This window comes from Haliotis asinina, chromosome 4 (genome assembly GCF_037392515.1).
Source record: "Haliotis asinina isolate JCU_RB_2024 chromosome 4, JCU_Hal_asi_v2, whole genome shotgun sequence".
NCBI classification, from domain to species: Eukaryota; Metazoa; Mollusca; class Gastropoda; order Lepetellida; family Haliotidae; genus Haliotis; species Haliotis asinina.
Window position 1 is genome coordinate 55,379,555 of NC_090283.1, and position 288,358 is coordinate 55,667,912.

Sequence of the window (288,358 nt, forward strand, 5' to 3'; positions counted from 1 at the left end):
AACACCAACGCCTATAACGACATGGTAGTGAACAGCTAACCTCAGTATCCCCTGTTCACGTTTTCGTCCCTATCTCAAGCCATACAGGACAAGATATACTATAAAACGAAATGAAGTCTTGCCGGCGACAATGGTGTGAGACTGGTAAACGCCACAGTAGAGAAGATGCATCCTGCTTCAGGTACAAGGACGCAAAACGAGATTTTCGGAAGCATCGACGCTCAAAGCAACGTCTAACTTAAGATAAACTTAAGGAAATATCCAAGTCTGGAGAACTGGACATGAATGAATATTATATAACTACACGGAAACTCTCTAGAACCACGGCGCTGACGAAATGTCTTATCTCTGGTGACTAAATATGAAACACCAGAGGGTATCTGTTCTGTCTTCAGTTCTCACTTTATAACACTTGCAACACCTGAGACGCCTGGAAACTTCGATGAACAGTTCGTCTCCATGGTGCGTGATAAAATGACTAGTATTGAAAGGTCCTACAGTGGAATAACGTCAGATACAGAAACGTCAGCGCTTGAAAAGCCATTTACGCCAGACGAGGCGCTCTGGTCTGTTGTAAGAGCTTTAAAACCATACAAATCGCAGGGACCAGACTGTCTTACAAATGAACATGTTAAACGAACAGGACGTTCACTGTTCAAACATATTACAATCCTGTTTAATGCAATTATGAAATATGAGTGTATACCAACCTCATATTACGTTGGTAAAAGCAAATTGTTCAAAGCAAATCAGATGTTAACCATTATAGGGTAATCACGTTAACTTCTGTGTTGAGTAAATTGCTCGAGCGACTATTGCTATGTAGAATTGAAAAATGATGAAAACGAATCCCCACACCATCTGCAGTTTGGATTCCGCAGAAATGCTGGAGCAGAGACAGCCTGCCTCAGTCTTCGTGAGAACATTGCATAGTTTATTGAAAGACAGTCACCTGTGTATTGTGCCTTTTTGGATAATGCCAAGGCATTTGATAGGGTCTGGCTTGGTGGTCTCTTCTGTAAGCTTCACGATGTGGGTATATTCAATGAAATAATATGTAACATTTTCCGGCTGTGAATCGAACAGCTTTCCAGTCAAGCAAGAAGTAGGCCAGGGACGCGTTCTCTCAGCCTGTCTGTTTACTATATATATAAATGACCTCATCTTTCAACTGGATAGCTCCGGGTATGGTCTTAACTACCGTGGGGTCATTATCCAGGTCAACTCCTAAAAGACAACACCACTATTGCAAGCAGCTCCCCGCCTGCACTTCAACAGCTGCTAGACATTGCTCATCAATACACTTGTCAATAGAGGCTAGTCTACATTGTGAGTATTAGTGTTCTCACGTTCTCAGGGTGATATTGTGTGTTCTAAAGTATTGTGTGGTGAAATGAAACTACTTCACAAAACATCAGTTATCTATGCATCAGTGCTCTTCTCTTGTAGTGGTACATCCTTGAAGCGGACCCAACTTACATGGGTGGGATGTTCCAGGTTGTTCTGCTAGAGCACTTCCAGCAGAGTGTGGGCCTCACAGCCTGGGTCACGTCAGTGTCATGCCTTGCTTATGTCGTTTGCTGGTGGTTGTGTCAATTTGGTCTATCAAGACATACTGTATCACTGCAAAGGCTTGTATCATCTGATGCATTGATTACTATAACCATTCCATGGCTACATTTCGTTGTTATACATATGACCAAATCTCTGCAACAGCAACTACAGTAATACGTTAGTTCATTGGTAAAGGTTCCGGTTTTCTGCAGATTTTCTGCAACCCTGCCTAAGTTTGACTAACAGGTTCGGGTTGTCAGACTCGGTGACGTCGTTGTCATCTCATCCCAACTGTGTTGGACGAAGCTCTTTAGATGAAGGACACATACAATCAACTGACCGTAGTTTGGTGATACTTTGGAATAATATTAGAAAATTGAACAATTCCTCTCTAATCAATCTTGACTTTGACGCTCTACACGGTGTATTTCATGATGGCACCTTCAATCAACAGAATAGTTTTATCTACATGTTTCAAATAAAACATATAATATCAGTTGAACTCCAGAAAACAACCGGTCCCGAGGATCACATTAAATGTAGGTAAACGAGAACAGAGCACTGAACAGTTTATGAATGAATCGTTGAAAAACAGTGAGATAACACCAGATGTTCACGAAAAGTGTAATCACGTCCTGTCTTCCACGAACCACCTGTCATTCACAAACTTGCCTAAAATCAAAGTATTTGCCTAACGCCTTTAGTACTCCAACCGTGCGCCTGGAAACAAACCAGACAATCAAATGATTGTCGGACCAGGCAATCCAGTTAGATAATTGTGAAGTAAGTCTGATATCCATCTTTGGCACAACCACACCAGTAAGTAAATGTGGAAATACAATACCGGCAGCACAGGAGGTGAACTCATTATGATTACCATGTTGTGGGGCAACTCTGTGCTTTGAATGTTACTACACAGGCACATTAGCTACCATGTTGATAGTTGTTAGTTAATGTTGATAGTTAATCGAGTCTTGACAAGAGTGAGTGAGTGTAGGTTATGCAGCACTTAGCAGTATTCAAGCTTTTTGTCGGCGGTTTGTAAATAATCGAGTCTGGACCAGACAATCCAGTGATCAACAGCCTGAGCATCTATCTGTGCAACTGGAAACCGATGGCGTGTGTGAATCACCTGATCCCGTTAGTCGCCTCTTACGACAAGCAATGGTAACTGAAAGCCACTATCCTGACTCGAACCTAAACGGGTCTGAGATCATTATGAGTCAACTGTCATGTGACGTTGTGGTACCAATAGTATACTGGCAATACAGACGTAGGTTAACAGTTATGGCACCACTTTCTGTTTTAGAAAGTCCTTAATATTAAGTTATTCACCATTGTACAGATACAATGGTGGACTGGATGGTCATCGCCGGAAGTTGTTTTGTAACTGTCAAATAGTATTTAAGAATATTTCAATTCCTTGAGTGGTGTGCGACACTGTCATTGTTATAGGTTTACAAAGGAACATTAATATTGTAACCAAATTTTGCACAAAATGGGGCATATAGAAAAAATATTTATAATTGTGTTTTTTGCAACGGATTTATATTAAAGAAGACCGAAAACTGGATGTTTAAATATGTGAAGTATATGGGCATTTTGTTTTTCCGCCACATTGTCTTGAGCTAAACAGTCCAGACTCTCGTTCATAAAGTTAATAAAGCCGTTCTTCCGGTTAAATAGCTTCATCACAAATGGAAAAAAAATCTTTCTCACACGTTTTTTTTCAAATGTTTGATAGACAAATAACCCCATTTTATTATGTTGCTCATAAATATGGGAGCTTCATGAGAGGATAACACAAGACATATTTCATGTAAAATGCTGTAAAATGTCTTGGTATTGCCACAACAAACGAAGCTGTTTTGTCTGAATGCGATCGTCATTATATTTCTTGTAACTCAAATAAGTTGTGTTAAGTATTAATGTTTTACAGATTAAGATAAATATGCAGTAGAGAGGGTTCGGGTGATTCTAGCACAGTCAAGTTGGTAAGGCTCATCATCAGCTCTGGGCCCTTGCCCCCTCTACACGCAGCCCAGACAGCGAATGGGACTTCTCCCAGGAAACGCTGCCAAGTCAAACCCATCAAGAATTTTCCGGAGAATATGCAGACTCCCAACACCGCAGCCGTCTGCGTTACACAGACTGTCAGAAGGGCTGTGCCCCCGGTGGAGAACCCGGGCACTCTCCTGATCTGTGTCAAGAGATCAGGAGGTACCAAACCAAGGGCACCGAGAACAATGGGGAGACGGGCGACAGACATTGGAAACATTTCGAAGGCGAGGTCCGCATATTTAGCATGCTGTTCCTGAATCTTGTCAATCACGTTGCTGTCAAAGGGGATAGAATATTCAATGATATAAAAAAAAGTTCATTGGTTTTATCAATAAGGACAAGAATAGGTTTGTTGGCAGGAATTATTCTAAGACTGTACATAGGCCCATTCCACAGAAGTTTGAAAGCGTCATTTTCGCCATGACGCTCTAGATATGTTCATTGTCGTACCATGGATGGACCTCGGAGCAAAAGGTACAGGCATGGCAAAGACGATATTAGAAGCAGCGAACCATGTCATCATGTCTTTTCAGATATGCTGTTTGTGCCAAGGAAGGGCATCCACCGACAATTTATTGGACAGTCTTAGTAAATTCATTACTCAGTCGACATTTTATGTTGATATTAATTGTTGTTTAAGAACAGCATTTTGGCGATTGCGAGTGGGAAGTGACTAGTCCTGAGCAGCAAAGCGAACGAAAAAGCTAGATATCCAAAACAAACATATATTAAAAACATATATAAAAACATATTATATTAAAAATGATGGATGAAAGTACCCGGGTTACTGAAGTGACGAAATTAATTTATATTTCTGATTTTAACTTTTACGTGGGATTTTACATTATTAACACTGATTTATTTGTTAACCAGTTTTCTGAAAAACTTAACGATCGTAACATCTAGTGTATATTTTCTATGTCAAATGAATATTCTCTTCTAGAGTTGTAGTGATGTGTGCAATGTACGTTTAATGTGGAATCATATTTTGTCAACTTTCTACACCAGAGACTTAAAAAGATTTTTATCAATTCTACGATCAGGTGAATTAAATATGAAGGATACCAGGAAGAAAAATAATACCTGGGGACATTTATAATTTTGTCCATTTTACAATACAACGTTAGTGTGAGTACGTATGGTTTTACGCCGTTGTTAGCAATATCCCAGCAATATTCCAGCAATATCGCGGTGGGTGACACCAGAAATGGGCTTCACACATTGTACCCATGTGGGAAATCGAACCCGGATCTTCGGCGTGACGAGCGAACACCTTAGCCTTGTGTCTACCCCACCGCTCCAGCGTTTTAGAAGATGAGGTTCCTTTGGTGTTTGTTTGCCCACTATACAAGACAAATATTACATATTGTCTGTAAAGATAGAAATTCCCTCACACGCATTTTCAAAATGAAAAAATTATTTTTATACAATACAATATGCATGCAAATCATGTGAAAGTAGCGGTTAAGCGACGTAGCACAGTATTGTTATGTTCTAGTTACAGTGCATATCGTTCCTGTAGGATTATGCATTGCACATGTGTATGTGGCCTTTCTAATGGCTAATATATGTTGTCACAAATGAGATTCGTCTCACCCACAGTCCTCTTGTGCAGGAAGAGGATGGTTAAGGGTGTCTACGTACTTGTTTCCACAAAATGATGAACGATACATGCACATAATCAAGCTGAGTATATCCCCAATACCTCGCCTCCCTCCCCAACTACCAAGTGTTACTCGATAATCATAAAGAGTACGGATATGCAGTCAGGCAATATCGCTGCAAACACGAACTGGATAGATGACACTTCGAGTATTTTTCCTGTTACGTGTCAGTGAACTCTGTGTCACAGAAAAGGAAGTTATTTGTCCAGGTAGGTGCGATGTACCTGTCTATCTGTCTGATCCAACATCTGCTAGTGTATGCCACGATACCATGTTCGCATGTTGTAAAGGAAAGAGTTAAGCCCGTACCCCGCTCTTTATACATCGAATATGTCCACCTTCCCGGATGTAATATTTGATCACTGAAATAGCCTGGGTTCATTGATTGCATTTTACCCATTCTAGGTTATTGAATGTATGAATGTCAGTTTTTAATTTTGGCTTTTGGTTGTGGTGGGGGTACGGGCGGAACTCATACCGTGGTAAATCCTGGTTATTTGCACTACTAATAACAAATTTTTACTTTCGTTTCACGATGGTGGCCGACTCGCCATGACTCACAGTCACTCTGCTGTATCGTGCACCCACGAGCCTTTGTTGTATCGCTTTAGTCAAAAGTGCACTGTATGCAAAGTCCTACCAGCTAATAATGCGCAGTTGTGGAAAGCATGGAAATGAATAGCTCTCTGATCGTTGTGATCGTGGTGAAAAAGACTGCAGTGCAGGGGTACAAGTGGTATGGGTATATACAACAAGGGATCTAACGTTATCAACGAACCGCCTCGTCTCTGTGTCCTGTGGTTAGAACGCGGGTATGTTGTCCGTGGCCCAGTATTTCGATGACATAAAGCAATACATAGCGTCTGAGTTACGTTTCTATTTGAAATCACTGCCTTGTCTCTCATACAATACAATAGACTAGTGTCAGTTCTGAGGATCACATGCTCTTAAGGCTCCTAATGTTGTTGGGACATCGAATGATGTCTTTGGCGCGACCCTCGCTATTTTTACTGCTGCTAGGGCCGGAATTGAGCCTAAATAAGCCCTTAGGGGCACGTGGTCAAGAACCCCTGTAATATGACTCTGTGATCAGCAATATTCCCGCTACATGGCGATAGTTTGCAAATGATCGAGTCTGGAGTAGATAATGCAGTGATCGACAGCATGAGCATCTAAGGAATTTGAATACAGTAACGTGTCAGCCAGTCGACACCACCCAATCCCGTCAGTCGACTCTTGCGACTTTTTGTAACCCGAATCTTCACGGGTTCCTGCTTTCCTAAATAAGTCTCCGAGCACTCTTATTGTTTTTAATAATAATATCATTTGGGAATCAATATAATTTAGAAATGATTTGTTCTGAAAATGTGTGAATGTCAGAGCCTAGATATTATTCTACACAGAAACTAGCTCAACAAGACATTGTGTTGAGGATACAGTGATACGTCTTTTTTGAATAGTTGGGCACACGGACAATGCTAATTTGAAATACATGATCTGCTTTCTGTATCTGATAACACCTTAGAGATTTAAACGAGATTAAATATAGGTATAGGTATCCATGAATTTGGAAAATATTGAAAAGAGATTGCAATGGTCAATCAGGGCTTGCAAATCACAATAATCACTTTTGCAATTCTCAGCGTAGCTTGTGAAATTACATAACCTAACCTCAAGATTCGAATTCAAATCATGCTTAGCGCTCTAAACTTTTGTGACCCGCAGTAATGAAAAGTTGGCCCACCTGAGCTACGACAAGCTAGTAATAGATGGTTCTGTCCATATGTTCGATTATGAGATGAAAGACATTAGACAAGCAGGCCAGAGACATGGATGGGTTTCTCATAAATCACATCTTGCAGAAGCTGTCGTAGAATCTGTCTCTCCAAAATAGGATTCAGGCCAGGACTCCAGTTCACCCAAAACAGGTTTTGAATATTCAAAAGACTAATAGAATGCAAATACGTGTACCACCAGGGGGCAGGATTACCACACAGCTATTTCTACTCAGTTACCTGTACATGTTTCTACCTGAGGAACTGATACATTGATGTCTCGGGATACTGCAGCAGACTTACATACTGTCTGCGGTAAAACAACGAAAAATGAAATGATCAAAATATGCACATGGAACATACATGGCCTTAAAGCAAAAGTTACTGAATTCATTGGTTTTTGTCAACAGTTTGATATATTTTGTTTACTTGAAACAATGTCCACTGATTCATTAACTGAGCTGCAGACTGTCGTTAATGAATATGATAGCTTTGTCCGCAATGCTAGACGTTCTGGAAACAAAGGATGCTTTTCAGGTGGTATTGCTCTTATCAACAAAAGTATGTCTTCCTATCTTGAAAGAGTTTACTGCCAGTGGGAAAATACTCTATTTTTGAGATGTACAAATGAGCAGGTATCCTCCCACCTGTTCCTGGTATTTGTATACATCCATCCTGAGCACTCTCCTGGCTACCACAATGGGGGGTCTTGTGGCATAGACAAGTTGCAAGATCAACTCAGTCAAATCATGAATGACTTTGGAGATAACTGTTACTTCATTATCAGTGGGGATTTCAATGCAAGGACGATGAAGCAAAATATTTACCCGTCGGCCAAGGCTACAGATCTGGTAACTGCTGTTGGAGTAGAAAATCATGTGATAAATTCGTTAATAACTTTGGTAGATCCCTGTTAGATATGTGTAAATTGTCAGCTGTCCATATTGTAAATGGAGATTTGATGGTGATAATGTGGGTGATTTTACGTTCGTTTCACACACTGGGTGTAGTACTGTTGACTACTGCTAGACACATATTAGATGATCCTGCGCACTAAACGCATTTGTGACAAGAGAGGCGGTACAACGAATTGGGCGAGTACACTTGGCTGCTACAGGTAGCTTGACGATTATGCACGTGCAATACTTGCTAACCGTGATATGAAATCAACACCGCTACTGATTAACACCTGTCTCGCTACTGTGTAACACCTGTCTCGCTAGTGTTTTACACCTGTCACAATACTGTTAAACAGATTGCAGTTGTAGTAAAAAATGTCCAAGTTAGGAAAACATGGGCAAATAGTTCATTCTCAGGCAATGGACATAGCATACAATGTTATCATGTATATGGACAAAAATTGTGCAACCAAAGCAGATTCTCTTTTACAAAGTAGCCTTGCTACTGGACTCTCAGTTTAAATCGCATTAAGGCAGAAGGTGGTAGGAGTGCGAGTGGACCTACATTTATCAGTCCCAGCAAGTTGCGCAAACCCAAAACTTGCAGTTACAAACTTGATGATTTCGACCGGTGTGCAGTCCGTCAATTTGTACAAAGTTTATATGGCGTAAAAACTACCCACTCTGGATACGATGTATGATATGGCAAAGTGCCAGTTGAACTACAAGGGTTCTAAGGAAAGTTTTCGAAAAAATCTCAAAGACATGGGTTTTAGGTGGCGAAAAACGCAGTCAAACCGTAAACTTTTAATGGAACGTAAGGACATTGTTTCCAAGCGTTTGCAATACTTGCGTGCAATAAAGAAATACAGAGAAGAAAATCGAACACTCATCTTTATCGATGAAACATGGTTGCATGTACACCACATTGTCCGAAAGTGTTGGCAACTTGTGGGTGAAGTCGTAATAAATGGGGTTCAACCTCCGTCTGGCACCGGACCTCGGCTTATTGTGGTTCATGCAGGGGGTGAAAACGGTTTTGTTCCAAATGCTTTGCTTGTTTTTGATTCCAAACTCAAATCAGCAGACTATCATGACAAGATGAACTTTGAAAATGTTTCCAAATGGCTGCAGGAAAAGTTGATCCCAAACCTCCCACTGCACTCTGTCATCGTTATGGATAATGCACCATATCATAGCAAGCAAGTGGACAAATGTCCGACAACCGCCAACAGAAAAGATGACATAAAAGCGTGGCTACAAAGGCACAATATCTCATTTCATGAGAAAATGCTTAAAGCCGAACTATTGTTTCTTGCAAAATCCAACAAATCGGGCCCTAACCACAGAGTAGACACGACGTTGAAGCAACATGGTCATGATGTACTACGTCTCCCTCCATACCACGCAGAACCCGATTGAGTTAATTTGGGCAAATGTGAAAAATTATGTCGCTTCACAAAACTTGCAGTTCACAAAAAGTTCCTTAAGAGTTGCCATAAATGAAAGGATGTCTGCAATGGGTGCAAAAGAATGGTCGGAATGTTGTAAACATGTTAAAACAATTGAAGATGGTTACTGGCAACGCGAAATCGCAGTAGAAAGGGAAATTGACAGACTAGTGATTGACTTAAGACTTGCAAGTGATTCAGACACTGAGACTGATTCAGAGAGTGATAATTAAAGCATAAATCAGTAAGTCCGCCTAATTTTCCAGCATTATTGTGTCTTGTATAATTAGTAAGTTCGCCTAATTTTCTAGCATTGTTGTGTCTTGTATAATAATTGACACATACCTTATCAGGTTTTTATTGTTCCCATACTTATTCATACAAAAAGAGTAATCTTTGGTGAGTTGTATGTATTTTATATTTTTTTAGTCACTGATAAATCTTCTGAGTCTGGTACTCAGTAATCCCCAAACCGACAAATTTGTGTACAAAGATATTTCTCACTGACTTATCAATGTCTAAAGGTATTTTCAGTTTTCTGTACTCAATTTTGGTGACCATAATAAAAATATGACAGAAATTTGGAAATATTGTTTGAATACTAATCATTTCTCTGGAACCGGTTATATAAATTTCCAAGACATGTATTCCCGGTCGATCACCAGCAGAATTATGGACGAAAATCAGCCCGTACAGAGAAATAGGAACAAAATTATGGGATAAAAATATTTCCCCCTTGCTACTCTGATTTAGCCACCACCATTCAGTAACAGATAACTGTTAACATGTTAAAAAGTTAAATGAAACACAATTAACTATATGTAGTTATTATCTATTTAATATTTAGCAGACGAAAAGTCAACTTTACCCATTAAAACAACACCACATATTCCTTCGAATGATAAGACTGCAATTTCAGGCATAAGATACTGATATTCCACGCTAACCTTTAGTTAAGACGAAGACAAATAGATGATTGGGGCATTGACAAGCATTTTAGATATTCAACAATTTGTTAAAAAAACCAGGAAAATGTCATTTGCCTCGTGAAATGGATCGGTGGTCCTAAACATATTTGCTCAGTATATTGTGTTGATTCAATTCGTTTGGATTGTACCTGTTCCCAAATCGAGTGTGCTGTAACAATTCATGCGTGAAACGCACGGGGAAAATGAACTTCTCGATATTTATCAGACAACCTGTCTCCCTCTTGTTTCAAGTGGATCGTTCCCAAGTATGCATTTGTCAGGTCGTGGATCATCTTATATGTGTTTACCAGTACTCTATCACATCTCCTGATTTGTTCGCTGATCTTATTGATTTGTATGTTCGCAGTAGAAGGGCTATGCTAGTGGAAATGATGTAGTACCCGAAGTGTGGTACAAATACTTTCAGGGTCTTCTAAACCCAAGAGAAACAACAAAGATGAGTGAATTTGATAAATTAGTATCTAGATTAGTAATTAGATTCTCACTCGTGCTCAGATTGTAATGACTTTCCTTTTACGGATCAACTCTTGGCAGGTGAAATCAGTGAACACGAGATTAAACAAGCACTGAATGAACTTAAAGTTAGTAAAGCTCCAGCTATGGATGGAATATCACCCGAATTCCTGAAGAGTATATGTCAGTTTATAATTCCGTATATTAAACTACTGTTAAATACGATTCTGGATACTGGTGTATTTCCAATTGCATGGAATATAGGAATGATAATTTCTGGAAGCAAATTGGAACCCAGCAATTATAGGGGTCTATCGATATTAAATGTCACCGGTAAACTATATTCTGCTATACTTGAAAAACGTATCAGGATATGGCTTAAAAGGCTTAAAAGGAAAAGAAGCGATTACATTAAAGAATATGTATGCATTAGTTAAAGCATGTATCAGAACAAAGGTATTACTGATTGTTTTACAACTTCTAGTGGTGTCAGACAAGGTTGTGTCCTTAGCCCAGTGTTATTTATACTTTTCATCAATGAACTTTACCTGAAATTTGTAATAAATGTGATCATGGCGTATTTGTTTCTCAGGAAATTATAGATATAATGCTTCTTCTTTTTGCAGATTATATTGCTTCGTTGTCTTATTCAGTTAGTGGCTTACAGAAACAATTAAATGCATTACAGTCTTATTGTGCCAAATGGGGCTTAACGGTGAACTTAGATAAATAAATCAAATGTCATTGTTTTTAGAAATGGTAGTATTGTAAATAGATCTGAAAAATGGACATACGGTAATACGTCTATGAAGGTAGTTTTATATTATAAGTTCTTAGGATCGGTGATATTTGCACCCATTCTATTATATAGTTCTGAAATTGTGGGTGTAAAATACCATGACTCAATAGGAAACAATTCAAGCTTTACGTTTTAAGAAATACTTAGGTGTAGTTTAATATGCTTCCAACAGAGCGATTCTTGGCGATACAGGCAGATATTCTATTTTTGTTTCAACACAATTAAGAGCAGTCAACTATTGGATAAAGTTATTACGTATGGATGCTTATAGATACTCATATCAATGTTATCGCATGTTACAACAATAAGATGGTAAAGGTAAGAACAGTTGGGTGTCTGATAGCAGAAATATTCTTTTTAAGTGTGGGTTTTCTTATGTTTGGATATCACAGGATGTCGGTGATAAAACGCTGTTTGATGTAATTTATAAACAAAGACTAATAGACATATATTTCCAAGATTGGCATCTAAATATCTTTCCTACTATGCTCTTGTTGAAGAGAGCCAGAAAAATATTTAACTGTATTACATGACAAATCTTTGAGAATCTTTCTGTTAATGCAGAATCTCCTTGCATGATTTCAGTGTACAGTCTGAACGTAAATGTGACAATTTAAATTCAACTGAAATTTTATGTGTAAAATGTAATAGCAATGAGGTCGATGATGAATATCATGTGTTATTTGTGTGCAAGCACTACTGAAACCTGCGAAATAAATATCTTCCAAACTTATGTACAGGGTATAAGGATTAACATTCTATGATAAATATTTTAAATTCTAAGAATGAAGATGTTATTATCACCGTTGCATGTTTTCTGAAAAATGTGTTTATTTTTAGAGGTAAAACGTGATAGGTATGCATATTTTGAAAAAAATGTAACTGTACTATGCGTCGTTTGGCCTAAAATACTTAATTGTCTGAAAGACAATCAATAGTTAATCAATACTACATCTCAATTAACAAAACACACTCTCATAACAAAGGCACTAGAACTTAGAATAGGTTTTTACAAAATGTTATATCGGCCTTAGGGTACATTTTACAATCAATTTAGAAAATATAGGAACGAAAACTTTCGATCGGAAATCACAAATCACAATAACCACAGTAACAGATGTTGTTACGAAGTCAAATATCTATAGATGGTTACTTGAAATATAGACGGGTATAATTGCAGATTACAAAGCTCAGTGTTTAAGATTAAGTGACACTAACTGCACAAAGCAACAAGATAGATAGACGATGGTAGGGCCCGAATATTTCTAGTTTGGGGCAGAAAGGAGGGTTAGAATGACGCTTTTAAACTTTCTAGAGTTAACGTTCGGTATAAAATTGAGATGCTTGTTAAGCGTTCTTTGGATACTGATTTTATGTTGCTTTGCAAACTACCCATATTCCCGCAAACGGAATATGACCCACAGAGATCACTCATTAAAGTTTACTGTCTTCCAGAATGGTCTTCCCCAAGTGTTTTGTCTGTCATCAGCAGTTTACCCTGAAGGGTCCCGCTCCCTACGTACTACACGTGTGTGACACGTGTGTCACATCTGCAGCTGGTGGTGTGATATCATGCTTTACGTGTCAGAGGGAGGTCAACCTCACAGATACAAGACTCAAGAAGGATGCAGTGAGACAGAGGGAAATATTCCACCTGACAGTCCAACATCGCCCCACAGACCTTCTCTGTACACATGAAGATGACGGCAACCAGGCTGTGTGTTGGTGTCAGGAGTGTGAAGAGTTCCTCTGTGACTTCTGCCAGAATTATCACAGTAACTTCACAGTTACCAGAAAGCATGCACTTCAAAACCTCAGCGACTTTAAACCAGTTGTCTCAAACACTCCAACCCCTTGCAGTGTCCACAGCCCTGATTCTCTTTATCTTTTTGATAGGAGATGCGAAATTCTGATTTGTGGAAGATGCAGAATTGAAGATCACGCAGATCATGAAGTTGAGAAGTTAGATGTGGTAGCAGAAAATATCCTTAACCAGATGGACCAACACAAAACTGAGCTGGCAACATTACAAGCTCGCCAACAGTCCAACATTCAGAATATCTGACGACAGACCGAAATCAGAGATGCAACGCACAACACACTGAAAGAAAACATTGGCCATACTTTCAGATCTCTGAGATCACAACTTGATCAAAGAGAGAAGGAAGTTCTGACCGACCTTGACGGTCAGATAACGGCGACCAAGACAAGACTCCGTTCTCAGTTAAACATATGTGAAGAAGCTTCGAAGAAATGCTCTGAGGTTTTAGACTACATCACCAAGGTTCTAATTTATGCCTCACAGTCAGACCTTGTGGAGTTGGAGAGTTCTGTAGGGGATCCAACTCGGGCTTACCTTGACAAGGCTGAGACTCCAACACAGGACATACCCGCAATTGTCTTCAACACCAACGGTTTGTCAAAGCTGAGATCAAACATAACAGGATTTGGGACCATCGTAACCAAGGACATGGCAGAAGAACACGCAAGAGGTACTTATATGAGAGACCAGAGCACTCTCTTTTATTACATGTATAACTTTTTACAGACACTCAATTATTATACATGCACACTGCCATTTAGATTGTGGTCAGAGGGAAAATGTGTTGTGTTTTGAGATAACAAATCATAACACTTTCTCAGGAAATAACAGATCCCGGAACTTTTCGGGTACTAGATCTAGAATGTATCATGTTGCATTTGGGTACTTTGGGTCAATCTAGACCTTAGGTCTTTAGGCCATATGGGCCATGTCAGTTTACATTTGCCATTTTTGGGTTCAGATCTCGGATCAGCGAATACTAGACTTTGTACTTAACACCTCACACTCCTTTCTCAGTAACTCGAGTTTCCTGCTCGAAAACAACTAATATATTACTTAAAGCATGGGTAATTATTGACGCAATGTCATTGTCTACACTGCCGATTTGTGTTAGATACTGACAATACTCGTTCTTAAGAAACAGTAACGCGTGCTCATAATATATTTGAAACTTTATAGTCGAGATGTCTCGCCCCTAACAGTTGCAGTATTTATGATGCGGTGTAACAGACGAAGCATCTATTCATTCTTATGGATGCATAAAGGTTTTGACGCCTTTATTTACATCATTGTGTTGTATGACAACGGTATGGATTTACAGCGTCTTTAATATTTACAACACGGAGATTCTGGGTTACTTCCTGCCTCTGCATCATCACATGATGGAGGGGCAAGAAGTAGCCCAGGAACTTTGTGTTCTAATCGTTGCAAACACGTCGTGCAGCGTCCTCCGTCGTACAGCGAGCTCTGACAAACGGAAACCTTGAATACTTCAGCACCCGATGAAGGGGCAAGAAGTAGCCCTGGAACTTTGTGTTCTAATCGTTGCAAACACGTCGTGCAGCGTCCTCCGTCGTACAGCGAGCTCTGACAAACGGAAACCTTGAATACTTCAGCACCCGATGAAGGGGCAAGAAGTAGCCCAGGAACTTAGTGTTCTAATCGTTGCAAACACGTCGTGCAGCGTCCTCCGTCGTACAGCGAGCTCTGACAAACGGAAACCTTGAATACTTCAGCACCCGATGAAGGGGCAAGAAGTAGCCCAGGAACTTAGTGTTCTAATCGTTGCAAACACGTCGTGCAGCGTCCTCCGTCGTACTGCGAGCTCTGACAAACGGAAACCTTGAATACTTCAGCACCCGATGAAGGGGCAAGAAGTAGCCCAGGAACTTAGTGTTCTAATCGTTGCAAACACGTCGTGCAGCGTCCTCCGTCGTACTGCGAGCTCTGACAAACGGAAACCTTGAATACTTCAGCACCCGATGAAGGGGCAAGAAGTAGCCCAGGAACTTTGTGTTCTAATCGTTGCAAACACGTCGTGCAGCGTCCTCCGTCGTACAGCGAGCTCTGACAAACGGAAACCTTGAATACTTCAGCACCCGATGAAGGGGCAAGAAGTAGCCCAGGAACTTTGTGTTGTAAATAGTAAAGAAGTTGTAAGTCCATGCCATAATTCTAAACGCCAATCAAGCATCTGATCATTGTTTTGTTTCAGACAAGAAAACTCAAACTGAACATGACTTCGTGGGTGAGATGAAAATCAAATATGAGAACGTGAGTTTGGTATAATACATTGTACCACAACCCCACATGAGCACATGGGAGTGTTTGTATTACAGAGTATTAAATTTATTAATACTAATTAAACCGTAAGACAACGATCTGAACCAAGATTTGGAATCCGTTTTCAGAAGTAGGGACAAAGTGTTCACTCTTTATGGATAACAATGTCTCAGTTATAAGATTATAGCGACCATACATCAGACCTGTGTATAGGAATCCAGAAACATCGCTATGGAAGCAGATAAAATATATTCGCTGCATCGTGTGTTCTTTGTCAAGTTAAATTAAAACATTTTAGATATTTCTGTCCCTGCTTAGCACCTACTTCATTCCTCCCCATATTTACCGACATGCCTACCTACGTATTATGATTAATTTTTCAGACTTTCGATGACATCATAAAGAGAGCCTCAGAAACCACCCGTTTCCTGCTTGGTAAACGCCAGTCACTTTTGTTTCTGTACTTTCTTCGTTCAGATAACTATGTCCAGGTTCTCACACTAAAATAGTGGCCTGTATTTTTGCTTTCTCGTTGACATTCACTACAAGATATGAAACTCCTGTTTGATCATAGCGATGAGTGTGTTGATGTTGCAGGGCTGCTCAATGAATGCGACGTTTACCTCCCGAAACCAGATGCCGTGGACAAGTCGATGGTGCTGAAATGTACGTTCATAATTTATCCATTTATCATGTATGTTTAAACTACGATGAACAAACCTATTGCTCCCAGGGTTCGGCTACATTTACCATTCCAAAGTATTCCGTAGTTGAATATTCCGCTAATGCACCTGTTTGGCTAATCATATGCGTGCAAGGATCTGGGTTTTTGTTGTCTAACACTGCAGTATGCATTACTCCAACTACATGGCAGCGGTTTGGACCTACAATCCTGTGATCAACAGCATGATCATCGATCTACGCAAATGGGATATGATGATGTGTGGCAACCAAGTCAGCGAGACTGACCAGCCGATCTTGAAGGTCGCCTCTTACGACAAGCACGGGTCTCTAAAGACCACCTCCAACCAGGATCACCACGGTTCTTTAATATGTATCCTCAGTGTTTGTAATCCTGTGTCAAAGGAACGAAGCAAGCATTTTCCAAGGTCTCCGCCACTTGATAGCTCTGTAGCGATGTAGCGATGTAGCTATGTAGCTATGTAGCGATGTAGCTATATAGCGATGAAGCGATGTAGCGATGCGCAGCAACATCCCTACCACGACTTGGCCAACTGTTACATGAAAGTAACTTCCACAGCTTATGGCAAACCAAGACATGAGGGAAGACCCTTCTCATCGATCTCTCTCCAAAACACGGGATTATGAGAATCTTTCACCTCGACGACGCCATATTCTCACTCTGCCTTTTGCGGTATCGATTCAAAAGCGACTTTCATCAGAGAAGACGGTGGTTCGCCACTGTCCACTGCGCCAAGTCTATGTCGTGGCGTCAAACGTGAACCAACGTATGGTCGACGGCAAAGCAAATCAGCCTGAGTGAGACGGCGACGTACAGTATTGTTGCTGTAGATGGTAGACTCATGTGTTCCATGACGCATGGCACCGCGTTGGATGCTCCACCCTGCCTTTAACTATCTCTGACGTTTGTTAGCACTTACACGTGGCATTCTCACTGTGGCATGAAAATGCCGATGCAGACGTTAAGTAGCATCGGAAGAGCAGGAGCATCATGCAACGAATGCAATTCTACCTTCACGACATGTCTCTGCACAGATAAAATGTAAACCCACTGAGTTCACATTTTAGAGATGTGTGACGTCATGTATCCTGCGTCAGTGGTAAACATTTTCTTTTTCCCTGAATACCAGTATTAACGGAATCAATTCCGTATCAGAGACTTATTGGACACTGCGGATTTACAGTAGATATTGATGATGCGTTTCTTTGGCGGTGCGTATATATGGAATGCTGGTACTTGTTGTGTACAGAGAATGCCCCTCGGTTACACCACCTTCTAAGTAACATTAATCACAACTAGTCAGTTCCATTTTCTAGCTCTTTCTGTTCTATTCCTGTGCTCTCATTTGCCTTCCTGTGGTATCACTTCCATTCCTGTGTTATCAGTGCCATTACTGTGCTTTCAGTTCCACTCCTGTGCTCTCAGTTGCATTCCTGTGCTATCAGTTCCATTCCCGAGTTAGCAGCTCCACTACTTAGCTATCAGTTCCATTCCTGTGTTATCAGTTCCATTCCTATGCTATCAGTTGCAGTCCAGTGTTTTCAGTTCCATTACTGTGCTATCAGTTCCATTCCTGAGCTATCAGTCACATTCCAGTGCTATCAGGTCCATTCCTGTGCTAGCAGTGTCATTACTGACCTAGCAGTTCTGTTCCTGTGCTATTAGCTCCACTCCAGTGCTACCAGTTACCTAAATACAATTCTTTCTTCTCAGCAAAAGTATTTTTGAATCAGTGCTTGCATTTCTTGTACATATTGATGTCAGTGTTCTCGTCTCTGAGGGCTTTAACAGCTGAATATTTCTGATGTTTAAAAACTTCAAGTTTATGATCCAACCGTGGGCGTTGTGTATTCATCTTTTTTGAATCATGTAAGTCAGAGGTGATAGCGAAGTTTCCATGTTTTCATTTATCAAATTTTGCAACATTTTCGTCAGATTTGTTAAAAAATGTTATTTGCATCCATACTCCATAGTGCTTCCATGTGGGGTGGTTGGGGAAGAATTGTTGTAGAATATCCAGTTTGGACCTGATATCCAAAGAGCAACTAATTGGAAAGTGACATGACATGTCATAAGAGCCCACTCCAAAATCTGTTATATGTGGAAAAAGGGATGATGATGATGATATCATATAATCCACTACACTGCAGCCGTTATGGACAATACAAGTATTCTCCTGTTGTATCATGAAAAAGTCTACCATTTAACGTATGACAACCAAGTGCCCGGCACAGTTCGACTAGCTTAATACCATAATTATTTCGGGCAGGTACGTCCTTAGATGACCTAGGCATATCAAACCGGTCACTAGGGTAATCGAAAGAATCTTACATAAAAATGCAAAGAATCATCTGGAATATAGTCCAAAAAGTCCTTGAGACGAGTATTTAGGTGTCCACATAACAACATATATTTACATGGATGTTCTGTGGCGATGACATTTAAATAGTCCTCAAGTATCAACATACTGCTTGACTGGGTACCTACTGTGCCTCCTTTCCGAATCAGGGAATGTTGCATTCAGTTCTTCGAATGTTATGTGGCTGGGCTTGAAGCAATATACAGATGACAGCTTGCTGACGGGGTCATCCGACTTCCGATCAGAAGGTCTAAGGTTCGAATCCAAATCCGATGCATAAACAATCATCGATTGAAACTGATGTTCACGATCTTGGGGTTTTAGAAGGTTGTTCGGAAATTTGGTTTTCCACTTTTGTTTGTCGTTTAACGTTGTATTCTGCAATACGACAGCGTCAATCTAGTGATTGACATCATGAGCATCTAATTCACATTTATGCGTTGCAGGTATACATCTGAAGTATGACACAGATAAAGTAAACCTTGCCCGCACCAGCATCAACACGGAGGGAGACCTGGTCAACGGGACGCCGTACACCAGACCTGCAAGGGAAGGGAGACTGAAGAAGTACTTGGGGACATGCAGTACTGTACCCCTCGCCCGAGATGGTTGTCCCCAGTACTGGGAGACGGAGACCAGGGTCGGACAGTACAAAGGACTCATAGAGAACTCCATCATCCTGGAGGTTGGTGTCTGTGCTGAGGAAGAGATGGACAATGATTACTGCGTAGCCCTTCGTCCTCATGCCTACAGTATGACCGTCGGCTACTGTACTACTCACAAGGGTATATGCAGGAAAATCAACAAGGAGGGAAAGGAAGTGTTACATCTACCTGACACCATCCCCAACACAGCAGGGTCATCAGACATCCTACACTACGGTGTTGTCTATGATGACGCCAAGAAGAAGATTGTCTTCACTGACGTGAAGGAAATGAAAGTCATGTCAACGTTAGACAATGTAGACTCCGGTCAACTCTTGTGGCCGATGTTCGGGGTACATCAGAGTTTCCTTCAGATGCTTTTCTGTGGTACAGTCAGCATGAGACTCGTAGTGGGCAGCGACATCAACATGACAGAGGAGAAGAAAGCAATGATTGTCGAGGCACTGTCGTGACGTTGCATGCTAAAGGCAATGGTGGTGAGTATGAACACACAGAGATACGTCTGTACCACCGATATCAACATGACAGAGGAGAAGAAAGCTCTAGTTATAAGACACTGTCGTGTTGCCATGTTATGACACCGGTGGCCATGGTGATGAGTAGGAACACATGGAGATATGTACCAACGATATCAACATGAGGCTTCGTCCAAGCAAAATGCTCCTCCCTGAATACTGCTAGTCTCCTCATGTTGCTGTTGAAATGTTTCTATTATGTTAACGCTGTCTACAATTTCCATCCATGCAGTACACATTACGAAGGGATATCAAAAAGTGAGGACAGAGAGCCCCACCAGGATATTGATATATATGCAGCTGTTTGTTATGTTTTATTTTTCTACATAATATCTGTAAACCTCTGCTGGTCTGCTAGTTCCAACCTCACGATCCATAATTCGTTTGACTTTGCACCTTGGTACAATTCGCAATATGCAAGAAACATATTGTCTGTTTGAGGTATGTACAAGTCCACTAGAAACAAACTTAGATATTAAAGTGTATGCCTCCGCCCCACCCCCTTTCATGTTTACTGCAAATTCATGCTACAAATTGGTTATAGATCTCCAAATGCTGTTGCTTATGGGGAAAGCAGTCAACTCCCTTTGTCCCATGTTTACTTTGTAAAATGTATTAAATACTGGCTAAGATTATTACACATGCACCCTGATAGATAACCTTATCAATGTTATCAGTTTTTACTGCCAATTGGATCTAGAAAACGACCAACATGGGTAAGTCATGTTCAGCATTTGTTGTTCAGCTATGGGTTTGGAATTGTATGGAACACACAATCTGTTGGTGATTCAAAAATATTTATTTGTAAATTTGTTGAAAGACTTAATTATTCTCTCTACCAAGAGTGACACTCATCCCTTCATGAACACAACTCACTGTGTTTCTATTACTCTCGTAGATCTTTGTTGAACTGTGAAAAATATCTTTTGTCTAACATTAGTAAAAAAATAAACGAATCTTTACAATGTTTATACCAGGATGTAATATACTTGGCATTCAGTTAATGAGAAAAGGCCTGGCTAGTGTTAATGATAGTGTTGTATTATGTAAGCATTGTAAAGCTATTGAAGGCGAAGTACATGTTATATACAACTGCAAGTTCTATGATAGCCTTCGCCAACGCCTAATTCCAAAGACAATCAAGTGGCCATTATATTTCGATTCAAAATCTCTGTACATCTTCAAATACCAAGAAAATAAACAACCCTGTGAAATATTTGAAATATGTTTATTCAGTATAGTAGTGTTAGCACATTCTATTTCTACCCTTGTTGTATACCCATTCAACCATACTATATCATATTTCATATATTGGTATGTTTGTAATATTTAGACCAGGGCGTAAAATATTCGGTACGCAGTCAAACCAGAAAAGGTTTGGATGCTGTCAGTGAAAATGTTGCTGATGAATAATTCTATATTCATTAAGTGGGAAATATGTCTTTGCCTGAAGCCTATGTATACTTCTGGGATATTTAATATATAAACAACTCTGTGAAATATTTAAAATACGTTTACCCTGTGACATAGTGTTAACAGCATGGTCTCCTTGATTTGTGGTATGTACACATCTGATAGCTCAGCTGTATGATGTACCATCCTATATACACATACACCCGGCCACTTTATCTCCATCTAATAGCTCAGCTGTATGATGTACCATCCTATATACACATACACCCGGCCACTTTATCTCCATCTAATAGCTCAGCTGTATAATGTACCATCCTATATACACATACACCCGGCCACTTTATCTCCATCTAATGTTCCATATATGTAGCATGTCTAACACCCTTATGCTATATCTGTATTAAGTGTATTCTCCGACATACTGTTAGTGAAATTTGCCTCTTTGACCCATATTGTATACAGATCGGGTAACGCATCTGTACTGTGTACTATTTTGTACTGTAGGCCGAATGGCTTTATATACAAATACACTATCTTCTTCTTCCTCTTCTTCTTCTTCTTCTATAGTCTGTTTCACTCTCACTCTTACTCTTAAAAGCATTTAATAGCATCAGGAACGTCAATAAGTCAGCCAGGTTTAAGTTTTGCAGCACATAGTGTTTTACATAAACCCCAGTTAGCCTTTTTAAAATTCCACCTTGATGATGGAGGTACATCTGATGGAGTGACTGGTTTTAATATAGTAGGAAAATAGTCACTTCCACAAAGGTCATCTTACATATTTATGATGATATTTGGACGTCAGGGAATTTTGCATCTTCATGGCGTGAAGCTATAGAAGTGCCAGTACCCAAACCTGGATGTAATCATACCGACCCATCCAATTATCGTCCGATTTCATTAACTAGCTGTGTTTGCAAAACCATGGAACGAATGATAAATAATCGACGTTTTGGTACTTGGAAACAAATAACCTCATAACAGATATACAGTGTGGTTTCTCAAAAGTACTGTCGATCAGTGCACCTAGTGCGCTTGGAATCATTTGTAAAAATGCACTAATTAATAAACAACCAGCTGTGTTTATCTTTTCTGATCTTGAACAGGCATATGACACAACCTGGAAATATGGTATTTTAAGAGATTTGCATGACCTCGGTTTGCGAGGTCGTTTGCCTGAATTTATAGCCAACTTTTTAAGTGGCAGACGATTCCAGGTTCGCGTGGGTTCTACCTTGTCTGATCATTACAATCAGGATCAGGGTGTTCCACATGGCAGTATTTTGTCTGTCACACTTTTTAGTATAAAGATAAACAATTTATCAAAAGTTTTGACCGATTCAATTGATGGATTGTTATTTGTGGATGATTTTAGTATTTCCTGTCGTGGTAAAAATATGCATGCCACTGAACGACAACTGCAATTGAGTTTAAACAAGATTAACAACGGTGTCTTGAAAACGGCTTTACATTTTCTAAATCGAAACCTAACTGCATACATTTGTGTCGTAAATACAAGCCCCATAAGGACCCTGAACTATCTCTAGATGGGACGCCAATTAAAGTTGTGAAGTTCTTGGGTCTAATCTTTTATTCCCACTTAACGTTTTTACTACATATTAAATCCCTTAAAACTAAATGCCTGAAAGCACTTGACTTGTTGAAAGTGGTTTTAAATTCTAAATGAGGAGGGAATCAAGCTACCCTTCTCCATCTATAGCGATCACTCGTGCATTCTAAACTTGATTATGGCTCCATCGTCTATGGTGGAGTCCGCAAAAACAACTTAAAACTATTAGATTCTGTCCATCATCAAGGTCTAAGACTTTGTCTTGGCTCCTTTTGAACTTCACCTGTTGACAGCCTGTATGTCGAGCAGCGACGTGTAAAATTAGCTTTACAGTATGTAACAAAACTATATTCCAATGATTACAACCCTTTATATACCTGTGTTTCCGATCCTCTGTATGAGGGATTTATACAATAAGAAATCGTCTCTTGTTCCGCCTCTTGGTTTAAGAATAAAACCACTTATTTCTGCTGTCAGCATTGAGCTGCAAAACATAGCTCCTTCCCATCTTCTTTCTTCTCTTCCTTGGCCGTTGGTTAGGCCACAAGTCGACCTAGCATTAACTTCATTTACAAAATCAGAAACTAATGAATCACAATATAAACATGTATATAATCAATTAAAAACTAAATATAGCAATTACAAACCCTTATTTACAGGACAGTGGTGCAGTAGCTTGTGCCACTGTCATCGGATCCAGAACAATTTCTTTTAGAATTCCAGATAACAACTCTATTTTTACTGCAGAAGCAAACGCCATATTAACAGTTCTGAAATATATTCAAAGACCCCCTAAACATAAACAGTATATAATCTATTCCGACTCTCTTTCTTGCCTTCAGGCTATTAAAAATATTTCTCGTAAACATCCACTTTTAATTGAAATTACTGAAATGTATAACGATCTTGCTACTGGCCAATACGACATTGTCTTTTTTTGGTTACCCAGCCACGTAGTCATTTCAGGGAATACACTAGCTGATCTTGCTGCCGCTGCAGCACTCAACAAATCTGTGACTCCACTTCTTATTCCATACTCAGACTATAAAACAGCAATTTGCTCTTATATCCGTGATCTGATGCAGAAGAAGTGGGACACCCAAGTAGGTATGAATAAATTACATGAGATAAAACCTTACATCGGTTATACCTACTTGGGTTGTCAGTCCAGATTTTAAGAAGTTATTTTACGACGATGTAGTATTGGCCATACAAGATATACTCATGCATACGTATTGAAAGGTAATAATCCTCCATTTTGTATCCCTTGTGATGAGAGAGTCGTAGTTAAGCATATCCTGCTTGACTGTGTTGAATTCTCCATCATAAGGGATAAGTATTTTACAGTTAACACAGTTAAGGATCTTTCTACCAACGTTAGTTCTCATTTAATTATTGTTTTTTTTTAAAGGAAATTTTTTTTTTGGTTGAATTTTGAGTAATATGTTCTGTAATTAGATGTATTTTAATTATTGGTAGTTTAGATTAGTAACTTGAATTGTTAGTGGCTGTACCCTCAAAGGGGGTTGAAGTATTGTAAAATTATTGTCCTCCTGAGAGGGTTCGTAAGTCCCAAAACGTTCAAAGTCAATGTAAATTTACCAGGATTTTTAAGCGTAGTATATTTGTTAGTTCAATTTTGGATAACAAACGCCAGCGGCTGAGGGGAAGGTGTAAATCCAACTAGGGTCCATGCAGGTAGCAAAGGTACTGTAAGTCCCCATGGTCCCTAGTATGGTGATCTACCTGCAGCTGTTGGCGATCTGTTTTTATATTGTCTTGTCCATATAGTGATATCAATTTTAACCTTCCGTGCTAGTTTTAATGCTACTTGTGATATTCTGGTTGATTTACTGTCCTTCGTTGACAGGTTTTATAATATACATATAGTCCTTTTCATCGTTAAATGTTCTCGTCACGATATGGCGAAGGTTAATATTGCCGATGTGACGTTAAATATTAACTCACTCACTCACAAACTCACTCACTCGCGGAAAGTGAAAGCGAAGAATTTCCAGGCTAATATCTGAACAACATACGAATATATGAAGTAGGTTTCTTTCGCCAGAACATGAAAGTAGTGATCAAAGCTCCTGAATGGATCAATAATTATACGGCATCTTATTGTGAACATAACCCGCAGCTGTTTTCATCAATTTAACGCAAATGCAAAATACTGCTTCAATGCACGCAAAAAGGGATCAGATTTTTCTCTTTTTTTTTGAGACTATGTATCTATTTCTATATACAATGAAAGATACAAAACACCGCTCTGTTTGTATGGAACTATCAGAACAAAAAGGTTTGTCCAAAGTTAGACTTGGCATGATTTAAATGGTATATATTTTTATGTAGGTTTCGTAGAAATATACATGTACGAGGGGATGTCAATAAGTTTTGAGCCTTGCATAGAAAAACACAAAATATTGGTATGAACCACATTCATTTTTCAACATGAGTCAAGACACTTGTTTCATCTTTTCTGCCAGGCGCTGATGCCATCTCTGTAGAAGGCGCCATTTTGGTCCTCAAACCAAGCCTCAGTAGCAGCAATAAGCTCATTATCATCCTGAAATCTACGACCACGCAAGTGTTTCTTGAGATTTGGGAACAGATGATAATCACTTGGTGCCAGGTCTGGAGAGTGGAGGGGATGCGGCAAGATTTCGTACCCGCATTCCTGGACAGCAGCGGCTGCAACGCGAGAGGTGTGTACTGGAGCATTGTCTTGATGTAGAAGAATACCACGTCTGATCTTGCCCGGCGCTTCTGCTTGATTGACTGTCGCACTTGCCACAACAAGTTAGCGTAATATTCCCCATTGATTGTTCTTCCTTTTGGTAAGTAATATATGTGGATGACGCCTTTGCTATCCCAGAAGACTGTCGCCATTACCTTCTGCACTGATCTGGGGGCCTTGAACTTTTTGGTCCTGGGAGAAGTGACATGTTTCCATTCCATGGATTCTTCTTTGCTCTCAGGATCATAGTGGTGGATCCAGGTTTCATCACAGGTTACTAGCCTAAAGTGAAAATCTTCTGGATTCTTGTTGTATCTGGTTAGCATGGAGTTGCTTATGGTGACCCTTGTTTGCTTCATTTCATCTGTAAGCATTCTTGGCACCCATCTTGCGCACACCTTAGACATGACGAGATGTTCTTGAAAAATTGTCTCGATGGATCCGTGTGAAATACCAGTGGTCTCCTCTAACTCGTGGAGTGTGATTCGACGATTTTCCAGCACAAGTCTATGCACTCTGTCAATGTTTTCCTGACTAGTGCTTGTTGTTGGGCGACCTGGACGGGGGTCAACTTCAAGAGTCTCTCTACCATGCTTAAATTCATTGACCCATCGTTGATGGTAGCAGATGAAGGGGAAGACTTCCCATAAACTGCTGAAAGCCTTTCTTCAATGTTCTTCGCCGAGTTTCCTTCAAGAACTAAAAACTTAATTACTGCTCTATACTCAATTTATGCAGTTTCACTGCCGTGAGGGGGGTCTCTTTCTGTCAATGTGAGCTGTTCAATAACTTCTGAGAGTAGGATACCAAAACTTATATATCACAACAGCTACACCCCAAGGTTCAATGTCGTACCATAGGCTGTGACACCTGGGTATGAAAAATGCTCAAGGCTCAAAACTTATTGACATCCCCTGTACATGTACTTCTCATACTAAGTCTTGTGTCAAGGGCCCCGTGAAGGTTTTTGTAGATGATGAAATTAGTTACATGAAGAAATATCATCAAATATGCATCATAATACTGAAAGTGTCATCGGCAGGATATTGGTGATTGTGTAATCCGACCTTCACCTCCAAGAAATTGCCTAATACGTATAAAAACTATGATATCTCTGTCGATGACAGATTTCTTACGAAATGGCGGCTTCGCTGACAAGGGTTCACAGGGTTTTGCGAGGACTTTTCCCTTGATTCAGGGATCGTTTGTACGTAAATGTGTGATGGAAGTAATCTGACTATCAGTGTATTGTTATGTGTTTTTATTGTTTACATTGTAAATAACAGAAGAAGCCAGAAATGTTGATAAGTACCCTTGTCGTTCTGCGTGATTTTGCGTCAATAGTGGCGGAACGCTACACGGAAACTTTGACAGTTTCATATGAATTACCAAATAGTTGCATTGTATCTATTGTCAGTTTGCTATTTCTTGCAACGATACTTTTCCCCTACATATTCTAAACGCATTGAGCTATAGTGAGCAATGATTACACGGGTGGATGTCGGAAACTTTCCGAAATGCAACATAGTGTAAAATCGGATTTTTTCTTTGTTTACATTTCAAACATGTGCACTCTTTCGAGCACAGCGTTCGTTTTCACACCCAATATTTTTCAGTTCATTTTATCTATACAGTTGGAATTGTGACAAAGACCATTTGTAATTTCATTCTAAGATGTATAGGGAATTCAATGATGCATTTGTCGCTACTGAATATGACAAATACTTGATGTAATTGGCGTTTCAATACCGGCCCTCGCGAAATGTGATTTTGTAAACACTATCCAATATGGTGGAAAGCGTACTCGGCGTTCGTGTAAGTGTATTTTCGAAAACATACCAACCAATTCAGGGTTCATCGGCGATGTTTTAGAATTATCATTACTGCTTACAAGAAAAGTTGATATCAGTGATCAATAATATGTTATTTTGAAATTCAATACTCTCAGTAATTATCCGATTTTCACCTTTCAAAATATACAGCAAATAATGCTGTGAATCGCGGGGGCAGACGAGAATGGCGTAGTGACGTCAATACAATGTGACGTCATACATAAAGTGTACGTTATCGCCTAATAAAGTTAAGTTTGGTCTTATAGCAAGCATCTCAGAATAATAATTCTACCATAACATGTAAGTTTGTTCGTTTTTGATTGGCTGTTGCTAAAAAATTAGAAGTGAAAATTCACTCTTGAGAACCGGTTCACTGCGCGTTGGAATATTTTGCACTCATTAACCCTTACAAAGGTAAACGTCCGAAACTGTTAAGTTTGACCTCCGTAATTTCTTTGATTTGTTTGGACCGGATATGGAGGAATTTGAAGTGAGGATTATCTCCCAAATAACCACTCGTGTGTAATCAATCATTGTTTATTAGCTGTCTTTAGTAGTTCAATCTCGCATCGCAGACAGCAGCGACACGGTTTGAGAAATGTATGCCGACTGGACTTCTCTGTCTCCCAGCGCAAACAGACTGTAGTCGCGGCCCACGTCGAAGCGGGTGGAGCTCCAGGGGTGGTGGATGATCATGACGTCATGGAGGCACCGGCTGTTCTGACAGTGGGACTCACTCCCGTCCAGCTCTATAAGCTGATCGCCTCGGCCATTGGACTTCATTGAATCTGTAGAATGCGTTTAACAACATTTAAACTCCGCTTGCCTTTGTTTTCACCGTAAAGGAACAGGTATTACAATATCTGTTCACTTACAATGAAAAGTGGATTTTCAACATGAACCAAAACCGAAAGAGTGGTACTCTAAATGAGAACCCTAGCTTTACGCACTTCGTCTAAAATTTACAAATAAGTTCGTCTTATCTAACACTTCGTTATATGCGTTGTCGAAATTAGCGTAGGTTATTATGTATCTTGTGTCATGACATGTAGACAGTTCCAATTACAGTATCATTTTTTAACAAACCCGGAAGCGTTTTGAGTTCATGAGGACGCAATATATCACTGACATAACCCCAGTACACTGCAGGGAATAATATTATCACCGAATGCAAATTGTTGTTCCTACACAAACAGCAGAAACATTGTCACAGAAGTGAATTAATATGCAAAGTCACATCGGCAGTAATCCAGCCATATCGAGACGAGGACAATCTATTTGATATCAATAGCATTTATAGCATAAAATTTAGAACATAAAAACTGTCATCGAAGGACTTCCACTTTAGTACGCTATCAGAAAAATGTATCCCTACAGACACGCATGCAATATGAAAACGGCTATATGAAAGTGGGTCACTATAATAGGGACGTATCACAGAAGTGCTAGTACGTTAATTAATGGCAAATCAATCAGTCGTACTTACTAGCATTCATGGAGTAAACAGATCCCATCCTTGCATACACAAAATATTCCTTCCTCAACATAGATAGGGCATTACCATAAGGTCCTCCTGCAAAATAGGAACATTGTATACTTATCCAAAGCAATTACATTTTCGAACACGATGTAAAGGCTGGCATAAGTTGTTGAATTGCATATTCTACCGTACCTCGTGTTCCAGGTCAAAGATTTGAGGTGATTACAACAGTAGATAAGTCATCTGTATCTTTCCATCAGCAATTCCTGAGATGCATACAGATGAAATATTCAATTCATCAACCGGTGAAGATCTGGCTGAGAGTTGTCGTAAGAGGCCATCGGGTGGTCAGGCCCGCTGATTTGATTAACATTCATACATGTCACTGTATCCCAATACCTACATTGGTGCTCATGCTGTTGATCACGGGATTGTCTGTTCTAGATTCGAATATTTACAGACCGCCGCCATTTAGCGGGAGTATTGCTGAGTGCGGTGGAATAGGACAACAAACAAACAAACAAACAAACAAATGATAATCTGTGCCACAATTATAATTACTGTGCCTATCGAAAGGTTACGTAGCAATGCAATACTATATTAACACGTCGCGAGTATTAAATTACGTGAATATATAGATAATGTTATAATTTCTCTCGTCACCTTTCGTCAAGGAAAGCATCACACGAGCAACACAAACATACGATGAGAGTGCGTATGTCTGAGAAGACTCCTCAGCTACGAATATGATTTCATTTGCAAATTTTTCAAAACGTCATGGGGCGTAAAATATGTTCCTTTTGGCCGTAAGACATAAGAAGCAGCCTTGATAAAATGTCCACTGTGAACAGGCACAATTTGCGACTCGTCCACTCCCCCAATGAAACAAGACTTTTTTATTAGCACAAGAAGTGAAAAAGCACATTGTTTGCAACATTACCAGCGCCGTCTAGATTGTAGTAAACTAGTTTCTGATCAAACTGTCTGTTGATGTCATTGGCAACCAGCTGACTGAAGAATTCATTGGCTACAAACGTTCCACTGGAATGCGCCACTACAGCTACGAAGCCAGGCCTCTGGTTGGTCAGCAGGTGCCTGCAAAAGACGAGACACACTCAAAACTCATTTGAAACAGAGTAGCCTTCGGTAATCTGTTTTACCCTCGCTGTGCAGTTTAGGACCGGGCCAGGAAGTAACATAATTTATAAGTAAATGGTTAAAGCGTTCGCTCGTCACGCCGAAGGTTCGAGTTCGATTCCCCACATTGGTACAATATGTGAAGCCAATTTCTAGTATTCCCCGCCGCGGTGTTATAGTAATAGTCCATTTATCATGTTCATTACTCCATGCACATTGCATGCACAAGTTGCCTCTTAGACAGCTAGAAGGTTAGTGTTTACATGACTTATTCCATCGAGTACCTATTTTCTAATGGGTGAAAAGAGGCAGTTTTGAACAAACTCACTTGTCTAAGGTGAGACCACTTGTGTTATGTGCTTCGTTGTGGGGCAGGACAACGTCCAGGAGTCTAGCTGCCAAACACGGTCACCCAGCTAAGGACTGTCCGAGCTAGATGGTACTTAACTTCGTCTGATTCGTGACCTGAGCTTTGTGCACGCCACTGTGTTGCTGTAATATGGTCAACGGTGGCGCAAACCTTAACTCACTCACTCACACATCTAGGACAGGGTGTGGATGTTGCTACTCACTGTACCAGCTTGGAGTTTGAAATCTCCTTTGCGTTATACGACGGATCCTGAGGTCCTTTCACTGCATAGATCTTCCCCACTGCCAGAGTCTTGAGATCGGAATGAGTCACCAGACGGTCGGCCCAGTGACGTGCCAACGTATCCGTTACCCCGTATCCACCGTAACATATCAATACGTTTTCTGAAAATGGAAGATACCTTTGAAAAATATCGATACGACTTCTATCTGGTGATAGTATTTGTCGGCATGTTACGGTGATTCGTGTTATTCCGGGACGAGCCGAATATCTTCTTGGAGGTTACGGGAAGGGACGAGTGGTGGCGAATGGTCACGGTGATGCCTCAGAGTGAGTATGGTTTTACGCCGCCTTTAGAAAATATCCCACCAACGTTTGAACCACGATGCCCTAGACTGCATCACTTGCTTGCGTCGAAAAGGGTATTTTCAATAAACACCGGTACCATTTTCAACATTAATGAATTTACCGACTGACGAAACTCGGTGGGTGGGCAGCCTAGGGATAGAGCGTTCACTAGTCACGCCACAGACCCGGGATCGATTCCCCACATGGATAACATATGTGAAACCTATTTTTTATGTCTCCCTTGTCGTAAGAGGCGACTAACGGGATCGGGTGGTCAGGCTTACTGTCTTGGTTGACACGTCATCCGTTCCCAATTGCGCAGATCGATGCTCATGGTGTTGATCACTGGATTGTCTGGTCCAGACTCTATTATTTTCAGATCACTGGCATATAGCTGAAATATTGCTGGGTGCGGCGTAAATTTAAATTCACTCACTCACTCATTATGTCTCCCTACGTGAGATTGACAGTGAGAACGATACGGCATGTTTCCGTAACATCGTTTACATTTTTCAACTTTTGTGTTTTAGTGGTGTACTCTGGGGACGAGTGGTGATGATTTTGCGGAAAACTAACTTGTTTAAAACGCCGGAAGCCGTATAACAGAATTCCGATCCTCACCGGAACAATGTGGCTATGGGTCCACATCCCAGAATTGACCTGCTAAAATTTCGTTAGGCCTGGGATTGGATGTTGGGTTTGAATCTAATGTTAGATCCTCTCACCCTTGGTCCCCTTGGGGGGACACCCGAAATGGGCTCCACGCGATGTGCCCATGTGACGAGCGAACGCTTAACCCACTAGACTGTAGCTACCCCACTGTACCTGTTCTCCGAGGGTCACCATACCGTTAAAGAACACTGACTGAGATGTGAAATATGTTCCAAATGATTTTCGTCTAAAAAAATTTCGCCGAGTACAATTATTCGTTACGTACGATCATTAAGGTATAATATACTCTTCAAAAGAAGTAGGGGAACTGTACTTTCAATGTACGATTGTTGGAATTGGGAGATATGTGGGATTGAATCAATGTTTATACAATAATAATGTATGTTCCCCTACTTTTTTTGAAGAGTATACATGGGAAGCACTCACTTCCATATCCATAATCTTCATATGCAACTCCAATACCCAGGGGTGTCCACTACAATATACAGCAAACCAGAGAGTGACATCATGAACATACGGCCGTCACTACATCTACCGTTCATCGTTAACTGCATTTGCTTTGAAAATCAACTTAAGTCAAAAATTTTGTTCTTGTTGGTTTTCCTCATCTGGCTATTTGTCACTAACATTGGGTCAACATTTTTGTCAGTTTATAGAAAATATTGTATTTCATTTCATCATACAGTGGCCAAACAGGGTCATCATCAAATCTAGTCCTCATAGAATGTAGAAGCTGAAGTAAAAATGACTACGAGCTCTGGTCGACATATTTGTAGATCGATCAATGCAAAAGACATCTCAGACGTACAATGGCACGTGAGTGACGTGGTCACGGCCGATTTTGCAGTAACATGTCCTCTATTTGAGGTTACGCTGTCTCAGTAAAGTATAAATTATTGTGCTTTTGAGGGGCTCAATCCTATCCTGAATTCAAACCCACATTCTCAGAGAATCACTGTCTGATAATTGTCAGACGCCCATTTGTTTACTCCAGGTGGCAAAGTGGGTTAGATCACAGAATTCAGTACTCAAACCCCAAACTCTACTCGAATCTGTAATTTACTGAGAGCGTGTATTCCAGATATGACATGTGTTACATTTTCCACTTTCTCAATGTCACCGTGTAGTCATATTGTGAAGCAATGTACAATGTTGATTTGCACAGTGGCACCTAACTAGCTGACTTGTGGTACAACAATGCTGCTCTTTTCTTACAGAACGATGCATGGAATGGAAACACTCACGCCATAAACAGCAACGGCATTGGCTATGACGAGCACAACAGTCGTGATAGAAGCCATGTTATGACCTGACCCTCTCCACACACTATATGTATCTCTCAAAGATAAAGTAGCTTGTTCCAGGCTACTACGGACGATCACAGGTACCTGGAGTTTGTGCTGTAAACTAGGGCAGTGTTGTGAGAAGCTCTGGATGTCATTTCCAGACTTTCCCATTGTACTCGTTTGACGCGTTCACGAATAGAGTAGATATTCTACGCCTGACATTTATTTGGATATAGCTTGTATCGTGTACCTTGTGGAAATGCAGTATTTTGATATAATTTCGGTTAAAACGAACTCAGTTTCAGTTTGTTATGAACATATTTTGTTGACATATGTCAACCAAGTAAGGAAGTCTGACCTCCTGATCCTGTTACTCGCCTCTTACGACAAGCTTGGGTTGTTATAGATAGATTCTAACCCGGATTTTCTCGGTGTATAGAATTTTTGTGATTGATTTCCTTCGTACTAAGTATAATTGCCAGAAATTCGCTTCACACATTGTACCCATGTTGGGAATCGAACACGGTCTTCAGCTTGAGGAGCGAACGCTTTGACCACTAGACCACCCCATCGCCTCATCTTCGGCTTCAGCTAGGTGATGAAACATAATAACACTATCATAGCATTACATTTTACAAGACTCGGTCAAGGTCATGGGCATCAGCTATCCAGAGACATATATATATATGTCTTTGAGGAATCATAAATACAGTCAAAGAGAAGAAATGATTTTACTTACCCATGATCTTGGCCCTCTTTAAAATCTCCGGATCTTCAATGCAGTCAAGGGGGAGTTATGACTTTACAGACCCGAGGTCTTGGGCCAATCTTCGCCACATAGTTAACATTTGTGTGGCACCTGAAAGAGATCGTGTTGCTTTGACAGCTTGCCATTACTCTTAAATACAGTCTCCCTTGGATGTTACCATTTCTCGACTCCGGCGTGACTCTTTGTCATATATTCTTAGTCATATTATGATACCATATTATGATTCCAAAATATAATCATACAGTTATTCGATATTATAATCCCTTGTTATCCTTCCTACCCGGATTCACGAACCTGTGATTCTCAACCCGACCACATACAGATTTTCTTTTTCATCCGTAAAATGTTAAGTGATGTTTGATGATTTTTATCTCTTAAAATCTCTTAATCGGACCCAAAGGATAACCAGATGCCGCTGTCGCTGCAAGTAATGTTGTTACCATCTACACCGACACGTCATATCTATTGCAATAAGAAAAGTTGTCTGTCCATATACAATTGTTCCCTCCTCATCATGCCGATTCTAAAAAAAATCTTGAAGAATCTACGTACCCTGTTTACATACTTACATTCTGAATTGGCAAAGGTTCTGTTTAAGCTGTATTTCTTGTACTCACCGTTTTCCTTTGTTTCTAATTCAAATGATTAGAATGTTCAGTGGGACTTCCTCCAATATGCCGACTACATGCCTGATAGTGACACAATACATTATCATGGTCAGTCACACTTCAATCTGCTCTCCCATACATGTTTGAACCTTTCATTCTTACTTCGTTCTTTCATTCATTCATTCCTTTTATTGAATATATGTTTGAATATATATTATGCACATGTCGAAACCTCAGGTTCGATTCCCCACATGGGTACAATGTGTGAAGCCCAAATCCCCGCCGTGATATTGCTGGTATATTCCCATTACTAGTCACATACCAGATCTTGCTAGAGACCTGTTAGCACTTGTAGCTTTCTGCATCGTATGTTATTTTTTTTAAAAAAAACTATTATCCATCGCAACGCGTTTTGAAGAGGGGTGGGGAGAGAAATGGGGTGATGGGTATTATTTTGAACTCCGTCCGTCCATCCGTGCAAAACATAAAACCAGTTCAATACTTCTTCACCAAACCTCGCACATAGATAGGCCTGGTTGTGGACTGGTGCCTTTTGGTAGCTTTGGATTTCTGGATAAAATATTTTTGTGTTTCTATGGCAACAAGTCTGAGTCGACTGAAACTAGTGGTAGTGATTCCTCTCCGGAACACAAGTTAAAAAGCCTAAAATACTCTCTTTCCGTTTTGTGGGCATCCAAGAACCTAATGAGATCCCAACAGTACTGCTCTTCATCATCCAAAACTGCGTCCCACAGGAGATATCGCTTGTGTGAGATCAGTCGATATGTCCTAGGAGATATCGCTTTGACATATTTTGCACAATGCCCTGATAATGCTATGACGTCATGAATTTGATGACGTCACAATGCCATGACATCGTTGCACTGCAAATCTAATGTCTGTGCTGTGTTAGAGTTGCACATGTTTCATTGAAAACTAACGGAGAATTATTTTGGATGATAAATAGAATCTCACCCACGTGTCTACTGATATCAATTATATCAAAACTCGTTGATAAAGGTAAAGCCTCGGATATTTGTTACTTTATCAACTCGTGTTGATATATTTAATATCAGTAGACATTTGGGAGAGATTCTCTATATATCAACACTGCTGTATAACATAGCCATAACCTCACTGATGGTTGACATATGTTGGAAGAGTATTTTACCATTGTGGAGGTTACTGATGGCTTTCTGCTCTTTTGATTATAATCATGCTCTCAATATTAGCAGCTGGGATATCACTCTGCATGATATATCACTCCTATCAAATTTGTATGTTGCGCTTTCCCGGAGCGGTAAAAGTACACGTATGGTTTATTTTTGTTAATATCATGGGTAAATATCATCTGTCTGAACTCTGATACTGAATGTGTTTATACATTTTCAACTGAGAAAAATGATTGTTTCTTGTTTGAAAGAAATTGCAGGAATGATTTGATCCAGCTATTAATGACATTGGGGCATAAATACCTCTCTTCATGCAGATATACCATTACTATCTCCACAGGAACGTTTACTCTATTCGTTTGTATTTCCCTCATTAAGCCCGACACAATATCCTGAGGACTGCTCTGAAACATGATGAAGATATGCAATAAGTGAGTCAGTGAGTGACTGAATGTTGTTGTTTTGTTTTTTTGTCTCATTAGAAATATACTTAAGTGAGTGAGTTTGTTGAGTTTTACGCCGCACTCACCAATATTCCAGCTGCATGGTGGCGGTCGGTAAATAATCGAGTCTGGACCAGACAATAAAGTGATCAACAACATGAGCATCGATCCGCGCAATCGGGTTACGATGACATACGATGACATGTCAGCCAAGTCAGTGAGCCTGGCCACCCGATCCTGAGATCATCTCTGGTGCCCCACCCCTCCCCACCAATTCGGGGGTGTTGCTACAAACATGAGTTTGTATGCGTAAGTATTAGGGCTGAGTCCCAGTATGCAACTGACACGTGGATTCTATACAGTTACATGGTACAAAGTCATTTTCCTCTGTACTGTGGATGCTTATCAGACTGGAGTCTCGCTGTCTGCAGTCACTTTCAGCAGATGACCTACGTCGAATAATACAGAATTTGACATTATCCTGTCAGCAGTTAGACAGCCATTAAGGAAATCATCACAAATCATGTTATACCTTTTTGCATCAAACAGCATCATTTTGGCACAATATCAAATAATTTACAGTTACTTTATTCTACGGGTATACACTGATAGTGGGGGTAGGTGGAATCCTGCTTATTGTCTGTGAGTCGACATTATGTTGGAGGGAAACACCAAGAAGTGAACACACATGAATATGGTAAAGTCACTGCAGGTAATGAGTCAATCGCGACATAACTATACCATGAATAAAAAGTTAAGCGCCAGCCAATATATCTTGCAAAAATACAAGCTGGAACTCAGGAAATCATTCAGAAAACGAGCTATCATAACTTGCCTTAGGACTTTTAGTTTAAAAACAAAACCATAATCTGAATTATCTTTTGCTTTCAACGGGATGCATGCGCTTTTGGAAAACATGCATTTTGTTTTCCTCAAAAAGGTTACCTTATTTTGAAAAGTGAAAATCAGAAATCACTGATGTATGGTCACATGATTGTCACTTTTAACAAGTGAAACCTAATTTAAATGATGTTGTATAAGCACGACAGGAATGGTTATTTTGGTTTTAAAAGCAGTGCCATCATACCTGTAACAATATTAACTTTAATTGTAAATACAAACGATTATGAAATCCCTAAAAAAGTTACAAGATGAACCTTCTGTAAATATGGATTGATCTTCCCAATTAGTTCAGCATAGCATTTCCATAGCTTCACATCATAGTTTTAAAACAGTTACCAGATGAACCATTTCTAAACATGGATTGATCTTCCCAATTAGTTCAGCATAGCATTTCCATAGCTTCACATCATAGTTTTAAAACAGTTACCAGATGAACCATTTCTAAACATGGATTGATCTTCGCAATTAGTTCAGCATAGCATTTCCATAGCTTCACATCATAGTTTTAAAACAGTTACCAGATGAACCATTTCTAAACATGGATTGATCTTCCCAATTAGTTCAGCATAGCATTTCCATAGCTTCACATCATAGTTTTAAAACAGTTACCAGATGAACCATTTCTAAACATGGATTGATCTTCGCAATTAGTTCAGCACAGCATTTCCACAGCTTCACATCAAAGTTTTGAAATAGGCTGGTGGTTAATCTTTGTTCTCGGTATATATGACTCACTAACACCTCGAGTCAGAGGATACGCTAATAGTGCGATAGTCATCACTATATCCATAAGTGTTCCACGTCAGACTGACATCTCAGAGTGAACACTGAAGGGATAGCCTAAATCTTGAGTCATAGCCATGAGGTATAAGTCATTGTCAAATACTAGTCGTCAATGTTATTCCTTCACATTGCTATTGTTTCACAATCTGTCTCGACTGTCCTGGTATCTTTTATCAGGTTCTGAGTTGGGTCCTTAATATTTCGCTGGCTGCCCTCATGCGAGAATCCGTCAGATACGCTCACTGCCGTTATGAACAGACATGTTATTAAGCGTTTCCTATGGAATCTGTCGCGTTGTCGCATTGTCGCGTTGTCGTCCTCTTAAAACAAGCAAAATGAGGTAAAAAATAACCACAGCGCGACATAGCGACATTTCGTCCACTTGTTGCTTTGTACTCAATATTTTACTAAAGCGCGACACGTAACAATGTAACATTTCATGAATTTTTTGTCGCATTGTCGCGTGCTGCGTTTTAGTCAATATTTTGGGTTTTTCACACATCTAAGGGCGACAATACGACAACGCGAGTTATTTGGATCTTCAAAATTGCCGCTGTGTCTCGTGTCGCCCTTTGGAGGATTAGAAAAATATTATCGCGCCAATGCGACAAATGGGCGTAATGTCTCGTTGTCGCACTGTCGCGCTTTGGTTATTTTCTGCCCCATTTTGCTTGCTTTTGAGAAGGCGACAACGCGATAATGCGACAAGCCGACAATGTCCCTTCACGGATTCCATAGTTTCCATATTTCAAACAGAAAATTATCTATATTTTGTGATTTGACACCTAGGTTGATTTTTAAAAACAGTTGTATGCATTCCTTTGCTTTAAAGTCATGTTTTTGTTCGATTCATACAAAATCTGACGCTGAATAAAACTTACCTCCATTGAATGTAAAAATGACCGCGATACCCACATAAACGTCCCCCTGAAGGTCATCTTGCAATATCAGACTCAACCAGTCGTCATGATGAAATTATACAGAGATACATCCAATCAGATTAAACCTGTATCGGGTTTCAGGTCGAGTGGAAATCTTGTTCCTTTCGTGGGTTTACGAGGAAAACACGTATAAATCTATGCGTCAACTCATCCGTGCGTCAGCTTTCTTTATCCATGATACGTTGTATAGAGAGCACACTCCTTGAGATATACGGCCGAAATGAAAGCCGTGTACTTGATCTACAATTTGTAGACTGGGAAACAGTGGCATACTAAAACCTTCTACTTAATCTACATGTTATAGACTGGGAAATGCTACAGTAAAAACTTATATTTAAACTACATTTTGTAGACTGGGAAATACCAAACTAGAAACCTCTACATAATCAACATTTTATAGACTGGGGAAAATCAAACTAAAACCTTCTAATTAATCTACATTTAGCAGACTGGGAAACAGTCTCAAACTAAAACCGTCTACTTCATCTACATTTTATAGACTGGCAAATGTCAAACAAAAAACTTCTACTCAATCTACATTTTGTAGACTGGGAGCCGATGCTTTATGTCACATCTGTCTGTTTGTATCGATGCTCGGTGATGTCAAATGAATATGATGTAACCTCCTGTGTGCCAAAATACGATAACAATGCGGTTAAATCCCAGACCCACACAGATTCATCGTTATTTCATTACATCACATTGCATTCTTGGGCAGCTGATCAATACTTCCAATGAGGAAAGTTTCCAGCTACCATCTTATGTGAAGTGTGGTTTATTAACTGTCCCAGCCTATTGTCATGCGTTAGCTTCTTGGAGCACATCGGAAATGTTTGAACAGTCATATGCATCTTGCCTCTTGCATAAGTATCGGTATTGATGATATAATGTAAACATGAACTTACAAAGAAATGCACACGCCTAAAGCGTTGTAACCAAGGACAGTATAGTGACACCCCTCTGGTAACAATTATCAGATTACAAACGAATATTCTCTTTATTTCAATGGATATATTTATTAATTCCATTACGTTTTTGTAAATACGATCATTATTTCGTTACATCAGATATGTTTTACACACCATTTTGGATCCTTGTCTGCGTGCTTCGAATATTTTCTCGTTATTTCAATCATTTTCCTCTAACAAACAAAGGCACCCGTGGCGAGCCACCTCCTCGTGGTGGGTGCTGGGTCACGCTAAGAGCTCGCCGACACCCCCGTAGTGGACCCGGGGGGATATTTGGTCCACCAACCCGTTTGCCGTGGATTTGCGGCCCGTGTCGGCGGAGGAAGGGATCCTGGTGGTTGAGGGCAATAGGAGCTTGCAACCGTGTTCCTGTTGCTCAATACACCACTTTGGCCCTGACTTCGCCTAGACGGGTGGTCGAATGGGCCCGGTTCGACCAATCGGCTGGTCATGTCAAGCCCTGTGCATGGTAAGTATTTATGCACATATTTGGATTTTTGGAATGTATACTCTGGCCTTGGCCATTTATCTTTATGATACGACAACGTATTGAATTGTTCATTTGCCTAGAGTCCTATGCCAGAAGGCGGTGGCTCATGGGCCAATCTGGTAGGATCTATCTTTTCAAGATTATTCCTGCTTGAGTATACCCTCCTAGTATCCCCGGTGTCGTCTGTTGGAGATCCACAGACATATGGCATCGTACTTGTTGACACTCCGTGGTGGGTGGGGAGCTAGGAGGGTGAATCATATATATTTCTAACATGGCACCACCACTCAAAAAACGTTCCCACGAGTCTGATGATTCGTTCTCGTCGGAGGATGAGACTCCCACAGCTCTCATTACCAATGAAAACTGGCCACGTTTCGTTGTCATGACAGCACCTGATGGTGGTCCTCTACGGCTAAACCCCTTTGCTGTAGCTAAGGGTATTGAAGGTTTGGTCGGTGAGGTAAAAGAAATTAAGAAACTACGATCTGGTTCTCTGCTCATCGAGTGAAGGAGACAAATCCAATCACAGATCCTGCTTTCAGCCAAATCTCTAGCCAATATTCCAGTTGAGGTTTCTCCTCACATATCACTAAATAATTCTAAGGGCATCGTCCGTGACAGTGGGCGTTGCCTTTCTGATATGACAGAAGCTGACATTGTTAAAGAATTATGTTCCCAAGGAGTCACTAGTGTTAAACGTTTCACTTTCAAAAAGAATGATCAAATCACAAACACTATCACTTATCTATTCACTTTTGGTCTCCCCGTGCATCCACAATCATTGAAAACTGGGTACTGCAACTTGAGGGTGGATACATTTATCCCTAATCCCTTGAGATGCTACAGATGTCAGAAATATGGCCACAGTTCTAAATCGTGCCATAATCAAGCTGCTTGCCATCGGTGTGCAGGATCGTGTGAAAACACAAACTTTTGTGATAATCCTCCACTATGTGTTAATTGTTCTGGTTGTCATCATTCTTCTTCTAAGGAATGTCCAACCTGGAAGCTTCAGTCTAAGATATCACGGATAAAGCATGACTGCAATATTACATTCGTTGAAGCAAAACAAATTACTCTCGCACAAGAACAGTCAGGCCTGTCATATGCTAACGCTGTTTCTGCTTCACTTCCTGTCAAACGTCCCATTGTTTCATGCAGTTCAGTAGGGTGTCAGACCAATTACACATGGACAAAGACTTCGGCGCCCACTTTGTTACCTGTTGAACTCCAGGTGAAACCACCACAAAAGACCGCCACTGCACAAACTACATCTCAATCGAAACCAGTCGTTCAACCAAAGGTCTCATCTGAGCAGGATCCATCTAATTCACAGAAACCATCATCTCAACTATCTCAACAAGATTCAAGTATGCAACATCCAGTAAAGACCAAGTCTAAAACGAACAGTGAAACGGGTAAAAAGCATCAGAGCAATAAAGCCCCAAAAGGGGCAAACAACCAGATCCAGATTTTCAATAAATTTGGCTCTCTTGAGGACATGGATGTGTCTGACCATAGACATGGCAGGACACATAGCTTGTCGCCCTCACGGAAGGTGAGGGGTAGATCTCCCGTCCACCCTCCGCAGAAATGATATCTTCACCTATCATCCAATGGAATTGTAGAGGAATTATGACTAATTTAAACGATTTACAGTTATTAGTCCAAGATTTTAACCCGGCAGTATTCTGCATCCAGGAAACTTATCTGATCAGTTCAATGCGTATCACTGTTTTTCTCCTCCGGGTGATAGAGCCTCTGGTGGATCATCAATCCTGGTGAGGAACAATGTTATCCACAGTCCAATTCCACTTAAAACAAATCTTCAAGTCGTTGCAGTGCGACTTACATTACAGGTTGCTTTTACTTTATGCTCCTTATACATTCCGCCGTCATCAACTGTTCAACTAAGTGATCTACAGGCTCTCTATGATCAGCTACCTAAACCATGTTTAATCATGGGTGATTTGAATAGCCACAACCCACTCTGGGGTAGTACTAATACAAACACCAACGGTAAAGTGCTGGAGGATTTTATTTCTAACAATGATTTATGCATTTATAATGACGGTTCAAACACGTATTTACATCCTGGCACAGGAACATATTCAGCTCTTGATTTGTCACTAACTGACTCCAACCTATTGAATGAATGTGAATGGTCAGTCCATGACGACCTCTGTGGAAGTGACCATTTCCCAACAATACTAAAACCTGTGAATCCATCTGACGTTCCTCCATCATCAAGATGGAATTTTAAAAAGGCTAACTGGCCTCTGTATGAAATTCTCTGTGCTGAACAACTTAAACCTGAACTTTTCAATGATATTCCTGATGCCATTAAATGTTTCTCAGGTATTTTAAATACTATAGCTGACGAGTGTATCCCAAAGTCCTCTTCAATTCCTCACATACGAAAACCATGGTTTACAGATAAATGCAAACAGGCTAGGAAGGCACGAAAGAAAGCTGAACATTACTTTCGTCGCCATCCTATGGTCCACAATTTAGATAAATTTAAAATTTTGAACGCCAAAGCTCGGCGTACGTTCAAGCAAAGTAAACGCCACTCTTGGCAGAACTATGTCTCAAAAATTAATTCGCGCACGCCGATATCAAAGGTGTGGAATATGATCCAGAAAATCAAGGGTAAGGGATCAAAATCTAGTATCCATCATCTGAAAGATGGGAACCAATTATTGACTAGTAAATGAGATATTGCAAATAAACTTGGTGAGACGTTGGCCAAACACTCTTCTTCATCTAATTATGTACCTGAATTCCAAAAATATCAAAAACAGCAGGAAAAGACACCTATTAATTTCACTTCAGATAATGGAGAAGACTACAATGAAAGTTTTCGATACATGAACTTCACACTGCTCTTGATCAGGCTCACGACACTGCTTCTGGAGCTGATGGTATACATTATCAACTCCTGAAACACTTGCCAGACACATGTTTGGAGACACTGTTATATATTTTTGATAACATTTGGACAAGTGGAAAATTCCCTTCGTCGTGGGGTGATGCTATTATTGTTCCTATTCCTAAACCTGGACGTGATCACACTAATCCTTCTAATTATAGGCCCATTTCACTAACTAGCTGTGTTTGCAAGACCATGGAACGCATGATAAATAATCGACTTGTTTGGTACTTGGAAACAAATAACATAATAACAGATATACAATGCGGTTTCCGTAAAAACAGAAGTACTATCGATCATTTAGTGCGTTTAGAATCTTTTGTGAAAAATGCCATAATTAATAAACAGCATGCAGTGTCAATCTTTTTTGATTTAGAAAAAGCGTATGACACAACATGGAAACATGGAATTTTAAAAGATTTACATGACCTTGGATTACGAGGTCGTTTACCTCAATTTATGTCCAACTTTTTAAATTTCAAGTCCGAGTGGGTTCAACCCTGTCTGAACATTACAATCAGGATCAGGGTGTTCCACAAGGCAGTATTTTGTCTGTCACACTGTTTAGCATTAAGATTAACAGTTTGTCCAAGGTTTTAAATGATTCAATTGATGGGTAGCTTTTCGTGGATGATTTCAATATTTCTTGTCGCGGTAAAAATATGCATACTATTCAACGGCAACTACAGTTGTGTTTAAACAAAATAAATAAATGGTGTCTCGAAAATGGATTTAAATTTTCTCAGTCAAAAACTAATTGTCTACACTTCTGTAGAAAATATAAGCCACATAAGGACCCAGAACTGTTTCTAAATGGCACTCCCATCAAAGTGGTCAAGGAGGCCAAGTTCTTGGGTATAATTTTCGACTCCCATTTAACTTTTCTTCCACACATTAAATATCTAAAAAATAAATGCTTGAAGGCTCTGGATTTACTAAAAGTTGTTTCCAATTCAAAATGGGGAGGTGATCAAGCTACTCTACTTGACCTATATAGATCACTGGTCCGCTCAAAGCTTGATTATGGGTCCATCGTATATGGGGGAGCCTGTAAAAGCAACTTAAAACTATTAGATTCTGTCCACCACCAAGGTCTTAGACTCTGTCTCGGATCCTTTAGAACCTCTCCCGTGGACAGTCTTTACGTCGAGGCAGATGAACCATCTCTTTCACAACGCCGTATAAAATTGTCTGTACAAATGTATTACAAAACTTTTTTCTAACAAGTCTAATCCTGCTTTTAACTGTGTCTTTAATCCCCTCTATGAGGATTTATATAGTAAGAAATCTTCTCTTGTTCCACCTCTTGGGCATAGGATTAAACCATTCCTTTCTGGTGCTGGCATTGAGCTGGAGACTATATCTCCTTCGCGTTTGTTTTCTCCTCCTCCTTGGCAACTAGTGCGGCCACAAGTTGATTTAACTCTTACACAGTTTAAGAAGTCAGAAACTAATCAATTACAATATAAACTTGCTTGACTGTATCGAATATTCCATCACAAGGGATAAATATTTCAAATCCCGAACTATGAAGGATCTTTTCAGTAACATAAGTTCTCTTTTAATTCTTGCATTTTTAAAAGAGTTAGATTTGATATCATACTTGTAAATAGATGAATATTTTATAATTGAAGGTTTAAATTGATAACTAAGATTGTTAGTGGCTGTATCCTCGAGGGAGGTTAAAGTACTGTAAAATTATTGTCCTCCTGAGAGGGTACGTAAGTCCACAAGCATTCAAAGTAAATTCAAACTCTTCGCCTTTTTAATCGTAGTATATGTGTCCTTTGAAATACATGGCTAGATGTGCCTAAATTGCTAGCGACTGAGGGGATGGTGTAAATCCAGCTAGGGTCCATGCAGGTAGCAAAAGTAATGTAAGTCCCCATGGTCCCTAGTATGGTGATCTACCTTCAGTTGTTGGCAATCTATAGCCCATTTTTATATTGTATTGTCTTCTATAGTTAAACTGTTTTAGATTTAATTACTAGTCTTAAATGGATATCTGTGATATTTACTTGTGGTTTTACTGTTCTTCGTCAACAGGGTTTTATTCATTCATTCTACACTGTCATTATTACTTGTTCTCGTCACGATATGGCTGCAATATTGCCGATGTGACGATAAATATGAACTCACTCACTCACTCTAACAAACAAAGCAGTAACCACCTGTAAGTAATCATATTGCACCTAATAAACTAAAGGGAGCCCACGTATTCATATTTGTATTCGTTAACGCTGATAGACGAGTCACCACCGTCATGCTAAGAAACAGAATGTGACTGCTTTGTCTTGGCTCCAACGGGTAGCAGTCGTACATGTCATGGAAACGGCAATATGATACTTTCTCTCGTTGGGCTGTTGTGTGTGTGTGCGTGCGTGTGTGCGTGCGTACATGCGTGTGTTATCACGGTATTCCAAAGTATCGAAATGGGTAACTGAACCCTTAAGGCACATAATGGCCAACACACTATTGTGGTATCTAATAAGTAGTTTACTGAGAGCACCCTCCTGAAGAGAATCATCCTGTTGCCTTGCCTTGCATGGACAGAGCATTAGTTTAAAGCGTGCAGCAGCAGTCTTTACAACAGAATAACAGACCTTACTGTCGCATTAGCTGAATTCCCTTCCCTGGCCTGTAGAATCTATTAATACAGTCATATAGTCATTAATTATGTACATAGGTTACAAAGAGGACCAAGTCTGACTGGATAATTTTTGTGTGCTTAAACCAATGTTTGGGACGTCCACCATTGTCTGGAGCTGACGTTCTCTCCTACCACATATCACCATGGGCTAGAACAGGACAACCATACAACTAATGTATGGCATAACAGTGTGTGAAAGGTGTCATGTAAATTAATAATTGCAAATTTCCATGGAATTGGCCTGTGAACAGTCTCAGGCATGACCAAACCAACAAACGTGACCTTACCCTTTATAATAAAACCAGTGACATTGCTTATAGCTTTGAATTTTCTGTTCCTTTGACAGAAATGTGACAGGCCTCGCCTAAGATCCATAACACTTGTATTCCAAGTACTAAGTGGAAGCTCGTCATTGGTTGTGGTGGTTTGGTACAATGACTACAGTGATTTAATCCAATGTCATTTCATCCAGTGTGATTTGATCCAATGTCGTTTGATTCAGTGATTTGATAAATTTATTTGAGCAGTGTTATTTGATCCAATGTCATGTGATCAGTGTGATTTGATCCAAAGTCATTTGATGTAATTTGATCCAGTGTTATTTGATCCAATGTCATTTATCCACTGTCACTTGATTCAGTCTTGAGCAGTGTTATTTGATCTAAAGCCATTTGATGTAATTTGATCCAGTGTTATTTGATCCAATGGCATCTATCCACTGTCACTTGATTCAGTCTTGAGCAGTGTTATTTGATCCAAAGCCATTTGATGTAATTTGATCCAGTGTTATTTGATCCAATGGCATCTATCCACTGTCACTTGATTCAGTCTTGAGCAGTGTTATTTGATCCAAAGCCATTTGATCCAGTGTCATTTGATCCAATGTCATTTGATCCACTGTCACTTCATTCAGTCTGATTTGATCCACTGTCATTTGATTCAGTCTGATTTGACCCAATGACATTCGATCCAATGTCATTTGATCCAGTGTTATTTGATCCAATGTCATTTGATTCAGTGTGTCGTGACCAATGTCATTTGATCCAGTGTGATGTGATTCAGTATGGTTTAGTCCGGTTCTATATGACACTATCAGGAAAATAACAAGTACTGAACTAAATATCCTATTTGTAGCACTAGCTACATTAGAAGTTACAAGAAATGAGCGACCGGGACTATCTTATATAGGTGTGCCGATATTGCAAATTCTTTCACGATTTTTCAAGTACATTGTAGATAATGTTAATTTCAGTATGGCTTAAAGGAATGTATCATGTAACATCGTATACTCAGCTGTTATCAATGTCTGACGTGCACACAGGGGTGGTTTTTAGACCGGGTACATTATGGCACAGGGTGTGCTGACAAGTACCCCTTTAACTTTACTAATTCTTGTGTACGTGCCCGTGCTTAGAATTGGAACATGTGGTTTCCCTCTCTTCCCCTCCGACATAGGCGCACATGGTACAGGCTCAGTTTTGCTCATGTTGTCCTCTGTGAGCGAATGAGCGAGTTTAGTTTTACACCACTTTTAGAAATATCCTATCAGAGCGAGATACAACAGAAAATGAATTCTCACGTTGTAAAAATCTGGAGAATCAAACACGGAGCGAAGTATTTGGCGTGAAGAACGAACTTTTTTCCCACTGGCCAACAAACATAGCCCGGTTTTCCTTAAATATGATGACGTGTCATCTTGATATTATTCACTGGAACTCTATAAATATGGGAGAACGAGACTTTAAAGTTGTATTCGGGTGAATATCGAAATTGATATTTACATACACATTATGTCTTCATTTCCTCCAAACTATGAGAGCACCTGTATTCATGTTGGCTGAAATACAATGTTATACTTCAACGTAGCTAATGTGTGTGAATCATTTTCATAAATGGATTTTAATATATTTAAAGATGCACGTTAACACAGCTTAGTAACTTACTGCTTAACACTTGCTGGGTGTTCACAAAAAGCAAGACGTCAAGATATTCCGGAAATGGTTGTTACACACGATGCTGTCATCGCTGGTCAGCCCACTTGTTTTCTGTACCATGGAAATTAATTCAAGTTCTGTTAAGCAGCTGCCTTCTATTCATCTTAGCCCGAAAAATGAAGTTAAAACCTGCCTGATCTGGAAATACTGAGACCGATGACGCATACAAGCAACATATACGGCTCTAACGTCAGCTAGAACATACATGAACATGGTGACCATTTCCACATATTTGTAGCAGACGTTTATAATGACTTGTATCTCTTGTTTCAACCCCAGCATAGATATATACATACGTACATTAATATCCTATTAGGAGTACACATGATGTAACTGTTTTCTGCCATTAACAGCTGCAAGTGCTTGAATAAAACAGAGGCTGAACGTGAAAGTCAGTGAATCGCCAGATCCATCACGAGTGCCCGAGGTTCTCAGTGACTTAAAGCGTACACCTAACGGGGAACATAGCCAGGAACGGAAGTGTGCAAATGTTTCTAAATCACCTATGGATCTAATACCAATATCCTTTAATGAAACGTTGAGGATAAATGGCAGTGAAAGCTGATATCTACCAGGACTGTCTGGGTAACTACAAGCGTACACACAAAGGGGAACAAAGTCAGGAACGGGATTGTGCAAACGTTTATAAATCATCTAAGGATCTAATACTGGAAACCCTTGAACAAACGTTGAGGAAACATGGCAGTGAAAGGTGGGATATATCAAGACTGACTAAGTGACTACAAGCGAAAGTACAAAGCCATCCTTGAAGAGATTCAGGAACGAGATTGTGCAATATTTCTAAATCGTCTAAAGACCTGATGCCATACACCTGGGGAGCTCATGTCTCGTGTAAGTCCTGACCACATAGTTCAGATCCCATGATGTACGTCTCTCCTAGTTTCTCCTGGCTCCAGTGCAAAACTGCATCTATTCCAGGTGTATTCAGACCAACAATCTGTGCTAAACCTCTGTACAGTGCAAGACCAAATGGAACATCCTCTGTTAGATACCGGCTGGTGTATGCCCATCGTCTCCTTTAATCATGGGATGGATTAATCCATTATATGCCTGGTTTGTTCTCAAAGCTTGTTTGAGACTACTGGAATCCGTAATGGACGATCCATAAGTGTCTACAAGCCATTGAAGTCCACTTGTGCTTTCATCTGATCTTCCCTGCAATATTTTTAACTTGATCATATTGTTTTGCCTTTGAAAGATGGGCATGAACATGACAGAATGTTGTTTTCTGCAGCTTTTGTCCGTTCCTGAGCCTGGGAAAGAGCAAGGACCCGACATGTCAGATCAGGCTTTGAAGACACTAAAGTTGCGAGAACATGGGCTCCATTGCCTCCGCCACAGATGAGAACAGTTACTGTCATCCTCAAATCCGTAAGACCCAGAACACCTGTAAAATTCATCACTCTTCTTGATGACACAACGGACTGAAGAAAAATACCTTTTTCTAGTTCATAAAACCATAACCAACGTCACATTTATGCTTACCTCAGCCCTTTGCTGGCTTACATATGTTCTCACTGAAACAATAGTGTCTAAAGTATTCAGCAATTATTAGATACTAGAACTAGACTGAAATCTGATCTCCATTTATGAATATGTAAATATGAAACGTCAGTCCAAATGAGTCGTAGATATGTATGTGTTGATATATTTGATATGTTACATTGAGAATTGTAAAACCACAGCTGTCCATCATCCTGTAATCAGCAATTCCATTGGCAGATGGGTTACCCGCATTAGAAATACCCTCTGTTCAGAAACCCTTGTTTTCATAAATACATGAAACTATAAGTGGCGGCACGACCTGACAAGACTGTCAAACAGATCCTGAAACACATCTATCATCACCACAAACCCCACAAGTAGAACTATAACAGCTCAGCAAGTGTGTCATCTGTTACATCAAACACCTTACATTAGCCATCCAGTTATACAATGTTCACAGCTGTTTCCCTCTTCATATCAAACGGACTGTGTTCTAGAGTGGGTGTTCCTTTGGACTGACGTTTTATATTTTATTGACTATAATTTTGTTTACAAACACGTATGCCTACTGTTGTATGTGACTGACCCATATGATGCAACCATCGTCTTGATTATCATGAAATGGTGAATGATCGATTAGATTTTGTAGGAACCTGACAATCTGAACAACGTTGAATCTGGAGAGATTCCAGAAATTATTTGCCTGTAAGTAGTGACGCATGACAGTCGCTGGTATGTTGACAGTCAATAACATTTGAGTTATTTCATGGCGTTACCCAATATTATGACACAAAATACAGTTATAAAAAACACCATCAATATTCTTGAATGCGTGGCAAGAATGAGCAAGAATTAGCTCTGAAACGTCGTGTAAAGAATATAAAAAGTTGTTATCTCTAAAAACTTGTCATGTATTTATGTTCGTCCAACTTCCACGACTTCTTTTCTGATGATATCATCCTAATGATATCACCGGTAATAATCATCACATATGTCAGTTTCTTAATATTTTAGGTAACAATTGATTGTGTTTTCTCATAGAAGATCCTACAGGATGATGTGAAAACAGAATACATTCACAGACAGACAGACAGACAGACAGACAGACAGACAGACAGACAGACAGACAGACAGACAGACAGACAGACAGACAGACAGTTGTATTCGGTAACATACGGGCTTATGGCCCAATTTACAGTTGAGATATACTGCGTTTGTAATGTCAGGTGAACACAAATTAAAATAATTATTTAGCAATAAATATATATTTTAACAAAGTTGCAACTGAATGTATAAGAAGAGGATTTTGAGATGTTAGTAAATTTACCATTAACATATTGTTTTTATGGACATGTTTGATATGTGGAAGATATTTATCTCTCAGATCTTTATATTTATCGCAGACTAAATTTACACGTGGCTCTTATCAAATCCTTGTTTTCAAATAATGCTAAATATCTTTCTTGCTCTATAGCTGATTTTATCGAATTATAATGACATAAAAAGGATGAAGATGAAATACTATTGTGCCAATTTGGATAATACATATCTTGCAATCTTTGTTTTAATGAGGATAGAAATAGCTCTTCATCACCGAAGTCTTACTCAACCCAGACAAAAAAATACCCACAAGTAAACAGCAAAGTTCTAACATTTGAAACCCAGTTACAACTGGTCTTACCATTTTCATCGAGAGTTTTGAATAAGTTATAACAATGATAAGGATATCGATGTCGTTCCATCTTTAGTAATTTACACCAATATATGACCACTCTAACTTAGATGAGAATGAAAAGAGGACAGCGCCCTATATCGCCTAAGATGGCCCTATTTGAAGCAAATTTCCCAACCCGTAAAAAGCGTTTAAAGTATGATGACTGAACTTTCTCTATTGCCTCACAATATTTTGTACCCCATATCTCTGACCCGTATAACAAGATCGGCGCAATTTTCCCATCAAAAATAGAAAACGCTGTAGGAAATGGAACATTTACAATTTTTTGAAAAAGTGTATAAACTGGAATAAGAGCGTTGGACGCTTGACATGCTAATTGCTTACAAGATACTGACCATGATAGTCTAGAAGAAATGAGTAATCCTAAATACTTATAATGTGTCTTAATTTCTAAGGGAACACCGTCACATGCCCAACGTTCATGCTGAGCAATTTTACCGCCATTTCTAAATACCATGACATTTGTTTTTTGTAAGTTGACTTCCAAACCCCATTTCTTACAAAAAGAGGACAGCACGTTTAATTGTTTCTGCAGGCCACTGACAGTATATGAAAACATGGTTACATCATCAGCAAAAAGAAGTAACATTAAATCAACAATATCCTGTGTCACAAATACACCATAACTACACTCTTTATATACTTCTGCTACGAGTTCATTAATGAACAAGATAAATAGGGCTGGACTTAAAATGCAACCTTGTCTCACGCCACAAGAAGTGGAAAACCCTTTTGTTCTACCAGATGAAGTTTTAATACAAGTTTTTACAGAAGAATACATATTGTGAATGACGTTAAACAATTTTCCATGACAACCTTTAGTAAGCAGTACATATAACAATTTCTTTCTGTCAACGTAATCAAAAGCTTTTTTAAAATCAATAAATGCACGATAGAATCTACCTCTCGGCTTGCATAAATATTTTGTACACAATGCTTGCAATATGAACAGATTATCAACTGTCGAGTAATTTTGGCGAAAACCAGCTTGACACTCTTATATTGCAACACCCTTGGGGTGCACGTTTGAAGACAAATAACACAAGGAGATGATGAAGCAGAGTAGGAGAGTTTGCAATGATGCATGCAAACTTTCTGTTTAATTTCGTTATAACGGCAACAATACCAATGCAACTCTTGGTAACAATGTGATAAAATAAATGATGCCAATAAATATCCTCAGTTCTGATCAGACACTAGTTTGCCAATAGATTGGCTTAATGACAAGGCTCAGTCTCCAAGGAAAATAATGGTTATTATGCTACATTGTATTTCGACTCAAAATGTATCTTGCAGATATGATACTGTGTATATAATGTTACCAAGTGATTGCAAATTTGACTTTAAAATATATACCTAGTGATAGTCAGGATAATAAATGCAAGTTGGGAGGGATGCCAGGTGAAGGTCAGTTCAAATGACTTCTACAGTCGGAATCTTAACCTTAGATCAAGTAATGAGTGGATGAATGGATGAGGATCGGGTGAATGAGTTGGCCGATAGTAATAAGTAGTCAGTTGTGAGTAATTGTAGTTGTGTTGGGGCCTTGACCAGTGATCGTATTTATAGGCATCATCAGGAGGTCATGTGACCTTTCTCAGCCAATCAGAACACGGGTTTGATGGCTTTCATACACAAAGCACTGCATAGGCGGTATTGTTTCTAATACAAGTAAGTGATTACTAATTGTCCTGTTGTTGTCCTGTTTGTCCGAAATCGATTAGGACACAGTAGAAATAATTAGGACATCAAGAAAATTTGTTATAATTAAACGGACAATATCTTTCCATCAACGCAGCGTCAGCGGCCGCCATCTTGGTTGGTGGTCAGCTGAAATGACAGGTGAAATGTACAAAATATTCAGTTTCCTTTATCATTTGGTGTCCTCGTGTGATAAAAAGTGTCCGAAAAGATTAAACATGATGGACATCTGTGTTTTGTGGTGACATTTGATATAACAAGAATAAGGGCAACAATATAGTTAGACCGAGTGACTAGGACGACATTTTGACAGACGTCAAATGCATGCCACGTCTATTGACAACTTGGTGTCAATGTAACGTAAATGTGTCCTGTTTCCAGGAATTTATGTTGTCCTATTTGTCCTTTAATAATTCGGTCACTAACAAGATTGCTAAGATATTTGGTAAAAGCAAACAGAGAAAACGGAAAAGCAGAATGGTGCTATGAATGATTGTCATCAATAAATGTCAAAACATGGAATGACGGTCATGTTTCAGGTACAAATGTGGGGAATACAGGAAATTATATGTTGTCATCTCTATCTTAAAACAATGCATTTCTATCACAGATTTCAGGAAAATACCAGATAATGATTATGTGGCTTTGATATAAAAACGGACATTCAGTTTTTAAACCGTCACTCAACCTAACGTAAGTGTTGACAGGTCACCGTAACCTGAGAAATGTCAAATTGATCAAATTCATTATTCACAGCAAGCAAGCGTAATTTACATCACTTAAACACACTTCTGAACAATGAAGTTATCAGAAAATCACCATTAACTAGTGTAATACTAGTAGGTCATTGTTTACATGGGTCACAAGTCAGGCTTATTTTCTATAAATAGCCACGGAGCAGGAGTGTACACAAGAAATAGTCCCTGACAAACATTGTTGCTATCACCCACAATGCACAATGATTCCAGACATAGAATAAAATACCAGTTAGATACATTAAATACATAAGCCTGTACAATAACTGTGAAGGATAAAACACCAGTAGTAAAATCTTGCATGAATATAAACAGCGTTATAACACGCAGTGGTAATTAGGTCATATCTGACAAGTGCTGCTACAGCGAACTTTCAGTGCTAGATAACGCATAGATGTCAACAGTGGACATGCCCCCTTAAAGTGACACAAGTAAGTGAACTTCAGAACCGTCTGTGATGTTGCCATCTTATTATTTACTTTAAAGTTTTAAAGTTAAAAATGTGGATGGACATTTGCAGGTAGGTCATGATATAGCGAAGATAGGTGACATGCGTGATGGACAATGTTTACATTATGTTTTGGATACTTTTACTGTATTTACGTAGATTCCATTACAATATCTAACCAAATTCTAAGACGCTTTTCTATTAAAATAGTGAACAATTTACCTGTGACATTCAGAATAGAAATACCTCTATAATTGTTAGGGTCGGAACGTTTACCCGACTTATACAAAGGCAAAATCATACCTATATTCCATGATTTTGGAAAATCGCCAGTATTTAAGACCCTATTAAAGAGACGTTTCAAATAAGGTATAATAATATTTCCCAACATCTTAATAAATTCTGGGGGTAATCCATCCTGACCTGCAGATTGACCACTTTTTAAACTTTTCAAAGCATCTACTATTTCTCTATCAGTTATTTCACCTGACAAAAGATTATCGGTGATATGCAAATAGTTACAATCTTCACACAAATGTGAATTTATAAATTTGGAGATAACATTCAGCTATATTGCATATATGCATGTAGAATAACAATCTTCCGAAGTCTAAAGATCCATACTCATATTCCGAATGACCCACAAAGATGCATCAGTTTTAATAACTGGTTGGCTGTATGTGTAGAACACGAAACATCTTACATAAAATCACTTATTCACAGCTGTCAAACGATTCAACCTTCGCTGAAGGCAACGAAGAACAGTTGTTAACTACAGGTTTTTTATTTGCTGCAGTGTCACCTCCATGAGTGCTTGACACAAACATGGTAATACTGGTGATAAAAACCGGTGATCAAATAAAGTGAAATTAAAGCCAAACACCCTCATACCAAATCTCCAGGCTATGATATAGGTGCTATATAATAACAAAATTCACGACCTTCCAATAAACGAGAAATTTTAGGAAACAATACCAGATGCATCGCGTTGGGTTCACAACCAGTTCTACAACCTGCAAATAGCATAAATATGACCCTACTGGGTAAAGGGTGAAGGTAGATGGAAGTCAATGGTGAGGTCCATCGAAACTGGTTAGGGGATGTCAAGCGTACATGCAATGGTGAACAAAGTCAGTGACGAGATTGTTTGAATGTTTTTAAATCGTCTAAAGACCTGATGCCATACACCTGGGGAGCCCTTGTCTCATGTAAGTCCTGACCACACAGTTCAGATCCCACGATGTACGTCTTTTCTAGTTTCTCCTGGCTCCAGTGTAAAACAGTGTCTATTGCAGGTGTTTTCAGACCAACAATCTGTGCTAAACCTTTGTACACCACAAGACCAAATGGAACATCCTCTGTTAGATACCGGCTCTTAAAGTCTGGTGTATACCCATCGTCAGCTTTAAGCATGGGATGGAATAATCCATTATATGCCTGGTTTGTTCTCAAAGCTTGTTTAAGGCTGCTGGAATCCGTAATGGACGATCCATAAGTGTCTACAAGCCATTGAAGTCCACTTGTGCATTCATCTGATCTTCCCTGCAATATGTTTAACTTGATCATATTGACTTCACCGTCCAGGCTACTGATCCAGTGTGCTTGGATGTCATCTGCACCGCGATAGAAAAGAGGAATTTCGGATTTGAACGTTTTATTGCAATCTTTCCATTTTCCATAAAAGATTCCAAGATGCATCACACCGACCATGTGAGTTAGGCCTAGACCGTGACTCACTTGCTGAATAATTGGAAACTTCCCCCAGATCTTCTGTAACTGATAAAACGGATTCAGGAGAGTTTCATCATCATTGTGAATGACAAACATCTTCAGTATCTCCTTAATGCCAATTACATCCACCTTGACGCCATACTCAGATATTCTGCAAGCCCAGGGAAGGGATTCCGCCGATATGATCATCAGGTCATAAAATTTATCTTGTAAAATGTGACGGGCTTGAAACTCAAAACCTGGCTGTCCGGGTAAGGCCAGAAGGGTGGTTCTCTTCTGTATGTAGGGTTCAATGGCAGCCAGGTATTTCCCATGGGATGATGCAGGGACAACCAAGATGACGATGTTTGCTCCTGGCACCACGTCTGCAGGGGCGTCAGATATGGCATGGGGGTTAGCTTTGCATATACGTGATTTGCCTTTGAAAGATGGGAATGAACATGACAGAATGTTGTTTTCTGCAGCTTTTGTCCATTCCTGAGCCTGGGAAAGAGCAAGGACGCGACATATCATATCAGGCTTTGAAGACACTAAAGTTGAGAGAACATGGGCTCCATTGCCTCCACCACAGATGAGAACAGTTACTGTCATCTTCAAGTCTGTAAGACCCAGAACACCTGTAAAAGTATCAGTTTTGCTGCAGACAATAATTTCAAGCAACACACTTTATTCATTTCTCTACATCCTGATACTGAAATGGTATACGTACTCTGTATGGCATGTATGTTTTTATTTGCATATAATCAGTGCAATGAAATTCTATATCGTCCACTTGCGTAATGTAGTCTTGAATGTCAAGTCATTATCTTTCATTTTACGGAAGTGTTACGAGAGTGTACTTCCTGTAAACTGTGTTATTGATTGAGTGATAGTTATTATGAGTCACATTTCATATCATAAGTGCTCAGTGCTATTAGTATTTTAGCGGCAGGCCTTTTAGGTAGTTCTCTAGAATTATGTTCCTTTGAGTATGTGTTTTGATTAATTATTGACTTCCGGGAGACTACGAGAAGGTTCGAAGTTAAAGGCGATGGTAGTTTTGTGCTCGAATATTCAAGAATCAGTGACTGTGGGTATATATAAGGCTGGTTGTCGTGTTGTCGACACGAGATGCACACGGATCGGCCTACAGCTATCTACCTCGTCGCCTGATTGTCAACACCGACCTACATCCAAAACTGGCCTCTCGCCGTGGAACGTTCAGTATAACTGTTTCTCATTCTCAAACCAAGACTTTGGTGAGTTGATATGACATTATACTTGTGTCCCACTACTTTAGTTTTGACTCAGTTGCATTTTACATGAATCCTTTATTGTGAATCTTTGCATCTTGCTTTGGTTTGCTCAATACATATTACTGAATATTTTAGACATGTCGTTGTTATACTTTGCTGGTTAGTGATAAACCCACTTACTTCCGGCAACTGTTCTGAACGAACTAGATTATGAATGTTACCAGCATCACCTTTGTTTCAGTGAGTATGCTAAAAATCTCATTCAGTTGCTATATGCACTATTTCGGCAAATTATCAGACTATCAGTTAAGCCACATTGAAAATAGGAACAAGGTTGTTTTTCCCATCGCGGACTCGATGAAACCTACTCGTTATTGATATGCTCAGTTTGGGGTAAGAGGTTATGATCCAATGAGCTGAATACATGCATATGTGTAGCCACGCAGATGTTTAGTATAAATTTTATTCATGTAACAAATATTTTATTGTTTATTATTCGTTTACAGTAATGAATTTTCAGACACCATTAAACTTGCATAACTATTGAGAATTATATAATATTTTACTACATGTTTTCTACAATGAAGGAGCATTTACTGAAGGTACACCATCACGTCCGCTCGAAAGTTTTGTTCATATTCATACAAAATGAACACAATTTCTGAAAGCGCCGGGGGCAATTTTATGTGTATTTTTGTAGAATTTAATTGTACAATGAAAAACGAAAGAACAACAACCGCTGACAAAACCCATCAACTCCATCCACCTCATCGAGGCAACAGTTATTAAATTTGGTCTTAGATTTTCATCAAATGTTGTGAGCTCGTTTGTTTTGACAAGCAATGAAAGGAACTGGGTGTTATTTTACCAGCAAATATTCTTTCGTACTTTCTACACACCGCAGCAAATGTGTGTCCAAAAACTGGGACGATATCTGCAGTTGGGGACAGGGTTATATATATGTATTACGTTATGGGCTATATTCACCTGATTCCTGGGCTCCACACAGTAATAAAAAGAGAAACCCTGTCTGTTTAGCGGTAGGTTGTTCTTTTGAACCCATACATGTCAACAGGTTATAGTCTATATTCACTTGATTCTTGGGTTCCACACAGTAATGAGAGAGAAACCCTGTCTGTTTAGCGTTAGGTTGTTCTTTTGAACCCATACATGTCAACAGGTTATAGTCTATATTCACTTGATTCTTGGGTTCCACACAGTAATGAGAGAGAAACCCTGTCTGTTTAGCGTTAGGTTGTTCTTTTGAACCCATACATGTCAACAGGTTATAGTCTATATTCACTTGATTCTTGGGTTCCACACAGTAATGAGAGAGAAACCCTGTCTGTTTAGCGGTAGGTTGTTCTTTTGAACCCATACATGTCAACAGGTTATAGTCTATATTCACTTGATTCTTGGGTTCCACACAGTAATGAGAGAGAAACCCTGTCTGTTTAGCGGTAGGTTGTTCTTTTGAACCCATACATGTCAACAGGTTATAGTCTATATTCACTTGATTCTTGGGTTCCACACAGTAATGAGAGAGAAACCCTGTCTGTTTAGCGGTAGGTTGTTCTTTTGAACCCATACATGTCAACAGGTTATAGTCTATATTCACTTGATTCTTGGGTTCCACACAGTAATGAGAGAGAAACCCTGTCTGTTTAGCGGTAGGTTGTTCTTTTGAACCCATACATGTCAACAGGTTATAGTCTATATTCACTTGATTCTTGGGTTCCACACAGTAATGAGAGAGAAACCCTGTCTGTTTAGCGGTAGGTTGTTCTTTTGAACCCATACATGTCAACAGGTTATAGTCTATATTCACTTGATTCTTGGGTTCCACACAGTAATGAGAGAGAAATACTATCTGTTTAGCGGAATTCTGTGTGGATTTTTTCAATGTGTTCGAATGTGTTGATAGATCACGTCTGTGGTTGAAGGAAAACGGAATCTCGCCTTAAATGTTCAGATGCATCCGTTCTATGTATTTAACCGTGTCCCTTCTTGCGTTAAGTTTGAAAATAAATTTTCAGACAGCTTTGAGTGTAAACTGCGCCAGGGCTGCATCTTAAGCCCCCTCTTGTTTAACTTATTTATCAATGAATTGGCCAATGAAATAGAGTTTGGATGCTTGTCAGGCTTTCAGTTTTACCCCGAATTGGTCCAGTTGTTCCTCCTACAATTTTGCTGACGACATTACCCTCATTGCAGATACGGGGTTTGGCCTTCTAAAAAGGATAAAGTTTCATATGATTTTTGCCAGAGATGTTTACTTTCTGTAAATCGGTAGAAAACGAGAGTGGTCGTTTCAAAACGGAATTCTATCAAGGTTTGAAAAAGGGCACTATGGTAATAAGTTGATGGGATGTGTTTCTCCTTATACTATTGCAAGGAGTTTGAGTTGCAATAATCATCTTGCTAATGCTTCAATGCGTAATAAAGTCACTTAATAATGCTAAACCCATAGATTATTACGTATTTTTCGAGATACTCGACTCAAAGGTTGTTCCTATCCTCTTATATGAGGCTGAAGTATGGGGACTAGATAATATTGATGAAATGGAATCAGTTCATTTGTTGGCTTGCAACTTATTTTTAGGAATTTAAACTTTTCCCGTTGACCACTGCGCTCGCGGTGAGTGTTGAAGATACCCCGTCACCAAACGTTGTCACAGACAATAGCCCTAAGATGTTTTTGTATTCTCAATTCAAGACGATCAGTGTACCATGAGCCGATGGCTTACATGTATCCTTCGCAAACTAACAGAAATAAACAGAATGCTAGTATCCTTTAGATAAAACTATTTCTGCGGCTCTTTACGCCAATGTGTGACAAAGTTTACCTACATGCAATGCAACAAATAAACTGCTTTGACGACAAACAAAATACCCAGAAATGAAAAAAAAAAAAATTTTAAACTTACCTCTCGATTTTGTATTATGAATGTCTGGTTATGGATACTAGTGATCTCCAAAGATGACCTCACATGACCTCACGATGAACTGCTCTACACAGTACTGATCTGTAAAAGTTCTATAGACCTCAAAGAAATCTGGTTTGTTTTCTGGAGATCTCTGTCTGAAAACGTCTTCACTCTTGATAACCTGCCTCTGTTGGTTGCCAGCCGGACAATGCGTATTAAAAGTGTTGTCATTGGTTACAGGTGCTCAAATATCGGAGTGATGACGTTGTGAAGAATACGGCAATTCCATATATACTTTTCAGTAAACAGCTGCTGTGTGGGATATTGGTCCATGTCAGTGAAGAATGTTTCATCGGATTGGCCAAAATCGTTTTTCAAAAGAATGATTGATCTGACTGGTCCAAATCGTGACTAAAGCTAAATTCTAAAGGTATGTTTGCATTTAGTGCACAGATAATTCTATTCTCAATTTATGTTTTCATTTCAAATATTATTCAGCCAGTGTAACTATATAATTATGCCTAAAGTTCTGCTGCTGCAAGTAATTTGTTTGTGAAAGTGTTTCCACAGTGCCATTTGTCAAGGAATATTATGTATGTATGTTTGTTTCTCTTTCAGTTTATGAACCTCACCATTTAACGTACTTTGTTCAAAGGCTAATGGGAAAGACCAACTTACATGCCACCATTATAATTCATGGATTTGTGAAGTATTGTGCGGACAGTTTCTAACTGTCTGTTGACGTGGACTTTAATGTCGTCAAGATTATACTGCGAAAATGTCAACAGTACAACCAAATGCCACAACGTTAACGATGGGAATAGAAGGAACATGACGAAAATATGCTTTATGCTTAATAAAGTTTTTGAATGGTGTTTCAGATCTGTAGTTCTTGCATCAACACACGCACACACGGATCCGCCTATAGAAATCGGTTTTCAGATTTGTTTTCTGCGAGTCACAAAATCCTAACTACTTACTAGTTGTAGTAAATGACTGATGACCAAACTGATTTTGCATGACACACACTTGTGGTTGAAGTGACAAGACAACTTACCCCCGAAAATGTACATGAATTCTACATTGCCCCACACTGGCAGCGTAACGGAGACGCGCAACTGTGCTGCAAATTTCGTTCGCGGAAGTTCGTTTCGTTGTGAACAGTTGCCAGAGCGGTCGATTTAAGATAATTAATTGTCGAAATGAGTATTGTTAATGACGGCGTTTCATTTCTAACGATGTCAATAAATGATTTATGTATTTGTACCCCCGTAGAGAATCATTAATGTTTGTAATTTGTTTGTAACAAGCATCATTAACTTGCATAACTGACGTGAAACAAAGTATTGTACGCCATTTTAACAAAGTAAAAGTTAGTGAACTCTTCATGCATCTTATTTAAAGTCAGTAAACATTATTAGGGGAAAATATATTCACCATCACACTTGGTAACTATGTGGAACAACTGGTTGATATATTCATGTGTGTGTGTGTGTGTGTGTGTGTGTGTGTGTGTGTGTGTGTGAGTGAGTGAGGGGGTGGGTGGGTGTTAATATCATACTGTCAACACCTGTTAATTAATGTTATATTCCACATGTTCTTTTCAATTGTCAACATCGCCATAAATGGCAACTTGAGTTTCTGTGAAGTAACGAGCTTCGTGACCATTTTGTCTAATATGTCATTATATATATATATATATATATATATATATATATATATATATATATATATATATATATATATATATATATATATATATATATATATAAACTTCCATGATGCAAAATCCTTTGCCTCTGAGCACACACACACACACACACACACACGCACACAAACACACACACACACACAGAGAGAGAGAGGGGGGGGGTGTTTAGTGTACTTACTGGACACTTTAGATGGATGTTAGAACATGCAGTGAAGCAGCTGATTCAATATCCGTTGGGTTTGAAATGAAACATTGAAAATGAGACAAAAACGGCGAAAAGCAAGGGTACTGAAACACACCAGCGCCATGTTTGATTCAAGAGCCTATACCCAACATCCTAGTGCAGGCGGAAGACAAACCTTCAGGCAGATTATATGATATTGTATATGATTATCAAATGGTTCCCATACTTTTTGGTATTTCAAGGAAACGAGTTAAGTATTCTGTTTATTACTCGCTAACAAAACTTGACAAACTGCGGCGAAATAGACCGATCCAGTGCGGACCGATAAGCCTCGCTCACTTCGCTTTTGACGTTAGGGGGACAACCGCTGACTAATAACAATGGCGTCACCGCCGGCGAAGCGTATGTGTTTGAGAACATTGTTGATGAATTCTGCTTGTGGTACTTTTTGTATATGTCATTTGTGAGTGACATTTAAAAAGGAAAGTCATACGTAATATATATTAGTTGACAGACTGTAATTAGCAAGTGAAAATGAGTCAATGCCGATGAAAAATCGTCTCGGCCAGCTGCTGTGTGTAGGAAGCGTAGATCTATTTTCTTCTAGGTTTCTTCAGAGATAACTACTATTGTACATAAGGGCCAAAGAGTATAAGGAACCAAGAAACTAAGTTAGTACCAAGTGATTGCTCTCCCATGATATGTCTATAGTGTTTGAATGCCTGGTTCTGCTTTCAAATCACATGAATCTTATATGTCAGTCGGTTAGGTAGAGTTATTCGTAATTGATTAGATTATTATTTATTTTATTACCTTTGTCCGTGTTTATAACATGTGCGAAGTCTTAAACTGCTAGTTGTTGTTATGTATTTGGTAGTGACTTTACATGTGTGCGAAAGTGTGGAAATTGATGCAAATTCTCAACTTCGAGCAGACGTAGGTTTCTAGAACCATGGTGCCGACAATTAACTGATCGTGAGGCCGACCGCATTCCTTGATCCGACACAATGTTTTTGTGCACTACAAAACGGTTTTGTTGAAGGTACTCATCAACTCGCAACAATGTATAATAGATATAGCGAGTGTGATAACTCCTAGCACATCGCTTTGGAGGCAGGTAATTTGACCCCGGAAATAAGTCAAATCCACAATGCGCGCCCTGCCTGCTGATTGGCGGAAATTGACGCATGCGCCAAGTTTGGTTGACGGAATGGATCGGTCTATTGCCTACAGTGTGAGGACTCTCAGCTTTCCGCGAGTCGAGCAATGTCTAGTAAAACTCCAACAACGACATTAGCATTGTGACGTCACAACTTTGAACCATTTGACGTCATAGTTCAAGCGGTATTACACTAGTGAAATATTGTCGTAAATTGTAAACCCAAAGTCACTGTGTTCTGTAATCTGATTAACACCCGGAAATTGGCCAACACATGATGTTTATCTCCTAAATGATATAAGGGTAACGCTATTTTTCAGGGCATTATCATTTGCAGAAGCCCGAGGTCTTTCATTAACTGCCCAACGAAGGAGTTGATATTTTCATTGCTGTATGTTGTCATTTATGGTACAATTGTTATGGCTGGCACAGGTAGGAAAGTGCATAATGGCACAGGTACATGTGACGAATGTGAGCCATATGGTCAAAAATGAACCCTTGTCCAGACGAGCGGTAGGTACCGGTGATTGAACTTCAACAGCTGAGCTACTTATGACGTCACCTTACAACGGGCTTTATAATGGCCCGTCGTCAAGCATTTTGCGGGCATTATCAAGTTACAGTGGCCCGCTCATTTCTGATAACGTGCGGGGTTTTTAGCGATAATTCTATCAATTGTAGCTATACTTGGCGTCATTATTGCAGGGTCAAGCCAATTTTAATACTGTTTGATGAGAGCGATAAATCACTTATAATATTGCTTCAAGTGAAATATCCAGCGTTTCATAACCTTTTTACACAGCTTGGACAAAGACACCAGGTCATAATAATGCGGTTTTTGTCATCTTTATTGCCAATAAGTTCATATCACAATTGTGCCTTTTTGGTTAATTTCATTAACATGGAAAGCAAACTGCAATTCAACGTGCATGGGTTGCACGTGCTTTTCAAGACATGTGGGAAATGTGTAAATGATTACACGTTGGTACGCATTGTTTTGTTGCTGTTATATACTACCGACAGAAAATAAGGGAACCAAGAAATTGAATGTAGATGACTTTGACTGTGACAGGGTCCGTTATCGTGGCGTATCTCCCAAACGCAACATCCAATGACAAGGGAATTTCGCATAATGCATGCCCAGCACGTGCTACACGTGCATACAGAAGGTAACTCCTGTAAATGTACTGGAGAAGTCGCAATCACTAATGCAATAGACATTGACACTTACTGACAGAAATGCCTCCGAGGCAGTATCTCGGTGAAGCGACAAAATGGAGAATTGTGGGGATGATAGAGAGGGGGGACATCATTATGTGAAGTTGCCCGGCAGATGGGTAAATCAAAAAGTGTAATTTCACGCCTGTGGGATAAGTACCGTCAAACGGGTGGGGTTGCAACAAGACCTGGGCGTGGTAGACCAAAATCAACGACACCACGACAGGATCGTCTCATTACGTTAATTGCTCTACGCGATAGGTTTAAATCGGCCCCTCCCTCACTGGAAGGGTGTCCTCCCAATACGACTACTCTCCAACTGGACTACTTCCCAACTCGACTACTGTTGAAATACTCATTTCAATTAGGCACCCTTTATAATAATGGACTCATTCCACTGACTTAGTTAAGTAAAGAACATAACATTTAAAAAAAAATAAATTAAATAACCAGGAAACAGGACGGATTGATAATCCTCACTTGTTTGATCAGCTATTTGTTTATACAAACATTAGTTTTATCTGATTGCATCTTTAAAGTTCTGTATGTGATGATCCTTAAAAGAACTGATCAAAGTATTCTTGTATAAACAAACAAACAAGCTTCAATGCAAAACAAAGGAGTAGTAGCAAGAGGTAGTAGAGAGTTAAATGTCTCAACGTCTCAGTTTTTCAAAACTTAACTATATAAGATTGGAATGGAAATTTCATGTTATAACTATGGCGAATGTTCAGAGAGCAGAGTTTGTGATATCACAGAGAGGAGCCCGGCAGGTTATACATCAGAGCTATAGATACAAGCTGAACCGCACTGGAGATACTGCAGTCTACTGGAGATGTGCTCAGACTGGATGCAAAGGAAACATCTCTACAGTTGGCGAATTCATTCGTACTGTTACAGGAGCACACAACCACCCACCAGAAGATGAGACATCAATGAAGTTGATCAGCAACCTCCGCAAGCGCTCCCGTGAAGAAACGACTGCAATTCAACAAATCTACAACGACGAAATCAACAACATCCCTGTAGAAGCTGCCGCCACTGTCCCGCCCCTGTGCTCTGTGAAGTCTGGACTGTATCGTCACCGACGCAAGACAACGCCTGCACTTCCAAAGGACCTAGCATCGGTCAACATAGAGGGTTCCTGGGCTAACACCAAAGACGGTCGCCGATTCCTGGCAGTTAACAGTGGCAGAGAAGACAAGATTCTTGTATTTGCGACGGATGAAACACTTGAGATGGCCCAACAAGCGAACATTCTGTATATGGATGGCACTTTCTATTCTTGTCCAGGACTGTGGCACCAGCTGTATGTCATCCACTCCATGGCCGGCGGCAAGATGTTTCCCCTCATGTTTTGCCTCTTACCAGACCGTCGCCGAGAGACTTACACTCGCTTGTTCCAGCAACTGAAAGAAGTTACCCAGGACAGAGTAGGAAGACCCCTCAGCCCAGACGTCATCCAGGTAGACTTCGAGTATCCTGTGCACCAGGCTATTCACGCAGAGTTTCCTACCACCGCAGTCCGAGGTTGTTATTTCCACTACTCCCAGTGTGTCTGGAGAAAGGTGCAGGACTTGGAACTTGTACGTGCCTATAAGGACAACCCTGAAGTTGGACGTTTGGTTCGCCGTGCTGCTGCACTGGCACTGTTGCCTGCAGGGAATGTCCAAGATGTGTGGGTGGACTGCATGAATGACGGCCCTATTGGCTATGCCAAGTGCGAGCAGTTTAAAGACTACATCGTGAACAACTGGGTGGACTTCGGTGCTAGATTCCCCATTGCTGTCTGGAACCACAACAACACTGAAGGGCCGAGAACAAACAACCACCTAGAGGGTTGGCACCATCACCTGAACCAAACTGTGCAGCGCTGTCATCCCAACATCTTCAGTTTCATCTCCACCATCAAGTCCTTGGAATCCTCAAACAGAAGACTGCTTGCTCAGATGATGCATGGTGCCAACCCTCCACCCAGGAAGAGGAAGTATGTTCAACTGGACACTCGTCTGCAGAACCTGAAGACCCAGCTGCAGAACAACCAGAAGACACCCTTGGAGTTCGTGGACGCTGCAGGAAGATTGCTGAAATTAGACTGAACACTGTGCACATGATATACCTGTACCTAGCAACATTCAGTGATGACTATTTTGGCTATGCGACAAATTAAATGCGCTATGTGATAAATGTGTGATAAATGTGTAATGTGTTGTATGTAAAATAAACATGAGATTACACGTGTGTTTATATTTTTGTTGAAAATGAACTGATCCAAGAGTCGCATGATAGGGGTGACAGGTAGTAATTAGAAATCAGTCGTCCATTAAGTTTGAGTATTTAATGAGTAGTCCAGTTGGAGAGTAGTCGTAATGGGAGGGAACGCATTTCAACCTCACCCGTTAAACACCCACTCTATCAAGCTCGTCTGAAAGCAAGACGGCCTTTTAAGGGTGTCACCCTTTCAGCTCACCATAAGCGCCAAAGATTGGCATGGGCTAGGCAGCATCAGGGACGGGCTATGCGCCACTGGCGTTACACCATGTTCTCTGATGAGTCAAGGTTTTGCCTACGATTCACAGATGGCAGAAAACGTTGTTGGCGTCGGAGCGAAAAGCGATATGCCAGAGCAGCAATTCTTGACCATGATCGATATGGAGGTGGTAGTGTCATGGTGTGGGGTGAGATTCCACATGACAGACGATCAAATTTGGTCATCATTAACGGAGCCATGACTCGTCAGCGATACGTTGACCAAATATTGCGTCCTGTTGTGGCTCCATTGGCTAGAGTTATCGGCCGAAATTTTGTATTCCAAGATGGTAATGCCAGACCACATCGGGCCCGAATTGTCTCCGCTTATCTCCGACAAGACGGTATCCAGACATTGGACTTGCCCTCTAAGTCCCCAGACCTGTCCCCAATTGAACATCCCTGGGACGTCCAGGTCATCCCAGAGTCACCACAGTTCGTCAGGATAGACACGTGGTTAATAATGCGTTACGTAACAAGTTCTTCAATATATATATACTGAACCACAAAAGAAACGTCGCGCCGATTGCGGTTTCGTCAAGCACACACGTTAATTCACTCTAATTAGGATCTCTTAGGAACTCCAGTGGTCAGGAGCGTAGTCTTGCTGGGACGTTTGTAACGTCTACATTGCAGTTCAACGTAGGGTGTTATTACATGGTCAGTGGAAACAGCATATGTCTCGTCATTGTTTCATTCTGGACCGAGATTCTCCATCCCCACGGCGTCAGTTACCTGGTTAAGACCGATTGCACTTCACACCATGATGCTCGGACTACCCCACGAGTCTCTTTCAACAATAGACTCATTGGAAAACAGTTCCCCGTGCCCTCGCCATACTCTCACTATGCCATCGACTGTCGAAACACAAATTCGGGTTCATGAAAAACCATAGTTCTCCATTGTTGATAACGGCAATTTCGATGCTGAGTTGTTCAATTTAGTCGGTTTTGATGGTGTCGAGCGTTGAGGAAAGACTACGTTATGGCAGTCTATATCATGAATGTCATATGGAAATTTTACGTCTGCCTTTTAGGTACGTTTGGTCGACATGCTTTTTCATCAGAAAACACACTGATGTTGCTAATGACTATCAATAACGACTGAAAAAAAAACCCAGTCACATGCAACGTAAAACACACCTTGCAGATTCCGTTACCTTTCGGTATGCATTTATCGAAACAAATAATCAAAACTGCCAATTCAACCTATAAAGATGAAAAAAAACCCCGCGAAATCGGAGTTCATACGATCAAAGACGTATATTATATACGTCTTTGATACGATTCACTAAATTTCCCCCTGCGCTGGGGGAAAAGTGGTTTCAAAAGCTGTGCTGCGCTGCGCTCATGACGCATGCGCAGTGAATTGGGTCGCGAAGCGTGAAACAGTATGCATGCCAGGACATATGCGCTCGACACTGGTACATATTTGGAAGTATGACCTAAATATACAAGATATGAATCCATACTGAAACGACGCATCAAGCACCATAAAAGTTGTTATCCATGAAGAATCATATTTTCTTGTGACTCGCCATACTTCTAAAATGCCCATCAAACATATCATCTTTCTGAACACACAATGAGGACCCGTGAAGGTCCCGGGGTAGAATAAGCCTTCAGCAACCCATGCTTGCCTTAAAAGTCGAATATACTTGTGGTAAGAGTTGACTCACGGGATCGGGTGGTCAAGCTCGCTGACTTGATTGACATATGTCATCGGTTCCCAATTGTGCAGATCGATGGGGAATATCTTTACTGTTATAAACACTGCGTTGATATTGCATTGCTATTGAATTTGCGCTGTCACTTTATTTTGTATTGCAGGTAATTCCTTTGAATTTTGTTTTAATCTAAGAACTTTATTAACACTGAATGAGCGCCTGAGTTTTAAACCACTTTACAGCTAATATGGTTCAATAACTGTCTGACAGGCAGTTCCTTCCAACCGTCTTATCCATATGAACAAGGAGTGAGTGAGAGTATTGTTTTATGCTCCTTTTAGATACTTTAGGTATCACAGCAAGAGACTACCAGAAATGGGCTTCTCAGACTGTACCCATGTAGGGAATCAAACCTGGGTCTTGTGTGCGATGAGCGAACGCTTTAACCACTTGGCTACCCCACTGCCCCAGTAGTAGCTGGTTTCCCACCAAATTCTTCAGAGTAAGTGATCTGATCGTTTTAACTTGGGAATCAACACATACTGGCAAACAAGGACAAGTTGAGCAACGACCTGACAATTAACTTGTATTAGCATGTATAACTGTTGCCCACTGGTGCTTGCCATCGTGAGTGAAGGAGACCCAAGTTGTCCGCAATCAAGTGTAGTTGCTACACCGACCATGTGCGAGTCTTATGAGCAAGGCATGTGCAGCTTGGCGCAGAATCAATGTCATTGTCATACACTGCACATGCACTAGCCTTTATCTGCTCTCCCTTTTACAGACCAAATGGATTTGCTCATTGGCAAGGCTGTCTCAGTCCCTCAACCACATTATTTTGCCTACTGGTAAACCTCCTCAGTAGTGCTCTAAAGCCTTAACTGTAGCAAGTCTAGATTTCCTCAAGTTCAGATCTCTGGTTCCCTGGGTTCTCCTTTTCAGTTAAAATGGGTTTGTGTGTTACTATCAAACTTACATATATTAAGAGACTAAGTATAAGTGTAGTCATTGCGATGTACCGCCCACTTTGTGTTCTCTTGGCTGGTCCAACTTATCCATGTTTGCCAGTAGCAATGCACATTATCTTCAGAACAAAAAAACTACAACATATCTCAGCTTCTGTAACATTTTATACACAATGATGAGACACTGACATTGATATGATTTAAGTATAACCTACAGTGGCAATAAGCCTGAGAGACTCACCTAAAGCTCAAGTGACACATATCAATTAGCTAATCAGTGACAACTTCACAGTGACCTGCAAATCACTGACCAATTGGCGACAACATCACAAGTGTTCAATCACTGACCATTTGGTGACAACATAACAAGTGCCCTAGGTACAGCCTAGATCCACAAATATGCACATGATTCTGTTAACTGGGAACTAAACCAGAAATAAGATTGACTTGGTACAGACATCATTTATACATGTCTCCATGGAACTAACCATGCAGAGGAGTTTATTTACAAATATGCATTATTGTTCAGATTCAATCCCTTTAAACTGAATTAGAAATAATTTATCTCAGAAATAATGCAATGAACAAACAACTATGAATGACATCACAAAAAAAGGATAATTAAGATAATCATTGAGAGAATGGATAACACCCATTAAGGCAAAAGCTAAACCACTCTGTTCTCTGAACATCCATTATTTCAAGCTGATTTTGACATAAGAACATTTATTTAAGAATAAAACATATTTCTATCAATAGCTTCAACGTGAGATCGAACACTTCATTACGAGTTTGCAGATAAGCTTCACTGTTCATGCTGTTTAGGAGCTTTGAAGATCACATCTTTCAAAATACACTCAAGTTGAAAAAAATCAACATTGTAAAACATGAATAAATGTCAAATGTGTCAAACATATTGAACATTTTTTGAAGAATTTGAAGCTCTAAAATCACTTCATAACTAGAACAAGAAAATTCTAAAAATGGCACAAATTTGCCACAAAGTTAAAGAGTTAGAAAAATATAGTATTTCCTCGGAACATGGAGCTTGTTTTTGACATACATCTTTCACAAAAACATATATTGCAGAATTTCCTTCCTATAGTTCAATAGTTCATAGGTTTCTGAATTAAAATTGCTTCAGAAATGTAAACATTACATAGAAACTTCCTACTATCCATATTAAAAGGATCAACCTAATATTTTCTCTCCATCTGTATGTACATGTACACTGTGGTAAGTTAAATTAAAGATGAATATTTTATACACCAGCACAATAACCATTCTCAAGTATGCATCTGTTAGAGGTTGTAACAACATCATACAGTACTGATGTTATATGCACAGAAAACACGGAATATGTACACCTAGTGTGAGATACAGACGATATCACTTAGCTAGTATATACACTGTGGAACACTGAACAATAATTATGCAGATGAGCTGGGTGTTCGGATCATAATGACTTGGATCAATGATGCCTTGAGCACAGTATCAGAACTTGTGATAATTCACATGAAATGCCCTTTTTTCCCAAGGAACTGACCATTTGCTAAACTAAGGCGTGAGACTCACAAGACAATTTTTCATTACAACTACAAAAAACAAATATATATATAATTAGAACTACAAGCCTAAATGTATTTTTCCAACAAAACATTTCACAACTGGTTCTTTTTTTGTAAATTTCAACTGTCTGAACACAGTCATTTATTCCAGCATTTTCAGACACCATGTTTTTTTCAATAATATGTCGGCTCCTCTCTCCCCAAACTTATCAAATTGTCAGCCCCATTACAGCTGAATATCGCTGCATATTGGTCATAATTTCATACCACTGGTTAAAGAAGAATTTCATCAAACGGTTTTATTATCTGTCAAAAATTTCTTCTTCACTGGTCTTTTCTGAGCAAATATTTAAATTCAGTTTACCTGGACAGTCTGTGAGTTAACTCATCAGCATCAGATAACCATGGACACAATATGCAGGCTTGTGTTAACAATATCGATTCTATACATGAACAATCTATTTCAAATACATTGCCACAAATCGAAGAAGTACTCCCTGGATATTAACCAATCTATTTTGCATAAATTTACATAATTAAGTAAGCAAGTAATGACGGTTGTCAATATCAAGTTGCTATTTGCAATGTTCACAAGCAATTTACAACTGTCTCTTCAATATGATTCATGGGTTATATACAGATGAAGTATTTACATAAAAGGATGGAAATTGGACACAATAAACAGACAGGAAATTGATGATAGACAGATGAAGGAGGTGAAATGTCATGTTTATGCCTGAACAAACTTGTAGGGGTATTTCAAACCCAAAATCATAAATGCAGTTTCAACTATGGGTCCTCGTATAGAAAACAGAATGTAAAGGTCGCTGGATACATCTTTGGATGGTCTGTTCCAAAGAATAAATAAGAATTAAAAGACCAGACCCATTCTAGAATGAGTTGGCAAGTTCTTGGAATAAGAAATGTTCTGGGATCATTCTTGATATTCTTTCTTCAGGTGAATATTTTTAAAAAGAATTATCTTATTTCTGGGTCTAATGTCAAACCAGACTTAGGGATTAATCACAGTAGACAAACGACTGGTTTTCTCAGTGGAACAGCTCTATTCAGAGGTGTGAGTGGAACATTTACATTATCAATCATGCAGCATATTTCCGAACATAACGACACAATTTCTTTCAATAATTTTTAAAGTCAAACCTACATAAACAATTTCAATGGCAGAAATGTTTTTCTAGAAATAAGAAACGTGCCAGAACGTTGAACTCCTGAAAAAATATAGAAAAGAAATAAAAGATACTTAAAGCAAATTTCTCAATATAAAGTGATGGCTTAGCTTCTTATAACTGTTTTTCACTGTTTCTTGCATAAAAATAACCAGAAACATAAACTTTTGGGAAATTGTGTTTTTTGAAAAGTGAGGAGAAAATCCACAGCTTCACCAATGTCAAATCTGTGGATGAATGCCAATGTACATAACCCAAAAGCCATTGTGTAACTCAAGTGCCCTATATGTTAAATATTAATTGTCACATTGTCACATTATTCAATTGTGCTTGAAACTCGAAATGTTGGAAAAGTTGAGAGTTTCCTGCTGGTAACTACTGACACTAAATCATACAAATTTGAGTCTCCCATTCACATGAGGATAGCAAACAATCACTTGCAGAGATGCCAACCCCAAAGTGTTGCAAATAGTAGTTTCAACGTTCAAAATCAGTAGTTTGACCATAAAGTTAGTAGTTAACTAAATAAACAAAATCATGATGGATTCTGGGAAAAATGAATGATATTATGGTCACATGATTAAATTATTTCCGCAAGAACTAAATGTGTCAAATCACAAAGGTATTGAAATCAGCTTCACTAAAATTGTGTTTGTTTCTTGCAATCATTCCAGTTCAAATATGTCATTAAATATGATGAATGGAAGGCACATGAAGTCCGAATGTATTTCAGTGTTGAAAATATATCTTTTTGTCTATATATCTGAATATTAATGCATTTTATTCAAATTTCGTAAGATTTCTAGTGGAATCATATTGGCGTAGTTTGAAGTTAAAATTCATAGCAACTACGATTAAATCGCAGAGGTTGGCATCTCTGCGTTTGAGCAAGGATTACATGATTGCTCATTGCTCAAGGATGATGTCATTGAGGTTCCAGCAGAAAGAAATCCTTCTGAATTATCTTTGTCTGCGTGTCTCTGGTACACATATCAAAAATGGGCCCCTAAGATGACTTTCAAAACACATTGTAAAATATGTTTCCTTTTAAAATTAGAGTTTGGTGATAACCCCTTTATAATCACTATACTTGAAATATGTTGACATTTTCATGACATTGAACAATATGAATATGACTTGCGTCCACTTTAACAGTGTCATTGATGAATTTATTTGATACAGATAAATGCAAAACAATCTTGGAACCGACAGTCTGTGCATGTCGTATTTGGCTGAGTTACCTCCCTTGTGCCATGAAGTCACCACCTCACAGCGCTTCCTTCCATTAAATGCAATAACTGAGTTTGAACAAGGTTTTTATAACGGAAACTGAAGAACAATAATCTGTACGGTCTTGTGAACACATCATTGAGATGATTCAGTGTCTTAAAGCACATACGTTGGTGCTGCCAAGTATTTCACAACACAGATGATAGTTCAATCACAACTTTCTTGGGTCAAGTCACCAACTCGGTCCACATCGTTTCCTAAAATGCTTCATTCTTCAATATTTATCCTCTTTCTCCTTTGTGTTGTTACCGACACAAGCAAAGAATTTGACCTTCTCCAAGTCTTAGCTACATAATGTGCTTGCCCTTAGGCGATCGACGCAGGACGAATTTACTGGCTATATAATCCCTACACGCTTGTCAGCAGAATCAACTGCCGAAGTCGTGTAAGAAAGTGTTAAGAAAGTCAAATGATGGCCGCGAGTGAGAGTTAGTGTTCCAGGAGGTCAGGATGACTTCATACACTTCAAGGGGACAGATATCTGGCTTGGGCATCCTGTAGCCTTGCTGCACATGTTCGAAGGCTTCCTTGCTTGGGAGTCCTGAAGAAGAAAGATATACCATCAAATATCTACACAACAACTTGCAAAGTCCAATAGTAACATGATAGGAGTGGAAGGTTTCTAGATGCCTGCACAGGAATGCCATGTGAGTACAGATCAAGTGTGTACAGACCAGGTGTATACAGACCCAATGGGTACAGAATAAGTGTGTACAGATCAGGTGGGTACCGACCAGGTGAACACTGACCTGGCTGGGTACCGACCAGGTGTGTACAGAATAGGTGTGTACAGACCCAATGGGTACAGAATAGGTGTGTACAGATCAGGTTGGTACCGACCAGGTGAACACTGACCTGGCTGGGTATCGACCAGGTGGGTACAGAATAGGTGTGTACAGACCCAATGGGTACAGAATAGGTGTGTACAGATCAGGTGGGTACAGAATAGGTGTGTACAGACCCAATGGGTACAGAATAGGTGTGTACAGATCAGGTGTGTACAGACCCAATGGGTACAGAATAGGTGTGTACAGATCAGGTGGGTACCGACCAGGTGAACACTGACCAGGCTGGGTACCGGCCAGGCTGGGTACCGACCAGGTGGGTACAGAACAGGTGCGTACAGACCAGGTGAGTACATACAAGGTGGGTACAGACCACATGCTATTCCCATCAGATGTTACACAAGAACGCACCTTCATATGGTTCCTTGCCATATGTGAGAATCTCCATCAGCACGACACCGAAGGACCACACATCTGCCTTTGTGCTGTACTTGTTATATAATAATACTTCCGGCGCCATCCACTTGATTGCCATCTTCAGACCTGCACAAACAACACTCAGTTGTAATTTGATTCACTCTATAATATTTTTCAAAAAGGATTTCACATGCATTTTCAAATAAAATTCTAAGCAAAAATATTTCATAAATGTGGGTAACTCAAAATGAATACTGAGAATAACTTTATTTCGTTAACGTGATACCAGAGCCTAAAATAATGATCTCATTAGTTATTTGACTAACGTATCAAGTTAAGATCTACCAGAATCAAAAGGCATCCCCAAATCTGTCAGTGTCATCAATCTTACACAACACACATAACATTAAGATACTTAACTGCATATTTAAACCAATGACTTGGATACCTCAGATCAGACAATACCCTTGCTAATTGTCATAATAAATTGAAGCAAGTACAGTCATCCCTTGCCATAATGTGGGTCTTAGGGTCCACGGATGACCCCCTGCGTTATAGTACCTATGACATGCATTATATACTAACCACATAGCAAAATATAGCATATATAAATATATATATATATATATATCACAATAACTGGTTAATATATAAAATATTCTGATCATGGAACAGAAATTCTTTGATGTAATATTATAGGACCGTTTTTACCTGAATCACCGGTACATTGGACCAAATCATCTTTGCATAACTGATCGCGATTTCTGGCTTAGTTGAATAACAGGTAGCATAACAGGAACACTACTAAATTATCATGTCTTTTTCATTGCAAGTTGCCTGTACATACATATGTTTCCATTTTCAAAGTTTGTTTATTTCCACGTTCAACAATACAATATATTTTTGACTGGGCACAATACACGAAATAGCAGTTTTGTTATGTCCTTGGAAAATATGATTATACCTGTCTTGACACATTTTATGCAGGAGACAGTTTGACGAGTCACTGCTGACTTCCCGCGGTACTTGCAACTTTGTTGGCCATTCAATTGTTAAAAATGACTTTATTGAGTCAATAACACTGGTCTTGGAATCCATGGATTACGAGGTTATAATCTGCTTGCAGTAGCTAAGGATAATGTGAAATTGGTGCTATTGCGGTAGGTGCAAAAAATGGACCCTGACGATTGTAGTAAGCGGAAGTTGTTACGTGTGTGGAATGGGGTAATGCCATTCTCTCACGGTGTCTCCATTGTTTCTGTCAACAGTTTCAACGAATAGAAATGGGATTGAATTTAATCAAATAAAATGTGTTTACTGACACCATACGTTCTCGTTTCACTGTGTTAATCAAGCTTTAGCGTGGTGTGTTGCATCACAGTTGACACTGTAAGTACTCGTTGGAAAACTCGACTGATGACATGTCTTGTCTTTCATAAGTTACAGCTATGACATTGGTATGACTATTAATGTGAAGACCCTGAATGTTTTAAGTGTCTGAAACACAATGGATATGTACAATAAACACTGTCAGTTGCCATCCGCACTGAATTTCACTAGTTTACATTATTTAGCAGAGTGCAACAGCAGATTTGCTGATGAGCTATGTTTGATTTCGTGAAGGGGTGTGATTGCAGTTCAACTTTTTATGATAGCCACGGATTACCCCACGGTTTAACCGAATCTGCAGCAACGCAAAACGCGTTATTGCGAGGGATGACTGTATATGCTTTTCATTTGATATGTTCGTTTCTATTTGTTATGGAGAAGAAAATTCAGATATGAATAACATAAAATAGAAAAGACAGCCAAATCACCTCCAAATCACTAGTAATAAATCTGCCATTTGTCACAGGAATCCTATGCAATGTCCCCATCCACCCCACCCTCCAAACCTTGTGACATTTCACAAAGGAATTAAAAATCTTCTTAAGACCTATTCCAAGTTTCATAACTTCATTTGAAAGGACTTCACCACATGAAGACAGCAAACCTGGTTAGACTTATGTTTAAAGAGGTAATTGCTTGTATCAATATGGAAGCCACCAGTCATAGAAAGAACAGTTTATGTCAGGCTCCAAAGTAATATGTACATATTTTCATTCAACAAAAACAGAGAATGACAGAATAGCTCAAAACTATTACATGCAACTTTTCACTATTCCAGAAATGAAAAACATACATCAATAGAAAGATTTTACAACAGGACAGCTCTAATTTTAGGCATGAATTTATTTATCTATTTGAAAAATAGGGCTCAAACTCAGAATTTATTCATCCATCTTTCCATTACTAATATTCAAGAACTACTAGGACAATGCACAGGAAGAGTGCCAAGATCCACACTGGTGACTAGTCTATGAGACGAGATCTACACAGGTGACTAGTCTATACGATGAGATCTCCACAGGTGAGTAGTCTACGTGACAGATCAACACAGGTGACTAGTCTACGCTTCCCTTCTTCCCTCTTCCAGTAATACCTTGATTCCTACCTCTCCTGAAGTTAAAATCAGGATCATCCGTAGCTTTGGTCATTCCAAAGCCGGCTATTTTCACTTTGTTGTGTTCCCCAACCAGAATATTTCGAGCTCCCAAGTTCCTATGTACAAACTTTTCCTTCTCCATGTAGGCCATCGCATCAGCAATCTGAAATATTGAAAAAGTTATGAAGAAAAAAACCCAACACAGGACAAAGTCATCAATATCCCCAAAAATGTTATCATTTGTTATGCGCTGAAACTGAATATATAATGAAAAAAATTGCAAACTATAAAGATTATGTTCATCACTAGACCTCTTTATTTGCAAGTTTAGTTCCAGGAACACTGGATGTTTCTTGTGAACTGCTTGAAAAACCAGCAATGCTGGCATTTTCAGTCTTAGTCGAAGTGGTTGCTATGGAAACTAAAGCAGATTGAAAAATATATTTATCAAAAGGCCATGCCAATTTACACTTGTCAGAGATTTTCACAGGGCATGTGATCAGGACTACCAGTTGTCAGAGATTTACACAGAGTATGTGATCAAGACTACCAGTTGTCAGAGATTTACACAGAGTATGTGATCAAGACTACCAGTTGTCAGAGATTTACGGTATGTGACCAAAACTACCAGTCATCAGACTTCCATTGCTGTGTTGGATGCGTAGGTTAGATTAGCAGTTTTGAGTACTGGCGATTTTGTGACTTACAATGAGAGTGTGGGTTTAAATCCCACATGGGACTCAACCCCGAAAATACTAGACCCTGTACTCTACTGAGAAAGTGTGATAACAAATGCACATTGTATAACACATTTGTATAACAAGCACCAAATCACCACTAAAACTATTCACGTGCCAGGTTTGATGAAAAAATACTCAAGATCTGCTCTTAATACGCAATATTAATACGCCTTGCAAAATGCACTGCAGGGAAAACAATTCAAGGATTATTGAGATCAAACAGCAGATGTCAAGGCCGATCAAGGCCACTTCTGTAAGTTTAACAAGAAAATATAGATACACATCGAAAACCTTGGACTCTAATTTCCTTTGCAATAACATAAAGAACTGTGGAAGACAATTAATTAACCTGTGAGTGAGATAAAATCAAGAACACAATTTAATCATTGCTGAGAGATTCACCTAATCAATTCATCCACTGTCCCATTCAGAGATTCATAAGTGTAACTACCAAGACTTTGATATAGAAAACGCGGTAAACATATTGATCAATACCTGTGCACCGATCCACAATAATTGACTGAGCGCAAGATCCTTCCCTTTTCCTTCCCGCAAATACAACGACAACCGTCCATTAACCATGTACTCCGTGAGAAGGTAAATTGGTTCATTTTCACAGCACACGCCCAGAATGTTGATAATGTTCGGATGCTGTAGAGTTTTTAATACTTGTGCTTCATCCAGGAACGCTGCCGTGCTTACACAGTCCTGTTTCTGCATCTTAACAGCAACCTCCTTCGATGAATTCCACTTTCCTGAAATACAAAAATGTCAAAAATGGCGACATCTTGTCATATTGTTCATGAGGATAAATGGGATTTTAGTCTTGCTATTCATATACACTGACAAAGATATTTTCAGATCAAGCGAACCTGCATGCATAAAATTATTTTAAGCACATTTCACTAAATAAACAGATACTTGAACAATGGCAAAACCTACTGTTTGTTGAGTGTGTGGGTTTGGTTTTTCGTCACTTTAAAAACTTATTCCAGCAAAATCATGGCCCACTGCACCAGAAATGGACTTACCTCATTGTACCTATGTGGGGAATTGGACCCAGGTCTTCAGTGTGTCCTGCAAATGGTTTTACCTCCAAGCTAACCTAATACCCTCTGTGGGAGTGCCTAGATTTTTCAAAGTTCTACTTAGGGCAAAGATAGTCATGTGCAATACCTTAACATTGACCTACGATTATCTTTGTGTTAAGGAGGCTTCGAAAAAATTTAGGCCCAGGTGAAAAAGTTGATCAGCACCTCAACTGACACATCAAATGTGTACATCATGCCTGATCATAAGAAATGTCATAAAATTGGTAATTTCAGCATTTTAAATGGAACAAATTCTGATTACCAGCTGCCAAACTTGTAAATCTCATCAATGCGTACCTAGCCAGACTTCTGCAAACTGCCCACTTCCCAGACGTCTGATAAGAACCAGTGTTGTTTTCTGTGTGAGGTATTCGTCCTGCTTGCCTCTATCCATTGCCCACAGTAGAGACCTTGGCTTGGAACACACTTGGGTAAGCTTGCAACACAAGCCATCAATGATTTCTGAAATGAAGGGAGATCAGTAATGTTTGTTTTTTTCCATTTTTCAAACTGAGGCACAAAGTGAGGAAAGGAATGCATTTCATAATGTGAAACAATAACGTTTACCGACGTGACGATTTAACTAGGAATCCCTTCAGCTTGAACACATACAACATGACCAGAGAGGTCCACTATTTAATGATGTGTAGCCATCCTAGTCTACGCGAAATAAGGATGTGTTATCGTTCTATTACCTTTATAGTGATTCACAAGTTCAGGTAGAGATCGAAACATTCTTTTAGCTGAAATGAAGTAGAATTCCTTGAGTGAGTCTTCAGATCGGCTTGTGTAGATCTTGTAATGCTTGACCAAGTAGCCTCGGAGTTCATCATAGTCTCGGACGGACAATGTATATGTGTCTGAAAACAGAGGAAGAACAATATCATACAAGACTCATCAAGTTTGTCTCAACACTGACTCTCAAACAATATGGGGTACCTTATTTGTGATATTTATTAAGTGATACCATCAGAACATTTGCGTGTAGCAACATCTCACTAGCTCATCCTACATCCCACTGTATTATACCATGTCTCAGTGTGTCATTCTATACTTCTTTACAAGTATTAGATGAACCAGCGAAAGGAACATGTTTGTGACAAGCAGGCAGGGCAAGTAATCTTGACGAATACACTTGGTTGCTACAGGTAGATTGGTGATTAAGCATATGCAATACATGCTGACCGTAGCGTGAAATGAATACCGCTATGTTTAACAGGTGTCTTGCAGAGCAGCTTAGTTCTGCATAACACAATCACAACACAATTTGCTCGAGGAAATTGAACTTTTCAATATTTAGATGACGACCTGATTCCCTCATTCAAATGGAATGTTCTGGAGGGTGTCCACTTATATGCAAATTGGGGTCATTTGTCAGGTCGTGGCTCATCAGTAATACTTGTCACGCAGTAAGTCAGTGTAGAATACCATGTCTCAGTGTCTAATCCTATATCTCACTGCTTCATACCATGTCTCACTCTGTCATATCACTATATACCATGTCTCAGAAAATCATGTTACATCTGAGTTGTACCATTCATGTTATGCTCTCTCTGTCTATGATATACCATGTCTTTGAGCTATTACTCACTGTCAGTCATATCATATCTCACAGTGTCACAAGACATTTCACTAAGAGAAACCTAGCATGCTCCATATCATGTCACAGTGTCATACCCTATCTCACCATCATATCATGTCTCACTGTGTCATACCCTATATCACCATCATATCATGTCACAGTGTCATACCCTATCTCACCATCATATCATGTCTCACTGTGCCATAACCTACATCACCATCATATCATGTCACAGTGTCATACACTATCTCACCATCATATCATGTCTCACAGTGTCATAACCTATCTCACCATCATATTATGTCTCAGTGTCATACCCTATTTCACCATCATATCATTTCTCGATGTCATACCTTCTCTCACAATATCATGTCTCATAGTGTCATATGTACCTCACCATCATATCATGTCTCAATATCATACCCTATTTCACAATATCATGTCTCACAGTGTCATAACCTATCTCACCATCATATCATGTCTCAGTGTCATACCCTATCTCACCATCATATCATTTCTCAATGCCATACCTTATCTCGCAATACCTGTATCACAGTGTCATACCCTATCTCACCATCATGTCTCAATGTCATATCCTACCTCACCATATGTCTCAATGTCATACCCTATCTCACCATCATGTCTCAATGTCATACCCTATCTCACAATATGTCTCAATGTCATATCCTATCTCACCATCATATGTCTCAATGTCATACCCTATCTCTCCATTATAACTTGTCTTGTGTAATACCCTGTGACATTAATTATACAATTGTGCCACATCTAGTGTATTTCTTTACACACACATTCCGTACCATACCATATTTCAGCTTTATTACAAATTAAAAGTACATTTGCCCACTTCAAATCTCACAACTGTATACAACACTAATAATTTTCTGCAAGATGAATAATTATTCACGGTTCTTTGCTTTGATAACAAAATTTGTAAATGTTTGCTAAATCAAACTGACACCTCATAAATTATTCATTTCACACCAAATCCATATATTCAATTAAGCAATCAATACCTGGACATCAAATACGTCAAAGCGAAATAATATCTTAAACATTCATAGCAATGTAACGCTCACACACAAACAGCAATCTAACACAAGACACCACCAAGAGGGTACCTATAAATGCATTATCACATGAAATGTACAAATGTCTGTCACACCAACCGATACAATTACAAAGATCAAAGAGCTTGCATTACGAGCCTCATGAAATATGCAAGCAATAGCCACATGTGTAGACCATCGCGACACACCCTGGGGGAATCAACCTTCAGCTGGAGGATGGGTAATGGATGGGGAAACTGATGAGGTGTGTTTATTTCGTAAGTATAGGTAATCAATTTCAAAGACGACTCGTAACTTCTGACACCTGAAACAGTTATGTATGATGACCAGATGACCGGACGTCCAAATGTCAAGTTTAAATGATCGAGTTGCTGATTGCTCTGGGGGTATGGTCAACGCCTGTGAGAAATGTCCTATACACAAGAAGATTATGCCTATAGACCATTCAGACAATCAAACAGACCATTCAGACAATCAAACAGACTATTCAGACAATCAAACAGTCTATTCAGGCTAAATCAAACACACCATTCAGACAATCAAACAGATTATTCAGGCTAAATCAAACAGACCATTCAGACAAACAGATCATTCAGACAATCAAACAGACCAATCAGAAAAATCAAACAGACCAATCAGACAATGTCAAACATTAATCAGACAATCAAACAGACCATTCAGACAAAATCAAACACACCATTCAGACAAACAGACTATTCAAAGCAATATATGGCTTCTTCAGACAAAATTTCTGTAACAATGGTGAAATTATGTCAGTCAACTTCCCATCAAGGGCGGTCCCCTTACCTTGTGCAAGTCCAAGTGATTTTTTGAGAGTCAAAAAATCATCCTCTACTTCAACTACTGTCCCCTGAATCTATTTGTTCCTGACTAGAAAACGAGGGTTCATCATGAGCAGGCTCATCGTGCTGAATTTCGCTCTCTAACCGGTACTGATAGTCAGTGTCGAAGTTCACATTATGAGACTCACAGTCATATTCATAATCCATTGGGCACATTTCTTCCGTCTGCATTGTCCTCTCGAATTGAGAGAATTTGTCCCTCATTTCATTCACACCCGAATTCATGGCCTTAATTTTCATCAAAATATCTTTCATGCGTGAAGTGGGTTCATGATGTTCAGAATTACTTTCTGAAGATTTGCAGCCTCCAGAATTTTTCGTATCTTTGCTCGTCTTAGCTTTCATTTTCTCAGTTGTACCTGAAGTCTTATTAACGTCTTTGCTAGATTTAGCTTTCAATTTTTCATTTGTATTGCCCGCAGGTTGTTGAGTAGTTGAGTTTGTTGGGAGTAGCCAGGTGTGTGAGTATCGTCTCCCATTTTCGCACGTGGCATTGGTCAGCTCGCTGACACGAATTGAAACCTGACAATCACAGTCACGACAGTAAGGCAAATACCCTAAATGTGTAGCTAGCCCCTCAGGACTATTACCAAAACCAGATACTTCCAAATAATACCCAACATTAGGGAAAAACACATGTAATGTTAGCCGTCTACGCCTTTCACTGCTATCTCGCATAAGGCGCCATTTATATAAGCATTGATCTTGAGCATTCGCAACTGCAATCTCATGGGATCCCGTTAGCACGGGATTGGTTGGTAGAATGGATCATTTCAAACATTGCATGTTCAATAAAGGATGAATCATGCAACCCATTATTGGATCATTAACACCACATGGGTATTATACAACTCACATAGGGATCATTCAGTTAATGTAAGGATCATTCAGATCATGTAGGGACTATTTACACCTTACAAGATTGTTCACGTCATGCAGGGATTACTTACACCTTACACGATCGTTCAGATCCTGTAGAGATTATTTACACCTTACACGATCGTTCAGATCCTGTAGAGATTATTTACACCTTACACGATCGTTAGGTCATGTAGAGATTATTTACACCTTACACGATTGTTCAGATCCTGTAGAGATTATTTACACCTTACACGATCGTTAGGTCATGTAGAGTCTATTTACACCTTACACAATCGTTAAGTCATGTAGGTATTATTTACATCTTATACGATCGTTAGGTCATGTAGAGATTATTTACACCTTTCACGATTGTTAGGTCATGTAGAGATTATTTACACCTTACACGATCATTCAGATGCTGTAAAGATTATTTACACCTTACACGATCGTTAAGTCATGTAGAGACTATTTACATTTTACACGATCGTTAAGTCATGTAGGTATTATTTACACCTTACACGATCACTCAAATCAAATACGGATTATCTGAACCACCAAGGATGAATGATTTCAGGGGTTATAAAATCCCATCACCCGACACCCAGGACAAGTCAGTTTTTATTTCGGGCAATCAAATAATGGTATCTTACTTGTTTGTGTCTACTAGAAAATTTCTGCTTACCGTTTCAAACTGCAAATAACCTTCATTTCATTTCATACCAGTGCAAAATGTAGCTATTAAATTTCACACTGATAATAAGATAGAGTTTCATTCTTTGCTATTTATTACTTCTCAGTAAATAGTCCACTAAACAATTTCATCAAATACGATGTTGATTTATATCATGATGAGTATATAAAAAATAGCAGAGCAAGTGCCTTTCAAAAATAGTTTTTAAAACCCCAAGAATTAAAGATCTAAGGTAACCCTGCCAATATTTCAGCCATTTAGTGACTACAGAGATGATGATTTAGAGGATAAGATCAATCAAATAGGATTGCTTTGGTTGTTGTTTAATGTCTCAGTCAGCTATATTCCAGCTATATGTTAAAGATCTGTAAATAATCAAGTCTGGAACAGACAATCAAGTGATCAAAAGCATGAGCATCGCAATTCAAATACAATCACATGGGTCAACCAAGTCGGCAAGTCTGACCACATGGGTCAACCAAGTCGGCAGGTCTGACCACATGGGTCAACCAAGTCGGCAAGTCTGACCACATGGGTCAACCAAGTCGGCAGGTCTGACCACATGGGTCAACCAAGTCGGCAACTCTGACCACATGGGTCAACCAAGTCAGCAAGTCTGACCACATGGGTCAACCAAGTCGGCAGGTCTGACCACATGGGTCAACCAAGTCGGCAACTCTGACCACATGGGTCAACCAAGTCGGCAAGTCTGACCACATGGGTCAACCAAGTCGGCAAGTCTGACCACATGGGTCAACCAAGTCGCCAGGTCTGACCACATGGGTCAACCAAGTCGGCAAGTCTGACCACATGGGTCAACCAAGTCGGCAAGTCTGACCACATGGGTCAACCAAGTCGGCAAGTCTGACCACATGGGTCAACCAAGTCGGCAAGTCTGACCACATGGGCCAACCAAGTCGGCAAGTCTGACCACATAGGTCAACCAAGTCGGCAAGTCTGACCACATGGGTCAACCAAGTCGGCAAGTCTGACCACATGGGTCAACCAAGTCGGCAAGTCTGACCACATGGGTCAACCAAGTCGGCAAGTCTGACCACATAGGTCAACCAAGTCGGCAAGTCTGACCACATGGGTCAACCAAGTCGGCAAGTCTGACCACATGGGTCAACCAAGTCGGCAAGTCTGACCACATGGGTCAACCAAGTCGGCAAGTCTGACCACATGGGTCAAACAAGTCGGCAAGTCTGACCACATGGGTCAACCAAGTCGGCAAGTCTGACCACATGGGTCCTGTGAGAGGCTTCATGGGTTGCTGATGATCAGTTCTATCCCAGGACTTCATGTGTCAATCAAACATGAGAGAATCATTCATACCATGCTGGCATTAGTCAGACCTACAGGAAGTTCTCTCAAAATCAACACCAAATACCATGGCATTGAAACCATATGGGGAAGTCCAAAGTACTTGCTATGAACATTTGTTCTTTACCCTGGATATTTATTTCACACAAGCAATCATTTGGCTGGCACTTCCATGCCAGATGGTTAACGTGACATTATGCAACATTCACTGGCAGAACGGAGTGAGTGAGTGACGTTTATTGCCACAGCCACCAATACACAGCGATATGTCAACAAGACTATCACCATCAACATTATCAACAGTCACCTCTTGGCCTGTGAAGGTCCGGGTTAGAAAAGGCCTGCAGCAAACCATGGTTGCCATAAAAGGTGACTATGTTTGTCTTAAGAGGCCCCTAACAGGGATCGGGCAGTCAGACTCGCTAACAACTCATCGGTTCCCAAATGCATAGATCAATGCTCATGCTGTCGATCATTGGACTGTCTGGTCCAGACTTGATTATTTACAGACCGCCGCCATATAGCTGGAATATTGCTTAGTGTGGCATAAAACTAAACTCACTCAGTCACTCACACTCACTCACTCAGTCACTAACACTGGCAGAATTGAGTGAGTGAGTGACATTCATCGCCACAGCCAGCCATACAAAGCTCTATGTTGACTGAATATGATCATCAACATGGACAACCAGGACAAGCTGACACAGGTTACAGGGAAACCGATTCCAAAACTGAAACCCCACAGGACCGAAAGTCTGGCGCCATATATATCTCAAAGATACCCAATCAAACATGAACACAATCATGCTAAAATAGCAAACCAAACAACTTATTACAGCAAGACTATTACTAGGAACAAAACTCATAATCATCTGGCGTTTTCACTTCGACAGAATGTCAAATTACAGAAATATTCATCTACACAATGAGGATACTTGATGAAATCAATAGATGACAACATGATAGAAACATGAGTTCTGACCAGGGAAATCATACAAAACAAACACGTTTGCAGCAAAATCAATTACTACATTGACAGACAGCTATTAATTCTGTCAACACACTTCGCGGACTATCAATTAGTTCTACCGCTCAATAACAACCTTGTTTGTTACAATAACCAAATATGAATCCAGAATAATCACTTTATTACTTTCGATTTTTTCACAGTTTTTTTAAAGCTATTAATCTTATGCATAACATATTTCCAAGCTTTTCAGATAATTATTTTCGACAATCGGAGTTATGCCACTTCACTGTTTGCATTTCTTTCCCAAGGTAACATGACATCTGAAACTGAATACACTTAAAGCTGATCTAGTTTTGTCTAACAGTCCCTGAAATATTTCTCTGCCTTGTGCGCCAGCGGTTCTGTTCAGGTCCAAACGAAGCAAGTCTAGCCGCATGCTCTTGATCTTGCATCTTGCAGAGGCTCCTTCTCAATTAAAACAGTTCCATAATTTCTGAGGCTAATCTTCAGCTGATCATTGAAACAATACTGTTTACGCTGCACTCAGCAATATTCCAGCCATATGGCAGCAGTCTGTACGACAATCCAGCAGTCAGACAATCCAGCAGTCAGACAATCCAGCAATCAACAGCAGGAGCACTGATCTACGAAATTGGGAACCAATGTCAACCAAGTCAGTGAGCCTGAACCCCTGATCCCGTTAGACGCCTCTTACGACAAGCATAGTCGCCTTTTATGGCAAGCATGGCTTGCTGAAGGCCTATTTTACTGCGGACATTCACGGGTCGGTCTTCATGTGAAAACTGTTTCATTACTGTAGGTGGCAAAAAGCAGCATTCAGAGAAAAATCCACAGAATTTGGTTGGAAATTTCAAGGTCACTTTAATTAATTCTTTTCATCCCACAAGAAGCATCATCAATGACAGTCCTCATCCCTGTCCCTCATCTACTACGATATAACGCACATTTACCTGGCGATGCCTCTCCTTGTCGGACCAGATACGTTCCTTTGGCATACCCTGGTGACAGCAGCCATTCCTCGGAAGCATTCCTACTCACTTTGCCGAAATACCATCTGAAATGATGAAAAAGAACTCATGAACTGGGGAGTATGGAAGACACACAAGTTTGAAACAAATGATTGTTACAATTTCAAAATCTCTGCTGTGAAAAAAAAATGTAGTGGCATTGGTCGGAGGGTACAGAAACACCAAAACCTGGAACGCAGGACAGGGAAGCAATACCAGATAGTTTCCACAATATGGACAGATGTTGAGAAAAGACTACACTCAGGTTTTGGTTTGGTTTGGCCTGGCTTATTGTTAAATGCACTCAGAAATATTCCAGCTATATGGTTGTGGTCTGTAAAGAATCGTCTGGATCAGACAATCTAGTAATCAAGAGCATGAACATCGATCTAAGCATTTGGGAAACGATGTCGTGTCAACCAAGCCTGACCAACCGATCCCGTTAGTTGCCTCTTACAAACAAGCATGGGCTGCTGAAGACCAATGCTATCCTGTATCTTCACAGGTGACTATACCGGGATTCAAAAAGAACTGTACAACACAAGTAATGAGTACTCGGGAAGTAAAAGAACATTAACTACCAACACTTTTTGTCCTCAAGCATGATTCTGTCGTTTTGAAGCATTATCTGTCAAGTTTACCGCTGAAGTGTAAAACATTTATTGTGAAAGCTCACTTTACATGAAGACATTTCCCTGGATTTAGACTTACATTACATAGTCTGTGCCATCATTATCTGACAGTGATTCACAACTTATGTTGATGATACAGCCAAATATATACAACTTACTTGGCCTTTAGCAGAGAGTTCTCATCAATATGGAAACATTTATTCCAGCTGATTCACATCCATGCATAACATGTCAACCTTGAGTTGAAACAAATGTAAAAGAAACCCCATTTCTTTAAAAACTCGCAACTGGTCTAACACTAAAAAATGAAATATCTTGCAAAAAGCCAAATACACTACAACCATTTAAGATCTCAGTTAATGATTACAATGTTGATCACAGTTTTATATGAATAGCATGCATGATATTTATCAAATATTGAATATGATACAAATTCTTCATTCCCTTTCCTCTGGTCCAATTATCTGCTTAGAACACATGATAAAAGATAATGTCCATTAACTTCAGATGGGAAATTCCCTTTAAATCAAATGCCACCGATGTTCTAATACGAATATCATTACCAGCCTAAAGAGCTCTGTCACCAAGCTGGGCAGACGCAGCAGGTGATTGGTCTATCAGTTGATGGTGACAGCTGATATTATCCTTACAACTCATTACATGACTCACAATGACAGAATTACATGTCGCTTACATGAAAGGTGATAATGTTGTGACAAGTTGGAGATAAAAATGTAGGTTGTTGTGGAGATTTCGGAACTCAAGTATCTGCGGCACATGAAGCCACATTATCAATCCTGAAGCATTTAACGTTTTTCCTCAACACTTTAATAAATTATGCAACAATTCCTCTAAAAGTAAGCAAGGAGACAAGTCACCAATATCCCCTGCAATGGAAAAATACTCTTCATGAATATGCCTGTTGGTTTTGTTTATGTCAAATGTTTTGGCATATATAGCAATGTGGAAGGGGAGTATGGACATGTTTTGAGGTTTTCCTCCATCATGCTTTTCCATCAAATTCAGTTAAAATAAAAATTGTTGCCATAGAAACGCTACAATATTTCATTCAGAATTCCAAAACTACCAAAAGTCACCAGTTCGTCACCAGACCTACCTATGTGCCAAGTTTGGTGGAGAAATAGTGAACAGTTTCGAACTACTGCTCCAAAAAAGACAAATATGCACATTTGCAGAGTCCATATTAACAACCTCCTCCTCCCTTCCTTCCCCCCCCAACAATATAGCAAGGTACACCAGGAATGGGCTTTACACTTTGTACCCCAATAGGGAATGTGTGGCAGATGACAAACATTACAGTATACTGTAGCATGCAGTGCTAGTAGCTGACATCTCGGCCATTACAAAACATCAACTTAGAATGAGGAAGAGCACTCAGCAATGGACGCAATTCATTCACATCTTGTTTTGAAAATTCAAACTTGCTCAAGTGCCTCTACCTCAATTCCCAACATTTGCCTCCTCAATATATGTCAGTAAATATGAGCAACAGTAAAAGCAGCCTGCTGGAATGTCAACACCATTCCACAATAATTACAAACATTTCTTCACATGCCATAACGAATTCCTCTATACGCCCGGTGCACTGCATCATGCTCTATAACATCTTTCTCTGTAGAATCTGGGAACAGGATCAAAAATCAAAGTTTTTGTTTAGTTTATTGGTTTGTTTATGTGATCTTGAATGCCATACACAAGAACATTATAGTTGTATGATGGCGGCCTTTAAATCATTGAGTGTGTTGTGTTGTCAGTTTTATGCCGCTTTTAGCACTATTCCAGCAATATCACAGCTGGGGACACCAGAAATGGACTTCACACATTGTACCCATGTAGAGAATCGAACCTAGGCCTTTGGCGTGATGAGTCAATGCTTTAACCAATAGGCTACCCTACTGTCCCTTCAAATAAATAAGCCTGGATGAGACAATTTGGTGACCGATATCATTAAAATCATAAAAAATTAGGGTCCGGCAAAGTTATCGAATTATGTACCATACTGTACTTTAAAACTTGAAATTACTTTAATTCCATGGCCTGCCTATTTCTTGTTAAAATTTCAGTTCTGTAAAGACTGTTACATGTTTTTAGGGTGAAATATATGTTTTGGACATCTTCCACAGAGCAGCGATCTGGCTCGGAAACTTTGGGCAAGCTCATTCGCAGAATCCAAGAAGGTTTACAGCCAACCTGAAGATAAGACTCATGTTTTTCAACTAGGGCTGTAACGATGCATCAAACTAGCAATGGATTGCACTTATTGAGTCTCAGCAATTAACTGATGATAGAAATGAATAACATGTAACTATCAATACTTTAGCTTTTGATTTCAGCTGATAAATCAGCAGACCAAAATACAGGATGTTTGGGGGCTGACTTGCAGCTTCATTATGTTTTTGTATTAAATATATACTTGATCTGGGTTTCAAATTTCTTGTCAGTTAATAAAAGAGACTGACACTACTTTAACGCTAACTATACATTCATCTTAGTAATGACTTCAAATGAGATAACTCAAGGAGAAAGAAAAACTATTGCAATAGTATTGCAATAGTATTGCAATAGCTGGTGGCAATAGACTATCACTATGGCAACAGTATGTTGCAATAGACTATCACTATGGCAACAGTATGTTGCAATAGGCTATAGCTATCACAATAGTTGTTTCCACGTCTGGAGTCCCCCTATTTTCAACTATTTTCTCAGAGTCATGTAATCATTAGCAGGTTGAGTGTTTTTCCATCATTCATAATATTTTGTGATGAAAATAGTACAGTAAACAACTCTCACAATGAACTCATGGAGACCTCATTCTTTCCATTCATTGTAACCATAATCATTATAGGTATTTCAAATAATATTTACAGCTAGTGATTATGGACCAGAAATTGCAATTAGTTCTATCCGTCAGTTCATCATAAGCATGTTCGTAATAGAGTGAGTTTAGTTTTATGCCGCACTCAGCAGTAGTCCAGTTATATGGTGGCAGTCTGTAAATAATTGAGTCTGGACCAGACAATCCAGTCATCATACGGGCAAACTTTATGGACTGAAACTTCTTGAGTCTATTTTATGACCCTATCGGGGCTTATCCTAGCCCACTCGTCAGGTTGTGCTGAACTGAACAGTAAGGATTAACGGTTCAGCACAACCTGACGACATTTACTAGGATAAGCCCCGAAACGTCGTAAAATAAACTCAAAAAGTTGCAATCAATAAAATTTGTCTGTATTAATACGCCAACTTCTAAATGCCTTTGAAGAATCAAATCCAGTCACCAGCAGCAGGAGCATAGATGGTACAAATGGGAACCAATGACATGTGTCACCAAGTCTGTCAGTCTGACCATCCGATCCTGTTACAGCATGGTTAGTTGCCTTTTATGACAAGCATGGGCTGCTGAAGGCCTATTCTACCCCAGACCTTCACGAGTCTGTTTGTAATAGACATAGTTGACTGTAGACTTATAGTTTGTTGTGACAGCCATGTTATGGCAGTAATTCTGAACAGAAAACTGGCAATTCCTGGTAAATGTGACACGTGAACTGCACATTACACCTTGTAAATGTGTGTGGTATAGGTAGCACCCATCAGCTTCCAATTAAATATACATCTACTGTCCTGTACGTACCACATTCATTATCAGCTTGCACCTGACGAGAACATTAGTGGAACATTAAGATTGCTTTCATTACTACTAGTGTAGGAAGCTGTCATCTTATGAACAAAAAGTAGGCCAGACCAATTTTATTTCTTGTTTTACAGATCCGACAGGCACATTTTATTCTGAATAAGAAAAAGAATTTTTTTAACCATAGTAAAGCTTGTTGGATGAAAGGAGCCCAATGTATCTTTTAATTTGATTCTTTTTGAAGTCAGGTTTTTTAGATATGTGTGTATTTTTTAAGCTTTAGTGTTGATGCCATTTTTGGGGTCTTTGTATGTTTTAATTTGGTTCTTGGCTTTTCGGGATTGACTTTTTGTTTATCTGAGATATATTTTAACATTTACTTACACTAATTCAGTTAGCATATAGACTTTGATGATTGTATTTTAAGACAAAAAAATCCCTTTAATTTAATTCTGAAAGTTACTAAGAAATCCATAGACATGTGAACAGCAAAGCACAAAAAACCCCGAAAATTCAGCCAGGGGGTCTTGGATTTTTTTATATTGCAGACTTACATAAATCTTAAAACAATGTTCAAAATGAAACAAAAATCCTGTGCTTCAGTGTCTGAACACAATATCATTTACACATAACAAATATATTCCTTAATATTTCCAGCAAAGTGAGTGAATTTAGTTTTACACCACACTCAGCAATATTCCAGCTATATGGCAGCGGTCTGTAAATAATTGAATCTGGACCAGACAATCCAGTGACCAACAGCATGAGCATCAACTTGGTTAACTGGGAACCAGTGACATGTGTCAACCACGTCAATGAACCTGACCTCCTGATCGCGTTAGTTGCCTCTTACAACAAGCATAGCCACCTTTTATGGCAAGGATGGCTTGCTGAAGGCCTATGCTACATCGAGACCTTCTCCTGCTAAGTAGCGGATAGCATTCGTGTTGCATCATTTATAACATGTGTCATGTATTTCAAGACGATATATGTAACAACCAGGGACCGCACTGCAAAGAAAACAATTCATTCACTTTTGTTGCTTGAGAATCATTGACTGTTCATTTTTTTTTGTTTCATGAGTGAGTGAATGTTCTAAAGAATGACAATTGAGTAAAAAGTAAAAAACATAATCTTCACATTTAAATCTTTGAACTGAAATGATGTGGCTGGCTGATTCATTAAAGTCTCACACATCAATAATTCAGCTTTTTGTGGCACTTACAGCTGAAAAAACTCACGTCAAGACAGTACAATGATCAACGGTATGGGCATTAGCCTTTCTCAGTTGGGATATGATGGTATCTGTCATCCACGTAATCGAGTCTGACCATCAATCCATTAGTCATCTCTGATGAGGAGCATGGGTTCCTGAAAACCAACTCCACCCACATCTGCACGAGTTTATGTTATAGCAACACAATGAATATATTTTTATACATGGTAACGATGATCTTTCGGTGTAGTATACCTACTCATATTTACGATAGGTCAACATCACTTAATGTTGTGGCCCCAATAGATCCTACTTCTGGTCTGTAATCAAAAACACTTGTTTTTAACCATGTATTCAATTTGGAACTCGAACATAACTACTGTGAAAATGTGGAAAAGTAACACCAACTAGCACTTCGAATCCAGACTATATGTACACGAGCTTCACTTGAGACAATATCACCACAGCCTCACAGAGACTGGATTGTATTTCAGAACACAATCTCATAGAATGCTATCATCTATTTGTGATTCAGACTTACTTTATCTTGTCAGTATTTGTCACTCTTCAGATAACTCTCTGAATTAATAAGGGCGAGTGCATGTCTGCAAGGCCAGAGAGTGTTTCCAGTTTCTAGCTTATCATGTTTCAATGCATGGCTGTCAAGTCTGAGGTACGAACACCGACTCTTTCTGTAACCTGCCTTGCCACTAGATTTGAAGACTACTTCCACGAGAAAGAGCAATTAAGTTATTGAGGTCAAACATGAAAAGGTTTTAACACGTCTTCATTACAACACAATCCCATGACGAAAATGCCAGCACAAATCCCATAATCCTAACAGTGACAAGCCTTTGCCATTTCATCAGGTTAAGGAAATTATCCTGACTGCTAGTCACATCATCTTAGCCAGAGAACCTATTAGACTGACCAGCGACCATGCTAAGTGACCTCTCCATGCCCTTGTGACAAGATCATCACATTGTCCATGTAAGGCTTCAGCATAATTAGCAGGATGAGAGATAAAGGTCTATACATGATGATAAGCAGAGGCAATGATAATGTGAAGTGGAGCAGACGGTCAGATGTCTTTAGGCATGAGAACATACGTGTTGATGTTTGATGGGCGTGAATTGACATTTGATGGTGTGAATTGATTGGTTGATAGTCTTATCCTTCAAAGTACAGATGGACTGAAAGGGTCAGAGATTGCTTCAAAAACACAGAGTGCCTCTTTCAACAGCACTACATGCATATTATCTCAATGACAGCGAAGGTGTGGGGAAAACCTCAAGAGACTTACATGATTTATATTCATCACTTTCCTGAACCACATGAAATGGTGATAACAGAATTCAGGATTTAAGCAAATTTGCTTCAAATCCACTATCACCAGACGTCAGCAACCAAGGGAGACAACTATCCCCAACGGTTGCCACTGTTGTAGGGGCAAGGTGCAGCTTCCCTGAAGAGCAATCCTAACTCAGATCTTCATGGGTGATTGTGACTGAGATATATCATACATATGTATATTTCCCCAAAATTCAGAATGGTAAACTGAATAAAAAAAACTGTTTCTCCGGTATACTGTTTCTGTCAGTGGGATAGCCTAATGGCTAAAACATTCACTTTCTGTTGTCTTGACCCAGGTTTTTTACGCTAACATGAGTAAAATGAGTGAAGTCATTTCTAATGGCCTATCCCATAGTCACTGACGCTGTTTCACATAGTGAGTGAGTGAGTGAGTGAGTGGAGTGGAGTGGAGTGGAGTGGAGTGGAGTGGAGTGGAGTGGAGTGGAGTTTTCCAGCAATATCATGGGGAGGAGGCGAAAAAAGTTAACCACTAGGCTAGCGAACCGCCCCTCACACATTGAGACAAAAGACAGTTTACACATGAAAACATGTATAAAAACAGTCTGTACTCACTCATGATTTCGTAGGTTTAATTCCCGCGGTGAAGGCGGACACAAATGTCTAGGGGGAGACAACTGATGATTTATATTCTCAAATCCAGGAGGTTCCCAAATTTCTTCATCTAGGGTATCCGATAAACTCATTAACAGGAAGTTATCCTGAAAGTCCTCCACTCCACGCTCTGGAATATACGTTTCTTTCCGACACATCGGACAGGGGAAGTATCCAGGCCGCCCGCCTGGAGTTCGTCGTACATAATCCTTGAGGCAGTGTTCACAGAAGCTATGGAGGCACGGTAGAGCCTTGGGGCGGCGAATGGGATCAAGGCATATCTTGCAGGAGAGGAATTCTTCCTGGAGCTTCTCTTTAAGTGTACTATTAGAGCCACGGTTGGTCGGCGTTGGAGTCGTCGATTTGGCCATGTTTAGCCATTCTGGAAGACAGAATTACAACAAATGAATGGAACTGCATCATGACGAAGTAGAATCTATCAACACTGTTTGATTAAGATTGGTGAGAATGTGGCATTACATTTCCATTTGATACTTCCAAATTAAAACCTTTTAATAAAATGTGAAAAAATAAATATATCAATAGTCTACATGTGAATCCATAACAAAGACCGTCAGAACTGTCTGTTCTGAAGCAAATTATTTCATAACTAAATGAACAGTCCTGGGCCTAGATTCTCTCTTGGCGCTAAGATAGTCGTAAGTGGCATAGAATACCTTTAACTTATGACTATCTTTGCGCTAAGAGAGCTTTGAAAATCTAAGTGCTGAACTCCACAGTGAAACACAGTGGCATCCCGTCCAACCTGAGCATGATCCAACATATAATCTTTACGGTAATGCCACACACATTTAATAACACAGCCATAAATCAGCTTGAAACTAAAAACATTATTAAGTTTCATAAATTGCAAGACAATCCTGAAAAAATATAAATCCTCCTTCCTTCCTGAATATCCCAGCTTTTACGGAAAGAAGAGTCCCAACAATACAAGCCTCTAAAGTGAGTGAGTAAGTGAGTGAATATTGCCTGAAAGGCAAATCCCAAGTCTATCATTTGCCATCTTTGTTGAAACGCATGTGGGTATGGTGTTGAGAAATAGAAAAACATAATCTTAGCAAACCGGGATTTGAACCACAATTAGAGTCCTGTCAAGCGCAAGGGAGACAACCCTGTAGAGCAAACTGTGGCACCCTCTTCTACTCACCCACCAGTGCACCTTGGAAGCTTGGAATAACACAAAACTTCTCAAAACATTTTCAAACAACCTTTCACAAACTGTGCTTCTATGACATAAATGTTTTAACTGCTTCATCAACGAAAGAAATGTTCCGTCAGCATCCAAGACCAGGACTTGAGCTTGAAGAAACTATTTCAACCTGACAGTGTTGTGGTGTGTGTGTGTGTGTGTGTGTGTGAAAACATCTGATCTACATGAGTAACTTCTCGTTCAAGACCTGACATCATCAACGTCAGCGTTAACTGCCTCCTGTGGAGGGGTTGTCAAGTATCTGTTGTCACAACCATTAGGAATCAATTATGCTTATGACAGTGATGAATTATTAATGGACAGTTACACAATAACCCTGAAGGCAGCTTATTCACTCTACACCAAAATTCTTCATGCCATATTTTAAGTAATCTCAGCACCATATGCCTGAAATGACTTTCAGTCCCAGAAATAAAGTTATATTATTATATAAAATATAATCAACACAACAAATCCAAAAGGACATAGAAGAATCCTTAATTTCTGGTCTCGAGTTGAGGTATTAAATAATTATAACCAGGATATTTGAAACAAAAACTTGTAAAATATCTTATTAACGAATATAGAACAATGCTAGAGCTGAGGTATTGATTCAACTCATTTTAGTACTCCAATTAGATAATTACTACTACACTATTTGAAATAAAAAAATAAAAATATTATCCTATAGGTTTATTAAGTATATCTCAATGTTCAGTTTTAAAAAGCCTGTTGACATCATTGTGTAGGCCCTGAGCTGGGATAGACTAGCACTAAATATAACACATTTTTGGATGAATTTTGTTATTCCATTAACATTGAAAAGTAGCCATAGTGGATGGATGGGAGATTCAGAACCTGGGGAAATGACTTGCCTCACTACTTTACACAGCAGGACTCAGAGACTAGAACACAAATCAGCCTTTGCCAGGAAAATACCATCACTGTCAAACTATCTACAATAATATTTGTGAGGTTTACAGTTCAAGTGTTTTAACGCAATATTTTTATTTATCATTCTAATACCTCAAAACATTACTTCTTTACCTACTGTATAACGCATCACTAATATCCTTTGTTGCCTCTGTACACGCTGAGATTTTTAATGGGCTCACATCATCATAAATTTTCTCCAACACATGAATGGAGCAGAATAGTTTGTAACTGAAGTAGACTCAACCAGGTTCAACAGTTCAACAGTTCACATACTATTCCCCCCACAACATGTATCAAGCTATGAAATATTGGATACAATTGAAGGAAAACAATTCACTGAAGAATGTGAACCCAACGCACTAAAATTGAATGAACTGGATATGGTTTTGTTCCTTGGCCATGTAGGAAGTTAACATGGAAACAAGAACATTATATGTACGTATATTTCACAAAAAAACATCCACTGCTTGACAGGCTAATATTTATGATGTGAAACTCAAGCTGTCCTCCATGCAGAGACGTTCATTATGAGCAGCCCTGTGGAACATAGTATCAGTCATAATACCATAAATTTCTTCTCAAAACAACATAAACGGATAGAGCTAGCAAGACACACATGCCTAGGATTGGAGAATGATGTTTAGTAGATATTTCAGTAGATATCGCATACAGACTGAATAAATCGAAGCCTCGTCAAGACTGAATCATGAGAAGAGATGACACCAGCGAGATAGCTTATTCTCATCTTGTCAGCTGGGGGCACAGGGTTATTATTCTTTCGCAAGTAAAATAAACATGAGGATAGTTATGGCCAGGAAAATAATACTTCTGTATGTAGATACAAACACGATACTATGTAAAAATTCCTCACTGCTTGCAGTATTCAACGTTTTTATAGAAACAGCATATTGCAGAATTCAAAGATTGAGGGTAATGTCCTCATACGTTATTCATGACTACGTATGTCCCTGGTAGCCATGTTTAAGATTACACTTAAAATCATAGCTCAGATGCTGGAGTTTTTTAAAGATCTCTTACAGACTTCCTGAACTCTGTACCTGCTTCTGTCGAGTTTTACATGTCATATACAAATCGAGTTTTTAAGATAATCAGTATAATCTGACACAAATGTCGGTTACCAGTTTAGAAAATAACAAAATGAAACTTGATACATCTAAATCTCATTCATTAATTATGCATATTTATTCATAAACTGATATACTGTATTGTTGCACGAAATTTGTGATATGGAATATGTCTGTACTATGTCTTAGGCGGATGTTCTGCTATAAACTGCAAGTCTATTTGAAACAGTCAGTGAATGAGGGTGGGGGGGAGGGAGTGAATGAGCGAGTGAGTGAGTCAGTCCAGTTTTACGCTTTAAGTAATATTCCAACAATGATTTGGGGCAAGAGTTGAGCTGAGTATTATGCCACCAATTATTATTCCATCCATAGAGTGAGTGAGTGAGTGAGTGAGTGAGTGAGTGAGTGAGTGTGCGAGCGTGCAAGGGAGCGAGTTCAGTTTTATGCCGCTTTAAGTAATATTCAAACGATTTGGGGCAAGAGTTGAGTTGAGCATTATGCCACCATTTATTATTCCAACCATAGAGTGAGTGAGTGAGTGAGTGAGTGAATGTGCGAGCGTGCGAGGGAGCGAGTTCAGTTTTATGCCGCTTTAAGTAATATTCAAATGCTTTGGGGCATGAGTTAAGTTGAGCATTATGCCACCATTTATTATTCCAACCATAGAGTGAGTGAGTGAGTGAGTGAGTGAGTGAGTGAGTGAGTGAGGTAGGTAGGTTTTATGCTGCTGTTAGCAGTTCAGAAATATTATAGCTAGGACACTGGAAATGGGCTTCACACAATCTACCCACCACTAGCAGTACCCCAGGAAAATTGTGTCAGGGAACCAAGACAGTTCAACAATATAAAAACACAGCAAAAAAGACTGTTTTTCCTGTTTCCTAAACACTACCCTTTTAACAAATATTATATGACATTAACTGTTAGGGAAACATCACATTAAATAAGCCCTTTCTTAAAGACTTTCAGCCTGTCCACATTGAGCAGTCTTCCTACAGAAGTCTAACATTTCACATGTTTGACTGGGATGTGATACACATCAGGAGGAGAAGGATAAAGTCTTTCAATGAATGTTGACATTTATGACAAGCACTGCATTACACCACACAGCCATCACCCACACAAAGTAAGTCAACATTGCACATGACCAAAATCCGATCAACTTTCCAAAGCTACAATCCTCAAGGTAATTTGAAAAACGGGGTGTACATTCGTTTGCCGGGTCTATCTGTTTGCTGGTCGCATATACCGTAGTTATCAGGTGAAATGTGATACATGGAGCCTGGTGACATTTTCTGCTGTATTTTTACTTCGTAAGTGTTAAGTTCATGTGATGAGCTCTCTGAGGTCGAAGTGACGTCATTTTTTACTATCTCAGCTTGAAGCACCGGCAGAGTTTCAGTGTGAAGTCTTAGTGATCAAGAGATCAACAGTATGAGCATTGGTCTACACAACTGATACGATGTGTCAACCAAGTCAGCAAATCACCCGATCCCATTACTCTCAACTTTTGGGAAACATGGGTTGCTGAAATCAGTTTTAATCCAAATATACAAATGTTTCAAGCCACAGCTTACTAAACATGAAATTTCCAGTGAAATTAAAATCTTCTTTGCCAAATGTCAACAAAGCTTCAGGCAATTTAACATTAAGGACACACACAAACAACACTAACTGTGCTGAATCCAAAGACACTGGACGGCTGTACCACAACAGATAACAGAGGTCAAAGAATTAGTTTAACTTTCTGAAAGAGGGCCCTGATAAATTTGAGAGAAAATAAAGAGTTGTACAAGACAATCTTCCATACCACCCGTCACTGTCTTCCTTTACTTGCCATATGATTTCCCTATCTATGTGTGTATATTACAACATGTCTTGTACTGAAGGCTATGGTATATGGATGGATCTGCTGGGACTGGATTACCTGTACGACCAACACCTGGAGTATGCCTTGCCACACGATCCCCTAACGTTGTTATACACAGTCAGTACATCAGGTTACATGTATGACCAACACCTCGAGTATACCTCACCAAACGATCCCCTAACGTTGTTATACACAGTCAGTACATCAGGTTACATGTATGACCAACACCTGGAGTATGCCTCGCCAATCTCCTAACGTTGTTATACACAGTCAGTACATCAGGTTACCTGTACGACCAACACCTGGAGTATGCCTCGCCACACGATCCCCTAACGTTGTTATACACAGTCAGTACATCAGGTTACCTGTACGACCAACACCTCGAGTATACCTCACCAAACGATCCCCTAGCGTTGTTATACACAGTCAGTACATCAGGTTACATGTGCGACCGACACCTGGAGTATGCCTCACCACACGATCCCCTAACGTTGTTATATACAGTACATCAGGTTACCTGTGTGATTGACACCTAGATTATGCCTTACCACACGATCCCCTAACATTGTTCGACTGATTTGCATTTAAATCAGCAGAAATCCACAGATATTTCCACGGATTAGTGAAAAATTGCCATCCCTGGTAATACACTGTCAGTGCCTTGCAACCTTACCTACAAGCACCCTGCAGTATCTCCCAGAACCCTTAGATACCTACACCTGCTGTGAATTAACCTGCTATGTCTCCTATCACCAACACATCCTGAAAGTTAACTCACTTCATGTCCTGTCACAAACTTCCACATCCTACAAAATTAACTCCCTACCTATAGGTCTGGATACAACTTTTTTTGCAAAATGTACCACACAAGCACACTATTCACAGTCAGTTAAGAAATCACAAATACCTCTGAAGTGGCATAAAATGAATGAATGAGTGAGTTTAGTTTTATGTCGCTTTCAGAAATATTACAGCAATATCACAGCAGGGGGACACCAGAATTGCGCTTCACCCATTGTACCAATGTGGGGAATAGAACATGGGTCTTCAGCGTGATGAACGAATGCTGTAACAACTAGGCTACCACACCGCCCTGGTGTAAAACGAAGCAGACATACACGTGTGTCAGTGAGTCATACTTTCCACAGACAGTACAGGGTGCTGATTTTTGTAAAAATGATATCAGCTTGACAGATATAAATTTTTCACACTGATTGCAACATGACTTGGTTATTCAACATTTTTTTAACACATAACAAGTTTCTGTAAAACAGTAGTTTGAATATTCCTGACTAGAGATGAATAGTTTATTGAAATGTCTATTCCGCATGAAACTTCATACAAATCAGTTATAAAAACTACAGAACATGCAACAGAAAAAAAGAGAAAAATACATCACAAACAAATGAAATACCAGCAGGAGAAAAACTGATGCCAAATTCATGATCAAAATCTAGGACATCACTAATAACTGTATAAATACGGTACTGCCCTGGCATGGAAGAATGAGGCAGCATGTTGGGCAGCGAGGCAATGCAGAACACATGCACCATTCTCAATGAATTCCAGAGCCAGCAGGAGCCTCTAGCACTCATGGTGGCAAGTCTGAGAAAACTCAGAATGGACAACTAATAAGCAGATCAGAAACTGGGCAATTAGCTTTTAATGACCTTGAACACGACTGACCTCTCTTCCCAATTATATCCTTCAAATTTATTGACTTGAAAATGGGAAGAAAAGCTTGCCTCCAACGTGCCGGAAATTTTAACACAGTTTCGGCTTCTGGTTTTGAATTACATGAATGTAATATGTGCATTTTTATTGCTTATAAATGTCCTGGTTACATGTTATAGATGAGTACGTTATCATTATATGGTGATAAAATGTAATAAAATCATATGGAAAAAAGCAGTTCTCTTGGTGTGGAAGAATGAGGTTTCCTTTGTGGGAATTTTTCTTTTAAATGTGATTGAATGAATGGATTGTATCACTCAGCTAGTGGAATATCCAGTTTTGTTCTGTTGGTTTATCATGTAATGCACACTCAGCAATATGACAGCTGTATCCTGCATTGAGTGGCTTGTATCCAGTTTTGTTCTGTTGGTTTATCATTTAATGCACACTCAGCAATATGACAGCTGTATCCTGTATTGAGTGGCTTGCATCCAATTTTGTTCTGTTGGTTTATCATTTAATGCGAACTCAGCAATATGACAGCTGTATCCTGCATTGAGTGGCTTGTATCCAGTTTTGTCCTGTTGGTTTATCATTTAATGCGAACTCAGCAATATGACAGCTGTATCCTGCATTGAGTGGCTTGTATCCAGTTTTGTTCTGTTGGTTTATCATTTAATGCACACTCAGCAACCAACATTCCAGTTGTATGGTGGAGGTCTGCAAATTATCAAGTCTGGACTGGACAATTCAAGGATTAACATCATGAGCATCAATCTATGCAGTTGGGATATGACACGTATCAACCAAGTCAAAGCACCTGACCATTCAATCCCATGACTTGCCTCTAACAGCAAACATAAGTTGTTGAAGATCAGTTGCAACCTGTATCTTCACAACACAAGTGGGTCAATATGACCAGTAGCAATTTCATTATCCATCTACAGAGGCCATGCAATAAATCAACCAGTTTTGATAAAAAAAAATAACTTATTTTCTTCAATATAGAAGTCTGTGTCATACTATGCAACACTACATCACAACAAACAGATCATCTGCTTAAAACAGAAAGTGTTCTGACTGTCATTCTAGAAGTTTGTATGATGAGGATGAAGACTTTTGTGGATAGACAACTTCTTTCTGGCAGTGGATGGGACGTATCAGTGTAGATAACAGTGTTAGAATCTACATCGAAACATCAGCATTAACTGCAAGAATGAAGTTGTAAAGCCATAAAAGTCTTAATCCCCACAAAGTGTTCTGACCAGATAAAGGAGTGAGAGACCCCAGTGAAGTCCTACCTGTAAATATTCCTGGGTCACTGTGTCTGTACATCCTGTGAGCCATTTGTAACAACCACGCTGAATCAGCTGACATTCATGTCAATCAGAACCACGTCCCACATACATTGAGAAACAGAGCATCCAAGAACAGAACTACAGGACGTTATGACAAGGTTGAATGAAGCAGAACAATCCCCACACAATCAACCAGATCGTGTTCTCCGTCTGGGGATGACTGGAATCCATATCTGCACTGTCAGTGTCCAGGCACTGAAGCATTTATCACACAACTCATGTCAAATGTAAAATGTCACATCACATATGAACCTGCTCTCCCAGCTGATACCAAACTTCATGAATGTAAATGCCAGCACAAAGGCAGAGATAGATTCTATGTTGATCAATACTCATTGTCAACCTGTGTTGGGGTTATAAATAAACAGTTGTGTTCTGCAATGTAAATGAACTTAATCTAGGCAATAGATCAGGTTACGTTCAACCAAAGCATTATGGAAACAACCAGAGGTGATTGTGTTTTCCATGGCAGTATTATGAACAAGAAAGATAGAATCATTCCACTGATATTTTTCTTAAAGAAATTCCATCCTGAGCTATCAGTTCATTTGTAGGTCCAATGTTGTGTGAATTAACAGGTGTTATTGAAGCATTCCAAATATCTATTAGCCATTTCTAATATTATACAAATGGGAGAAATGATTACTCGTTACTCATTACTCATATGATCTATGACAAGCCTCAACAGTCTATAATGTCTATATCCACAGCACATTAATTTTAAAAACATCATCACACAAAGGTTATGCAGAAGCAGACGGTCAAGGACAGCTGTACTTCCAATGTCTGTGTGTATCAGTCTTTGTTCGGTGTGACATTTATCCACCTATTACCATATTATTCTGATGAACACGACAATATTTAAAGAGATTCATGAACAGAAATAATCAATAAAATCCTCAAACATTCATCATGAAGATAAACTCCATTAGGAAAAGATGGTCACGGGTGGATTCTGTAGTTCAGCCCAACTATATTTGCCTTACTCCATCATGAAAACACTCCGATAATGACAACATCCCAATTCCACAGTTTATACAAGGTGCATGCATCATATTCAAAATGACCATCTGCTAAAGCTTCCAAACACAAACTTGCTTCCAGCTCATTTTCTGGTCCACCATATCTTCTGCAGATTTTAGGCCCCACAGTAGTGCCTGTCATATCTGCTTCCCTCATAACCTGCCCAAAATATACACCGAGGATTTCAAGGTCTGCACTTGCCCAATCTTGTTCCAGATATGATCCAAACTTTCATCAAGTATTACGTCTCAAATCTTGCTCAGATACACATTATCACGATGATGACAGCCGAACAGTCTCAGGAGCTCTCCCATATAATGTTGTGCTCTAACACCGCCAAGAACCAAGCGGCCTTAATTACCCATCATTCCTTGAATTACATCCTGTCAAAAGATAACATTATCAACATTGGCTATTCTCACCGATATTTTTTGTGGACAAATTCAGGCCAAGATTATCCATGAGGAACAACCTCAGAAGAGAAATCTGAAGCGCACCAGATCTAAACCCATAAAAACCTCTCTGAAATGCTGCATTCATTACTTGTGTATGGCTGGGAACAGATGCAGGCAACATTTTTACAAAGTTTTTCAACAGTTTTTGTCTCAAGTTATGCCATGTGTGTGTTCTTAGTGTAGGAGACTTGAACTGAGTGGAACGGGATCAAAATATACAGCCACAAAACTCCCAACAGTTGGAACTTACAGTTTTCCAAACTATCTTTGATCGCTATCTTCTTGTAGCCTTTGACAGGTATGAATGCAACCTTCAAGATGAAAAAAGTAAATCTCAGCAGTAACAAGTGTTGGAAGTAGCCACAGAACATTGCTGGTCAGATGGGCTAGCTTGTTTTAATGTTCAAACCTGTTTCATATTTCAAGAGCTTAAAACTGACGGTTCCTTTTTCCACAACGTCTACTATAATACATTTAATCCTAGTTGCAAATCATACATGAAATATTACGTAGGAGTTGATTAGAACGTTGTTAAAAGCAGCATAAAAACCCAACTCACTATCAGTAAAACATGCTCAATGTAAATTTTGGAACCACAGTTAGCAATATCCCTCGAGTATTACGGCAAAGGAGACCAGAAATTGGCTTCACACATTGTTCTGATGATGAGAATCAGACCAAGGTCGTCAGTATGATGAATAAACAAACGCTTTAATCATGCTGATGCCTCAACACTCCATTTATAAATTAAAGAATGTTGTCCTTGCATGTTGGGGGCGGTGGGGTGGCCTAGTGGTCAAAGCGTTCACTCGTTGCACTGAAGACCCGGGTTCAAAACCCTACATGGGTACAATGTGTGAAGCCCATTTTCTGGTGTCCCCCGCCGAGATATTGCTGGCATATTGCTAAAAGCGGCGCAAAACTCACTCACTCACTCAATCATCTAACTGAAGACTTCAATCTTATAGTTTTCACATCAATCTTTCTTTATTCCTCTGCTGCCCCAACATAACTAAGCCACCACCACCCCTCACCCCCTTTCAACAGCTGCCAGTTGATGTACACATTCTGTATACTGCTTCACAGACATAGCCACAAGATCAGTCAATCATGTAAACAGCAAGACAAATTATACATTCTACATCTCCCCAAGGACTGGAAAATTTGGGACATTTTCAACTGGACTTCAGATAATGATGAGAATTTCAGTTAAGAAATTCCCTGACGGATCTAACTGGGTGTCTAAATAGTTGAAATGTAGCACCAGTAACTGCTCTATTACATATTGATATTTGGCATGGCACTTTTAGTGCACTTCTTTTTTACATTAATTTCTGTTAAACTGTGTTTCACAGCTGTCTGCTAAAGTAAAGCTTTAGGAAATGACAACCCTTAACTCTGATGTTTAGCTAAGTGCAGAAACTGCTTCAAAGGAATAGCATATTGCAAAACCACCATGATACCAACTAAACTTTCATATTGTGAATAAGCTTAGAACCCCATGTTACTCTTTAAACACTATCCCACTTTTAACATTATCCCCTTCAAACACTATCCCACTTTTAACATTATCCCCTTCAAACACTATCCCACTTCTAACATTATCCCCTTCAAACACCATCCCACTTCTAACATTATTCCCTTCAAACACTATCCCCCTTCAAACACTATCCCACTTCTAACATTATCCCCTTCACAAACAGGAACACATAACCTTCAGTCAAACTGTTAGAAACAAACCTGTAACGAATAAAATCCACATAAATGTAATATAAATCTTTTTACATTTCCAATTCATGAATATTTGGCTGAAAGACCAGTAACTGCCCCAGGGCTGAGATACTCACTGCGCCAGAGGTGAGAGACACACTCTACCCCAGGGGTGAGAGACACACTGCCCTAGGTCTGATAGACACAGTGCCCTAGGGGTGAGAGAAACATTGCCCCAGGGGTGAGAGACACAATGCCCTTCGGGTGAGAGACACAATGCCCCAGGGGGCACTAACCCAAATGTGATTGAGGGACACACTGATTCAAAGGTGCAGGGCACACTGCCCTGGTGACGAGGAACGCAATCTCACCAAGTGTTCATTCTTGCTCTCAGATTCCGACCCTGTGCCAAGTGGAACACCATGCTGGTATCTTCCTTCACACAGCTTCCTACTAGAATCCCTGTTAGCTATTCTCCATCGCTGCCAGGTAGCCGTGGTCGGCGCAGTTGTGTGGGTGGCCATAAAGCTGTCGCCAGTTTCTGCTCAATGGGATTGTGTTGCTTCATTACCGACTCCAGATCCATTTTCGTAACAATTATTCTTTTCAGGTATCCAATTATGAATAGATACGCTTGATACGCTCTGCTTTAAGAGCCAGGGGTCAGGGAAAAGCATGAAACAAGTTTTTTATTGGCTACCAGTATATGAGTGTACTATCTGTACAACAGTCTCCCAGTCAGGTTGTATTGTCCAGTAGACTGGCTGTATTGTCTACTAGACAGACTGCATTGCTTGCTAGGCTGGTTGCATTGTCCACTAGACTGGTTGTGTTTGTCTGCAAGACAGATTGTATTGTCTACTAGACATGCTGTACTGTCTGACAGGTTGTACACCAGTTTGCCTGTCAAGTTAAACTGTCAGACTGGTTGTACTGTCTGTTGGACAAGTTGTATTGTCCACTAAAGAGAGTGTATTGTTTACTAGACTGGTTGTATTATCTGCCAGACAGTTTGAATTGTCTGTTAGACTGGTTGTATTGTCCACTAGACACTTGTTTTGTCTTTGTCAGAGGTACTGTCCACCAGACTGGTTGTACAGACAGTCTACAGACAAGACTGTATTGTCCTCTACACTGGCTGTATTTTTAGTTCTATATACCTTGTAGTCTTACAGGTGAACTACATGTCCAATCCATTCAACAACCTACAACAATCTTCAATCCCACCAAGATACCCTATCAACATTTCCTCGACCTTCTGAAACCTTACGTGACTGATAACCACAGGTGAAAATTGAAGCAAAATAATTTCTTCCAGCAGGACACAGACATTCACCTTGCCAAGGCCACCCCAGTCAAGCAGCCCAGTTCATAACCCCGAAGCATCATTCATCTGTGATCACTTCCGGTAGATCTTATACAAACAAGCACACTTGCCTGGCTCTTATCAATACCAAACAACTCAGCCAGTGGTTTATTCTGCCTCGACTTCTTGGACTCCTTCAATGATGAGGATGAACCTCATTACCTCAATAGCTTCCCCCTGGACTTGGAATAACTTTGGCTACAGAGACAATGACGGAAAAGAAAGGCAAACAAATTAGACACATCAACGAAGTCCACGCTAGTTCATTCTCTGCACCAAGGCTTTTGTAGGATTTCAATTCTTTACTCATTCACTGGTGGAACAAACTGGGAATACTTTATCAATTAACTCAACACCCTGTGTCTGCATGGTGAATCAACAGGTGTTTGGCATAAGCGGACATTTCAAGCACTGAACCACCTATTTGTCCCCATATCTAAAAAGAAAGTCAAAGAGTAAACATGTCTCCTTCTTTCACTTCCAGCCTTACAGAAGGGTACACAAGACTGTTTTAAACAATGTACCGATTTGAAGTTCAAACACTAGCCTTCCATTTGTCATTTCAATATTCCAGCAATATCACAGAAATGAGCTTCACACACTGGACTCCTGTGGGGAATCAGACCTGAGTCTCTGGCATGATGAGCAAACACTTTAACCACTAGGCTACCCTATCCCCTTCATGTAATCATTATAATAAGTCACAAACACAAAATGGTCACTATAGATGGGGTGCATACAGACCAAACTCACACTTCAAGACAACCACAATTTGACCTATCACAGTTTGACATGCAGTGTTGGACTATATCATAAAAACATTCAAGAAAAGCACTGAACATAAAAAAGACAACAGACAAATACTGATATATCTTACCATTCAAATTCATAAGGAAATTACACGTGATGAAAGTAACATTGTACTGGACGGCAAGGATTGGCAGCTTTTGATACATGGAATGGAAAGAAGGAATGTAAAGGATGGACAGAGCACAGTAGGAGGAATGGGAGTGTCATATCCTACAGCCTCAGCTTCAGTATCACAGCAACAGATTTTAAAATCTCGACCTCTCTAATGTGAAGTCACCACTGACATCATATCCACTCCCATTACTCCAACCTCTTCAGCACTGGCGCCATATTTGCAGGAAAATTGGACCATCTCTACTCGCACAGCTTGCTCATATGCAGGCTTTCCATAGAAACTAGCTCCTTCCGCAAACAACCTTTCCTTGTTGAACCCGGATCACTATTGTATCATAAGACTCGGATATAAAACCTTACCTTCAAAGTTCACTAAGTTTAATTTAGTAGAGTGAGTGAGTGAGTGAGTGAGTGAGTGTTTAGTTTCATGCCGCACTTAGTAATATTCCAGCTATATGGTTGTGTTTCTGTACATAATCAGATCTGAACCAGACAATCCAGAGATCAACAGCATGAACATCGATCTATGTAACTGGGATACAATGACAAGTGTCGACCTAGTCAACGAGTCTGACCACCCAATCCCCTCAGTCACCTCTTACAGCAAGCATGGGTTACTGAAGACTAGTTTAAACCACAAAATGGAATATCCACTACTTTTTGTTAATGGCATAGAAACCAGGAGAAGGTGAAACACCCTGACTGAAAGGTAAAACACGGGGTAGACTGTGTAGTGCCAGCATGTAAGCAATGTTAAAACCACAACATAGTCATTAAACAGTCCAACCAATTATTCTCCCTTCTTCCTGATGTTTACAATACTGCAAAGGCCCTAAATGAAGTCTACATTTCCTACAGTCTGTCTAAATCTCTGTCTAAATCTCTGTCTAAATCGCTGACTTCACAGAGGCTTCACAGTTATTTGGTTCTAACAAAATTCTTTACATTTTCAAAGATGAAGTTTTTCTAAATCCTATCAGTCCAAACTGATTAATGAACAGGATACAGAAATAGTAGTCAAGTCAAGTCAAAATTTACTCTCACATGTCAAATACAAATACATGAGTAAATAAATATACATTTAAGAAAATCAAACTCATATATATGTACTATATAACAGAGAGTATGCAATGATTTCACAAAGAGAGCAAGTTTAACAAGTATTGGTTTGTATGTGATACACGGAAGTGAAATATACTTATATTGAGAGCTATAGAGACACATCCCATGCAGACTGCAGATCAATCTCTTTCGGGACATACAGACTGAAACCCTTCACCTTCATTGTAGGCTGGGACATAACTGTATGAATCTGTATGAATCGCTACAGCCTATATCACAGGGACATCTAATTCAGGTCCACTCCTCTCCAGGAACTCAGCTTATGCCAGCCCTGATTTCCAACCATCAAGGTCAATTCAATACCAGACAAAAACACAGAAGCATTTCTTACCTGCCAGCATTCCACCTTCCAGGTCTCCCCTAGGTAATCCCCCTCTATCCACAGCAAGACAATTGTTGCTGGGTCTAGGTAACACCTTATAACGATGGAGATCCTAGTGTTCCCTGTATAGTGAGGTGGTGTACTGAACCCCACGACACTGTGACCCTAGAGCTAATGAACCCCATACTATGTTCTAGTTGCCTTGGCCAGCTCGACCATCTCACAACTAGCGTCTAGCTTGGGAATGTTAGTTAACATACTTGTATATAGTCAAACTCATCCAAATATTAAGCACTTGGAAATATTTGACATGGTGGTTTCACAAGAATTTGAGGTTTCTCTAATGAGAAAGCCAGATACCTTCAAATCAATTATACAGGAATTTGGCAGCAATTTCTAGAAACTGTTTGAAGTGATGCGTGTGTTGCAAGTGTGACAGCATGTGGACACAATGTCGCTTCAATACTCACAGCTTTCACAAAGGTGTTTTTCAGAAAAGTAGTACCCTTGAATAATTAAACGGTAACTTTTCAAACCTGCATATCCCTATTTTAAAAACTGTCCATATCAATTCAGATGAAGTCCTTCCTCCGAAAGAAAACAAACTGTATCAGAAATTCAACCAATAAAAATACAAGCATCAACAACAGTGAGTGAGTGAGTGAGTGAGTGAGTGAGTGAGTGAGTGAGTGAGTGAGTGAGTGAGTGAGTGAGTTTACTTTTCAGACATATTTACCAGTTTTCAGCAATGTTAAAGCAGGGACAACAGAAATGGGCTTAACACAATATACCTATTTGGGGAATCGAACCCAGGCGTCTTAACCCAAAGGCTACCCAAGCGTCCCAAGAATCGACATGGAAACAGGAAACTCCATCAAAATATCAGACAACTCCACGATCAGTGTGAAAATTTTCAACAACCCCCCTCCCCACCCCCTCATTCCATCCATCCTATTAGCATGGGGCTCATTAACGGTAGCAGTTTTCGAATTCCTGTCAGTTACAAGAACTTGTGCCAGATTTAGGTCACCGAAGACAATGTGTGTTATAGCATGGAAGCAGAGTCGATCATGCAGGGCTAGATAACATGATTGATAACTGGAAATATCGCTCATGCGAAGAATTATCAGTGATTACCGGTATGAACATTGTGTCATCTGTAAAACATTCACTGCTGAGATGGTTGCGTTTTAATTAACAGTAATGTCTGTACTGACAGGCTGATACGAAAATATGGGACGCTGCTCTGGTTGCTAAGCCTTGAAATTCGGCACATCACTACTCATCACTGATGTGAAATATTCGGATGTTTCTTGTACTTTTTGTGGCACTTGGTTCAAACTTACTTCTGTATTTATCAGTAATGGATTGCTAATTCGTCAAGTTGATGATTATCGATTTATATGAGCTATATCAATGGGGGAGGACGAGGGAACTGAGAATTTTACACCAAGTTAGGATAGGACCAAGTAGTGAGGTTAGAGAAGTTGGAAGTTTACAATGAAAGAAAAGGTTTAGGAGTTTGAAGATTGAGTTTGTTGGATACGTGAGTGAGTGAGTGAGTGAGTGAGTGAGTGAGACAGTGAGTGTGTGAGTGAGCGAGTGAGTCTGTCACAGCTGTTTCTATATTCCAGCAATATTCCAGCAATATCATGGCAGAGAATACCAGATATGGGCTTCACACATTGTACAATGTGGGGACTTAAAACAGGGTCTTCATCATAACGAGCCAACCACAGGAACACCTGAATGCCCGCCAGCCCTACGATTAGGTAACAGAGAAATACTATAGTTGGATTTTTCACTGATATAATAGGTGATGAAAATTAGATACCAAAGGGCACTTTGAAGATAAACAGATGACTTTTTCAATACACAGTGGCCCGTTTATCTGCATTTCTTGTTGTTTTGAGCAGTATGAAAGGCTCTGAATGTCTATTCAAATGAAGGCCAAGAACATTGGTGAAGGAACGAGTATAGCTTTGAGCCACTTTCAGCAAACATTAGAAGATACCAGCTTCACACATTGTACACATGTGGGGAATCAAACCCCGTCTTCGGTGTGACGAGTGAACATTTGATCCACAAGACGACCAAATCCAACTTTTCAAATCAAGTTTGTTTGCTAGTTTTCCTAATTACTCAACATAATGTGCAGTTTCAAAAACATGCTTGAAAACTCCAAAGGATTGTTTTCTGACAAAATAAAGAAAAGGAAAGCGTATTCACTTCATGTAAAAATTACATAAGGCTTTCATCAATACTTTATTACCTCATATCAAAGCTAAGGCTAACAATATAAAATTTATGCTTTTGAATCTGTAATGCTTGCTTTTGCAATGTTGTTTCTAATCATGATGAGAATACTGTATCTTTGAATCTTTTTCAAAAAGGTATAATCAAACTGACAAGACGGAAACATACAATTTATGAAAACATCTTTGACCACATGTAACACTAAGTGTACAAAAGCTATTTGCAACTTTCAAAGGGCTCATATCCGCGTCAGCAACATATATCTTCATGTGATATTTCCTTCACGCATCCATTCATACCCTTTAATCTACATAGATCACACAATGTACACAGATGTATACAGATGCATGCAGACCTAGGGCCAACGCAAAACTTCCCTTCATAAACACACAAACAGAAACAAATAAACACAAACCCTGTTCTAATCTCATGAGCCTTTTGACTCGCTGAGCCTCGTAAACAAACCAAACTGAGTTCAAAGGGTGGACCAATTTAAACGAAATCTCGACAAAACAAAATGGCTACACAAATTCCCATGTGGTAGACACACCAAGTCAGAAACATCAAAGAAACAACGAAAACTTCTAAAATTTTGCAAAGGCATACTGGACTTGGTTGATCGAGTATATCAAAATATTTCATAAATAGTGAATAAATGGGGAATAAAATCTGTATTTTAGCATTGAATAGGTTCGGTCGGCCATGAGACGTCATCAAAACAGCTCAACTGTAATGCCCCATTGACTGTGGCCATTGACACTTCTGTGCCGACAGCTTTGGAGAATTCACATTCTTATCCTCTTCTCAAAATATTCCAGTTCTGTGTCACACATGCAAAAAAATATTGGACAAACCTTTTTGAGAGCATTTATGATTAACTCCATCTTATAACATTGCTACACATCAAGGTGTTATGCTCGAACAAAAAAATCAGATAACACATTTTCATAAAATACGACATTTTCAAAATTTCATCTCATCGCATTCACAATTTGACCTTGTTTTCACCCCTGTAGCCAACAATCTCTGAAATGATTTCATTTCATAGAAATTTTCATCCCATACCCAGTGAAGCATTTCATTTAGATAATTTACGAATTATGTTCTCGTTTAATTCTCTTTGATAAATGTTTATCCTTTGCTGAACAGGAGCAGCCATTAGTCCACTCCATCACATTACTGGACAGATGAATATGTATTTCAACACAGTCTGATTGGTTGTCTTGCCTTGTCCTATTTCTCATTAATATTTGTTGGAAAGATTTAGGGGCCATCTCACTTCATGTCAAATTACAATCTGATCATAATTTATACTTTTTATTCATCATGATTATCAAAATTATTAACTAACTAAAAGGATTAACACTAAATAAAGTGAAGACCTATCATTTCTACCAAATGTACAATATTTCCGTTCAAGTGAGCAATTAAAAATATAAGATTTATGAGGATAAAAACATTTTTGAGATGACCCCTATTTTAACATTCCAACATGTACACAAGTCAAAATTCTGTCACTTCAAGGGAATCCCATTCAAATCTATTTTCAACTAAGAGCCAGAGCAGAACTGCATCAAGGGATTTCAGGCAGAATGAGCTGGAATTAATATCTGTTGGCCGTGAAATGATACAACAGGAGGGAATAGCTCCTCCCTCATGGGCATTGTGGGAGCTTGTGGGATGAAATTCAACCCTTTTTATGATTAGTAAACAACCTAACCCAAATGCTCATATGACCTCCATCATCAAGCCATGGGGGACTCCTTTACAGAGATGTGCCTATCAGAATAAGTAATAAGGTAGGTATGCCTGAACAAGATTACCTCCCCTTTGGTCAATGACATTTAATTTTTGTTGCACTAGTACATGGCTTTACTGTCACAAGAGACATGTATTGAACAGCAAGTAGAAGAGAGGTGGAACTGAAAATAATCTTCATTAGTAAATTGAACACAGCTTAAGAATTAAATGGAGTAAACCGACATGTCTTTTGGATGGCACAATTATTCTTCTGATCAACTGCACATGTTGATTTCTACAAGGAGCAAGTGAGCGAGTTTAGTTTTACCCTGCACACAGCAATATTCCTGCTATATGCTGGTGGTCTGTAAATAAACAAGGCTGGACCAGACAATCCAGTGATCAACAGCATGAGCATCAATGTGTGCAACTTCTAAAAGAAATCATTAAGAAGATCTGCTTGGTTTTGCAGGCTGAACAACATCAGGATTCATCAAACTTAACATTTCATTTGGTTCATTCACTCCAGTAAGGATTTAGTCCAGCAGAGATTTACACTACATGAATTCCTGCGTGTTTCATACACATACTGTGGATGGAACAGAATTATCTTTACATCCACAGGGACGCAGAAAAAGTCCAAATATTTCTGCAAAAAATCCAACCAAGTAACAAGTAGTTATCACTGAATTTGTTACTAGCTGGGTTAAGGCACCATTTGCGATTTCAATACTGTAACAACTAATGTGTTGATCGTGACACGCAATGCAACAACAGTATTAATGACAATATTTAAGTGTCTGGGACCCTCATTTTGTTGTCCTGGATACCTGAATATTATAACCATGCATCCCTGGGACCCTCACCAGGATTTAAAGTAAATCCCTGTTCCAGCAAAATGACAGCAATCTGGACCAGACAATCCACTGATTAACATCATGAGCATCGATCTACACAAATGAGACACCATGACGTGAGTGAACAAAGTCAGCAAGCCTGACAAGCAGATCACAATATCTAACCTAGATTTCCATGGGTACAAGAGCTGGGAAAATAACATCAAGTCTCTAAAATGAACATATCTTACAGAAAAACAGTCCCTAGATTAAATTCACAAAGTATAGTAAATAGGAGGCAAGAGACTTCCTTCATTTTGCTCGCTTGTGAATTATGTACATTTGTAAAGACCAGAAACAGTGGAAATCTAGACTTGTCACATATTCTGGACTTGCATGGGCTATCTAGGATATATTTGTTTCAGAGTCTGTAGGACTGACTAAATGTTGGCGACAATACAACTCTTTCAACTGCTGAACTGTGATACTGTGAGTAATGGAGACCTTGGACCCATTCTGCTAAGTGATAGTGTGATATTAGCAAAAAGTGACTAAACATATTATCAGGGGTTCAAAAATATTTTGTAAAGCCACTTGCCATAGGGCAGCTGACTTCAAGAAAGTGACTTGTCCTGACTAATTTTCCACTTGCCCTGATTTTATGACACAATGCGTGATGTTAATGTTTACTGGACTATTTCTCGAAGAGTGATAACTTCACCATCTACCAGCTCTGTTTTATTATTAGTACTAACTTTAATAGCTTCATTATAGGCAGATATGAAACGAAATCCCAGATAATTTGCAGTTTGAAACTACGTGGAAATTATCTAGTATTCCACGGACAAGTAAGATACCATTAATTGACTGCCTGCAATGAAAACTGACTTGTTCTGGGTGTTTGGGCAATGGGATTTTTGAACCCCTGATTATATAAACTTACAGCAGTGTCGTGCTACAATCACGCTGCCAACCCTTGGGGGCTGAGATCCCACACTCCAGCTTAAACCTGAGCATTGATGTCAAAAGAAGGCTTGAAAACTTACTCTGCTTATGAAACACAGCTTTACAATGCATCAACGTTTCATCAGCTATTATCCTGACAACTTACTCAAACTTGCATCTGCCAGTTAAAATGATGTTGAAAGTTGTAGAAAGCTGCTGAAAGCCAAATAAACCTCCTCCTACAATTAACATCCCCCTTGCCTACTGTGCCAGTTCATTAACTCCAAACACAAAATAAGCATGCTAGACGCACAAATAATTTACAGTAAACAAATCATCACGGATATTAGTGCTGAGGCTACGAACAAGAATGCACAGGTCAAACCACACATTACATAAGACATATCCTCAAGGGAGTTTAAGGCTGTCCCTCAAGAATAATTATCTTTTTTAACAGATGCAGTAAGAGAACTGCCTTTAAAAGAACCATACTCCATAAACAGTCATTTTCACTTTTTTAACGGCTAATTGTATTTTCATGTAGGTTGGTGATTAAATATCATTTACTCCAGCTCAAACTATCAATCCCTATTTTAAGCACTAGATGTTCAGCCATGCTCAAGTTTCTCTTTTCCCTGGACGGTTGTTTACAAAGTTTCCATTTCTATTAATTACCAGTCTTCCTATTACTCAGAACGTTAACCAAACGTTTAAGCATTTTATAGTCTAGTTTAAGACATATTGAACATATTTCTGAGCCATATTCCACAGAAATAACAGAATTAACATAAGTCCTTTGTCAGTTTCATTTAATTTTTGCTGCATTCATTCACCGTAGTCCCTTGATAATTAAAAAGTTGCCATAGAATCTGTGCATAGAGTTCAATCGAAACATTATCTGACGATATTGATAGTCTGCATCCTAGTCGGCAAAAAGGCACTCATCCCTCACAACCTTTATTTGTCCATAACTCAATTCCCACCTGGTTAATCTCGCTGACCTCTGCGTAGATTGTGAGTGACCATTAGTGACCACTGCAACAGCTCCCTTGATATAACAAATATAAGGTCATGACCTTGACCTCACGGAAACAACAATAATTATTCCCCTTGACCTTCACATCCCTCAAGCATCTCCTGCAAACAGAGGACAATGATAGCCATGGTGGGAAAAGTCATGACTGCCATGTAAATTCTTTAGCATTATGAAGTATTATTTCTGAGAGAGACCATGAAGAAATAACAAACAGCCCATTTGATTTGCTGTTCAAAGAAGGAGTTTGTTTACGGTCATTGTAAAGAATTTTATTTCTATCACAGGTCTGCTTTGTGTGGGCGAAAAACCTGGAGTAATCAAGATGTTGGATGTTTTTTGATTTAAAGAAAACTAATAGCGTAGATACGGTGCTTACAGATCAAGAAAATATGGGAGAACTGATCACTAAACCAACAGTCAAATATTATCCAACATGGATACAAGCTAACCTGATGCAAAAAGTGTTTATTGACACAAATTTACGGCGAGAAGTTTGAAAACATATACTGATAGAGCTGAGAAATATGGAAGGCTTACGCATACATTTCAGTTCTTCAGTACTTTTATCTGAGGGCTTTTTCAATTCCCAAGCCATATCAGCAAATGATGCATGGTTAACGGAACTCCTGAAGTTCAAAGTAACTTCAACCACTAGGAATATCCAGGAACCGTGAAGTCTAACATTTCAGTTACTTTGAAGAAAAGGACCATACCTGTTTCCTGCAGAAAGTCAAATTGTCCAGTGAGGATGCAGAACAACTTTCCCTTGCCATAATGTTTGTAAAGGAATGATTTTCAACACAGAATCGTCTCCGCAACTTTCTACTTCCTGCCATCTTCATCTGCAGGAACATGTGATGGACTCTTCGGCCAACCCGGTCAGAGAAACAGACAAATAATTCATACACTGCTCACTAATCACACATCATCATCCTGCTAATCCACAGCATCAGCAGTCAATTATCACCAGTCCACCAGTCCAATGTTACAACATTCGGACATCCTGTGATCTGTAGTGGCTTGAGGTCGATTATGTCACACCTCATCTCCTCTATTGAGTCTACAGCTTCTCCTTATGCAACACCTCTCTGCATTAAATGATGGCCAAGGTGTAACAGCATCCATATGGAGGTTACGTCAGAATCTTTGGCCAGTCTTCCAGGAATATCCTTGTAATAGGAAAACGCTGAGGTACCTAATTACAATTAATGCGACTACTGGTCACAGATATGCTGGCTGTGACACCATACTGGGAGAACTGCATGACTTGATTTGAAAATTGTGACCTTTGGACAATGAAACCAAGGCCATTAGGCATTCCAGAGAGACTATTAATGAATATAATGTCATCGGGTCAGATTCTTACTGAATTATTATTTCAGCAGAAACTCATTTGAAGGTGAGAACAGTCCTGTGGAATGTAAAGTTCTGCTGAGGAACCATCCATCAGTGTTTAAACGGGTTGTACGCAGGTTTCAACTTTATTATGAGCGACATCAATAGAATTCATAATGTTATAGGTTCTGATACCTGAAGCAGCCTGAGCCTTAAACAGAGCTCTTGACAGAGCCCTGAACATGCCATAACAGTAGCCAGGACATTGGGAAGAAAAGGAGTAGACAGTCTTTATAACAACTGGTGGCATCGGTTATCAATGAGACACAACACCAGAGCAATCATTGGTCTTTCTTTAGGATTTATCCACTAATCAAGATCACAACACAAAAATCTTGGAACTCAATTGCAATGGCTCTTTAGTGTTTCCCCAAACGTGCACCCTCAAAACTAATAGAAGATCTGTACATTCTGAAAACAGTTGTGCCCCAAACACCCCCTGATTTTATCTCAAAACAGCATACCAATGCCATGCAATAATGGTTTGATGCCGACACAGAAAAGACTGAATTTGCAATCTCGGACAATATGGAGCAATCATTAAATTAAAATTACATTTTTGAAAAAGGTTTGGTGAACATGCAGCCAGTGGGAGCTGATCTGAGGGGAGGGGGAGAGAAGAGAGAATTAGTGTTATGGCTGAATTCCTTACATATGGCTGTCAGCACTAGACACTCAAAATGTCTCTCATCATCTGCAAACTGTCAAACAAATTGTGTCTAGGCCTCCAGATGTGTCTGCCATCTGCAGATAGCTGCAGCTCTTGTGAGGAGAGTCACCCAGTGCAGTACCGGGCTGCCTGGCGGATGTCAGACATCTGACAGACCTTTCCCAGACATCTGCAACATATTCCAGAAATCTGTGGAGCCTTCCAGATTGTAACAATTCACTTTGTAATCGACAGTTAATATTAATTATCCTGAAATGAGGATTGCCTGCGAAGGTAGAGAATGGAAAGCATAATGATAAATCACGGTGGATTTGCACTGTTGACAAGAGGGTTAGACTCAGAAGGAAAAGTCATTCAAAAAGTGTTAATAAAATTTACAGAAAGTAAACAATTGGGTAACTGTGTCATGATACTGATATTTTTAAAATAACCCCTGCAATAAATTAGAATGAGAACATTTTGTGCATTTAAAACATTGCACAACAGTGATACTAATCTTCCGGTGTGAATGCACTCTGCACCTTCGTGAGGGGAAACAGGGCAAATCGTGTTTGCTGTACACAAATACTACAGCCTGCATAAATAAGTCATACATTTCCCTGTCAGATATTTTGACACCTTCTTTCAAAAACCCTGCAGCATGACCCTCCAGCCCCACCCTGATGTCATCCTATGAACTCCCCTACACCTGCGTCAACTACCAGCATCCAGATGTACTTCACATGTACACTTCTGCAACAACAGTCAAACTGGGAACACAAACAAAATGAAGTCAAATGTGTACTTTCATTTCTAAAGCAACAAATTGGGCTTTTCTAATGAAATCTTTTTGATACAGTTTCAAAGCATTTCACCGACATATGCTTAACAGACTCCCACGCATAATACATTACTGACATATTGCCCTTCAATAGCGAAAATTCAAATATCTAAATTCTCACAACAAAAAAAGGAATCAAGCAGGAAACGTTAAAAAAGGCTGTAATTTCATAAAGACATAAACTCAATAAAATGTATCAGAAAAATCTTAAACTGTTCTGCAACCTATCTGGGTTCTGATTATGTGAATCACGTGGGGTAACCCTGAAAGCAGAGTCTTTCACACCTGCATGACTAGCCTACAGGTCTGCTGCACAAAACAATAATGCATGCACATGCCAGATAATGCACCACCACGTGCACAGCCTGCCACATGAACATCAGTGGCAGCTGTCCGTCTGCTCCTTCCATCTGACCAGCAGACAGCACAAAGCATGCTGGGTAGAAGCACCCAGCCTCCACCAGACTTTTGATGTTGAATAGGTCAAAGGTGAAGGGGAAGTGTGGATCAGAACTTCCTCTCCTGGGGAGGGCAATCATGTTGAAGTCAAGTACTTGTATTTCACCATATCGCACTGAACAAATATAACCCGTTCGACAAGGCCAAGATGCATGATATGTGGTTGGGTGTCTGGAATGCAGCTGGGTGGGAGACCAACAGGATCAGCCCCATCTTCAAACCCCTTCTCTCATTTCTGATGACCATCCATTTAATTATCTGGGCAAGAAAGACCTATTATATTGTGCCCTCTCAATAATTGATTTCAACCTCAGACTGCGTTCAAATACTTTCTCAACAATCGTAATTCAACATTACAAACACTGATCAAAGGATTAGTCAAATTTATGGAAGGACCTCTGTTCTGGACATGAACGATGTGCACCTTTGCTTTGGTTGATTCAGGAAAGGTCTATATTTGTTCACAAATATGTTTGACATAAGAGATCCTTCATTTCCTCATTTCTGCAAATACTCATCAGATTTTGCCATCTCAGTGTTCTGTTTAAGATTTCTTCAAAACTCATATGCATGTTCTGCTTTCTCTCTCAGCAATGTCCTCCACGATCTCAAATTTCAGAAATTATTCAACAAGATGTAACCGATAATACTTAACAACAGGGCTACCACAAAAGCCTTAATGGCTGGCTTCATCTCACATTTATACACCATCTGCCTGTGCTTTACTATAACCTAGAATTCATTCATGCTCACGTTATCTTCCATCAAAGCAGTCATGGTATCGCTCAACCAGAACCCTGGAATCAACCTCAGCCAATCACAGGCAGGGGATGAGAAAACACCTATTGACCTCTGACACTTAAACCAATCAGACCGCAGCAAAAGAAGACAATATATCCTGGCAGGTGCTTTAGCGGATTAGTCAGCCAATCGTAGACCGGCTTTGAAAGGTCATATCTACATATGGCATGTGTTTTGGTAGCTGTGTCTATGATGAATGGACTGTGGATTGACTTGAGTTTCAAAACGGCCCAAAGGCAAAGGCCTGGAATGCTGTCATTTGAAGTTTCACTAAAGAGAGGAAGTGGATGAACACAATAGTCCAGTAACTGAGAAAGGAAACCCACTTGGAGAAGTGATTAAGCTGGAAGACATAACCTCTCATGGATAGACTGAAATGACAGTTTAATAATGAGTTCACACACAGAACACTATAAGTCATAGCTTTATGCTACAAACACATGTCCAAGCGTGGTTCAGTTGCAATGATTATGTAGTAAGGGAAGATGCCTAGTAAGATGAGACAGACAGCATCCATTATAATATAATCCATTGAAGAGGAAACTGCAACAAACAGCAACGTATTTCACTGCTGCACATGCACATCAACATGCAATCTCTTTTAAAGGGCATATGGACTACATGGAAAGAACAAAATAAAGTAAGTTATTAATTGATGGGTGAAGTTGTAAGCACAAAAAAGTACTTATAATTCAGGTGATATCATTAGCAGATGCAAGATGTGGATCTGGCTGAAATCTGAGGACTTTGCTTGATAATTTGTTACACTGAAAATTTCTGTTTTACACGGAATGTATTTTTAATGCTTTCTCCACAGAAGTGAATCTGTGGATTGGTGAATGTGGTTTTGTGTGCCTTCTGAGCTCTATTCTGAGTTAATAGTCACCACGTCTAACATGTGTTTGCATGAGTTGGTGCAGATGTGGTTCTAGCTTGATGAAACCTTTCACTATTCTGTATGTTGCACTTGGGGGCCAGGGAATACTGTACCTGCTCAGTAGTGTTTTATGCAACCTTTAGCAATATTCCTGCAATAATATGACCAGGGGCACAAGGACTCAGCTTCACATGCTGATTTTGCCACTGAGGAATCAAATCCAGTCTTTTTACTCCACTGATAACTAGGATACTCCACTGACACTTCTTAGTGAAGAAACACCTTTCAAGGAGACAGGAGTTCACAGGAAGAGGGTTGGTGGTTGTGGGTGAGGAATATATTCACTGACGTTCCTACATATATGGGCATGCGACCCTTTAAGGTCATGTGGAACAGATAAGGCAGCAACATCACCAGCAGCAACACTGCCAACAGCAAGATTGCCAACAGCTCCTTCCAAGCAAAACATAAATGATTTCCTAAACTTTAACGACATCCCAATTTATAACAGGATGTTGAGGGTTGACCGAGTGATTCGATAGGAAATAATTGGTTGATTAAGTGTGAAGAACGGAGGCGGGGAGTCGAGGAAGAAGACTATAGGCTGGACAGGTATGAAATGACCCTTACTGTGGGCAAGGTGTGAAATCTGCGGCTGAGACAGGGACAATGGCAGGTGGCATATGGCATGCCAAACTGAGATGGGGGTGCTGGGAGATGGGGAGGGAGGGGTCAGGTCTGATGAATGGGGGGTGGGGATCCACAAGTGATGGGAGGACTAGAGTCAGTTTTCATGAATGGATAGGGTGGGGGGATAGGTGGCTCCTGAGGTGAGATAAGGTCATTGGAGGTTAATTAGGCAGCCACTACAGATATCCGATTCAAGGAAACATATCACATTTAGCCAGATTTGAGTAGGGCTGATGACTTGAGCAGGGCTCAGAGTGGAGGAGTTCCCTGTGGTACGAAGGTGGGTTTGAGGTTTCAGGTTGTCTGATACAACTGGGGACTGTGGTGAATTGTAGGGACCAGTGTGGAACAGAGTGCTATACTTGCACAGTTGGGTGGGACAAGGGGACAGAGAATTTTACATCAAGTTAGGATGTAGGATGGTACCAAATATTGAGGTTAGAGAAGTTGGAAGTTCACAATGAAAGAAAAGGGTTAGGGGGTTGAAGAGTGAGTGAGTTATTAACCTAACTTGCACCAAGTGATTTCTAGTGGGAAAACTTCTGAATAAAACATCTAAATCATTGCATCTACACATTGCAATAAAAGCACTGCAACTGGGAGAGGCTGCTGCAGCTAGGTTCTTACCTTGGGTTGCACCTCGTGCAAGTAGGCTAACATCTCTTAAATCAAGAAGTGCTTATTGTACCCATGTTAGGAATTGACCCCTGGTCTACAGCATGATGAGCAAACGCTTTAACCACTGGGCTACCATATGACATAAATGATACTCACTGTAGGGAGGTTTTGAATATAGGTAGTACCTTGAAGCGTGTGTGAGTTTAGTTTTACAGCGCACTCAGCAATATTCCAGCTATATGGTAGAGGTCTGTAAACAATCTGGTCTGGACCAGACAAACCAGTGATCAACAACATGAGCTTCAATTTGCACAACTGGAAACCCAAGACGTGTCAACCAAGTCAGTGAATCCGACCACCTGATCCCATTAGTCACCTCTTACAACAAACATAGTCACCTTTTATGGCAAGCATGGGTTGCTGAAGGCCTAGTCTATCCCCTACCCCTTCACAGGGCCAGTACCTTGAGGAATAACAGAGCAATTATTCTGTTATAATCAAATCATCAACAATCTGACATATTTCCTTATCTCAAGAGATCGGTTCCAGTTTTCAGTTATCAACATAACATGCTTCCATCAAGCAACGGAAGAAGGTCTCCCTGGCAACACTGAACAACCAAATATCGAATCATCTCACAAATTGTGCTTATTTTTTCTCCAGCTTATCAACACAATCTCACAGCACACATTGAAAACTCAAATAAGCACAAATCAAGATATCAGATGACATAATATGGCCTGGAGTTTTAACAAGTCTGACTTTCATAGCCAGCAACCTCCCCCTTATTGGGTTATAGGCCATTGGGAACACAAGCTGAGCCTGTTAATTCTGCTGGTTCCACATGCGAGGATCATACAGTCATCATCAAAGACCAGGACTCTCCGCTTCCTCATCCCTGAAATTCTGCGACTCTCTACAAGCAGGAACAGAGAACCATGAATGAGTGCGAGCGAGGGGTCCAGTCATCTGACTCATTCCAACTGACACAGACAAAGGATTGTGGTGGCAGACACTTGCAGACACTTGTTGATGCGGTCTATTAGTAAATGACTGAAATGCTTTATGGCAATTCCATTTTCTACACTTCATAAAACATGAAATCTTTTTTTGTTTTTTTCATGGAAAATAAATTTTCAAATTCTAAAGAATTACCCCTTCTGATGTAGTTTGGAAATGAATTTTCAAATTTTAAAGAATTACACATTCTCACGCAGTTAATAATTCTAAAGGAAAAATAAACTTGAAAACATTTGTTATCTTCAAAATATATCATGAATTGCAAAAAATAGTCAGTCTTAAGCTTAATCATGTTTCAGAAAATGAACAGGGAATAAACAGTTTTTAATCCTTATAACATTGGATGACGAAGTGCCAAGAAAAGCTAAATTCAAAGATGAAAGTTCAAGGACAGAGAGCCTAGTCCAAAATGAAACCATTTTTCCAACCTAACGCCTTGATCACTTTATGACCTCAAAGGTGTAAAACAGAGTGAACTTCACGCCTCCAAATCTGTCTTGTCAGTTTTTTGGGTCCAGAGTGTCTGAGGATGTTCAAGTTGTCTGATGAGCTGTAGCCATTAAGGTCGTAGGAAGTAGGAAGGCAGTCCTGCCATCCTCCTGGATGTAAATTTTGACAATACACATGTTTCTCAGTCACCCAGGGTGGAAGCGAGTAAGCAGTGTGTTTAATTTATGCTGGTCCTGTGGTCCCCGACTAGAAAACACCTTGAGTGAGTGAGTGAGTCAGTGAGTTTGATTTATGCAGGTCTCCTGGTTCCTGCCTAGGAAAAGTGAGTGTGTGAATGAGAGAGTGAGTTTGATTTATGCGGGTCCTGTGGTTCCTGCCTAGGAAAAGTGAGTGACTGAGCACACCAGTTTTATCATGGTTTATCAGAATCATGTGAAACAAAACCTTAAAAGTACTGCACCAGAGGGAGTGAGTGAGTGAGTGAGTGAGTTGAGTTTAATGCAGTATTCCTGACACATCAGGTGGAAGGAGAGCCTGAAGCAATCCAGCAAGCCACTCATCCATATCAGACAACAAATAGTGTGAATCATCCAATTTCTAGCATGCATGTTTCAGGATTAATCAGGATTACAACATCGGTTTCTCCAAGACTGACTCACATGTTCATAGTCATGTGCAAGTGTCAGAGTGAATGAACCTGCATCTACCTCTTTCGGCATTGTGCAGTATGTCAGTGTCCACGCGCTCAGAGCCTTTAGAAATTGTCTGTGAAATGTTTGCTTTCAAAACTGGAACTGCCTGTGTAATATGACCCATGAAAAAATACTGAATGAACATTTAAATACCAAATACACAAATTACCTGTTCTACCTAATTCTTCCATCAGGTAAAAAATAAATATCTTCAGACAACTAAGACTCATATTCGCAAAATAAAATGATCAGATATTAAAAGTCTTCCTGACAAGGCAATTATCAACTGTAAGATATTTTTAACGTGGAGGAATCGACCGCAAGATATTGACAAGCTCTGCCATAACAAAACAGCACTCTGTTCGGACTTACAGAACAAAAACCTTTCCTAAGCTCATTTCCAGTGCTCTCAAATCAAATTATAAGGAATTTTTGGCATAGATGATTGCAATAGGTTTGGCTTCACCTGAGATCTGTTAAGTTTGAGCACGGCTGGCGCGATCAGTCATTTCACTGGGCAGCTACCTGCTTGCCTACGTTTTGAAATATTGACATGTGAGGGTTGTCATGACACAGGTTGTAATCTTATTTCAGAACTTTGAAATAAGTCTGTAAAACGTGCAGGATGATGTCCATAGGCAGATAAAATTCTAATCTGAATATTTTTCAAAGAGATATTGAACTTCAAAAGAGTAGGACTTTTTTTCTATGGCGGTATGGAAATTTGTTCTCAGTATTTTATGTTCATCTGTTTCGTATCGGTTGTCAAGATAGATAGGGTTAAAATATGATTTCTTTCTCCATATGCACTGAAAACTGATTGCAGTGAGATGTAGCTTTGCGATTCTTCCTCTCTGCACACCCAGTCCCATCTCATAATCTTCACACTCGCCAGGGATCTAGATACTTTTTCATAAATGCATCACAACATTGCTACTCTTGTGTAAACAAGAATAATAAACAATAAAACAACACTTTTTCATTTAAATACGTCTGTCAATGATTCTATGGCTGACATCACTGCTGTAGTGTGTATGAGCTATGTTTTCTTAATTTTTTCCTATTGTACTATACATACACCAATACAGCACTGACATGGAGCACCATAACATTACAACTCTTGCCTAAACTGGTCAATAAACAATAAAACAGTACTTTTTCAGTTAAATAATTATGTCTATCGATGACTTTAAGACTGTACACCATTTTGCAGTGCATATCTGCCAAAGTTTCCTTTTTTTTTTTTATTATCCATACATAAATTGATACGGCCCTTATCTGCAGCTCTGAATTGACCTACACCTGCCCCTACCCCCATCCCACATTTTTGGTGACGGTATGAGAGTAAGGGCTGGGTGGACAGGAAAATACTATAGTTCAGGGACCATGTGACAGGCTAGCAGTTTACATACACCATACTTCTACTTCATAGCCCTTCTAACCCTCCCTCCCTGAACCTCCACCATTCCCCCAACACTCAAGCCCTCCCCCTCCTCCAAATACAGAACTTTTATGATCACAGTATCACCTATCCTCCACAGGCTCAGCTTTATTCCCCTATTCAGGACATTCCGGACATTTTATTGACAGTTTACACCAAGGAAGTCTGGAGTGGGCAGCTCAATAGTCTGGCCGGATCAGGTTTATATTGACCACTTGTGGACACTGCCTGTAAGAGTCTTATCACAGTTGTACCTATGCAAGTGGCATTCATCTTACTCATGGTCAGTACTTTTATCATCCCCACTGATCAGGGGCTTAATATAGCTCGGGGCTTGGGGTCATAATAGTCTGAATTGAATACACTGTGGTCAGTGGTCAAAACTATGAGCTCCAGACAATCTAAGAAAATCTGGTTTTATGCCACCCTTGGAGAATAACATCAGAGGCAGTGTAAGACCCTTATAAGTTCTGTAGAACGAGTGACTTCAAAGCAATGCTTCCTCTTGTAGTTTAATCCTCATAAAGACAAACTGGTTTCAAACTTACGGTATTACCATCGACATGGTCAAATACTCGTACAGAAAAACGTCAGTTAATCCAACTCTTCCACCATTCATTTGAGATTAGTGTTCCGTGAACATCTCGTATTACCACTAGCTGATGATAATCTACGAACAGATGTGGATGCTAGTTTGGTTACGATTCATCCAAGAATTCAAAGTTTCAAAGCTTTATGAGTTCAAATCATTATTCACGGTCACAATAAAAAAAATTAATATTTTAGGAGAGTGTTTTAACTGGCAATAGTTTGAGGTTGATCCATGAGAGAAATGCAAAATGGAACACATCCACACCACAAAATAGTATTGCTTGCGTCATTTGGCCATAATCCCTTATTTACTATTATTGGCATTGTTATCAATGTATTGCTTATTGCTTTTCAGAAATTATTGATATATTTCAACTGTCACATTTTTTCAATTCCTTAATATTTAATCATAAAACCATCATAAATATTACTATTCATAACTATATATTCATTAATTATATCATATTCTCCTCAAAATTGCCACAGACCAGCTCATGGAAGAGTCAGTATATACAAGGGAAGCTGTTTTTGTGGCAGTCTGTTATCAACATGGAAATATTTCATGTCTCAATATTTTTATTTAGGCCAGACCAATTTTATTTCTTGTTTATGGGTCCGCCTGCCGTACCTTTCAAGAATAAGAAAAAAAAAAAAAAAGTGAATTTTTTCCCGCTCAAAAACTAAAATCCTATTGTTTTCAATGGCCACGGTAAACTAATGAAAAAATCTGTTTTTAGATTGTTTTTTGCACTTCATAAATTGCCCAAAGTAAAATACTTAAATGGAATATTACTTTGATTGGTGATTTTATTTTTATTTGCATTTCGCACCCTGCCTTTGGTTTTCTGAGGACAAAATTGGTCTGGCCTTACAGTGTATTACAGAAAGAAAATAACAAAAGACAGTTAATCCTTACAACTCTTCCCTGTCTGGTAGACTGGTGGTTGAGTCCAGTCCAGAAGGGGAATCTGCCCCCCACCAATGTAATCAATATCAACAGTTCGGTTGTCATGATTCTCTCAAGCATTCAGTGAATCGAACAATATCCATTCAAGAAATGCATTTGTTATTTGCAATTACAAGAATTAAGTACTGATGAATTTCTTAAAATTAATATTTTAACATGAATTTGGGATTTATTTCTCAAAGTGAGGCATGCAAAAATGGAACATATTAAAGCCAAACAAGATAATAGCAAAAATTATATATATACTGAGGAAATAAAATAAGGGGTCACATGAAAGCATGAGTGTTCTTTATTGGTTTCCAGGTTTCTTCACAAATTTTGAATCACACAGCTTGTGAAGAAACCTGGCAACCAATAAAGGAATGCTTGTGCTTTTATGTGATCCCTTATTTTTTTCCCTCAGTATATCTAATTTGAAAGTGACTGGTCATTGGTATGATAACAAGGTCTTGAATATGATTAATCCTTGTTTGATTCAAACAAACTTAACTGAACTCATCCCAATACAAAAGAACAAGTCCAGTGTGCGTCTTGTTACCAAATGTGACTAGTTGTGACCAGTAAGGTCAAGTCCTTGTCAATCAGCTAACCAAATCAGGATCCTAACTTGGTCAAAATGTCACTCACAGCACCATACTGACCACTGGCAATTAATTAACATGCATCTACGACTCACATTCCCTTTGTCCATTACTGCAGATAAACGAATCATCATGATTGTTCATGTCCAATTAACATGTAGATTTCGTATAAATCAAAAGCAAAATCTACATGTCAAGAATATTGTCAGTAAATGACTCGTTATCAAATGTCAATTACAAATACTTAAAATCACACACTGTGATATTTCTGGATTCCAGTTTGCCGAAGGGAATGATTATCTCCACTTGCTGGTCAGTAAGATACAAATAACAATGCCATACTGACCATTAAACAGTCTGGACAGCCTCAGGTCATTGTAAGTCCAAATTAATTAACGTGTCCAGTTCACGATTACCAATGGCCCATGTAAATACCAATTAATCATCAAATTGAATATTGTCCATTTCAGGCCACTGACCTCATATCAAATGTCAATCACAATGACAGCTGTTTCATATCACACGTCTATATCAATCAACTGGTGAATAACAAATATATAGAAAATCAGTTTCTTTGAGACTTTGACCACTCACTAAGCACTATCTAGTGTTATTGTTAATTAAAGCCGGTTAGTCAGTGGTCATATGTCCATCACAGGTCATCAACGGCGTGGTATTGATTTCATGGTGTGTATTTCATGACCCTGCTGATTTCATTTAGTCTTAGTCACGACCAGCAGTAGCAAACAAACTTGATTAGCATAACTGAATCCTTAAAAGTGCATTTCTCATAACTATGTTAATTTGCCCATCCAAGACATCAAGAGAAGTAAAAGGGACTCTAACTAAGGATTAATACTAAACAAAAGGCTAATTATATTGGCTGCGCTGGTCATCTGGTATGATAAAAACAGGGTGGTATTGACCTTATCAGATAACATCGTGTACTTCTACAGGCAGTTCATAGCAAGGCATACCAGTCTGTGACTGTACAAAACAATGATGATATGGAAACAGGGTCTTCAAAAGACACAGATTCCTGGGTACTTGGGTTATCTGCTTAGTATCTCAACATACGTAGCCTTGAAATTGTCCAGTTATGATCTTGATGGTATTTAGCCTTTCTTGGACTTTCAAAAGGTTCTGTCAGAGTGAGTGAGTGAGTGAGTGAGTATAGTTTTATGACACTTTTTAGCAATATTCCAGCAATATCACGCTGGGGACACCAGAAAAAGGGCTTCACACATTGTACCCATGTGGGGAATCAAAGCCAGGTCTTCGGCGTGACGAACCACTAGGCTACCTCACCACCCCTTCTATCAGATCCAGATATGGCAACTTAAAGAATCACAAACAACTTACATAATAAAGACACTATAGGTCTTACAAATTCTACTATGAAGTATGCCAGTTTTTAAAGTTTATAAGATAATTTTGTTCAGGTGTGAAAGCATGTAAACTAACAGACAAAGCTACCTGAAAAGTTATGCATTTGTAAGTTATTAATTCAGATACTTTCAGTCACTGACAACATCGCTGATCCAGATATGGCAACTTAAAGAATCACAAACAACTTACATAATAAAGACACTATAGGTCTTACAAATTCTACTATGATGTATGCCAGTTTTTAAAGTTTATAAGATAATTTTTTCAGGTGTGAAAGCATGTAAACTAACAGACAAAGCTACCTGAAAAGTTATGCATTTGTAAGTTATTAATTCAGATACTTTCAGTCACTGACAACATTGCTGAACACCGGTCCTAAAGCATAATTACTGCAGGCGGTGTAGTTTATTTGATACTCATATTACCCATTCTTTTTTTTTCATAGTGACTTCCATGTTGCCCGAATCAGATGTAAAGCATTCATCACTATTCATACAGACATGGTTTCACAACAGATGACCAATGCGTCATTCTCTAGAGACCACTGACCAAAGGTCAAGGATGTCATCAATATTGCAATTGATTTCAGTGGCGGGTACTGAACACAATCAATGTCTCAGTGAACTCATGACTGTAATGAATCGGGAAATGAACTGGAGACAATAGGGCAGATGTTTCCAAAATCCTTGTTGAGTCAGGTTTCCTACCCAACTTGTTCATGTACTTCTAAAATAATTTGTACTTTTTATGTCACAAGAAATTAAATGAAAGCAAAAGGGTCTCCAAAATCCTAGTCCAGGTTGGTTTCCTACCCAACTTGTTCATTTTCTGCTAAAATAATCTTTACTCTGACTTGTGTGAAATAACATCTCATAATTCTATTGTAGGTGGTAAGCACTGCTTGTGTCCACATTGAAATCCAACAGAACCAAACCAGCAATCAAGGACACCTAATAATCAATGCTGTGAAATATTGACAAGAAAACCAACTGCTATTTAACATGTAAAACACCTTCACACAAAATTGCAATTCATTGCACTTTTTTCCCTACTCATCCATGGATAAACCAACTGTAACACATCCCGTCAACTAAACATCACATTTCTCTCATAAAACCACCACTGTAAGAATGTCACATATTTAATCCTCAAAGAAAAAAGCTCCATTGGTCTAAGACAATGCCACACACATGCCTAATCCACAATACACGCAATAACTGCCATTTACGAAAAAAATCTTGAAATAGGATCATTTCCGCTGTAAAATCTCAATAAAAGTCACCAGATTCCCCCTAACTCATGGTAACACATGTAGTTCTCAAGATGCTATCTCCGAAAACAAAACCTTTCGTGCAAATCATGTCCCCAAAAAAACAAAGTAAGATCAAAGTTAACTCCAGTGAAGAACTCCAAGCCTGAAGGGAAAAGGGCTAAGGTTTTGCCGCTTACCTAGGTCTCCAGCAAATCATCATCGTAGTTCACGAGGGATTCCTTCGTCCTTCTCTGTCTTCTTAACTTACACCCCATCCCATGGAATAGCCAATGTTTATCCAATCCTCAAAATAAAACCATGCATTGTTTCATCGCAGTCAGGACTCAGAGGGTGAGAGAGCATCAAAAGATTATCCAAGTCTCTCCTGTACCAACACCAGTCTTCTTGGCTCTAACCCTCCTTTACAATCATAGCTCACTACAGGCTCCTATATGACCAGCCAACTCGGTCTCCAAAGGGGGAAATAACAACCAATCCCTTTATAACGCTGAATGTTATAACCAGACTTCTCTGCCGGAAAAAAAACCATGTTACACACTGATTCCTATGTATGTCATTAAGAATAATTTTTAGTAATTTTCCATGATTTTTGTTTTGATGTTTTTGGTTTGGTTTGGTAATTGCACTATAAAGGGGATCTCCTCACTATAAGGCGGAGGTGGTGGACAGGATGTGGTTAAGTCAGTATAAAGGGTTGTCATTTCTCATTGATCACAGGGCACATAGGCCTGTAACTGGATTCCAGGTTGAAAATATGCAAATAAGGGAAACCTCGTATCAACCACTACACATCACTTGGCAGAGACAATAAAACAATATCACAATACAAAAATCAAACACTACTTTTCCACCAAATCAAACTTTTTCTACATTATTTCTCCAAAAGAAAATCAATTTCAAGGACAGGCAATTCTCTTTTTAAAAAGATCCCTTTTACAGAAAATAGTAACGAGTCAAAATCATCACAATACATTATTGCTAAAAAATATCAAGATAAATTCAAAGAATATTAGAAGGCAAATTTATACCATAACAGTCAACGCCCAAAGCTTTATTGAAAAATCACAGAGCGGAGTAATAACGGAAACCCTGCCACGGGTCCCATCAGTTTGGTCCGTGGGCCGTCCCAATGACATGGCAACAATGGGTGACCTCACCTTCCACTTCCTGTCCCCATTCAGGGGGCTGATAGTGATCCACGTGGAGACGTGGACTGTCTTACGGAGTGTCTCTCATACGCTGGGAGGTGGGGGCGTGTCTCCAACACCTTGTATTGTGCTTTGTCTCTGCTCTATTGACTTTAGGATAAAGCACCAACAATCACCATAGACAAATGATGTAACAACGTGTAGGGACACTTGATCGCCAAGATCATCATCTCAGGGTTTTGCGCGGGAAGTAAGGGCAGCAGTGACTCAGTAACATTGCATTAGAGGGCCTAATCATGTAAAAGTCTTCACAATGTTAGGAATTTGATGGGATTTTTCACTTACATCAACAGTTCATTGAAGGTGGAACTAAAAGACACTTGTTGCATTAAAATGTCATAAAATAACTTTTTTTTTATTTATGTGAATAATTTTACAATTTTGCATTCTTTATTTATATCACCTATCCATTAAGTGGATATAATTGTAGAATGATACATAACCCGAGCAATCAAATTAAATCTTGTTTTATTTCTTTCTATTGTAAGCACTTTGTACGGTATTTCCAAAGCTAAAAAAAAGTGTGTTGATGAAAAAGTATGAAGGGGAGTACTGTTTTAGTTGAAAAAAATTAGTAGGAATGGTTTTGTGCTGCTTTTAGCAATATTCTTGCAATATTACTGAGGGGGACACCAGTACCAACAGGATAACTCTCAAATACTAACATGGTGTATTTCAAACCGTCAAAAAATAACCAGTTAAAACAAACTCACGTGATATCACACTTCCCTTCAGGATGTGTCAATACACATATTTCAAGCCTCACGAGAAACAAAACATGCACCGCCAGAAAACGGACAAAAAGAATTCTATGGCTACTTCGCTCTCAGCATTACATTCCAACTTTCACAACATGTGCACTTAACGAAATTACTGCCTACCCTACGAGATGGATGGCAATCTACATGCAAGCTAGGACTCCATGTGTCCTGTGTCTAATCAGCAAACCTGCAATCAATTATGATATAAGCGACACTGCAGTCTGCATCTATGGATGTTAATTACCACAGACATGTGAACAATCCCAGCTGAATCGCTGACCCCTATTGTCCAGCAGTATCTTCCTTGTAGATCAGCGACCCTTATCTTACAAAGCTAATACCTTACCCACAGCATACATAAGATTGAGACGACATCTGTGAGGTGAGAATGCATTTTTTGGCATTTTCGTGAGACATTGTGTATTTGGGACCTAGATTCGAAAAAATCAAAGCTGAAGTTGCGTCTGACTTTGATTTCAAAATAAATATCGAGAGAACTGAGCCAATTCCTCAATCAGCCCTCGCAATGGCTGGGACAGGTTTTTCTGATATTTTTTTTAAACCTTTTAAGGCAAACCCATTCTATGTCAAACAACATGTTCACTTTGAAAAAGAACAATTTCTTAAGAATGGAGATTTCAGTTCATTTCACTGTAGAGCAAAGAAATTTACTTTTTCTCCCCAAAGAATAAGCTCAATAGAGCCTGCCTGTTTGAGGCTGGCCAGTGTGAGTGAGTGAGTGAGCATGAATTTTACGCCACTTTCAGCAATATGCCAACAAGGTTTTTGGGCAAGAGTGAGTGAGTGAATGTGCAAGCGAGCAAATTTTACACCACTTTCATCAATATGCCAACAAGGTTTTGGGGCAAGAGTTGGGTTCAGTTGAGTATTACATCACATCAGCGTTCTTCAAGCCATTTAGATACAAGACCAAGTGGCAGGAAGATAGCGACAGGAAGAAAATTTCAGACGAACTAATGTTTGGGTACATGTTTCTTTAACTGCCTTTGGGATCTACTAGTTTTAAGAGACATTTTTACATCATTAATTTGATATTTCTTGGGAGTATAAGTTTTACTCTCTGCTGCAGTTTTATGTAACACTACATAAATCACACAAAATGGCAATAAAAAGTAGTCCAGAAGACTGCATACACTTTAATGCTTCTCACAATCTGGAAATCTGATTATTATAAGCTACATCTGTTACCAAAACTGCCTCCCACAAAAACACTTCCTCATTTTTCGTTAATGAAAATTTCCAAAATATCATCACCACACACATGATGTTTCTCTGTAGCATAAAAAACACATCCATGTCTATATGCAGGAACGCAGACACAAAAACAGGCATCATAATGTCAGAAAATATTAGCAGTCTGACGCTGATGAGATATGAAAGAAAATGAACTTTCATGTGATATTGGCAACGTCATGGCAGTGCATGCTGTGATCATAGAGCCATAAATACTGAAGAAATGTCGATGCTAATGTAGCATACTTTCTAAACAGTTGAGGTAGAACAACTCTAATCTTTCTCAGGCAAGATCAGTAACTCTCAGTGCTGTCGAGAGTGATTACAAACTCTGAACACAGTCAGGGAGGTCACAAACTCTCAACAGTGTCGATGAGACCACAAACTCTCAACAGTATGGATGAGACCACAAACTCTCAACAGTGTTGATGAGACCACAAACTCTCAATGCTGTCAATGAGACCACAAACTCTCAACAGTGTTGATGAGACCTCAACTCTATCGATGAGACCACAAAAATTCAGCAGTGTCAGTGAGATCACCAACTCTCAGCAGTGTCAATGAGACTACGAAATCTCAGCAGTCTTGATGAGATCACCAACCTTCAACAGTGTCAATCAAACCACAAACTTTCAACAGTGTCAATGAGATCACAAACTCTCAACACTGTTGAGAAAAGATTACACAATTACTGCTAAGACACTGCATGTAAGAGCATCAACAAAGCCATCAACAAAGCCATCAATATCCCCCGCAATGGCAAAATTTCCTTCATGAATATGTGTACAAGTTATGATTACGCTAAATGTTTTGGCATGTATACAGAAAAGTGGAAGGAGAGCAATGAAAGGTTTTGAAAGTTCCGCTCCTGAAAGGAGCACAACCACCAACTTCAGTCTAAGTGAAACTTGTTGCCATGGAAACGCCAAAACATTTTAATCAGATTTAAAAAATTACCACTAGACCAGGTTTAGAGTTCTGACAAGACAATGGCACCAACAGACATATAAAGGGACAGATGGAGCACACTTTAATAGTGTGGGGGGATAAACAGATTGAAAGAAGTAAACTGCCACCTACAGACTTATTTTCACTTCAAGTCAAGACAACCACATTTCGGCATTTTAACGTATGCCAGCCACTTCAAATTAACAGCTACTCTTTAGACAGAAACCCTACATTTGAAGAAGGCACAGACTTAAATGCTGAAACACTGAAGTAACTTAGGGGATGTCGTCTTGAGGGTGCTAAAACATGCAGAAACAAGACAGTCATTCAAGTTCCAAGTGTTGTTGGACGCCAAGCCCTAGAAAATCTGCTGAAAAGCGAATCCAATTCAGAGTCATTTGGCACACTCTGATTATCCAGAAAAGCCACCAAAGAAAGAATGCATCTGTGACAAGTCACAAGTAAGGCAACTTAGTGACAATGTTCACAGACTTCATATGCAAAAATATTCCACGCAGTGTGGATCTTTGTTCATTATACTGGTCACATGATTGTATAGTCCATGCTATTCACAGGTTGCTGTCACAAAACTGGAATACTGCACACAATCTGTCTCACATTCACAGTCCCTGAGCCACATTATCTTCCTTCCTCTCTAGCCCTCTTTACAATGCCAAAGCCCTAAATGAAAGTAAGTGAGTGAGTGAGTGAGTGAGTGAGTGAGTGAGTGAGTGAGTGAGTGAGTGAGTGAGTGAGAGTGAGTGAGTGGAGTTTTAGGCCGCACTCAGCAATATTAAAGCTATATAGTGGGGGTTTGTAAATAATTAAGTCTGGACCAGACAATCCAGTGATCAGAGCATCAATCTGCACAATTGGGAAGCAATGACATGTGTCAACCAAGAAAGCGAGCCTGACCACCCGATCCTGTTAATCGCCTCTTATGACAAGCCTAGTTGCCTTAACACCAAGCATGGGTTGCTGAAAGCCTATTCTACCCCGGACCTTCACGGGTGAAATGAAGTAAGCCTTTATCCCCTTAGGTTCTGATTTTCCCATTTAACTGGGTCTCCTTTTCAGTTAAAATGAATTTATTTGTTACTCTCAACAGATATTTTCAGAGACTAAATGTTACTCTATACTAGTGTGGGGAAAAACATAGCATTAAGCATCACAGCTGTTGTAAACAGAGCACGACCACAGTGAACTGTGTTGTTCACCGAGTCTGTAGGTCAGAGATACCCAATAAATCTGTTTGACCCCAGTGTGACAAGTGTACGTATCAGCACTGGTTTATGAGGACATTCCACTATGGACTGAAAATCACTGATTACTTCCATGCTCTAGACAGTATTTCATTAATACTGAATACCTAGACTGTCACACAGTCCCTCCACAATATCACTGTCACATCAAACATGGCTTTCCTTTCATGGATGCTGCAGTAGCAGAGTGGCTTAGGTGTCCTGGCCGTTAGGTACCTGACACTGAGTGAGTGAGTGAGTGAGTGAGTGAGTGAGTGAGTGAGTGAGTGAGTGAGTGAGTGAGTGAGTGAGTGAGTGAGTGAGTGAGTGAGTGAGTGAGTTCTTTCGCTGCTTTAGCAATATTCCAGGAATATCACAGCCGGAGACACCAGAAATACGTTTCACACTTTGTACCCATGTGGGGAATCTAACCCAGTCCTTCGGTGTGACAAGGGAACACATTAACCTCTAGGCTACCCTATCATCCCTATTGCTGACTCCGAGGGTGTTGGTATGATTCCCAAATGGGACTCAACCAAATGAAAGCATTTGATTACTTTATTGAGAAACTGCAATCCCAAATATGACATGTTACTTTGCGAACTTCAGAGGGGTTTCAACATTTAATTTTGTAATTGAGTTATTGAGTTTTGGGAGATCAAAAATATAAATTAAAATTCTGAAATCCCACTTCATTTAAATTTGTAATAATTATGTACGACATGATCCTGGATTGCACCAAAAGAATTCAGTAATTATGAACAATGTTGAAATGATAAATGAAAAAAATGAACTCCTTGTCCCAACCCAAAGTTAAATGATAAAGATCGCCTGGTCTCCAGATAAGAGTATCAGTGTATATATGGGCACAGAACCTGATCAGTCTCAAAACCGTATCAACACTACAAGACAGTATTGAATGGTTCTGTGACTTTGTGACTCTTTGTCAGCCCAAACAACACAATCCCCTCCTTAAAGTCATCATGGGTTTCCTCATACAAATGAACCGATTGATTTATCTCAACATTTTTAACTCTGTGATTCAATGAGATCTGAATAAGCCCCATAAAGCTTACAGTACTAAATAATTTCCAATTATCAATTATCTTAAAGGCAACTTTCCATTTTCCAATCTAGTGAACAAACCCTTGCACACATACTATTCATCTTTATCAGCAAAGGTTGATACTCGGATGATGTCATAATGAATTAAAGGCAAATCCTAGTTCATAGTCCTTTTCAATATGATTCACACTGACAAGCTATGTTGAGTTATATGAAATCTGTAATCACACTCTCTGAGAGAACTCTGTCCCCTGTCGAGCCTAATTTATACTATGTGTGATCAACAGCAGTCATCTGTTTATCAAGGAAATATTTTTTTTTTTTAAGTATCTTTAAAAAATAACTAAATTAATTAACGGAAGCAAACTGTTATGGGAATCTTATTTAACATCCAAGAATCTTTTATTTCCCATACTGTGAATCTTTTTAAATAACTGAACAGCAAAAGAAACGCAAGTTGTGAAAAAATGAAATCTCATAAAAGTAAGTGTTCATGTATATGTCTTCCATTTAAAAACCTTACAAAAAGCTTCTTTAGCTGTTCAGTACACTTAAACACTTGCAAAATAATATGAGATTCATGTTAAAAGTGAGTGAGGATAGGTAATACTAAGGAAAGTAAAGGCCACAATTGAAAACAAGGTGTCTAATAGCTTGGATCTGTTCTGGTATCTTGCATCTTCTTACATGATAACAATACCCTCTATAATATGTTATGTTTCAGCGGCTTGATTCAAAAGCTTTCACGACAGACTTATAATTGCACTGTTCTTCATTAATTTGTCTTTTTCATCATGGCATACAGGAATAGACGTCAGATGGACAAGAAATAACATGAGTTTTCTCTTTAACTTTCAAGCCAAATGATTTTAAAATATATACAGTGTTAGAATGAGTGCGCAGGTATGGTTTTACATGGCTTTTAGCAATATTACAGCAATATCACAGTAGGGTACACAAGGGCTTCACACATTGTAAATAATCAAAGTCTGGATGACACAATCCAGTGATCAACAGCATGAACATTGACAAGTCAGCAAGTCTGACTACCCAATCCTGTTAGTCGCTTCTTACAAGCTTAGTCGTCTTTAACAGAGAGCATGGGTTACTGAAGACATATTCTACTGCGGTTCTTCATAGGTCCATATAGCTAGATTTTTTATGAGTGTGGCCTTAGAGTGAGTGAGTGAGTGAGTTTAGTTTTACACCGCTTTTTAGCAATATTTCAGCAATATCATAGCAGGGGACACCAGATAATGGGCTCCACACATTTTACCCATGTAAATCAGGGAATTTACCCAGGGAATCGAACACTGGGTCTTCGGCATGACGAGCGAACACTTTAACCGCTAGGCTACCCCACTGCCCCCAGGTGGTGTTAGAAAACAAATAGTCCATCATGACACCAGCCTTGCTTCATTGCCCCATACAGTCACATACTGACGCCACTTCAGCATCAACTACTCTCCATCTTATCTCAGCGTTTGCAATCCATCTTTCGTCTTCTTGAGCCGTGTTATCTAACGTACATGAAGTAGTACAAATGTCCCTGGATTCAGAGGGCTTGTAACATGTAGCACCATTACATTGTAGCTACATCATCCTGGATGTGAGACAGAGACAGATACGTTTGTACAACAGTCAGGGACTGAAATGGTCTTCTGTTACATCACATGTCACGTACAGCTTACCTGGCCATAATTCCTACTCAGTCTCGCAGTCTCTGAACTACGTTATTTTCCCTACAGCCTGGTACTCCTAGTAAGTCTCTCAACTAAACTATTTGCCCTACAATTTTATCTGATCCAAATTATTTAATCCTCCTAAAATTCCTACAATATTAAAATTCAAATACACTATTTGTTGAGGGTGTTGAGTTGACTTTTTATTTTTCAAACAAGGAGATGTGCCCATCCCATAACTATAGCACATTCCCTACCCGTACAAGTAAAGAAACGAGTTTGTCAGTTTGTCAACGCGTGTCATCTGTCTTTCCACTTCCTGCAGGGAAATTCGCCTTGTGTTGTTATTGTTGAATTTATATTGGTCTTCATTGTTTTGATTTGATTTCCGACTAAAAGCTGAGGCAAATCCGCATCCGACAAAATGAACTCTAGTTCCCTGGATTTTACAGTAGGAGTGAATTAGTGAGTTTAGCATTACGCCACTTTTAGCAATATCAAATTCCAGCAATATCGAGGCAGTGGATACCAGGGCTTCACACATTGTACCCTACTGACAGGAGTGAGTGAGTGAGTGAGTGAGTTTAGTTTTACGTCGCACTTAGCAATATTCCAGCTATATGGCGACGGTCTGTAAAGAATCGAGTCTGGACCAGACAATCCAGTGATCAACAACATGAGCATCGATCTGCGCAATGGGGAACCGATGACATGTGTCAATCAAGTCAGCTAGTCTGACCACCCGATCCCGTTAGTCGCCTCTTACGACAAGCATAGTCACCTTTTATGGCAAGCATGGGTTGCTGAAGGCCTGTTCTACCCCGGGACCTTCACGGGTCTACTGACAGGAAGGAAACTAGCATGGGATAATGGCATTGACATAATCTGTCGTACAGACCCTGGAGTATATATAGCCAAGAAAGCCCACACAAATCTAGAAAATGTGGCAAGTCTACATGTTCATAGCTTCTGAAAATGAAGAAAGTCTCAGGGCTCCATTTCATTAAATTATTTTTTTTCACTATGAACGGTTTTTTTTCAGTAAAATATGTTCATTTCAGAGACTAGCTGTTAGTCTAGCATTGACATGACATTAATTATTGTAAATTTGTTTCCATAGACGAAGAGTGAGACAGGGAGACAGTGTCAGGGGGCTTTTACTATATTTTGTAAATAACCAAAGTGAAAATCAAATCCAGCACACATTGTGACCAGTGAATACCTCATCCACAGCACCACCCAACCATCCATGATGGACACCACTACATAATACATACACACTACTGTTACACTGATACAAACACAAAGGTTCTGCAGAATGTAACAGAATGTTTCAAAAGAACATGTCAATTACTTTAAGTGAAAAAAGAAAAAAATACCAAAAATAGGCAGGGGAAATCACAGTGAGTCATTTCCTGCTTTTTAACAGCTAATTTTAGACAAGTAAAATCAAATAACCACATTAAGTAGCAAAATAACTAGTCTATCTAGATTTTCACTGGACACAGATTAACAGACAAGTGGCCATGTTTAAACAAGCAAAGATTGCCGTTGGAAAATATTAGTATTTCCGCATAACTTCAGTTTGAATCACAAGCTGCAGCTTCACCTGAGTGTAATTTCGGCTGAAGTTTGAAGGTAAATTAACTACGCAGCCTACAGAGAGGAAACAGCAAGGAAGCATCCAGCAGCTAACAAGCATACCTCCGAGATGTGCCTTGCTTGAAGACAGGATACAGGAAGTCAGCTCAATTAACCACCAAGAACACAGATGCAAATCCACCGTAAGATCCCTGTCTACTAAATAATATACATTCCTTGAACATCCTCTGGATAACAGAATACATCTGGGATGATTTCATATGGTCTCTAGGAAAAATAATCATTGATATTTATAATTCATTCACATGATGCTAAAAACATCCATATTACGTAATTTGTCCTGGATCAGTTTTCATTTTCTGACAATTTTCCATTCTTGGAATCAGGTGAGGCTGAAATTATTTCATAAATTAGAGTTATGAAATAAATCCAGTATCATTTATCCATAATTTCAAACAAATGAAACAAATCATAAAACCTGATTGAAAGAAACTATAAACTGCATGTTAATTGCAAACAAGTTCAACCACAAAACATTCATTTCAAGTTGCCAATAAAACTCTTAAAGGACACAGCCATTTTATACTATAAATACTTCAATAACACTGCCACTTTAAACTATAAATACTTTGATGACACTGCTATTTTAAACTATAAATACTTTGATGACACTGCTATTTTAAACTATAAATACTTTGATGACACTGCTATTGTAAACTATATATACTTTGATGACACTGCCATTGTAAACTATAAATACTTCAATGACAAAACCAAGGGTCAAATATGTAAAATTAAATGACAAAATATAACACCTGAGTAAGAAGCAAAATCATTTCATCCCACTTTCACCAAAAAACAAAGGAAGACATTCAAACCAGTTTTCTGAATGACAATTAGGCACGCACACCACTACCTTTCACAAAACAACAGATTCTCAACGTCAGCAGGTACAAGCTCAACCAAAAAGGCAGATCCAAAAGGTCACTGTACAGACCAAAGCCGACAAAAAGCATAGAGCTTTCAATCCCTCCAATGCAGTTTCAAACACTACACTAACATCAGTTAAACAGAAAACACACTGAAGTGCAGGGCTGAGAGAACGATCAGCTTGGAGGTCTGCTACCCGCGAAACAAAATAATCCCTGAGCGAACCTCAACGGAACACTTCTGCGGAAAAACGTACCTGACATGATTTTGATGCCCTCAAGGTGATCCTGCTTCTGTTCCTTCATCTTTTGACAATCAGTGAGGCCAACGCACGGCATTGTTTCTGTCCCAGAACCTCCCAACACTTGTTTCCCAGAACAACAATCCCGGAGGTAACTTCCAACACAACCACAACGTGATCAAATTTTAAGTTTTGTGTTCTTCAACATCCTCAACACAGGTCCCATCCACTGAAGTCTTCGATGAATCAGGATCAGTTGTTTTCTTTTTCAAAAATTGTCAATTAAAAATCCAGTTTTGAGAATTCAAGGACAAATTTCCTTAACAATGATCACCACTAATACTAGTCCACTTCTTGAAAAAAATGTTTATATAAAAATATTGTCCCTGATGTTGAAATAAAACTGTCTACCCACACTAAGGGGTGTCACAAAAAAATTGAATATAACTGTGGGTCAGAAAGTCTGTCCGAAACCTTAAGTGTTCTGACCAGTCTAGACTGAAAGGTATATGCTACCAAGTGAAAATCGTCCTTGCCTCAGTCATCGCCAGACCAGGGGAAATTACATAACAACTATCTCGCCTTTGCACTTATCTAGATGAGATGGTTACATCAACTGGCAGGAACTAAGGCTGATTTCAAACAATTTGCTGGATGACTGTGGAGCAGGATTCTCATTAATTAAGATCTTGTTACAAGTATAGGTTGTTCAAAGAAGAAGATTTTGGCATTCTAAGACAAACTGGTTTTTGACTATTGATGACATGTGGAATGGCGTTGAATAAAAGTTCCTTAATATTTGTTCAGGTGACGTGTACTATTACAAACAGGAAACTCTGCCAGCATTATGTCACACACATCCAGTACTAAAGATAAATGACTTAGAATACTCCTGTCATAGAAAAAAGTCACATCTGCAACACAAATCACACAAACATTGGTCCCAGAATCACGAAAGTTATTTTAAATCCATGTAGTCCACCAACGTAAACAAAGATACGGATCAAAGTCAGTCATCCTGAATGACAGGATCAACACATAAAAAAAATATTTGGCAAAGTTTCTTCTGTAGAACACCCAGCTAATCCGATATTACTCCACTGCCTGAACACAATCTACCTTCATTAGCCACCACCGATACAAACAGTGTTTTGCGCACTTGTCTGACGAGTTGTATCCCCAGGAGTCTACTTCCCCTCAAACATCTCACAGGATGCCGGTAAACCTTCCTGTCTTGGGAGACAGAGCCAACTAGAGGCAAAGGCCAGATGCAAACAGTCCAGCACAGGTGGGCCCCACACAACTGGACCCCCTCCCCTTCCCCTGTCTCCTCCAACATTATCAAGCATGTAGAAGTACTTTGTCTGTGTCTGTTGTTTTTCAGGAGATTTGATTCCCTCATTTAAAATACAAATAACCCCGGAGAAGAAAGAATACCATAGCTAGTTGCAAAATGGTTAGCATTTTTTGCATGTTTGTCCAGCAACTGTCGAGCTTCTGACACGATTTACCAGATTATCATAACACTAAACAGACAAGTTTTTGGCAGTTTAAGAATGTTTGCTTTACAAATTTGGGAAATATCTTACAAAGGAAATTGACAAATGAATATTAGTTTGGCACAATGCCATATCCCTTCTCTCAAGCATTCATTTAAAACACACCTTCCTTTCATATCCCAGATAATAATTCCTTACTTTATGTGCACCCACTTCCTAAATCACAAATAACATCCCCACACAACAGAAACAATTAACAAACTCCATCCCATCTCATTCTCTACTAATCCACTCCAGAAGACAAATGGCTTTCAAACACCATTCTTCTGTAACATTACCTAATGCTACAACAAATAGAAGTGTACGGATGCTAGCAGTGTTCCTGAGCATGAATCAGGATTCAGTCTCAAGCTACGAAACAACATAATCCTTGATTTCAAAAACATTTTCAGGAAATGTGACTCATTGGTAATGGTGATGATGTGGGGTACTGTAACGTAAGACTTGACAATTACTTCAATTTCATGACTTTTATATTTCTTGTAAACAATTTGGTAAAATGAATAATGTTTTGTATCCCAAGGGATGCAATATATACCTTTTCTGCATGTATTCCATGCGTTATGTACTGGACTCCATCTTGTTTGCAATGTGGATATCTGCATCTGTTCAAATAATATCCACTGAAACCTCTCCCTATAGTGCAATGGATCAAAGGCTCTTCATTATCACCCAGTTCCAACCTTTACCCCCATTCTCACCTAAACTCTCCCCTCCCTGCAAACAACAAAAACCCATAATCTCTCACATCCCCCATCCTGCCTGACCACCCCCCCCCTCCCCCACCACACACACACACCTGACCTCTACTCCCCACCCCACCTCCACCACACACACACCTGACCTCTTCTCCCCATCCCACCTCCACCACACACACATCCCTACACGCCTCATCCCTGCCTCCTTCCACCCATCACCCACCCCAGACACACATCTCACCCCCACCAGCCCTCACCTCACTCACCAACATCCAGGAAATGGATGCCATCAATGTTTATGTCATTAATCCAGGCTGTCCATCACAATAGGTGGCAATTTCCTTACAACAGCCCTCATTCCACCAGCCGTGTCCCCACCCCCTACATCTTCCTCTACAGTGGTCCTGTCCCCCACAGGATATCCTGTGAGACAGTGTTACACACCCTGTCAGATAAACTGATTAACAGCCCACATATCAAATCACAGACCTCTGGCCAAATATTGAGGGATCTGATTATATTCTGACAGTTTGGAGCTACTTGCATAATCTCTTATCCGTCTTAATAGAGCAGATAATGAGCCATTAGCTCTGGCAGCCAGAAACCTGTTCACAGTGGTGTTAACGCACAGAGGAACCTGTAGCCTTATCTGTGAGACTAGTCACATCTGAATGTCACCACCGTGATCTAAGCCTTTAGGCTACAATGTAGTACCAGAAGTACAGCTCTTGACAAGAATCAAGTGTGACATACATACATGAAAGATGAGTAAGGTTTTATGCCACTTTTAGCAATGTTCCAGCAACATCCAACGGACACCACGACTTGCCTGCCCACATCTAACTCATGTATGGGATCGAATCCAGGCATTCGTGATGAGCCAACACCTTAACCACTTGGTTACCCCATGAAAAACACGATGAAGTTGCCTGTCTCTTCCAAGACAAGTCATGAAGTAGGTACATTAATGCATAAGCAAGAGATATCTTACTCTGTTTATTTTTTGTAGACTAACAACTAGTTTCTGAAATGAAAATATTTTACTGAAAAAAAGTTCTTACTAAAAAAAAAAATAATATAATGAAAGGGAGCCCTGAGAATTTCTTCATTTTCAGAATCTAGACTTGCCATATTTTCGAGAATTGTATAGGATATATTGGATATATTTGCTTCAGGGTCTGTTTCACAGACTATGTTGTTAGCAATTTCCATTTATAACATTGATGGGACACAAGAAGAATATTATCTGATAGAAACTGCAGATACAAACAATTTTTTATCTCCTTTGTTTGCAAAATTAACACATGTAAACCACTGGATTTACTGACAGGCAAAACGAAAGAGTTACAAACCTATTTAAATAAACCATCTTAAGAAAACCCAAGCCCCCAACCTGTCAAGATAACATTGAGTCATTTATGGCCAAGGATTAAACACTTAATCATTTGCTTCGTTCTGGCATCATTAAACCTCAAACATCAATTCTAAAGATAAAAAGTACTGAACACATCACAAATGTCTGACCTGGTATGTCTGATCTCAAAATATTGATAATGTCCCCTCGATCAAAACATCCATAACATCATTAAGACTTTCCTCTTTTGATAAATACTTAAAAGGCAAACGCCTCAGTTTTAGGTCCCTGTGATATAAAATTTCTATAAACAAAATCTTTAAAGACGAGATTACCTAATCCATTAGCCATCTTCCATCCCATTTCCTTCATCAGGGAATGCTTTGGTGGATGGTAATTCAAAATGTTTGAAACATTTGATTCAAGTCAACAACCTAATAATATCCCTGCATACACAGCATCCTCAGGCATTTCCTGAGTGACCAGGGGGCAAGCCTTCATCAATGTCCAATCACCATGGCAACCAGGTGGTCATATTTATCCATTAATAAACACTCAAGGTCCAGTGACCGTAGCTAATCTAAGGACTGCTATGGCCGTCTGCTGTGTCTAACACAACAAGGGCCAGTCATATTATCTAGTTTTATTGACAGAGAGAATGTGATTACGAATATATTGTAAAGATTCATAGAATTCATTGTTCAAGCTCCACTGGGTATTATTTAAGCAATGACCCTTCAAAGGAAAACTGTGCCTGTCTGGTTTCATGCATGTTTGTAGACTGACAGACGGATGAGCCTTCAAGGAGCGAGCAGAAGACAATTTAATGCAGCCCCATTTCTTTAACCGTGACCCTTGGTTTCCTGTTTGTTGACATGAAATAAGCCTAGAACAGAGGCTACAGTTGATGTGAAAATCATCAAAATTAATGTGAAACCGGTCACAGAAATAAGTATTTTATTGGATGGCATGAGGTCATCTGACTTTTGAAAAACAGGCATTGTGTAGAGGTTCAGTTATCAAAAGAAAAGTCGCACCTTGATGACACGGGATGTGAAACACATCTAGGTCAGGGTGTCGACAATGTCAGTTTGTCATGCAACCACTTGGCAAATCCTTCATTTCTCAAACCATTTAAAGGTACACAGCTAAGTGATGAGAACACGATTGATTGAAGTTCAGACAGCTTTCAGCATAGATCATCTACAGTATCAGACTGGCCTTCAGCATTTGGGATTGAAACATTAAATGTTCAATAGCGGTAAAGCTGTAGACAAATTCCACCAGACAAATTATCACCTTGGCCATCTGCATTTGGGAATAAAACTACAAAAACACCATCCTTCAAATGTCAAAGACTATGTCCTGTTGGGTGAGTGAGTGAGGGACAGAGTTTGAAACTGCATCAACGGTCTTGAAGCTGATGTTTCATGACACTGATAGGTTAGATTTGCAGTTATGAATCAACTTGTATCTGATGCAACCTTGGATAGTAACCCTGTTGCACCTGACAAAAACAGGTTGCACCTGCTGTTCAAAAATTATATTTATTGCTTGATAAAATTATTATGGGTCTGATAAGACTTTTTCGTACTTCATGAAATCTCGCTCCATCAACAATAACAGTCATTGTCTGCATAGTCATCAGAATCACTACTACAGGCCACTTCCTCCTCATTCTGTTTCACACATCAAGTCTGTGTCATTCAAACAGCAAAATATTTACACACACTGGGTAATAGCTGTATAAATATGAGGTTACATTTTGCTGCTTCTGGTTGCACAGGTGCAATTTCATGACCACTCTCAACAAAGTTCCAGTTATAATATCCCAGGCTAATGTTGAAGAATCAATCAATCGATCAATCAATCAATCAATCAATCTATCCATTGGTGAATCAATCAATCAATCAATCAATTAATCCATTGGTCAATCAATCAATCAATCAATCAATCAACCAATCCACCAGTTAATCAATCAATCAATCAATCAATCCATTTGTCAACCAATCAATCAATCCATCAGTCAATCAATCAATCAATCAATCAATCAATCCATCAGTCAGTCAATCAATCAATTAACAAGCACAGGACTAATACAGCCTTAAAAAAATTCATACTTTCACAACTAATACCGAATCTGAATGTGAACGAATTCCCAGAGCCACTGCTCAAACTGTGGAAGATCAACATTTGGCCAGTTTCACCACGGTCAGTACAAAGCCAGCATTGTAATAGTTCTCTGGAAATAGTCCTGTGTTTGACAGAGGGCGACTGACGGGGGGAAAGCACAATGATAACAGTGTCAATACTAACGGTGCTACACAGCGCCAACTTCAGGCACATGAATCTCAGGGTATCAAACCACGGTTTAGAACCTGGCAGCTATTTTGAGAGAGGGAGAGAGAAAGAGAGAGAGAAAGAGAGAGAGAGAGAGATTCATGCCATAATACCGCAGATGAGAGATACCTGATATGAACTTCACATACACTACCTCAAACTCTTGTGGTAGCGAGCCAACTGTTCTTGATTAAATTTACCCAATATTCTATACTGTTTACACATGAACTGATGTCTTGTAACACTACTTCGTAACATTGAAAAAATTATTCTCATGAGTTCAATAAATGATAAAAATGTGTGAAAATTGGTGAATGTTAAATCAAACCTTTACATCCAAACCCACTGCCTGATATTTGTACACAAGCTTTTCAGCAATTTGATGTGCCACATATAGTGAGTGTTTTAAGTGAGTGTAAACTTTTGATAATATTGATGTGAAATATATTTGGGATTATACTTTCTTCGTAAAGTATGATTCAAATGGTATTGTGTTTTCAGTTAAATATTATAATGCAACGAGATGTGAAGATTCAAACAGAAAAACGATTGTGATCTTTCACTGAAATTTTTTGAGAGTGAATCTTTGACAAACAGTTCTATCACCATATTCCCACATTCATCTCTGTCAGACTACACTGGAGTTTCCTCTTTATAAAACATACATAAATATTTACCTGACTTTTTGCCAACTCCGCACATAGACACATCACCCAACATATACTGCCACCTGTGTTCTAATTACAGGTAAATACCTGGGCAAAACACATGTAAGTAAAAACGTACTCTTCAGTGTACCTTGGTCCCTGATGAACTGATCATAACATGAAGAAGTGAGTTGTAGACACATATGCACAAAAAGTCAGCATGTCCCTGCAGACCTTTGAATAGGAACATTGCTTTATTTGTGCTGAGAAGAACCAAGCAATGCAATGGGAAAGTTTAGCATAGAAGCATATTTTTTCCTAATAAACACTTTATTAGTCCAGGCCAATCTTATTTCTTGTTTTACACATCCGCCAGCCATTTGTTTCAAGAATTACAAAAAAATAAATAATAATTTTCCTAAAATGTCCTCAAAAAACAAAACAAAAATGTTTTTGTTGTTCAAAAATGTAAACTAACAAAACATTTCATGATGTAATACACTGGCAGTCTCTAATTAGCCATGATATAAAATACTGAGAGTGTCTTATTAGCCATGATAAAAATCACTGCCAGTCCCGCACTAGCCATGACATAAAACACTAGCAGTCTCTTACTAGCCATGATACAAAACAATGGCATTCTCTCACTAGCCATGATATAAAACACTGTCTCAGTTACACACAGTTTTCACTGCTGTTGCGTGATGTCATTTTCAATGCAGCTTTAATCAAACAACCATCAACCTCCTCCTCCACTGCTTCAACTAATCAGAAATCAGACAAGATCTGTTCTCAACGTAATGGAAGTTCCACTTTATAACTTTCAACAAGAACTTTCCCAGATGGTAAGAGAAATGAGCCAACAAGATGAAAGTCTATAAACCTTTTCTGAAACAACAAATCTCATCCTTGGCAAAAGATACAAATTGGTACGTCTGGCTGAATGTATTAAAACATTTATCATATTTGCCTTCATCTTAGCTAACATCAGGCCGGGGAATCAAATAATGACTTGAAAGCATAACAGACATAAGAAGAGACCAGTAGCAAAGCCATTTAATAGAAATCCTTTAATCTCAAGGCTAAAAGATAGTATGGACACCTACCTCATCATGATAAAGTATGATCTGTTTAAACTTAACATCGTAGATAATGAGGAAAAAACGAAAGAAAATGCATCATCCCCCTGACATAAGTAAACTGCCAAGAAACGCCATGTCCTATTATTCTGGTGACTGAAACTATTTTCCTCACAACTTATCAACAAAACACAGACATATTCACCATACTTACCCCATATAATGGACTTTTTTATCTTAACAGGCAGTCGCAGCTTCTTGTTCTTTGAGAAATAAGACATTGTGATAAGTAGAAACGTCCTTCCTTCTTCCTAATAATGTAATCCACACAAATCAGATTCAAATGCACTGGTCGTTGACGTTCACAGTCTGATGCTACCTTTCGAAACACAAACTGTCTTGAGGGTATCAGTATATCATCCCCATCGGCTGACGAAAAATCACTTCACTTTAAACACAGGTAAATGTCACAATTAATCAACCTCGTGACGTCAGAGATACCTCTTTTGTCTCTCACCAGCTTAAAAAAGCAATTGTTAGAACTCAACACACTCGAATATTAATGGCTTCACTTCAAGCCCACACTTTAGCCTTGGAGTGTTTTGGGTTATGGATTATTATTTCATCGCAACTCAAGCAAGTGGGTACAAAACCATTTTTCAAATCCGGTCAGCTAAGTTTAATTAGGCTTCAAGGGATTATATCTCACTTTTCAGTTTTGATTACTATTCGATTGTAAATATCGATAACACAAGAAGGCCTGCACTCGCAATCAACAGTTCTTTTGTTCTAGAAAACTGACAACTTCAATAAGTCTCGAATCACATAAGTACTGTTTCCTCAATAAAAATGGCACAACTTCTCACAAAATCACAGCTAGGAAAATGAGCAATCCAAGTTCTTAACACTCTGGAAGAGGATGAAGCACACTTGACTACCCACTCCGAAGTTCAGGGATGATTCTTCAGGGAGATGCAGCCACGGTCATCGTTGAACCACAAATGAGAAAATCCTTTACCTCATGAATGGAGATGGTGTTTGTGCCTCTTCACTTCACATAAAACTCTCGGAAATACCTATATCTTTCCAACTGAAAAAGTATCTGTCCGTCAGAGCACCTGCGTCCTTGAGGACCCTGCTTCTTTCAAAGGATGACCACAAATATTGCCAGTGGCTAGTGCTGGCATGTCCACACAGGGACACCCCAACTTTGGACAAATAATTCCCCACAATCCAATTAAACTCTCGGTAAAATTACTCAAGTCCTCGAAATTGTCAAGGGGCCACCTGTAGCTATAAGGGTCCGTCTGGGACAATGGCTGTTCATTCATCAACACTTTGCAGTAGAGTGTACCTTCACGTGGATTGTGACTGTCGATACGGACAGTTTCCTCTCCCAGATTAAACATTTAACAATTACACACGTTAAACAATGTAAATGTGTTAGAACAACAAGAGACTGTCCCTGTGCGGTTAGCGAGTGCACTATTGAGTACATTAACTTGGCAAACGTGTACGGAAAGGCTGCACAGTGCAGAGCTAATGCAGCACAAACATTGACATTTTAGCATCTCCTGCACTGGTGTTTACATCTAAATATCAGAATTTCATTATTTGATGTTACAAGCAGCATTTAACCAAAGTGCACGTCTTGCCATATTCATTGTCTGTCAATCCAGTTGATGTCTTTCCACTCATCATTTTCATCCACTGAAGACATCGTTCTTTTTAAATGTTAACTTTTTAACAATTCACAAAGAAGCATATATACTTGGAGATAAATATTTGTAAAAATTACAATTAATGCTTTTGCAATCAACCACACATGCATTCTCTTTTGATCGAGTGAGTGAGTGAGTGAGTTTAGTTTTACACCGCACTCAGCAATATTCCAGCTACATGGCGGCAGTCTGTAAATAATCGAGTCTGGACCAGACAATCCAGTGATCAACAGCATGAGCATTTATTTGCACAACTGGGAACAAATGGTAGGTTAGTTGCCTACTACGACAAGCATAGTTGTACTATACTAAATGTACATTTTTCTTCTCATAGATGAGCTTCTGTCCACCATGGTATACCCAATAAAGGAAGGCAATTGTAAAAGAAGAATTGTTCACACTTTCCTGGGGAAGTGAAAACCATATGAGTAGTTGCTGTACATTTTTCCAAAGCAAACGCAAAAAATATAAATGTTAACACAAAACACCCCAAAACTAAACTGCATAGTTGCAGAGATAGTGTACAGCTAACTGGTGCTTAAGTTCATTGGAGTGAGAAATTATTCAACATCTTGGTGAAGACATGTGAGCTGGTGTGGTGTGGTACAGCATGTGGTGTTCTGAAAAGAAACCTTCAGAAAAAAAGCACTAAATTTCTTTTCACAATAATAGGACTTTTTTGCTGTGACAGTTTTAACGAGGATTTTTTTCCCCAATAATCTAGTGGGGCTGCAATGTGGAATGTGACAGTGCATATGCACTAAGGTCAAAGGATATTCCTCCACACAAAGCAATACGAGCATGAGATTAGCGAGGTCTTATATTTCAAACACAGTTCTCCTGTATTGCCAGATACATTTTACACAGATATCCCAAATCAAACTTTGTAATACAGAGACCATCTCTATATTGACATAAACTTTTCATAAATTGTCTCAGAACGCAAATCCTCAATGAAAGCTCCACAGACATGTTCTGATTAGTAAAATCAACACGTGAGTTCATGTGAACAGGTTGCCCTGGTCGGGTCATTTCAGCAGTGAATGATAATGTCAGACTACTCTCCCAGGTTCGTGTCAACGCTGTCCTGTATTACACAAACACATCGTGTATTTCCTGCAAGTCACAACAACAACACCTAGCTGGCCATCTCACTGCCTTAAAACACTCCTGCTGCCAGTATGTTGTTGAATAAAAATTTAGAAAAAAACATCTTCATTCACACAAATTTAGAAAAAAAGATAAACAACTTACAAGACTGATTGATGACAAAAGAAATCTAATGATAAATTTAATTTTCTCTTTGACCCGAGCATACATTCACACTTAGACAGAATGCTTTAGGCAAATGAGCAAATGTTGAATTTTGTTGCCACAAACTAAAATAATCTAAGACCAACTATCGACCCCACTAACAGAGGATGAGCTCATGAGCAGCTCAGTAAACCGTGCTTAGCAAATTATCATCAACCATGTTATTACCATATTAGCAACACTTCTTCAATATCATTGGTTCCAAACAGGGATTTACCATGTTCCACAAACCTAGGGGCCCGTACAACAGAAATTACATATTTACTAATTTCAAGGGTCCATGCAGGAAATATGAGAGTCCTGTAAAGTAGTGATGTAGTGAAGTGTTCTTAACTGTCTGATTAATAAGTACTGAAAAACACACTAAGAACTTTTCATGTCAAGCATTAGTATAATGAATATTACTGAATTCAGGATGCACAAAAATTATTTTTGATGATGATGATGATGATGATGATGATGATGATGATGATGATGATGATTTCGAGATTTTACTTGTGGTTTCCAAAGTAATATGTATGTCACATAACACCAGGTCATTTAGTGTTTGATCAATTATTTCTTCACAGTCAAATCTGTATGTTGTTTACTTGTATATTTGTATGCCGCGTAAAACCCTACCCATATCAACTTATCAATATTGTCTGACTAATATTCCAATGTCTGCCCTAGTTGCCAGCCCTGACCTATCTCTCAGGACGTGCAGGTAAACGGTTGTCTGTGATGGTATTAATTGTTGCTCAATTGACCATCATGCCATTGCGACCCCACTTCCTCATTTCAATAGCTGGGCAAACAATCCGTGACAGAGCACACTTTCAACACGAGAATGTATTCCTTTCAACTTGATGCAGCGTTCTAATCCCACTTACTGTCAAGGGTGACTAGCATTGTGCAGAGTTGTCAGTTTAGCTTGCACTGTGGTGACAATCGGCTTAGAGGATGTAGCTGACACTGAGACAGATAAAGTGACATCATCGCTGGGGTGTTGGCCATGATGTTGCCATCAGCAGTCATTGACTCATAGTGGGACAATTCTCTTGTTTATTCAGTGAATTAAGCCACATGCATTCTTCAGTCCATTACTTCTCATCACGAGAATCCCACGGTCACACACACAGTCCAGGTCTAGTCGCAGATTGAGATACTCAGGCGTTCAAAAATATTTTCAAAGCCACTTGCCACAGGGCAAGCGACCTCAAGAAAGTAACTTGTCCTGTCTAATTTTTCACTTGCCCTGATTTTATGACACAATGCATGATGTTAATGTTTACTGGACTATTTATCGAAGAGTGATAATTCCCCTCTCTACTAGTGGTACCAGATCATTCGTGCTAACTGTATATAGCTTCATTATGACCAGATATGAAATGAAATCCAAGATTATTTGCAGTTTGAAATCATAAGTGGAAATTATCTAGTATTCCACGGACAAGTATGATACCACTATTTGACTGCCCAAAATGAAAACAGATACTATGGATATTTTAAACAGGATTCAAAGCTAAATGTGTCCCATTTGTTTCGGGTTCAAAAGATGAGAGAGTGATTTTGTCCTAAACACTTTGCTAACTTAGTCATTACTGAGTGAGTGAGTGAGTGAGTGAGTGAGTGAGTGAGTGAGTGAGTGAGTGAGTGAGTGAGTGAGTGAGTGAGTCAGTGAGAATTGGGTTTTACACCACTTTTAGCAATATTCCTGCAACATCACCACAGGTGACATCAGAAATTGACTTCACACATTGTACACGTGGGGAATCAAATGTAGGATTCAATCCTAGGCCTTGGGTGTGACGACAAACGTTTTAACTACTAGGGTGCCCCATCAAGACAGACACATAAGCATTGCAGTCATCCAGTCTGATCATCAACTACTCAAGCCATCAATGATCTTAATGTTGGATTCAAGCCAACAAACACTGAATCCGGGTACACACAAGGGAAGCAACCCAATATTACAGCTACAGCTTTGAGCTATTGATAAATAGCCATCATATTTTCCCTGTATTTTTGTGTGATACAGGAAAAATTTCCTCTACAAGAGTTCCTGGAAGTTCCAATCTATCTGCATCCATCTGGATCCATCAGGTCTTGACATGGACTGAGGTCAATTACAATAAGCTTATGATTAAATGCATTGAGCCTGATCGTAAAAGCTTAATGAAGCCTTTCACAAGGACTACATTCCTTTCATGATGGGCTTCTTGAAGATTTTCAATCAATTTCATGATAAAAGTCATTACACTTCCAGTTCAAACGTAGGAATTTCAACATATCCTTTTATCACCGTTGCCAGCTCATTCCATAATTTCCCGGCCTCAAGCTCCACTCAATGCACTTCTGTCACAGATTTCACCAAAAACATGCATGTAGTATAGCAAGGAAGGTCTTTGGGGAGATAAAAGATAGATGGAAGCTCATTCAAGCTATCTGTAATTAGGAAAGGCTAAAATTAGAAAGCCCAAATCTATGCTAGCTTAAATTAAAGATGGCCGCTATCAGAACATGCACTCCCGATGAACCCAGCCTCCTCATCAAGGACAGTTCTTCGTGTTAGTATCTGTTCATCATGATATCACATCACATTACGAGTGTTACTCATGAAATTCTATTTTTTCTAACAAGCACCATTAGGGTGTAATTAGATTTGACAACTGTGCCAGCAAAGAGTGCACTCTGAAATTTCTTTTTGTTCAGCCATGGCATAGTTTTGTTCAAGCATTCATCCAAACACAGTGACATTATGTTCTTATGCTACATAACTCAAAACTGTCTCATGGAATATTTTGTTACATTATTTACAATAATGATTTCAGATGAATAATATCTGTGAAATATTTGCACAGAATTTTTCAAGGTACATAAGCATGCGAGTTCTTCAAAGTCTGTGAGATTGCGATGACCTTCTCAGAAAAAAAATTGTGGAATTACGAGAATGATTTCACAACATACCAGATAAATCAACGTGGCAAGATTAACAAAATCAGCTGACAATTAAAAACACCAACATTTCCTATCTATATTATCACAAAAATAAACACCATGATAGCATTTAACTACTTAATTGGAAATTAAACTTCAAAAATTTTCTTGTTTTCAGATGGACAGAACTTGCCAGTTGGTGAATGGCCTTATGTTGAATTTGGTAAGTGCTTCTGATTGCAGCTTTGGGTTGAAGGGCTTCACAAAATGTCACTAATGGAAGTGTTAATTGCACCAGATCAAAGGATAATCCTGATGTTACAGAAGTCAGCCGAGATGAAACGGAAATGTTTGTGAACCAAAATGAGTGAGTACATTTGTTTTATACGATAGCATGCCATGAACATCCTCGATATCTCCTGGGTATATATGTTCCAATAAGACTCCACCATACCCTGGATGCATCTCAGCTCAGCCCGCTAATTTTCATTATCTCCCTTGGTTGGCTTTTTAGCCAATCAGGTGTCTACGCTGGGAAGGGGAGTGTAGCAATCACAACTCACTGTAGCTTTCTAAATTATCTGATTTAACTTGGTAACACAAGCCATGCAGAGGTTCTCTGACAGAGACAGAAGGAGTTCTTGCACAAATTTTTTTCTAAAGTTTCAGTCCTGTCAAGTTGTCTGTATCATTCACCAAAATCTGAGTCGCACTGCAAACAAACTTTCGCTGCTGCAACCGGTGTCTTTAGTGACACTGGCAAGCTCAGTTCTAGCAGCGGCTTAGCCGATTGGCTACTGTGAGAATGCCAACGTGAGCAAGCATTGGGAGGTAATAAAGTTATTGGGTCGAACCATAGATGCATCCAGGGTATAGTAGAGATTTATCAGAAAGTATACCCTGGATATATCAAGGATGTTCTTGCGGGAAGAAAGTACTAACTGAAGTTGTCTGATATGTATATCATTTTGGTGAGTAAACACAAAAACATGTTTGCTGAAAGATGTGACATCTTATATAAATTCACCAATTTTGGTGACTTCAAATCTGACAATACCCAAGATCATCACAATCAAGTAAGTGAGTGGTGAGTCAGTGGGCAGATAGGTAATTGATTGAGTGAGTTTTGTCATATGCTGTTGTAAACAATATTTCAGGAATACCTGGGTGGATTCCACGAGAAATGGCCTTCAGACATTTTACCCACATACGAGTTGAACCTGCAATTTTAGCATGACGAGCGAACACTTAAACCACAGGCCTGCTACTGTCCTTACACTGATATACGTCATATCACTTAATACATCCATGTCAGGAACACAAGACAATAAAATGACTTAAATAAGTCCATAGTGATTGATTTGTCTACCAGACTCAACCAGGCTAAAAAGATTGATAAGTCTATGAAGATGTATAAGTCTATGCCGATTAATGCGTCTATCGGACACGATCCATCATGACTCATGACACGTTTCCCGCCACCATCTACAGTCACTGCATCAGGGTGGTCGTATATTTCAGTACATGGCACCAATGCATATCGTCAACGTACTAGTGATTTTATAAAGCATCAGGGCTCTATCTTCCAATTATTGCTGTTATGCCGCTGAAATCACAGCTGTAAAAGCATTCGCAACCCACTACATACTATATTTTTATATATACTCGCCTGATGCAAACCAGAAACGGCAGATTGTCCCCTCGTTAATAGCAGTCAGATTACATACTTGTCTCAGGTGAAATTACATACATGAGCGCCATTAGCGTGATCAATATCACGCTTGTTTCATCTTCATCATCGTTAGTTTCGCCCAGACTCTCCTGCAATCTTCGCAAGTCACCCGTCACCAAAATCACTGCCTGCTCTACTGATTACAGAACATCTTAGGATGAAACAGGGTCACACGTCTTTGTGTTTGGGGAACAATATGGCTTCTCACATGAGAAAGATGTTAGTTGATAGACAAGGGAAAGGGAATCAACAAGAAAATGTTGAACTTTGAAGAATGTCTACTGGTGTACTGACGTAGGTTCATATAAGTGAGTGAGTGAGTGAGTGAGGTTTTGATATCCTCAGAAATGTTACAGTGACATATGGCTAAAAAGAGAGTAAGAGAACTTGTTTGGCACGACTATAACATATCAGGCACAGTACAGTTCAAAAGAACACCCATTCTTTCACATAGTTATACAGCTCAACAATAGTCATATGTAGGCAAAGAACCGATTATGAATGACAGATTAAAGTCATATGTCACACTCGGGTGTCCTTTAATATACAGTTCTTGAAACTCTTATCTCCACTCCTTGATAGTACTTTAATATGAACACAGATGAAAACAGGTCTAAACATTGCATGCTTTGTTATAAAAGTCAAGTAATGTGATCGGGTGGTCAGACTCACTGACTTGGCTGACAAATGTCACTGTATCCCATTTTTGCATCAACTGATGGCCATACTGTTAATCACTGAATTGTTTGGTCCAGCTCAATTATTTACAGATTCCGCCATATAGCTGGAATACTGCCTAGCACAGTGATTGAAAAAACCCAGAAATCTTTCCCATGATCAGTTCCGGGGACCTTATGCTAAAACAAGTTGGCTAAACTCATTGTTTAAAAGAAATATTGGGATTATCAGATACCAAACCACATTCAAGACATGGAAATTAATTACCTATATTACGTGTAAAGCTTACATTCTCAAACAAATTAAAAAGATAAAGTGATCGAGTTCAGTAAAAGCACCAACGGATTAAATTTCTTGTTTAATCAGTGCTACATTTGAGTCAAACTGACATTCATCTCTCCAAGTAGGTTTCGTGTTAGCTTCACCCACTTGTATCCCTATATAGATCAGAGTAAATCACAGTAAATCACTCGCAGGAAGCACAAGTACTCGCTACATCCACAGTGCTGATTACTCTCAGGCAGAATATCGGTAAACACGAACTGGTACTACCTCCTGCACAACATGTATGAGGTGCAAATGCTAGCAGTCGATTCTCACATTTCAAATTTATCCATTTATGATTAAATCAATCCTTTGCCCTCAGGACAGGAACAAGATACAGATGTAACAGAGTTCATTAGGTTCAAAAGGAGAAGGCTTATAGCTAGATGTGAACTGTTCAAGGTAGATACAATGGCTTTCATCACCACTGTTAACTGCTGAGCCTAACTACAAGTGGTCTTACATGCAAATCCTAACCGCTAAGGCGTGTGAGTGAGTATGCCTTGATTCCACTTTTATCAAAATTCCAGCAAAATCATGGTGGGAGCCACCAGAAATGATCTTCACACACCGTACCCATATGTGGAATTGATCTTGGGTCTTCGATGTGAATACTTCACCCCTTGGCTACTCCACTGCCGTTACTAAACGTTCAGGATAGCCATCAGGTGTACTACACAAGGGAACTAACCCTGGTCATATATATAACCAGACGATCTTCAGTGTTTCCGTTACCCGTTACAGTGGACTATACAAAATTGGAATGTTTGTTAATTTCAAATGCAGTTGTTCATTCTGTCTGGCAAATTTAAAAATTAATTTTCTAATCACCCCTGTCAGTTTTATTTCTCCTCTAAAAAGACTTTCACAATGCTATCAAGGTACACTAACACACTGTGATACCTTCTACATTGCTGATTTTCAAGGTGCAAGGTCTTGCTCACAATGAGCGTGATAACTTGACTGGTAAAATTTACAAATGATTGGCATTTGAAATGCTAGTTGGTCACAATGTCCAAGGGTTTTAAAAAAAACCAGTGGAACCACTAGTCCTATATCTCATATCCCAACACCAACTGCACAGGAAAGCTGACCATGGTCTTACTTCAAGATTTCAACTGTTTACGATAAACAGCAGTCTTATAGGTAGCTGCCAATGACTAAGGACAGCAGCCAGTGGTCTCATATATCCAGACTCTAATTACTCTACAAAGCTGACAGCAGACTTTAATTATCTCCTATATATATCAACCCTATATACTTGCTCTTCATCAAAATGGCAATGTTTGTGTTGCATGTCATTTCAAGACATCATCAATTCAGCATCAACAGACTTTCCCATTATCTAATACTGACATCGATAGAGGTGTATGGAAAACAGAAAAGCAATATTTGCATCATTTATCATTTTCCCATGAAAACAAATACAGCGACATTTTGTCTGCCATTAATCAGGTTGTATTCGAATCATCTTCTTCATCAGCAAACATACACTGCAGCTTTATTGGTCTATAGATTTAGTGTATCATCCAGTCAAACAGTGATTATCTGCTTTGTGTTAGCAAATCGAGATGGACCGGCTAGTACACAATGACAAGTCTATCCCACTGTCAACAGTGATAATACAACATTGCTTGTATCCCAAGTCTTTATCAGGTTCATAGCAGGGTGCTATCATACATGTAAATATCTGACAACTCAAAAAGTCAACTTGGATCATAAACTGAGGCGGAAGTACCAGTGTTTGCAAGTGATGTTCCGATGATCGAAAATAACTGTACATTGATCGAAAGAGGGATTAAAAATGATTATCGATTGTGAAAAACCTATTTTCGATTAATCAGCATGTTGTTGTTTTAGTATAAGACACATGAATGAAGTAAATTAACCATTGAAGTGGGCAAATATTTATGAACAAACATGCCCTCCACAGCGTAAAGCTATCCTCATTGTAAATCTTATAGATGTTCATTGTTTTGTTACAATTCCAGTCTTGCATGGATGCATGAATTTCACTGCATGTCAGTTTTAGTTACTAAAAAAAACATTCAGGAGAATCAACCTGGAGGGGGGAAACCCTTAAAATTGATGATTACGTTAAAGGTATATGTGCAGTCAAGTTTCGTTAATCCAACCTCCGTTTATCCGACAATCGGCTTTATCCAACGCTTTTGACGGTAACAAATTGAATAAACACACTTTAACCTCGTTTATTTAGTCCGACATCCTCGTTACTCCAACAAGATGTTGGATTAATGAGACTTGGCTGTATTTCAGTTATAATTGATAATTGTTCACCGAAAGTGCTGCTATGATCATAGTGGATTTGTTTTCTGAATTTCCAACACTAGTGTTTGCAAAATCCAAGTATATAGGTTCAGATGCTGACCAGGTCCATGTTTCCTGCATATTGTGAACAATGGGTTCAGACCCACACATTCAGATCTTCACATTCAGCCTTATAAACAAAGATCTATATTCAGACCCTCCTGTCAAATCATCACACCGCGACTCAAGGATGTTGCAAGTCAACATTCAGGTCACATCACAATACCGTGCAGCAAAACGGCAAGAAAAATGTACCATTCTTCAATCAATCACTTGGCTATCTAGACTCTTTCAAGGTCGCCATTGCACGACACGGCTCATGCTGTGGGGAGTCATTAAAAAAATACTTCCATTCCTTGGCCAGTTTCGTGAAACGAGTGACTGAGCGAGCTCTAAAAGTGAGTGGAGTGAAGGAGAGTGAGAGTGTGAGTGAGAGAGAGATGGAGTAAGTTACAGAAAATCAGAGTGAGTGAATGAGTGAGTGAGTGAGTTTAATGCCAAGTCAAACCATATGCCAGTAACAAGACAAAGTTTAAGGACAAAGGTAAGCCCTACGCAAATGTCAGACATTTATAATTTTGGTTGACCACAGATCATATAATGTTGACAAACCCAGAAACAGTTACCAGACAAATGGATATCCTGCACACATGTTTCTGAAAAACATAAAATACTACAGAAACTTTAGAGACCAACCAATCATTTATATAGTCAGTGATGCTTAAGTTATGTTGAGTTAATTGCTGCTCTCCCTGTTCACATCCTGTCTTATCACTGGTGTTGAGAGATCCTGGATAAATCCTGCATTAGAGGCAAGTGCTATCAAGATTACCACACATGGCTGGATGTTTCCAGAAATTAACAAAAGTACAAATCAGGAGACTCCCCACAATGACAACATCAAACAAAACACAATTTACAAAAAAACAATACTATCACAAAAACAAAATATTTCAGAAAAGAACTGTCTCTCAGAAACATCTCTGAACAACACAAGAAATAAAAATGTCTACCTGTTCAGCATGTGTTAGCAGGAAGATAGTATATGAAAAAGTATAACCCATCACACGAAAACACAAAACTTACTGTAAAAAATGGCATCATCAATAACCAAACCAAGATCAAGACATTTATATCAAATATAATCTATTTCACCCACACAATAAAAGTCTACATCACAATCTCATCCATTTTAACTGTCATGATATAAGACAGGAGTGACTATAAACAAGAGTACCAAGATGGTACAAAAGCACCAGAATTTTAACCTGTGAAGATCAAAACAGTTTGAACATAACATGTATATCACAAACAGAGAAATGTCACTTAAGAAGTAACAGAGAAAATGCTCACCACAACAGACTGCAGCCATAGATCCATTGATACGTGCTCAAGACGAGTGATTACAATACACTAAAGTACATCCTTCTTTTGACAGTGGATGTTGGAAGGAACCCAAACCATAGCTGATTCTGATGCCAGCCGGGTAACGCTCTCTACTGCGTATTCCATAGCATTGTTGTGACCCAATCAATACGGAAAGAGTCAATCAACTCTCAATTGCATAACCACAGCTGTAAGGCTGGATAATGAATTGTCTGAACAAAACCCGCATTAATATCAGCCTGGCGCTACTTTCAAATTCAGGTGCACATTGTGAGCATCGACGATCGATCTTACCAAACTGTTGGACTCATTTTAATATACAAGGACTCTTTGCAGTTTTAAACTTTCCCAGACAGAATGGATCGATAATTGGCTGCATGGCAGCATTAATTTATTCAAATTTAAAATTTCATTTCGAGCATGTCATTACGGGAAAAGTTGGGATAATGACAGCATTAATGAAGGTGTTAATTTCAGGTATTGTCAATCAGGTGTGAAAGTTACGACACGGTTTTGGTCTGGTATTCAAATAAATGACACTTGATTGATTTGTGAATTTTAATCAAGGGAATTGACACCGTAGTCCCTGACGTCTTTGTAGCCATCCTCAATGCATCCGATTTTATCGGATCAATTATTAACTGGAATTCCCAGACAAAAATGGTGACGCCATCCAGACATATTCTGCTTGTATTTGCATGAGAATGTAAATGATTCATTTCTGGTGAGTGATTTTGTACATTTCTGTTGTAACTTGCAACAGCGATAATCTGAATCACCAAGTTGGGTGTGCAGAATAGAAACAAATCTCATCAAACACTGACGATCACACATTCCAAATCTCCAGCTGTGAAACTGACTCACTTCCGATTGTCACGTTTCAAAAGACAAGAAATTGACAACACTTACAGCATATCTAAGCACTGCATAACGAAGTGAGACAAAAATAATGACAACTTTAACATTTACTTAAAATCAAGTAACCAGCAATCTTCGAGGGGCATCAAATACTTAATTTTTATAAAACGGGCTATTGACAATTTTTCATAATAACACCAATTATAATTAACCACTAATAATTCCTGAATTGCATATAATGAACATGAATCAATTTACAAAGAGCGAGCAAATTACTGTTATGTGTTAATGTGCAATGGGCTGGCTACAATTCGTTACAGTGAGCAATTTGTGTTTCATAATTACCATCAATGCTTTGACACACCCACCATTATTAATAATCAAAACAGTTACTGCACAAAGAATACCTTGATAGAATTGATGTTTTTTTCACACACAAAGCATAACAGTGGTCCCTTTCAAACATGTGAAATTAGTTCACGGTTTTGTCATAACAATTAATATGTTCGTTCACACTTGGTTTAAGCTTCACTTCCAAAACAAACCATTCGGCTTAGATATATTAAACATATTAATTATCATCGTTATTGGACTCCAATCACTTCACTTTAAAATGATGCTCAGCTGACTGACAAATTCTATTTTATAGTAAGAATATAGTTTAAAATTAGAATCATTTACAACACCTGTTATATTGTCAGAATGAAGTGTGTAAAAATATGGATTAATGAACCGAGCACTTAATGACAACAAAACCAATTACATCAATGCCAGTTGTCAAGGAAACATTACACATTGGACCAGCTGTCTCCAAAAACTACTGAAATCAATGATTTCCTAAAAATCGATCTCCCATTTTCAGACATAAAATTAAATAATTAACCAAAGCGATAATCATGCAGCTCATCACAGACCCAGCATCTGAGATAGTTCTGCATGAGTTGAAACCATACGATAACAATGTTTTTACGTATTTCCTTTATCAGAACACAACTTGAAAACAGCTGGGTTAAACGTTGTGTGTCAGCCACTCGAGAGATAACAGCCGTAATATCCCCACTTAGATATTCCCATGAGAACATCGTCCTGGCACATAGCATCCCCGCTTTCATAATAGCTATTGTTACCCTCGCCATTAAGTCGAATTTACCTTTCAAGCACATGCATTTCAAACAATTACACTAATACACTACAATTCCATACCCCAAACTTACACCAAGAAGGGGGAACCATCCTTCACGGTACCATCACTGATAAACCCTTTAACCAAACTTCAGAAAATGGAGGTAATTGGACTCATGCAGTGATGCTGTTTCATTCGACGTCATCCTCCTCATCCCTATTAAGCTATGATTGCGATCCAGCCATACTGGTAGGAACAACCTACATTATCGCAGTAGGCGATGTTGCGACTATTTATTTTCGTGGATCAATAGGATACCAGAGGGTGCAGCGAACACTATGGGAGGCTCAGTTTCATTACTGGTAATTTTGGCTCAAAAAGTTAAAAGACAGCTTCGGTCTTTAGTAGAAACCACATGATTGATTTATAACGGTTTTTGAAGAAACTCAGTATGGATGTATTGATCTCAATGTATTGATTAGCTTTTTTCATGTTCTTATCACCAATATGGCTATACAATATTTTGGTTGGAACTGTACTGGAATTATCGACAGAGTAATTATTGCTATGAGGTCTTTCTGCAGAAAGACATGGATCAGAAGAAACCAGAAAGGTTATTCAGTGCATATGCATATTTTCAAGTAATCTGAATAAAATTGCCTGGTTCTGTGGATGAAGTACGGAATTTAAATTTCAAATGTTTTCATAACACTGACATCTAATCTGGCAAACTAAGCCAGATGACAAATGTGAAGTCAGAAATTCTATGTATATAACTTGGCAGCACTGGACAATTCCCCATTAAATGGCAGTTTGATTATATCATATCCTTTATTGACTTTCTGACAAGAAACAGTTGTTTAAATGACTTACGTGGAAGCTATGAACAGCACTAAGAACTCACACAAAAAAGGCAGGAGTGAGTGAGTGAGTGAGTGAGTGAGTCCTGTTTTACGCCGCTTTTAGCAATATTCCAGCAATATCACGGCGGGGGACACCAGAAAATGGGCTTCACATATTGTACCCATGTGGGGAATCGAACGCGGGTCTTCGGCGTGACGAGCGAACGCTTTAACCACTAGGCTACCCCACCGCCCCCCAAAAAGGCAGGAACATATGAATGTCACAGGGGTTAAACAATCCCATCACCCGATGCCCGGGATAAGTCAGTTTTCATTACGGGCAATCAAATAATGGTATCTTACTTGTCTGTGGACTACTAGATAATTTCCACTTATGGTTACAAACTGCAAATGAAGTTGGATTCCAATTCATATCTGCTCATAACATAGCTGTAATAAATAATACATTTCACAATAATAACAAAGCAGAGCTATCATTCTATGAAACTTCTCACTCTTTGATAAATGGTACAGTAAATATTACCATCAAACATTGTGTCATAAAATCAGGGCAAGTGGAAAATTAGTCAGGACAAGTTTTTGGGTTTTTTTAAAAAAAAATTGAACCCCTGTGTCAATTTCTTATTTGGCAAACTCCTTCCAGTTATATCAGTGTACATGAGCCCAGTATGAGAATAAAGCCGTTAGTGATGCAGACATTTACCATTGGTGAAACCCACGCCATGGGAACTGACAGCTGGTACCAACGAACCCAGAAATATAATCAGTCACACCAGAATTCAAACCCAGAATTGTGGGTTTGTTGCATCCACATGGGACACGACTGTGCAGAGATATATATACTGTACAGCAAAAGAAACAAATCTGTTTATGGTCATGTTCTTAACTAGAAGACATAAACATGAACATTTTTTGTGAGATTTCATTTTTTCAAAACTAAATTGCGTTTCTTGTGATGTACAGTATACATTCAGTAGTGCAAGCTTTGAATAAACAAATATTTATTAGGATTTCTGACATAATACATGGTTATGTTGTGAAACATGTAACATGTTTCTTGCACCACAGTCTCGGTCTATTGTATATATATATTTTTTTTTATAGTTTTCACTTTCACTTTCAAAACAGAGAGTTTAATCCCAAATAAGACACATGTAACATTTGACCACTTTCTAAAGCATTGTGTAATCATCACAGCGAGTTAATAACAGTTAATAGCAGAACAATTCAAATTTAAACATTTCTTTAATTTAAAGTTGCAGGTGAGCATGCTGTTTGAAACATATTTACCATGATCACCTTGACAAATTAGAGGTGCAAATTAAACTGTGCATTTTGTTACCCATTATACCAATCCTCAGAAACAATACTGAAATACATATGTCTGATAAAAGTTACCAGAATACTGGTGACAATCAGTCATCTGCGGTTTACTCCCAAAATGCAGACAAAAATAGCACACTAATTAATTTGGCCATGCTGGTCACCCCTAATTAATGAATGGTCTGGTTCACACTTTGATAAATATGGAAGACAACAAGGGACTAAGTGGACATCCTTGTCTTACACCAGTGGGACAATCAAAATAATCAGAGAGTTGTCTACCTTCACCGACAACTACAACAGACTGCACGCTAACATATAAATGTTGATGAACACAAAATATTTTTTAATGGATACCATCTGGTATTAAACACATATTCCTTGTTGTGGCACATATTTCTGTTTAGCAAAATGAGAGCGGCTACAGTCAGCCCTCAGGAGACAACTGATAAGGCGTCCTGAAGAATTGTCTTCAGGTAACTGCAACAGCTCTTGTCTTAAGTCTGTTGTAAATTTTAATAAGTAGGACTTACAATTTCCATCTGTAATTTAAGTTGTTAGATTTGGAAAAGACAACTGCATGAATGCACCAAGAGTATATTGTCTCTTATATGTAAGGAAAGTTCCTGTGTTCTTAAAATTAAAGTCACATCTTTCAATGGCAATGTTGTTTGAATGTGAAAAGCCTTAACTATAACGTTTAATCTTCTCACACTCAAAGTCTTATCTTCTGAAAAGATAACGCACATCAAGGCTTGCTACAATTGCCACCGAACTCTGAAGTAAAACAATGAGCATTTTCTGCCTGAAAGTTGCTTCACTGTGACATTGCATCCTAAACAATCGATATGGTTTAAAAAGCAACTTATGGATTTTGTAGTGTGACTAAGTGACTGGCTGATCATTTTGACAGTGTTTCATCACATCATATGGATTGTTGCTCATGTTATTGACCACTGGATCATCTGGCCCACACTTAATAGTTTACAGGTAATGTTATATTGCTTAACACTGCAGAGTGATCTGTGAAAATTGTTAGGAATTGCTTGACATCTCACAAGTGATGATTGGTTCAATACCAATGAGTAATCATAGAAAAAAATTGTATACATCACTTTTTTCAGATTTTCCTCTTCGTTTTGTTCTGTTGGTTTTTGTTTAATTTAGAAATTGTACAAATTGCATAATTTGCAAATTTCACATCAATGAAATACCAACAACTTCTCAATACAAGTACAACTTCCCTTTCAGCACATTCATAATTACTAAATACACTTCTTTAGACATTTACAGGACACAAATTCCTGTGTTCTATTAGCAAAATTGATAGTGGACGCAACAACATTCATTAACATGGCTGCAGAGACTTAGAAAAAGTCCATAGAAACTTGTAAAAACTTCAATCAAGCATAAATAAGTTATCACTGAGTATTTTACTAGCCGGGTTACTTGCAACTGTAACTATGTGGTGACCGTGATACACAATATAAATACAGCAACTGAATCACAATATCTCAACATAGTATTGATAAAAATATTTGAGTGAACAGAACCCCCATTTTGTAATCCAGGACCCCTGAGGATGATTCCCAGAAACCCTCAGATACAATCATTCCTCGCAATAACGCAGGTTTTGGGCTCCACAGATGATCCCCTCTCCCTTTGTGGAACAAAGGCCAAGTAAAATCGTATTTTCCAAGGACATAACAAAACTGCTATTTTGTGTATTGTGCCTCGAGAAAGTAAACAAAAAATAAAAACATACATATGTACGGGAAAGTTGCAATCAAAAATCACATGATAATTTAATTGTTGTTCCTGTAATGCTACATGTTATTCAACTAAGCCGGAAATAGCGATCAGCTGTGTACAGAAGTTTTGGTCCAAAGTACTGGTGATTCAGTTTCAAAACCATCCGATAATATTACATCAAAAAATTTCTATTCCATTGTCAGAGTATTTTATATATAAAGTAGTTATTGTAACAGATATATTATATATTGTTATCGGATTGGTATAAAATGCATATTTTCTGCAAACATTTTTAGCATAACAATGAACACAGGCCGTACCTGTCTGGATACATTTTACGACAGTTTGACAAAGCACCGCTGACTTCCCGCAGTACATGCAACTGTGCTTGTCAAAAACAAAACGTTGGCCATTTAATTGTTAAAATTGACTTCATTAAGTCAATAACACGGGTATTGTAGTCCATGGATTATGAGGATGTAATCCGTTTGTGATTGCTAAGAATAATGTGAAATTGGTGCTATCAAGGTAGGCGTGAAAAACGGACCCTCAAGAATGTGGTAAGCGGAAGATGTACGCGTATGGAATGAGGTAATGCCATAGTGTCGCCGTTGTTTCCGTCAACAGTTTTAATGAATAAAAATGGGATTAAATTTAATGAAAATAATGTGTTGTGTGACACCATACGTTCTCGAATGACTGTTTACTCATTGTTTCACAGGAAACATTGTAAGTACTCAACTGATGGTACGTCTTGTCTTTTACAAGTTAGATCTACTACGATATTTCACTGTTGGTATAATTATTCTTGAGAAAAATCTGTATGTTTTAAGCGTATTCAGTTGCCATCCGCATTGAATTTCACTAGTATACGTTATTTTCCTGACCGTAACAGCGGATTTGTTGATGAGCTATTTCCGATTTCGTGGAGGGGTTTGATCGCATTTCAACTTTTTTTTACAGGAGCGAGGGATTACCCTGCAGTTTAACCGACTTTGCGGTACCGTGAAGTGTGTTATTGTGAGGGATGACTGTACATGATTCAAAATCTTTGCTTCTTATAAAACGTACAAAAACGTCCCAATGATCCACACCACTATTAGCATTATTGCCATAACTGGAGCATTAATCAGAAAAATGTTATTTCCACGAAACCAACATCAACATTCTCCATGTCATCCCACCCGGGGGAGGAGGAGTCGTGTTTCAAAGACTAAAAAATGAGCATGTGTAATTGAGTAAAACCTTCATTATTCTCTTGATTTTTTCCTTAGCTGCAAGCCAAGAAAAGACCAGACAAAGTCATCATAATAAACCTAATCTTCAGATTGTTTCAACTTGGGAGATACCACTTCTACGAAAACATGTATCTGTTGACAGAGCAAACACAGATTTCTTCTATGCCATCTGGGATGTACCACCAGCCATGCTTGTATTTCTAGAGAATACTGCACTACGTACTACATGAGATAGGCTTGTAATTCTGACCTTATCAAATCAAACCTTTCCACCACATGGAACCCTTTTCAGAACTTTCTCAGAAACCATCTGAGCCCTTCCTTATGATGCGTGTTCATTGATGATAATATATATATATTCCTCGATATACTTCTCACTCCCCAACCCTTGGACACTTGGTTTCACTGGCAAGGTTTACTGTGTGTTTATTCTGGAGAGTCCTCTTGCAAATGTAACTCAATACTGGCAAGCTGCATTGGATTTCCTTACATATCACTGCTTATGTAGGCAGAACAGATTGTTTGGTGGTAGAAAGCTCAGATTTCAACATTCACTTGTAATTAATGTTTGAAATGTGGAGATTCAAGTAAATTATCTGCACTGTACAGGGCTAGTAGAAGTTGACAGTGAGGTACCTGTCTATAAACATTAGTTTTGGGAATTCGTTCAAGTCTCATGATTGATAATTGGTCCATTACATCTGATCGTCACTGAAAATAATCAGTTAGAATCATTTACCAAATGTCCGTGTTATCTTTGTTAATGCACACAAAATGACAAGAAAGAAAAAAGTAGTTCTTTACAGATGACAGGGTATGTTCAGAATTTAAAGAAAAAAAATTGAGGATTTTCCAAAGCTTTTTCAAGGCTTTTCTGGGCAAAATTTAGGCCAATAACACAAGCAATTATATATGTAATCCTAATGAAAATCATAACAAGCAAGACTTCAGAGCACTGCTAAGTTTAATCTGAAATTATGATTTTAGGTAGTGTCTGCTTATCTGCGGTAGTACATGAACATTTCTGAATGTAAAGTAACACCAAAACTTGTATTTCATCAGACACACACACAAAGAATAAACAGCAGCTACACGGGAAGCAAAATTCCAGGCTTTTTCCACACTTTCAAGTCGTTTTCCACTCTTTAAGGCCAAATGCCCAAATTCCAGACTTTTTCAAGATTGTTCAAACCCTGGATGATTTCAGAACATACAATATTCATTGCGATAACACAACTTGTTTCAAGCATCAAAAATGCCTTCAGCCCATCTTTCACTCTACATTTTGAATTAAAGTGCACTTACAATATTGAGGACACAAACACTACATCATGTTACATAAAAAATATGTCATATGATGAATGACTAACTCTGTCCGAGATCATCATGACTTTCCAATTTGATTATCTGCAAAGTGTGTCATGCCTCAACATGATAAGGGATCTGAACAAACAAATAACAGCAAAGATTAATGAGGTATCTAGATTAAAAAACAACATGAGAGGACCTGAGGGTCAATTGTATCTTTTTAATTTAAAACAATCACATCAATTGACTGGTCCAGGGTCGATTTATTTCTTAAGTTCTTAACATAATAAATATAATAACATTAAAAAAAAATAATTGAAAGAAACAAGTAAAGATGGAGGCACATATACACCCTGCTCTTCCTGTCTATCAAAGACATCTGTTTCGATCATATGGATCACTCTAAGACCTAGGTATCCATCACCAAGACTTGACAAAACGGCCCAAACAAATGGTTGGTTCGGCTGGTTGATTTGTTGTTTAACACCACATTTAACAATATTTGATCTATATAATGGCAGTTTGTAAATAATCAAGTATGGACCAGACAATCCAGTGATTGAAATCATAAGCAGTGATCTAAGTAACCCGGATGTGATGACGTGTCCTGAACACTTGACCCAGTTAGTTGCCTCTTAAAACAAGCATGGGTTACAGAAGATCAAGTCAAATCTGGATCTTCATAGGTACAGAAACAAATGGATTAAGTTGACTATATAATTTTCTGTATGAAAATGAACATATCCTCAGCTGCTGCCGATGTTTGTAAATTCCCGCAGGGGGACCACTCCAACTCATCTCCTTTTTCATGTTCAATCCTTTCAAAAAGCTAACATGACCTTTAACTCAGCTTGTATTCTGTTTGTTGAAATGAAGAACAAAGTGCCCAATATCCTAGAACACTATCGAAGCATTGCTCCTCTAAATCTCTGATAACATCAACTTGGAACAAACAAAACAAATCCAGATAGATCTACAAGCCACATACCGACATACATCAAATAAACATCAACACATTCCATCCTATCATGTCTATAATGAAATTCTTCCACGTATTTCTTCATTACTGTTAAAGAGGCAGACAATTATAACTTGTAATGAACACGGACTCCCAAGAAGAAATCGTGGTGTGCATGCCACTGACGATGGCAAAGCAACAGGTATGAGAGCATCAATCGGTGGCACAGACCAGGATGAGGAAGGGGGTGGTGGGGGAAAGAGGCAGGAGGAGTGAGATGGGGACGAGGCAAGGAGGAAGGGGATGGTGGGAGGCTGGGAGGCTACACGTTCCCAACTTCCTGTGAGATGAGTTTGGAATCATCTTTGTCCCTCAATAATGTGTCTGCCCGTAGTTTCTGACAATGAAGAATATACAAGCCCACTTCCCGATGCCAAGAATGACATCTTTGTTTCTTCTACAAAGTAATTCCACCTGCTAGCTTTGTACATGCAAGTGACTGAAAACACAGCACATGAATACACTGTAGGCACTGGTCCAAACCTCGACACAATCCCGCAGCACGGATATGTTTTTGTAAACATTTCTCTGAAGAACATATGAACGAAGTCCGGAATAGAACAGATTTCTTTTAAGCTGTTGATAAAAATATCCCATTTTTCTTGGCAGAAAGTTGTAAATAATGGATTGGGAATAAAAAACAGTTGTGAATTCATTTCAGGACTTTCAAACAGGCTCTCACGCATTTGCCATAACATGAAATTCAGCTGAACTGTGACATCAGATAGCTATGCTATGCTCAAAGATTGACATGCCAGGCTGAACATCAGAAAACAATACAACATAAGCCTCAGGAGGTTGGTCACAAGCTGCAAACCTGGTTTCATCACCAAAAACACAAAGAAACATTGGAGGCATGATCCATGAACAGAATGCTTTGTTGATAAACAGAATGCTTTCTAATTACACATGTTCATTGGACAGAGCACTTTTTCACTGAACACACTGCATGTCAAAAGGAAACACTTACTGCACCAAGGACCTACAGCTTGTCGCAAAAACAGATTGCAAGTTCAATGGACGCTGCTCAATGGACACGTTGCATGTCACTGTCAGACTAAGTTACACAACCACGTGATGAGGAGAAATTTTATCAGTTGCAGAACCTGAAACAATACCACTTGCACTTGTGTTGTGCACAGCTGCACGTGACGCAAAAAGTGTGCAGCTGTACTCAGTTGGATGTCCACTAATTCAATCCATGAATTTGATCAAGGTGTGAAATACATAATTGATGAATGCTGTAAAGTACAAGTGAACTCGCTGTCAGGTTTATAATTATGCACACGAGGATGCTGGTGCATGTCCGACAATGGTATCAGTGTTAACATGCTCATCGCTGTCACATGGACTGACTGTGTTATCAGAAGCAAGTTCAGGTATACAGACAAAGATACTTTTATGTTGATTGAAATAATCGCAACAGTTAGATGTGCGTTAGACTAACGCTCAGTCTCTGATTATATATTTTTCACTGAAAAAATATACTCATTTAAATTGAAAAGGCGCCCCAGGGAGACTAGAGATTCAAATCTGGGAGAATCTAGACTTGCATCACTTACGGCTTCAGCATTACATGGGGGCTAGACTGTACGGAAAATAATATGGTTCACTGTCTGTGAGACAGACTAGAAGTATGTATGTGACTTTGCATGCACAGATAACTTTCAATGATAATCAAGATGAGAGCATCTGAAATAAAATCTAAGCATGCCAGAATTCAATCATGAAAGTGGAATATGCGAGTGAGTCAGTCAGTTTGGTTTAACGCTGTTGTATTCAGTGTTCCAGTTTTATTACGGCTTTAAGTGATGCAGGTCTCAGACATTAACTCCTTCTGTGACCTCTGCAAGACCATGAACACTGGGATGGTACTAACGATGTAACAACGCATCGAACTATCAAGGGACTGTAACTGTTGAATCCCCAATAGCAATATTAATAGGTTGCATAATAAAATTAAATGTTTCTCGGGCGGTAGGACTTTCTTCAAAAAATTTTATCAAAAAAATCAAAGCAGGAGGAACACATTTTCACTTTTTTCTCTCAGAAATACAGTTGGGAAGTTCAGCACGTTACAATGAATAGTAACTTCAGTCACACTCATTCTTGCTTATAGTGGAAAAATGGATGATCGGGATGCGGCCAAGTGAAAACAATTTTTTTGAAATGGCAATAAAAAGTTGTACGCTCACAAAAAAATAAAGGTAACGCATCGATGCCCGAGAAACATTTCAGTTTTTTTATTCAGCCATAGATGGTAGAAACGATAAACTATCGATGCATCAACAGTACAGAGATGCCAACTCAAAAGTGTTGCAAATAGTAGTTTCAACGTTCAAAATTAGTAGTTTGACAATAAAATTAGCTGTCAACTAAATAAAAAAAATCATGATATTATGGTCATGTGGTTAAATTATTTCCACAGGAGCTAAATGTGTCAAATCGCAAAGATATTGAAATCAGCTTCACTGAAAGTACATTTGTTACTTGCAATCATTTTAGTTCAAATATGTCATTGAATATGATGAATGGAAGGTACGTGAAGTCCGAAAATGTATTTCATCCTTTTGTCTATATATCCAAATTTTAATGCATTTTATTCAAATTTCTAGTGGAATCATATTGGCATAGGTTGACTACGATAAAATCATAGAGGTTGGCATCTCTGATAGCATGTGTGAGTCTTTACTGTGACTATCTATAGTTTAGTAACTGACGTCCCTTGAGACAGGGTAGTACAAAATACAGGATGTCTGGATATTTACGTTTTTACTGTTTACTTGATCTGTGTATCAAGTTTCGTGTCAGTTACTGAAGAGACTGAACCTACTTCAGCATTTCTTTTGCTCCATATATGCTATCCATTTATTTGGGAAATGACATCAGTTAAGACAAATCAAGGAGAAAATCAATTGCAATAGTCGGTCGCAAAAGTATGTTGCAATAGTTGTGTCCCTTTCAATCGTTACCCATGATGGTGCTCACAGAAACAGAAACAGAAGGTGGGAACTGAACTTGGCCTGCATGTAGAAGTAAATACACTTTTCAACCATCAATACACCACAATACACCTTTCAACCACCAACATACCACAACACACTTTTCAACCACCAGTAAACCACAATACATGTTTCAACCACCAGTATACCACAACACACTTTTCAACCACCAGTATACCACAAAACACTTTTCAACCACCAGTATATCACAATACATTTTTCAACCATCAGTATACCACAATACATGTTTCAACCACCAGTATACCACAATACACTTTTCAACCATCAGTATACCACAATACACTTTTCAACGATCAGTATACCACAATACACTTTTCAACTGCCAGTACACCACAATACACTTTTCAACCATCAGTATACTACAATACATGTTTCAACCACCAGTACACCACAATACATGTTTCAACCACCAGTACACCACAATACACTTTTCAACCACCAGTACACCACAATACACTTTTCAACCATCAGTATACCACAATACATGTTTCAACCACCAGTAAACCACAATACATGTTTCAACCACCAAGTATACCACAATACAATTTTCAACCATCAGTATACCACAATACACTTTTCAACCACCAGTATACCACAATACACTTTTCAACCACCAGTACACCACAATACACATTTCAACCACCAGTACACCACAATACACTTTTCAACCATCAGTATACCACAATACATGTTTCAACCACCAGTAAACCACAATACATGTTTCAACCACCGGTATACCACAATACAATTTTCAACCATCAGTATACCACAATACACTTTTCAACCATCAGTACACCACAATACACTTTTCAACCATCTGTATACCACAATACACCTTTCAACCATCAGTACACCACAAAACACCTTTCAACCACCAATATACCACAATACACATTTCAACCATCAGTACACCACAATACACCTTTCAACCACCAGTATACCACAATACACTTTTCAACCACCAGTACACCACAATACACCTTTCAACCACCAGTATACCACAATACACATTTCAACCATCAGTACACCACAATACACCTTTTAACCAACAATATACCACAATACACCTTTCAACCATCAGTACACCACAATACACCTTTCAACCACCAGTACACCACAATATACTTTTCAACCACCAGTACACCACAATACACCTTTCAACCACCAGTACATCACAATACACTTTTCAACCATCAGTACACCACAATACACTGTTCAACCATCAGTACACCACAATGCACCTTTCAGCCACCAGTATACCACAATGCACTTTTCAACCATCAGTACACCACAATACACTTTTCAACCATCAGTACACCACAATACACTTTACAACCATCAGTATACCACAATACACTTTTCAACCACCTGTCTACCACAACACACTTTTCAACCACCAGTATACCACAATACACTTTTCAACGATCAGTATACCACAATACACTTTTCAACTGCCAGTACACCACAATACACTTTTCAACCATCAGTATACTACAACACATGTTTCAACCACCAGTAAACCACAATACATGTTTCAACCACCAGTACACCACAATACACTTTTCAACCACCAGTACACCACAATACACTTTTCAACCATCAGTATACCACAATACATGTTTCAACCACCAGTAAACCACAATACATGTTTCAACCACTAAGTATACCACAATACAATTTTCAACCATCAGTATACCACAATACACTTTTCAACCACCAGTATACCACAATACATGTTTCAACCATCAGTACACCACAATACACTTTTCAACCACCAGTACACCACAATACACTTTTCAACCATCAGTATACCACAATACATGTTTCAACCACCAGTAAACCACAATACATGTTTCAACCACTAAGTATACCACAATACAATTTTCAACCATCAGTATACCACAATACACTTTTCAACCACCAGTATACCACAATACATGTTTCAACCACCAGTACACCACAATACACTTTTCAACCACCAGTACACCACAATACACTTTTCAACCATCAGTATACCACAATACATGTTTCAACCACCAGTAAACCACAATACATGTTTCAACCACCGGTATACCACAATACAATTTTCAACCATCAGTATACCACAATACACTTTTCAACCATCAGTACACCACAATACACTTTTCAACCATCTGTATACCACAATACACATTTCAACCATCAGTACACCACAATACACCTTTCGACCACCAATATACCACAATACACATTTCAACCATCAGTACACCACAATACACCTTTCAACCACCAGTATACCACAATACACTTTTCAACCACCAGTACACCACAATACACCTTTCAACCACCAGTATACCACAATACACATTTCAACCATCAGTACACCACAATACACCTTTCAACCAACAATATACCACAATACACATTTCAACTATCAGTACACCACAATACACCTTTCAACCACCAGTACACCACAATATACTTTTCAACCACCAGTACACCACAATACACTTTTCAACCATCAGTATACCACAATACACTTTTCAACCACCTGTCTACCACAACACACTTTTCAACCACCAGTATACCACAATACACTTGTAGAATTCCATAAATTTGAGGCATTTCATTAGACATTATCTCAACGGCGAGTGACTGAGTGAGTGACTGAGTGAGTGAATGAGCGAATTCAGTTTTTCGCTGAACTAAGCAATACTCTAGCTATAAGGCGTCGAGTCTGGACCAGACAATCCAGTGATCAACAGCAAGAGCATTGATCTGCACAATTGGGAACCAATGACGAGTCAACCAAGTCAGCAAGCTTGACCACCCAATCCCTTTAGTCGCCTCTTACGACAAGCAGTCATTTTTTATGGCAAGCATGGTTTGCTGAAGGCCTATTCTACCCTTGATTGACTTTCATGGGTCTATTTCAATTGTAATAATCTTGAACTGACGTCAGTTCAACCACACAGTCCATCTTAAGAAAGTCACATGTCACTCATGACATTGTAGCCATGTAGACATGACATCTGCCAAAAATGACAAAAGGGATGTATTTTCAACTAAGTACCTTATCATGTCAGCTTCCAAAACAACAGAACATCCCAAACATGGTAATTTTCATTTCCAATTTGCCTAGGCAAGACTTAAACTCCTGGGACAGATAACAATATAATGTTATCAACAAGCTGTAAACACTAGGTCCTGAGCAATAGACGCTTGTCAACCACACTTGGCACAGTGATGGGGAACATCCGGTACGCCCACCTTGGTATTGATAATGTCAGTCGAAAACACAAGCTCCAGATAGGGACAGCAATATGAACAGTGGTATGGACAGCTCCTCGGGGATCTGCTATCAGGAATCATTAATCTTGGCGATTAATTTGACAATAACAAAACTAATGCCAGGTATTTCAACCTATTTATCAAACAGTCACAACGACTGATCTGACTAGACAATGTGTAGACTTGTCAAGCTGACATAAGCGTACTCAGTCAGTGGAGACATATTGCAAAATACTATGGGAAGAGGTAGGTTCTGTGAGTAGACACCCTAAGTCGCCATCAGTAAGCCCATTTGAGACTCATCAGTTGCAACAAAGAGTGAGCTTTTCAAATACTACAATAGTTTTAGCACTATCCCTGCAATGCAACATAGAAAACAAGAAATGGGATTTACACACAGTGCCAGTATAGGGTATTGATGGTTACTGACTCAGCAATATTCTAGCGATGGCAATAGTGTAAATATTCAAGCTTCGACACAACAATCCAATGACCAATGGCATCAGTATCGACCTACACAACTAGGATACGATGACATGTGTGAACCATCTCAGAGAGTCTAACCACTTGACACCTTCATGCCTCTTACGACAAGAATGGGTTGCTGAAGATCAAATCTAACCCAGATCTTCACAAGAGTGTAGAGAATTCAATCCCGGTCTTCTGCATGACCAGGAATTGTTTTTATCTCAACCTCATTGCACCTCAAATGCATCAAGCCAACAGTATTGAATTACAAGACCACAAGAAGTCAATATAATCATACAACTAACAGTCTTTTCAAAACCACATAAAAAATATATGATCAAATAAAGTTACGTTTTAATATACTTACAAATCATGTAAATTGCACCATCTTAAAATTTTGTTAAAATTTCTCATAAATTCACGCATAAGGAACATAAATCATAAGTATTGTATTTCAGACCAATATAACCCTGTAAGTAATCAGCGTATCCACTTAGAGTCTTCTGACTGATTTGAAATGATCACAGTATAGCATCATACTGCATATCGTGCATGCTAGTTAGATCATGTCAAAATGACTCCTTTCAAATTTCAGTATGCATCCCTGAAACAGGAATAATTCCACAGAACAGAGTAACTTCCACTGATGGATTACATAACTCACAGCAGTGTGTTTGCTGTTGGTTCTGTTGATATGGCAACCAACAATCAGTGAAAGTGACGTTTCATACAGTCCCCATGCAGAGATACCAATCCTGAATAAAAGGAAAGTGGAGTCCTGTCTTGCTAAAAGCAATTCACAAGTCTTGATGATGCGAGTTGGAGTGAGCCTGAGAGGAAGCTTGGGCCCCTTTGATGAGTGATGGTGAGGAGACTCTGCTATGGAAATCTTTAGAGTTAGACTGGAATTATGCAATTTCTGGGGAGACCTAACAAGATAATATCTAACTCCGATGAACATATTTAAATGGCTGTTTACTAAAATTCTTTTAAACATTCTGAATTTATAAACATTTTTGCATTTTCTAAAAAAATAAGGGTTTTTAAATTGACAAATCGGAGAGTGAATTTTGTATTTTGAAAATCAGAGCAACTCCTCCAAAATCTGAGTGGTTGGCACCTCTGCCACTGTATACTGAATAAATGATTAAGGTCAATATTGTATTCAGTTTCACCATAGTTGAAGGTACTATGCTGGCCATATAAAGCATCCAATTCCAGAAAGCACCACCTGACCATCTGGACTGATCCTTTAGGAAGTTTAATCAGTGCCCCACACAAAGATGAATCACGCATATGATATTCCTCATTTGTTTGTTCATTTTATCTTTAAACGCATAGAACCTGATAGGAAAATGTGGATTCATTAACTCTTGAAACTCACTTTTTACTGTTTGATCACCGACCAAACAAATGTAACTGTTTCCAAACGTCCCCCAGTGTCAATTTACTGAGCAATTACTACACTTATTTCAGTGAATATGATACATTTACACCTCCAATAATGTACAAAAATATTAACTCATCTGAAATAATTGCTGAAGGCAATGTTTTCTTCATTGTGTGAACTTTAAATCATAAGCAATGAAAGGCACAAACTAGCTGTGTGACATAATCAGCATCAGATAATATTCATATTTTATTCATATCTTGTCACATTCAATCAAAAATCAGTATTCTACATGCGTGATAGGATGTGGTTAAAAGCTATTTATACCCGCCAAATCTCCCCGCCTACTCATGGTTATGTACACAAGATATTGCAACACCGGACGAGTGGACACACCTTCCAATTTCTCGACCACGTGTGTAACCTCGTTTGAGAGTTACATTGAAATTAAACCTTCATTAGAGATCGAATATACAAGTAATTCCGAATAGCAGTGCTTGTGAACATATCTTAACAACCTTGTGTCGTGAGAAAATACATTGTAAATATCGGTGTCATGCAACTGACGAGTATCGTGTCACATCTTAATCCTACGCCTGACATTGACAAGTGTGTCACACATCCTCGCGATGGGAAATGCGCTCTAAGGAAAGCCCCCCTGTCATTAATAACCAATGAATCTGCCATAATATTTGGGTACATGATGGATAAGCACTGGATATATGTCAAAGATGTTGGACATGCCAGTGAGGAACGTGTCGACTCTTTTCGCACATGAATATAAGTCCCACTGTGGGACAGGAAGTCTTGTCCGCCATCTTGAGCTTGACATATTTGGGTTCTCGCGCAAAAAATGGAAATCATGTGTCATTTTGTCCTGAAATCAAATGCACCGAAGCAAAACGAGGGGTGACAAGGTGCATGTATTGTCAATTCTTACCTCCGAACACACGCCATTACGTTCTGTCATAAGCATTCCTGACACTATCAAGTCGAGTCCATGAACTCGTGTAAGTAGAAAAGAGATGTAAATTACGGGTCAAGGTCGCATAAGTGGGGTATCCCCCATGACGTCATGCATTTTTTTCGTAGGGAGTTCCCGCGAAATTATTTCAAAACACCTGACATTCCAACAAGTGGAAATGTCGAGTATATCTCGAAGGACGGTTGCTGTTGAATTCAGCGGGTTTTTTTCTTCTAGTGTGTGTCTGGAAAAAAAACTGTAAAGCAAATCGCAACTTGCTGCCTTAAACCATATGTACCATCTGCTGACCGGGTTGTCAACGTCGCAGCCCTAGGTGAGTGAGTGAGTTTAGTTTTACGCCGCACTCAGCAATATTCCAGCAATATGGCGTCGGTCTGTAAATAATCAAGTCTGCACCAGACAATCAAGTGGTCATCATGAGCATCAATCTGCGCAACTCGAAACCGATGGCATGTGTCAACAAAGTCAGCGAGTATGATAACCTGATCCCGGTAGTCGCCTCTTACGACAAGCATAGTCGCCTTTTATGGCAAGCATGGCTTGCTGAAGACCTATTCTACCCCGGGACCTTCACGGGTCTCGCAGCCCTAGGCTTTTCTGTAAATAGTGTACCTAAATATCGGCGTTGGTTAGGTCTCATTGTCAACACCACAATTTATCGGAACTGACACTATTACCTCTTGTAGAATGCAGAATATCTAAACGTAAACGGTGTGCTGAATGAATGGTTGCTCCTACATACTGTCAGGTGCTCGCTGTAGATCACGTCACAGCTGTCCACTATGACGTCACCATTGTGCCAGTGATCATCAGATGGGATGCACTTAGCGAATAGAAGCTGTGGCTGACGTGTAATGATATCAATCATTAGATTTTCTGATTAAATGCGCTTACACCATCTAAACATTTGATAAAAATAGCGAGAAAACTTTTAAACAACGCAGAGAATTAATCGAACAGACTTTTAAGGTACTGGGTGGAGGGGGTGTATATGGTTGGTTGGTTGGTTGGTTGGTTGGTTAGTAGGTTGTTGTTTAACGCCACACTCAGCAATATTCAAACAACACTGCGGCGAGTTTGAACCAGACAATGCAGTGATCGACAGCATGTGTATCGATCGATATGACCAGGTCTGCGGGCTTGACCATTTGATACCTTCACTCGCCTCTTCCGACAAGTATGGGTTACTGAAGATCAGTGTTATTCTGTAGATCTTCACGGGTCGAGGGATGGGGGGAAGGGTGTAGTGGAATTCAGTGAGCGGCGGTTGCATCATGCGTGTAATCGAACCCATGTCTTCGGCGTGACGAGTGATCGCCTTAATCGCTAGGCCACCCCATGGATTGTGAAGATAATCTTCTGTTGTCACAGGTCAGGGAGACTGTATACAAATATATGTTGTAGATTATCCTTGCATGGGGACACCATAGCATTATCTCAAGGTCGGCAGTGGGGGAAGATTGGGGTGGAGGAGGGGGTGATAAGAATGGCGTCATGATGACTCAGAATACGGAGGGCAGGGAATGCGTTACCCACACTGTCCTTTGCACTAAACTTTCACATAGATTTAACTTTAGCACATTTATTACCTCTCGCTTCCGGTTCGTAGCTCAGGAATGTTTACTTCAACAGGAACCAATATCGTCCAATAAATCAACTTGACATTCGACATCACAAACACAAGGGCTTCATTCACAGACCACGTGACCTCAGGACAACCGGTCGTGCGCATGCCCGCGTTGTGTGAAAGCTTGTGAATGAATATGTCAATGCGCCCTTAGAAAGACAGGTGAATTTCTGAGCAGGTGATGTTTGACTTACGTGAAAGCAGGGATCATTTAATTGGTGTCACGATACATTGTATACTTCTCAACCAAAGCTAAAGATCACACGAGATTACCTTGAATAATTTCAAAGGATATGGTGTTCCTTGTTTTAAAGAATAAACATGTGTGTGTAAATCTCTTCCTCCAGGTCATCTGTCACACTAATATTGGTGATGCAAATGTGTTTATGCTGAAGTTTACAGAAAGACTAATTGATACGTACAAACAAACGTGACATGATTTTATTTGTAGCTCGCATTATTTAACGCTGTACTGTAAGCTGAAAGCAGATTTGGAGGCTGAATCTTTTTATTTTACAACAGAGAGATAAGTCTTTTCTAAGAGTAGCTTGTAAATTTAGAATATCCTTGCATAACTTTAGAATTGTTACTTACAGGAGAAACATAGACAATGGTGTAACTAGTTGTGTTTGTATTAATTGTAATTTTGGAGCGACTGAAGATGTTTTTCTGCAAAGTACAAAATATAATGAAACTCGGCAAAAGTATTTGACACAACTGAATGTCATGCCTCAGTGTAAACAAAACATGATAAATGTATTACACTCTAAACATCATAATGTCTTTAAATCGGTTGCTCTGTTTTTGAAACACCTGTTTAAACATTATACGTGATATTGGCACGTGGCAATGTAAATAGTGTATCTGTCAATTGTATTATAGGCCGTTAGGCCCACATTACTGAATAAACATGTCTGTCTGGCATTACACCCTAAAGTGCATTATTTATATTATTTTAACAGTTTACTTAATATGGTTTCAAATTTCGAATTCAGATTAATATTGTAATGATTATTAAAATAATGCCACCTCCGAATTTTTCAGACATCACGGAAATTCATTTTTTAACGAACTCAAAATAATATTGTAATGATTATTAAAATAATGCGACCACAGTATGTATCAGACATCACAGATATTATTTTTTTACGAACTCAGATTAACAATGAAATGATTCTGACGATAATGCAACCTCAGTATATTTCAGGCATCACAGGAATTAATTTTCTCTAAGAAATTCAAATTAATGGTGTGGAATTTATGAAAACATTTCGACCCAGTATGTTTCAGTCATGCGCGAATTTTCCTTTAAAGAACTCAAATTACCAGACTGAAGAGAGTACGTACCTTGCAGTAACCACAGACACACAATGCAAGGTAATGTTAGAAAGCCAGTCTCCGTGACCCAGCTGTGCTAGGTCACGGTGGTGTCGGATTACACCAGCGGGCACGTAGAGGTGCTGAACACCTGTCGAAGAAGATGCGGCGTGGAAAACGAGGACCGTCGTCATACATGGACCCTTTTTAATCAAACTACATATTTGGATGCTTTAAATGACTTGACGTAATTATTTTGTGACACATAAAGAATAACATTATTTTAACCCACGTAAAGGGGAGAGCGATTTATAAATGTCAACTTCTGTTTCAAGAGGAATGTTTCATGAGGAATGTTTCATGAGGAATGTTTCATGAGGAATGTTTCAAGAGGAATGTTTCATGAGGAACGGGGCGTTTAGGATTGTGTTTTTATTTCTTCATCAGGATGAATGTTACGATGATGTAAGAATACTTTATACATTTAAAAAAAACAAAAAACATCTGGCCACATTAGTTTTATACTTGTCATTTCCCGCTACATGGACACAAGAAATGGGCTCCTCACATTGTGTCAATTTGGGGAAACGAACCCGTGTCTTCGACTTATAGGGACTAGGCTACCTTACCATTAATCCGAATGAGTGATGGGGTAGCGTAGCGGTTAAAGTGTTTGCTCGCCACGCCGAAGATCCGAGTTCTATTTCGCATGTGGGCAAAATATGTGAAGCCCACTTCCTGTGTCGTGGCTGTTGTTCATAATCATCGGCATTAGTAAGATCAGAAACATTAGCTGTGACATCATAAATGGTAGAGTTAATGTCATGAAAAATATAAGTAGCCAGCTGTACAAGTAACTTAAGCAACCTCAGTAGCAATATTAGCGACTGTATGATGTGACTGCATCAACTTGACCAGTAACACCTTCGACTTTTACCACTAGGCTATAGTAGTACTAGTAGTGGCATCATCAGCTGTAGTAGTGACATTATCAGCTATAGTAGTGACATCATCAGCTGTAGTAGTGGCATCATCAGCTGTAGTAGTGACATCATCAGCTGTAGTAGTGACATCATCAGCTGTAGTAGTGACATCATCAGCTGTGCGAGTTATCTGATCAGCTGCAACAAATTTACATGAGCGGGCAATATTGACCTGGCTTGTTGAACAGATAGAGCGTATCTATCAACACAATCACAGCCATCATGCTCACATTGGGAGGATCCTTTTCGAGATTTCATCTGCAGATGTTTTTACTTCATTAAACTCAGATCTAGCACAGCTCTCGTCTGTTAAGTTGGTGTGTCAGATTACTCTGTCGGTCACACCCGTCTCTCAACGTGCACACACTCTCATCTCGATCAAAGGGCTTGGAATACTTCCATCATTTGCGCTCAATAACATGAAATGCACCTTTTGCAATCAGTGCGATATGTTCAAGGTTACTGAGTTCAAATCACATTGAATGCCACTCGATCTGTCGAGGAAAGGCCAGCGTCACACCCAGTAGCATGCTGTTGCATGCATTTAATTCAGTATCTAAAATATCATGAAAGGATATTGGAAATGCATGCCTGCAAAAATATTTAGTTATATGTCAATAGTTCGTGGCGGGCCAGCTCATCAAGATAATGTTTTTGTGTGAAATATGTGATGTTTCGAGAATGATATTTTACAGCTTTTGTGGGACATTTTTATAACAGGCTTTCGGGAATTTAAACTTTAAGGCTTTCATATGTCAAGCGATTTCTTGTGTAGTCTTCTAATCTATTAAACATCACTTTAATTAGTGTCAGACACACCAATAAAACAAGACACTTTGACATCTCAATAGTATCAGCGTTAAATTTGATATTGCGGGCTGGCAAGTTTACAAGCCCTCTTAAGTTTTTCATCCGATCTTTTAACCGTTTAATAGGTTTTAGTTTTGCTTAAATTACCGATAAACGGAAGTGTTTTAACGAGGTGAGTTTTAATCGATTTTGAATGCTCGTTCATAATCCGCCTTTCAGAAATAACAGAACGTCTATTGTGTAAGATATAAATTTCCAGTCCAGGTGTTTGGCTGAGTGCTAAATTACTCGCTTTAATATGTTTCTGTCGGTCATAAATTGATTATTTTTCATCACGAGCGTCCATCACGAGCCCCGCCGGATGTGGCTATTGTGTGTGGCACGTGAGGGTTCGTTGACGACACCATGCCAAGCGAAATATGTCAAAATATGTCATTCAACAGACATGCCTCAACTCGTAACCGTGCTTTTTGAAGTTCGGTTTTACACAGAAAATATTAACTGTCTCGCTTGGGCTGAACAATGACGATAAATACACAGAAATAATTTTATCTTTTTGTTATTACTCTAAGTAAAATTATTCACGCATAATGAGATATATGTTTGTTCGTGCGTGTGGTTTTATTGGTTCTTGTACTGGTGGCAATGTTAACATTCAGTTAACGAAGAATGTTAACAGTGTTAATATGATGTGTGGGTATATATAGTACATTATCATTGCCTTATGTTTTCACACTTCAAAGACTACCTCTATTGTCACTTAAATTATCAAACGAAAATAACGAAGACTATGCAAAATCTTTTAACGTTATATGGCGTTTTTATTCGAAGTTTTGAAGGACTTTGAAAATAAAATTCTCTCTGCTATCCATTGCATGTCAGCGGTTTTTTTTCTTTTGGTTGGGGATAAGACAATTATTATACAATTTTGGTGTCATTTTCTTTTACTAACCAAAATATCGCTTCTCGCGTGAAGCCAGTTTGCAGTAAACGTGGACAAAGTATTGTGACGATGTGTATATGCACATGTATGACATTGATAATACAATGTGCTGTTGAGATTGACGTCCAGTGATCGAGGGAAAAATACCAGTACCTTGAGCATGTACTAGTTGTGTGGATATGTGCGCTATATAAATATCCCATGATAAAAAAATTATAAAAGCTATGTTGAGATTCTTGAAGATCAGGGCTAACACTGATCTTCAGTAACCCACGCGTGTTGGCAGACTCAAATAACGGGATCGGGTGGTCAGTCTCGCTGATTTGGTTAACACATCGTTGTTTCCCAGTTGCGCATATCGATACTCATGCTGTTGATCACTGGGTTGTCTCCATTATTTACAGTATGGCACCAAATAGCTTGAATGTTGGACAGCATAAAACTAAAAAAAAAACAAATTTATGTTTTAGGAAAGAAATGAGGTGACCCGCTGGTGTTTGAAAAAAATTTAGTTGCTTTTAGTTTTTTTTATAACAAATGTTTTTACACTGTTTGTACATTTACACATTTCACACTGGCACTTTCTCATTGGCACTTTCATATAGCACTTTCACACTGAACTTTCACATTGCACTTTCACATTGGCAATTTCACACTGGCACATTGACATTAACACTGTCACACTGGCACTTTCATTTTTCACATTGCTAACATTTACACTTTTCACATTGGCACTTTCACTTTCACATTCACACAGGACTTTCACCTTGCACCTTGACAATGGGACATTCCCATTGGCACTTTCAGTTTTCATATTGCTAGCATTTATACTTTTCACACTTGCACTTTGACATTGCACTTTCAGTTTTCACATTGCTGACATTTACGCTTTTCACACTGGCACTTTCACATTGGCACTTTCACACTGGCACTTTCACCTTGCACTTTCACTTTTCACATGTGCTAAAATTTACTGAGATTTATGCTCACTGTTGCTTGCGCCCTCTGGACTCACACCATGGTTCGCCACACAGATGGGCGATAGTGACCATCCAAGTTAAAGTACTAGGTGTTCAATCCCTCACACACGTTATTGGTTCTTGGATCACCTGCTAGAGTTGTCCCATGCACGTTCCAGACGTGGAGTGGGAACATCGGAGGAACTCTCCTCTCACTCAGTGATAATCTTTCTCCTTGTCGACGTCTATATGTTCAACCCACGTTAGTCCGAGCAAAATATTCTATACGTTCCTCTCTTGGAACTGCTCATGCTGAAGTAATATATTACGGTTGATTACGAATAATAGTAAGCCAGCAAACCAACCATCTTTCTTGTGTTTTCTTTTCTTTTCTTTTTTGTGTTTTTTTTTTTGTTATTTTAATATTATGTGTGTGTGTGTGTGTGTGTGTGTGTGTGTGTGTGTGTGTGTGTGTGTGTGTGTGCGTGCGTGTCTATATATATAGAGAGATAGAGATGTAGAGATCAATAACCAGTTCACATAAGCTATTATTTATTCCAGAGCTGTGCCCTGCAAATGAGAGTAAAACGTAAATTCACGTTTTATCCCTCCATGCCCATCCTAACATTTCATGTAAACGGCTGCAGGTAATTTCGATGGGGACATATTTAACACATGTTACCACACGTGGCGGAGTGTCTGAAGGCACACACAGACACCTGCGGGGTTTTATGTATGACAGCGATAATACATCGTAAACATTCTCACTTGTCAGCACATGTAATCGTAGCCTTTGTTCTCACCCCTTTTACAGCCTGTGTTGACAGTGGTGTCATGTACAATATCGTTTAAGCACCTTACAGTCACATACACTCGCTGTGGTTCGTCTTAACGCTTCTTTACAATTCACATATTACATTCCAACTATGAACTGAGGACAGAAAGAACTATAACTCACAGGTGAGTTTATAATGTTTGATTTTCAATTAATATATTTCAAATTGGGATATTATTTTTTAACGAACCTGTACTGACACTCTCTGATCACTTTCGTTTATTTATTTATTTATTTATTTATTTATTTATTTATTTATTTATTTATTTATTTATTTATTTATTTAAATCATTTGATTTAAAAAATTCGCAGAACATGCAAGAACTGATAGTTTTCCTGGACAGGCCTCTAAGGTGATATATTTGAGGTTTAAGCTGCATAAAATTACATTTCAAGTATGGTAAGAGTCATTTTAATTTACGCAATATTACTCAGCAACACGGCACCATTCCATCTATATAAGTGGCACCGGTCTGTAAATAATCTGTACGAGACAATCTAATGATCAACTGCATGAACGACATCGCATGTGTCAACCAAGTGAGCGAGCATGACCGCCCCATCCCGTTTGTCACTTCTTTCGACGAGCATGGGTTACTGAAGAACAATTTTAACCGGGACCTTTACGGGGTTTTTTAACTGATGCGAAAATTAGCGACGGTTTAATAAACTTAACGACAGTTCTTATACGTTTTCAGGATATGAAAAACATTATTCGATATACTCATTCTGTCGTTTCTCATTTCAGAATTTCATTCGCACACAAAATAATTTCTTTACGTTTCATTCAGTCTCTAACATTTCGCATTTTGACACTATGGCCTTTTTAAACAAACGTTCCAATTTTTACCCAAACTGGACTTAATACGCCGTTTGTTTATTTGTTTAGAAAAACAACACCGCTGTGGTATAATTCCGACATTCCTGTACGTCTACCACAGAATGTCAGCAGTTTTTCTGTTATTGCTTTCATGACTTACATTCAGGGTTAGGAACTGTGACATTTTGGAATTCCGTCATCAGGAATGACGTACGCCTCCACTGCATTCGACGTGTGTGTTCAAACCACCCACGTGTGTGGCGACATGCACGAATACTGCCTCGCTTGGAGATGTTAATTTAAAGGATTGTGTGCCTGTATTAAACTTACACTGTTCTTGGTGTGTGTGTGTGTGTGTGTGTGTGTGTGCGTGCGTGCGCATGCGCGTGCGCACCAGGAAGTACGACCGCTCCACTGCTAGGTTCTAACTACTGTAATATGCTATGGAGAACACCCCTTAAGTTTCGTTCCGCAGTGGAAACAATTCGCGAAGTAACACTCGCACTACAAATTGTTTTTAGGCAGTATTCTAACTGTTTATCATCAGCTACACAAGCAGTTGTTAACGTTGCAGCAAATGGTCCATACTCTCTTGGTAATGATACACTTTTATGTATGACATTGTAACTCTTAACAGGCGCGTACATATAGCCCTCTGCAAACCGCTAAGTGTAAAACCAGAGTTAGAATTGGCCTTCAATAACCCATGCTTGTCGTAAGCGGCAATTAACGGGACCGGGTGGTCAGAGTCACTGACGTGGTCGACACAAGTCAATTGCATAGATCGATGCTCCTGCTGTTGATCACTGGGTTGTTGTTTCGGGGTCCATTATTTACAGGACGCCACCATATAGAGGGAATAATGCTGTCTGTATAGCCCAGTGGGCAGTTTAATGGTTCGAGCTTCCGCTCCTACTGCCAATGATCCGGGTTCGTTGCTCCTTATGAAGCCCATTTCTGGTGTTCCCGCTGTGTTATTGCTGGAATATTGATACAAAGCGGCTTAAAACCATACTCAATCACTTTGAGAAAAATGGAGTTAAAAGTACGTGTGCGTGTGCCCTTGTGCGTCCGTATACATTAGCGTGTGGAGGGTTTAGGCTTCTGGTTGGTTGTGTTTGGGCTTTGAGGGGGTGGGGGCGGAAGTGATGTTGAGTTGGTCATCGGTACGTCTTCCAAACAAGTAGCATGGAGAGTACTTCATGACCGACAGTCACGTACCATCGTCTACCATCAAAACTATTTTCCAACAGTGTATACACATGTTAGCAAAATACGTAGACCACTCCCACCAACACATTCTGGAAATGTTTTTAAAATCAGCCACTGGCCAACGTGGATATAGGAAGCGCACTCGACATGGCGATTTCTTTGCAGCCAGAACCTTCCACCCAGACCTTAGTACTCGCCAGTGTATTTCACCTTTCGGCTCCCCAGCATGGTGGGGGTCTCGCCACGGAAACGGCAAAGTCGATTGCGAATATTCTCTTTGATGTATGTAGTGACAAGGCATGTTTTAATTAGCTCGCCGACAAGCTTCCTCAACTAGCGCTTAGAACTGCCAACCGAACAATCTGTTCGACTTACAGTTTATCAGAAAAAGGTTCTTTTTACCTAGGCTCATGCGGATATCGTCCAGACTGAGTTGGACCCCGTCTCGCTGATAGTGTATACACGGCCCGCGGTCGAGTGGCACTGTTGGCGCTTTTCTTGAAAACAAGTTTTCTGGAACGGTGCCATTCGAAATCAGGAGGGAGCGTCCACTGAGGAGAGGAAAATATACAGGAACTACGACCCCGTGTTTCTATTAGTTACTTGGGTCCCGTAGACGCCTTTCAGAAATGGAATCTGAAGGAAAAATGGTCGTTTCTAAGCGCTGTGTTTGCATTTCAATTACCGAAAATTTTGAAAAGAAATATTTTGTGTATATATGTTCGTAGTACTTGAAGACACTTGCGAATAGCACATCTTTACAAGTAAATCACACAGCAAATGCTATCGGAACGGAATGTGTGTTGTGAACGTGTGTATGTTCGTGAAAGTGTGCATGTGGGAGTATACATGCGTTTGTGTCTCTTATATAGATTTTGTTCGGGTGAGCTTCGGACCTAGGGGCTTTTTAAAACACAGATTTTAGTTTTCCGTTGACGTTTATTTTTTCCTACAAATCAACCAGAAGCCTTTCGAATGATATATGTCGAATCAAATAAAAAAACTGTTCCTTTCCTTATATTCGAAAATGTGCTATTTAATTTCTTTTCTTAATTTTAATTCTTTACCACACAGATAATAATCATATTTTACACAAATAGTTTTGAGTCGACGTTAGTCACTTTAAATAATCATTTTATAAATCGTGCCTGTTCTAAAGGTGACAACATACTTGAATCTCCACACAAATTATTAAGAAATACACTGAATGCAATTATGAAGGGTTCGCCAAATGTGAAACACGAGAATATTTGTTTCCCAAAGGGAATTCCATGAGATTTTTCAAAGTCAAAACAATAGACACCATGCGTGTCGAAACCTTTCTATTGCAGGAAGCAAGTGTACAAATATACAGCCGGATGTTTCCAAATAAATTAATCCAACCAGATTAGCCTCTCTAACATTTATCAATGAGGCCCATTAGTTGAATGACTGGCGACCATAAAACATGTTTATTTTTTAAATATCTGTAATAATTCACAAACACATTTGCATGTACTCCTCGATCCAATTACCGTGGCAAAATCCCGCACGTGATGCACGGGCGCACGACCTTCTCGTGAGCGCACCTGTCCGGAAATTCGTCTTTCTGTAGCGCGAAAGGTTCTCAGCCCAAATGAGGCTTTCGTTGAACCCGTTTCCGCCCTTAGGTTAATCACCGTATTTTCTTTTGTCAACATACCCGTATTTTCGAGTATTTAATTTCTCCTTGACCCCCTAGGTAAAAACTGTCCAATTTAGCTTGTTAAAATATAGTACCAAGTCATCGTTGGGCTAAAATACGTGTGCAAAATACGAGATTGTGATAAATTATATTTTTTCATATTTCTTCAAAAACAGTATTTTGGTTGTTGTGTTCAGACAAGACAAGCACGGGATTATGTTTTTCGTGTTTATGAATTAATGCCAAACAGCTGTATGCCTAACTTTACGACAATTGTCTGCATTAAGTTCAAACCGAACCAGTTCGTTGCTAAGCCGCTTTGAACCGGCTAATCCCCAGCCGGGTATAACGTGCCTGTACATCTATAGCATAACGCTGAAAGAAACACGATTTAAGCAAACTAATTAACTCTTGTCCTATGAGAGATCAGCTATTTGATCACGTGAGTTATATTTAATCCGATAAAATTCTACGTCAGTGTATACTGCACGTGCGCTCCGTGCAAAGTGTTAGTCTGTCGTGTTGAAAAGAGGCACTTTCAATGATTCAAACAAAGGTTTCGTTTAGTTCCAGGAGTTTTCAAGAGGTCAAGGGGTCAGTATGTGATTCTGAATTTCATCATTAAAATTGATTTTAGCCTTCATATTCGCTTCTGTCTACTAAACTTGTCTAAACCATTTGTGCGATCAAACAATAGGACCATCTGTAGACTAAGGACAAGTCTCTGAATATGCTCGTATAATTTTGATAGTAACAAGCAAATCCATTTTAACTGAAAAGGAGACCCAGGGAGACCAGAGATTCCAAGCCTGAACCTGAGGAAATCTAGACTTGCTTCATTTTAGACTTTAGTACTGCAGAGAAGATTTGTCAGTAGGCAAAATAATGTGGTTCAGGGACTGTGAGACTGACTAAACCATCTGTGACAACCAGGATGTTGGGACCGAATACAGTTTTCGTTTTGTTTCTTTCAGTTGCTCACTCACCTCCCCACCACAGACTCACTCACTCAATCAATCAATCACTCACTAACACACCCTTCCTTCCGACCCGTGAAGGTCCGGGTTAGAATAGGCCTTCAGCAACCCATGCTTGCCATACGCCTGTCGTAAGAGGCGGCTAACAGGATCGGGTGGTAAAGCTCGCTGACTTGGTTGACACAAGTCATCTTTTCCCATTTACGTTGTTGATCACTGGATTCTCTGGTCCAGACTGGATTATTTACAGTCCGCCGCCATACAGCTGGACTATTGCTGAGTGCAGCGTAAAACTAAACTCACTCACTCACTTTAGCATTGGTCTGAAGGAATCTTTACTTTTGACGCTGACTGCGAGATAAAACAAGAACCAACCAGTCCTGTGGGATTCAGGATCAGAACAGATGCCTGTTTGTCAGATGAACTGCGAAAATATGCAAATGAGGTCTAGTAGCAGGGATTACGTAGAGGTTCCATACATCGGTAGCAATGCCTTCTTCCACAAGAATCAACTGGTTTCTATTCTCAGCTGGTTTCAAGAGGAGTGTTTTTAAACTCGAAGACATTTGCCAAATTGGCCATATAAATTGACCAGTTTACACGGTATTTCTATGGTGATATGGGTGATCGGATTTCGAGAAAATTTAAAATCTCGCACTCTCTCCCGCTGGGTGTATGTCTGCATCAGGGGAGGTAATTCCCTTAATTTGCCCATTCTATTGGGCTTGATGGTGGAGCCTCTTTATGGTCCCGACCTTGGTTAAAGATAATGAGCACGAGGCAACAACTCTTACTGTTTCGTTGTCAGCTACACACTCAATTCAATCAGGTGTCAAAGATCCACGCAATGACATTATATATGACATCTTGTATCTTGATACTGTTCTAACTCCTTGTACATCAGCTGTTTCGATTCCTCCACATGTTGGTGTATGGGGATGAAGTAGCTGACACACTTGCTAAGATGGATTGCAACAGACCACAGCCAGATATTCACTCAGTTAAGCCATTTCCAAGAGATTACTGGTTTGTCATTTCATCGTCAATAAATGCCTCTTGGGAAAAAATACATGTGACAGCGAAACTACAGGTAGACACATGTACTCTACTTGTCCCGCTGTGAACAAACATTGTCAAATTCGTCGGTGTTTTCGCGAGGATGAAGTTGCTGTTTAACTCGCCCCAGGTTAGAACATTGTGGATTAAAGGCATATCAAAACATTTTAGATAAAGACATCTCTCCTCTGTGTGAAAGCTGTAACTTACACTGCCCTAAAACTGTTCAACACTACCTCATTGAATGTCCAGCTCATGAAAACCCACGCAAGGCTCTTAGAGACATTGTGCTTATTACTAACGAAACCAAAACTGATTTTACACTGAACGCAATAGTTGGCGATAATTTAATGTATGGTTGCATACAAAGAGCTGTATTAGACTTCCTCGTTAAAACGGATAAGTACGACGTAATTTAACTGGACAAAAATTTAACAGTTTGTTAAGTGTTGGGCGCATATAAACCCTTTAAGGCCCAAGGTCGCCCTACTGCCTTCTCTACCTACCTACCATTCTGTTGGGAGTTAAGAAAAACAAATACCCCAAAATATCATTATGGATATCCTGATAGGGTGAAATTGTCTTTGTTAATGAGTACTGCAGACAATGTCCTTATCTGTAAGTTGTCAACCTTTATCTACCAGGCATTGTCTCTACGAAATAAACATAATGATTTATAGAAAGTGTGTACTTATATTGTTATTTGATATGATATGGTATGATGTGGTGCGATATGATATGATATGATATGATATGATATGATATGATATGATATGATATGATATGATATGATATGATATATGATATGATATGATATATGAGATATGATATGATATGATATGATATGATATGATATGATATGATATGATATGATATGATATATGATATGATATGATATATGAGATATGATATGATATGATATGATATGATATGATATGATATGATATGATATGATATGATGTGATACATTTTGATGCGATGTTATTGAGATATGACTGTATTGTTCTTTTCTTTGATATTGTGTACTATGTTCTTGTATGCTATGGGCTTGTGGCCTTCAGTATGAATAAAGACTGATCGATTGAAAACTATTGTCCTAAAATGGAATTGCACCTGAAACAATGTAAAGATCCACCCACTATGTGTTTTCGTATCTCAAACATCATATATCAAAAACGAAAAAAACCCAACGCTTTCACAGTACAATTTTTTTCGATATATACGGTACGGAGACACATTCATCTAAGTGACTAGCGTTAAAGGCGAACAAATTTATGGGGTTGAATGGCTTGAATGATCGGGACATAATTATAACTAAATCGGTTTGTGCTCATGATTTCGGTCACTCGTTTGAATGACTGAATGAATGAATATTTACCGGTTCTAGTGACATTGCAGTGTAATAAAAAAAACTTCATTACCCCATTTACTTAAAGTGAGTGAATCGTTTAAATATTTTAGCAAGCACACTCTCAGGAATACATGGTTAACGTTATTTCCGCTTCTTCCAAACGTCAGACTTCATTTCCGAAGCACAGATGAAAAACCGCTAGAGCTATCTCAATAACACTAAAACAGTTAGTAGTGTGGATTACTGGGTTTTCATTTTGAAAAGTTATGTTTTATTCCCGCCAACAAGTTGTTAAAAAACGATTTCCGCCTGTCAGCCATACTTCGTTTCCGGAACTAACCGTTTGAAATGCATTTTAAGCATAGTTTCAAATATCTTCATGCATGCATGTCAGCTTCGGGTTGGCATCATTCCTATTTCAACGAAGCATTTCACAAACCCATTATGTGTTCTCATTTCATGTACACATATCAAATATGCTGACATGAAGCGATACATTCATTTCCTGACAAACCGTGAAATCTATCTGACAAGTCTTCCAGTACTTCTTTCCAGCAAAACTCCAAACACGTCACCAGTGGTTGTTGATAAAAAATAATACAATTTGCATCTAAAATGATTGATCTACTTTTATTTTGCTTCAGCATTTATCAATAAATATGATTGCATCATTTAGTAACTAAGAACCTCTTCCGGCACAGTGTATCTCTAATCGTCCGGAATCTGTTTTTATTCTGTGGATACTAAACTCGTATCGTACCATTTTTATTGAACGAGTTAATGATTTGGTATCAAACGAGCGAAAGCTCTGAATCTTTCACGAGTTAAGTGTAAAATGGTATTTCACGGAAGCGAGTTTAGTATCCGGTTTGTTACTTTCCAACATAAATTAATAGAAACTGAGGCTACACAGCCTAAAATGTCAGGGCCGAGATTTTCGAAACTCTCTTTGTGCTAAGATAGTCATAAGTTAATGTTAATTAATGGCACTTACGACTATCTTAGCGCTAAGAGAGCTTCGAAAATCTCGGCCCAGGGTACAGAATTTCGAAGCTGTTTTAGCGCTAAGATAGTCGTAAGTGCCATACATTAATACTGACTTACGACTATCTTAGCACTACGAGAGCTTCGAAAATCTAGGCCCAGGATTCTCAGCTTTCCCCGAGTCAAGGAAGGTTTAGTACCATTGCGACAGCGGCATTAGCATTGTGACGTCACAACTGTAAAACATTATGACGTCATACGTCTAGCGGTATTACACTAGTGTAATATTGCTGTAAAATATCACACTGCAGCATCTTCCACGGGCGAGTAATAAAATTTTGAAGGCGACATTTGGAAAAATCAAGAACAAAACTGCTGGATGTTTCACGTATGTAAATCTAAGACGGTGAGTTCAGAAGCCAATGTACTAGAATTAGTATACTGAACAACAAAAGAAACGCAGTGATTCCGCGTCAGACCGTCACAGAACCACTCCCCAAATTATAATTCAATCTAACGTTAACGTAATGAACACCCTCATTCTGTCTAACGTTAACGTAGTGAACACGCTCATTCTGTCTAACTTAACGTAATGAACACGCCCACTCTGTTTAACTTTAATGTTATGAACATTCTCATTCTGTCTAACGTTAACGTAGTGAACACGCCCATTCTGTTTAACTTTAATGTAATGAACAGGCTCATTTTGTCTAACGTTAACGTAATGAACACGCTTATTCTATCTAACGTTAACGTAGAGAACACGCTCATTCCGTCCTCGCAACGACACTGCCGTGCTTGTCTTTCACGTCCAAAGTAAACATTGATTCAACCGAAACACAACGTTTTCCCAACAACGATTGATAAAGCGCTCCCGCTAGACACTAACAACGTTCCGCAGCATTGTGACGGTCTGTTAATCGTGGAATTAAAAAGTGGAAGTCGGGTATGCAGGCTCCGTCTTGTCGTTATATTACGCACTGTCTGTCCGCTGTAGCACCTAACCTTTGTTTGAAGCTCATTCAAATTTCAGAGGCACTTTGACCGCCGTAGAACAGGCGTTCCGATGAAATGGTCTTGTGTGCCTGTTGTCGCCCATTGTCGACAGATTGTCTGTGATTAATGTTCTGTGTTGATATCGTGATTGTAATCTGAATTTCTGACCGTGAAGCGTTAAGAGCTCGTTGAATGCTTTGTCTCGTTGAATATGCCATCTTGCTAAGTGCACGTAGCAGTTCATAACGTGACAGACACCTCGTCTAATTACGCAAACATAAAAACAACAATATTTTTATAATATACCATTCAAAATGGTAGGGATCTTGGATTTACAAAACTGATAAAATGCAAATGATGAAGGAGGAAACAGACGATGAAGAGAAATTAAGGGAAAATGTGGCAATTTATTCCATTACTTTGTAAACGTTTCACCTCTATGGATATATATTGCTTTTTTGTCATATGCATTTGCATTGGTCTGTGGTATGCTCTCAAAATGGAATATCCCCTACCTGTTTTGAATGGCATAGTATAAACTGAGAGGGCAAGCGTTAGTCTGTGTCCATGGCACAAGCGACTTTATTACTTATCGATGTGGCGCTGGGTCTTGGTGACATTGTTGATTAGGTGTCACCATATCGACCCATTGCTCACTCTGTTGATCACTGGATTGTCTGGTCCAGACTCGATTATTGTCTGCCAACAAAAAGCCGTCTCTCTAAACAACAAAACACACAAGGAAAGTATATGTTTCAGGAGCCCATTATTGCTGAAAATGCGAACACATTAAAACTTCATTTTAGTTCAACAATTTGTTTTTTTTCTGCTGTGTTGATTGACCTTTAATTGATATTTACGTACAAATCAACAATCATTGTGCAGGTAGGATAAGAATAATGTGACATACGATGACTTTTCAATTCGATGTCTAGACACATATACCTTTGACATTTTCCCTGTGATTATCCTAACATGAAGATCTATTCCAAGATAAAAGCTTAAATACAGTTTATTTACATATGATATTCAAGTAGAAAAAAACCCAAGTAAACACATATTCAGAAAGTCGAATATGATTATAAATATTTCAAATGCTCCTGATAATCTTTACGTTCGAGGTGAGGTTATAAAGTGGCATTTCCTCAGTAGTGAGAGGAGCACCTGTGACTGTTTATCACAATAAGTGAGTGAGGGAGTTTTACGCCACACTCGGCAATACTCCAGCTATATGGTAGCGGTGTGTAAATAATCGAGTGTGGACCAGACAAACTAGTGATCAACAACATGAGCATCGATCTGTGCAATTGGTCTGCGTTGACAGCGAGTCTGATCACCCAGTCCCGTTAGATCTCTTACGACAAGTATAGTCGCTTTTTGTGGCAAGCATGGGCTGCAGAAGGCCTATTCTACCCTGGATCTTCAAGAATCTCATCACAACGAGATGGTGCTTTGTTGAGGTCAGCTCAGTAGATGGTTGTTTGGGTAATTTTAGGACCGGTGGGGGGCCTAGTGGTTAAAGCGTTCGCCCATGTTGCCACATGGGTACAATGTTTGAATTTCGTTTCTGGTGTCCTCCGCCATAATGTTGCTGGAATATTGCTAAAAGTGGCGTGAAACTAAACTCACTCACTCACCCACTCTGGCAGTTGTTGCCGGTACATTGAGTGTGCGATAATTCGCAGAGTTGCGTCCCTTGGGCAAGCAAGAAAGCTATGATTCCAGCTTCAAATGTCGGTTCGTCTCTTTTTCGTTTCTAGCTTTTTCATAAGTATGGGGCCATGTATTTCCCTACTCCAAACAGGCACGCACGCACGCACGCGCACGCGCACGCGCATGCGCATGCGCAGGCACAAGCTTATGACACGTCTGACTGCGTGATCTTAACCAGGCTGATAAAACATGAAGATCAATGATTACAAGTTAAGACACGTCTGACTCTGTGATATTTACCGGGGTGATGAAGTATGAAGATCTATGGCTACAACTTATCTCACGTATAACTGTGTGATATTAACCAGGCTGACGAAACCAAGGTCAATGATTACAACTTATGACTTGACTGAGTGTTGCATATTGCCCCGGCTGAAGAAACATGAAGCACAATGATTACAACTCATGACTTGGCTGACAGTGGGATATTACCGCGGATGATGAAACACGAATATCAATGACTTCAACTTATGACCTGGCCGACTGTGATAAAAGACTGGACTGCAAAAAAGATTACACATTTGAACAACAGCTAACTGCGGCATTACACAATATTCACTCCCTGCATCGCTGTCTATTCAACACTTGATGGGGTTTATCACCATAATGGTCGTTCCGTGAAGCATTACTCAATGTATATGAGATGGCTAAAAATATGTCACTTAAACGTCGTCATAAGCGAAAATCCCCTACCTAACCATGACTGTCAAGTTTTCTCGAAATCTTTTTACTTGTATACGTCCCCGAAACTCTTTCTTACCTCGATGAGGCCAACAGCAGGGGTAAAGATGACAAGAATTTTTATGGATGATCAACTTCTTTATTGCAGGGTAGCGACGTTTCGGTATAGATTCTTATACCGTTTTCAAGCGTGTGGGGAATGGCAGGGGGAGTACAATATATATACAGCAGAGATGAGCATGTGATGACAATACAACAATAACAGGATTAACAATAACTATTTGAGGTAACAATACATTAGAGAAGTGTTGAGGTAAGCTGATTAAGGACTGAAGCCAGCGGGTGAGTTGACAGAAGCCAGAGTGAGATGAGTGGATAATTGGTGGAAGCCAGGGTGAGTTGAGTGGATAAATTGAGACTGGGGGCCAGAGTGGGTTGATTAATTAGTGTTAATGATGCAGTTGAATGCCGGAGAGACAAAGACGCCTTGATCCCTGTTGATTGTTGGGTTGTGTCTGCGGATTTGTACTGCTTCAGCAAGTTTGCGTTGTTTGAAGTCATGTTTGTTGCTAGCAAGTGTTGTGACAGTGTCCCAGTTGATGTTGTGGTCAGGAAATTTGGTGATGTGTTCCGAAATGGCTGATTTTGTGTCACCTTTGTTTGTGGAGGTTTTGTGTTCTTTGATGCGTATGTTGAGTGGTCTGGATGTTTCCCCAATGTAGTTGCTGCCGCAGCTGCAGCTGATGTTGTAGATGACGCCTTTAGGGTGTTGTTGTTGTGTACTGTGTTTCCTACCGTTGGCCTTAATGATTGTTTTGATGGGTGTTCCTGTTGTAAAGTAGGTGTCAATGCCTGCTTGTTGCTTGAGTAGGCGACTGATGTGGTGTGATGTTTTGCCGGTGTATGGTAGTGAGATGCGTATGGGAGCGGGATCAGGCTTGGTAGTAGTGGGTTTGGGAGGTGGGTTGACAGTGGAGTTAATGACACGGTTAACAAGTTGGGGAGGGTAGTTGTTTAGTTGAGTGAAGACATGCTTGAGATGGTTTAGTTCTGGTTGAGGAGAGACAGAGGATAGGTTTAGGGCACGGCGGGTGAGGGTAGAGATGATGCCCGTTTTTGTTCGGAGTGAGTGGTTTGAGTCAAAGTGGAGGTATTGGTCAGTGTGAGTGGGTTTACGATAGACAGAGGTTTGGATGGTGTTGTCAGTAGTGCGGGTGACGAGAACGTCAAGGAAGGGGAGTTGTGAGTTGCTTTCAGTCTCAAACGTGAACTGAATGCGGGGGTGTTGCTGGTTAAGGTGCTGAAGGAGAGCGGAGGGGTCGTTAGCTTGGGGCAGAATGGCAAAGGTGTCGTCAACCTTCCTGAACCAGCAGGTTGGTTTAATTAGTGAGGAACTGAGGGCTTGGTGCTCAAAGGAGGTCATGTAGATTTCAGAGAGGATGGGAGAGAGAGGGGATCCCATGGGCAGACCATGGATTTGCTCATAGAGTTCATCACCCCAGGTGAAGTATGTGGAGGTGATGGAGTTAGTAATGAGCTGAAGGATGGAGTCAGTAGAGAGTTTGGTGTCCAGAGGGGAGTCGAGGTTATCAAGGCGGTTACGGAGGATGTGCAGGGTTTCGTTAATGGGAACACTGGTGAACAAGTCCACTACATCATAACTAACGATTTTTCCAGGGTTTTCAACAGTCTTGAGTTTCTCACAGAAGTCAGTAGAGTCTGATATGTAGGAGTCCGCGGTTTTGCCGAGAGGGGCCAAAACTTTCGTGAGGTGCTGGGCAGTGTTATAAAACACTGTGTCTCTGGAACACACAAGGACAACACCATCCAAACCTCTGTCTATCGTAAACCCACTCACACTGACCAATACCTCCACTTTGACTCAAACCACTCACTCCGAACAAAAACGGGCATCATCTCTACCCTCACCCGCCGTGCCCTAAACCTATCCTCTGTCTCTCCTCAACCAGAACTAAACCATCTCAAGCATGTCTTCACTCAACTAAACAACTACCCTCCCCAACTTGTTAACCGTGTCATTAACTCCACTGTCAACCCACCTCCCAAACCCACTACTACCAAGCCTGATCCCGCTCCCATACGCATCTCACTACCATACACCGGCAAAACATCACACCACATCAGTCGCCTACTCAAGCAACAAGCAGGCATTGACACCTACTTTACAACAGGAACACCCATCAAAACAATCATTAAGGCCAACGGTAGGAAACACAGTACACAACAACAACACCCTAAAGGCGTCATCTACAACATCAGCTGCAGCTGCGGCAGCAACTACATTGGGGAAACATCCAGACCACTCAACATACGCATCAAAGAACACAAAACCTCCACAAACAAAGGTGACACAAAATCAGCCATTTCGGAACACATCACCAAATTTCCTGACCACAACATCAACTGGGACACTGTCACAACACTTGCTAGCAACAAACATGACTTCAAACAACGCAAACTTGCTGAAGCAGTACAAATCCGCAGACACAACCCAACAATCAACAGGGATCAAGGCGTCTTTGTCTCTCCGGCATTCAACTGCATCATTAACACTAATTAATCAACCCACTCTGGCCCCCAGTCTCAATTTATCCACTCAACTCACCCTGGCTTCCACCAATTATCCACTCATCTCACTCTGGCTTCTGTCAACTCACCCGCTGGCTTCAGTCCTTAATCAGCTTACCTCAACACTTCTCTAATGTATTGTTACCTCAAATAGTTATTGTTAATCCTGTTATTGTTGTATTGTCATCACATGCTCATCTCTGCTGTATATATATTGTACTCCCCCTGCCATTCCCCACACGCTTGAAAACGGTATAAGAATCTATACCGAAACGTCGCTACCCTGCAATAAAGAAGTTGATCATCCATAAAAATTCTTGTCATCTTTATCTCAGCAACTTCTAGAATGCCTCTCAAACAGTCAACAGCAGGGGGTGTGCAGGAACTGTGATGGAAGGATTAGGCAAAGCGTTTCGCCCATTCACGGCTTAAAACTCAACAAAATCGCCACCGCGGTACAAGTCCACCAAATCTGACCTTCACCATCTCGCATCACTTCTCCCTCCACGTCAGCCTTTGAAGTGGGCCGCCGTCTTTTATGTCCGATTTAGGGTTGGTGTCGCGGTGGATTAAGTTAATCCTCGCCCGCTGTGATTATCCCATGACACGAAGGGCCGGGATTAGATAATCCTAAACATGTCTTTTTAAAAACTACTTCTTGGATATGTTTCTACAACAATCGGACCGTGACTTTTTACATTGTTTGGGATGAGGAGAAACCGATTAACGTGCATGATCTCTGTATTACTATACACTGAAATGATTTGCATTTTTTGGTGCTTGTTTGTGAAACCTGTCAGAATCCAACAGCCACTTTTAAAACGCGGGTAAATTATTTAGAGACGTCAAGCGTGAAAGAGCGTTGGCAAGTGAACAAGAGAAAAATCCCTTTTGTAACAAAATGAAGGAAAGATATATATTTGGTTAACCGTTAATATCTGCTACAATATCCTTCGTTACCCAGGCTATAAAATCGCGATGCGTAGTTTAAAGAGCTAGACCTACTTTTTTACGGAGACTTGGCGGTAGTTATGCTGAAATCGCTAAAATAGTCACCATGGATACAGCTCACTAAGTGCTGTTAGCGCTCAGATGATGGTGGCTCCCATATAGGAACATTGATTTAGCACAGTCAGAACATGGTCTCGCGAAACGGGGTCCAGCTATAGCAATCATAACTGTCCGACAAGTTGGAGGTGGTCATCGAGTTATATAAATAGACTGGAAGACATTACATAGGAAATTTGTCTAATCAGGTCACAATGGGATTATATTTCTCTCTGTTTGCGTGTTCGTCCACGTCGACCTTCTTCTCCATATTACGTGGTCACACTTCTTTACCTCGACATTCGTCTCCATATTATGTGGTCACACTTCTCCACCTCCACCTTCTCCTCCATATTACGTGGTCACACTTCTCCACCTCCACCTTCTCCTCCATATTACGTGGTCACACTTCTCCACCTCGACCTTCTTCTCCATATTACGTGGTCACACTTCTCCACCTCCACCTTCTTCTCCATATTACGTGGTCACACTTCTCCACCTCGACCTTCTCCACCATATTACGTGGTCACACTTCTCCACCTCCACCTTCTCCTCTATATTACGTGGTCACACTTCTCCACCTCCACCTTCTTCTCCATATTACGTGGTCACACTTCTCCACCTCCACCTTCTCCTCCATATTACGTGGTCACACTTCTCCACCTCCACCTTCTTCTCCATATTACGTGGTCACACTTCTCCACCTCCACCTTCTCCTCCATATTACGTGGTCACACTTCTCCACCTCCACCTTCTTCTCCATTTTATGTGGTCACACTTCTCCACCTCCACCTTCTCCTCCATATTATGTGGTCACACTTCTCCACCTCCACCTTCTCCATATTACATGGTCACACTTCTCCACCTCGACCTTCTCCTCCATATTACGTGGTCACACTTCTCCACCTCCACCTTCTCCATATTACGTGGTCACACTTCTCCACCTCCACCTTCTTCTCCATTTTATGTGGTCACACTTCTCCACCTCCACCTTCTCCTCTATATTACGTGGTCACACTTCTCCACCTCCACCTTCTCCATATTACATGGTCACACTTCTCCACCTCGACCTTCTCCTCCATATTACGTGGTCACACTTCTTCACCTCCACATTCTTCTCCACATTAATGTTACGTGGTCACACTTCTCCACATAGAAATTCTTCTTTTCATCACCAATACGCTCTTCTCTGCAATGGGTTCACTGTTGTTTTTGACACTTAGTCTTTGAACATGCTTTTATAATGTTGAGAGAAGGAAACAATGCCTTTAAAATTTAAAAGAATCAAAGTGAAAAGATAGATTCAGAACCAGAGGAAATCTAGACTTGATACATTTGAGGCTTTTTATTGCAGAAAGAACTGCTCAAGGGAAAATAATGCAGTTCAGGGACTTTGAGACAGAATGGCACTGTTCTGTACACCAGTGCGAACTCATCCAGACAATTTCATGGGGACACAAGTTATCCAAACTTGACTTGAATATAAATCATCATCCCCAGATGTGAGTTTCCATTTCAGAGTTAACAAATGGCCCACTTACCCTAACTGCCACAATCGGCTATGCAGAGTTGTTGCCCTTTGGCACGCCAGGAACCTATGATCGTGGGCTCGATTCCATGTTGTTCCTGATTATGATACCTAAACCAAATCCGAGTTCCTAGGTTTCATCTAAGTAGTTATCGCTTTAGGCCTGCAACACCTCTCACTTACCAACCACCTCAAGCTGACACGCAGTGAGTGAGTGAGTGGATGAATGAGAGAATGTAGTTTTAGCTCACCTTTAGCAGCATACAAATAATATCACGGCGGTGGATCCAGAAATGGGCTTAACACACTTTATGCCCATATGGATAAGCTAACTCGGTTTTGGCTTGACGAACGAACACTCTAACACAGAGCTATCGACCCGCTAGACTAACACCAAGTTTCTAAAATACATATTTTATTTTTTAAAAAAAAGATTTCTAAATTATGCTAATTCAAGACAAAAAAAGGAGACTAGACTAACTCATAGTCTCTGAAATGAATATATTTTACAGATAAAAAAAGCACATAGTTACAAAATGAAAAGGTGCACTGAGACTTTCTAAGACATCTAGATATTTTCTAGACTTGCGTGGGTTTTCTTGGATATATTTCCTTCATGGACGGTATGACAGACTACCCAGAGACTGTCTTCATTGTTTTAGAAAACTAAATCCGTTGTAATCTAGACTTACATGGACTGCATTGAGTACATGTTTTCGGGGTCTGTATGACTCTGTATGACAGACTCGATTATTTTGTATTTATCAAGTCAGTATTTCCGCCATATGGCTTGAATATTGCTGAGTGCGACGTAAAATCAAACTCACTCACTGTCCTTGAACCATATTATTTTCCTCCCAGCTTGCCCTTCGTGCAGTTCTAAGGCTCTAAATGAAGCAAGTGTAGATTTCTCCAAGTTGTGGTCGGAACTAGGCTCCTTTTTATTTTAAATAGTTTTGTTAGTTACTCTGAAAATTATTTATTCAGAGACTAAACATTAGTCTTGACCACACCCTCTCAGTTAGCAATAAACCTTCACCAGTTCACACTCTCCAAATCAGTACAAACCTTTTAAACAGCACCCTTCCAACACCGCCTCATCACGCGATCAACTTGCACAGTAGATATGTGGCATAGATCAACAGGTGGTCACAGTGAATTGTGTAAACGCATCCTCGTTTTCCGAGGTCATATCAGATGACCTTTGGCGACATCCGCCATTAGAGGGTATATGCCACCACGATGTCTGATCCATGTCGATTGTGTCCCCGAAGTCGCCGTCTCGATGCAGTGAGGTAATTTGTACCACTTCCCGATTAAATTATGATTGCTGTGTTTACCGTTGTGGGTCGGGCGGTAAAGGAAGGGCGAGTTTGTGTTGAAAATCCGGTTCTGATCCATCACATATGGGTAGGTGTCGTGAAGTACTTTCGTCAGTGATATATCTCTTGAAAAATGCATTCAAGAACGAATGTGAGAAACATTTTAATTGCTGCTTCCCCCTCCATTACTCCATAGCCGTATCGAGAAAGGTGCTGTAGGGTTGCCCCCATCCCCCACCCTCTCCTTTTTTTCTGTCCAGAAAATATGTTATATGGCCATTGAAACTCGGGTGAAAATGAAGTGTGCATCCCCCACCCTCTCCTTTTTCTCTGTCCAGAAAATATGTTGTATGGCCATTGAAACTCGGCCATTGAAACCCCCCACCCCCGACCCTCTTCTCAATAGCACACACCGTGTCCCCTTGTTTGTTGACAGAATCCGAATTTCCTGAAGTTGAGGTATAATGTATTCTATATATAATCGCGTGAATTGACTATTCGGTTAAGTACATGACTATGATTATGGATAGCAACTTCTTAAGTTTATTTTCATGACTTTTCGGGGCTTATTCCAGCCCCCTCATCAGGTTGAACTGAACTGAACAATAAGGCTTAACTGTTAACTGCCCATAGAGGCAGCTCAACCTGATGAGGGGGCTAGGATAAGCCACGAAAAGTCGTGAAAATAAACCCAAGAAGTTGCTATCCATAAAATTTGTCCTGTATTACTACGCCGACTTCTAAATGACTTTGAAGAATCATAATCGGCTAAAGCTCTACACTGTGCTTTTGACAAGGATATAAACCGGTACTTCCAGAACAATGTCAATATAATTTCAACGTGCACAGTTCCATCTCGAACGTGTACTGCTGCTTGCATCTCACTCCTTGTGACCATGTAATATGGAGGAGAAGGTGGAGGTGGAGAAGTGTGACCATGTAATATAGAGGAGAAGGTCGAGGTGGAGAAGTGTGACCATGTAATATGGAGGAGAAGGTGGAGGTGGAGAAGTGTGACCATGTAATATGGAGGAGAAGGTGGAGGTGGAGAAGTGTGACCATGTAATATGGAGGAGAAGGTGGAGGTGGAGAAGTGTGACCACGTAATATGGAGGAGAAGGTGGAGGTGGAGAAGTGTGACCACGTAATATGGAGAAGAAGGTGGAGGTGGAGAAGTGTGACCACGTAATATGGAGAAGAAGGTGGAGGTGGAGAAGTGTGACCACGTAATATGGAGAAGAAGGTGGAGGTGGAGAAGTGTGACCACATAATATGGAGGAGAAGGTGGAGGTGGAGAAGTGTGACCACGTAATATGGAGAAGAAGGTGGAGGTGGAGAAGTGTGACCATGTAATGTGGAGGAGAAGGTGGAGGTGGAGAAGTGTGACCACGTAATATGGAGAAGAAGGTGGAGGTGGAGAAGTGTGACCACGTAATATGGAGGAGAAGGTGGAGGTGGAGAAGTGTGACTACGTAATATGGAGAAGAAGGTGGAGGTGGAGAAGTGTGACCACGTAATATGGAGAAGAAGGTGGAGGTGGAGAAGTGTGACCACGTAATATGGAGGAGAAGGTGGAGGTGGAGAAGTGTGACCACGTGATATGGAGAAGAAGGTCGATGTGGAGAAGTGTGACCACGTAATATGGAGGAGAAGGTCGAGGTGGAGAAGTGTGACCACGTAATATGGAGGAGAAGGTGGAGGTGGGGACGTGTGACCACGTAATATGGAGAAGAAGGTCGAGGTGGAGAAGTGTGACCACGTAATATGGAGAAGAAGGTGGAGGTGGAGAAGTGTGACCACGTAATATGGAGGAGAAGGTGGAGGTGGAGAAGTGTGACCACGTAATATGGAGGAGAAGGTGGAGGTGGAGAAGTGTGACCACGTAATATGGAGGAGAAGGTGAAGACGTGTGACCACGTATTATGGAGGAGAAGGTGGAGGTGGAGAAGTGTGACCACGTAATATGGAGAAGAAGGTGGAGGTGGAGAAGTGTGACCACGTAAAATGGAGAAGAAGGTGGAGGTGGAGAAGTGTGACCACGTAATATGGAGGAGAAGGTCGAGGTGGAGAAGTGTGGCCACGTAATATGGAGAAGAAGGTGGAGGTGGAGAAGTGTGACCACGTAATATGGAGAAGAAGGTGGAGGTGGAGAAGTGTGACCACGTAATATGGAGAAGAAGGTGGAGGTGGAGAAGTGTGACCACGTAATATGGAGAAGAAGGTGGAGGTGAGAAGTGTGACCACGTCAAATGGAGGAGAAAGTGGAGGTGGAGAAGTGTGACCACGTAATATGAAGAAGAAGGTGGAGGTGGAGAAGTGTGACCACGTAATATGGAGAAGAAGGTCGAGGTGGAGAAGTGTGACCACGTAATATGGAGAAGAAGGTCGAGGTAAAGAAGTGTGACCACGTAATATGGAGAAGAAGGTGGAGGTGGAGAAGTGTGACCATGTAATGTGGAGGAGAAAGTGGAGGTGGAGAAGTGTGACCACGTAATATGGAGAAGAAGGTCGAGGTGGAGAAGTGTGACCACGTAATATGGAGAAGAAGGTGGAGACGTGTGACCACATAAAATGGAGAAGAAGGTGGAGGTGGAGAAGTGTGACCACGTAATATGGAGAAGAAAGTGGAGAAGTATGACCACGTAATATGGAGGAGAAGGTGGAGATGGAGAAGTGTGACCACGTAATATGGAGAAGAAGGTGGAGAAGTATGACCACGTGATATGGAGGAGAAAGTGGAGGTGGAGAAGTGTGACCACGTAATATGGAGGAGAAGGTGGAGGTGGAGAAGTGTGACCACATAATATGGAGAAGAAAGTGGAGGTGGAGAAGTGTGACCACGTAATATGGAGAAGAAGGTGGAGGTGGAGAAGTGTGACCATGTAATATGAAGAAGAATGTCGAGGTGGAGAAGTGTGACCATGTAATATGGAGGAGAAGGTGGAGGTGGAGAAGTGTGACCACGTAATATGGAGAAGAAGGTCGAGGTGGAGAAGTGTGACCACGTAATATGGAGAAGAAGGTCGAGGTGGAGAAGTGTGACCACGTAATATGGAGAAGAATGTCGAGGTGGAGAAGTGTGGCCATGTGATATGGAGGAGAAAGTGGAGGTGGAGAAGTGTGACCACGTAATATGGAGAAGAAGGTGGAGGTGGAGAAGTGTGACCACGTAATATGGAGAAGAAGGTGGAGGTGAGAAGTGTGACCACGTAATATGGAGAAGAATGTCGAGGTGGAGAAGTGTGACCATGTGATATGGAGGAGAAAGTGGATGTGGAGAAGTGTGACCACGTAATATGGAGGAGAAGGTGGAGGTGGAGAAGTGTGACCACGTAATATGGAGAAGAAAGTGGAGGTGGAGAAGTGTGACCACGTAATATGGAGAAGAAGGTGGAGGTGGAGAAGTGTGACCATGTAATATGAAGAAGAATGTCGAGGTGGAGAAGTGTGACCATGTAATATGGAGGAGAAGGTGGAGGTGGAGAAGTGTGACCACGTAATATGGAGAAGAAGGTCGAGGTGGAGAAGTGTGACCACGTAATATGGAGAAGAAGGTGGAGGTGGAGAAGTGTGACCACGTAATATGGAGAAGAATGTCGAGGTGGAGAAGTGTGACCATGTGATATGGAGGAGAAAGTGGAGGTGGAGAAGTGTGACCACGTAATATGGAGAAGAAGGTGGAGGTGGAGAAGTGTGACCACGTAATATGGAGAAGAAGGTGGAGGTGGAGAAGTGTGACCACGTAATATGGAAGAGAAAGTGAAGGTGGAGAAGTGTGACCACGTAATATGGAGGAGAAGGTGGAGGTGGAGAAGTGTGACCACGTAATATGGAGGAGAAAGTGGAGGTGGAGAAGTGTGACCACGTAATATGGAGGAGAAGGTGGAGGTGGAGAAGTGTGACCACGTAATATGGAGGAGAAGGTGGAGGTGGAGAAGTGTGACCACGTAATATGGAGAAGAAGGTGGAGGTGGAGAAGTGTGACCACGTAATATGGAGAAGAAGGTGGAGGTGGAGAAGTGTGACCACGTAATATGGAGGAGAAGGTGGAGGTGGAGAAGTGTGACCACATAAAATGGAGAAGAAGGTGGAGGTGGAGAAGTGTGACCACGTAATATGGAGAAGAAGGTCGAGGTGGAGAAGTGTGACCACGTAATATGGAGAAGAATGATGAGAAAAATGAGTTTACAGCGTTAATATGTAAGGTGCAGGGATTCGCAACCTCCTCTGCTCCTTTTGCCCTGAAATGTTCTTAAATGCCTGTTGAAACTGGAAATGAAGTGTGCACCCTCCCTTTTCCTAAGAACGGACATCCCCAATACGACAAGTAAGGTATACTTGGACCCCACAACCTTACATCAAGGTTCTGTATGTTTGAGGCTGTTCCGGGTGTATCAGCGACTATGTGTGCACAAACACAGGCGCTGGCGCGGAAATATTTGCAACAGACACACCTGCAACCCCTTTACATTAGTAATTTTATTCATGCTGTATATCGCAGCGTTTCTGTTTCAAGTGTTGGTTTCAAGAGTAGGTTATGGATCTAGGGTTACATGTGCATTTAAAACTTAAACATATATGACACGAATCCCCATTTTCTCACTAAGCGAAATAGCATGTGTCTGTAAACACGGTTGGGGAGCACGGAGGTTCTTGCGTTCACCGGTCATGCATGTTCGTTTCTCCAGTGGAACACCTTGGTGGTATATAGATAATACATTAACAACATAACCCGTCTATAGATACATGCTGTTATCATGTTATACCTAAGGAACTTAACTGAGTACCCTGTGTAATTTTGCAATGATTTCAACACGTACTTAATACTTCTATGGTGACCCCGATGGCAAAATCTAGACTTGCCACGTATCCTTTCTAACAGAAAGCATTGCTTGAATCGCATGTGACAAAAGACAGGCATGGATTTTGCGTCAAATCACGCCATTTTTTATTGTCTTATGTATGTGTGGTGTTAAAAGTAATATATTTACATTCCTTGTGAGATGAGCGTTCATCAGATATGTCACATGGCATAAGTATTGACAAAATATATCTGTGTATAATCATTTTAATGAATTTGGCGGCCATCTTGAAATTGGCGGCCATTTATCAACATAGATTGGCGCCCATCTTGAAAATGCCACAAGGTAGAATTTGCAGAACTTTGTATTTTGCACATGGCAATGACGTTCTGAAGATTTACTGAAAAATTCAGCTTTCTACTATTTTTGTCCAATGTCATGTCTAATGCTCATGGTATATAAGCTATCTAGAAGGCATTCTTTCAGCTTTTTCAACGATCGAAGAGAATGCAACGAGCCACTATTTCTAAACATAACAATCTTTTGTTTAAATTTACTTTCATTAAACCATTTTTGATGACATTTGAGTTGGTAAAATGCTTGGTAAAAGATGCATACATGTACTACCCATCAAACGTTTAGAATCACTTAAAGCATTCACTACATGCTATGCAAATATAATCGAAGATGAATTTCTCCACTAACTTGTGGGAGATCAACTACTTACCTTATGCAGATGAACTGCAAGAGGAGCATCCACCAAATTGTTGAAAAGCATGTGTAAGTAGCGTACATGTGAACATCTACGTTTTGGTGTAAAATGTCCTGAAGATCCTTCATTTTCCCCCGAATTTTATCCTTTATTGACTTCTTCACCACAATCTTTTCAAGGCTGCGAATTTGCTTGACAATAAATCCTCCGAGTAAACAGTATCTTTAAACAGAATTGAATATTTTGTATTGTAGTTTAGAACAGTTGCCTGAAGTTGCCTATATATCCACTACTGAGTCAAAACGTCTTATGGGAAGTATTTGCATGGATAATTTAACATACCGAAAACAAGAGTCTCATTAACCTATTCACGTAATAACCGACTTTTCAGCCGATCCGAATTTTCGCGTGTGAAAGTGAAAATGGACACAACACACAACGCTGGTTACACTGAATCCCAATTCCTCGTTTCATAAGAAAATGGTATTTTGATTTAACTTTAATTACACCGTATTTCTATATTTTATGTCAAGGTTTAGGCAGCAGACCTTAACTAAGAAATCTCAGGCTGGCCATGTTTTGATGAGGTCGTAAAATGACTCAAAATGCATCTAGCTCACTGGTTACACCTGTCATGTGGTTTTAGCGCTTATTCAGTTTAGTTCCTGAAAGAACGATGAGACCGATAGACCGAGAGATTTCCAAGCTTTCTCAATAGTGTGCACCTTATACATGGTTCATTAATATATCCGTGTACTGAAACACATCTTTGGCAGCTGCTGGTTTTCCATTTAAAACACTGTATATGGTCATGTCGTTGAGAAAAAAAAAAAATATTTAACATTCAAGTGTTTATATCCGCGGAAAACACGGGTTAGCCGCCCGCGTACGCCCGGTCGGATGCACAGGCTCCAAGGATGTTGTTGTTGCTCATGATATCGGTCACTTGGTTGTCTGGTCCAGCAGCCGTCATACAGTTGGAATAATGCCTACCGATGCGTTTTATTCGACAAAGTCGAGAAGAACAGCTTGGCTGGTTGTGACGATGGCATTGAAAGACTGAATAAAGAGGCAGTAAAATATACTTTTTGCCATAGCACTTCTTGGTTATAAGGGCTGATCTGATGCTATAATCGATTCTGGACCAGACAATCCAGTGACCAACAGAGAACTGGAGAAATCACCCTATCCCGTTATTTATGATGCCGCCATATAGATGGAAGATAAACGAATGAACAAACAAAACGTACAACCTGTAAACAGTCTCGACACTCATACAGAGGAGATTTTCTTGTTTGTCCGAAATTACCACAGACGGTAAAAATCTAGACTTGCCACATATTCTAGACTTGCTTACACAGGTTACATTGAGTATATTTTATCAAGGGTTATTATGGCAGACTCTGGAGATCATAATATGAAATGTGTTTAAACAAAGTCAACACTGACTTGAATTTTATGTTTACCGAGCGGCAGGCGGAGAACTGACATATGTCAACGTCTTTTGTTTTCGACGTCGTCGGTGATCGAACTCGCGACTTTCCGCTCTCTGTGCGGACGCTCTAACCACTACACCATGGAAATAATCGAGTGAGTGAGTGAGTGAGTGAGTGAGTGAGTGAGCAAGTGGAATGAATGGATTGGGATTTACTCCGTTTATTCCACCGATCCAGAAATAATATCACTAGTTACATTTTGGCACATTTTAACCTTGAGAAATATAAAATCAGCATGGACCTTCGGCGTTAAGAGCGAACTCCTTTTATTCCACTGATCCAGAAATAATATCACTAGATACATTTTGGCACATTTTAACCTTGAGAAATATAAAATCAGCATTGACCTTCGGCGTTAAGAGCGAACTCCTTTTATTCCACCGATCCAGAAATAATATCACTAGATACATTTTGGCACATTTTAACCTTGAGAAATATAAAATCAGCATGGACCTTCGGCGTTAAGAGCGAACTCCTTTTATTCCACTGATCCAGAAATAATATCACTAGATACATTTTGGCACATTTTAACCTTGAGAAATATAAAATCAGCATTGACCTTCGGCGTTAAGAGCGAAGGCTTCAATAACTAGGTTACTCCACCCTGCGGGTCGCCAAAGGTTCCGGAAAGGTGCTGGAAATTGTGACGATAGGTAACAATTATCTAATTCATCAATATCGTTTACCCCAGGTCTCCAGAACTCAACACCTGCATGCCCACCTGCCTGGTGTCGACTCAAGTGAAGCATTCATTTCAGATATGTGTAATCCTGTCAACAGATCTTGTCACGCCCCAGGGGATATATCTTGTTATCACTCGTAAATAGAGACATATGTTCACATGTCATCTATCTCGCTACACACATATATTGCCATTGGAATTACAGAATTACATCGCAGGGATTTATATGGTTTACATAATAAATAGAAATAGATTACACTCTTCTGGCACTTTTCTGAAACGCCCTTTTTCGACGGTGTATCAAACATTCTCTGCTCCGATGCGCTTTCATTTTTCTGGGGTCCGTCTCAAACGACGAATTGATTACGAAAACATGCAACTTCATGAATAACGACCTGGGCATTTCGAGGGATGGGGCGTTGTCAAGCTCGTACCCTTGGTTGACACATGTCATCTTATCCCAATTTGTGTACATCGATGCTCATGCTGTTGATCACTGGATCACCTGCTCCAGGCAGGACATACGGACAAAAGCATTCAACCCCTATGCATGATATTTGCATGGTTTCAAATTAATTCAATCATTATCACCATCGCTATCACCATTACCACCACCACCACCACCATCATCATCATCATCATCATTGTCGTTGTCGTCGTCATCGTTCTATTTGCCCTGCATTGATTGGTCTCCAAGCACAAAAATCCCACCTGACATCGTTATAAATCGACGTCGCCCTTTATGATACGGCCCCTCTTGTCGAATACGGGCCAGATACACTAATACTGATGGTTGATATACAGATCTTCGCAGTTTACCGGAGCCTGTCATCAAAGGGCCGATGCATAAATACAAGACAGACACGAATATTAAATGATAGAGTGTGTTTGTCAGAGAGAGATTTTCATCCCGATTACCTAATATCTGGAGGAAGTGAAACAGCTCGTTAAACTCGTCTTCATATTCTGTTTAAAAAAAAAAAAAAAAAGAATTAAAAACCCCAACACGTGGATGTAATATCGGGTAGTGTCATGTCTTATCTTCAGGCCTAGTCCGTCTCACAGTCTGAACCTCATTAATCTCCCTGCTGCCATGCCCTCCCACAGCAAAATAACATTTCCGCGTATCTGAACCGACAAGCTTAGCTTGGTGCTGTTCCATTGTGGATTATTATTATTTACGTATTGTTACATTTGTAAAATAGTTTCGAAAGACAATAACAAAGCAAAAATAATAAGATTTCGCGATTTCCAAAAACCTATATGGAAAATGTCAGATAAGTATGTCAAATCATATAAGTTCAAGGAAACTATTGTTGTTGGTTTACGGCAGTTTCCTGTGGCTGAAAGTATCAAGTTTACTTTCAGAGTCTGGAAACTGTCGGAAACCAACAAGGTTAGTTTCCAGAAATGGAAACTGACAGGAAAGTATCATTGTTACTTTCCACTGTATAAAACAACTGGAAAAGATCATCGATGGTTTCCATTAGTGAGATCTTGAATGAAACGATTGTAGAAAAATAAATGTGACTCCATATGCATATATCCAGAAACCTACATTATACTGCCTATGTGCGATCCCTGAACCGGTTAAGCCCTAAATGAAGCAAGTCTAGAGTCCCTTCGCAGATTATGAACCGTTCCCTAGAATACTATACATCTACTACTAGATATTTGTATAGCGCCGATATCCAGTTGGTGCAAACTGCACAAGGGCGCTTTGTTTTTCCCTCGATCATTGGATGTCCATCACAACGGCACATACTTATTTTCAATCTCAACTCCCTGGGGATCATACAACTCTTGCAGCCTACCAGGCGCACTGAGTTAATCCTTACAAGGTGCCCATCCTTACGAGGTACCCATTCACAACTGGGTGGACTGGGACAAATAGTCACAGCACTTTGTCCATGTTTACTTGCACGTTTCTGTACCCGCAACTGGGTGTTTGCACGTATTCATGTGGGAACCCGTGAAGGTCCTTATGTAGAATATGTCTTCAGCAACCCATGCTTGCCATAAAAGGCGACTATGCTTGTCGTCAGAGGCGACTAATGGGATCGGGTGGTCAGGTTCGCTGACTTGGTTGACACTTGTCATCGGTTCGCAATTGCGCAGATCAATGCTCATGTTGTTGGTCACTGGATTGTCTGGTCCAGACTCGATTATTTACAGACCGCCGCCATATTACTGGAATATTGCTGAGTGCGGCGTAAAATTACCTCACCTCACCTCACCTCACCTCACCTCACCTCACCTCACCTCACCTCACCTCACCTCACCTCACCTCACCTCACCTCACCTCACCTCACCTCACCTCACCTGACCTCACCTGACCTCACCTCACCTCACCTCACCTCACCTCACCTCACCTCAGGTGTTGTGACAACACTGAAAGAGTCTGTACTCCAAGGTTTTAACAAGGCTCGGTCCCGGCACCTCCAAGCTCGCTGGATTAGCAGCCTGGCGCCTTAGACGGCTCGCCCACCGCTCCCCCGGGTTCAGGAATATTCTGTCTACCTGGGGCTCTTTTTCATTGTAAATGGGTTCATTTGAAATAGTAAGAATTACAATATTCAGACACTAAGCGTTAGTCTACTTCAGGTAATATGCTGTCAAATTCTGTGTGTGAACACTGTCTCAGCAAAGATTCTCAGTTACCGTGGGTTCATTCTGATTGGGAGACAACCCCCAAGCTAGAATACCGTGAATAATACCGTTTAATCTCAAACATAACATACGTTATGAAATAATAAATAAACGGTCTGAACAATTCAGGCAATCCCGAAAATCCAATGATCAGCCGCATGAGCATCGGTCGACTCAATGGGGATACTATGACATGTGTCAGCCAGCTCAGAGAGCCTGACTGCCGACCCCTTCTCTTACAGCAAGCATAGTTCGTGAAGAACAATTCACCTCGACTTATAGTGACCAATATTGACCGAATCGGACGTAAAATATACCCATCCGCGAGGACGTGACCACACTACGGTTGGCAAGTTCATCATTCCTATTCAACTCTGTGACGTCAGGTGATACGTGAAAATCTTCTGCTTCTGTAGCTGGACAACCATCCCCAGAAAAAAACCTTCTGAGAGTAGGGGCCATTAACTTCAGAACCGATATGATATACCAGTTGTTCACAGCGATAATATAACCTTTTTCATTCGGAATTCCGCCAATATGTATTTGTTTTCGAGACAAAGAATTTTTCCTGATATGTACTTGTTTTCAAGGTAAAGAAAGAGGCAAATGCTGAACGTTTCGGACACTGGTTCCAAAGGTTTACAAACCCGACGTTAATCTCCCGATCACAAAGTATTCCTGTCTCGAATTCGAATGTTACAGCAGGTATTATCACCGTCTCGAGTGGTCACCAGCGTCAGCGGCAAATATTGTTGTTATTCATTAGAGCAAACTAACCAAATACTAACTGTCTTTGAAGATGTTTGTCATTTATATCATTATGAACATTGTTTCATTTGAGGAAAATCCGTCACAATCATCATCAAAAGTGTAATATGTGGTCGGGCAACAAAACCCAATCTTCCATGGAATGAAATAAAACGTTCACCAAAAACCAGAACAAGTGTAGATCTACAGGACAACTTCAAGACAACCTCTATCTCAAGTAGTGTATAGAATGTATACATAATTTTGAATTCAGAGATTAAAATTAGTTTGTATTGCTATTTCTACAAAAGAATGCGGAAAATACGAATGAATACAAAAGTGAATATATAAACAAGGGTTCACCGATATAGATACGTTTTCCCCCTATACATTACATAATACGGTATAGAGATTACGAATGAGTGAGTCTAGTTTTACGCCACTTTTATAAAACATCCAGCGATATCACGAGGGACACCAGAAATGGGCATCACACACTGTACCCATGAGGGGAATTGAACCCAGGTATTCGGCGTGGCGAGCAAACGCTTTAACCATTAGGCTACACCCCACGCATAGCAAGCCAATTTGGTTCGTGTAAGCTTTATATTTCGATAGTATTGAGGGCCTGTTTAATCCTTTTAGCAAAAATCATGTGTAAGATCGTATTTTTTTAAATAATGGTAACTAAACATTTGGCATCTTATCTAGGTTCTGTTGCGATGCGAATTAAAAAAAGTGGATGAGTTTCAGTTTTACACGTTTTATCAACATCCCAGCAACATCACGACGGGTGACTTGAGAAATGGGCTTCACGTACTGCACCCATGTGGGGAATCGAACCGTAATGATCAAAGGCTTAACCACTCGACTACCCCAACGCCCAGAATTAAATACATATATATAATCATCCTTAAAACGTACTGTATCCCTCTGTAAATCCGTAAACAACTCCCCTGTGACAGCTGTGATTACATGAAATAGTGTTATGTGCCTTAAAAGCTCATCCATCTAGTGATTAAAACTGACCACAATTTTAAGTATTTAAAGCTGTAATTTTTATCACCATGATTTATGCCTATGTGTGCACCAATAATTTCAAGTAGGTGACATTTAGTGCTGAATGGTGGGATGGGTGTGTTCCACTTCCTGTGCTCGGAAAATTAGCCGGGCAAGTTTGACAGAACTTGTGTTCTGTTGTAGTTTAAAAGCCAGACTCTACATGGAAAGTGTGTTGATTATTTTTTAAAAGATATAGGGTTACTATAGAAGTCTATGGGAAAACATTATTATAGTTTGGTGTAACCTGAAAAAGGGCCAAGGAAGCAAGTTTCAAGGGGCATAACTCCTGTTGCCTTATTGTTGCAGTCAATCTTGAAGCTCAGCTGATGGTTATCGACGTGCTCACTAAGCTGAGAGGGTCAGTGGGCAGCACTGTCATGACCCATGGAGATCCCCGCTAGAATTAGCCTTCAGTACTACGTGAGTGTGTAAGTTAATATTTAACGTCACCTCGACAATATTTGCAGCCATATCGTGACGAGAACATTAGCAAGGAAAAGGACTACATGTATATTATAAAACCTGTCAACGAAAAACAATAAAGCAACTAGTGTATCACAATTTGAATTAAAACTAGTGTGGAAAGTTAAAACTGATATCACTATTTGGACAATACAATATAAAAACAGGTTATAGGTCGCCAACAACTGAAGGTAGATCACCATACTAGGGACCATGGGGACTTACAGTTCCTCTGCTACCTGCAATGGACTCTAGTTGGATTTACATCATCCCCTCAGCCGCTGGCGAGAGGACGAAATGCTAGCCAAACTTAAAATAACGTGAATAATGTATTTACATCGGATGTTTGGGAACTTACGAACCCTCTCAGGGGACCACACTACGTGAACATGCTAGTAGTACGAGGACAGGAGACCACACTACATGAACATACTGGTAGTACGAGCACAGGAGACCACACTACATGAACATGCTAGTAGTACGAGGACAGGAGACCACACTACATGAACATGCTAGTAGTACGAGGACAGGAGACCACACTACATGAACATGCTAGTAGTACGAGGACAGGAGACCACACTACGTGAACATACTGGTAGTACGAGGACAGGAGACCACACTACATGAACATACTAGTAGTACGAGGACAGGAGACCACACTACATGAACATACTAGTAGTACGAGGACAGGAGACCACACTACATGAACATACTGGTAGTACGAGCACAGGAGACCACACTACATGAACATGCTAGTAGTACGAGGACAGGAGACCACACTACATGAACATGCTAGTAGTACGAGGACAGGAGACCACACTACATGAACATGCTAGTAGTACGAGGACAGGAGACCACACTACGTGAACATACTGGTAGTACGAGGACAGGAGACCACACTACATGAACATACTAGTAGTACGAGGACAGGAGACCACACTACATGAACATACTAGTAGTACGAGGACAGGAGACCACACTACATGAACATACTAGTAATACGAGGACAGGAGACCACACTACATGAACATGCTAGTAGTACGAGGACAGGAGACCACACTACATGAACATACTGGTAGTACGAGGACAGGAGACCACACTACATGAACATGCTAGTAGTACGAGCACAGGAGACCACACTACATGAACATGCTAGTAGTACGAGGACAGGACACCGAGGGTATGGGAAGGACAGACTCTAGCTTGGTTTGGTCGTGTCCATACCTCTACATGTTGTGTTTTCATTTTTTATTTTCTTCCATCTCTTCTAATACGGGTATTCAGTAAATTACCTTCATGACGTAGATGGTGTTAGTGAAGTAGTGGATTTATAGAAGATTAGGGGGGTGTCCCAGTCACAAGCTTTGATTTAGTCGAAGTTTTAGCAGGTAACGGACTGTTGTTACAACAAGGTAACATGTGTTTCCTTTTAGTTCGTTTTAATCGTAATTTACTGCATATGGAGACCCGTGAAGGTCCGGGGTAGCAATAGACGATACTAAACGAACTTCCGTGTAATACCATTTTACCAAGTTTAATAAAAATGGTATTTCATGGAAGCGAGTTTAGTATTCTGTTTATTACTTGCCAACATAAATAGACAGAAACTGCAGCGGTGTTGCCTACAGTAAGAGGACTCTCTGGTTTGTGCGAGTCCAGCAAATATTACACAGAATCGGGCAGTAATAATAGGCCTTCCGCAACCCATGCTTGCCATAAAAGGCGACTATGCTTGTCTATAGAGGTGACTAACGGGATCGGGTGGTCAGGCTCGCGGACACGTCATCGGTTTCCAATTGCTTAGATCGATGCTCATGCTGTTGATCACTGGCTTGTCTGTCCAGATTCGATTATTTACAGACCTCCGCCATATAGCTGGAATATTGCTGAGAGCAGCGTAAAACTAAACTCACTCACCAAGATCACTCACTCACACTAGTATTGGTCACTACTCTATATGGATTAAAAGCAAGTGTTTTTATGTTATGTTCGGATATTAACATTGTATTTAATGAACTTTGGGGGATGATAAATCCTCTGTTGGGAATAAACACGGGTGAATGAAATAAATCGTGCTGATTTATGTATTTGTCACCCCCATGGGATGACCGGTCGCTGAACTGTGCCTGTATCTAAGGAGCTCTGTTGGCGTTAAGGTGGTCAAAGTACCATGCATTAACAGTAACTTACGACTCTCTTAGTGCTAAGAGAGCTTCGAAAATATAGGTCCAGATCAGCGGCATGATATTCAACTAACCATGGCGAGGTTCGCCAACTGCACTTCGTGCATGGAATATAATGTGGAAAATGTATCTGTGTTGCTGTACTTCAAGTCGAAAGGCAGATTGTCATTCTTTAATGCTGCTGTCAAAACAGTTCCTATCTAGACGCGTTGCCTCAGTGAAATTTCCTTGTCCCAACTGACCACAACTGTCACTAATGTAATCGTAATTCGCATACTTTAACATTGACCTAGGACTGTGGACGCACTACGATCGCCTGGCAGAGCGTATAGTGCTGCCCTACAACCTGCGATACGACACATCAGATGCATACAACGTATGGATGAAGCTAGGTATCGGTACTAATATAGACACGTGTTACGTCACACAGGGTCAGTGATATGTCAGTTGAACAGTGAGTGAGTTTAGTTTTACGCCCCTTTAAACAATATTCATGATTGGACACTGTGTTAGCAATTGATTACACAACTGATGTGGTCAAAAGTAACATATGTTATATTTGGGATTACGTTTTTTTAGTAAAGAACAGATTCTAGTGGGGTTTTTTTGTTGGGTGGGTATAGTCAGCGTGGGAATCGAACCCACACCCTCAGAGTCAGGCACCTAATCGCCAGCAAGAAGTCGCGGACTTTGTGTGCTGACGATTAGGTGCCTGCCTCTGAGGGCGTGGGTTCGAATCCAGGACGGGACTCAACCCAACCTAAACACATATTGGAATCTGTACTTCACAGAAAAAGTTTAATCTCAAAAAGCACATATGATACTTATTAGCAATTGTTCATACAGCAGTGTGAAGTCTATATCTGGTGTCCCCGACCGTTATATTGCTGGTATAAAGCACAGTAGAACCAAACTCACTCACTCACTCATGAACCAGGTAGTCTGATCTGCTCCTCTGTTACAGGGGCGGTGGGATAGCCTGATGGTTACAGCGGTGGTTCGTCACGCCGAAGATTTGGGTTCGAATCCCTACATGGGCACGTTGTGGGAAGCCCTTTTCTGGTGTCTCCCACAGTGATGTTGCTGGAATATTGCTAAGAACGGCTTGAAGCTAAAGTCACTCACACATTAGATAAGTAATAAAATTGTATTGAAAACCTGTATCGCATTTGTTTGAATGATGGCTTGAGGACAGGTAGAGCATGGACTCATGGTGAAAGTAAATGTGCGCGGGCGCGTGTGTGAGTTTTTGTGTAGGTTCGTGCGCTTGTGTGTATGCGTATGAAGGTGCATGTGTTTGTGTTTGTGTTTGTGTACATGTTTGTACTTGCGTGTGTTTATGTGTAGGCGTGTGTTTATTACCAATGTTTTCATACAACTCTGATATTACCTATGTCTCATGTTCTGTACAATACCCTGATCCAAAACATGGCATACCGAGTTAAGAATTGTGGAACAGTCAAATACGAACTTCGATGCGTCGAAGTGACTATAGTCTCGAAATTAGTTTCCTTATTCCTTTGTTAATCCCCATTTCGCGGTTATTTCATACCTTCGGATGAGTCGAAGTGTTTCTAAAGGTCTCTTCTTTTTCAACACAGAAGCCTTACAGCAATTACATTTTACTCACCCATTCAACATCGGAAAACTCGAAGTATTTATGAAAGTCAATTCATCTTCGACACAACGACCTTACAGACCTTACATTTACAGACCCATTCGAACTAAACTGGTCATTATATTCCCGTTTCCATGGATACAGGTAATAAATGTACACTGTCATGCATAACTCATATATAGATTGTTCATTAACATACATATCTACGTGTGATGCTTATTATCTCACAACAAACCGGGTGACCATTGTTCAGTGCTGGATCTCTGATACAGATCACAAGCTGTATTGGAGAAGCTGTTCATAATACTTGTACCATTGGGGGAACATTCTCATAAGCATAGTCAAAGTTTTTTCATAGTGTTGTCAGCAACGCGGGGGTGTCACCAGTCGGTTGTATGGGGGATATGCTGGTTCTGGTGTCCAGTGCACGTGTACATCAAACACATGTACGTTGACAACCCATACCCACTTTGACAATACCCGCATTGACACCACTCACATTAGCAATGCTCACTTTGACAACACCCACACTGACAATGCCCACATTGAGAGCACCTACGATGACAATACCCACAGCGACAATACCCATATTCATAATACCCACTTTGACAATACCCTATTTGACAATACCCACACTAGAAACACCCACATTGACAATACCCACTTTGGCAATACCAACTTAAAACATACCCACATCGATAATACCCACATTGACAAACCCACAATGACAATACCCACTTTGAAAGATCCACTTTAACAATACCCATGATGACAATACCCGCATTGCCAATACCTACATTAACAGATCCACTTTGACAATACCTACAATGCCAATACCCACACTGACAACACCCACAACGACAATAGTGCACCCACATTGACAATACCCGCATTGACAATACCCACTTACAAATACTCATTTTGCCAATACCCACACTGACAACACCCACACTGACAATACCCACACTGACAACACCCCCACTGACAACACCAACACTGACAACACCCACACTGACAATACCAACATTGGCAATACCTACATTGACAACACCCACTTACAAATACCCATTTTGCCAATATCCACACTGACCACACCCACACTGACAATACCCACACTGACAACACCCACACTGACAACACCCGCACTGACAATATTCATTGACAATATTCATATTGACAATACCCATATTAACAAGGCTCAAACTGACCGTACCCGAATTGACAATGCCCACTTTGACAGTACCCACATTTACAATAATCACTTTGACAATACTCACGTTGGCAATAAACAGGTTAAGAATGTCAATATTAACAAAATCAACACTGGCAATACCAACACTGGCAATACCAATACTGACAATACCCACATTGACAATATCCGCAATGACAATGCCCACTTTGACAATACTCACTTTGACAATGCCCACTTTGACAATACTCACTTTGACAATGTCCACTTTGACAATACTCACTTTGACAATGTCCACTTTGACAATACTCACTTTGGCCATACTCACTTTGATAATACTCACTTTGACAATACTCACTTTGGCAATGTCCATTTTGACAATACTGACTTTGACAATGTCCACTTTGACAATACTCACTTTGACAATGTCCACTTTGACAATACTCACTTTGACAAAATCCACTTTGACAATACTCACTTTGACAATACTCACTTTGACAATACTCACTTTGACAATGTCCACTTTGACAATGCCCACTTTGACAATACTCACTTTGACAATACTCACTTTGACAATGCCCACTTTGACAATGCCCACTTTGACAATACTCACTTTGACAATACTCACTTTGGCAATGTCCACTTTGACAATACTCACTTTGGGAATGTCCACTTTGACAATACTCACTTTGACAATACTCACTTTGACAATGTCCACTTTGACAATGTCCACTTTGACAATGCCCACTTTGACAATACTCACTTTGACAATACTCACTTTGGCAATGTCCACATTGACAATACTCACTTTGGCATTGTCCACTTTGACAATACTCACTTTGACAATGTCCACTTTGACAATACTCACTTTGACAATGTCCACTTTGACAATGCCCACTTTGACAATACTCACTTTGACAATACTCACTTTGGCAATGTCCACATTGACAATACTCACTTTGGCATTGTCCACTTTGACAATACTCACTTTGACAATGTCCACTTTGACAATACTCACTTTGACAATACTCACTTTGGCCATATTCACTTTGACAATACTCACTTTGACAATACTCACTTTGGCAATGTCCATTTTGACAATACTGACTTTGAGAATGTCCACTTTGACAATACTCACTTTGACAATGTCCACTGTGACAATACTCACTTTGACAACATCCACTTTGACAATACTCACTTTGACAATACTCACTTTGACAATGTCCACTTTGACAATGCCCACTTTGACAATACTCACTTTGACAATACTCACTTTGACAATGTCCACTTTGACAATACTCACTTTGACAATGCTCACTTTGGCCATATTCACTTTGACAATACTCACTTTGACAACACTCACTTTGGCAATGTCCATTTTGACAATACTCACTTTGACAATGTCCACTTTGACAATACTCACTTTGACAACATCCACTTTGACAATACTCACTTTGACAATACTCACTTTGACAATGTCCACTTTGACAATGCCCACTTTGACAATACTCACTTTGACAATACTCACTTTGACAATGCCCACTTTGACAATGCCCATTTTGACAATACTCACTTTGACAATACTCACTTTGGCAATGTCCACATTGACAATGCTCACTTTGGCATTGTCCACTTTGACAACACTCACTTTGGCATTGTCCACTTTGACAATACACACTTTGGCATTGTCCACTTTGACAATACTCACTTTGACAATACTCACTTTGACAATACTCTCTTTGACAATGTCCACTTTGACAATGTCCACTTTGACAATACTCACTTTGGCATTGTCCACTTTGACAATACTCACTTTGACAATACTCACTTTGACAATATTCACTTTGACAATACTCACTTTGAGAATACTCACTTTGGTAATGTCCACTTTGACAATACTGACTTTGACAATGTCCACTTTGACAATACTCACTTTGACAATGTCTACTTTGACAATACTCACTTTGACAATACTCACTTTGACAATACTCACTTTGAGAATGTCCACTTTGACAATACTCACTTTGACAATACTCACTTTGACAATACTCACTTTGGCAATGTCCACTTTGACAATACTCACTTTGACAATACTCACTTTGACAATGTCCACTTAGACAATGCCCACTTTGACAATACTTACTTTGACAATACTCACTTAGACAATGCCCACTTTGACAATGCCCACTCTGACAATACTCACTTTGACAATACTCACTTTGACAATATCCACTTTGAGAATACTCACTTTGACAATACTCACTTTGACAATGTCCACTTTGACAATACTCACTTTGACAACATCCACTTTGACAATACTCACTTTGACAATGCCCACTTTGACAATACTCACTTTGACAATACTCACTTTGGCAATGTCCACATCGACAATACTGACTTTGGCATTGTCCACTTTGACAATACTCACTTTGGCAATGTCCACTCTGACAATACTCACTTTGACAACGTCCACTCTGACAATACTCACTTTGACAATGTTCACTTTGACAATACTCACTTTGACAATGTCCACTTTGACAATACTCACTTTGACAATACTCACTTTGACAATGTCCACTTTGACAATGCTCACTTTGGCATTGTCCACTTTGACAATACTCACTTTGGCAATGTCCACTTTGACAATACTCACTTTGACAATACTCACTTTGGTAATGTCCACTTTGACAATACTCACTTTGAGAATGTCCACTTTGACAATGCTCACTTTGACAATGTCCACTTTGACAATGCTCACTTTGGCAATGTCCACTTTGACAATACTCACTTTGGCAATGTCCACTTTGACAATACTCACTTTGGCAATGTCCATTTTGACAATACTGACTTTGACAATGTCCACTTTGACAATACTCACTTTGACAATGTCCACTTTGACAATACTCACTTTGACAATGTCCACTTTGACAATACTCACTTTATAAATGTCCACTTTGACAATACTCACTTTGACAATACTCACTTTGGCCATACTCACTTTGACAATACTCATTTTGACGCCACTCAGTTTGACAATACTCACTTTGACGATACTCACCTTGGCCATACTCACTTTGGCAATGTCCACTTTGACAATACTCACTTTGACAATGTCCACTTTGACAATACTCACTTTGACAATGTCCACTTTGACAATACTCACTTTGACAATATCCAGTTTGACAATACTCACTTTGACAATACTCACTTTGACAATGCCCACTTTGACAATACTCACTTTGACAATGTCCACTTTGACAATACTCACTTTGACAATGTCCACTTTGACAATACTCACTTTGACAATACTCACTTTGGCCATGCTCACTTTGACAATACTCACTTTGACAATACTCACTTTGGCAATGTCCACATTGACAACACTCACTTTGACAATACTCACTTTGACAATACTCACTTTGGCCATGCTCACTTTGACAATACTCACTTTGACAATACTCACTTTGACAATACTGACTTTGAGAATGTCCACTTTGACAATACTCACTTTGACAATGTCCACTTTGACAATACTCACTTTAACAAGATCCACTTTGACAATGCTCACTTTGACAATACTCACTTTGACAATGTCCACTTTGACAATGCCCACTTTGACAATATTCACTTTGACAATACTCACTTTGACAATGCCCACTTTGACAATGCCCATTTTGACAATACTTACTTTGACAATACTCACTTTGACAATATCCACTTTGAGAATACTCACTTTGACAATACTCACTTTGGCAATGTCCACTTTGACAATACTCACTTTGGGAATAAACACGTTAAGAAAGTCAATGTTAACAATGTCCATATGGGCAATATCAGTATTGATAATACCAACATTGGTAATACCAGCATTGACACTTCCAACACTGATAATACCCATATTGATAATACCCACGTTAAGAATATCAAATACAAATTCAATATTGATAATACCAATATCGACACTGTCCACACTGACAATATCAACACTGATAGTTCCAACATTGATAATACCCCCATTGGCAGATACTATAAAATACAACATTTTCTTGGTCAGAATACACCATCACTGTCAGTAAACATCTTGATTGTATTCGTTCATCTTATTAATAAGTACCCATTGTTAATTAATACATGTTGCTTGATGCAAACATATTCGGTAAATTCTTGATATATTACGCATTCGTTCACCCTAATTCACATGTAAATATTCTTTTTTAAGATGCAAAATGTGAGAGGTATATAAAATATCTGTATGTCTGATTAAACTAACAACTAGTCTTTGAAACTGAGCCTAATTTACAGAAAGAAAAGAGTTCATAAAAGTAAAATAGATTACAAGGAGACTGAGACTTTCTTCATTTTCAGACTGTCGAAAGATGAGCATTGACTCTTGCATACTTGAGGTCGGAGAAACAACACCAAACATATTATAATTAATCGTATGAATGTGACCTGTGACGTGTGACCGCAATTCAACCGTACTCTTTGGTTTCCGTTTATTTTTGTATTGCACGTTACATCAGCTGTCACTGTTGTGAAGCGCTTTTCCGTGACATTCCTAGAGATGAAGTTATAACTTACATATATTCACCGATCACGTCTAATACATTTGACCGTATATAGCCCGCTATACCATTCGCAAAGATGGCGTATGACCGCATTGAGTTACGTGATCCGAATTATCTCGTGGTCCTCCAGCCTGCATTCAGACCAACAGTCATACACGTGACTACTCGTCTAACACAACAAAAGCCAGGCTCTAGCGTCACGTCGAATACCTTGAGGTCACGCTCTACTGTCACGTCGAACACGTGACAGATGAAAGTCTGAGTATGTGTTTCTCGATGTGTTTCATATCACACATTTGAAAGTAAAATATATGACTTTCGTTAGTTCGTTTAATGTAGACTGAAGTGTAATTTGAGTTTTAAGGGTGAACCAACTATAGGAGACCACAGAGGGGATTTTGGCGCATAACGCAGGGGCGTGGTGGGCGAGTTGTCTTCGGCGCCAGGCCACTGAACTGGTGGGGTCGAGTTCGAGCCCATGTGTGACCGGGTGTTAAAACCTTGGAGTCAACTTTGTGTGCAGACTTTTCTAGTGTTGAAACAATCCCTAGTCTGTTTCACAGTCCCTGAACCACATTATTTTCATTACTGTCTTTCCCTCTCTGCAATGCTATACCCCTAAATGAAGCAAATCAAGACTTCCTCGGGTTCTGAATCTCTGATCTACACGGGTCTCCCTTTTCAATGTAAATAATTTTCTTACAATCAAAATGATATATTCAGAGACTAAGCGTTAGTCTATCACAACCCTCACAACCCTCACAACCCTGTGCGCGTCAAAGAACCCTCGAGGCCACATGAATTCTTGCAAACATCTAGTTGCGGGTACAGCAACGTGCAGTGAACTTGGACAAAGTACTGTGACTGTATCCCAGTCTACCACATTAACCCGCTACTCCTAGTGACTTCAAGAGTTGAGACTGATAATACATTGTGGCGTTGCTATTGACATCCAATGGCTGAGGGAAGTAAAATATCAGCGCCTTGAGTATGCACTAGTGCAATACAAATAATAAAGATTACCCATGAAGGTCTATATTAGAATTGATCTGCAACCTATGACTGCCATAAGATCATGTGGTCGGGCTCGCTGACATGGTTGACAAGTGTCACCGTATCCTAAGTGTTTAGACTGGTACTGATCATGTTGACCGCGGTGTGTGTGTTTGTTTGTTTGTTTGTGTTTGTTTGTTTGTGTTTGTGTGTTTTTTGTTTGTGTGTGTGTGTGTTTTGTTTGTTTGTGTTTGTGTGTGTTTTTTTTTGTTTGTGTGTGTTTTTTGTTTGTGTGTGTGTGGATCCACCTGTGAACCATCCGACCATATGATTCCGTTAGTTGCCTCTTACATAATTGCTTAAGCCCAATTCTACCGCTGATCATAAAAACAAAACAAAACAAGACCAACCAACCATCCAGCCAACCAATCGATCAATATAATCAGTCGATACAATCACATGAGTCAACAAAGCTTGATCACCCGCTGCGCACAAGGTATCTAGTCTCTTACGACAAGCATGGGCTTTTGTGACCAGTTTGAAAACGAATCCTCACAAATTCCTATGAATACTTGGATTTGTTACACATGTGCACATAAACTTCGAGGCACAATATTCTGTCCACTCAGTTGGACAGAATGATTAACTAATTGTGAATTTAGAATTGGTGAATTCAATGGTAAACATGGAGGTACGCTCACACGTGTCATCGCTTGTAGGCTCTGTCCCAGATCGCTTTCCTCAGACTTCCTGAATCAAATCATGTACGAAATACAGGTGGAATACTGATGAGTGCAAACAAACAACAAACATACAAATCATGCATGACATAGTGTCTAGCTCCAGTTTCTAGTTTATGAATAAATTCTCAGAAAAAGACAAACAGAAAACATCAGATGACAATGTGATCGACTCGTAATTAAGAGAGCGTCATTATTCCTTTCAATTTATTGCAAGTTGAATACGTTCGTTTATTTTTCTGAGGGATGATTTACAAAATACTAATTAAAGATAAGATCAGACTGAATTTGAATTTATCTGCTATTACCTGATACCTGGTTAAATGGTTAATTAAGGGGTGAGGGTGGGAGGTGAGGTGCTCACTTCATTTTCACCTGTTTTCAGTGGTCATTTAATAAACCTTCAGGACAAACTCTCCGTGTGCATGCGCCTCGTATTAACAACTGTACATCACGACACATTCATATTACAACAGACGAAACAACAATTAAAACGTAATACGCGAAGCTGATCACATTTTCCTCAAGTGTGAACGATTATTCACTAATGCATGTACACTATATATCTGATAAACAAGTTTTTTGCGCTTACATTTTTCCAAGAATGTATACATGTAAGAAGTTTAATTAACTAGTCGCATTTAATGAGCAGTTCTAATCACACATCTATCTAATGTAGCTTCCTCGTCTCTGCCACGGTCCCTGAACCGCATTCGGTTCCTTTTGTCAGCCTTTCCCGCAATGCTATTTACAGTTCTAAATGAAGCCAGTCAAGGTTTGAACCTCCATTTTCACTCTTCGAGTTGATAGGAAATGTTTTTTTATATTCAAAACGTGATATATTCAGAGACTAAGCGTTACCACAGCCACCAGCCACCAAAGCGAGTCGGGTTCCACATACTGTGTAACATCTGCTTTGCAAACACATGTGTATGCAGTCGAGAATCTCGCCTGAATAGCATTTGCACTGAAGCGATAAATATACGATTTCGAAGTGGCACAAAATCCACTAACACCGGTTGAAAGCGGATTGACCAGTGAGGTCACAGTTGACCTGTTTGTGTTTGTGAGTGGAGTTCGGTAGCAGATAACGGACCTCGGCGAAGGTGAGTCTTCGAGTGTTACTGCAGGCCACTCTAGGACTCAGATGATAAGGTTTTTGTTAGTGTGGTAGGAGGTAAATAAGTATGATAAGCGCTTGTTGGGTTTTCATTCGTCTACTTAAATATTTCGGCTGCTGGTGACGTTAACATTTATGTCTGTGCTAACGATACCCGATCAAGCGATGTATTAGGGATGGCCGACGCTCAATTTAATCAAATCACATATTAAACTCTTGTATGACGACTACATCTGGTAGTCTTGGCGACGTTTTGGAACAGAGGAACACAAGCGTTTTTGGACTATAATTAGAAACGGTGTTCGCGTGTTTACTTCCCGTGACATCTGGTACATTGAGACTCAGTGCATGCACTTTGAAAATAATATATGATGTTAATACGGGCGTTTCTAAAGCAGAACCCTAACCCGAACCACGGAACGCAAATACCTGCAGACTGTTATTTTATGTCATAGTGGTGGATATTGTTTATGTACACGTCTGTAACGGAAGTCGGTAAACTGCTGTGGATTGTCTGAATATGTACATATTGAAGGATACCTACATGCACTGCACGTTGCATTGGAAACGATGCATTTGAAAATGAAACCTGACAATGAGAAATGTGTCAGTGTTTCCCGTTTATGAAAAAAGTAGAAAATCAAGGTTTTATTTTAACCAGTTAGAGTGTAGGTCACAGGTGTCAAAGGTGATAAATAACATGTTATATTTGTTTACACTTTCTCAGTAAAGTACAGATTCTAGTACTTTTATTGAGTCACATCTGAATTTTACTAAGGAAGTGTAATCCCAAATATAACATATGTCACACTGGACCACTTTCGAAAATGGTATTGCGTTTTCATAATAAATGATAATTTTAAAGATGACTTCTGAACACATATGAATAAAAACAACAAATTGCCCCTCTAAATATGCATCTATAAATGATAAAATTACTGTACATTAATTCGGTAGCATCTGGCACAGACAGATACGGCAAGGTTGGAAGACGGCATGTTACAGTGCCCGACAGACTGGACAGTGTAACTGTGACGATATACGAAAAAAGGGCTGTATTTAACATATTTATTGACTGGTACACATAGAATCGGTGTTAGTTACATCTCCTTATAATTGGTTGGTTGGTTTGTTGTCTAACGCCGCACTCAGCAATATTATAGCTAAATGGCATTCGTATGTAAATAATCGAGTCTGGACCAGACAGTCCGGTGATGGACAGTATGAGCCTCGATCTACGCACCTGGGATAAGATAACACGTCTAAAACAAGTCTTCGAGCCTGACCACCCGATCCTGTTGGTCGATAGTGAGTACGGTAGGAGTACTAAACATGTATGCGAGTGTGTGTGTTAGTGAGTGAGTGAGTGAGTGCTTACATGGATAATCGACGACATTTAATCTACTAGACTACCCCACCCCTGCAAATTTTTGAGTGGTGTCAGAGAAGATCATCTGGTGTCTTCACTGATTTTCAGAGGTACTTTCATATAATGTTCACCGCTTGAATTCGTTTCGACGGTTAATTTATCGAGACTGTTGTTTCTCGGGCGTTGACATAATGAATACAAGTAGGTTGGTTATCTTGCATTAACGATGCAATTATTATTCTGGTACCGATTCAAAAAAGGATAAAAAATGTTATTTTCGTGAAAACTATTGACAAGGTTAATCACGCAGGAGGGCACGTGGCAAAAATATCGGTCTGCATACCGCTACAACGAGTCTCTCTGATCCGGGAGAAACAAAATCAAAAGCCCATCTAAAATGTAGAAAAAGTCAAACTTTTTCAGCATGTATGAAACTGTATTTTCACGCTTAACGCCGAGGGGTAACAAACGGATGGGGCAACAGCGCATTCAGGTGCAGCTCATGACAGCCAGCTGAGATGACCCCCAGCTGACCAGGCGCTGTTTTATCAGTTGTTTGTAAGCCCCCGGCGGGGTTAAGCGTGAAAATAGCACAATGCTACATCATGGTTTCTTAAACAACTTTTTCCGTGTCCTATAAAAAACAAAACAAAGCAAAACAAAAAACCAAACCAAAACAAAAACCCCAAAAACAAACGAAAAAGAAAAAACAAACAAAAAAAACTTCAGTTATTAAACAATTTCTTTGTACGGTGGAAATGAGCACGATCTGGCATTACACGATTACACGGATAACAATGTATTATCTGTGTACGGAAGAAGCCGAACTGACCCGAATGCCTAGCGATGTGAGCTGGTACATTGCGCCGTTTGACGCTTACGTGCTTTTACGTTCATCGGGTTTGGTGGTTTCATATGCATGGGCAGGGCTCTCTATTCACGGTCCTTCAGACCGAAATGAGCATGTCATCACTGATTGTCTAATTCGCAAGGATGTCAAAGTAATCTGTAGCGGATTACAGTATGGTGTATATAACAAGGTCATCCAGTATCATCTCGTGCATGTCTTGACGTATTCAGTTACATGAGCGGAGCTTCGAATCTTGTACGTTAGACATTTTGCAAAGACATATAAGTCGCACGTGCTTTTTCTGTCACTGAAGTGGGGACAGGAAGCTTCTCGCATCATAAAACTCTTGGGACTTGCTAGCACTCACGTGAAACTGGGGTATTCCAAGTGTATTGAAATTTCTCGAGACCAAAGATCGCGTTATCGAGCTCTCGTGACATTGTGGTTCGTGACCTTATGCATCTCTCGTGATGTCATGGAGCTCTCGCGAGACAAAGGTTCGTGACGTCATGGAACTCTCGTGAGACTAAGGCTCTTGATTCTGTGGATCTCTCGCAAGACAATGGTTCGTGACGTAATGGAACTCTGGCGAGACAAAGATTCGTGACGTCATGGATCTCTCGTGAGACTAAGGCTCTTGATTCTGTGGATCTCTCGCAAGACAATGGTTCGTGACCTTATGCATCTCTTGCGAGACAAAGGTTCGTGACGTTACGGAACTCTCGCGAGACAAAGGTTCGTGACGTTATGGAACTCTCGCGAGACTAAGGTTCGTGACGTTATGGAGATTAAGGTATCATGATATCTTGAGATTCTCGTGAGATTAATGTCTAGCGGCTTTCCGTCCTTATATGTGCTAGCACTATGAGTAAAGATAAGACCAGTAACTGGTGGCATTTCTTTCAACATTAATATCACGCCCTGATATACCTGGAATGACGACAAACGCATCACTTACTCATCCAATCAGTTCTCACACCAGCCACAGGCAAACTGTAGCACAATTAGGGTTGCGCAACAGTGAGAAAGTGGCCAATCTTCTTATATGCAAGAGACTGAGCCCCAGCACGAAACAGAAAGATCCTCTTGCGCCTCATTTCGCTGTTGGCAGTTAACGTTGCATGACTTCACCGTGCAAGGATCTGTTGTTACCAGAAAGTTATCTTTATGTAAATAGCATTGTCTTAGATTTCGAGAATTACATGCATTATTGTATGTTTTCAGTTATTGTAGGTTCATTTCAAAGTTATTACTCAGTGTATATTTTATCTGGTATAACGTTTAAGGAAGGTCTTGACTCCGAAAGTGATATGTACATCTATGCCTTTTGTGATGCACAGACATTTCTGTCTCCAAAATAATAATTATTAATTATATTTTCTGACCAGTATGGTGACAAAAGGGAAATCTAGTGTAAATAGCATTTAAGTAGCAAAGTAGAATATATCGTACGTCAAAGTACGTGTAGATTACATGCTAGCAGTAATGCTGGACGAAGAGTTACCTTCCTTGAGAAGTTCATTCGAGCTCTGGAGGGGCGGTGGTTTAGCCTAGTGGTTAAAGCGTTCGCTCGTCACGCCGGAGACTCGGGTTCGATTCCCCACATGGATACAATGTGTGAGTCCCATTTTCTGGTGTCCCCGTCGTGATATTGCTAAAAGCGGCGGAAAACTAAACTCACTCACTCACTCGAGCTCTGGATAAAACCTATGACACTTGTATTAAAAGAACAAGGGTAGTGCATTTCAAGGCATTACAGTAGTATATCTGCATTAGGCGAACCATTCCCGGTACATCATTTCACGCTAAGTCTAGCACAATGACATAATTTTTATCATGGGTTTTGTACCACTGTGTGGCGTTCTCCAACTGGAAAACATATTCATTCAGATGTTACGTTTATGTAAATATATAATGTCCAAACATGTTGATGTTCTGCTTAACCTAATAAATATGTTTATGAAGGCGATGCGGTTATTACAGTAATGCTGTAATTAAATATATTTTACATATTCATATATTTAATTTGTTCAAAACGTTTATTGATTAACTCTGAACACCTGTAACATCTGCTTAATTTTAAGACAGAATAACCTCTTTCTCAAAACCATACTCGTTATTTAATTTGAAAAGTACATACTGTAGGAAATGACGTATAGTGCGTTCGTGTTTCCAAATGACTACATTCTGTGAATGTTACTGCACCTGTACTTTGAGAACTCTGGCACAAATATCAAAACATGACCCTATGACCCCTACATACATGACCCCGTGACCCCTACGTACATGACCCTGTGACCCCTACACTTTTCACAAGGTCAGCATCCGTCTGCATTTCAGATGCAGCAGGGGGTACTGTATGTGCATCCATCCAGCTGACGACACACTGACTGTGCCACATCAACAGCAGAGACAGCAACATCAGCAACACCAGCCACAGGTAGGTACAGTCACGGCAAGGGATATGCTTTGGACACAGGTTTTGCCTCAAAGAAATCGAGGAATTTACTCCCGCTTCTACCCAATCTGGTCTTTATCAGTTGTTTGTTTGTCGCTCTCAGCAGTAGTCCAGCAACAAGGCGTCGGTCTGTGAACAGTCTAGTGTGAATTAGACAAGCAGGTGAGCAACAGCATGAGCATCTATCTGTGCTATATGAATACAATGACATGTGTCAGCAAGCCTGATTACCCGATCCCGTCAGTAGCCTCTTACGACAAGAAGATTACTGAAGATCACGTCTAACCCGGATCATCACTGGCATTGCAGTCTGTCTCACATTCCCTGGACCATAATAGTTCCCTTCCGCTCAGCCCTTCCTGCAATGATAAAGCCTGAAATATAGCGAGTCAGGATGTACTCAGAGGCTGAATCTCCCATCTCACTTGGGATCCTTTTCAGTTTGAATATTTTCGATATAACCACACACACGAACGCACGTAAGCACGCACGTAAGCACGCACGCACGCACACACACACACACACAAACACACATACTCTTTAAAAAAGTAGGGGAACTGCATTTTTTTAATTTACGATTAAAAATATTTAGGAGATTTATCAGAGTCAGTCAATGTTGATATGATATTTTGGAATGGTTTGAGGGTGCATCATCATTTGCACTTCCTTAGAACCATAGTTATTTGGAATGTAGTCGCCTTTCAATGATGATTGGTGTGTAACATGTAATTTGTTTGCCTACGATTTTCATTTTAACACAAATGACTAGAAACAAACATTAACAAATGTGTAATTCAAGATGAGTGCCAAACTTAATGCTCTAAGTGATTTCTCGACCTTCTTGAAAAAAAACGTCAAAATCAACAATTGAACCCAATGCACGTATTTCGGGCTACTGCGTTGTGCACGTGCGTAACATGCGTTGTGTTTAGTGGTGGTAATAGAGGGAAATTGTGGTGCGTTCATAAGATGTCTGTCCTTCCTATCCAAATTGAAAGTTCTGGTTCCCCTACTTATTTTTGAAGAGTATATATCGAAGATGAATTTTCCCACTAACTTCCTTTATAGAGAGTACAGTCAGTGCAACTCTGTTCATCCATGTATTGTTAAACGTCCCGGAGAAACACGGGGAATTTACGGGTCTGGTTGAGTGATCATGCCATATTCAGGTGACAACCTTGCGCATTATCACCATCACGTAAAAACTGCTGTTCTCGGCAGAGGAACATCTCACCCTGTCAAGCCACTGAAGCTGTTGTCAGCAGGACATCTCACCGTATCAAGAAATTGCAGCTGTTCTCGGCAGAAGGACATCTCACCCTGTCAAGCCATTGCAGCTGTTGTCGGCAGAAGGACATTTCATCGTGTCAATAAATTGCAGCTGTGCTCGGCAGAAGGACATCTCACCCTGTCAAGCCATTGCAGCTGTTGTCCGCAGAAGGACATTTCATCGTGTCAATAAATTGCAGCTGTGCTCGGCAGAAGGACATCTCACCGTGTCAAGCCATTGCAGCTGTTGTCGGCAGAAGGACATTTCATCGTGTTAGCCGTTATAGATAAGGACATCTCAACATGTCAAGCCACTGCAGCTGTTGTTGGCAGAAGGACATCTCTTTGTGTCCATAAAATGCAGCTGTTCTCGGCAGAAGGACATCTCACCTTGTAAAGCCACTGCAGCTGTTGTTGGCAGAAGAGGTTTTCACAGTGCCATCCACCAATACAACATGTTTAGATGGAGAATTGATGTATAACCATTTGTCATTGAGCCGTTGAAGAGAGAACACTGTTTAATAGATCTGCAGTATCTTGTATAACTATTTGCACTCTGCCGCTCTGTGACAAAATGCCGGTTGTCTTTCACAACACATCTCGAAGTCGCTATATTTCAGATGTTGTATTTAAAGCATTTCACTTAGCTACATCTGCGTAATATTATATTTAAAAAAACAAAACAAATTAATATACTAATGTTGACAGTCACAAATGAAATTTATTCACGCATGTGATCCTTGTTATTAGCCCTAGTGTACCTGTCATGTAACAGCGATATTATTTATTTTATATAATTTGTATATATTATGTTGCTAGTGTTGAGTGAGTGATAAATAAAATACTGAAGTAAACTGAAGTAAATAGTATTGGTATATATCGAGCTAAAGCTATATCAATACCATTAACGAGTTTCATAAATTATACAAGGGAGGTTGTTTAGTATTTCCTGGTTAGAATTACATCCCGGCGTGTCTGCTTGATGCGGAAGGAAAGGTTGAAATGATGTCTCCGATGTACATCGCTTCCACGAGAGCAACGAGTACGGCTAGTGCTGTCTCTGACGATTTAACGAGTGAGGATGTGAGCGAGTGAGTGTAGTTTTACGCTGCCTTTAGCAAAATATCGCGGAAGGGGACACGAGATATTGACTTCACATTGTATTCATGTTGGATCTTCGGTGCGAGAAGCGAACGCTTTAACCATTAGACTACCCCGCTGTCCCTAAATGACTCAGAAGTGCCACATGCAGTGTCAGGTGCCTGACCCTTTTGAAGGTTACTCAGAATCCCGATCCACAATTAAAGCTTTCGTAGCATTACGACCTGTCGTAACTCTGTGGTTTAGCACAGGCTTACGAATGACAAATGACGTAGCGCTGTGTGGATCGAGATCCTGGGTGACACTATTGTGATAGTGCACAATTTATCTTTGTATTCTTCATATTTGTATATTTTTGTATGGATTTTGTATATGTTTGCCACTTAAATCTTTTTGTGTGTTCACATTCACTTTTGAAGAGTTGTAATTTAGAAATGTTACTTTAATTAGCCTTCATGACATGGTTCAAACTGATGTAACGCACCTGGCAAGGATATTTAACACAGGCCATGTACCATTGAACATGTCACGCTTAAAACTCAAGCTATTGTTTAATGCACCAGTAAATGTCTTAATGACACGCGGTATACACATCCAGACCACAACTGTAATAAATCCAGTCTAATTAACCCCAAGCTAATTAGCCCCAACCACTATTGTTACGGCCAGGTGACATGAGCTGTAGGAAGTTGTAAAACAAACTGTAATTAAGTCGGTGTAATAATCCTGTCGCGGTCACGTGACTACCCTTCCAAAAATTCATTTTGGCTTGTCCAATCAGTAACCAATGGTAAAAATATCTGATCTTGGTCAATCAATCACAATGGTAATTAAAACACTTCTTGATTACACGATGCCATTTAGAAAGTGGTCAAATGCAACATATGTCATATTTACTAAGAAAGTGAAATCCCAAATATGACATATGTTGCAAAACACTTCTTGTACCTTTTCGGCCAATCACAAAAGAATTCCAACATTGATCAATGATGTTTCGGCTATAAAAAGAGGTCAGTGATTTCTTATCTACACACTTGACCTCACAAGAAATGTTGAAACATCTCCTTGACTGATCATTGACTTACGGAATTCTACATTCTATTTTAGGCAAGCTTTCTTGTACAACTCTGTTATTATACTATTTAATGCCATGACTAAAATGTTTTATTTATGAATAGAAAGTGGCAATATCATGTATATAGTGTTTTGCATGAACATTGTCATGCAATATGTCAAAGTCGTTACTGACTATGTAATAGTGTCTTTGCATGAATATCGTCATGCATAATATCTCAGTCGTTATTTGAACATGTAAATGAACCAGATGTGCTGTCATGGATTAGTTGTGCCTGTGTTGCACTCATGTATGGACACATTAGATGTACTTTGCATCATCATTATGCTAATAGTGAACTAAAGTGAATATTTGGTTCAATAGCAAATATCATTTATATATGTTTTACATAACGACAGCTGAGGCACAATTGAGATATGTGTTAAAAGGATTTGTATGAATATGTTTTCCCATTATGATTAGTATTTGATGTTATGTTGAAAAAGGAAATGTTATAACTGTTACAGATTTAAGCTCGACCATTTGAGACGCTAATTCCCCATCACAATGTGTATATTAGATTATTGTTTAAATATCTTTTATGTATATGTATTTATGTATATCACACTTGACCTCACAATAAATGTTGAAACATCTCCTTGACTGATCACTGAATGACTGAATTCTACATTCTATTTTAGGATCTAAGCTGGTTACCCCACACGAACCAGCTGACACAATGTTTCTGTCTCTGTGATTGTCCTGAAAAATACCGTCTTTCCTCTAATAAGCGCTGGGTATGTAAGTCCGTTGAAAAAGTAAGCTCTCGGGCGCTTATTAGAGACAATACGACAAGTGTTGTGGAAAAGACACACGTACATTTAGTCGTAAGGTTCGCAATGAGTTCCCCTGTACTGTACTCTGAGTGTATAATACCCCGTGACAACGTCAAGAGCTTAATATAATCTGATAGGTCACTGACGTAACCCAACTTGGCGTTACACAATTATAGCACAGGTGTTTGAATTTGTTTTTGTGTTACACATTCGGGGCCTAGTTTCACAACGCTAGCGTAGGGCCACGACTGTCGTAAGTCGTAGCGCTGTGATAGCTTTGTGAAACGATGCTCAGGTACTTGTGCCAAAACTTGCCTATAAACATTCAACATTACCTGGTATCTCAGTTTTACAGTGAAACTATCAGTTTTACAGTGAAACTATCTAGAGTTAAGGCATGAAAGGAAAGCAGATTTGAATGCGTGAAAAACCCATGGTATGTTCTGTTATATCAAGAACAAACGTGACGATGTGGGGAGTGCGTGTGTAAGTTTGTGCTGTGTATGTACATTTGTGAAATCACTGACAAGACACGAGTGGGGTATATGTGAATGAAAGAGTGACATACTTGCGTCATCACGAATACCATACGGGTTGTTCTACTTATATCCCATTCCCGGTCTGTATGCAATAACTAGTACTGACAGTTCTCAACTTGTGTGACGCATTATTGTGAGGTGGGTAAGTATATTATCCGGCTTCCTATGGGAAAACATGTTGTTATCCAGGGCCCAATCCACAAAATGTTCGTAGCACTACAACATTCGTAAGCTTACTCTGAACTATAGAGTTACGACATGTCGTAATTTTACGAACGCTTTGTGGGTCAAATCCCGGACCTTTAAGAGGGTGTTGGTAGTGAGCGACCAGTCAAACAAATGTTTCACTGTTTACTGTGTGGATTATATATATTAATATTTAAACATTAATACATATTCATAAAATGTTAAGGTTGGAGGATGGTTATAGAGTACTTAGCATTTCAGTAGGAAGAGCTGCTGTACATAGCAACACGAAGTATTTCAACATCGGAAAAGCATTATTCAGAAATCGTTCGTAGATTTTTGTATCATATATTTCAATTATACTTAGGGTCGTTTTTCAAATCATGTATAGATGATATTTGCATCTGAACCAATTGATATATTAGTTCTGTATAATTACATATATTAAAATCTATACTGTGGATGTGCTCACACATGAATGCTTTTAGCCAAGTCACCACGACAATGGCTCTAATTAACTAACATATGCAGCGATGACAATACAATGCATCTACTATTTTTAACGTCTTATGAAATAGAATTAGAATTTACATACAAACACGAAATTTGAGTTTCCAAATCATTTATCCTATGTTTGAATTAAAAATAACTTTCTGTTTTTCACTGTTAATCTTGTTTATCGGCCATAACCATAGGAAACGTTTCTAAACAAAGCAACCGAAGTAATATAATTTTGATTTACATAGACCATCATATAAAAATGAAAGTTTTGTGCGAAATGTCTATAATTCCTTTGACTTCTATTGACAAGCGTCAATCAATATTCACATTACTAGTCGTTGTGTTTAATGGAAGCGCCCCCCGTGTTACCATGAACAGAATTTTTTGTTTTAATTATCTCTAAATGAATAGTTTCAGCAGCTGGTATAGCCATTAACCATCAACTCCCATCCATAACGTTTTATGGGTAATGTTTATCATCTGACCAGCTGATTGTGATGTGCTGTAGAACCCAATGCTGTACAATGTATACGGTTTTACCTTGACCCACAACTGTGGGGTTGCAGGGGACCCTATGAATAAATGTCATTGGTTCTGGCTGGTGATATGAGGGTCATATAAAGTATAGCGATGGTGTAGTGTGGTGTATGTTGAGAAAATTACTTCAGACTCTTGTGGGTGTGTATTCTCCAGAGTGATGCATCTCGTAAGACCTTGCTCTATTTGCCTGTTCTGGTCAGGTCTTTCCTGCCACAGCGAAGAACAGCAAGATATTTATGTCTGCAACTGATGTACCCTTTTTAGTCAAATAATAATTCTATCGAAATCGGATTAAATCACGGTATTCCAAACACTCCGGCTTAGCAAGGTTTTGTGTGTTTTATGTCATACGAGGCCACGCAGCCACCATGGCCGAGTGGACAGTGTCGCGCTGGAGAGAGAAGTACTTCACCATTTAGCACCATATCGGTCTGTTATCACTGTTTTCATTACTTAATGCCACCTAATCATTGGCTGCAAGACCTGCGCTACATGCTCTTTCCCTCTTCCCTTGTCCTATTATGGACCTGTGAAGATCCGTGTTAAAATTGGTCTTCAGAAACGCTTGTCGTAAGAGGAGATTAACGACATCTGCGTAGATCGATGATGAGAGAGGCGTTAAACAACAAACCAGGCCAATCATCGTATTATGTGCCACTGTTATTCAATAACAAGTGTTAATATTAATTCTCACGTTTATATACTACACAACACTTGATTTCATTTACATTTAGCTTGAAAACGGTGTAAAAATCCTTATCGAACCGTTCTCATATGCAGTAAACCAAAATTTGTCAATCATAAAGTCGTGTGCTATATTACTGAAAGGTCGTTGGTTCAGATCATATTCCTGTCTTGCATAAACCATCACACCTGCGCATCCTACATTTCCTGTACAAGGTACATACTATTTTCAGACGTGACGTTCCGGACGACACAGTTGACGTCATGACGAAGAAGGACGTGGACGAAGGCTGGGCGTGGGTGGTGCTGGTGGCGTCCTACATGAACGGGTTCCTGTTGTCAGGAGTGTGTTACATGGGTGGGATGTTCCAGGTGGTTCTGTTGGAGCACTTCCAGCAGAGTGTGGGCCTGACAGCCTGGGTCACGTCAGTGTATGCCTCGCTTATGTTGTTTGCAGGTAAGTAATGCAAGTAGCATGTAAGTTTGTAGTAATGTAAGTAGGTGTCTTCTCAGTCACATTGCATTAATGTTTCCTGCAGACATACATTATGTTATGACTCCATGCCACAGCCCTACATTATTTCAGCTTGCTTTTTCAGCTGCAGAGATTGACAGGGAGACTCGTTGTAATGCTTCCTATCATACGGAATACGTAAACATTGATTTATGAAAAAATCAAATTTGGGTTCAAAGCATGACTGAAAGTTTGAACACAACCGGACGGCACGATGAAGCATCTCTTGATGGGCGAAGCTGCATTTGCCGCCGGTGTGTAAGATTTCCTCGTTATGTCAATACCATTCAGTCCCGTAATAAATGAAGCTCTTTCTGCTTCATATGGAAAAACTTGAAAGCAAAGATCTTTTGCTGGTGTTATAGCTGTATGTTTGTGTTGAAGCCATTACCTACGTCCAACTCCGTTTCTTATGGGTTCTTATTTACTGTTAGTGATCGACAATAACCACGTGTTTGCAGGTCATTGGCGAGTGTCGTCACTTCCTGCTTCGATTGTCGGACTTCCGTTTAATGTGGTTCCTCTTTTACTGGTAATGATCTCCAATAACCATGGAAGTTGCAGGTCCACTGGCGAGTGTCGTCACTTCCTACTTTGACTGTCGGCCCTCAAGTTGATGTGGTTCATTATTTACTGTTAGCGATGCCCAATGACCATATTGCTTGCAGGTCCACTGGCGAGTGTCATCACTTCCTACGTTGACTGTCGGCCCTCTAGTTGATGCGGTTCGTTATTTACTGTTAGTGATGCCATGTGACCACGTGTTTGCAGGTCCACTGGCGAGTGTCGTTACTTCCTACTTTGACTGTCGGACTTCCGTGATGCTCGGCGGCATTCTCCTCACGGTCGGCCTGGCCGGAAGTACCTTTGCAACATCCTTGAGCGGCTTGTTCGTGTCATTTGGCATTATAGCAGGTGATTAGTTCTGGTATCTTCTTACCTCCTATGAAACATTAAGCGTTGATGGAAGAGGGGTTCTCAAGTACATCATACCCGTGAAGGTCCCTGGGTAGAATAGGTTTTCAGCAACCCATGCTTGCCATAAAAGGCGACTATACTTGTCGTAAGAGGCGACTAATGGGATCGGGTGGTCAGGCTCGGTTCCCAAAGGCGCAGATCGATGCTCATGTTGTTGATCACTGGATTGTCTGGTCCAGACTCGATTATTTACAGACCGCCGCCATATAGCTGGAATATTGCAGAGTGCGGCTTAAAACTAAACAAACAAACAAACTAACTAACTAACTAACTAACTAACTAACTAACTAACTCAAGTACATCAAAATATCAGATTTGTTGCTGTGTAAAACTTGTATATTTGTTGTTGTCAGCAAGCCTAAGACAGATAATGCGTTAGTGAGTGAGTGGCATTTTACACAGCTTTTAGCAATATTTCCCGCAATATCACCAGAAATGGGCTTCACACATTGTATCCACGTGGGGAACCCTCGGCCTGACAAGCGACCGCTTTAAGTCAACACCCACGTGTACTCACCGTGCCAATATTTAGAAGCAGTCCAAAGACATTCGATATATCACACCCGAATTCTTCCCTACTGTTCATGTTTCGATAATGACTGAACATTTTCTGCACAATATTTGGAAATAATCCTTTGTTCACATCTATCACAAAATTGTTTTCTAACATTACTTTTTTTATTACCACACAGGCCTTGGATTGGGATTAAGTTACACGCCCTCTGTCGTCATTGTTAGCTATTACTTTGAAAAGAAACGGACGCTTGTGACGAGTGTCGCCCTCTCAGCTGCCGGCACCGGACTCCTGATTGCGCCTTTACTATTCCGATACCTACTGGACAACTTTGCTTGGCGAGAGTGCCTGGTCATTTTGGCGGGAATCTGTTTTCATATAACCTTGTTTGGAGCCCTTATGTTCCCGATACACGAAAGAAAGGACTGTCGGGCTTTCTCGCGGTGCCGGAAACGGAGACCTAAAGATCTTTCAGAAGACCTCGCTGCAAGTCAGCAACTCACTGGAATTGCAGAAAATGGCATTGATCGTTCCAAGGTTACAGCATATGAAACGGATAAGTATGGGAGCATAATTCTCAAAGACGACTTTGAACCATCCAAAAATGAATACATCATTCCGGAAACCGTGACTCCAGGAAGTCAGCTAGACATATTTAAAAATGTAGCCTTTGTTGTGTTTTGTGTGAACCAGATTCTGGTTAACGCAGCATGTGGGGTGTTCAACATCCATCTGGCTGCTTTCTGTGAATCCTATGGCACCAGTTCCCAGCAGGTTGCCTGGGTCCTCTCAGTCAACGGCCCAGCCAACATTGTGTCGCGAATACTCCTGGGGGCGTTTGCACACGCCAGCGAGCGAGATGTGTGGATTCTTTATTATGGCGTTCTTTTGACTTCCGGTATGATATTCTGTATAATGCCCCTCTTTGCAAAGACATACGTCACCCAGCTTATAGCTGTGCTTCTCATAGGAACATATCTTGGGGGATCATATTCTCTACCACCGGTCCTCACAATAGAATGTGTGGGCTTGAAGAAGCTTGCGTCAGCGTTTGGTGTGACCATGATCTGTGCAGGGTCTGGGTGGCTGGTGGCGCCACCGATAGCAGGTATGACCTTTACAACATTGTAGGACACTACTAACATGTGTATGTTTACAGAATGATAAAGATATATAAAATAAAAAAAAATAATAATAACATAAACAATAAGAAAAATAAAAACAAAACAAAACACAAGGATTTCGTTAAGACCCGTCGAATAATGTCTCTCGACCATAATTTCACTCTTTCATTATCCTGTTTTACATGTTTTAAGGTAAAAAACAAAAAAGACAAATTTTACGGAGAAAATTCGTAAAGACTCCCCGTATAATGTCGTCTGTCTATCATTATTTCACTCTCTAATCTTACTTGTGATTGCGATCAAACATTGTTTAGGAAATACAGTTCGCTCTTCCCCATTGTGTTTTGTAATAAAGTATAATTTTGCTCTGAGCTAATATAATTAAAGCACGGGGACGGTAGTCCGAGTGCTTTGATGTTAAAAGAGATCAGGGCAAACTATACTTAATTGCAAAACACATTGAGGTAGAGGGAACCCTACATCTTTTGTAAGATGCCAAATTTAATACTTTCTAATGATAATTTCGATTAAGGCAGAAAACAAACGACGGCGTCGGTGATCTAAATTATGAATCCTAACACAGTGCTAACTGACGAGTTGTTCCTTTGACATGTCTACAGCCCTACGGTAAGACGCACGTCACCAGACAACAGATGATACACAGTTTGTTTACGTTCATGTTAAATGCCGCCTCCAAAATATTCAAACTGCATCACTGATAAATGTACACAGTATGGGGCAATATGAACGTCGCATTTCTACTAACGTAAGTTTAATTAAGTACATGCAGATGAAGCAGACTAGTCAAGCGACATTCCACGATTGCATTGTGAGAATGTAAACATTGCGTACGTTCGTTGGGAAATTAGGGTCGACCTATGAGACGTTTTATCCGTCGGAAAAAATTAACTGCAAACCAAAACAAATACCCAGGGTGCAACACGGTAGTTTACTGTAGCAGCCTGTATGAAGCGATGGCAACTGACATGCAACGTGACGTTGGTTTCATTGTGACGTAATGCAAAATACTGGACAAATTTTATGGATAGCAACTTCTTGGGTCTATTTTCACGACATTTCGGGGCTTATCCTAGCCCCCTCATCAGGTTGAGTTGAACTGAACAGTAAGGCTAACTGTTAACACTGTTGAAGAATCACGTAATGCAAGGTGTTCGGTCCCGAGGGGGCAGACTTGAATGGCGTAGTGACGCTAAGGCATTGTGATGCAATGCAAAAAGAGCATATTATTGTCTGATAAAGTACTTTGATCTTTCACCGAAGCATGTTAGAATTACACGTAAAACTCCATCGTTAAACTTTAAGGCTGAGTATACACTTGTCTCATGATGTTTTTTCAAGCGCCGTGTGTCCATTTCAGGGTGGTTTGTTGACTTCACCGGCTCGTATGATTACAGTATGTATCTTGCAGGTGAGTCACTGAACTTTATGTACACAGGTAGAGTACACAGATCCTGAAATGTAGGTTTCAAATTATGTGGCATTCGTACCTCGTGTAACCTCTCTGAGATCCGCGAGAGAACTGTTTTTCAGCAGCTCCACCCATAAGAGGCGGTTTAGGGGTTCGGACATGACAGGCTTGCAGGCTTAATCGATGCATGCCATTGTTTCCCAGCTGTGAGGGTCGACGCTCATTTCAGTCACTGGATTGTCTGGTCTAGGCTGAAGAGGAACAGGTTTATGGATTGACAATTTCTTTATTGAAATAGATGCGACGTTTCTGTGCAGATGCCAAAACCACATCAAGCATTTATTGCAATGAAGAAATATGAATCCATCAAATTTGTTAATCTTCGTCATACCAGCTTCTAACTGCCACTTAAAATGTTATTGCCCAGACTGAATTATTTTCAAGGGGAAGTAAGAAGCAAGAAATACTGAATGCAGCGTAGAAGATGAAAAATGGAATCATGGTAAAAGATATTGTAATATATCATTGAATTATAATGATCTTCAAACGATAATGTGTGTATTTTAGTGTTCTTAATATTGTGTAAGTACAGTGGTAAGTGTTAATTGCTGACATGCGTGTTACACTGGTCACCATTGATGAGTGGGTTCGAAACAACCGGTGCCATCGCTGACTTCAGTAATTATTCAAATATTCTTCAACCGCTGGCAACTCCCAGACATGAGAGTGAGTGTAGTTTTACGCCACTTTTAGCAATATTCAAGCAATATCACGCCGGGGGACGCCAGAAATGGGATTCACACGTCTACAAATTTTTGGAATGGAACCCAGGTCCTACGCGGGACGAGCAAACAATTTAACCACTCGCTTACTCAACAGTCCCTACTTCGTGAAGGGCCGGGTTCAGCAGCACGCGCTTTTCGTAAGGAGCGACTAACGGGATCGATGACACATGCCATCGTATCCCAAAATGCATAGATCGATGCTCAAGTCAGTCATTGTCTGGCCCAGACTTGATTACTTACACACATAGCTGGAATAATGCGTGCGGCGATAAACATCATACATTCAACACTCTCTGACGCTGATCTATGTACAGTGGAAGCTGCCAAAATCGGCACTCACTGGGACTGAATAAACACTCCGGTTTAAACTATGAGCCGGATTGTAGAGCTGATGATTAAAGTAGAAGCCACGGATGGGACTGAGACTTTGTCAGAGTTGACAACTTGCCGGATTGGATAGATGCCGGTTTTGACAGCTTACACTGTATTTCTCTTTCAGGATGTGATGATGTTTCTGTCTGAATGACACCTCTATCCCAATTGCGTAGATCGATACTCATGATGTCAATCACTGGATTATCTGGTTCTGACTTGATTATTTACAGACCGTCGTAATATGGCTGGAATATTGCTGCGTGCGGCGTTAAACATCAAGCGACACTCTCTGACACTGGCCTATATTTTCTTTTCAAGGTGTAATGATGTTTCTGTCTGTTCTGATGGGGTTGGTGGTTCCACAACTCATAAAGCCCGAGAATGAATACCATATTCATCGCGATCACTCACTCGTCTTTGATGATGAAGAGAAAAATGCTGAAGGGTGAGTGCTGAAACTTTGGCTGTAACGAACTTAAAGGGACAGCCATTCCCTCTTCGTTATAGCCGTACATTGTTTTAGGTATTTTGACTAAGGCTGCATAAAAAATTAAATGTTCCTGGGGCACATTTTTTTTTAAAGTGACGAAGGCGGTAGGACTTTTAAAAAACATTGATCACAAAAAATGTGACGAGGAGGAACATATTTTAACACGTCACAATTTAATTCTGGACTCACAAAAGTCCAGAAACTCTCAGCACTGTGGCCACTCTCGCACAAGCGATTTCGCAAAATTAAACAGGCAGCTGTTATGTATGTGTGCTAAGGATGAAAAAATGAAAAAATTTTTTTCGAAAACTCAAAATTTAAACTCGCTCGCCCATGGGCGAACAGTGGCCAATGGGTAGGCCCATGGGCAGACCCATGTGCGAAAGTGTTTAATTTCATCCAGAATAAATGTTTTGGAGGTTGTAAATGAATGAAAAAATGTTAATAAGTATCATGACACAAATTTCAGCTTGTTGTGACTTGACTCTGCTAACTGACAGTGATTTTAAAAAATCTCGCCCATGGGTGAAAAACATATTGGCCCATGGACGAGAATACATGTAATTAATTTCATTGAAACTACATGGGTTTTTTTCCAGGCTTTGCAGTTTTTCAATAAATGAACGTGTATTTATTAGTGTCTTGACACGAAATTAAGCTTACTTTGACTTAATTCGGCTAATTAAGAGTGATTTTTCATTTGGCCCATGGGTGAGAATATTTACTTTTACTCTAAATACAATGTTTCCCATGTTGTGGAGGTTGTGAATGGATGAAAGTATGTTCATAAGTATCATGTCACAAAATTCCACTCATTTTGAATTAATTCCGTTAATTTAGAGCTATTTAACAAAATCTCACCCATGGGTGAGAAACATTTTGGCCCATGGGCGAGAATATTTCCTTTTACCCCAAACACATCTTTTCCAATATTTGGAGGATGTAAATGAATGAAAGTACATTTATGAGTATCATGACAGAAATTTCAACTCATTTTGACTTAATTCCTCTAAATGAGAGCAATTTTGAAAACTCTCGCCCAAAATACATCTTTTCCTGTGGTTTGGAGGTTGTAAATGAATGAGGATATATTTATGAGTATCATGGCACAAAATCCAACTCATTATGACTTAAGAATGAAGATTTTTATGGATATCAACTTCTTTATGAGAGAACACAACGTTTCGGAGTTAATGCTTACTCCTTCATCAGGTGATTGAGAAAGGGATACAGAGGTGTATTTATATGTACAGATAAAACAATAACAAAGTAACAAGTGGAATGAGTTAACGAAAGCTAGTATAAACAAGCACTGATAGGAAGCCGATAGTTATGATAACAATGATGGAAGCCAATGGTAATGCATTATAGTTGATTGGATATGTTTACATAACACAGATACGGGGTAAGGACGATGTACATGATTGGGGATAAGGATGGAAGCCAATGGTGATGCATTACGCATGATGGGATGATGTACATAACACACGATAGGGGGTGAGCATGTTTACATGAGGGTTGATGATGTACAAACACAAGTAGGTAAGGATGTACTCGGGTAGATTGGCTATACATGAATTACATAGATAGAATGTACACAGATAGATGAGATTAATTTATCAATAAGTCCCAGGCACTTGGTAGATACACTCCTTGGTCGCGGTTGATGGCTGGTTTCTGTCTCCGAATCTCGATGGCCTCTTGCAGTTTCCTTTGATGCCAGTTGTTGTTGTTGGTAGATAGTATCCTAGTGTCCTCCCATCGAATTGAGTGTTCAGGGTTCTTGAGAATGTGTTCAGAGATGGCCGATTTCTGGTCGAGTTTCCTGACTGCGGTCTGATGTTCCTTCATTCTGGTGTTGATTGGTCTCAGCGTTTCTCCAATGTATAGGTCGCCACATTATGACTTAATTCTGCTAATTGAGACCGATTTTCAAAAACATCACGCCCATGGGCGAAAAACTTTGGGCCCATGAGCGAAAATATTTCCTTTTCACTCCAAATACATCTTTTCTAATGTTTTGGAGGATGTAAATGTATGAAAGTGCCATTGTGAGTATCATGACACAAAATTCAACTGATTTTGACTTACTTTTGCGAATTCAGGAAGATTTTTAAAAATATGCCAGAATAATCACTTTTACTCAAAATACATCTTTTCCTGTGTTTTGGATTTTGTAAATGAATGAGGATATATTTGTAAGTATCATGGCACAAAATTCAACTCATTTTGACTTAATTCTGATAATTTGTAACAAGTACAAGAATCTGGACTTCCACTTAAATTTTCATAGCCTTTTTTTATTGTCTTGGAGGTTGTAAATATATGAATGAAAGTGTGTTTATAATTATCACGACAAAAAAATGAAATCATTCCGGTCTTAATTCGATTAATCTCTCTCGTGGACGAAAATATTTTCGTTTGCTCGTTTTCTTTATTTTTCAAACATATGGTTTAAAAATAGATGAAATTCTAATGACAATTCAGTTTAATTTCGTGAGTTTAGTTTTATGTCGCACTCAGCAATATCCCAGCAATATGGCGGCGGTTTGTAGATAATCGAGTTTGAGCATCGACCTGCACAATTGGGAACTGATGACATGTGTCAACCAAGTCAGCGAGCCTGACCACCCGATCCCGTTAGTCGCCTCTTATGACAAGCATAGTCGCCTTTTATGGCAAACATGGGTTGTGAAGCCCTTTACTTCCAGCAACATATACAGTACACTTAGAATACTAAGCCTTGAGATTCTTTTGAACTTAGGTATTCTATAAATATACCAAAATTCAACCTATATCTATGAAGTTGCAGTTATTTGTGAAAGCCCTAATCAAGAGTGACCAAACTCCAGTGACTATGATGGGACACATTAATAAACGGTGTTGTGAGATCTTTAAACTGTATTGAAATATGTCTTGTCAATTCCACTGACATTCACCAAATGTACCTACCTAGTAGTTATAAGTGTACCTACCCAGTTTAGCATGTTTCGTTTTAATAGTGTGGTCTCCATTTTTAGTAATTCCCGTTTGCCCGTCCCGGCTTTTCTTCGTCCGAGGTTTTATGGGGTATTCTCCTATTTGTCAGACCAGAAATTATCTACAACAGGGGTAGGTCACTAACTTGTTTTCTTTACCATTTGTACTAATTAGTATGCACCAATGCACACAGTGACCTGATTCGTCTCCATCGCAACTTAGGCCGCGTTTAACAGTACTTCAGCCAGTTTACTGTATCAGTCGAAATCTTACAATGAATGAATGAATGAATGAATGAATGAATGAATGAAGAGTAAGAAGTATATGTGGATGAATAAAAGAAATAATAAAAGAAAGAAGTACATATGTGAATGAATGAAAGAATAAATGATACACCATGGCCATCCCTTCCAAAACATGCTAAAGAACGCAAAACTATCGTTAGATCACATGTGTTAACATCAGCTTGTTATTGTCTCCCTGGTCAGGCGTAACAATTGTCAGACAGGTTAAAACAACAAACTATCTGGTTGACTGCACAGCTGCCTGTTGACGTAGTATACCCACATCACCTACTTTTCCTGCGTAACCTTCATCTACATCACCACCCTTAATATATTGAGCAGAGAGCACAGAAGGCCCTATAGCTGTAACCACTGAACCGTGGCGTCTCTCTGCTCCCAAGTTCCCAAGTGGGGGATGTCCTTGTCTACCTCTTCCATTAATCTTAAAACATCTAACAAGCTCAACGCATGCATCTTTTTATTAAAATGTGATGTTATACATAATCATAAGAGTATTTTTGTGTATTATTCAGTTGATAAATTATTCTTTTATGATATATATACATGTATGACACGCTGGACAGGTCTAGGGCATTTTGTGTTAATTTACCATTCCCATTTTCATAATGCTTAAAAAAGACACTCATTAATCTATCACAGAGTTTTGTCATTCCTTCACTCCAACACGGTTGCTAAATCCCCTATGTTCATAGTATATCGACTCTGCCATACCCAATTCACCTAATCCTGAGAAATCAACCAGTCATGACATACCCACATCGCCTAATTAATTTTCCGTACCTATCGAGTAAAAAAGACATAAAATGGGAGGACGCCTTGTTAACTAATGGGAGTGAGCCTTGTAGGGAGTACCCTCACTCTCACAAACCCACGTATTGAGGAGAAGCGGCCGTGTTTGTCGGGGATTTTTCTGGCTTTGCTAAATAAATCGTACATAAACATGTAAAATATTTTGCTTTGATTCTGTAACTACCCACATTATGACATTGAGACCATTTTGATTTATCGAGTAAAATACGATTGAATAGTTTTGAGTTTGAATCTTGCCACTTTAGCGCTCTATCTTTTTAAATGGGGCATGCATACTAATATTTAGGTGTTTTTTAGTATTCCATCTATTTGTTTAAATTGACTGATTTACATGTTTTTGCTTTGTTTGGGTTTTTTATTGCAAGTGGCCCAGCGATTGAGACTGCTTTGATACCTGTAAATTTATTCTGACGTTTGACGAGCGGGACGTAAACAAGAACATATATGGAGCCCCTGCATCAATACGTATTAAAGTGTTTGAAACATTATTCTAGACCATTATTTGTACACAACTGATGAAAGGTACCTGAAAGATCAAGGTTCATAAGAACGTACAGGGCACATTTCTCCTACCCCATTTAAGAATGTCCATTTCTGATTGGTTCACGTGGCCTTGCGAGGGAGAATAGATCATTAAGTTTTACCCCGCCACGTGGGAAAAGCCTGCATCCAGTCAGTGAACTGTAAAGCAGTGGTTCGAATCGACTATAGTTAGTACCATGTTAATATAATACATGGTTTCAGCTTGTTTTGATGCTCTATTTACATAAAGTGATATTTAAACATTCGTTATGGTAAATACGGTGTAGCAATGTGTTGAAGAGTATGCGGGTTTTCTTCATCCCATTTCATCCACCGATGAGAATGGTGGTATCCTCTTTTGGTTCACACCCGGATTGTCGATTGTTTTATCAAATACACAACAGGACTGTCGAAAAGCAGTGGAGTGTGACAGTGCTCAACACTGTTCTAATGACACCCGGAGCGTCGACTACCTTGGAGAACTTGTGCCCGAGAATAGCAGAAGACTCGTCTCTACGCTAATTAACGAGCTAAAACACATACACAAAGACTTCGGTGAAAGAATGAGCTGTGGAACCAATTCCTGAATGATAGTCGTCGCACGAACAGTAGTCGAGAAAGTTGGCGTCATCGTGAATCGAGGGTCTGTGAGCAATGTAAACTGCATATTGTGACACAGTGGCCACAATAAAGAATAAAGAAGAACTTGACAGAAGGCTTCAGCGTCTCAACGAGCAGCTCCAAAGACAAGAGATTTCCGTAATGAGCTGTGCTCATCAGACAGTCTGCCTCGCTCATACTGACCACATTACTGTACTTTATAACGTATTTGGTTTTCCTTCATGTCCGGAGCGTCGAACGCCATAGTGTTGACACCTGATTACCTCCTCACGTAATACCCGAAACATCGAATTTACAAAAATTTCAATTCAATTTTAGACAGCCCAGGCAAGTCGTTTGTTTAAGGAGTAAGAGGATTAGGAGGCATGGTCGACTAGATTTCTTTGTTTAACTAATCCCACACGGCCTTCACCAATAGAGGGAATGATTTCTGTTCAGTTATGACATTGCTGTTCTCCATATGTCTCTATTTTCTCCACACATCTCCATGTTGTTGTATTTTTGTGTGTTTTGTAACTCTGATTGGGACTGGTGAACAAGCTTTACAGTACCTCACCCATACAGCATATAATACAAAATATAAATGAAGCATGTGTCGTCATCCATATGAACTATCATATAATAACATATGCATACATATCATTACATCAAATACATCTAAAGTATAAGTAAACATGAAAAACAGAATTATGGTTTGTTGTGTCTGACTAGCTCTTTGTAGAAACACTGAACATTTGTGAGAAGGTTTTTGACAAGTTAATTAGTTTCCTGTTAAAAAATTAAAAATCAAGCTTTGTGTTTTATGATAAAATCGTGGACGGATTCAACTATTTTCTGGTTTTCACAGTGAATAAGTTCTTTTCCGTTCACCGAAGTCATCATAGACCACAGTGAGAAAAGGTCGATCTTCAAGCAGTAAGGAAGACCATGATAGCGTATGGAGTACGTGTGTGTTGGTCATCTCCTCCGTTACCCCCTCCCCGAATCCACACCCCACCAGGGCATGTAGGACTTGTCTCGGTGGATAAAAAGGGACTCCTATAACCCCATATACCCCTAATCACAATGCTATAATTTGTCGTTTTTGTGTATCCGGTTTTGTGTATTCTGTAATATTGCATAGTACTAGTGAAGTGTTAATCAAAGCAATATTTTGCTTGCTAAACGAACCACATTCTTTGAGAATCAAAATATGTTTTAAGCACATTTCCAAAATTGAAATGCAGCATGCACACAATAACTAAATTGGAAGGAATATCGTGCCGGACAAGGTTTTCCAGAGCACCTGCACATAAATGTCAATGTCTTTCAAATACTAATATGTGCAGGTCTTGCAAAAGAACAAAGCAGGTATGCTCGACGCATTATAAAACAATCAATTCGAGGTTTCCTTTGAATGTGAGATATTTGGCTGCGCGTTTTGCGCAATCAGTCTTTTTCATCCATATACACTCACGAACACCTGTTCATTTCAAAGCTGGTGTCCCCTAATGACCAAATGTGATCCATGGATGAATTTTGTATATGACAAGTAAAATACACTTGAAAGCGGCAGCTGTTATACTCCAATAAACAAGACCAGCGGACGAGACATGACTTTTTCGGCGCAAATTGTCGTAGGCGCTTTGCGGAAATTACGTAAGGGAACGCGGAAGAAACAGAAAGCGTCATCGTTCCGCTCAGTTTCCATTGTCTTTGCGAGTTATGCTGAGATACTCAACAAACTGAGATAAAAGTCAAAATGATGAAAAAGTGGAAATCAGTGTGTGGATTAGAAATTGAAAATCACTCATGAAGTCTCTGACAAAGTAATATCTGTTCAGGTCATGATCATTTGGAAAAAAATACGAAAGTTCTGTGAATATACAACTTCTTATAAGGTAAGCAGCATTTCGGCGTAGCTGCTAAACTCGTTATCAAGAAAGGGATATCTTACAGGTAGTCCTGTAAGTTAAACCTTTGTTTGGTCGAGGTCAAAATCATTTGGTGTAGTGACAACAGTGTTGTTTTATGGGATTAGACACAGATTTTCTATAAAAAAAGGTAAAATGTGTGTCCTCAGGAAACGAAATAAGACACATGTACCAGAATGTAAGTGGATCCATGTTAGCGAGTTCAATCAGTGACTTCAGTTAATAAAATGGGCTTTCAGTTCACCCCTTCCATTAGTAATGAGTTATTTAGTTTCTTGGTAAAATTGCTTCCAAGGTGAATGTTGAAAATGACAGTTTTCAGGATCATTTTAACAACTTCAGTTATGACAATCAGTTATGGCTTCAGTAAAGCTGCTATGCTTCACGTTTCGTCCTACCTATTTTACGGGAAGATACCTTTGTGTAAACAGCTATATGTTCATTTTGAGAACTGGTAAAAAGGGAGAATATATCTCGTGAAAATGAATTTTGAAAGACTGCAGATCAACAGTTCAGTTGTCTCAACAACATAATTGCTAAAATACTTAGAGACCACAATCACGAAAGCCAAAGTAAATCTATTCGAGTGTAGCAAAAATAGTGAAAATTTATTTTAAAAAAATAGAAAAGTAAACGCAAACTCAATCTTGATTACATTACATATACCTCATAGCCCGATATAATGATTACACATTAATAGTATGGATACGTTAATCTATAGTTTAAACTAATCTCCTCAAGTAATCGGGACTGGATTGGCAAGCATAAACATACATATCAATGCCTCTCCATACCAATAATATAATTACATAACATACATGATAACAACACTTCATGTTCCGTTCGTCAAACGCCAGAATAAATTTACAGTTATCAAAGCAGACTAACAGGCCCACTAGCAGTAAAAAGACAAAACAAAACAAAAACAAATAAATTAATAAATCCAAATGAATGGAATACTAAAAACCACCAAAATATGCACGCCCCCTTTAAAAGGGTAGAGTGCAAAAGTGGCAAACCGGTAAAATATGCCAAGATTCAAACTCAAAACTATACAATCGTATTTTACTCGATAAATCAGAATGGTCTCAATGTCATAATGTGGGTAGTTACAAATCGAAGCAAAATATTGTACATATATGTATCATGAAATAATAATTTATCAACTGAATAACACATAAAAAATACTCTTATGATATGTATAACATCACATTTGAGTAAAAAAAATGCATGCGTTGAGCTTGATAGATGTTTTAAAGATTCATGGAATAGGTAGAAAAGGGCACCCCCACTTGGCAACTTGGGAGCAGAGAGACACCACGGTTCAGTGGTTACAGCTATAGGGCCTTCTGTGCTCTCTGCTCAATATATTAAGGGTGGTGATGTAGATGAAGGTTACGCAGGAAAAGTAGGTGATGTGGGTATACTACGTCAACAGGCAGCTGTGCAGTCAACCAGATAGTTTGTTGTTTTAACCTGTCTGACAATTGTTACGCCTGACCAGGGAGACAATAACAAGCTGATGTTAACACATGTGATCTAACGATAGTTTTGCGTTCTTTAGCATGTTTTGGAAGGGATGGCCGTGGTGTATCATTTATTCTTTCATTCATTCACATATGTACTTCTTTCTTTTATTATTTCTTTCATTCATTCACATACACTTCTTGCTCTTCATTCATTCATTCATTCATTCATTCATTCATTCATTGTAAGATTTCGACTGATACAGTAAACTGGCTGAAGTACTGTTAAACGCGGCCTAAGTTGCGATGGAGACGAATCAGGTCACTGTGTGCATTGGTGCATACTAATTAGTACAAATGGTAAAGAAAACAAGTTAGTGACCTACCCCTGTTGTAGATAATTTCTGGTCTGACAAATAGGAGAATACCCCATAAAACCTCGGACGAAGAAAAGCCGGGACGGGCAAACGGGAATTACTAAAAATGGAGACCACACTATTAAAACGAAACATGCTAAACTGGGTAGGTACACTTAAAACTACTAGGTAGGTGAATTTGGTGAATGTCAGTGGAATTGGCAAGACCTATTTCAATACAGTTTAAGATCTCACAACACCGTTTATTAATGTGTCCCATCATAGTCACTGGAGTTTGGTCACTCTTGATTAGGGCTTTCACAAATAACTTCAACTTCATAGATATAGGTTGAAGTTTGGTGTATTTATAGAATACCTAAGTTCAAAAGAATCTCAAGGCTTAGTATTCTAAGTGTATTGTATATGTTGCTGGAAGTAAAGGTCTGTGTTCGGGACCCGTGAAGATCTGGAGTAGAAGAGGGCTTCAACAACCCATGCTTGCCATAAAAGGCGACTATGCTTGTCGTAAGAGGTGACTAACGGGATCGGGTGGACAGGCTCGCTGACTTTTGCTGACACATGTCATCAGTTCCCAATTGTGCAGGTAGATGCTCATGCTGTTGATCACTGGATTGTCTGATCCAAACTCGATTATCTACAGGCCGCCGCCATATTGCTGGGATATTGCTGAGTGCGACAAAACTAAACTCACGAATTTAAACTGAATTTTCACTAGAATTTCATCTATTTTTAAACCATATGTTTGAAAAATAAAGAAAACGAGCAAACGAAAATATTTTCGTCCACGAGAGAGATTAATCGAATTAAGACCGGAATGATTTCATTTTTTTTGTCGTGATAATTATAAACACACTTTCATTCATAAATTTACAACCCCCAAGACAATAAAAAAAAACCTATGAAAATTTAAGTGGAAGTCCAGATTCTTGTACTTGTACTTATCAGAATTAAGTCAAAATGAGTTGAATTTTGTGCCATGATACTTACAAATATATCCTCATTCATTTACAAAATCCAAAACACAGGAAAAGATGTATTTTGAGTAAAAGTGATTATTCTGGCATATTTTTTAAAAATCTTCCTGAATTCGCAAAAGTAAGTCAAAATCAGTTGAATTTTGTGTCATGATACTCACAATGGCACTTTCATACATTTACATCCTCCAAAACATTAGAAAAGATGTATTTGGAGTGAAAAGGAAATATTTTCGCTCATGGGCCCAAAGTTTTTCGCCCATGGGCGTGATGTTTTTGAAAATCGGTCTCAATTAGCAGAATTAAGTCATAATGAGTTGGATTTTGTGCCATGATACTCATATATATATCCTCATTCATTTACACCTCCAAACCATAGGAAAAGATGTATTTTGAGTGAAGGCAAATATTCTCGCCCATGGGTCAAAATGTCTTTCTCCCATGGGCGAGAGTTTTCAAAATTGCTCTCATTTAGAGGAATTAAGTCAAAATGAGTTGAAATTTCTGTCATGATACTCATAAATGTACTTTCATTCATTTACATCCTCCAAATATTGGAAAAGATGTGTTTGGGGTAAAAGGAAATATTCTCAATATGGGCCAAAATGTTTCTCTCCCATGGGTGAGATTTTGTTAAATAGCTCTAAATTAACGGAATTAATTCAAAATGAGTGGAATTTTGTGACATGATACTTATGAACATACTTTCATCCATTCACAACCTCCACAACATGGGAAAAGGTGTATTTTGAGTAAAAGTAAATATTCTCACCCATGGGCAAATGGTTTTCGCCCATGGGCGAGGCGTTTTGAAAAATCACTTTAAATTAGCCGAATTAAGTCAAAATAAGCTTAATTTCGTGTCAAGACAATAATAAATACACGTTCATTCATTGAAAAGCTGCAAAGCCTGGAAAAACATGTAGTTTCAATGAAATTAATTATTCTCGTCCATGGGCCAATATGTTTTTCACCCATGGGCGAGAATTTTTAAAATCGCTGTCAGTTAGCAGAGTCAAGTCACAACAAGCTGAAATTTGTGTCATGATACGTATTAACATTTTTTCATTCATTTACAACCTCCAAAACATTTATTCTGGATGAAATTAAACACTTTCGCCCATGGGCCTGCCCATTGGCCACTGTTCGCCCATGGGCGTGCCCATGGGCGAGCGAGTTTAAATTTTGAGTTTTCGGAAAATTTTTTTTTCATTTTTTCATCCTTAGTACATATACATAACAGCTGCCTGTTTAATTTTGCGAAATCGATTGTGAGAGAGTGGCCACAGTGCTGAGAGTTTCTGGACTTTTGTGAGTCCAGAATTAAATTGTGACGTGTTTTTTAATATTTTGTCTGTCAGAAATACATATTGGGAAGTTCGCCACGTTATAATGAGTTGTAGATTCAGTTACACTCGTTCTAAAAGGCACTCATCCTTTTAGTTTACAAATGAATGATACAGATGCGGCCAAGTCAAATTTATATTTTCAAATCGCAATAAAAATTGTTACGCGCACAAATAGAAGTGACACACCGTTGCCCGAGAAACATTTCATTTGTTTTATTTAGCCTAGAGTATACAGTATGTGGCTGGGACAAAAACATGGTTCGTTATATCCATTAATTCGTTAAAAAGCCGTTCGTTGTAAAGACTGAACTGTACTTTATTTTTAAGTACCCATTTATCTTAAAAGTGTTTCGTAACTGAGCGTTTAAGATGTAAATTAATTTACCAGTAATACTTTGCAATATTTAGATGTAGTGAGGTTATACTGTTGTTATTACCAACATCTCTGGTCGTTCGATCAAAGTTTGATTAGTTTGTAATATTTAAGATTTAATAAGGAAAACCTGAAATTTGAAAATTGTTGATAACAACTCTGTTTATTACATAACATTTACTATGTAATATGGGAAAATATAAATGATTGATAACAGCTCCGATTATTAAATAAAATATCGATTAATTTGTAATGTTTAGTATGTAAAAGGGAAACTTGGTTTTTGATGATAACCCTAGATATTTGACCAAATTTCAATTTGTTTGTTAGGGAAACTTGTACATATAGACGAGACCGGCATTGCTTTCCATTTGTATTTCAGTGCTGAGTTATCAACGAAGGAGAAGGGTTTGATTATTAATGGACAATCTTAACAGTTTTGTTATCCTGTGTTTGTGGGTGAAGATGATTCACCTATACGGATTATCAAGATGACATCAGTATATGAAGGAGATACATAGGTCCGTAAATCTGCTTAACTTAAGACCGAAGCGAAAATCGGATGAAGATTATCTAAAGTATGTATCGACGGAAGCGGAGTGCCGGCAGTGGCTGGTTGAGTATAGTGAAAGACTGTTGAGTGTATGTCAAGAGGAGTTTGTGATTAATAGTTAACATTATTGCTCTTTCTGAGCCGTGTAGTAGTATAGCGTCTAATTTGAGAGAAGGCGTTATGTGATCAAGAGAAATGATCTACTAGTATCAATTATATCAACACGAGTTGATAAGGTTACAGATATCCGAGACTTGTCAAGGCTATTTTTACCTTTATCAACAAGTGTTGATATAATTGGTATTAGTAGACACGAGGAATAGATTCTATTTACAATACAAAAAAAACATTCTTCATTAGTGTTCAGTGTAAATGTACATCTCTCAACACTTTACTATCATAGACTTGCATTGCAGCATTGTGACGTCATCAAGCCCATGACGTCATGGCACTGACGGCATGGCACAAAATCTACTGTGAAAACGAGGAGTAGGATCCCACACAAGCAAGATCTCCTGTGGAACTCTGTTTTGGACAATTAACAAACCGACTATGGTAATATGGAAGATTCGAAATGTCCTAAACTTACAGTGATACAGTACATATATGCGATCTGGCAGACACCAGAAGCATACCTAGGTCATATTTTATGAAGGAGTCGTAAGCTGCTCATAGATCAGTCAGTCGGTGATGGACAGAGGTAGATGAGCGTACAACTGCAGCCTGTCTCTGGGCGCACGAAGACGACTGATAAAGTGCAGCCCACAAGGAAAAGATGGAATCTCACTAGTGCCAAATGCTCCACAAACAGATTTACAAATTATTGTGAAAATGCTCAGATTACATGTAACTAGATGAGATTTCTGTGACATTCGGAGCCAAGTCTTGAAAATCTTTATGCACAAACGTCATGTTGTTAAGTGAACAAAATATATGCCTATCTTGAAGATACCATTGAATCTTATCGTCAACGGGAATCAATCTTATTTTTTGTTTCAATAAATATTAAGATATCTCAATCTATACAGGGGTCTTGGACATCCGTCAAATGGGCGGTGACGTAGTCTAGTGGTTACAGCGGAGGCATTGGTTCAAGTCCATGTATGGGTACAATGTGTGAAGCCCATTTCTGGTACACCCCGCTGACATATTGCTGGAATATTGCTCAGAGCGGAGTTACAGTAAATACACTCACTTTGATGGATCTGATGGATCCAGTTCGTTGAATGCCTGTTTTGTGTAGCTGGATAAATAGTGGATGCGACGAAAGTCGCGTGATTTACGTTACTTTATTGTACATGAACAAATCTCCAACACATCTCCAACAAATCTCCAGTGCTTTGGCACGGGCAAAAAGGACCATAAGTGCTCTTCGTAGATTGTTTCCCATTGTTTATTTTATTTCATATACATGTATATGTTAAATAGTTCTCAGGTGTTTGTTGGTTTGATATGTATATTGAAGTGTTTGTCTAGAGAGTGAAAAAAGTAGTAAAAAACATCCCTGAAGAACATCACCTGGTATCTTTATTGTTTTGTTGTTTACTATTTCTAATTTGGTTGTTTATTATTGTTTGTTTCATGTTTAACACCACACAGTTTTCTTCCAGCTCTATTGACAACAGTCTGTAAATAGCAAGGTTTGGGTTAGACGATTCAGTGATTGATTCTGCTTTACACGCTCAAAAACGCCACCCATGAAGATCTGTGTTGTAAGTGGTCTTCATGGACGGGGTGTCATGGTTGGTGAGAGCAAAGATGCTAGTTGTTCTGTTAATCAGTGGTCCTTGGATTGTGTGTTCCAGGATCGATTGTCTACAGTTCGCCAGCCCGTGAAGATCCAAGTTAGAATTCGTCTTCCGCAACTCACTTGCAAGAGGCGACTAACAGGGTCGGTGGTCAGGCTGGCTGACTTGGTTGACACGTCATTGTATCACTCTTATGTAGATCGATACTTTTGACGTATATCACCGGGAATCTGGTCCAGATTCGAATATTTACAGACTGTCGTCATATGGGTTGAATATTGCTCAGTGCGGTGCGTGCTACTCCTATAATGTAACTTTTATCCATTTATCCGAATATGTTTTCAGATATTTATTTATCAATGTGAGGATTCACTATTCGAGATCGAGTTGTTGTCAGTCAGAGCTTGATTACTTTACAGGTCGGTGTGAAATATTTATGGAGACCTTTAAATACGTTTGCGTGTTTTATATTTAGTAAAGATATTGTTGAAGTGTGCATGTAGTGAGCTACGTTGAAATCTATCGTTTGTTGAATGGTTGAATAGTGAATCTTGAAATCAAATCTGGAAATGTGAAGAATAATGAAAATTAGGGGTGGGTATTGCTAGAATTTTCATATTGCGATATATTGCAATGCGAAAGCAAAAAACTACTCATAATCGTGATGATGCTTGATAATAATAAAACATATGTACAACAAATTCATACAACAGCAATAGTTGATTAAACTTTAATAAACACTTTCAGTCATGACAACATATAAATCGTGAACCTTTTTCCAGCCAAAAATGCTGCCAGACTGAAGCCTTCGTTTTGGCGCAAAACTAAACTCACAAAAGTAGATGTAAATTTAATTTAAAGTTGAAATACACCCTAATATTATTTAGACACTAGATCATTTTACCTCATCTTGTTTATATACATGACATTTAAACTTATGAATCGCAAACGGAATTATATATTCTGCAGATATTTTGTACGGTTCGAATGGTTTATTTTGTTGTTGTTATGTTGGGGTTGTTTAGTGCTACTTGTTACGTAATTCCGTGGGCGAGTTGCAGAATATATATACTCATCGTAATTACTGACGGGTCATGCGACTAAATTGAAAAAAAAATGATAAAACTTTTTCAGTGTGAATTTCACGTTCAGTTGAATGTGGCATGTCTATATTCTAGCAGCGTGCGCGGTTTCTTTAAACATTTTGAATTGATCTCCTTTTGTTGAGTATTTGTTACCTTAGTCCATCGTCGTCAGTCTTCTGTCTTCAGTTGTCAGTCTTCAGTTTTCATTTTTTTTCACATTGTCATGTCCATGTCTCCAAGCAGTCAGTGGTCTTCTATGATGTCCTTCGCTGTCAACCAAACTGTTAATAAACGAGACCCATTGACGCTATTTAGCCTAATTTTAGGCTCGGATGACCCATTAATTGTGTCGCTGAGTATATGATTTCTGTAACTCGTGATGTCCACGTTGCTTGTCACTTGGTTTCTGACTGGGTTGTCATGTGCTCATGTTGAGGTAAGCGTATTTGTTACAGGATCGGTATAAATGTTTGAGAATGTGTATCTGGATCCAAGAAGTATTAGTTATGTTTTATCATTTAATAGTTCTTGTCACCGAGATGCCTGTACATTTAATAAACGTATTTCTACATGGTCGATTCCTGTTCTTATTCACACACTGTTAGCAGTCATCCCCGGGCGTTAGGGCCTGTTTGGACATTGGCCTGTTTAACTGATGAATAGTCCGCTTATATGGACTCAGTGCCACATTGCCTGCCAGACCCGTGAAGGTCCCGGGGTAGAATAGGTCTTGAGCAACCCATGCTTGCCATGAAAGGCGACTATGCTTGTCGTAAGAGGCGACTAACGGGATCGGGTGGTCAGGCTCGCTGACTTGGTTGACACATGTCATCGGTTCCCAGTTGCTCAGATCCATGCTCATGTTGTTGGTGCACAGGTCGCACGTAATGAGTGCTTGGTGTAAAAACCTATAAAATAAACAGATTTTCTGGATTATTTTAGTGATTACTACTAAGAAACATCCTTCTGTTCCCCTAAACCTAACCCTTGACCTAACCTTACCCCAAACTTAAATTTTGGACATTTAGTGATGTTTGTGAGTTGTCTAGTAATTGTTGTATTAAAATTAAGCAGGTTTTGTTAATAATATAGTATATAATGACTGAGAAATATTATATGGGGAAACGTGATATAAATAAACAATCTCATGACACGTTTGATTTGATAATCAAATATGACGTCACAATAAAGGTAAGGTCTATATTCAGTTTAAATATGTCCTCAAATAGCTTTCTGTCCGATGAGACGACTATATAAGGACAACCTCACCACCACGCTTATGCACGTGACTTTATATTTCAAGTGTGGATTGTATATGTACCTCTTCTCTACTTCTCCCTCCATCCTTCCTTCACCGCGTCCAGCAGCGCCACACCAATCCTCTTTTTTCAAAGACTGTGTTTAAGAACGGAATATCTTCGTCCGAGGTAGTCATTTTGCTTCCAGTTGTCTTCCCGACAGCGTCACCATCACGTGACATGGTTATCATAAAACTAAACGCTGCCGCCTTATTGTTCAACGAAAAACGTTTTGTCAAATCTGCAATAAAGCTGAATAAAATGGTAAGCGTTTTGATATGCTCTTGAGCTACGCATGTCTTCCGTGTCGCCGACATACTGCACGTGCAGGACGTGATTCCCAATGCGGACGACATTTGCGAGATTCATAGCTCTTTAAAAGACTACGCATGTCTTCCGTGTCGCCGACATACTGCACGTGATTCCCAATGCGCACGACATTTGCGAGCTTCATAGCTCTTTTCCACAAAGAGACTGATGTGTGTGCAATAAATAAATAACTCGTGACATATACGTATTATAATTTCGCAATGGTTTAAGTAAGTTGGGTCATTCGGTTGTCTAATCGTTGAAATGGTTAGTTAGACAACATGCCCTTATGATCTAACTATTACTTAGGATAAGAATTATGGAGAATATTAGACTGCAGTCCTTATTCCAACTCCCGCATACGTTAACCTGTTTTAGTTGATTTTACGTGCTGTCGTCAAAAATGGACAAACATTTACATTTTAATGGCCATTAATGTGTCTGTGAAGTAACATTCAAAGCACGGAGCTGTCCCACAACTCAACAAGGATGTGATATTTATAATGCGTCACCCCCAAAGTGCTGACTTTGCATTTTCGCATTTACTGTACACTCACTGGTGTTGAAAGAGGAATATCAGATTGACTTTTATCTAGCTGGATTTTCACGTCCGTCGATCACCTGATTGTCTGGTTTGTTTACAGGCCGCCGTAACATGACAGCGTACCGCTATTCGGCGTCAGACAAATGCTTCCATTTCAGGCAAATTTGTGAATGGCATGTGGTTCCATAAGACAGGGCGTAATTGCCTTTTCGGCGAACACCCGGTGTCATCACTGATTTACAGTGAATCCTTCATAAAATGTTCAGCGCTCTTTTGCCTTCTAACAATAATTAGTCGGTTTCATGGGATGTTTTCTGGAGATTATGTGTAATTGTAAACATTAGATTCAAATACCAGTTCTGATGGTTGAAATTTACCTTCATGGAAGGCTCCTTGTAGACTGTAGAGTGTAAAGATTAATTAATTTCAGTTAAGGAACCTGAGAATTAAATTCTAAGAACTTAATATTATTGTTGCGATTACTAATTTACCGTGGCAAAAGGTATAAGAGACTTGTTTGAGTGGCATTCTAGAAGTTGCTGGTGTAGAGATGACACAACTTTATGGACGACCAACTTCTTTATTTTAACAAGTGCGACGTTTCGGTATAGGTACTTAAACTTTTTTTCAAGCATAAGAACCTATACCAAAACGTCGCGTTTTTAAAAATAAAGAAGTTGATAATTCATAAAGTTGTGTCATCTCACCATTCTCTTGGTGATTATTTTTGTTGCTTTGTTTGGCTGGTTTATTTTATTTGTGTGTGTATGTGTGTGTGTGTGTGTGTGTGTGTGTGTGTGTGTGTGTGTGTGTGTGTGTGTGTGTGTGTGTGTGTGTGTGTGTGTGTGTGTGTGTGTGTGTGTGTGTGTGTTTGTTTGATGTGTTATTATTTACATATCCAAGTGCTTATGTGTGGAAGTCTGGATGCAAACGTTCTTTTGTCTCTGGTAGTCAAGTGAAAGGGAAGTAACTCTATCGCAGTGTGATGTACTGGACTTGTTACAGCAAACAGAACGTTTCACTATCCAAACATTTTTTATGAAAAACGTATGTTAAGATTAACGCTGCCTCAGTGAATTTGTACTTTGCCTGCGTACGTACTGACCTTGGATGTGCGGAATTTTGATACGATGACATGTGTGAACCACGTCAGATATTCAGACAACCCGAACCATGTAGTCTCCTCTTACGATCATGCTGGTCTGTCGCGACATTTCGGGGCTACCACACAACATTTCAAACCCGAACTGTCAGCGATAAACTGATGCGCTAACGGAGTAGAGGCGGTATTGTTTGACGTCATAACCAGTGGTTGGGTCTTAAACGTTTGTTGTTTGACCCCCTGGATGCCGAGTTTTTTTTCAGGCGCACATTTTCGTAAGGTTTGAAAAGTGAACGTTGTGAGAGCATTGCGCTCGCGTGGTCCTTGATCTACGTACGACCCGTGAAGGTCCCGGGGTAGAACAGGCCTTCAGCAACCCATGCTTGCCATGAAAAGCGACTATGCCTGCCGTAAGAGGCGACTAACGGGATCGGGTGGTCAGGCTCGCTGACTTGGTTGACACACGTCATCGGTTCCCAGTTGCTCAGATCCATGCTCATGTTGTTGGTGCACAGGTCGCACGTAATGAGTGCTTGGTGTAAACACCTATAAAATAAACAGATTTCCTGGATTATTTTAGTGATTACTACTAAGAAACATCCTTCTGTCCCCCTGTCATCGGTTCCCAAATGCGCATATAGATGCTCATGTTGTTGATCACTGGATTGTCTGGTCCAGACTCAATTATTTACAGACCACCGCCATATAGCTGGAATATTCTGAGTGCGGCGTAAAACTAAACTCACTCACTCGATCTGCTTACGGCTGTGAAATTACACGGAATTGTAGAATATTTAATTTCCTATCCGTTGGTATAAATATAACTGCGACTGCCTCGGGGGTTTGAGAAATAGACACTGCTAAATGTTGTCCAAAACATGTGTGCGTTAAAAAAGTACATTTCCGCGTTTTTTGTGGTGCACCAATAAAAGCACTGTGCTACGATTTTGTTTTAATTTTCCATCTTTACGGAAAGTGTGAGCGAAGAAAGTACAGTTTGATATCTGAACAACATGAGTGTATATTAAATGGATTTATGGGCATATGCATAAGGCCATGCGCGCAAAATAATCAATAAATGTCAAAAATGGATTTTCTTCTATGACGTCAAACGTCTACAGAGAGGTCATGCACGTATAAAGATAAGGGGGCATAACTCCGCTATGCTTTCTATTAGGTCCATGTAACTCAGATCACATGGAGCGAATTTGCTGTGGATACGGACAGTTTATTTACGTTATGTTTTTTTTCACAGTGAACCATACTATTCCATTACAAATTTCCCCCATATGAGAGGATAGTTCTTGGTACTTTCACAATTTGTAAGAAAAGATGCCAATGTACTACACGAGAAAGCTGGTAATAGTGATTTGGATGGTCTTATCCGCTACATAATTTAGTACTTATAGTCGCATATTCTCCCGTTTGTGTACATGTATTTTGATTAATTTTGCGTCATTATTAACGGAGTAAGAAACACATTTTGAAACGGAATTAAATAACTGAAAATGATGCGACAATTTAGTTGACGTCATGGCATGTTTTGTGCATTTTGTGACTTCGGAAAAAGACGACACTGGTTTGGTGATTAGTATATATCTAACCTAATTTCCACTCAGTGTGTGAAAGATCTCGGTTTCTATGTCAGAATTCAACACTTTTTAGACAGAACATAAAATGAATTGCTTTACCACTGACACAGTGTCCGGAATATATCTACAATTAGGCGGTTCTTATTGTGAGCAACACACGCACCTATCTGGCATCAGTTTGGCGTAAATGAAAATTTCACAACACCCGAATATTCATTGAATATTCTTTTAGGACATAAACTTTTCTTCTTATGATTATGTAATTATTTCACTTCATAAGTGTGCAACGAAAGATACAAAGAGGTCGCTTTTTAAGTATGGCACTATTAGAATTATGGACATAAGGTTTGTCCAAATGAAGACATGACCTGGTTGATGTATTTTCAAGCAATCATCGCATAAATATTGTTTGAGTTAGGTATTCTGCCATCAAAATATGTTTTTTATCGAACTTGAATTGACTTATCTAAAACTGATAATGAATCATAAAACGTATTTTGATAAACTCGCACCTGGTCAATCAATTTTCATAACTTTCATCTATGAAAACGACACAAACCAATGCAATGAACAAGACAATTCCATTAAATATGTGTGCCTATACATTTCATAAAATGTACAAATCATTGTCATTAATATTATCAGTTTTACTTTTAAGGTTGAATCAAATGGCTGTTTATTAACCTGTACACATGGAACTGAAATAGTTATCTCAACGTATTGAATTTTGTACACCACAAGAACTAAACCACATGTTGCAGTAATGGCTACGTGTGATCTTCCAACATTTGTGTAGAGGCTTAAAATGTGGTAGAGTACACTTACTGAGTTAATTTCCTATGTATATGTTATTCAAGCAATCTACAGCTTTCGAAGAATAAAAACACATACTCTATATCCCCATATGATAATACGCAAAATATACATCACAATACTGAAGTGCAATCGGAATGATATAGTCATTGTGTTTACTCTTGTTCAACCGACCTTCACCTCAAAGAAATTGCCTAATATGTGCAACAATGTTGATGTGTGACAACACTACAGATGACCGATTTCTTTCAAAATGGCGGCCTCGCTGACAAAGGTACACATGACTTTGCGAGGACTCTTTCCTTGATTCAGAGATCTTTTGTACATAAATGTGAGATGTAAGTAATCAGACTTATTCTGACTATCTGTGTATTGTTATATGTTTTTATCGTTTACATTATAAATGTCAAAAGAAGCCAGAAATGTTGATAAGTACGGTTGTCGCTCTGTGTGATTTTTGCGTCAGTCATGGCAGTTTCTTATGAATTATCAAATGATTGTATTGTATCTCTTTTTAATTTCTCCATTTCTTGCTACGATGCTCTTCCCCTGCTGGATGTCGGAAAATGTTCGAAAATGCTACGCAGTGTAAAATCGGATTTTTTCTTTGTTTACATTTCAAACAAGCGCAGCCTGTCGAGTTCAGTGTTATATCTAGACAGTTGGTATTGGTGACAAAGACCATTTGTAATTCGATTCCAAGATGTGTGGGGAATTCAATGATGCATTTGTCGCAGTATGGGTGATGAAACAGGCATTTCAATACCGGCCTTCTCGAAACGTGATGTTGTAAACACTATCCTGTATGGCGGAAAGTATGGCGGCTGATTTGGGTCATCGCTTTCTTGCCTTAAAATTTGGCACTAGACGAGAAAGCGATAACGCGAGACGAGAGAGCGATATCGCGAGACGAGAAAGCAATATCATTATGCAAGAAAGCAAAGAGCAAAGAAGCGAGAAAGCACTTATGTCGTTCAGATATCAGTCTGCTTTCTTCGCTCACACTTTTCGTAAAGATGACAAATTAAAAAAAAAATATAACATAGTGCTTTTATTGGTGCACGATAACAAACGGATACATTTACTGTTTTATAACACAAAAGTTTTGGACAAGAAAAGTGTCAATTTCTCAAACCCCTGAGGTAGTCGCTGTTTTATTTATACCAAATGATAGGAAATTAAATATTCTACATTTCTGTGTAATTGTAGCCGTACGCAGATCCAAGACCACGCGAGCGCAACTCTCGAACAACGTTCACTTTTTAAAAAATGAAAAGAAAAAAATCGGCACCCAGGGGGTTAACACGTATATTAATTAAAGTCATACACAGTCGCTAGGTCTTAAAAGTATATTGTTTGATCGTCATAACCAATTATTGGGTCATAAACGTAACAACACTGAGTAAACATAGAAAGGTTTTACCAATCAATATGTCAAATGATATATTACAAGCCTTCGTGATGATGCAGTATGGCTTGATAGACCTATTTCACAGAAACACAGCAAACAGCATGAGCGAGGCATACACTGACGTGACCCAGGCTGTCAGGCCCACACTCTGCTGGAAGTGCTCCAACAGAACCACCTGGAACATCCCACCCATGTAACACACTCCTGACAACAGGAACCCGTTCATGTAGGACGCCACCAGCACCACCCACGCCCAGCCTTCGTCCCCGACCTTCTTCGTCATCACGTCAACATTGCCGACCTCGATGTCAAATATGAAGATAGTGTTCATCGAATAGTTGTTTATCGAGCTCTACTGAGCCTTTCCACCTTTCCAACAAAAAGCAAGTTGCACACCGATTGCGTCAGGGAGACTGTTTCGGGATAGCCAAATCTCACGTGGACGCGTATAGTGGACCCATTTTGATTGTCGCAGGTACTGGATGATCGTAACTCTCATGACTTACGACTGTCGTAGCGCAAAGATGATCGTAACTCTCATCTTTTAACATTGACTTACGACTGTCGTATTGTAACGATTTTTTGAGGAACGGAGCCCAGATGTGTCTGCAAACTGCCTTTCGTGAAGTAAATCCAAAGACATTCATTATATATGCCCTTTGATTATAAATGTATATAGTCCCGTAACGTGTCTCTAACCTGCCATAACTGAGCTCAACAATGCACCACAAAGAAATGCTGCTGCATCGAAAATGATTGTGTTTATCATCACACACCCAGGACGCACTGTACGCTCTTTGTTTACATGGCATACTTTGTGCATGCGTTGTCATAATGACTTGTTATACACCACAAAGGCGCTTGAACTAGGTCAAATTTTTCTTTTTACGAAAATAAACATACGTGGTTTAAGCTACATCGAAGACATTTAGGAAAATGAATAAACTTGTTTGTCAAGTTTGATAGGACTATTTCCGGTCTTCTATGGTAACCCACTGTAAACACTTATCATTTTCCAGGTAATGTGCACTAGTATATCATTTTCCAGGTGATGCAGCGAGTAATATTTTTTATGCGTTCTTTTGATCTCATACTGCCGAATTTCAGGCCCGGAAACAACAAACACACCTCTGAACGTCTTCCGTTTGTTTATCGTTGCGGCAATATTCATTCTATGTAGAGTCGATCTATCAATAATCCATGCTAGACCAGGCAATCCGATGATCAACAGCATGAAATTCGATCTACGTCACTGAGACAATAACATGAGAATGAGAGAAGCGAGACAAGCACATTAAACCAGATTGGACAGAGGGAATGAGAGACAGATCACGAGAGAAGTGAGTGAGTTTACTTTTATGCCGCTTTTATCAATATTCCAGCAACCTTCACGGCGGGGGACAGCAGAAAATGGTGCTTCACACATTGTGCCCACGTGGGGAATCGAACGTAGGTGTTCGAATGCTTTAACCTCTAAGGTACACCAAAGACCCTGGAGGGAGAAATAAGATCTGACATGATTAATATACCTATTACAGGCGACGTCAAACTAATTAAACCCAGAATCTTAAAATCTATTCGACGAATTCTTTGTTGGTAAGCCCTGGGACCCCCTTAACACTTAGGTGAAGGAGTTGAGTTTTACGCCGCACTCAGCAATATTCCAGCTATATGACGGCGGTCTGTAAATAACTGATTCTAGACCAGACAATCCAGTGATCAACATCATGATCATCGATAGATGCAACTGGGACAATACAGAGACACCGAGGAAGCCAGCAATACAAATCACTGCTCTTTCGTGGGTCAAATACATTTTCCTTACAAAAGAATTCGCTCCGATACCACTATCACATCCCCAAATGCCTAAAACAAAGGTTTTCACTGGATGCGATTCTGTATGAGGCTCAGGACGTATCAGTCAAGTAAATTATAGCTTGGCTTGAAATGTACGTGGACCCGGTTTTTAGTACATGACTCTTCATCCAATCATCCAATCAACGTTTGACAATGTAGGTCAACTCTGTACGTGACAGGTATGCAAAGTGAGTGGTTGAGTTAATATTCAACATCATATCGGCAATATTTCAGCCATATCGTGACGAGAACCATTGATATTATACATAACCGAGAAAAGTAAACAAATCTGTCAAAGAAGGACAGTAAAACAACTATATTATCACAGTAACTAGTAGTTAAATCTAAAACAATCTACCTATAGAGGACATGTAATTAGAGGAGTCATAGGTGGTGAATAGGGTAAGGTTGGTGCCAACTGTTAACCATCATTTAGAGTTTGTTTCTTTGAGTTGTTCAACAAGAACCACAAAACCCATTAGTGAGAATTATCTTTCAGGTTAAAGTCTTTAAATTTGTAATGTTAATGTCATATTGTGTTTATGTAGAACCTAAGTGAAAATGCATTTAAAGAGAATCAGGAAGTATATTTATACTACATCATTAATCCTACCACCTATGGTTAGAACTCAACAACTTTTAAAGCTCCGTTCCCTCTGACACAAGCACACACAATCATGCACACTCATTGAAGAAAAGATATAATGAAGACAAAAGTGTTATGTTTTGATTTCTTTCACATTCCAAAGTAAGCAATGCATTTCTAATAGCGTTAAACATATAGCTGGTTAACATTTATATTTTCATGATAATTATATGTGAAAAAAATCACTGTTGTGATTGTTAAAAGAATTTATATTTCTTTGAGAATATCTAGCTGGATACTAGTATTATCTGTAAATATAATAACAGACGTCATCACGTTCACTCCATTCTTCTACAGAGGAGTCATCTGTGTCCAGACGAATGACAACTGGATTAACTATTGAGTGAGTTAATATTTAACATCACATGAGCAATATTTCCGCCATATCGTGACGAGAACATTCATTTAACACTGAAATGGAATATATGTATAGTCTGGTTCATAATTATTGAGAATTTTTCTTCTTACTTTGAGCTATCCTAACACCTCAACTGATTCACTGATACTTAAAACTAAGTAATGGTATAAGGGAGGTAACTCATCTTGGCCTACTGAGTATAGTACAATTAGAGTTACCTCCCCTGAATTTGTAGCAGACGTCATTTTCCTCAGCACTGTCAGCAATGTCTGCTGAAGATAAAAGAAGGTTGATTTTTGAGTTGTGTAATCAAGGAATTCATGATGTAAATACATTGGCAGAGAGAACAGGAACTCCTCTTTCTACTGAGTATAGGATTAGGAAGAATTTTAAAGAGGGAAAGGATTTTGGGCACCAGAAAGGAGCAGGGAGACCCAGAAAATTGGACTTCTCAGATCGCGTCCGGCTGGGAATTTTAGCGTCTAAAAAGCAAAGGGCAAGCATCTCCAACATCAGGTATGAAATGATAGAAAGGGGATCAACAGTTGTATCAAAATCTACAGTTAGAAGAAATTTGATTGATCTTGGAAGGGAGAAAAAGACTGGAATTCCTTCTCCTCTCATGAAACAAGAACATAAAGACAGGCGTGTTGAGTGGTGTTTGGCACATGAAAACTTTGACTGGGAAAATGTGATTTTTACTGATGAAAGCTCAATATGGGTATATCCCAATAATGTGAAAATATGGACAAAGTCTGCGTCAGCACCGTTGTATCGACGACCTAAATACAGCCCAAAGTTTCATGTATGGGGAGGGATATCCTTATTAGGAACGACCCCGCTGTGTGTGTTTGAGGGAAATCTGACAAGTCAACGCTACACTAACATATTAGATAATGTTCTCCTTCCAAGTGCACATGTGTTTTATGGAAATGACTGGATTTTGCAGCAAGATAATGATCCTAAACACACCGCAAAACATGCCAAGCAGTGGTTTCAGGAGAAAAATGTGACTGCATTACCATTTCCTGCATATAGTCCTGACTTAAATCCCATTAAGAACATTTGGGGGATGATGAAGGAATGTGTGAATCAAAAGGGGTTGACAAAAATTGAAGACATGAAGAGAGAAGTGGTCCGATACTGGGATAGCATAACTCACGAGACACTAACCTCTCTGAAAGGCAGTATGCCTACCCGTCTTAGACTGTGCCGTGAAGCTCAAGGAGACTTGATAAAGTATTAAATTGTTACCTACACAACATGAAAAGGTCAGTTTACTTTCACAATACATTCAATTTTATCTGATTTTTTCTCGTTTAATAATATGAAATGTTTTAGCTATTCTCGATAATTTTGAACCATACTGTATATAATAAAAACCTGTCAACGAAGGACAGTAAAACAACTAGAATATCACATGTGGAATTATAACTAGCGTGCAAAGTTAAAACTAATATCACTATTCGGACAATACAATATTAAACCAGGCTATAGATTGCCAATAACTGAAGGCAGATCACCATACTAGGGAGTGAGTGAGTGAGTGAGTGAGTGAGTTAAAATTTAACGTCACATCGGCAATATTGCAGCCATATAGTGACGAGAAATGTAGATGCACACAAAAAATACAAGTAATTAAAGAACCAGGCATCGACGGGCTGTAAAATAACTAGAGTATCACAGAATGAGTTAAAACTAGCTAGAATGTATTTTTGTAAGCAGAAAACTATGTTAGAAAATACCACGTAAAAATTGGCTATTCATCATCAACAACTGAAGGTAGATCACCATACTAGGGACCTTAAGTACCTTTGCTTTTCCTACATGGACCTTAGCTGGACTTGACATGTTCAACACATGCATGCCAGCGTGCAATATCAATGTCACATATAGCAGTGCTGACAATGTGCTTGACATCATTCAACTTGAATGATTGATTTTTCTTGGCCACTGTACTTTTAACGTCTCCCCAGATAAATTCGAGTGAGTGAGTTAATATTTTACGTCACATCGGCAATATCTCGGTTATATCGTGACGAGAACACTTAAATGAATTATATGCATATATGCCACTAACAATTCTAGTTACTAATGTAAACTACCAATCATTAAAATACATCTGTTTACAGCACATACTATTCATAATTCAACCAAGAAATCAATTTCCTTTAAAAAACCAATGATTAAATGTGAATTAACAGTATTTAAAAGATCCTTGACACTTTTGACATTGAAATATTTATCCCTTGTGATGGAGATAAATTCGAGCTGAGCTGAGATCACAGTGGTACGGTGGTAATCTCAAGACCTTATGGCCGTGTTGGCGTAGCATGTTGTCAATGATATATGTGGGTGGGGGTTTGTTAGTTTAATCAGAGAGGACAACTGTGCTTTGGTATCCTTAATTGAAAATTGAATATTGTTATTTGGGTGCCATTGCTGCATATCTGACTTCTTTGTATTGGAAGTTGGGCACCTACTGTCTGGATCTCGAACACTGATCCCTATGATCTTTGTACATGACAACAAGACTTTTGTCAGGCAGAGCTGGCAACAACTGTTCCTCAACATACTGTGTGAAAACCGTTGAGTTCTTTTCTGTATGATAGTCCCTACCGTCTGTGTTCATTGACCTAAGTACCAGATCACACCCAGATAGGAATCCACGGTTTCTGGTTTGCTACCTTCTTGTACTTGCATCTAAATTTGAGCAGCAGTTTGCTGAGCATAAACCTAGAAACATTAATGTCGAGATCCTCTGGATGTGTTTTTGTGAGTGAGTTTATATTTAGTGTCACATCGGCAATATTGCAGCTATATCGTGATGATAACAATTTAATTTATAGCAATATTAAAATTAATAAACTGAGAACATAAAAACTTGCCATCGAAGTAAAAATACTAGATTATCACAGATATGAACATAAAACTAACACGTGAAACTAAAACAGTCTAATTAAAGAGGACAATACTATATAAAACATGGGCTATAGATCGCCAGCAAGTGAAGGTAGATCACCACACTAGGGACCATACACATATGCTACGATTACGAGCAGTGGGAAGTTTGAAGTTACTGTTAATGTTTTGGGACTTACGTACCCTCAGGATGTGTTTTAACTTTCTTGTGGACAGGTGTTCATTTCTAGCAAATAGCCGGCGAATGACATCACCGATGACCCTGATGTCAAAAGAATCCAACTTTGGATGCCTACCTTTTTGTAAAAGGTTTTTTATATTGGTTGTTGTTTTATTTCTCACAATTTTTAACACGTTGTTCTTTTTTCATGCCAAAAGCAAACGTTTCATGCAATCCGACACCTTATGAATCGGTGTGTTACGTTTGCTCTCTCTCTCTCTCTCTCTCTTAAAAAAATATTAAACACCTTTCTAATTAAACGTTTATCATCTGAATAAGCTTTCATGATGACAACTAGAAGTAGTCGATGTGAATGATCCAAACGGTCTATTACTCTGCTGGGAACAGGTAACTATCATGAACTGCACGTGCATTTACCTTTCTGACCCAACACTGCCCTCGACTACAGGTAATTGGCTATCTCCCCCTGCAAGCAGTCTGCGTTCTGCTGTTTATTTTGTTGACAGTTACATAGACAGATTCTTTCATACAAATGCATAAAATCGGTGATTTACAATGTGATCAGGTTGTCTGACAAAACATCCACTTGCAAAGTTTGAGATCGATTGGATCATTGGATGAAGAGTTATTTACAAAAAGCCGGGTCCACATGCATTTCATGCCAAACTTTATGACTTAGCGGACACAGATCATACACCACGGCTGTTGGTAGTCAACCTGGTATCATTCTTGTATATTATGTGTATTCATGTGATGACTGGTTGGTTGTTTTTGTTGTTGTTTAATGCCACACTCAGCAATATTGTAGCTATATGGCGGATGACACGTGACCACTGCAGTGTGGAACATACCACAGGCGTAACCTCAACTAAACTGAATCCTACAAGTTTTGTGTGCCTTGTTGTTAGAAAGATGTGTATCATCCAGGTGTTGTGTTATCTCTTATCGTACTCGTCTTCTGAACTCATGCTAAATGTGTCTGATCAGGTTCATGTCTGGGTAACGGGAAGGCTAATTCTCGACATCACGACTGGCTTTAATAAGAAGCCGGTGTGACGTCACAAGCAGTGCCCCAGTCATTGTGTCATCTGCGTTGTGGCCCGTTTGTTGTACACGTGACGTCAGGTCGTACGACTTCTTTCCAGAGCCTGTACAACTGCCGTGTATGCAGCGATACCCTGTCTTGGGTACCCTGTCGATACCCAAAATACTTTTTGATGCATTTCCCTGTTAATCGATGTGGGACGATGGGGTAGCCTAGTAGTTAAAGCGTTCGTTCGTACTCTGAAAACCCGGGTTCGATTCCCCACAAGGGTAGACTGTGAAGTCCATTTCCGGTGTCCCTGGTTGTGATATTACCGGAATATTGCTATAAGCGGCGTGAAACTAAACTCATTCACTCTTTACCAATGTATTTATTCTTCCAGTCTAATGCACGTGCGAAATAACAAACAAAAACAGGTGTGGAAATCCTTGACCTAAGTTGATTCTCAAATGTCAGTCTGTTAACGATAAACAGTAAATATAGTGAGAGCTGTAGCTTCATACTGTCTGTTGTAGTGGACATGTAGAGTATATCCAACAAGGTGCGAGTGATAACGGGAAATATGCCCGAGTGGAAATAATGTGCCGACCCTTGACTATTCTATTTATTATTCATAATGTAATTTAAAAAGCAAAACCACGAAATATAAACTACCTGAAAACGGGACTTGTGACCTCGAACAGCACATTCATACGCGTATTGAACGTAACATCTCTCGCGGCAATGACCTAACTGCGCTACGGAAAAAATCGCTTTAAAATAAAACAAAGATATTTTAAGGAATAATCTGTTACCCTTTGTTAAAATAATATAAAGGACCCGGAAGCTGGCAGGGGTAATGGAGGCGAAGAACGATCTGAATACCTCGAATGGCGCTTAAAATGTTGAATAAAACATATTTATCGTGAGTAATTATTAAATGTGGGGTTGGAAGTCTGAGGGCACAATCCAGTGAGGAAATGGGAGTGTACCTTTGATGGTGGCAATATTTTATTTTGATATGCAAAATATTTTTTTTAACCGGAGCGAGGTAAGTGCGTAAGCAATTAACGTAATGAGACGATCCTGTCGTGGTGTCGTTGATTTTGGTCTACCACGCCTAGGTCTCGTCGCAACCCCACCCGTTTGACGGTACTTATCCTACAGGCGTGAAATTACACTTTTTGATTTACCCATCTGCCGGGCAACTTCACATAATGATGCTACCCTTACAAAATCAGTAGCGGAAATGACGTCATCATTACTTGCAAAATGGCGACCGGCGAGTTCCTTTTTCATTTTGGGGAACAGGTGGAAGTCAGCAGGAGCCAAATCAGGTGAATAAGGAGGATGGTCAATGAGTTCAAAGCCACAATCGCGGATTGTTGACATGGCCATCACCGATTTGTGAACAGGCGCTTTGTCTTGGTGGAAGAGGACACCTTTAGCGATCATCCCTCGTCGTTTGGCTTTGATTGCTTCTCGCAACTGGTTCAGTAGATCAGCATAGTATCTGCCGTTGATAGTTTGACCTTTTTCAAGATAATCAATGAGCAGAATACCCCTTTAATCCCAAAAGACTGGTGCCATCACCTTTCCAGCTGAAGGAACAGACTTGGCTTTCTTCGGAGCTGGTGAATCAGGATGCTTCTACTGTTTTGACTGTAGTTTTGTTTCTGGTTGAAAGTGATGTATCCAGGTCTCATCCATGGTTACAAATCGTGCCACAAAATCATCGGGATCTGCTTCAAAACGACGCAAGTTGTCAAGGGACCTCTGGAACCTGACACGTTTCTGTTCTGCTGTCAAGAGCTTTGGCACCCATCTTGCAGAAACTTTAGTCATTCCTAATTCGTTGGTGATAATATGCTCAACCCGCCCATGAGAGATGCCCACTACACTAGCAATATGTCGAGTAGTCAATCGTCGATCATCCATCAACATATCGAGCACTCGCGTGATGTTTTCTGGAGTGGTTGCTGTTAAAGGCCTTCCTGAGCGTGGGTCATCATCAAGGCTTTGTCTGCCACGCTTAAATTCTGCAGCCCACTTCAATACTGTGGAAAATGAAGGAGCATCATCCCCTAGAGTGGAGACCATGTCAGCATGTATCTGTGTTGGGGACATCCCTTTCTTTTGCAAGTACTTGATGACTGCCCTGTATTCAGTTTTGTCCATTTCTGATGATTTCAGAGGGTAGGTTTACCAAAAGAGCTGTAGTTGAGATAAACCTATTAGTACGTTTCTTGTGTCTATGATTCACTAAATGATTGTCCTCATTGGTGGCAAACACCTGTCTCTACCTGGTGGGGAAAAACCACTCAGGCTGAGAACTTTTCAGCCAACCCTCGTAAAATAATATACTGAAGGTTAAAAAGTGTTTTGTCTACCGGAAGAAGTTAATTGTGTTACTTTAACACCACAGTACATACTTGGCCAAATGCGACTTCACAAGCACATATATCCCAAAAGATTTTCTACTACTTTTAGATATCTTTTCTGCTTCTCTATTATATAATTATATTATATAACCTGAAAGCATATTTGTGTCATTTAAATCGGTGACCCAAGTTTCCGTAAGACCGAAAATGTCAAAAGTCTTCACATAGTTTTCAAAATCAGTATCATTTAGTTTGCTTAAAATATATCGTATATTCCAAAATAACAGCACAAAGTCTTTAACACATATGTGATTGTTAGTGCCAGTCTCACTGTGATGATGAGACGTAAAATCTCTGTGGCCCTGGTTACAATCCTATCTGGACTGTGTATTGCAGGGGTGGGAGCTACATCTCAGATCCGTCAGTTCATCTTGTTGAGGTACATCTGACATATCTTAACGCCTGGTTCTATCATGTTGGTCAGAGGCCCCTTTTGGTATTTGGATGAATCTGTTTCCTTTATAATAGTATTTGACGTCTGGGTTGTTTGATCTCAACCTGCTGAGTTCTTGCCTGTCTGTGAGATCGTTGGCAATTCCTTTCTCACGCAAGACATCTCTCAATTTTACTGAGTACCATCTATCTTACCAGTGGCACATACTCACTATGAGCTCCAGTAAGATGGTGCGTAAGTGCCAAAACTTTCAAAGTTTAATTTTTTAAACGTAGTATGTTATTTAAATTTCGTCTAAATTTTACTTCACTCGCCAGTGGCTGAAGGGATGGTGTAGATCCAAACAGGGTCTACGCAGGTATCAAAGGTACTGTAAGTCCCCATGGTGATCTACCTTCAGTTCATGGCGGTCTATAGCCCGTTTTTATATTGTATCGTCCTCTATAGTTAAACTGTTTTAGATTTAATTAGTTTTAAATACCTATCTGCGATAATCTTGTTGCTTTACGGTCCTTCGCTGAGAGATTTTTTACCAGTCAGTATTATATGTAATATCCATGGTTCTCGTCACGACATAGCTGAAATATTGCCGATGTGAGGTTAAACATTAATTCAATCACTCACTTCTCGCTATGATGGCCACTGGTCTTGTCCTGTCTGGGAGAGGATAGTCTGTGTGCTCTCTCTATGTCCCTGACTGATAGAGGCAGGAACTTAAAGATGACATGTCTCTGCTTGAACATTTGGAAAAGACCGAGGTCAGCCCTAGTCAGCCATATGGATGATATAGACCGGCAGTAAGAACAGCATACGACGGTGGTCAGGCAAAGGGCACGACGATTAAGAGCCAATACATTGGAAAGGTGCTTTGAAAGCAGTTTGATGCTATCATACAAGAGCTGAGACTTGATTTGAATGGCCAAGACAATGACAGGATAGGTCCTGCCTTGCATCATTCGGGGTTATACCCATTTGAATACCATTTTGTTGTCTGCATGAATTGCATGCAGTGAGAGAGTGACTTTATTTTTTACGCCGCACTCAGCAATATTCCGGCTATATGGCGGCGGTCTGTAAATAATCGAGTCTGGATCAGACACTCCAGTGATCAACAACATGAGCATCGACCTGCGCCTTTGGGAACCGATGACATGTGTTAACCATGTCTGCGAGCCTGACCCTCCGATCCCGTTAGTCGCCTCTTACGACAAGCAGAGTCGCCTTTTATGGCGAGCATGGGTTGCTGAAAGCCTATTCTACCCCGGGACCTTCACGGGTCGAATTGCATGGAGCGGATATCGTGGCCATAGTAGAAAAAGTGCACTAAAGCAATGACAATGAGAGCATCGATGCCGCCATGGATATTGAGTTTCTCCATGTAGAGGATCCAGATCACCTCGGTGAAGGGCAAGGACACCGATCCAAAAGCAGTCCCAAGGACCTGGCTACATTTTCGAAAAAAAACCCGCAATGCATAGTTAGAATAAAGGACCAAGACGATTTGTGCTTCGCTCAAGCGTTGGTTGTAGTGCTTCATTATACAAATAACCCTGCCCCATTTCAACAACTCGAACCCAACTGTAAAGCGTGGGATGCTAGAAGAACTGCCTTGACAAGAACAAACAAGGTCGATGTTAAAAAAAAACATAGGCTAGAAAATGTTCAGAAAAATATGTATTGGGCCTGGACCAGGTTTCGGTCCTGAAACTTTGACTGTATTTAGCGAATATCTGGCACTTGAATATCAGCTTAAGCTATACTCCTAGGATATGCACAACAAGGTTTCCTACAAGGATTAAGTGGTAAACCCCTCCAAGGACAATCATCTTTACAACCACAATAACCACGATGTGATCACATCGATGACAGCTTTCACCGGGTACAGCGCATAATGGGAAGATTGTGACTTTGGGTATAACAACAAAGATCATCGCTGTGCCAGGGAATTTAGATGTCACCAATGTAGGCGTCCTGGCTATTGTGGTAAAGTTAGAAGATGAAGGCATTCCATGCCTGGACTGAAACAGGCAGTTTCCCACTTCTTACAACAACACAACGAGATGTGTGCCAACGAAGCTGGTATCGTGACTACCACGTGGCAATCCTTGCATCGTTGTTCCAGCTGTCATCAGGAGGACAATACGCACAAACATACCAGTTCGGAACAACGACTTTGTAAGAACTGTAAGGAACCCCTTTCCCCAAAACACCAGTGTTATGTCACACCTATAGTAGAGGACCAAGGCACTACCACGAATATTTCAGTCTCAACATATGCCCAACAAAGTTCATATTTTATGACTTTGAATGTCAACAGGATTCATGTGTACATATAGCTAACTTGTGTGTAGTGCATCTTGATGGTGGCAGGTGTATTGCGGACACATCAACCGATCTGTGTGAGGGGTGCCGTTGGAGAAAGAAAGATGTGGGGCCTTATAGATCACTAGTCTTCTGAGGAGACAGATCTTTGTGGCTGCTCCACAAATTGTACTCAACAGATTCTGAAAGTGGGAAGACTGGCCTTCAAAGATTCTTTGAACTTCCTCAACATGCCACTGAAATCATTTTAAAAGACCTTTGGTCTGTCTGAACCGTCAAAAGGATAAAGAAATAAACAACAAAAAACAATTACGTTGGAGCCTACTCTCCCCTGGACACCTATGGTCTCGACAGTATGTCTTCTGTCCCATTTGATAAAAGTGTCACGTTTTCCCATAAGATAAAGTGTCTGCAAATGCCGTATTCACTACGTCTAAGAACATGCTGTCTTACCGCCAATGTGATGTTGATATTCTGAGGAGAGGGTGTGCTACTTTACGTGACGTATTCATCAGCCAAAACAACCCTTCCTATAGCGTGTATGCTCGTGTTCAGGAAAACTACCTGGAACCTGAAACCATTGTCATCTTAACGCCCCATGGATACAGAGCAGAGAGCCGCTACTCAGTACAATGTCTCCAGTGGTTAAGACGGTTAATGCATCTAGGCATTCTAGGGAAGTTGCTTTTCTGTGCTTTGGTGAATCCCGGTACTGCGCGGATGGGAAAGCAAGACTGTGTTTGAATTAATGGGCTGTTTCTGACACGGCAAGTGTTACAAGGCTGCACGATGTGAGGCACATCCTAACCTGGGAACAACCACGAGAGAGTTTTACCAAAAACAAACTGCATCGTCTTGCAATACTTAGCTCAAAGACGTGGAAAAATTGTCCAGATATGGATGTCAAAAAGTAAATCCGGATTTGAAAGCATTCATTGCCAGCTTTGAATCACATGTATGTCAAATCCTTCAGACTCTCGTGACGCCTTCTTTGGAGGAAGAACAAACGCTATAAAACTGCATTATTCTGCCAAAGAAGTTGAAGTTGTGTGTTACCTGTACCCTTACATTTGCAAGTACGGAAAAGTCCCGTTGGGTCACCCTTTGGTGTTGGATCATCCTCCCATGACACAACTGAATGAGCTAGAAGGACTCATCCAGTGCCGTATCCTTCCTCCATCACAGCTATACCATCCCTTATTGCCGTACAGAGCTGAAGGGAAACTCGTGGTCCCTCTATGCGGAACATGTGTAGATGGCCAGCTGGGTACATGGTTCTTCACATATTCGAAGCGTGGCATTTTGATACGTTTCCCAATATTGCAGAAACATCCACCAAGGAGGTTTGTGTGCTTAATATGTGGATACCTGTTTCAAATAAATCAAGAAGCCAGCGGCCTGCCTGAAGGATGTATCCAGATTATGTTGACCAGTTTTTTTTAGAGAGAAGGCGTCAGGTTTGATCAAACGCAAGTCAGGAAAATCCCAGGTTGTAGACATTACACAACAAAGTGAACACTACTTGTGATTTAGTATAAAATGGTGTGTCCATCCATACTCGATTCATTCGTTTGCTTCGGGTGGAGCTGGCCAAAAGGGAGTTGCAATTCAAACAAACTTTCGGCCTGTCGGCGCCAGTAGTATATATATACTAATAAAAACAATGAGATAACATAGTATACAAAGAAAACACAATTGACAACAGGAGCAACATAATGCCATGATTGGAGAAGCAGAAAGCTGGAGAAGCCAGTAGTAGACAACGGATAGTGAGTGGAAGGCAGACATGTACAAATAAAGGGGTTACAATGAAGGAATTACAATGGAGGATGAGATGTTGATACAATTGATTGGGCTTGGTAGACGAGTGCATCGTAAGCAGATGGAATGAAGTATCCTTGGTCACGGTTGATGCTGGGCTTGTGGCATTTGATGTGAATGGCTTCGGCGAGTTTGCGTTTTGTGAAGTCCGTTTGGTTGTTGGCTAGGATTGTGATGTCAGACCACTCTATTTGATGTTTAGGGTTTTCTTTGATACGGTCCGAGATGGCTGATTTGCTGTCCGAGTTAGTAACAGAGGTGCGATGTTCTTTGACTCGGGTTTTCATGGGTCGTGATGTTTCACCAATGTAGCTTTGACCGCAATCACAGTTTATTTTGTATATAACCCATTTCGGATTGTTCATTCATTCATTCATTCTAACATTGGATGTTAAACTATACGGAGTCAAGCCCAAGCTCTCAACCCTCACCCCAGCCAAGGCGTCGCTATCTTGACTATATCCACCTCCTCCTCGATCAGAGACTATCGTACACAGTCGCCGACCAGTGCGGCCGAGGCCACCGATAGCCTGGGGTCTCCTCCCCACGGTTCAAGTCCCTTTATCAATCAACCACCTTTTTATAGCCAATTGTACATAGTTCTTATCATATATCCTATCATCACCTAAATTGTAAATTCTCATCATAAAAAAAATCTCTTCATCTTTTAACCTCATATGTTTTTACCAATAAATTGTCTCATTGTTTTTGCTCTACTCATAACCCAATCCCCTCCGCCCTCCATGTCCCAACATGAGCTCACCGTTACTAGCATCTTCACTTTTCTCTACCCCCACCAAAGAATTCCCCAAACTTACATCACCACTACCAAATGTTAACCCCATACCCATTGATTTCGGCCTAGATCTCCAGGAAATTGTCCCCAACCAACCCATTCAAGATCTCAACTCGCCCCCATCCAACTCAAACCTCAGTAACAATCAACAGCAAAACAAAAAACGCCCACAAACCTCCCCTCTGGAAAATCAGCAAAACAATAAAAAAACATGTGCTAAAGACATCCCTCCCAAACCACCACCCAACAAGTTAATTCTCTTGGCCTTCTCAACAAACACCAACACACCTCTCAACCAAACCTACTCTACCAATAAATTCGCCATCTGCAAAAAAAAAATCAAACATCACTTACAAATATGTCAATTTCTGCGGGAGGGGATTCAAAATCACCTTCCCAGATTCTTCCTGCCTCCAAAACGCCCTAAAAACACCCTCATTGACGGTAAAACAATCAAATGGGAACACCCCAGGTGGCTTACCCAGGTACAGGGAGTGATTCACTTAGACAGCCGGGGCACACACACAGACGTACAAGACTACATCAACATTGCCACCACCATTACTTCACAACCCAAAATACTCCACTACAAATCCATCAACACAAAGCAACCCTCATCCACAAACCCAAATACTCAAAACACATTCCTAACATTTCAAACCACGACTCTACCCCAATACATTACATTCGGAGCACTCAGATACAAAGTTCACCCACTAATCAAAAATCCTCCACAATGCAAACACTGTCACCAATACAATCACCCTACAGAAACATGTAAAAAAATCCCCTATGCCCAAAATGCGAATCAGACACTCACGACATAACAGAATGCACATACACAACATACTGCATACATTGTAAAACACAAGGACATACAGCAAACCAAAACACATGCCCCATAAAACAGACACAGATACTCAAACTCGACAAGCAGCTCAGACACACTGATCTGCCAAAACCAGCCCCCCCCCCCCCAACATTACACACTACTCACTACTCTCACTTTCATCACAAACTCCTTCAAACACATCCACATCTTCCACCTCCTCCCTCTCCCCATACCATGTTCCCTCCCGCCCAACCAAGCCCCCCAACCCCCCTTCTCCAACTGTCACCCCATCCTTTCCCCCATACACCTCACCAAACACAACAACAAACACAACAACCCCCCTACCCCCAACAACCCAAACTCACCAAACCCACCCAACCCCAACCCAACCCAAAACCCCAACCACCAACCCAACCCAAAACATCCAAACGCCCCCTCCTTCCCACCCAGCCTTTACCGTCACATCGGCAATATTGCAGCCATATCGTGACGAGAACAATTCACTTAATAAATTGAAAACGTCTGGAAGAGTAAAACCTGTCGACAATGGACAGTAAAACTACTAGAGTATCACAGGTATGGACATAAAACTAGCATGTAAAACTAAAACACTGTAATGAGAGAAGACAATACAATATAAAACACGGGCTATAAATCACCAACAACTGAGGGTAGATCACCATACTAGGGACCATGGGGGGACTAACAATACCTGCATGGATCCCAGCTGGTTTTACACCATCCCCTCAGCCATTGGCGATTGTAAGACAAGTTAGCCAAAATAACAAAAATTAAAAATTAAAAACTTGGTATGTGAAAATTTCACTTTGAAAGTTTTGGGACTTACGTACCCTCGCAGGGGGACAATAAGTTTACAATACTTTAACCCCCTTTGAAGGCACAGCCACTAACAATCGCAGTTGCTAATTTAGACTACCATTAAGTAAATAACTTTTTTCTATATACGAAACATATTATTCAAAATTTAGCCAACAATTCTATTTCTTTATTAAATGGTAATTTACTTTATTAAAAAGATCTCTAATTGATTTGATATTGAAATATTTATCCCTTGTGATGGCAAAATCAATACAGTCAAGCAAGACATGCTTGACAGTGATTCCTTCATCACAAGGGATGCAAAACGGGGGATCTTGTATCTTGTATGACCAATACGACATCGTCGCATAATGACCTCTTCAAATCTGGACTGACAACCCAGGTCAATATAACCGATTGTTGGCTTGATTTGGTGTAATTTATTGATACCTACTTGGGTGTCCCACTTCTTTTGCATCAGATCACGGATATAATATCTAATAACACCTTTATAATCAGAGTATGGAATCAGAAGTGGTGTTACAGATTTCTTGAGTGCTGCCTTGGCAGCAAGGTCAGCCAGTGTGTTACCAGAGATTCCAACATGGCCTGGTAACCAGCAAATGACGATGTCGTATTGGCCAGTAGCAAGATGATTATACAATTCAACAATATCAGTTACAAGTGGATGTTGAGAAGATACATTTTTAATAGCCTGAAGGCAAGAAAGAGAGTCTGAATAAATGATGTACTGTTTATATTTTGGGTGTTTTTTAAATATATTTGGGGCTGTTAATATGGCATGTGCTTCTGCTGTAAAAATGGACCTGCTGTCTGGTAATCTGGAAGATATTGTTCTGGATCCTTTGACAGTGGCACAAGCAACTGCGTCACCATCCTTGGACCCATCTGTAAATA

The 288,358-nt window shown here is 39.6% G+C and overlaps 9 protein-coding genes and 1 pseudogene across 14 annotated transcripts; 4 read left to right on the forward strand and 6 right to left on the reverse strand.

Annotated features, from left to right (window-relative positions):
- The first annotated feature begins 883 nt into the window (after positions 1-883).
- Positions 884-15,756, forward strand: LOC137281012 (E3 ubiquitin-protein ligase TRIM33-like; annotated as a pseudogene).
- Positions 15,757-16,355: 599 nt separating this feature from the next.
- Positions 16,356-20,150, forward strand: LOC137282595 (uncharacterized). The gene is made up of 2 exons (XM_067814367.1): positions 16,356-16,416; positions 19,259-20,150. Exons 1-2 carry the CDS (start codon positions 16,404-16,406, stop codon positions 19,927-19,929), a joined length of 684 nt encoding a protein of 227 aa, XP_067670468.1. The 5' UTR covers positions 16,356-16,403; the 3' UTR covers positions 19,930-20,150.
- Positions 20,151-28,070: 7,920 nt separating this feature from the next.
- On the reverse strand, positions 28,071-49,277 carry LOC137282597 (uncharacterized). 2 transcript variants are annotated; one of them, XM_067814369.1, is made up of 6 exons: positions 49,222-49,277; positions 33,799-33,918; positions 30,737-30,917; positions 29,968-30,122; positions 29,034-29,120; positions 28,071-28,335 (listed from the first exon to the last, which is right to left on the reverse strand). In XM_067814369.1, the coding sequence occupies exons 2-6, from the start codon at positions 33,800-33,802 to the stop codon at positions 28,106-28,108; spliced, it is 657 nt and encodes a 218-aa protein (XP_067670470.1). In that variant the 5' UTR covers positions 33,803-33,918; positions 49,222-49,277; the 3' UTR covers positions 28,071-28,105. The 2 variants fall into 2 exon arrangements, with proteins under 2 accessions (XP_067670470.1, XP_067670469.1); XM_067814368.1 differs by lacking the exons at positions 33,799-33,918; positions 49,222-49,277 and adding exons at positions 32,200-32,248; positions 33,018-33,108.
- Positions 49,278-54,991: 5,714 nt separating this feature from the next.
- Positions 54,992-56,182, reverse strand: LOC137281013 (opine dehydrogenase-like). The gene has a single exon (XM_067812175.1). The coding sequence runs from the start codon at positions 56,180-56,182 to the stop codon at positions 54,992-54,994; it is 1,191 nt and encodes a 396-aa protein (XP_067668276.1).
- Positions 56,183-64,744: 8,562 nt separating this feature from the next.
- On the forward strand, positions 64,745-66,124 carry LOC137281014 (uncharacterized). The gene has a single exon (XM_067812176.1). The coding sequence runs from the start codon at positions 64,745-64,747 to the stop codon at positions 66,122-66,124; it is 1,380 nt and encodes a 459-aa protein (XP_067668277.1).
- A 3,208-nt stretch (positions 66,125-69,332) lies between these two features.
- On the reverse strand, positions 69,333-180,907 carry LOC137281695 (tyrosine-protein kinase Fgr-like). Of its 5 annotated transcripts, none has more exons than XM_067813107.1 (9): positions 180,807-180,907; positions 94,581-95,001; positions 87,098-87,201; positions 79,444-79,608; positions 79,046-79,210; positions 78,153-78,412; positions 76,927-77,080; positions 74,427-74,558; positions 69,333-73,771 (listed from the first exon to the last, which is right to left on the reverse strand). In XM_067813107.1, exons 2-9 carry the CDS (start codon positions 94,988-94,990, stop codon positions 73,599-73,601), a joined length of 1,563 nt encoding a protein of 520 aa, XP_067669208.1. In that variant the 5' UTR covers positions 94,991-95,001; positions 180,807-180,907; the 3' UTR covers positions 69,333-73,598. The 5 variants fall into 5 exon arrangements, with proteins under 5 accessions (XP_067669208.1, XP_067669205.1, XP_067669204.1 ...); XM_067813104.1 differs by having other exon boundaries at positions 76,915-77,080; positions 87,092-87,201; positions 180,807-180,893; XM_067813103.1 differs by lacking the exon at positions 180,807-180,907 and adding an exon at positions 142,169-142,301.
- Positions 180,908-184,734: 3,827 nt separating this feature from the next.
- Positions 184,735-203,716, reverse strand: LOC137281015 (uncharacterized). Its single transcript, XM_067812177.1, has 3 exons — positions 203,709-203,716; positions 200,631-201,580; positions 184,735-184,916 (listed from the first exon to the last, which is right to left on the reverse strand). Exons 1-3 carry the CDS (start codon positions 203,714-203,716, stop codon positions 184,735-184,737), a joined length of 1,140 nt encoding a protein of 379 aa, XP_067668278.1.
- A 9,064-nt stretch (positions 203,717-212,780) lies between these two features.
- Positions 212,781-225,424, reverse strand: LOC137281016 (periaxin-like). The gene is made up of 2 exons (XM_067812178.1): positions 223,955-225,424; positions 212,781-212,837 (listed from the first exon to the last, which is right to left on the reverse strand). The coding sequence occupies exons 1-2, from the start codon at positions 225,422-225,424 to the stop codon at positions 212,781-212,783; spliced, it is 1,527 nt and encodes a 508-aa protein (XP_067668279.1).
- A 600-nt stretch (positions 225,425-226,024) lies between these two features.
- LOC137281018 (periaxin-like) lies at positions 226,025-227,539 on the reverse strand. Its single transcript, XM_067812179.1, has one exon. It carries the CDS (start codon positions 227,537-227,539, stop codon positions 226,025-226,027), a length of 1,515 nt encoding a protein of 504 aa, XP_067668280.1.
- A 3,622-nt stretch (positions 227,540-231,161) lies between these two features.
- On the forward strand, positions 231,162-264,529 carry LOC137281692 (monocarboxylate transporter 14-like). The gene is made up of 8 exons (XM_067813099.1): positions 231,162-231,273; positions 235,847-235,946; positions 242,908-243,131; positions 243,960-244,103; positions 244,859-245,788; positions 247,183-247,233; positions 248,712-248,838; positions 260,955-264,529. Exons 3-8 carry the CDS (start codon positions 242,939-242,941, stop codon positions 261,004-261,006), a joined length of 1,497 nt encoding a protein of 498 aa, XP_067669200.1. The 5' UTR covers positions 231,162-231,273; positions 235,847-235,946; positions 242,908-242,938; the 3' UTR covers positions 261,007-264,529.
- Positions 264,530-288,358: the final 23,829 nt, after the last annotated feature.

Excerpts from the sequence above, each read along its gene's own strand:
- LOC137282597 (XM_067814368.1), bottom strand. The coding sequence starts at position 33,074 with ATGGCTTCTATCACGACTGTTGTGCTCGTCATAGCCAATGCCGTTGCT. Across the intron at positions 32,249-33,017 it reads ATGCCGTTGCTGTTTATGGC|TGGACACCCCTGGGTATTGG; the intron begins GTGAGTGTTTCC and ends TGTATATTGTAG. Across the intron at positions 30,123-30,736 it reads TCAAACTCCAAGCTGGTACA|GCACCTGCTGACCAACCAGA; the intron begins GTGAGTAGCAAC and ends CGTCTTTTGCAG.
- LOC137281013 (XM_067812175.1), bottom strand. The coding sequence starts at position 56,182 with ATGACAGTAACTGTTCTCATCTGTGGTGGAGGCAATGGAGCCCATGTT.
- LOC137281014 (XM_067812176.1), top strand. The coding sequence starts at position 64,745 with ATGGCGAATGTTCAGAGAGCAGAGTTTGTGATATCACAGAGAGGAGCC.
- LOC137281695 (XM_067813102.1), bottom strand. The coding sequence starts at position 142,250 with ATGCCGTGCGTTGGCCTCACTGATTGTCAAAAGATGAAGGAACAGAAG. Across the intron at positions 79,211-79,443 it reads ACTTGTGAATCACTATAAAG|AAATCATTGATGGCTTGTGT; the intron begins GTAATAGAACGA and ends CCTTCATTTCAG. Across the intron at positions 78,413-79,045 it reads GTTTGCAGAAGTCTGGCTAG|GAAAGTGGAATTCATCGAAG; the intron begins GTACGCATTGAT and ends TTTGTATTTCAG.
- LOC137281015 (XM_067812177.1), bottom strand. Across the intron at positions 184,917-200,630 it reads CCTACTCAAGCAACAAGCAG|CTGATCAGATAACTCGCACA; the intron begins GCATTGACACCT and ends AATTTGTTGCAG.
- LOC137281016 (XM_067812178.1), bottom strand. The coding sequence starts at position 225,424 with ATGGGCATTGTCAAAGTGGGCATTGTCAAAGTGAGTATTGTCAAAGTG. Across the intron at positions 212,838-223,954 it reads TTAACCTGTTTATTGCCAAC|TCTTTCAATGCCATCGTCAC; the intron begins GTGAGTATTGTC and ends CTCTTTATTCAG.
- LOC137281018 (XM_067812179.1), bottom strand. The coding sequence starts at position 227,539 with ATGGGCATTGTCAAAGTGGGCATTGTCAAAGTGAGTATTGTCAAAGTG.
- LOC137281692 (XM_067813099.1), top strand. The coding sequence starts at position 242,939 with ATGACGAAGAAGGACGTGGACGAAGGCTGGGCGTGGGTGGTGCTGGTG. Across the intron at positions 243,132-243,959 it reads CTCGCTTATGTTGTTTGCAG|GTCCACTGGCGAGTGTCGTT; the intron begins GTAAGTAATGCA and ends ACGTGTTTGCAG. Across the intron at positions 247,234-248,711 it reads TTACAGTATGTATCTTGCAG|GTGTAATGATGTTTCTGTCT; the intron begins GTGAGTCACTGA and ends TTTCTTTTCAAG.